This window comes from Papilio machaon, chromosome 9 (genome assembly GCF_912999745.1).
Source record: "Papilio machaon chromosome 9, ilPapMach1.1, whole genome shotgun sequence".
In the NCBI taxonomy this organism is placed as follows: domain Eukaryota; kingdom Metazoa; phylum Arthropoda; class Insecta; order Lepidoptera; family Papilionidae; genus Papilio; species Papilio machaon.
In genome coordinates this window covers 4,107,745-4,366,464 of record NC_059994.1, presented here as the reverse complement: position 1 = coordinate 4,366,464, position 258,720 = coordinate 4,107,745, and the positions used below count along the sequence as shown (strand labels likewise).

Below are 258,720 nucleotides of genomic sequence, written 5' to 3'. Positions count from 1 at the left end.
TATTCACAGTAACTTTTTTTACATATGAATTGTTTCCACAAAATAAATTACATTACATTGGTATGCTTATCATATATAGGTACATATCTTCTTGTTTGAAATGTTCATTCTAATAGATGATAATGTGTGATCTAAGAAAATAAAATATTGTATTTAGATATATCACACAGATTTGAAAAATGTCATGAAAACTCTTCCAATTTTCTTTCTAAATTTCCTCAGTTACAAGTTCAAGACACAAATTAACTAAGTCTGTTAAGTATTTTTCTCAGATGCCATTTTATATCTAACTAGCTTTTACCCGCGACTACGTCCGCGCGGAATAAAAAATAGAAAACGGGGTAAAAATGATCCTATGTCCGTTTCCTGGTTCTAAGCTACCTGCCCACCAATTTTCAGTCAAATCGATTCAGCCGTTCTTGAGTTATAAATGGTGTAACTAACACGACTTTCTTTTATATATATAGATAGATTAAAACTACTTAAATTACAAGTAAAAAAATTAATTAAGTTTGTGCACATACTGGCGAATTATATTGTGTATGTATGTGTATAAGATGCGATTACTTATTTCGCGTCATTTATCGTATCAATTGTGAATCCCGAGTTTCAAGTGCGGAAATTCCGCTTTGGAAGATGAGAGATAATTCAACGACAAAAATCTTACATTCCAACTGTATTTATAAACAGAACAGAAGAAACTGACTTTATTTTGTGTAGGCTCGTTGTTGAATCATCTTCAGGAAAATTAATTCAGGTATTTATTTTCATTGTTATTACTTTTTAGTAAAATTGTTTTTATTGTTAAAATACTTTGCTCTTCAATATAGAAATTACATACGAAAAAATTTATGTATTCACGTTTGTTACGAATGGCTTAGGAAGGTGACAATAAAATGACGTCAAAACAAATAACGTCAGTGTAGCTAAAGTGTTAATACAAAATCGTATTTGCTTACCGTTAATGATTAACTTTATGAAATACTTTCCACATCAAACACTGCTACTTTTTCGCTACGTAACTCAACTATCTGACCGCGCGATTCCCATTTGTTTTCCACTTTCTTTTTAAAAAGGCATCATGTACGACTGGCCAGTTCAAACTTCTTAGTAGCTGGCATGTTTAATACCTATATTCATCCTTTTTACAACCTAGTAATAGGTACCAAATAGATTGAATGTATGTATAAATAAAGTTATTCTTATTTAACGTTGAACAGCCAAACAAAAAAATAAGAAACTGAATTAATCGAAATGTTTATTTTATTTCACAAAAGTGTAAACACTATTTTGGGATTTCCCGCAATTTAGTGGAAGCTACGAAGCGAAATCGTACAATTATTTCATGTAATCATTTTTTTATTTCTTAATTCAGATATGTCAGCACCCAGAGACAACAATGACCGGAAGCCGTTTCCGCCGCCATATGAAATACCGCATCCACCGCCAAATTCTACCAATGGAACACGTTCAACTGCCTGACCCGCATACCACATAAATAGTGAGACATTAGTATAGTATACAAGTACATGTATAGTAAGTATACTTCTAGTATGGGATGTACTGCCACTCCAAGCATACCGCACGCGTAAGAGGAAAATAAAAGTGTTCGTGTTAGTGATACATCAAAGGAAAAGTGTAAGCAAGTGGCTAATAAATTTTCTTATAAGTACAGTATGAGAAAAGATTCACTTCGAGAGTTAAATCTGTTGCATAAAAATGTCGTTGTAGTTTTCTGGAGAAAATTATATTAGAATTTGTATCAAACGTTAAACTTCAGTAAATAGATGCAAATACATTATTTGTTTCATTACACTTATTAAACCGAGTATTTCAACATTACAATAGTCAAAAAGTCCAGAAATGACGATAGGTTATTTATACTTATATTCTACATGCCTACATATTTTCCATGTCTTTCTTATTTCGTCTATGGGTAACAAACACAAAACTAATGCACACTAAAACAAAACAAATGAAACTTTTGTGCAAGCACTTTTAAATACATGATTTGCTTCTAATTTGTAAACAATATTAGTCGATAGCGTTAAAACAAAGATGACAAGGAATAAATCAGTAGTTTTATCCGCTCCAAAATAATTGATTGATTATAATACTGTATGTAATGACGCTGACGATAGTCCGCAGTATGTTGGCGTAGTTGAGACGAAACAGGTTGCAAGCTGTGAACTGAATGCGATTCGTCGAAACCAGCTGCTTGAAAGTCGACATAAGATTTCTTCTAGATTGATCTGAAAAAGTATTTTAGAACTATTAAAATTAAACATGAAGATGTTTAGAAAATAAACGCCTTTGAAGATATTCTTCTGTCAAACTGAAGTTTTGATCTGATGGATTAGATTGTGGAGACCTCAACGGAAACTCGGATTGTTATTATGATATTCACGAGATTCGACAATCAAAATAGCAAATAAAGAATAATCAAAGTCAATCATTTATAGAATTTTTAAGGATAGAAAGATCTTCGTGGATTATGAAATACGTTTACTTCAATAACTAATGTTTGCAGTGTATTGAATTACTTACCACATTTAAAATTAATCAAATATTTCATAATAAGTATCTCTGTTTGTTCAACTTCTTTACTCATTTGCTCATTAACGTAGCAGCACAAATAGTACCATAAATAAAGTTGAGCAACCTTTGCAATGACGAGCCAAGGCAACGTTTTCTGCAACAGTCAATTCAGTTTTGTATAAAAAATAAGTATGTTTTATCAATAGATTTATAACTAGCTGTCGCCCACGACTCCGTCCGCCCTAAAAATGGATGGACGGATGAATGAAAAATATTTATAATATTAGTAAGATAGACTTAGATACCTAAGTCGGAGCATAAAATGAGGCAAAAAAGGCCTCCGAAGGACATTTGTTCGAAAAAAATTCATGTGTTCTCATTTACAATACAAAATGACATTTTAAAAATCAACTACCGATTAAACGTAAAACTTGTGTAAAATATTTATGGTTTAATCATGTTATAATACGCATGAAGTGAGGATCTTTTTGTGCATATAATAATGAACATTAAAAAAATAATAATACGAGGTAACCGAAATGAATTGTAGAAAATGATAGACAAAAGTTATTATGTAATATTAAAAAATAATATTAATATGTTTTTCTTAAACCAACGCCTGCAATTTTACGCGAGGCAAATAATGTTTCTAGTGAATACTTTCTCTTTCTTTAGTATTTTAAAGGGATATCTAGAGAATATTGGTTTTTATATTTATACCTATACATTTTAATAATACATTTGTTTATCAGTCAGATATTCAGTAATAGATCTTACCTCCATTACAACGATAATTGTAACACCAATAATTGCACTGGAAAACAACAACCATACAGTGAAGAACACCTAAAACAGATTGATTGTAAGTTTTGCTTCTTGCTAGTTAAGTAAACAACTTCTCGCTGCAGATGGGAAAAAAGTACCTGAGTACCGTGGTTGACCTCCAACAAACGAACACAAGTAACAATATCGTCGTAATTGTGACAAAGAGATTTAATGTCTATGTACTCAGAACTAATTTCAATAAAACTTATTTTCGCATTTAATAAATACGCTAATGTACGTTTTATTGTTAATTGTTGATCTTTCCATATTGATATATTTTCATTAGTAATCATTTCATCGTTAAAATTTAATATTTGGGATAATTTAAAGTTGACAGCCCTTAAGAAAGCTAGGAGAAGACACAGATGAACGACCAAATGTATCACAGTCAAAAATAAAGGAGTCGTGAAGATAAATACATATGGATGGTCACTCCAAATAAATTCATTTATTATCAAAATCAAAAACGAAACAGACAAGAAACCAATCCATAGATTCAATTTGTAAAAGAACATTCTTGTACTAACGTTGCTTATTTTAAATCCCAAAAAAATATTACGGATAATATTGTAAATCTGGATAAAAACTTTATCATCACTTGTTAATTCCATAACAATTATTATTACGTTAACTATTAAATTATTAGTTCCATCAATATCTGGTAGATTATGTTTGAGATCCAAATAATTGTTAAAATTTACAAAAAAGAAATAACTGAAGGTTGTAAGACTTATAATTATTAATGACCATAGCACTATCCATATTCTGAATCTAGATTTTTTATTTTCATCTGTTCTATCAAAAGGTTTTCTCAATCCGAAAATTGTAAAAATAAAATTGTAAAAGCGAAAATATTTGTAAAACATTTTACACGTCTTAATTTAAAGGAGCTAACCAATATATTGGTGGTATAACACTATAGTGTTATTATAAAAATATTATAGAGTAATTGTTTTGATGGCAACGCCCAAATTATAACCTTACATCTGTAATTATGTATAGCAATTGTTTATTAGTTTATAGTTGGATTAATTTGATATTATACTTGAAAACCGCGTTAAATTAATTAGATTTTTATATATTCTTTTTTTTAAAGTATTAAACAAAAAAAATGAGCGGATTTTTCTAAGATATTGGAAATAAAAAATATTTAAATTCTACTGTGAAAGAAAAAGACTATGATTACAAATAGATAGCAGACTGGTTATGTCATTATTAAGTCTTAAATAGAGAACTCATTTGCGCAAAATATCGATTGTTTCACATGAAATAATTACATTTCAACGAATAGTATGCATTCTCTACATTTAATCTGGCTTATGTTTATCTAATCAATACGAGCTGTCCACCAAGCTCGATATATTTCTTGCGTTGATAACACCTCAACAATAGATAAAATCGTGTCCGACGATACAACGTTCCTGCATTTTATTTGTTTAACACTTTTGTTATAAGTTTTTGTAAACATGTCTAATGGTGAGTACACTTATATTCAGTTTTTCTGGAGGTGTAGAGATAGCAAAATCACTTTAGAGTTAACCGTGTACTTAATAACTAGGGTGACTCACGATCAAGAGATAAAGCGCTCTAGTTTCATAACATTTTTGTTTGTTTTTTTATTATATTGTAGTTTATGTGGCTTTGCCCATCACTTTATAGCTGAATTTCGATCTTGCGATAGTAATTACCGATATTTAATATTTTAGGAAAATGTCGCTATAGAAGACTTGATTAAATCAATTGTGATTGTTCATTAAATGATAATAATTATATGTTAGTTTCAAAGTATCTCGTTCTAATTTCCAGTGCCTCCACCCGGCGGACCGCCACCGTACGGCGGGTACCCGCCGCCACCCGCGCCGGGCGCTTTCACCTATATGCCAACGCCGGTCATGATGCCCATGTACCCCCCGCCGGCGCAGGCCTATCCCCCCACCTACGTCACCAACCACATCTATCAGCCGCCACAGCAGCCACCAGAACCTGTCACCGTCATCGATAGTATGACTTTAACTCAATTATTACTAATGATGATAACATCATTATCAGGCTGATTTAGTCCATGTTGTAATAACTGTTAACTAAATGCCGCCCGTGATTTCGTCTGGAAGCAGTTAAGAAAAAACTCAATGAGACTCTCCCAGACTATGTTCCATATTTTTGCTAAATTTCATCGAGATCCGTTGAGCCGTTCTGCAGATACATTCTATCAAACATTTTTCCTTCTATTCATCCATACATCCAAACATTCACATTTATAATATTAGTAAGATTGAAATTACTAAACGAAATGCGAAAACGTTTTCTCTAATTTTTTGGATGAAAATGACTAAGAATCTGCAATTACAATCATAATGCTAAGGATTACATAAACAGGAGCATTCTTTAACATCGTACGTACAAACGAAGTTTAACAAGAATCCCATGGCAAACCTATTCGTAGCACAAGCCAAGTATATTACCTGAACGCACAACTAGCATACAGCAGAGCAGACACTTTAACTAAGAAAAGAACACTTGTACATACAAGTAATCAGAAATCACAATGCGTTTTGTTCTCCGCCATGATTAACTTTATACGCATCTCTTTACAGATTCAGGTCCAGTCATTGACTGGGTGCCATCCACCCCAATGACGGCCAGTTCGCTAGCCGACCGCGCGGTAGTGGGTGGGCGCGAGGGCTGGGACAGCAGTCCGCTTTGGGTCATACGCTCCCACCACAGCGGCGACTGTGTGCCCGGAAAGCTTGCCGTGCAGCACCGATCCGCTTACATACCACACGCTGGCCAAGAAGTGCCCGTACACAACTTTGAGGTACTAATGACGTCTTTCACTATGTCTATGTGTGACATACTCGTTATGTCTCATCGTCTCATGCGTATTCTAAGTGCAACTTAAACTTAGTATGTCCAATCATGCATTATAACGCAAAAAGCTACGTTATTACGGTTAAAATATTACATTAGATTAGACTATGGCATAAGTATGTAAGAAACAAATTCAAGTAATAAAGTAAAATAATGTAACGTCGTACAAAAATTCTAATTCCTCTATTATGTATTGACTATTACATTCCAGGTCCTATGCGCGCCTGCTCACGCTGTGCGCTGGGTGCCGGCTAACAATGGTCAGGTGCCACCCGGGGCCATCGCAGCAGGCAACACGCATAAAGGAGAGCCGTTGTACGTCGGCAGAGTGACGCACATGCGCTCCCTTACCCCGGGAAAGGTCCATGCACTTTACATATTTGCGTCGCATTTAACATGTTTATGTGATTATAACCCCTGCTTGATTATGCTTTGAAAATTAAAATTATTAATAACCGATTACCTAAATCGGTCGGTATTAATACTGAAGCGCGACAGATTGAGACAGAGTGGGTTAATACCGATCAAAAAAGTCTCCATTTCAAATTGTAGCCCGCTCGTCAATTTCCAAGTGGTCAAACTTCTTGACCGGCTGCCCTAAACGGGCGGCCTTATATGGAGCGTTTTATTTATGGAAGGTGTACGTGATTGGGTGCTAGGTCACCCCCTTAAGTTTTACTGGCACGCTCGAGTAAATCCCAAAATCCCAGCTTGTATATTATGAGGTGGTTCTCTATTTGGTAATTTACCATTTATTATTAAAAAAAAAGATAGAAAACAAAAGTTGGTCTAGCAAAAGCTAACGTTCGCCATATTGTAGTTTGCAGTCGACCGCAATCTTATATTTTGTATTTTCAGATCCATCCTAGCCACGGCTGTTGTTACATTTCGTTCAGCGGCGGAGAGGTCTCCTACAAACACTACGAAGTGCTCTGCAGCGTCGTTGGTTGAATGCACTGATCCCTGTTTTACTTAATATGTACTCCACATGATGAAGTATCGACAGTAATCGACTTAATTATTTTATTTGTTTGTACACAATATAAAAGTTGAAATTATAATCTATTTTTGTAACCACAACACAATAAATTCATTTATATTTTGTAAGCCGTAATTTTTCCTTACTTTATTTACAGATTCTAGTGCCGAGGCTCAATTAACAAAAAACATTCTTTCTTTACATAAAGGCGTAATTGTTAGTAAAATTCAAGTAATATCAGTTTAAATATGTAGAAATAAATATAAGCAAGAAATAAATACTGTACTTATCTAAACCAGAAATTGATAGAGACAGCTAAATTATCAATCAACTAGTTAAATCATCCTCAGCTACTGCTACAAAACATAATTTTATTTTAAATATTACAAATCTTATTATTAAAAACTACCGAAGCCCGTTGAATCTCGGAAGTGAATAATGAGTTACTAATGTAATAATGACTGTTGAAAGTATTTGCCTCGTGAAATACATGTATGTAAATTATTATCAGTTTGAAGTTTTTATTTTAGACAAAATTCGTGTAGAATGTACCTTATTAAAATAATTTTGGGAAAATAGAGAGACAGTAGTTGATACCCATCTCAATTATGAACAAAATTAACTGATGAAAAACAACACAAATTACCCCGATAATTTTCCGTTGGCACGAAATCAAATGAAGAAAAACCAATAGGTCGATCGAAAGACGATTCGATCGTGTTCTGAAGATCGTTTCAGGGATGTTAACTATTCATAAATTAAGAAAATAAAAAATCTATTACAACGGGAATAAATCTTTAATCGTTTTAATTATAATTGAATATAAGAATCAAAGACATTACTTGCCGAAATAAAAATAAAATGAAATAAAACATTTTTATTAATATAATTAAATATTAATAAAAAATTTACAAAAAATATATTGATAAAATTACTTTAATGTTAATGAAGGCTCTATCATCTGACCATGGGACCTGGGGCGTCGTCTACCACCATGACTGAGGGGGGACCGCCGCCCCAGCCGCCCTCGTTGGGCTGCTGCACCACGTTCACACCGCCACCATCGTCGCAGCAGCAACTACAGCACTGGCCCATGTCTGAAAACAAAATAGTCAAATTATTATTTAAATAAACCCTTAATTAGATCAGTGTGAAAGAATAAATTAAAAAAAAACTTGGAGAGTCTACCGTTAAATATAAATCTTAACTTTAACTTATAGTAAGTTATAACTTAAAAAGAGCATAAGTTGGCTAATTTTTCCAAAATTCATGCCTAATTTGTTAGGAAACTTTGTTCATTATGATAATTTGGAACCACATTTTCAGGTCAACTTTTAGATGTAATAAAACTTTTCAAAAACTATTTCTCATAAGAGCATTATTATAACTAGTATATTTATCAACCATAAAAGTGTTATTAATTAGATTTTACAAAGATTTCAAATATGGAAACATAATATTTACCTGTAATTGTTTTCTCAAACAACACCAGCTAATCCTAATAAATCACTTTTAAAAGTGTCACATTTATACTAATAGTAGATGAGTCAGCTGTCCGGTCAGGAATTGGCATATTATCACTCACATGATAAGATTGTACAATCAATTCTTTTGAATTTATATCACGTAAGTAAAGATAAAAAGATAAATTGCCATTCCACTGTATACTTAACACATATTTCATTTGTTGGAAAAACATAAATATCTATTAATTTAGATAAGATTCTTCAATAACTATACTTATAGCACAGCTAATAAATACCTACAGCTTTAGTAAACTTGTAAAAGTCACCACTGTTATTTATTAAAAGAAAACAATTTAAATGTAAATCAGTACTTAATTTATTTATTTTTCAGAAGTTTCCTATTACAAAAACAGTGAAATACTGTAAAAGTACTAAATTTACATATTACTAATTTGATTTTTTTAAATAAATTATTCTTATTATAATAATAACTGTTATTTGCATTTAATAGTGATAGACATTAGTAGATAGATGATAGATAGTTATAATAATAATTTTCGGTTTCAAGAGTTTGCATAGACTATAGATCTTTAAGATGTATAAAATTAAATTTAAGTAAGATTAATATTTCGTTTTGGTTCCACGACCAATCGAAGATAATTTAGCTAACATCGGTTTAAGTATATTTTGTGCCTTAGGCACATCATATCAGTAATTAATGCCAAAGTTGCGGTGAATCTAGTGTTGCTTCATTTTGAAGAAAAAGATTATTTTAAATTCCGAGTAATGATAAAAAGACAAGAAGTAGTGTGATGAGACAGTAACAGTCTACGGGGTTCTATTTAAAGTACTTGCTTAGCTGTACAAAAAATTACTACCTCAGTTTTTCTAAGAGAATATGAAGTACTACACTGTTTTTGTTTATCTTTAACCAGTGGTAGACCCCGCAACATCTGTTGCGCCTTTGGGCCGGCTCGACTGGTGTAATACCGCGGCAACACAGAGGATAGGTGTGAAGTTGTCGTTTCGTGTTATGAGTGTGTGCTGGAGGCTTAATTGCAATTCTTTTCTAATAACAAAAGAATCGGAAAGGGAATTGGAATCAGCTCGGGACGGATCTTATAGGAAGGAGTAATACCCGCTTTTTGTACGTTCCCTCTTCTGTCCATTTAAGGAAGGTAGCACATCGCAACAAGTTGTTGACGATATTATAGGCAGAGGTCAATTCGCTTTAACGAAATCAGGTGGCTGCTTGCTCGTTTGCTTCTTTATATTATAAAAAAATGTGTTTCAGCAGTCGATATTATCAGTTACAGTAACCGCGTAACAGTTTAGAATTTATATTTCACACAACTTTAGCAAGACGTGACGTCAGTCAATTGGATTCTATTTATAAGAATGTAAATTAGATCTTAAAATAAACGAGGCGATGCACGAACAGCTCAGGGGAGTAAATAAACATACAAATATATTTTAAACTGCGAACAAAACGAGAAACTATTGTAAAACTTTCTATATTGTAAATAACATTTTGCCAAACTATTCTTTGACATTATAACTTAAAAATAAAATTAACAATCATTTTAAAAGTAATACATCTGGTTTTTTTTTAGTTACATTTATGTAGATAATAAACAGAACTAAGCCGAAGTAAAATAAAAAAAGCAATTTTTTTATTTAATATGACCGGTGCTTAAACAAAACTTATTTAAGTCTCAACTAATTTGTTTAAAGCCTATCAAAGACTGATTAATAAAACAATAAAGGTAATTACATGTTGCGGTTACCTAAAATAAATGTTCTATGCGTCACTCAATTACGGTAGTTAATTAGTTTGAAACAAATAAATGAACAAAATATATCAGTGATGGTTATTATTGTACTTAATATTTCTGGAATAATAACAAATTACTACCCCATTTTTGGCAGAGAAGTTATATCTTTTTTATTATTTCATCATTTAAACATTCTTTAGGCCAGGGGTAGCCAACTCGATTAGACCAGATATCTACTGTTTACTGTCAAAATCCTGTACGATCTGTCAAATACAAACTACTTAAAATGTTAAATGAAACAACATAGTTCAGTACACAATTATGTAGTATTTTTTAGTCTATTAAAAATAACAATTAAATACCTATATGTTAGTGTTAGCATTGCGTATGAACATCTTCCGCTACGCTGTGTTTTACGTATTTATATTTTTTGCGTTACTATTAGTCACAATCGAACAAGTTGGCCACCCCTGCTATAGGCTATTGTACAAATATCTACACTATAAAATATAACTATTTTTATTACTTACATCTAAATAAAACATTTACAAATTTAATCTTACATTCATAGATAAATAATGTAGTAATTATTTATGACATATTATTGTGTGTTAAAAATATGTCCAGATGATGTGTACATGCTTATATACGTATACAAATTTAAGCAGTGCTTCACAAACCTCGTAATGAAGTAACAAACTGTGTCCGAAAAAGGCGCGGTCTGACAAATTCAGCCTTGTAGCGGAAACTTCGATTTACACGTATCTTTCTCGTTACAAGTCTTGTGAGAAATTAGCGATGTGGTAACGAAAAAAAGACAAGCAATAATAACATTTTGCTTAACTGACAGTTTCCACCGGTGTCTAAATAAAAACATAATAGGTAGATTTCAGATTGAAATGTACTGGTGCATGTATTCTTTGGTACCTCTTTGGTCTAACTCTTGTCGTTGCACTAAAAAAGACGATTTTCTTTGACACCTTACTATCGTGGGTTTCCACTTATGTTTGAATTGAACAACAACATATTTTTGTAAGCGTTTGTTAACACTTACAAAAATACTGTAACCGATACTAAGCAATTTTTTTATATAGTAAAGAAGCACCATTTCTCGAGCATATTGTACACGCCATCTGGAACGTACAATCGAGGAAACTGGCGGTATTCCACCTTAAAAACGCAGTAGTTTGAATGTTTTGTATGCATTGAGAAGACTACGCGGAAAAATATCTAATAGGACTCAACTTTTAAACGTGTCTATACGAAAAAAGTCGGTCTATACGACTAATTGCTACTATAATTTCGTAAAAATTTAAAGACAATTTTTCCGTAAGTGGAACACAGCGGAATTCCCTGACTGTACGTAACTATCTGTATGGTGGTGGTGGTTGGTTGACAATGATTGCAGGTTGAGGGGGCGCTTGCACCACGTGGTGTACAACGGTGCGCGGCGGAGGGGCGCCACAGTCGCAGCACAAGCACGGGATGCAGCAGCAACAACAGGGCCGCACCGATATGTTGCAGCCCATCCTGGAAAACGATAGAAAATTGTCATTAGAACTATGAAAAATGTTGAAAGTAGTGATAACTACGCTGGATAGTGAGTGTTGGTCAAAAAGGCTAATCGTGGTAAGAAACCCATCTAGAGAATTACGAACTTTGTTGTAGGTTATTGGCGGTAGGGTACAACCCAGAAAACCTTCGATTACAAAAAAGATCGATTACATTACGTGTTATAATTATAAACTTAAATTAATATCCCTACTAGTTGCCAGCGACTTCGTCTGCTCGGTATTTAAAAACACTTAATAAGTATGTGTTGAACACAATTAAACACTTAACGTGTTCTTCCAGACTAGGTTCTACATCATCATCATCATCATCAGCTCACTATACGTCCCCACCGAGGGGCTCGGAGCCTACTCCAAGTTAGGGGTGACTAGGCCATAGTCAACCACGCTGGCCAAGTGCGGGTTGGTTGACTTCACACATATCATTGAATTTCTTCTCAGATATGTGCAGGTTGCATCACGATGTTTTCCTTCACCGTAAGAACGTCGGATAAATGTACATATGTAAATCGAAAATCGAAAAACACATTGGTACATGGCGGGATTCGAACCCTGGACCTGCAGATTGCAAGTCAAGTGCTTAACCCCTGAGCCACCGACGCTCTCACTACGTTCTACAACTGTGCCAAATTTCATCAAGATCAGTTGAGCCGTTCGGGATATACCTTCTACTAAACATCCATCCATCCCTCAATCCATCCATCAATCCATAGAAACATCTAAACTTTAGCATTTATAATATTAGTAAAATGATCTTACTATCTAACTACCAGTAGGACTCACAATTGTTGCATTGTGAGATTTTAAACGCAATACTATTTCCGTAAAGAGTGTATATCTTGTACATTTAAATTTTAATCTATCGAAATAATTATTTTAACATTTCCGGTATAAATTAGATAAACTTTATCTTTTACCACGAAAATACCGTCATAAACATCGTTGCTGGCTAACACAAATTAATTACGCCGAATAAGGTAGAATATTGTAAGCAATTAAAATCATGTTTAAAATATGTATTTTAAATCGATGTAACAATAGTATTATAATAAACTATAATTAATAATCAATTAAATTACTCCTTTTCAGATGACTTGTAATTGAAACATTTCCTTGAGTCAATCATTGGCAATAGCTTTTTGAAAATCCCCGTAAATTCCAATTCATAAATGTCACAAATTTGTCTACATTTTCATTACTACAATGACATAGGAATTGCAAAATTAACATACGAAATGACATCATTAAATTTTTTTTACAATTGAATTTTGAGTCAAGGGGAAGTGTATAAGTCACTTCGTGTATAAGGAAGTGGTTAGTAAAGTATAAACCAACTGCTGAAAACCAAATACCTTTACATATTGTTATCTCTGTTTTTCTCAATGAAAATGAGAGAAATGACAGAATATTTATGCACAGGAAATTGTGTAGTGGAAACTCACGGTATTCCTAAATAAATTAGTAGTTTCCCATATTTACGTAGTCATAAATATTGGAACGAAGTTCCTTATCGCGCGTTGTGAAAGGGGGCTAGACGGAAAAAATTCTTACGAAAAGTTGTCACGACACTTTTTGCTATAGAAGAATGAGCGCTACTTCACCATGGCAACGACGTGACAATATATAACGAAAATTCATAGAAATAAAATGTACTTCTTGTGAAGACTTAAGTTTTTTATTCATAGAATAAACAAAACGAGAAACTATTGTAAAACTTTCTATATTGTAAATAACATTTTGCCAAACTATTCTTTGACATTATAACTTAAAAATAAAATTAACAATCATTTTAAAAGTAATACATCTGGTTTTTTTTTAGTTACATTTATGTAGATAATAAACAGAACTAAGCCGAAGTAAAATAAAAAAAGCAATTTTTTTATTTAATATGACCGGTGCTTAAACAAAACTTATTTAAGTCTCAACTAATTTGTTTAAAGCCTATCAAAGACTGATTAATAAAACAATAAAGGTAATTACATGTTGCGGTTACCTAAAATAAATGTTCTATGCGTCACTCAATTACGGTAGTTAATTAGTTTGAAACAAATAAATGAACAAAATATATCAGTGATGGTTATTATTGTACTTAATATTTCTGGAATAATAACAAATTACTACCCCATTTTTGGCAGAGAAGTTATATCTTTTTTATTATTTCATCATTTAAACATTCTTTAGGCCAGGGGTAGCCAACTCGATTAGACCAGATATCTACTGTTTACTGTCAAAATCCTGTACGATCTGTCAAATACAAACTACTTAAAATGTTAAATGAAATAACATAGTTCAGTACACAATTATGTAGTATTTTTTAGTCTATTAAAAATAACAATTAAATACCTATATGTTAGTGTTAGCATTGCGTATGAACATCTTCCGCTACGCTGTGTTTTACGTATTTATATTTTTTGCGTTACTATTAGTCACAATCGAACAAGTTGGCCACCCCTGCTATAGGCTATTGTACAAATATCTACACTATAAAATATAACTATTTTTATTACTTACATCTAAATAAAACATTTACAAATTTAATCTTACATTCATAGATAAATAATGTAGTAATTATTTATGACATATTATTGTGTGTTAAAAATATGTCCAGATGATGTGTACATGCTTATATACGTATACAAATTTAAGCAGTGCTTCACAAACCTCGTAATGAAGTAACAAACTGTGTCCGAAAAAGGCGCGGTCTGACAAATTCAGCCTTGTAGCGGAAACTTCGATTTACACGTATCTTTCTCGTTACAAGTCTTGTGAGAAATTAGCGATGTGGTAACGAAAAAAAGACAAGCAATAATAACATTTTGCTTAACTGACAGTTTCCACCGGTGTCTAAATAAAAACATAATAGGTAGATTTCAGATTGAAATGTACTGGTGCATGTATTCTTTGGTACCTCTTTGGTCTAACTCTTGTCGTTGCACTAAAAAAGACGATTTTCTTTGACACCTTACTATCGTGGGTTTCCACTTATGTTTGAATTGAACAACAACATATTTTTGTAAGCGTTTGTTAACACTTACAAAAATACTGTAACCGATACTAAGCAATTTTTTTATATAGTAAAGAAGCACCATTTCTCGAGCATATTGTACACGCCATCTGGAACGTACAATCGAGGAAACTGGCGGTATTCCACCTTAAAAACGCAGTAGTTTGAATGTTTTGTATGCATTGAGAAGACTACGCGGAAAAATATCTAATAGGACTCAACTTTTAAACGTGTCTATACGAAAAAAGTCGGTCTATACGACTAATTGCTACTATAATTTCGTAAAAATTTAAAGACAATTTTTCCGTAAGTGGAACACAGCGGAATTCCCTGACTGTACGTAACTATCTGTATGGTGGTGGTGGTTGGTTGACAATGATTGCAGGTTGAGGGGGCGCTTGCACCACGTGGTGTACAACGGTGCGCGGCGGAGGGGCGCCACAGTCGCAGCACAAGCACGGGATGCAGCAGCAACAACAGGGCCGCACCGATATGTTGCAGCCCATCCTGGAAAACGATAGAAAATTGTCATTAGAACTATGAAAAATGTTGAAAGTAGTGATAACTACGCTGGATAGTGAGTGTTGGTCAAAAAGGCTAATCGTGGTAAGAAACCCATCTAGAGAATTACGAACTTTGTTGTAGGTTATTGGCGGTAGGGTACAACCCAGAAAACCTTCGATTACAAAAAAGGATCGATTACATTACGTGTTATAATTATAAACTTAAATTAATATCCCTACTAGTTGCCAGCGACTTCGTCTGCTCGGTATTTAAAAACACTTAATAAGTATGTGTTGAACACAATTAAACACTTAACGTGTTCTTCCAGACTAGGTTCTACATCATCATCATCATCATCAGCTCACTATACGTCCCCACCGAGGGGCTCGGAGCCTACTCCAAGTTAGGGGTGACTAGGCCATAGTCAACCACGCTGGCCAAGTGCGGGTTGGTTGACTTCACACATATCATTGAATTTCTTCTCAGATATGTGCAGGTTGCATCACGATGTTTTCCTTCACCGTAAGAACGTCGGATAAATGTACATATGTAAATCGAAAATCGAAAAACACATTGGTACATGGCGGGATTCGAACCCTGGACCTGCAGATTGCAAGTCAAGTGCTTAACCCCTGAGCCACCGACGCTCTCACTACGTTCTACAACTGTGCCAAATTTCATCAAGATCAGTTGAGCCGTTCGGGATATACCTTCTACTAAACATCCATCCATCCCTCAATCCATCCATCAATCCATAGAAACATCTAAACTTTAGCATTTATAATATTAGTAAAATGATCTTACTATCTAACTACCAGTAGGACTCACAATTGTTGCATTGTGAGATTTTAAACGCAATACTATTTCCGTAAAGAGTGTATATCTTGTACATTTAAATTTTAATCTATCGAAATAATTATTTTAACATTTCCGGTATAAATTAGATAAACTTTATCTTTTACCACGAAAATACCGTCATAAACATCGTTGCTGGCTAACACAAATTAATTACGCCGAATAAGGTAGAATATTGTAAGCAATTAAAATCATGTTTAAAATATGTATTTTAAATCGATGTAACAATAGTATTATAATAAACTATAATTAATAATCAATTAAATTACTCCTTTTCAGATGACTTGTAATTGAAACATTTCCTTGAGTCAATCATTGGCAATAGCTTTTTGAAAATCCCCGTAAATTCCAATTCATAAATGTCACAAATTTGTCTACATTTTCATTACTACAATGACATAGGAATTGCAAAATTAACATACGAAATGACATCATTAAATTTTTTTTACAATTGAATTTTGAGTCAAGGGGAAGTGTATAAGTCACTTCGTGTATAAGGAAGTGGTTAGTAAAGTATAAACCAACTGCTGAAAACCAAATACCTTTACATATTGTTATCTCTGTTTTTCTCAATGAAAATGAGAGAAATGACAGAATATTTATGCACAGGAAATTGTGTAGTGGAAACTCACGGTATTCCTAAATAAATTAGTAGTTTCCCATATTTACGTAGTCATAAATATTGGAACGAAGTTCCTTATCGCGCGTTGTGAAAGGGGGCTAGACGGAAAAAATTCTTACGAAAAGTTGTCACGACACTTTTTGCTATAGAAGAATGAGCGCTACTTCACCATGGCAACGACGTGACAATATATAACGAAAATTCATAGAAATAAAATGTACTTCTTGTGAAGACTTAAGTTTTTTATTCATAGAATAAACATTGGTACCTTCACTAATTAATTGAAAGGAACTTTGTTCCATCCGGGTGTCCCTTGACACCTCTCAAGTTTTTTCACAAAAATGAGTACAGACAATTAGTCATAGAGGATATTATTGCGATGTCATGTGTCTTATTAACAAAAGTATACAAAAGATATGTGTGAAGGTTATACGTCATACACGTGTATTCCATACAAAGTTTTAAACAATTAGAGTTCGTGTAAATGCACTCAACACTTTGTGTAAAACATATTATATATGTATGTGGAACACCAATAAGTTAATCATATGAATGAGTTTTAAACAAATTAAGACATGTGTAAATATTATGTTGAAAATAAAATGTAAAATGTGATTACCTATTCTTGGAAATACGCTATCTTTTATCATTTGAATTAGTTATCATATGTTTATTGTCGCATGATAACATGCCTGATCATACAGAATTCCACTTGTATTTTAATTAAAAACATTCCTTTGCTCTCGAAAATATCAACGTATATTAACTTACAGACATAAACACAATATCGGACTGCATATTGTTTCCATAGGTTTCCACCACCGTTTATTCCTGTTGGGTTTCCAAACGTTTTTCTTATACAAAACATACTACTATCTCGATTTTTTCAAAGATAATGATGTCAATGAAAATCTACGGTAAAAGATGGTTTTTCTCCTGAAAAGAATTTGACTCTCAGATCACCGGAATTCACTAATGTCAATTTAAATAATCATGCGTAATCGAGGTCACGTTAAAAGAATAAAAGATGGCGGTGCGACATAGTTGTTATAGGCGCATATAGTACATAAATGTTAATTAATAGAGGTAGTGTTCAAATTGACTTACATTTGAGTTAGAATATACTTGTATTTATACAAGGTATAACATTGCGCTAGCCGTGGAGTTGCGAGAAAATAGACCCATATGTGTATACGTGGTGGGTGGTGGGGACCTATGTTGTTAATCTTCGATAGACGTAAAGAAACAAGATTAAGTGTAAACGAAAAGCAGTAAATAACAATAAACATTATTTTACTTTTGTTCTGATATTAAAGTATAATCGTAAACAAGGACAGTTTAAAAGTAGGTTATAAAGTACCTATAAAAAACCTTTTTTCTTAATTTGCCTTCGCGTGTTGGAAACATTTATTTACGATAACGCATACTTTTCAGCGTTAAATATATGTATTTGGAATACTTTTTACTTACATTATAACTACAACAGTTAATTAACTATGTTACAAATAAAATATTTTTTTATATTAGAACTAAACTACGTAAGCATTTTAAAGTCGTCCACTTTAGATAATTAAAACTTACCTTAATTAAATTCCGTTCACCGTGGCTGAGGGTATGCGGGGTATCCGGGGTATCCGGGTTGTTGTGGGGGATAGCCGGGGTATCCTCCGGGCGGCGGGGGATAGGGGTAGCCGGGCGGAGGGGGCTGTTGCTCGATGATGACCGGCGGGTGATGAACGTGCACCGTCTGCGGCGGCTGCTGTTGCTGTTGGCCGCACGCGTTGGGACACAAGCAGGGCACCAGACAGCAAGCGCTCAGTGCCATACAACAAGGATTGCAGCAAATGTCGCAATCGCCGCAGTCGAACGAAAAGCAGAGACCCATCGTACTCGTATTACTCCTTTAAGTAAAACAACGAATATCTTATACCTCACGCTATCAGTCAACAATGACTCCTTATCATTGTTTAGTCACAAGTTTTACGATTCTTTACCTTAACAAATATAAAATAAATACTTAAATTGTATGATAAAATTGCAGGTATCGCTAAATAAATTATGATTAGCTGACGGTGTTTTATCTATAAGATAAAATGTATACTTTTACTTACAGTCACTATTGCAAATGGAAACTACTATTTTTGTCGATATTATAAATATAATTAACGTTAATATTTAACTTCTTGTTAACTATGCGATAAGGATATGTACGATTCGAGAGGTGTTCCAGTGCTTGCACTAATAACATGGACATAAACGAACCAATTTTAATTTATCTCAGATGCAATTGTATTAAATTATATTTAAAAATATGTAATGTCCAGAATATAGAGAATACAAACACAATAAGATTTAACATAGGTGGAAAGGTATTATTTATTGGACGGCAACATAGTTTTCAATCCTTATCTCACGTTCCGAAGTAAATCGATGGATTACAAGTTATTGTGTAGGTTGATAAGTGATATGGCTTATAAATACCTAGAATTTTTTATTCCAGTTATTACAATAATTAAAGGAATCTATGCTAAGGTTAAAAGATTAGGTACAAGTTACAGAAGAGCACTTGAATAAATAAAAGTTAAAAAAGAACTAGAACAATTATTACCTACCTCACTTTAATACATCACATGACTTTGTTAGTAGGTAGTAGTGGACGACAATGAAATTAGTAAGCGACAAAGAATGAAAAAACAATAAAAAAATTACCTCGCTTTTGACTAGAATTTCATAAAATGACCCAAAAATTAGAGTACACCAGCTTATCCACCTGTTGCCCAACACTGACGGGGCACAAACAACTATGAACCAAGATATAAGCGATTTGTCACAGCGGGAAAACTATGACTTTACACGCCTGCGCAATAACAACGACTAACTTCACTACAGACGTGTTGACTGCTCGATCGCAATATTAAACATGAAAACTCTAAAGGGAAAACGTTGAGCGTGAGTCACGGACGGCCATTGTAGCGTGAAATGAGACCGGACTACGTCAACCTTGCCTGTATCTACCTACAGTTGTTAAGATTCGATGAAACTCAGATTGCATCAGAAGCGATTTTAAACGTCATTTAATTATAAAACCTATCAGTCTTTAATGAAATGTTTTCGGAAAAATTGTTTAGTAATTTTTAAAGACTAACTCTGCTATAAGTTGTCGGTACTGACGGTTTGAAGCAGTCAATGTGGCGGTAACACAAAAAGTACGAGACATACATAGAAAAATTAAAGTCTGAGATTCCAAGGAAGAACCTCATAGCTTCTCTATCAAGTCATTTTCAGCACAGTACAAATAGCTCGTATAAACATCTTCTAAGATAATTATCTACAACAGTATTATTCGAAGTTCCTAAAATATTGCAATCATCCTATTATACGTACCAGTAACCGCATTTAACATAAACAATGTAAATGTTGAGAAACTACATCTTTGCCGGTTTGCATTTTAGGAAGTGTAACACAACAAACGCCTCACGGTGACTGCACACAAGGTTGCAATACAATTTTTTTGCTGCAATTTTGAGACAGGCTGAATTATTCAAGGTTACGCTTACCCATAAATACATACTTTTTGTCAAAATTTATACACATAAGTATTTAAAAATAGCAGATTATTTGTATACTAGCTATCGCCCGCGACTCTGTCCCCGCGGCCTTTAAAAAAACTTAATAATTAGCCTATGTGTTCTTCCAGACTATGTTCTACATCTGTGCCAAATTGCCACAGTGGGACTATGGTTAGCTTGGCAAGGAGAACGTTAAGTAAGAGTGTGAAGGATTAAACCGGTAGAGGTACGCCTAGGTTAGATTGATATAGACGATGGAAACCTGGGCGCCGATCCTACGTAAGTGGGACAAGGACAGGGAGAAGATGAGACTTTCATTTCAAAACATATGCAACTGTTTTTAATTCCTTGAACTTAAAATTGGGGACTTATGATGTTTTTGGTTACAAAACTTACCACGACATTATTGTATACAAGGTGGAGGAGTGGTGAATCATAAATGATGTAAAATAATTAATTGATGATACCTATATATAATATTTTGACAGTGGTAGATTCGGCTACAACAATATTTATAAGTGCACAGATATGCGGGGAAGACCGGTGAAATACATCGGTGACAACACAGAAAACATGCGTCAAATGGAAGCAATTCTGCGTTTCTTTTTTTAAGTGTTCGTGCCGTAGGCCTAATTTTAGTACTCTTTCCCATTCCACCCTGTTCTTATAATGAAATAATGGGCAGGATATTTGGCATAGGAAGGGGAAATATGTTTTCTTTCTGTGCGTCCCGTCCTCCGTTGATTAAATGTAGGCAAAGCGACTGCAATTGTAGATGTCTATGGGCAGCGGTTGCTTCACTATTTTGGCCAATTCAGGTGTCTGCTTGCTTGTTTGCTACCTTGTAGTATATACAAAATAGAATTAGTGCCATCTCTGAGCTATCAAGATATAAAACACCTTAACGAGTAAACATTCGCAAACAGACATATAATTTTTTTTTTGCATGTATAGTAATTCAGAATGCAAGATATGCACAATAATATTTATTTACATTGTGTATTTACCACACATATTTGTTTATTTTGGGTGTTACATTCGAAACTACTAAAATAGGATTTAAATCTATGCTTCAAACTCAATACATTCGTACGAACGCTACAAATCATGATCATAATCACAATAATCTCAATATCTTATCTTAGACGTCAAGCTCAATCAATGCCAAAGTTAGTCGGCGGAACTTTAGTTCGCTCTAGTACACCGACATAGAACGTACGCTGCGAAAATGCGTACAACAGAAATATAGTAATGAGTGAAGAAGACATACCATTGATAACATTCGCAGGAACATCAAAAAAATATACAGAACTTGTGAATAAAGACGATGAAAGTGTTACACAAGATAGTATAATAAAAAGAAATAATAAAAAATCTCTACTGCGTCGTCTTAAAAGTATTCGGTCTATTTGGAAGTTCGGCAAAGTACGTAATCGTTTGCGAAATATTAGCTGCTTAAGGGGATCCGAGGAGGAGGAAATGGAGATGATGGAAGTGCCGAGGCATAGAAGTATCGACATAGGCGTTGGACTAGCTAGAAGAATATCTCTATTTATATTCACTAGAAGATCGGTTTGCGTGCATCCGTATCACCCTTACACGCCGGCTCAGACCACGAGAAAAATTTACTTTAACATGGACGACAGATAAAATATAGTCCTTTACTATACATGAATAGTTACCAGTTTAACTGGAATAAACTGGCTTGTACTAGCGATAAACAAACGATACGAGAAAGAAATTAAATTAGAGAACGCATGACTAAAATAGTCTATAAATTGTGAACTAGGGGAAATAAATAAAATTTGATGGAGTACTGTAATTGATACTGTCCCTAGTTTTCTACGAATACTAGTAATAATTAATTAAAAAGAGGTTTCAATTACTAAAAAAATTACAGATTTTACTGTTGCAATTCGATTTAACATTCACAGAGAAAGCTTTACCGATCGTGTGGTTTATATAGACAATGTAGGTACTTTAAAATTATTTTATATTGCTTTTGGTTGTTATTTAAAATAAATGCCTAAAATATATTACAATGATATTGAAATCAGACTTATTAATCTCAACACTAAATTTAAGTTGAAAAATATAAATTGTAAAACTTTAAATAAAATGAGCTAAAGCTATATGATACATTTATTAATTTAGGTCTTCCATTTGTACTAAAAAAGTTTTAATATTTCAGTTTCCATTGCCGAAACATAATATCGTTTTTTTCTAATGTTTCAAAGAGGACAAAATGAACGACAATGTACTTTGGAAATTTGTTTGGTACGCATGGCGAGTAAATAACTGAGATTAAGCTAGTATTATTTATAAGCCACGACTTATAAGATAACGTATAATGTAACCTGATTTCAGTATTGTCGATATTACCAAATAAAAATAATAATATTTTGTTCATTATTTTATTTGTTTACAAATAAATATTGTATTATTTCCTGCTATAATTTACATTACAATAAGCAAATATTAATATTAAATTATTGTTATTATGTGTTTATACACATAACAACCTTTTATAAACATAATGTAAAATAAACTCATACACATGATGAATACTAGATATATAAGAGAATCAATATATTAACAAAAATATTACATTACATAAAAATAAATAAAATACAATGAAAGGAAATCTTGATTACATATTCTATATTCATTGGTTAATTACTTTGAATACTGATTAATTACTTTGTACATTGACAGATAATATTAAGAGATAATAATAATATGTCTTACATAAATGTCGTTATTACTGAATCACGCCATTTTTATTTTACATAAAAAAACGCTATTAATATCATAATGTAGATAATAACTAACTGGGATAATAAATTGTAGCATTTATAATAGTGTGAATATAAAATAAAAATATTTAAAAAACTTTTGTACTCTTGTAAGAATAAATATGTAATCCATTTTCTACCGACCACTTATTTATTTACACAAGCATTATTTAGGTGAATAACTACGGAATAAAGTTTAAATTTTATTAATAAATAATACTGTAACTATTATAATATTGTAGGTGGGCAACATTTACTAAAAAGAAACTATTCTATGCTACAACAGCATTTTTGTCATATATATAGTATTAAGTCTATTACAATACTGAACAAATGGTGTAGTCTAAACTAATATTGTAAGTTAAAAGACTTGATTGTTTTACTCAAAAACTAATAAAACTACATTCATCAAAAGAACACTACAATCAAGAAAGAGGAAAAATAGTTACTAAACTCAAGATAAATAAAAAAAAATACACTTTAATATGCAATCGGTCACTAATTAGATAATTTTTAATTATCACAATCATATCACATAAACTATGTAATACTTACATTTAAATTATGGTTATGTTAGGACTTATTTCGTTTAGAAATAAACAATGTCATGTATATTTATTAGTACAGCCATGTAGGAAAGCTTTATAGCTTAAAAAACTTAGGTGCGAGTATAAGTCATGGTACAATAAGATATAAACTTTATGGCGGCTCGGTACATCGCACGAGACACTGCACAGCGTAATTTGAGTAATAGACGTAAACAACATAGGGCACTTAAAGGCATGAGTAGGCTGGCTACATCAATGCACATAAAAAAGCAAATTATCACAAGCCACATTAAAGTTTGAATCTTATGATATTTAAAAGAAAAATCTACTAGATCTTTCATTAGTATGTACTTTGTCTGATTACAAATAGACAAAGAAATAAATAAAACAACACACTAACCTTTAACTTTGGATGCAAATAAATTATTACAAAAATAAAATGTACTCTAAAAATTAAATAATACCCAAGTAAACCCGCATTTCTTGTAGTAATCTCTTTCATTTATTTACTGATTTATTTCTTCCCCATCTCATACGTTCTCAATGTTGCCGCTTCTATTGCACTAATTAAGGTAGCCCTGAAAAAAATGTGACATTTCAAAAAAGTGTACCTAATAGATAGCAACTTTTTCAGTAACTAAAAATTTCGAGTGAAAGTACATACTTGCGCTTTTCAGGATAAATCATGAGATACATCTTAGTCTAGGAAAATTTAATTAGGTAAAACAAAAAATGAATGAATAGAAAAACATTTTATAAACCTTATTCTTCCATTCTCCAGGGCAGTTACACCACATATAGTGGAGCCACCTGGTGAACAGACTTCATCCTTCAAATGACCAGGGTGTTTTTTGGACTGTAACACCATTTCTCCACTGCCCACTAAAACTTGAGATGCCCAACGCAGGGCCATTGCCCTTGGAACACCCTGTTTTACAGCTCCATCTGCTAATGCTTCTATTACAATATACATCTGAAACATTAACATTATATGTTTTCATAATAATATTGGATTTCAAAAACCTTAATTACAAACCTGTTGTTTTAAGTTTTTTTTCTGCCACCCAAAAACTGCTTTTTCATTCATGGACAATTGTAATTTGATGTTACTTATTGCTGCATACATCAGTTTCCTTTCCACCAAAGTCCCAACAAAATGAGACCAGCCGTTTCAGAGATACCCATAAAAATAGACTTGCAGATAGATAGACAAACAAACAAAAATTTTACAAACTGTTGTTTTGTTATACATGTTATAAATACATTATGTACACAAAATATGTTAAATGTTTACAAGAATTGGTCATTTAACAAAAGAATCATTTATTTTGATACTCTTTTCAAGCATCAAAAAAATATAAAGAATGAATATCTTACAAAAGCCGGTCCACAACCAGGCAGGCAGGATCCAGAATTCATTAACGTTTCAGTGACTTTCTCACAAATACCACAACTATTCAGAAGTTTCTCCAGAAGCATGCATTGCTCTGGTTTGACTTTATCATCTGGTGTATATAGACAAATTCCTGCACCAACACTCATTGGTGTATTGGGCATTATCCTTATAACACTTGTAGGAAAATCAAACACCTTGAATGCCTGGAAAATTAAAAAAAAAATATTTAAATAATTCTGGATTGTTCTTCTTGAATTATTGTAAAAGTTCATGAGTTGTATTCAAGGTCTGTATATTATAGTGCTTTATTCAATACTACTCTTTTAAACATTGAATTACAACTGCTATTCTGAACATAGGTCATCACTTTTATTAATGTGAAAAACACAAAAGTGTGACATATGATTAATAACATGTTAAAAAAGGGATCAAAAACACAAAACGTATATAAAATGGACAAACCTCATGTAGAGTTTCAATAGTGATACCAGCCAACATTGAAACAAAAAAGAAATTCTTACGAGGACCACCAGAAGGCAAGGATTTAAGACAATCACTAATAGCATAACTCAATACACCTGGCTTAACACCAAGAAATACAACATCGCATTTACTTAATACTTCTCCATTTTTGTCCGTTACATTGGCACCCATTTCTTCCCAGTGTTTTAGGTGAGCTGTATGGGGGCCGGATACCCAAATTTGAGATGCAGAATATGAATCTGAAATAAAATTGCTAATATTATAAAAATGAATGTTTAGATGAAACTTTGTTGTAAGGTATCTCCAGAACGGCTCCATGGATCTCGATGAAATTGGGTATAGATGTAGAACACAGTCAGGAAGAAGACATTTCCGCGCGAACGTAGTTTTGGGCGACAGCAAACCATAAGGCTGTAACCTGTCACCAATGTAAGATTACCATGGAAACCAAATTAAAATGAGACATGCTCAAGGTTATTAAAAACAAGTAATGAATAATTGGAAAATTCTCAATTATTTTTTAAAACTTACCGTTTCTCAAAATTCCTTTAGCAATTGCTGTGGACATATTTCCACCACCAATAAAACCAATAGTAATCGACATGTTATTTTTATTCGACAAGCTCCGTTCCGATAAAAGATTTAAAAATGATTAGTTCTTCGTATCGTATTTATTCATGCAATTATTTATTTAACTGATTTGTAGGTAAATAGGTGTTAAATTTTTCGACTTTGAAATCAAACTCTATTTAAGGGATCGTATGGGGGAGGTCTACGTCCAGCAGTGTACAAACTCAGGCTGATAATGATGATGATGATGATGATGGAACATTTATGACAGATATAAATGCTATAAATGTGATATAATTCATAATCTGAGGACGTGACGTATGTCAAGTGTCAACGACAAAGGGAAGACAAGACATATGCCATCGCTTTTTTTTAGGGTTGCTAGTATGCCATTTTAGAAAAACTTTTAGTAATTCCTACTGCAGTCAATAAATATTTGCAAAACGTTTTTTTGCGAAATGTTATGTTTTTGACTTAATTTATTCGTTATAGTTTGTTGTCTAGTTATGAATAGACATTAACAAAGAAATAATAAAAAATCTAAGAGTGAATCAAAAGCAAAAGGAAAACTTTACGTCGTGTATCGTGAACCGAATATTACGGCAACACTGACAGTTTGTGGCTTCATTTTCGAGGGTGAGGTGTCTCTAGTGCATTTTGGAATACTTTGTTGTCGTTTTAATATTTAAAATGCTGAGATAGTGTTAATTTCAAAAGACGCACAAATATGTGTCGTGGTAGTGAATTATCTCTTTATAGTTTGATTGAAGTGTAGTGTCCAACATGTTTCGGTGTATACCTTTGTTCAAATGCAATCGGCAAGTGGAATGTGTAGACAAGCGGCATTGCTCTTTGCCAACAGTACCTGAAGACATCCTGAGATACTCCAGAAGTTTGGAGGAACTTTTTTTGGATGCCAATCATATAAGAGATTTACCTAAGGTATGTTATTGGTCGACCTCAATTAATATCACTTACGATCGTGGGCGTTCACCTTATCATTACGAGGTGTAAATATTACTACGTTGTATATCATTTTATTTTTGTTTCATGTAGAAATTGCTTTAATATTGTCTTGATTGATGTCTCGTCTCGGTTGATCGATTCAGTTTAAATGAAGTAACAAATAAAATTTGCTGTTTTTATTTACAAAAGTATATGAGATGCCTATCATTATAATATAAAGGGACACCTTTTAATGATATATTTTAGTTTTTATGTATTATATTTAATCTAATATTTTAATTTTCTATATATCTTAACTAATTCCTTTGTCACTTTTTTAAATAATATAAAAAGAACACATACCAAAAGTGCTCTATATTAACGTTGGTTACCCTCAAAGCTTTAATTTAGTTATTCCTTCAAAGTAATCCTGGACATTAATTAATTTGCTTGACATATTAAGTTTCTGATTTTTTAATATTTCTTACATTTAATGTTTCTTAAATGAGTATAATAAAGTAATTAAACCCATGTTTTGAATTAATAACATGAGAACAAATTTTAATGAAAGTTAATTGTTTTGAAAAAAGACTGTAGCGCACACCCAGCGTTGGGCTTGTTTTGGTGAAGGTATACCTTGCATGATTTTCTTAATATTAGGAATTATAATTACTGATACTCTACTATGTTATCATCCTCAGCTCATGTATGTCCCCACCAAGGAGATTGGAGTCTACTCATATTAGGGGTGACTAGGCCATGGTCAACCAAGCTGGCCCAGTGTCTGTTGGTTGACCAAGTATTCTTTATTCATTGATTGTCGATAAATAATAAGATCATTGGCTAATACATAAAAATATTTCATCTATGTAAGATGAATATTTGATAGGAACATTTGTGTATTCATAACTTCTGTCTTTACTTGTTACTCGTGACTGAAAGATTGTCTCAATAAAATGTATTATTAATGCAAGTAATTGTAATTGTTGCAGAACTTCTTCAGACTACATCGGTTGAGAAGATTAGGCCTTAGTGATAATGAAATTCATAAACTTCCATCTGACATCCAGAATTTTGAAAATCTAGTTGAACTTGATGTATCCAGAAATGGTAAGTGTTTCTTAATGTTTACACCAAACAGTTGTTTGTAAAATAAAATACCTATATCTACGTTTGAAGCCAATATTATGTTGTTGTCCAAAGAAGTCCGAGGTCAGGTTACATTGGGAAATCAAAGTCGCTGAAACTGTTGATTTAACTTTTTATTTATACACTGATTAAGACAAACAGTAAATTATGGAATAAGCAATGCTACAATACATGTAAAGTGCTGCTTCCAAATTGTTTAAAGAAATTTTACTTTGAGCACACATACTCATTGGCAGCCCAATAAAGTTATATACAAAAATTTCTACCAATTGTTGTTATGTGTTTAAAGCATTGATATAAATAAAGAAATAAATAGATAGACCATAGTATAAGTCCTATAGAAGTAGCATTTCACTCAAAAATCTTACATTGTCACAACAAATTCTTCATGAATATTACTACCTGTGGAATTCTGAAACTTAAACGTCCGTTTAAAATATATTGTTAGCTCTGTTTTGTCAAAAATAACGAAAGGTCATCCCTTTCGTTATTTTTGCTGAAATTGATATCGCGGATGTATTATGTATTCAACACGTTGCGATTATAATCTATCGGTTATAACAGTTAAGTCTAAATACATGTGAAATGTTTTGAAATGTGAACCGGACATGGTGCCTCGTAACATTACCGAAAAGGTAACCGCTCCATAGTTGCGCTGTCCATTCGTATGCTGATCGCGCGCCATGCCGGGCCACATAGCAACGCGTACCAACCACCTGCACGGATACTGTTCTATCGAAACTATTCTGCAAATATTCCTCTCCCATAACAATACAGAGTGGAACGCCCGCTACGAATTGAAATTCCGTCACGATTGCATGCTTCCTTTGCAAGTTTTATTTCGATTTTTCATTTCTTCTACTGTAGAATACAACTACAGAAAAAAACAAAGGATTAAAATGCATGTAATCAAGTTTCAAAGAGCTTAGATTAAATCTAAGCTTTATGTCTACGTCTGGTTTAAATTATTATTTTTCATTATTCCAAAAAAAAATATCTTAATTAACTAGTGTGCTTTATCCATTTCGAAAAGTAATGCCTAATAATATTAACTAGTAATACAAACATTATTAAAAGCTTAGTGTCAAACCGTTTCTTCTTATTATAATGATGTTTTACTTTAATTCCTGAACATTTAGAAAATATAATAGTCAGTAATAAATCCTAGTACAATGCACGTGGGTTCCCGTGAGGTTTCCGCCATGCGGCCTCGCTCGTCCCAGTAAATCTCTACTTAACGTCTTCCTTTGTACACTGTTTAGTGCTAGATCTTGAAGGTTTTTTTAACAGCTATACACTTTAACTACTTATTGTGCATCACACTCAAGACTACGGATTATAACTACATAGTTTCTTCGATAAATAATCTAACGAATAGTCGAACTGAAAAATTACTGAACGAATTTTTGTCAGACTTTACTCAATATGCAAAGTGATTCACAAGGAAATACTATTTCATAAAAAAAGCCTACATTTTGCAGTGCGTTTGGGGTTTTTCTGATTTTCCATTGAAGATTAGTTATTATTCTAATGTTATATGGAATTGGTAAGTTTTTTATAAAAGGTATGCTTGTTTAAAATAATTGGAGAATATATAAAAAAATTCAATCGGAAATACACTACATTTGTCGTCAGTTCCACCGTTTTTGGCTCGAATGTCTTTCACTGTTTTTATATTCCAGAAAATAAAATTTTTCTTTAATAAAATCAGTGCCAAAAATAATCGTTACGTTGATTTTACAGAAATACTGTCAGGGTACACTTTTTTAAATTCCTTAAATTATAATTGTGTATACTCGGAGCATCAGGTAATCGATTTGATGTCCGTAAACTTGAAGACAGTCTACCTAACCACTCGGCTATCGCGATGAGATTTATAACGTTATATCAAAAAAGCTGTTGGCTTTATCAACAATAAATTACAGAATGACATTTATATAACATATAATACTTTGTAATGATCTCTTGAGTCCGGTCATTGCGTTCAATCTCGACCCTGGCGCTTACATAATCTGTAAAGGCTTGTCTGTCAGTCTGATGGCGTATTGTTTGGTGACCTTTATTGTATGGTTCCAATTACATTGCTCCATCATGCTTGTTTTTGGAGGGTTCATAAAATAGTTTTTTCAGAACTTACAATGAATAAGGGTAATTAGTAATTATAAGCATTTAAACACAATTTTACAAGATATATTTCTATTAGTAGGTATATGATTTATTTCTGTTAGTATTTACAAAATGTTTGTAAATCCAGGTATTCGTGTCGACCAAACGTGTCCAGTATTCTAGTTAATACTGATACTGTTTGTAACACGGGACAGAAATGACACTTTACGAGGCTTTAGAATGTTGAGCGTGATGTTGTAAATCTCTTTGTAGCACATCAAGAGACCAGATTACGTTCGTGTAAAAATGTCATCGTGTTTTAAATTTTTATTCCGCCATTATTATGCGATAAAAGAATATTATATCATGACAGGTAAAAATATCTGTCTTTTTCATATTATAATTTGATTTATAAAATGAAAATTTCGTACTTTTATAAGGGAAATAATAGTAAATAGTTTCTTGTTTAAACTTATCTAAGATTATCATGTTCCTTAGAGCTAAGTTTATATAACAAGGTTGTATATTCAGTTGGTATATTATGTAGTTAATGTTACCATAACATGCCGGCGATGCGTTGCACGCGTGTAATTTCTGAACGGTACGCTACGGGGTACCGTTTTAATGTCGTCGACGACTTGATCACTGCCTTGCCTTATCTAAGTGTTGCTATGCACTTACTTTCGTAATAAAGACATACGTGTCCGTAATGATACTAAAAGAATCTATCTTACATCGATTGCCTACAACTAGGTTGTGTGTTCTGCATGTCATTATCCTGCCCTCTTCCTTACGGAAAGTACGTACAGTATGTATTAATCTTTCTTAAGTCTCCATCAGCCATCATATCTGAATTCATCACTTTCTTACTCACATACTCGCTGGATAATAACAATTTGCAGTAAGGCTTCGCAGAATGGTGACAAACCGCAACTTGAGTGTTATTCATATAATCCAGCCGTCGTGAGCCAGGTTCTAAACAATCGTTACCACATTGAAACCACAAGAAATGTCATGTGGTTTAACTGCACAACATACATACGTTGTTGCAGCTAGACTATATAAGTATCGAAGTTGAGATGTATATTTTTGCAATGCTTGAGTTTATTGAATTATTTTAAAACTAGATCTCGATCTTTTTTTACGTCTTTATGTCGAGGACTTTCATTTTCCATTTTGGTGAAATGTCATTTGGCCACAATTTCATCAGTTGGAAAATTTGTTATTGCAACATACAAAGGTGCTATATTATAGTTTATAATATAAAAGTTATGTGAACGATATTTAATCCTACGTGGGAAGAATTTAATCTATTTATAGAACTAATTACCAAATAGGAATACCAAATGATGATGATATGCTCGTAACTACTTATGACGTAAATTAATAAGTTTTGTTGAGATCAAACGTCACGCAATCGATAAAATGGCAGCCTGTGCGTGATCGCCGCGAGTTCAACAAATAAACATTTGCATAATTGAATAACAAAAGCGAAAGCAAGTAATTATAAATGAATAGAGTCGTTTTTATTAAATTCCTTACAAAATAGAGTAACTATTGTGTATTTATAAAAAATAAACTTATTGGCTCCTACTAACGTAGATGTTTACAAAGGTGAATCTTTTTTCAATCCATTCCAATGATATTTGAAAGCTTTCACGCTGATTAATAATATCATAAACCAAAAAAACTCTTAAAAGCACTTCAATAGATAAACATTTGGACGGTAATATTTATTGCTTCTATCATAAATGATAATATGGTTCGCTTAGAAACAATCCGGAATCCATAAATTAGAACAGGGCTATTGTAACAATTGAACGAGTGAAATAGATACGTTTGTCAATTTGGTCAATGTCAATTCGATGGTAGTGTGCTCTAGGTTGGTATAGCTTCTATTACTGCAATTTATGTGCAAAAATTGTAAATACATAAGCATCTGTACAATATATAAGGTAGGTACAGCGTCATACTGCTAGATACCTAATAAATATTGGTTTAAGCAGAAATGCGCAACTCATTTCATTACAGCTCCATATTAACATCAAAGCATAGAGTAATTTCCTTATCTTCAATGTGGAAGCCATTTTAATAATTTCCATCTTCCTTGAAGACTCTTCACGGCATTTCATAGTTATCATTTAATTTAATAAATATTGCTAATCACATTTCTTATATTTTGAATATCTTTTGCTAAATTGATTTTTCCTAGAAGTAAATTTGAAAAAATGTGACGAACATTCCTTTTGTATACTTCATCCTCACTAAGTGGCAACCTTAGTGACCACTCAATAATTCTAAGTGCGCCAATTAATGCACAAAAATAAGGAAGTATTCGCCGGATAGTAGAACATTCTACATTTACAAACTCGAGTTTTCTTTCCCACGGTGCTGGCTAGATCTAGTGTAACCACTAGCGACCGTTGTTATAGCCTTGTCTTGTGATGTCTGTAAAATCTAATGTCGGTGTAACGGTTTCGTACCATTACCTTTATATTAAACACTAGCTTTTGCCCAAGACGATGTCTGCGTACGAATTGAAAAAAATGTTATAAACATAACCTATTTTACTTGGCTATAATGTTGCTTGCGAATGGCACAAGAATTTTTTTTGATCGGTTAGTAGTTTTTATTATACGTATAGAAAAACAAATCTTATCTCTTTATAATATTAAAACTGTCGCCTGCGACTCTGTCCGCGCGGCACTAAAAAAAACTTAATTAGTAGCCTATGTGTTCTTCCATAATATGTTCTACATCTATGCCAAATTTCATCAAAATCCCTTGAGCCGTTCCGGAGATACCTTCAAACAAACATCCATTCATACATCGATCCATCTAAATATTCGCATTTGCAATATTATTAAGATTAGTAAGATTGTAGATGTATGAGGAATGTATGGGTTATAAATTTAAATAAACTATGTATAGACATATTATATTTCTTGATTGACAGGCTCTATTTGAAGATTTAATAAATTCAGACGGAAATATATATATATATATATATATATATATAATTAGCATCAGAAAGATTCAATCAATTTGTATTATGTGAAATGTATAATCTTATCTGATTTTACAATATGTCTTGATATTTATTTAAGTCGTGCCTTAATGTTACTATGGCATGCAATAACGTAGTAAGGAAGAATTTTTCTCAGCTCGATTGTTAATTATAGTCTAGACATTTAATAATTAAGGTTTTATTTAAAAAAAAATTCAACTTAAACAAGTTAAGTTTGCATTGTATGCAATATTATGTAAAAATCTGAATGATTATTTTCTATTTGCGAAGAATGTCATTGATGAATTTGTATTCAGCAGACCGTGACTGAATGATGCGTGTTTAACGCCAGACTATTACAGCGGTGATGGGCAGCGAGCGTGACTGCCATGGCAGTGTCGGAGCACACCACGATAAACTCGGGGTCATATTGTTATTAGGTCAAATTTCATTCATTAGGACAGCTCAGGTATTACGAAACAGGATAAATCATTTTTGATTAGACCCTTATCAACTGACAAAAAAAGTAAGTTTCTTTATTGATTGTGTTTTTGTACACCAATCTAATACTACGGTATCAAATTATAGAATAGGTACTCAAGAAGCACGGTATTAAGAAACCTGAAATCCTAGTGTATGTATGCGTAGATGTATGAATGTGGAAGAAACTAGTGTAACGTGCCAAGATCACTCTAATAGAAGTCCGTAGTCTCTGTTTACCCCTTTGGGTTACAAGCGTGAGTTGTGTTATTGCAGTCGTAAATTATAGATACTTGCTTATCTTCTTAGTTTCGTTTATGATTATCCACTTTTTTACTCGCAATTGTCCGACTTCTGTTAGTTACAAGCTTAAAAATGGAAATAAATTACTCCAATTACGAAAATTGGAGGAAGCTCTGTGGAACAAGATTGTAAGGCTTTGTCGGCTTCATGTAAATTAATTGCTTTGATTATTGTCATCTCTCGCTATTATGGCGTTGTTTGTTGGAAAAATTTGTTTCAATTTTATTTGGACAAGCAAGGTCATAAAGCAAACAAGTTGTAAAATTAAATAAAAGAATTTTTTACTGTCTTATATGTATCTTTTTTATTATTTTGTTTAGTTTTCTGATCCTTACCTACTAAATTGATTTATACGAACAACCAGGTCAACTTGGGACCTCGTAAAGAGTGGTAGTTTTCCGAAAGTTGAATTATATATTTTGATTGTTCAAAAACAAAATCTACGTTTCGAAACCGTATTTTTAAATGAACGTATATGATTTAAAATAAATTTTTAGTTCCCCTAGAATTTTCAACCATAAATCACACTATTTTTATTTTATTTTTTTTGCTTTCTAAAACAAACACCCGTTAAAATAACAATCAATATAAATGCTATCAAAAAAAAACTTTAGCAAATTGTCAACTCATTTGGGCGTTGAAATAAATCGCAATAAACATTTTATGGCAGCATCAATGTCCAAAGCTGACAGTAATGATGAAGCGGCCCTGTCGAATGTCGATTTAGACGCCCCAAAATGTATCCAATGAAAAGAAAAAAAAGTGATCTCAAAACGGTTTATGTTATAGTTTAGTTAAATGACACGATCAACCTTAAGACGGTTTCAGACGATTGACTATGACAGTGTAAATGGAGCATACTATGTCTGACAATTTTTTACGTCAATCAAATAGAACTGAGTAATAAACATTTCAATGGGCCTAGTACGAAAATTGGTGAGAACGTTTTTGTTATATCATCGAAAAAAATTGTGTGCCGCTAATATTCGTGACAGGCCCACTGGTTTTTGGTTGTCATTAATTTAATATTCTAATGAAAAACAAAAAAGTCGGACCAATAATTTTTTTTTAAATTGGGCAACTGTTGCTTTACGATTTCGGAATGTTATATTAACGAAGAGTAGCCGTAGGTTATAAAAGTAAAAACAATAACAATATTTAAATTCCCAGCTTGTCTTTTCATTAAAAGCATCGCAATTCATGCATGCAATATTATTCAAAATAACATAATGTTATGGATATCACGATGGGAAACGTAAAGTTCACGGAGTGCGATTCAATCGGGTCTCCAGCGACCCGTATAGATGAACTAGATTTCCTGTTAACTCGGGCAACGGACGGTTTGTGTTATGTGTGTATCGTCCGCTCTGTACTCTGTGTTCTGTGCACCAACCTCACATTATTCACAGTTAACCGCTCCGCTCTAAATTTAAAACAATGCCGATGCTATTTTAATTTTATGATACGGCACAGAGCTTACCGTTAAATTTGTTTATAATTAGTCAATTTTTGTTTTAATAAAATCTCTATGCTGTTAGAACTGACCGACAGACGTAAATAATTATCACGTCCGTTAAGATCACTCAACACATACGCCTAGCACGTGTCTTAAGGAATGTAGCATTATTAGAAAAAAGTTCCCCGTGGAAGAAGTCGACAAACGATCAAATGGTGCATCTGATGTATGTTAATCTTTGCTATCTTTTAGCTTTGATTCGGCAGTGTTGTATTGACTGAGTTCGTTCATAAATGTAAATAAAATGTTAATTCCTGTTAGTGGACGGGATCATTAGACGTTAGACGTACCGTAACTGAAGCCGATTAAAAATGTAATCCTCACCGTTTGCGAATTAAAGTATTTTAGATTGTAAGTACTCAAATGTCAAATAATATAGTGATATAAATTGCAAACTGAGAACATATAAGCTTTCAACTGCTATAAATACCTGTATTCAACATGGGTTAGGAATGTAAGTTGCTCCGTACCATAACACAGCGGGGAGAGGCGTTCACTTTTGGTACAGTTACGAAATAGATAACAGTGATGGAATGACGTAATGTAAATGATTGTATCTGCTGCTGGTATGTTACTGGTACGGTACCATGTACTAAACTCTCGAGGAACTTTGTAAAGTGCACTTCACTATTTTTGTGTTTATCTGGGAGCTGTGATGTACTATATCGAAAAATTATTTTGGAGAATTAATTTGTGACAGGTTGTATGTCTGAAGGTGAATAGTTTTTATAAATTACAGTGTAAGTGTTTCTAAACATGTTATAATAATTTTGATTTTGTTATCCGGAGATTTTTTACAAAATAATTAATTAAACTTTACATTCGTTATTAGACAAATACCATTGCAGTTGTACTTATTATGAAGTTATAAATTAGTCGTTTTTATGCGTGTGCCGTCTCACGAACATTGACGTTTTTCAACCTGAAATTCGCGTGACTGTTGTCTGTCTGGTGGATTAATGAACATGGAGTCTTGGCGTCTTAACATCAGACGGATTTTATATGGAAACTTCAGCTTGAATGCATTTAATATAAGCTACTACTATGCGTTGCATTTGACTCATACCCAGTAAGTAGCGCTTAAGAAAATTGGATTAGTGTTTCTCCGTACCTTCTTTGTATGAGACATTCCAAGTGCATACATATCAATATTTCTACAATATAATAAACTATAATATAATAATATAATGCACTCTCACACATATCTAAATTTAAATGAATATCACTCTGAGTAAAGTTGATGATTTTTATCATTAACTAGCTTTTACCTGCGACTCCGTCCGCGCGGAATAAAAAATAGAAAACGGGGTAAAAATTATCCTATGTCCGTTTCCTGTTTCTAAGCTACTTGCCCACCAATTTTCAATCAAATCGGTTCAGCCGTTCTTGAGTTATGCATAGTGTAACTAACACGACTTTCTTTTATATATTAGGTCCTTACATATGAAATTGGCGTTTTTCGTATTGGCCACTTTAATCACGAATTTCTCCTCTTTGGTAAGGAATTCCAAATTCAAATTTGTACAGCTATAGACTCATGTATTTGTGGTTCGATGACCGTCATTCATTTGTTTTTTTTCTTCTGTTTTTTTCTGTTTGCGTCACTCATTTTACAAAATGGAAAACTTAAAATATCGCATTATTTACGAGTACGAGTTCCGCCGTGGCACTAGTGCTGCGGAAACGACTCGAAGGGTGAATGATGTGTATGGCGGTCGTGTTGCAAAAGAAAACACAGTTCGTTTTTGGTTCCAACGTTTTCGTTCTGGAAATTTCGATCTGCAGAACAAGCCCCGTGGACGGCCTGAGACTCAAGTTGATAATGAAGAGTTGAAGGCTATTGTGGAAGCGGATCCATCGCAAACCACGTCCGAGTTAGCTGCAGGCTGCGATGTTAATGATAAAACTGTTTTAATTCACTTGAAGCAAATTGGGAAGATTAAAAAACTTGAAAGGTGGGTACCTCACGAATTGACTGAAGCAAACCGACAAACGCGCGTCGACTGTTGCGTTACGTTACTAAACCAGCACAATAATGAAGGTATTTTAAACCGAATCATTACCTGTGATCAAAAATGGGTTCTTTACGATAATCGGAAGTGCTCAGCGCAATGGTTGGATCCTGGCCAGCCAGCCAAATCCTGCCCCAAGCGAAAATTAACCCCAAAAAAGTTACTTGTAAGCGTTTGGTGGACTAGTGCCGGTATTGTTCATTACAGTTTTCTCAAATCTGGCCAGACTATTACGGCTGATATCTATTGTCAGCAATTGCAATCCATGATGGAAAAGCTAGCGGCTAAACAACCTAGGCTGGTCAATCGCTCCACGCCACTGCTGCTTCACGACAACGCTAGACCACACACTGCGCAACAGACGGCTACTAAATTAGAAGAGCTTCAATTGGAAAGTCTAAGACATCCTCCGTACTCCCCGGACCTTGCTCCAACAGATTACCATTTTTTTCGAAATTTGGATAACTTCTTGCAAGGGAAAAAAATTCAACTCCGATGGGGCAGTCCAAATCGCCTTCAAAGATTTTATTGATTCCCGTCCGACTGGTTTTTTCAGTAAAGGGATCAATGAACTACCTATGAGATGGCAAAAGTGCATAGAAAATAATGGTTCATACTTTGATTAATTAAATATATTATATTAAAAAATATTCGACTTTTTGTTCCTCCTATACAAAACGCCAATTTCATATGTAAGGACCTAATATATAAATTACGGAATTTATTATCTGTTTACGGGCCACGGCAGTATTGATTTTTATGATATGTAAAATTTTGCAAATCTAACCATTACGTATTGTAACGAAATTTGATCTGTACTACATATTTAATTTTTTAATTTTTTACTTTGATAAGCAATATAATCAGGACAACAAGATTTTAGATGAGATTCAGTACGACTTTATTTCACATAAAGCCTACATAAAAAAGTTGCTTTACGTGATTTTAACCCAAGATGGCAACGATAGTTGCGCATCGTAGTCTTCGCGGATTATTCGGCTATTGAACTTTACCGGGGCATTGTCCATAAAACTAGATAGCGCAAACACATCTTTGCAAGTATAAACTGCAACTATCGACTGTTTTTTCATAATTAAATCGTAAATACTTAAACAAGATAGACTAGACTATAACAAGAAACAAGATCAGAAATGTGGATTAAATTCATATTTATTTTAAGTACCAAAAAAGTTTTCTAATGGTTTCTAAGAAGTTATTAAATGCCTATTTCGGGGCCCATCAAATCATCAGATAGTGAGGTCACTTTATCAAACCTGTTCTATCATTTACCGAAGTTATTTTTGTAAGGACTTTTATATTATAATTTGCCTACACCGGCTTTGTTACGTAACAGATCGTTAAATTTCTGTGAATGTCTGTCGTTTGCGGTGAATATAAACTTTTTTTAATTTTATTTTGCTTTCACTTTGAACAGTAATGCTACTGTTATTCCTGCATATATACGAATGTAATTTTTTAAGAGTTTTAGAGTAGTTATGACTTACCTATTGTTTAAATAATTACGCGTTTGTAGAAGTCGAAGTATTACAATGGTTTTTAAAATTTATAATGAACCTGTATCAAAATTACTTATGGAAAATATTGTTTCCACAAGAATTTATTCGTCTCATTCAGACATGGTATAACTTTGTGTTATATTGTTACCTGCATGCTTACAATGGTCAATTAATCGTGCAGTCTTTTAAACGGATATGTCATAAAACGAAGACGTCAAGTGAACTGTGCCCCAAGCACGAACATTTTGACGTACGGTAATGTAAATGTATCGAGTAGACGATACGAATACCGCACCAAATCAAAGTTCGCAGCACGAAGCACATTCGTAATGTATTCGAGAGCTCGACATAAAAACATTAGTGACGTCATTCTAATGTAATTAGTGTTGAGACACTGTGGCGTTCTGAAACCTTGTACAAAATAACTATAACCGTTATAATCAATCTACTCACGATATATTTATAATATTTAACATACATTTCAATTTAATATGTTAGATATATAAATTTCTGGTTAAAAAAATATATTTTTTGTTGTTTTACTACTTAGATTATTAGTTAACGTTAAAACGCATTTTATTAAAATTAGGCATCGTGTTTATGAACGCCCCCGACGCTTGACACTTGAAACACTTCAAAACACTTGAGTTAATAACGAACCATTTTGTTTGAAATTGTTACTTTTACAAGAACTTTTTAAATAATTCTTTGTCTCATAATCATTACAAAATGAGAACGAGTCACGCACAATATGTTATGATGGTGGAATTTATGGAAAAGTAAGTGGCTTTTGTAGTATTTATACTTTTTTTAAATGAAGTGCGAATATAATTAATTTCTCTAAACTAAAAAATTGAAAAACATGTATATTTTTTATTTGCTAGGAATGGTGATTTATCAAAGCCAAGTGGTGGTCCTCGTGGTCGACATTTTATACAGCAAAAATGGAAAGAATTGGCAGAAAAATTAAATAGTGATGGTAGCGGGGATCCTCGAACGGATGATAAGTGGCGGAAAGCAAGTATATTGCTAATATTTTCTAATATTAGGACGCCTTTTAGTTAATTAAGTATTTTTGTTTATATTTCTGCATGCCTACTATATATCAACTGTGTGCTTATTTCTTTGTATATTTATTCATCAAGGTTTGGAGTGATTACAAAAATAATGTAAAAAGGAAATGGGCCAAAATTAATAGGGCTGCTCAAGCTACGGGTGGTGGGCCTGCACTTCAATTATCATTAACAGATTTAGAAAATCGAATAATGCAGATAATTGGAGTTCAGGCAGCTACAGGGATGGCAGTAAATGAAGCTGGATTTGGATTCAATACTTCAGTTAGTTTATTTTATTTAAAATGTTTTTGTTTTACTTCTTGTTAACCCACTAATCATACTAACAATATAAATGTGAATTTTTGTGGTTTTGTATGTTTGTATTAATTTGAGTGTAATTTGAAATGTATATAGCTTATGTTCAGGATTAACACATGTACACCTTTTTATGCTTTTTAAATTATTCCTATAATTCACAGGACACCCAGGTAGAAAGAGAAAAAAGTAGTCTTTTTTCAGAGGAAAAAAATGAAACAGAAAAGGAAAAAAATGTGATATCCTCAGATTTAAAGATCTGTAGCTCGACTGACAATGAGCAGTTACAATACACTCCAATTGATGTTACAAATGGTAAATTACATTCTCTAGATTTATGTATAAAAATATCTCATGTTTATAATTTCTTAACACATATATTTTACATAATTAATATTTCCAGAAGATTGGAATGTTCCTGGGACGAGTCAGCAACCCACGGTGGCTCCTTCTCCAAAACTATGGAAGCCTCCACCAAAAAAAAAAAAAAAAATGGACAAGACTGCATTGTTAGTGAAAATGTTACGTGAGAATGAGGCGAAAGCAAGAGAATCTGAGAATGAACGAGTTAGTTTAGTGTTAGAGCTTGAGAGAGAAAGGATACGACAGCGTGATGTAGAGCTTCAGTTGCAAGGTCAATTGTTGGAGGTAATGAAAGAGATTTTAAAAGTGTTGAATAAATTTGTGGATGACAGAAATAAATGATGATAGGAATGGATGTTCTTAAATGTTTTGAAAGGTGATCTCTTTGATGAACTGAATAAAAGTATTTATTAGTATTACATAAATTTATAATTAATTAATTACATCTAATAATAGTTTAAAAATTTAGGATTAAGTTATACTATGTAACTGAAGACATAAAATTAAAAAATTAAACATTATGGAGTCTACTAATTTTATCTATAAGAATATTTCTAAAAGTTCTACCCCAAAGTAAATCATCTCCATCACATTCTTGTAGAGCTACCTCAGATGTATTTGTACTTTGCTCAACAACTTCTTCTGGATCTGGCACCGAAAAGTCAATTGCTAGGTTGTGTAAAACACAACATGCCATGATTATAGCAGCACACCTCTCAGGATTGTAATGGAGGGTGCGATCCTTACTTAGGCAACGCCACCTATTCTTAAGTCGCCCAAATGTATTTTCAATGACCACCCGTGCTTTTCCATGAACAGTTGTGTAAACTGCTTCGGGTCTCCCTTCAACAGCATTGGTAACAGGTGTCATCAACCAAGGCCTTTGGGGATATCCAGAATCACCTGAAAAAATAGTATTTTGGTATTATTTATGTACTTCAAACATTATATTCTTAATCACTAATAATTAATACATATTTTATTTTTACCTAATAACCACACTTGTTCATTGTTTCTATGTAGCTCTTGCATGAATTTATTTGCTTCACTATTTTCCCAAATAAATGCATCATGTGTAGCTCCACCATACTTAGCATTCACATTAAGGATACGGCAGTCGCTATCACAAATCTGAAAATAATATGTTTATATATAAAATTATAATTAAAATGTAATTAAAGTATAATTTAAATGTAAGTTTAGCCGATTAATTACCATTTGTACATTTAAAGAGTAAAAGTGTTTTCTACAGTAAAAATGATGTTCAATTTCACTGCTTGGAGAAAATATATGAAAGTGGGATCCATCAACACATCCAATTGTTCCTGGTATGCCAAATTTGGTGTAAAATCTATAACATAAACAATATATAACAATGTATCTTTCATCACTTCTTCTGATTTTAGAATACACAAATCAGATTGTTTACAATCAAATAAAGTAAAAATATTGCCATCACATACTTCTTTTTTATCAAGTCCCTCTGTGACCTTGTTATTGGGAATTTTATAAAATAATTAATTAATTCAGGAGTTGTCAGGGCATCTGTTACTTCCCTTACATATTTACTGACAGTTGTTTGCCCTAAATATTTCCCCTCTCCAACCAGTCGTTGGTATGATCCAGTGGCATAAAAAGACAATGCACATAAAACCTGCAATGAAAAGATAATATTTTATAAAACTTTATTAGCACGCAAGAAAATAATATTTTGTTTGCTTTGAATTAGAGATAAATAACATTGATTAGAGAAATAATATATGGAGTACCTTTTCTTCTAAGCTGATTCTTTTGGTAGATTTTATACTTGTTTTCTGGCGGAGTTCAGCACACAAAAACTTAAAAGCTGATTTACTCAGACGAAACCTATTCTTAAACTCTATGTCACTGAGATTTAGAAGATTAAATCTTCTTCTGTTTAAAGTTCTTCTAGTAATTTCCCTAGAAAAAAGGTACATATATTTTAAAATGTTATTATTCATTAATTAATGTTAATATACATTAATTTTAATCAGAATTTTAATTAATTGTTGTTGAATTTATTTAATTGTGCCATAACAAAAATAATATTTATTATTGTGTAGGCCAATTCATATTTTAAATAATATCCGAAAATGATTATTTTTATGTTTTTTAAGTACTACTCTCCTTTATAGAATGAATTAAAATATGAATTTAGTTAAAAGTTGAAATACATTACATTAACTAATCATATAAATCTAAGCGTAATTAGCTTACCTTGTATCCCTGACTTCATTGTCAATATTTTCAATTAATTCACTTAAAACATAATAATATAATGGCACACGACGACTTCTTAATAAAGATAACATAATTTTTGTACGAATAACGTCTCAAATACAAATGAAATAACTTTAAATTGTCCAGACAAACGTTCTCGAAACTTTTTTCACCACCAAAATCTAAGTGACAAAACTTTCGAGCATTTACATTAGCCAGCCGCAGGTATTTACGATACCGTACGTCAAAAAAAGATTCGTGCTTCCATTTTCATACATTTGACTATGTGACGTCATCATTCTCGATACATTTACATTACGATAGTTAGCTAAAAGTATTTGTGCTTCCAAATTTAGTTCCTTTAACGTTCGATAGAGGCGCTGTTCATGTTTTCATACAAAAAGGCAACTCGATACATTTACATTACCGTACGTCAAAATGTTCGTGCTTGGGGCACTGATTGAGAGCAACGACACGTTAGCGTTTCGTGACTAATCATTACGTGCCACCAACTAAAGTTTGATGGTTTATTGAGTAATTTGTTTTTATTATTATCTCATAGTGATGCTATGTTAACATATCTGAGAATCTACTGTCCGGTTTTGACGCACTCTGTGGAATATTTTTTTTAACTTCTTCATTTTTGGATACTACGAAATGTTTCCGCTAAATTATGTTGGGATAGCATAATATTCTACTACTGAAATGCCCTATAAAAAATGATGCTCCCCCTTAGTTTAAAAAATGTATATTATTACAATTACGTCGGTGCAAACGCATCTTTTCCTTTGTAAAAAAATGCAAAGAATTCCTCTTGCCTAACATAACACACCAATACTAATACTGTAAACAAACGTTCATTGTAATGTAGAATTCGCCCGTTCGCGGTCGCCGCGGGCTCCGAACGTGGGTAAGGCGCTGCGAATAATCAATCGTCTGTTGGTTTAGCAACCAGTTAGCAATTTCTTATTTTTAGCATCATTCCATGTGGAATGTATCCATGCAACTTTTGCACTCATATGCCAATCATTACGCCTTTAAACTGGTATCCAGTATATTTATTTTATCCTAAGAGTTTTGTTTCGTTTAATTAAATTTTATGTATATGTGTGTGTGTGTATTACCATCAAACTGCACTGCCGTACACTTTATATAAGCGTAACTTGTCGTATTTTTTACAATCAGAGCGATTACATTGTCTGAATATTATAAAATCATTTCAACATCGGAAATTGCTGAACTGTAATATCTTAGTGGTGCCAAGAATCACTCTTCCTTTAAAATTGCATACTACATTTAGAAGAACCTACACTACCACTACCACGGTAACATCAACACTCAAACATTTACATTTTCTTAAAAATTGCTTTCATCCTTTTATAAAATTATCCACACATACCTTAACATAAGTGTTCAAAAGATTTGTGATCAAAGCTCTAGACTCTAGGTAGAATGTGAGGTATGCGTTATGTTCAATATAGAGTTAATTTAAGCATAGTTTAGGGAACAATAAAGCATGTTTGTACACAAGTACTTCAACGAATGGAGTTTGGCTTGCCAATAACGTGATGTAATAAACTTTGTTCATACCATATCATGCTGGCCTCGTGAGTTTATTATTTATTGCCTTTTTGTCGCTTCATAATATTTCCTATCGCGACACGACGCTCGTACTAGTTATAAATCGTATGTGTTATAAAATAAGCTGGCATTCATGACAGTCTGGAAAAACTATTTTAATAGCACAGATTAAAAATAAAACATAGGTGTCAAGGATAACCAGAAAGGCAGGCAATCGTCTTATATATTTCTTTCATTGTTATCAGACACATACCATATGCCATACGTAGACTATTATAAATTATCATCATTTATGAATACTTGGTATTAACCATTAGTATGTCATAAATTTATGCAATTTGCTCGTTATAATTTAACTAAATTTGCAATTAATTTGACATAGTTTAGATAATTATAGTCGTTAGAGTCGATACCATAAAATAGTCGTCCAGTAATCAAGAAACCGAGTTCACTGTATTTGAAAACATTTTTTCATAAATCAAACTGTAGTTGCTTCTTAATTGGAAGACCACTATACAAATCAAGTGGTTTCAAATTAATCTAAAAATAGATAGTATTTGATTGATTTAAAAATAGATTGTAGATAGACCCGATGCTAATTTATCTGGATCAGCTACTTATTTACACCTTACAAGACGATAAAACATTAGGTCAATGTTCACATAAAATGGAAAACTTTTAGTTCATAAACAGTGTAAGTTATTTTATAGAACCGCGTCTGGCCAGTTCCATTACCGCGGGCGGTGGATCGAAGCCCTCCCGCTCTCTTTGCACCCACAACTCAATAAAGCTATAATGGGATTCCATCAGACTGGAGTTAACCAACTGAAACCGCTCGCTGTCCAACTACGCTGCTACTTATTAACACTCGGCCTTTTGTTTATGCAACTTTGACCTCTCACCGTATTCAGGTGAATTGAACTCGCCTCAATGAACACGTGTTTAGTTTCTTTTGTATGGAAATATGTTGGTTGGATATGTTTTTTTTTTAAATCGCATTCTATTGTTTCTGTTTGCTATGTAATTTGGCAATACAGAAATGCGAGATTGCGTCATCTTGTGAGGTCAAATCTTAACAGTGGTAGAACCTGAAATAATACATCTTTTGCACGAATTGACCGGCTCGACTAGTAAAATACCACGACCCAACAGAAGACAGGCGTGAAGGGGAAGTAATTCCGTTTGATAAGTGCGCGTGCCAGAGGCCTAATTTTAGTAGTTTCTTTGCTTTTTGTCTTATAAGGAAGGGGTAGGAGGCGGAGTTGAATAAGGCGCAGAAAGAGTATATTTCTTTCGTCTTCTCTTCTGTCGATAAAAGGTAGACAACGAATGTTCAAATGAGTTCTATGGGCTACGGTCACTTCGCTATTTTAGCGAATTCAAGTAGCCGCTTGTTAGTTTGCCAACATTTGCTATAAAAAAGCAAACATATAGCGTAACTCTATAAGATGCTGATGTTCAATAAAAAGATTTAGTAGAATGACAAATGTATTAGGAAGCGGAAGGAAGAGATTTGCCTTTACTTGATGTTATTAATAGACCTGTAACCCTCGAAGCTGTTGCAAATATATATGCGTATTGTAGTCAGCCGGTAAACCGCTTTCTCGTTGTCTCCCTTTCGCTTTCACTTTCGAAAATAATTTAGGTTATGTATTTGTTTTTATTATTGTTTATTGATGTGTAATCTGATAATGAACAAGACGATGACAAGTAATTAATCAAGAAATAAATTATGTTTTATGTTTTTCTTTAAATCAAGGCTTGTTATTTATTACACGTAACTTTGACTTACGTGTTTTACTTTCATTTAATATCCTTTAAAAGGCTATATACTTTCGATTAATTACAATTTGGTCAGACAGATTTTCAGTTTTAATATCTTGAACCAAATTTCATGAATATTAAAAGGCTAAGGCTAATCAAGTACTGTTCTGTAATGTTATATTGTTAGTTGTTGAAGGTTAGGCTATTTCCTAATTTGCATTTGCTCATCCGTTATCCGCAAGATGTCGCCAGCAGCGGATATTGCTTCTGCGTATTGTTTCTCTGCACAAGTATGTTGTCGCTTTGGCATAAACTACACATAAACATGTTACGAAATTATACTCTTATGTAACACTCTAGTGAATATTTTTTTAGAAATGTAAAAAGATGGCAAAAAAACAGGTAAAGGTATTATTCTGTATAAGAAAAAAAAAATTATATGCGTATTTTATTTATGCAAAAAATGAAATGTGCAGAAAGTTAATTAACGTTTCTCTTTAAATAGCTTTCGGACATGACCCGATTTCTCGCAATTGCTTCTATTAAAACATCGGGTAGAGCTGCATAGTTTTAGCCTTCGGGCGCTGAATTGTCTGGCCGCTTTGCAACGTAGGTGCGGAAGTGATGCCATTCAATGAAACGCTCACACTCAAAACATCTTCCGTGTAAACATTGACACGATCAGTGCCGCTGAGTTCAAGCGAGTCTAGTAAAATGGATGCGGCATAAATGTACAGAGGGGATGTAAAGGAATGGTGGGTTTCCCTTTTTTGTATATCCTATCCTCTGTGCTACAAAGGTAAGCAACTCAACTGCAACCTTTTAATATATTGCAGACTAGCGGTCGCCCGCGAGTTCTGCGCTGAAAAAAGTAGTCTATAATATGTCCGCGTGCCTCAGCTACTTTCCAGTCAAAGTTCCGTCAAAATCGGCCCAGCCGTTTCGGAGATTATCCGGAACTAACGCCCATTTGTGAACAGTCAAAAATTTTCATAAATTTTTCGGTATCAGCAACGTAAATACACCATTTGTACGAAATCTCTTTCCTATTTTAGCAATTTCAGGTAACCTCTCGTTCGTCTACTACGTTGTATACTGTAAAAAAAGGCGGCGTAAAAGTTGTAGTGGCATGGAGCGTGTTAAAAGAGCGCTCCTGTCTACGGGAAATCACCGCAGGCTTACATCTCTGAATAGACTTTCACCCCTCCTTTACAAAACGATGCTCTTAGAGACAAATCGTAGCTACTCACATACCACTCTTAAAATAGTTCCACCTACAAGAGTAAAGTTATACAAAGTTCACATTACTCGGGCTTTTTTCACAGTTTGTATATTTTTTGTATGGTTGAGGCCGCCTGTATTATCTCAACGTGTTCTCCTCAAATCAAATTATTGTTTTATATCGAAGTTTTTAATGTCGGCGATTTTGATTCGAAACATTTTGAAACATCCAGAAACAAACATTTATGAAATGCGATTGTTTCAAAGGTATGCTGATATGGATTCTTTTACATTTGATTTTATAGAAATAACTAGGTGTCGCCCGCGACTCCATCGGCGCGAAATAAAAAAAACTTAGTAGCCTATGTGTAACAGACTATGTTCTACAGCAATGCCAAAATTCATCGAGATCATTTGAGTTCTGGAGATACCAACATTCGTATTTATAATATTAATAAGATTGCAATAACGTATAAGTTATAATTTGATTCAACTGGATTACAGCATGTCTGTTGCATGAGATTTTTTACATGAATCTGAATAGTTTTTCCACGCTGATTTCAAAAATATATGCCGTTTTTATGAAGCAGCTCTAGTTTTGGAGTTACGAAGTGACAGGGTTTTTCATTGAAATTGCACATAGTTTAAGTATAAAAAATTCATTAAATATATTTATTCAGAACAAAATTTCCTTTTTTTGGATTTTCTAGAGTGAGATGTATTATGAGTAATATTTTGAATGCTCCAACAATAATCAGCCATCATATGTTCATTCCAGTACCCCTGACATCTCTCCGAATATACTGGTGAAAGCGCTTTCCTTGTTCCTCGCTCAGGTCACCGAGATTTTCAGGAAAATAGTCAAGATGGCTGTGAAAGTAGTGAAGCTTGATACTCGTGTTGCATCCAAGCCGCTGGAAGTGTATCAGCAACTGTTCAACGTGCTGAATGTAGCCGTCAGACTTCCTATTGCCCAAAAAATTTCTCACTACACAAGCAAACTCTTCCCATGCACATTTCTCGACAGCTGTCATATGGTTGATAAATTTTTTATCATCTATCAACTTCCTGATTTGTGGGCCATCGAAAATACCACCTTTGATTTTCTCACTACTCAATTTTGGAAACACTTTTTCAATGTATTTGAAACATTCGCCATCTTTGTTAAGAGCTTTTACTAACTGTTTTATCAACCCCAGTTTTATATGCATACTGTGATGTTGATGTGTCACTAATACTCAAGACTGTTCGTATGGCAGATTTTAAGTTTGGATATATCCACTTAGAGCAATTTTTGTGGTTTATTCCTATGATTTTCGTTAAACAGTAATAACAGTCATCATGATGGTTGGATGGTTCACGCCAAATCATAGGAGCTTTGTACTTAAAAGTGGGTCTTTTTTTGTTTCCCCACAGTCGCAAAGATTCAACACAACTTTTGCATACCAAACTTGGTATCCAAGGTTTGGCGTTTGACGGCAATGGAAACCAAAAGTAGTCGAAGTACGACTTTTTCACAAAGTCCGACACATTTAAACGAAATTTTTGGAACATATATTCTCCACAAATAACACAAAAACAATCAGGATTATTAAACACATCCTTCTTGAGGAAGACATAATGAAATTTATAAAGGAACTAGTTAAGTTACACCGCTATAGATAGAAACTACCGACTACTTATGTAAATTCAACCCGGTACCTGTATCTCACTAACTAGAGCTGCTACAAAAAATCTGAGGATAGATTTGAAATCAGCGCACCCAAATTAGTAAACAACAGTAGAAAAACTTCATGCAACAAAAAAAAAGTTTGATTTTGTTGTCCTGTGTTATTAATGATCTTTCAAAGTTAATTTTTTTTATTTATATCCACCTCGTGTATATTTAACATTGTTTCCTGTGTTCATGCTCACTCAAAATAGTAATTAATAGCCTACTCAAAGCTGTCGTTCAACATTCGACAGGAAGCTCAGAAGTACACGACCTATTTATTTAGTCCGACCCAAGTCGATCGACGTACGATTTGACCTATTTATGATATTTGCTCACTGAATGCTTTACATCGTACATTAGTCTTGTAATGTACCAAATAAATATACAAATATAAAAACAGTTAAGTAATTAAATGCAACAAACACAATACGCACATAAGAAGGTCCACTACAAGCTTTCGACTTAATTGCATAATGCATTGTGGGAATCAAAACTTGATGAAATGGGTAGGAAATAAACATCCTTGTCTGTACGATGAATGAACACAGCTATCGTTGGAATGCACAATAAAATATTTTAAGAATACGCGCCAACCGGATCGTAGTACCGTTAACGTTAGATTTAAAAAAAAAACACTATCGACTTTTCGATTTCGTGGAACGGCTGTCTTGAATAACACCGGAAGTTGAAACTTCGTTCCAAAACATTGCAGAGCTAATTTAAAACCTTTTTTAGACAAAATTCGCGTTAGTAGGTTTTTGTTTTTAAATGTGCTTTTTCGTCGATTATAAACACCAATTGGTAAGACTATTTTAAAAATAGGTGCACTCATGTAACGTTTGTACTACACCATTAGGATAATAATTCTATTTTTAGTGATATTCATGAATTTAAAATTACATAAATGAATTTAAAATATTAAAACTGTTCAATGTTGCACTCAGCTCTCTGTTGTTATCAAGATTTTTATTTTTGCTTTATCTTTATTCATGATTTGTCTTTAGATCAGATAAACTGCAGTTTTATTATTTGTATATGTAATATTTAATGTTATTATAACAGTACCAGTTTTATTTGAGACGAACTTAAATTTGTACATTTTAAAGCGCCCAGAAATTCCAGTTACAAAGTCGTAAGCCAATACAGAGGTTTCGTCGATACAGTAAAGAGAATGGCAGTTAGTTTTTCATTGAAGGTTTTCATCTGGCATAAGATTACTTGTAGTTCCATTTAATTACTCCAATAGTAATAGTAAAGTATTGTTGATCGCAAATTATAGAATGTAATAAAACGGTTGAATGGCAGTTTACAAATATTGATAATGGGATCGAAGATTTTTGTCTATGATATGTAATATTACATATAAGCGATAATCATGTAATCTACAAGGGGTATACGTTTGTTAGCGGTAACTACCGAAGCTAAAGTTGTATCGGCTACTGACCTAGATTAATGTTATGTAAAACAGCGCTTGATAAGAAACAAAAAGTTTATAGCAACACAGGTGTCGGAACTGACCACAATCTCTAAACAGGTCGTTGAACTTCATACTGTCACTAGATCGATGACGTCAGCTATATAAGAAAAATTATTGTTCTTGACAAAATAATTTTTGAATACAATATACTATTAATAAATTAGGAATACTTTTTCCAACGAAAAATAATAAGTTTGTTTTTGATTCTAATCAGCTTACGCCGCGCCGTCGAGAGAAGAGTTCTGATTGGCTTCAAAATAATACAATCAGAGAAACATTACTTATTGACATAGAATCGTTACAGGCTTATTACTGAATTTATTAATTTATTGTACTTTGAAATAAACATTTATAAATAGAATACAATACAAACTATATTTACAATTACACAAAGTTTGCACCATAAATATTAAAACACAGATTCATAATATCGGTTCACGCTTTTATAACGCGTTTATAATATACGATCCAATATGGGCGTTTAAATAGTACGCACGTAATACGCGCGCCTGCTTTATGAGTTTCGCTTACGTACATACAGTAAGGGCACTTCGCGGTGTTCCTCTTACAGAAAAATTGCCTTGCCGTGCAACGTGACAAACTCCGCTTCTTACAAAATAACCGATTAGGTAGCAGTGAGTTGCGCAAACGAAGTCATATTAATAAAAAGCAATTTGTGGACACATTTAAAAGCTGCGTCGTATTAGTTATTCTGTCAGCATCGTTGCCTTAATGCTTACGAATAGTTCAAATGAATGTCGCTTTTAAAGTGGAATACCGTCAGATTCCCCGATAATACCTACATCGGCCAGATAGTTCTGAACAGTTGATAAATATTGGCTACATATTCATTGTAGCTAATGTTTCTCAACTACCGCTAATTAAGAGCAAGTACCAAACGCCAATGACTATGCGGTACAAGTTCCAGATTTCATAAATAAGTATATTATTCTCCTTTATTAATTTATAACATTTTTATTATAGTAGTGAAGGAAAAGGCGAAGAATTTTTACAATATTAAATATTAAAACGTTCTTACCCGATCCGTCGTAATGGACATGAATTTCTTAACATTTATTTAATATTTATCTTTAAACTTGAAACCGCTGCGCAAAAGCGAGCTCGAGAAAATAGAGGATTTATTATTAATTTATTTTCTTTGCAAAGTAAACACGAGTCTTTAATAACAAGAACACAATAAGCTAGGTATAAGAGAAATCTATTTTATTACGTGAAAATACAATAAAGCTTTTCTTCGAAGAAAGTTCTTTGAAGAAAACAAGAAAGGAGAGGTTTTTGTGTAATTAGTAATGTCATAAATTTTTATAAGATGGAGAAATAGAATAAATTAAATTCAGCTATTCAGCTAACTTCGAGAAATGTGAAACACTTGCTCCGTCTATTACAATTGTAATAAAATTCTTTACCTTGATCTCACCACACGAGATTCTATAAATTCATTATGTTCACGTATTTCAGGATTTGTTTATCGAAAATTATGGTTAGTCTGACCTTGCGCTGTGTGTCTGCATTGTTTTGTTTATAACTATGAAACATGGTGGTACGGTGATAAATTACTAGGTGGATATCTCACGTGGCTGATATCCGAATAACCGAACCGGTCGGCCTACAGCGCTATATGACCTTCGGCCCTTACACACAGTAATTTGTAGGTCACAATTCATGTCATTCGGATAGTACCCTTTATGGTCATCTGACGCTTAAGTTACGAAACAATGATTGTTATAACCTATCATAACCGTATATAGTAAAGCAAGCTGTTTTGTAAAACTTCTTTTGACTGTAATGTAACCAGATATTAAAGGTTACGTTGAGCTTAATATGAAACGTTTATTTGTATTACGTAGCATTTAATAATGAGGTCGTTAATAAGATTTCACATCTACTGCTTTTAAAGCAATTTTTTAATGGTTCAATGTAACGAATGATCTTTTTGTAAGGTTTTCTGATGCAAAGTTCTGACGTATATTTTATACACATACCTACTATGAAATAGCAACGAATAAAGTTTTTATCGTGTTTTTTATGTATGTATAGTAAAGTTATTGTTTGTATTTTATGTTAAATATTTCAGCGCGATGTGAATATAAATACATAAATATTTTGCTTACAGATAATTAGTAAACAGGAAAATTACAGCATTCAAAGTAAATCCAAAAAACATAATATGGCGTAAACATGAAGCTTTAAACAATGTTTCATATGCATAAGTCTAATGTGATAAACGTTGGAAAATGAAGGTTTTTATCTTATTTTGGAAAAGTGGTACTTTTTCTTGTTTTTAATTGTAATTGCTAAAGTTCAATTTAAATTTATGATCTACAAATTATTTCGTAATAATCTTCGAAATGTGCAACTCTTTGTAAAAAATTTGCCACTGTAGGAACGGTTGTTACTTAATGAGAATTGGGACGTTTCGTGGGAACATTCATTGAGCACGACAGACGCACATTGTTCTCTTCAGGCTTAAATTTACTCTTTGACCCGGAACCCTCCAATTACTTTGATTTCCGACTTTCTTCTTTAATAACATTTATTTTATGTAAATAGCACTTTATTTTATTGTATTTCTAATTGCGAACTAGTTACCATTTTTCTACTTTTGACACGTCATTGTGTTCCCGTTTTCGTAACCAAAATATAATTTTGCAACCTGTATTTTTTGTTGCAGTTTCTATCTATAGTCAGTAATCATGGTATTATTGAGTATAAATTCTGTTATAAAAGAATATGATGATGTTCAACAGACATTCCCGATATCCCCGAGGACATCAAAAAGCTGCGCGCGCTGCAGATCGCGGACTTCAGCAGCAATCCGATCCCACGGCTGCCGGCAGGCTTCAGCCAGCTGCGGGCGCTCACCGTACTTGGCCTCAATGACATGTCGCTCACCAGCCTGCCGAGCGACTTTGGAAGGTACCTACAACATAACGCAAAGTACAGTGTCGGCTAAAATGAAAACAGGACTTAGATGTCGACAAGACGTAGAGGATATTAGGGTCGGGCACACTCCTATGCGTACATTCATCCACTTGCAAATATAGGTGATCACAAGTAGGTACTATGAGGCGCCACAAAGGTTGAATCTTACAAAATTCTTTTCAAGATAAGGAACTTGGTATTGTGTCAATAGTTATCTACAATGAACATTAAACTTGATGACGTTGGCGTTATCAGCAGATTTTTTAGCATTTAAAAGCAATGGATCTCCTTTCTTTTTTGTAAAAACAAAATAGGTTAAGTTCATATCAGAAAATAGATTAAAACAACATTTTAAGTAGAAAATTACGGAGACAGAAACTCATTATAATCCCGTTGATACTCGAAGCATCCTACGTCATTAATTTAACGCCTACGAGCACTTATTACTTTATTTATAGATAGTCGGTTCTCACAGTTATAAATCTGTAATTAATCACGATTTCTTCAACTTCACATTTTATTTAAAAAAAATTTAATGTGATGAACGACGTTTTTGTAATTTTTCCAAAGTCTCGTATTATCTTTATCACATTTGTTTGCACCTGCAAACAACAAATGTATTGTTATTTTGAATATTAAAAGCTGGAAAAATACAAATGGCCGCAGGATATTTTTTACAAAGCTCTTGTTTTTTTGTTTCGTATGAACGTTATATTTTCCGGATGTAGTGATGCAAAACCACTCTAAAAGCGATAGGAAAACGAACGCAAAACGAAGTCTCTTGCTGTTCAGATTTTGATTGCTATTTAGTGCCATTTAATGCTCAAAGGCAAGCTGTTACACGATATAGGGAACCGTTATAATAATATGCTTGTAGTGTACTTTAAGTATCGAAAAGAATAATTGTCCCAAAGGAAATTTTAAAAATTATCCTGAAATAATAATGGTCACTTTTTCATATTTGTACACTGTACATTTATTTATCGATGCATACTATATGTATAAAGCTTGAAAAGTTTTATTTATTACATCTGAAATTGATAGGTTTCACAAGAGCATTTTTAGAATCTGTTTACCAATTTGTTGTCTTAATATCGAATGTTCTAATGAAGATTCGATATTAACATCATTAACTTACATAATAAAAGCAAGTCACGTCTAAATGTTACTGGCTAAGTGCTGTTTGCAGTCAGGCGAAAACGAAAGTTAGCTGGAAAGTTTCGATTGACTCATGAATTTTATCGGAACCAGACGTAATACAAATAGTCGTGCTTTTTAAATTAATTTCCAAATCTCTCTTTATGTCCAATTAGATTACTGGAGTTCGACGTTTTTGAAGTAAACCGTATAATAGTGCCGTACATTAAGAGGTTTTCTTTATTGCACGATTTTATTCTCTGGTTTTGTCTTTATTTTAATTGCAAAGAAGTATGTATATTTGTATCACTATCAATTGTCTGAGAGATTTTTTGTACGCTACAAGGCCGTTTTAATAATTGCTATATTCTTTAGTGGTCGTCACCACTATTGTTAAAGCACCTTTTTTATTTTGTGGCTATATATATGCGAGGAAGTTGATACTTAGGTACGTTAAAATCTGTAGTCTTTATAAAACAACAAACGGTTTATCAATTCTGAACGTTATTTCTGTTTTTAATGACAAAATAATTTGTTACTTGGTGGTTGCTGAATTCAGATTGAATAAATTGAAGTCAGGGAATAATCAGCAATTACTCTTCCATTTACTTAAAAATATAATATCAGATTTCATTAGGCCCGGCGATTTGAGTCGCTAAGCAACTGATGCAATACAATATCATAAAGGTTTGTACACATCGCGCGTTGCCGACATTTTATTCTTTTATCGCCCTCACCAGTCGCTCGCAACCTGTTAGTCAAGATCGTCGTGAAAAAGGTCGCTGCGATTTTATATATGGCTGACTTCTAGTCGCTATACCTGTACTGATGATATGCGTCGACTACTCTACGGAACGTGCTACGTGATTTTCGCGATTACATTCAACGACTTACTTTGACTTGTGTAGAAAGGTCCTTATCCTTTGTACAAATAAATTCACGTTCTGTGTAAAACTAAAGATTTTCATTGAGTCAATTTAACATTGACATTACACGTGTTAAGGCATTTCATGTTTCTGTGTAATAATTTGTTGCATAAGTTGGATAAACTGGCATGTGATTTATTAACATCTGGCGTGCGGTTCGGCCATTAATGCACCTATTTGTGAGTTCTCCGTTATCGTAGGAGTTAAACCATCATGTCTTTGAATAATGATAATTTTATTGTCCCATCGTTTATTTATACTTAAATATTATAGTAGCGGACGGAGTTGTTGATCGTAGTGACTATTCGTTACTACTTAAATGCAGGGCCGGCGTTAGGGTAAGGCGCAGTTGGGCGATTGCCCAGGGCGCTGGACAGAACGGGGTGCCACAGATCTGCGAATTACAATGTCTTACATAACCCTATTAACACCCTCCCCTGAAGGCATAATAAAAAAGGGCGCCCTAGAAATCTCTCCCAGGTCGCTAGTAGAGCTCAACACGTTCCAACTATTCTGTAACAGTGAATAACGTAACTTATATTGGTGAAGAAAAATATAGGAGTAATATTGTGCGTTTAAATATCAAGTAATGCACGATATAATGAAGGGACGTAGGTGAGAAACACTATAATCTTACTTAATATAATAAATGGGAATCTTTCAATGGATGGATCGACGGATGTTTGTTAGAACGTGTCTCCAGAACGGCTCAACAGTTCTCGATGAAATTTGGCATAGATGTAGAACATAGTCTGGAAGAACACGTAGGCTGCTTAATAATATTTTTAATGGTCAACTGATCAACGATCTATTGTGTGGATCCATACGGTACAGTTTAAATGTTTTAATAAAATAATAATATCGACGGACCTGAAGTTTTTATCTCGTCAATTGCTCATTACGACAGGTCCGTTAGTTGTCATGTCACGGTGCATTGACTTTGTTTTTGTCGACATCACTAACTAACGTTTGCACTATAATTTTAATTCCTTCTGTAACGTTACAATTACCGTAAAGCCTTGATGTTCTCAATGCTTTTAATACCGTTTTTTTTTTTGTATCCTTTGAATCAAAATTTAGGCTAAAGGTTTTTTCTCTTCTTTACCAAGCTAAAAATGTTTGATTTTAAAAGGGTTCTATAAATAAAAATGTTTCCTGTTGCTAAGGATTGGATAATCCTAAGGATTGAAGAAAATTAAAATATATATTTTTACATTCCAAGTTTTATTCATTCCTGTCAAAAGCCCTTAGACAAATTGTGTAGTGAACTGGACTGGAACTGAAATTTTGTGCAATTAAATTTAAATTTAAACAAATTGTAAACTGTTACCGTTTTATTTAACCTTATACAGGCCTTTATGACATCAGTTTAAAATGGAATAACTTACGTTATTTGTTGCAGGACTTAACACGTTCAGTGTCACCGACTTGCAAAGCGATATCATGTTTGTATGAAAAGTTGTAGTGACTTTGAACGTATTAAGGAATACGAATCCATTCTAAGAATTAATTTTACTAATAATGTTCTTTTTACTTCATTTTCCTTTGGTTTCTTTGTAAATTAGCAATATTTGGTATTTTCAGAGCATAATTCAATTCATTATTTCTGTTCATCTCTTACTCAGTTGATTAAAAGTAGGCAACGCATCTATGGGCAGCGGTTACTTCGCTGATTTGGCGAATTCCGGTGGCCGCTAAAACAATTTAGATTTCTGTGGAATTTATGTGATAAGCGATAATACAGGGCGTGCCTCAAGACTCATTTTGTGGCGTCGCTCCTTATCTAGTTCCAAGCTTTTATGCAACGTCGGCTTACGTTGTGACGCGTTGATTAAGTCCCATGAACACGAACTTAGTACTTGAATGCTTTTTGCTCGTTTGCCACCTTATGATATATAAAAAAGCAACACATAGTTGATTATGAATCTGTTACAATATTTTTTTTTAAATAAATCTTTATTACAAGAGTTTGTTGCGTTAAATACTTAAATGTGTTTACTTAATACTCATACAATTTGGTGCATTTGAAGCGTTAATACGCAGCTCCCGGTCTTTACGGCGAAACTGGTTTTTAACAGTCGTAATAAACCTAATTATGAGATGTGAGCTGATGCTATTTAACTGGATGCGGTTAAATATAATGTTACTGTTAAAAATTGTGGTGTTTAATATTAAACAGCCTGCCACCCACTGCGAAATCTGTTACATGTTATTTAGAACTAGCTGTCGTCCGCGACTCCGTCCGTGCGGTGTATAAAAAATGTTTAATAGCAAATCTGTTCTTCCAGACTATGTTCTAAATTTATGTCAAATTTCAGCGAGATCCATGAAGCCGTTTTGGAGATACCTTCTAACAAACATTCATCCATCCAACTATCTAAACATTCGCATTTCTAATATAAGTAAGATTAATAAGATGTAAGATTATTTTAAAAGAAAAAAATTAAGATGTGAAATAGGTTGAAACGATGACTCCGGTTTCTAGTTTCGTTTGTTTACAACAAAATTTAATCTTTGCTGCTTAACACGTTCAATGCCAATATGATTTTCACTTACTTATGTGTGGCACTGAACGTGTTAAAATATGAAATATTTCTACGTTTATATAAATGAAAATAAAAGGTTATGTAGCTGGCTTAACACATGCTTGTATTGTACTCGTGTAGGTGTATTTAACCGAGGTGATTCAGCGCAACTATTGTGCTAAATGAAATGCAAAGAGATCTAAGTACTTTGACATGTGCTTAGGAATGCAGCGTCAAGGCCCCGCGCGTGTGTCCTGGGCTACGTAAACTGCGTACTATTAAATATTGTTTAGCGGTGTTATTAGTTACGGCGGCTTACTACGCTAATGTTCGGTGACCTTATTGTTTTTAAAGAAATGTTTTTCAGTTTGTTTTTTTAGCGTATGGAAATTCCGTATTCAACTGTGTGTTTCCATTGCCGATGTTATTGTAATTTTTAAAGATATTTCAAATCTTACTATTATTATAAATGCGAAAATTTAGATGGATGGATGGATGAATGTTTGTTTGAAGGTATCTCCGGTACGGCTGAACGGATTTTGATAGAAATTTGGTATAGATGTAAAACATAGTCTAGAAGAACACATAGGCTACTTATTAAGTTTTTTTCTAAGACCGCGCGGGTGCAGTTGCGGGCGACAGCTAGTGTATTTGTGTGTCTTGTTTTTTAGAATGAAAGACGGAGTAAAATCTTAAGAACATAGAAGTTATAAGCCTTTTCATATTACAGGTTACAGTAGTGATGCAACGGATGTCTGTTTCCGTTTCCGCAAGTGCGGAAGTTCCGCGTGCTTTTCAACATCCGTTTCTGCTTCTGTTTCCGCAACTTTTATAATGGAGATAAAACGGAACTTTACGACGGCTGAGAAATCCAAATGCGCGGCGCGAGACGGGCAGTCCGTGCGCGGCCTTTCGGCACTTGTCGCATTTGTTTGTTTACGTACTATTTTGTGAATTTAAGCGCGTAATATTTTCTGCTGCTGTTTGAAACAATCAGTTTCTCTTGCTGGAGTAAACTGTCTAGTTGTTGTCCATATAAAATTTGACAACTGGCAAAATGTGACTATTTCATACTTACGAGTTATTAAATGTACTTTTGAATAAGTGATAACCATGTAATATATCATCATCATTATATAGTTAGAAATATATTTGTCGTTTGTCAACACGAGTGGTTTGGCGAACTTTAATTTGTAAATAGTGTAATTTTGTTTCCTGAAAATAAATTTAAAAAAACGCGTATTTTAACATACATACATTGCGCAGTAAAAATACATACATTGAAGGCTAAAGGACACCAATATCCAACGCCTTAATAAATTAAAAACGAATACAAACTGTTTTTACCGAAAAAAATATTTTTGTAAATATGTTTTTTATTATTATTTACACTTCTGTTTCCGCATCCGTTTCCGTTTCCGTTTCTGCTAAAATTTATTTTTGACATCTGTTTCCGTTTCTGGTTCCGGTAAGACACTTCCGTTGCATCACTAGGTTACAGGAAATAGCTCCAAATTGTAGTAGTCATAGCTTTTGCTATTAAATTTTTATAATATCAGAATACGTGTCTATATTTTAATTCCTCTGAAAATGAACTGCTTCACTTGTTAATTATCTTAAACAACCTCCAGCCTTTTATTTGTTACTTAACAAACAAGGCTATGCTATTTTTATAATGCCTGCATCGACCGGTTTTCTACATTAAGAGTAGTGTAATGAGAATACCTCTTTTAGTTTAATACTAGCTTTTACCCCCGACTTCGACCGCACGTGCATTTAAAGAAAACTTAATAAGTAGCCAATGTGTTCTTCCAGACTATGGTCTGTGCCAAACTTCATCGAAATCTGTTAAGCGATTTTGGAGATACGTAGTAACAAACATCTATTTATCTAAACATTCGCATTTATAATATTAGTATGAAGTAAGTAAGTAAATAATTTTTAATTTTTATTACCGTCAAAAAAATAGGAAGACCTCTTGAATCGATAGTCTGTTGCCTTACTAGGTCGGTTCGATCAGGAAACATGATATTAAATAATAGTCGAGATGTAATACTTCGTTTTGCTTGATGAAAAGCTTGCTAGGTAATAACTAGTAACACATTGAGATCTCCAACACATTTTCAGTTTTTCACTGTCTCGTCCCATGTTGAGAGTATTGTAATTAAAAAAAAAAGTCTTAAAAAAAACGTCTTAAACAAAATAAATCACACTTTTTAATGTTGGAACAAATTGCGTACGTGTCAACGTTAAGTGGTATGCCGCCGTTTCATTTCAAAACAGGCGAAGTGTTATAAACAAATGTTTGACATATTTTTTTTAATATCTCAGAATTACGATTTCGCGGTAACGTAACCCGGTTTCTTTAAAAAGCTTTGAACTCAACAAGTTCAAAGCATTTATTTCATATCAGTGGAAATCTTACTCTGAATAAAATTGTTGGGTTGTACCTATATTTCTTTTTATATAGTTCGAGCTTGTTCAACTGCAGTTTAAAACAAATTAAAATACATGTTTGAAAAACATTATTCCATTTGATACGTGTTATTAATGGCTATATAAAACCGTAATAAGATCTTATTATACATTTATGGCGAAGTATCTTCAGTGTGTTCCAGACAGTGTTATAAATATTATACCAAATTTCAACAAGATCTATACAGTAATTTCAAAGAAACAGCCATCCATCCATCTTTCTAAATTTTCGCAGTTATAATATTAGTAAGATTTAACCTTGCGATTGCTATCGAGTTATTAAAGCTCAGTATCTTTTGGGATGCATTAAGATACAACTACTTGTAGTATTTACAACCTTGTTTATAATTTATATATTAACAATTACTTTACAGAATTATCTCTATTATAAATAACAAATGTTTGTAAATGTAAATAATATCATGCGTTATATAATAATTATTAGTAATTTGAAATAATAACGTAGAAAAATTACTAATTATACTGGAGATCAAATATAGTTATTATGTATCACTTTATTATATGAGTGATGCAAAATACGCAGTAACTGTATTCCATGAACGTGCACAAGTTACCAAGTAATTACTTAAGTTATTGAGCTTGCTAACAATAACGCTAGTTTGTAACTACTATGAAATAAATACAAAATAACTTGCTGCAGAAACATACAAAACTACACAAAAGAAAATGAAAGTTGTGAATTGATACAGTCTATCGTAACCACATTCCAATTTAGAAAAAATACATTACAATTTTGCTGGATTTATTTGTATTAGGATAATCAGAATATTTAGTACTCCAGCACAGGCATATTTATTTGTTTATTTTTCGGCCCTCAAATTCTTTGAAAAATTGATGTAATTTGTTTTTCTACGGGTGTTTCCGAACTGAAAATCCCTCTTGACATGGGCACGTTAAACTTTAATGAAACGAATGCTATTATATGTCGACAAGGGAGACGTAATAAAGCTGCGACTTTCAGATGCATACTGATTTATTTATACTTTATTTATAACTACCCTTATAAACAATACCGACAACCCCCTTTTAAACAAAAACAAAAAAAAGTACAACAATATAGAAAAACAGGAAAAAAAAAAAATTATATATTATTTAAATTATACTAACACATGCCTTATAAAACATTGTAGGTAATTTTTGTAACAATACTCTTGGGGTATGAATTAAAACAATGAAAACCTCTTTGTTTTTCAAAGAAATATTTTGTTTGTAACATGTAAATTATATAGGTAATCAATAGCAGTTTCGGTTAGACTTTAACTGTATTAAAGTGCACACTACTATTTTTTACATTTATATGTATATTATTTATTTGTTCATTACTTCCATTGAATATTTTGTTATAACATTATTTATTTTACTACTTTCGATACAATATGAAATAAACTATCTAATACTTACTAACTAACTAATAACACTAATAATAACTAACTAATACTTACTAATACTTATCACAAAAATTATATATATTAAAATAAAAGTTTACGTTTTTAAGCTGTTAACAGTTAACTATAAAACTTTAATGATGTAAAATTATAATAAATGGAAAAAGAAAACGAGAACAATTATACATAATCTACAGAGAAGCTATATACTGTGAATATGCCTTCTTAGCCATATTAAACTATTATATCGGCTTCAATTACAATAATATAAAGTTAATACAAAATAATTTTTATGTACGAGTATATTCCAATTACATTGATGCTGTGCCGGGCGCGGAGTATCCCCACCGCTCAGGCTGCCTCACGGTCCTGCCAGAACGAGTTGTGATTTGGTTAGGCTGATGTGAATATGCCGGCTGACAACTATTGTTAACTGTTATGTCGTCGTAAGTGTCGCTATTTGAGTCGTTTAATGATTCATAATTTTTTAAACTTGTATTAAGATTTAAATGTCTACGGTTGCGAATTAATGTCGTACCATTGTTCAATTTTATGAGATAAGACCTCTTACTTAAGATTGCCTGTACGACCCCGCTTACCCATTGCTTATTGAAACGCACTTTAACCTTTTGACCTACAACTAGGTCACACATGTCCTTAGCTCTTTTATCGTAATAATATTTTTGTTTTAATTGTCTATCAACTAAATTATTTCTTACGTTCCTGTAGATGACAGGGCGAAGTAGACGAGGCTGGTAAGGAATTGTTGTTCTTAACTTCCTACTGAATAAAAGCTCAGACGGAGATGGTAATGTTGTACTTATAGGTGTATTTATATAATGTAGTAACGCAAGTCTAAAATCAGTCTTATCTAAACGGGTCTTTTTCATAATGTTTTTTATAGTTTGAATTGTTCTTTCAACTTGCCCATTCGATTGTGGATATCGAGGGGATGATGTTATATGCTTAAAGTTCCATTCGCGTGCGAAAAGTCGAAATTCTTTAGAATTGAATTCAGGGCCATTGTCTGACATTACTGTTTCAGGAATTCCAAACCTAGAAAATATATTTTTTAAATGATTTACTATAACATCACTTCTGAGCGATTCCACTTGAACTACCTCAACAAATTTACTATAATAATCAACGACGATTAAATATTTTTCGCCCTGAAAATGAAACGAGTCCGCCCCTATCTTCAGCCAAGCCCTATTTGGTACCTCATGCGGTATTAAAGTTTCTTTTTGATTTTCGTTTTTAAAAGTAAGACACGCTTGACATTTACTTATGTAATCTTCTAATTGACTATTTATGTTCGGCCAAAACATGCTCTCTCTCATTATTAATTTACATTTTTCTAAACCTAAATGCCCTGTGTGTATTTTTTTTAGCATCTCATCTCTCATGACTTTTGGTATGACGACTCTGTCGCCTTTCCAAACTAAACCGTGTGCAGTTGATAACTCATCCCTATAACACCAGTAAGGAGAAACAATATTATTTAATTTTTGTTTATGCTCGGGCCAACCATTTTTAATAAGTTCTATTAATGTCTGCAATTCATTATCGTTTTGTGTGCAATACTGTAATTTTACAAAATGAGAATCTGTGAGTGGATTCGAAGCTATGACCGCAGAGACGTGCGCTTCGGTGTCCAAGTAATTACTCAATTGCGCATGACTCACCGGCTCCGCGTCGCGCGACAATGCATCGGCTATGAACAAATATTTACCGGGCTTATATTTTAATGTGAATGTGTATCGTTGAAGACGCAACAACATTCTTTGTAGCCTGGGGGGTGCCTCAGCTATGGGTTTCACTATAATGTGCACTAAGGGCTTGTGATCTGTCTCAATCGTAACGTCACATTTACCAAAAATGTAAGAATAAAACTTTTCACATGCAAACACACAGGCTAACAATTCTTTTTCAATTTGAGCATAATTTTGTTCGGCTTTAGTAAGCGTACGAGATGCATAACTAACCGGTAAATTATTTTGTAATAAACAAGCACCCAGACCGTTTTTACTCGCGTCCACCGATAACACTACTGGCTTATTGACATCGTAATATTGTAACACAGGTGGTTTGGTAAGACACTCTTTTAGAACATTAAATGACCTGGCATGATCTGGCGTCCAGTGCCATTCTATATCCTTTTTTAACAACTGTCGTAGTAAATGTGTTTTATCTGACAAGTTTGCAATAAAGCTACCGACGTAATTAACCAAACCAAGAAACCTTTTGACATCTTTTTTATTTTTTGGAACCATCATTTTTTTATCGCGGAAGTATGTGACTCGTCGGGATGAATCCCATTTTGAGTGATTCTATGACCTAAATACTTAATTTCCGTTAATGCAAATTTACATTTTTCTTTGTTCAACTTCAAATTAATTAATCTACATCTATCTAGCACTCGCTTTAACCGTTCATCGTGTTCATACTGGGTTTTACCATATATTAATAAATCATCGACAAACAAACACACACCTTCAATGTCATCAAAATTTTCATACATCTTTTTATGAAATACTTCTGACGCTGACGAAATCCCGTACGGTAAACGTAAAAATTTATATCTACCAAAAGCTGTATTGAACGTGCATAAATCAGCGCTTTTTTCATTTAATTTTAATTGCCAGAACCCATTTTTGGCGTCTAATGTGCTGTAAAATTTTGAACCTGCCAAATTTGTCGTGATTTCGTCTAGCGTGGGTAAGTGAAAGTGTTCCCTTTTAATTGCTTTGTTAAGATCCTTAGGATCTAAGCAAATACGTAAATCACCGTTTGGTTTCCGTACGACAGTCATGCTACTCACCCAATTACTCGGCCCTTCTACTTTACTTATAATTTTTTGCATTTCCATCTCATTTAATTTATTTTTTACCTTTTCTTTAATGGCCACAGGCAACTTTCGCGGTGCGTGAACAACCGGACGGACGGATTTATCTATAGCTATTTTGTATTCACCTGGCATACATCCTAAACCTTCAAATACGTCTTTATATTCGTGCAGAATTTTCTCCTTAAAATTATCATTACTTTGTTTACTTATTGCTAATGTCAGTTTTATTAAATTTAATTCCTGACAGGATTGACAACCTAAAATTGGTGGCGAATCTACATCGGCTATAATAAAATCTAAGATGTAATTAACATCCTTGTACTTGACTTTTATGTTACACCGACCTACAACTTTAATGTCCCCGCCGGAATATCCGCGTAATTTAACTGCACTTTTCATTAGACTGTCACTTGTCATACCTATCTTTTGTAAATATCTTCTAGGCAGCACATTCACATCAGCCCCTGTGTCTAATTTAAATTGAATTTCATTCCCGTTTATTAATAAATCTACACACCATTTGCTATTGGGTTCATGAAAATAATAAATTACCTGGTCAGGGGACTGGTCAGCCTGTGGGAACTCCGACTGCACCTCGTACACATTGTTGCATACTCGCGAAAAATGATTTAAATTGTTACAATTAAGGCATCTCCTTCCGTACGCTGGACACTGATTATAACCATGAGTTATGCCGCACTTCATGCACTTTGAACTGTTATCACGTCTCATATACTTATTGTTCGAATTTACATTTTCGTTATTAAACGTCGAAGACGTAGTACGAAAATTGTTTGACGCAGAATGCATGCCGTAAACGCCGCCGGGGCGTGCGGGCTGGCAACGCCGCGATGTACCGCCGCGCCATGGCACGCCGCGAACACCGCGCCCGCGCGCTCGCCCTGCTTCCGCTGCGCCCGCACGCTGAAATCTCCACATTGCGTCACACTCGTAGTTTTCATAACAGATGTCTTTATTTTCATTACGTTTGTTTACTTCGTATGCATTATTTTCTTCGGTTTTACATTTAATTGTTCCAGCTTGCACTTTTGATATTTGGGCAAGATTACATATATCTAATGTTTTTTGAAGAGTTAAATCCGGTTCTCTTAACAAACGTTCTCTTAATGAATTATCTGTAATCCCACAAATTATACGGTCCCTTATGAGGTCGTCGCACAAGTTCGCAAACTCACAATTTGCCGCCATTTTCTTTAGTTGAAAAGCATATTGTTCGACAGACTCATTATCTTGTTGTTCTTGCGTAAAAAATTGATGTCTGAGCACTGTAATATTCTTTTTGGCCTTGAAAAAGTTATCAAATTTTTCTATTAGTCTCCCTAAATTTGAAAAAGTCTCGTTAAATTGGTTGTATACTTCCCTACACTGTTCGCCAACCAAATGCAAAAATATATTAATTTGAACTTTTTCACTCTTCTTCGCTAATTCACAGGCTTCGTAATAAATAAGGAATGCACTTTTCCATTTTTTCCACTCTTCCGATAAGTTTCCTGATGTTAAATTGTCCAAATTATTAGTATAACAAAATGGCGACGGTGGAGGGAGTACGGCTTCCATTTTTTTGTTACACGATTGTTATTTAATGTTCCTATATTTTATTTGTCGCTAATTTCTCACTATAACTGCACAATATTTTGTCCACTTTTACTTTTAAACTTTAAATCGATAATCCTACCGACTGCGCCATGTCGACAAGGGAGACGTAATAAAGCTGCGACTTTCAGATGCATACTGATTTATTTATACTTTATTTATAACTACCCTTATAAACAATACCGACAATATTTGATACTTTTATCATTTAATTTACGAATAATGAGTCATACGCATAATCGCAGCAGTCATTATTTGAATACGGCGATGTCTCTGTCACTCTATTGTTTCCAAGTTGGACAACATATAGAATGTCACGCTATGACGAACCTTCAGATTATTAGGCCAAGGCGTTCTACAAAAAAGTTATTTTGATATATGAATCCTAATACGGTCCATTAGTCATGACGGTGCTCGATATTGTTATGCAAAGCGCATACGACGTACGATTTAACCGAAGCGCAGTTTATTAAGAAAACACCATGACTAACTTTAACTGCGTCAAAGAAAAATTAAAATAGAAGTTGCACTCTAGATACTTTACATTAAATCAGTAATCTTGCTAATGTTATAAATGGGAATGTTTGGATGTATGTATGGAGGGATGTTTGTTGGAAGCGATCTCCATAAGGGTTGCATGGATCTCGCTGAAATTTGGCATAGATATAGAACATAGACTGGAAGATACATAGGCTACGTTTTTTTTTTCATTCGGCCCGAAGTAGTCACTTGCGAGAGTTATTATTAAATGTACGAATATTTTTCTGAGATATTTTAAATTATCAAGTGAAAAAAGACAATTTACAGAATGAAATGGTTTGTGATATAAAAAAAATCATGTTTGGTCTGATTTTAATCAACTTATAATTTGTATTCGTTCATCTAGTTGTGTACATGGAACGTTTAATGTTCAAATAAAAGGATTTAAATGAGCACGATGTACAAATAACATGAATAAAATTAAAACCACGTTTATTTTTTTAACAAACTTATACGAGGTAGATGTTGATTATGGCTTAAACCAAATTAACTACTTGTATTATATTAACAATTAAATTAATTAGTAATTAACTTTTTCTTCCCTCAAAAACAACGTTGAACGAAAATTTTGAAATAGCTTAATAGAATTAATATGCCTTATTACATTGTGTTTTATAGGTGGGAACAAAATACCCCAGTTGTTGTGCATAGCTGGGGAAAACACTGAAGTCCGCCACGTAACTACAACATTAACTAATTAGAAAAGAGTACTTTTCTCGTCGTTTTGCTGTAAGGTTTCCCACAAGTACGTTACTACTGCATTCACGTAACTGTATTCAACTTAAAGCAGTCTCATTTATTTGCCTTCATTTGGTTTTGTTTACAAAAAAAATTTTATGTAATCTCTGTAACCGTGGGTTTCTGAAACTAAATTCGTTTTAATACGTATAGTTATCTCTGTTTGGTCAAAGATAATGACAGGGATGACGATATGTTTCATACAGATTTTTGTCTCAGAAACCAACGGTAAATGGATCCACATATGGATCACCACAACTCGCGTACGTTTGTTAATTTAACAGAAATTGTACTAATTAACTGAAACAACCGAGATATCTGTGTATCGGACTACGTGGTGAAGTATGCTCTTGGCCTATATTTACTGTTCTTATTATTAGCTTTAGTTAAATTCACTTCCAAGGCTTATTAAAGCTGTTACACTTACATTGTTACAACTATATTCCTCTTGAACTATAATAACGAACTCGGCATATTTTATTTTATGCTTTAATATGCGGTACATTTGTAGAAAGATTTAACGTTCAGCAACAGTTATAATCATGAAATGTCTAATGCGTAGAATAGCAACAATTTAGTACCAATTACTAAATCATTGGATTAGTTTAGGTGTTAGTAAGTTTTAGGGCATTCCGATACTTATACTTATAAATATTTTTAAATACATTTTATACTTATTCTTGTCAATGCTTGTTGTGTGAAAATCCCGACAGGTTATAAATTGTTTTCAGCCAGTTAATTGTGTTTAACAAATTAAATGTTTATTTCCAGCCTGATGTCATTACAATCGCTTGAGCTGAGGGAGAACTTGCTCAAATCTTTGCCGGAGTCACTTAAAAATCTAACCAAATTGGAAAGGTTAGATTTGGGCGACAATGAAATAGAGGAGTTGGTAAGTTTTTTTTATTTTAGAATAAAGTAATGTTCAGCAAAACATTATGCTTCTTTTAAAGTTATCCTAAGTATAGCTAAGCTAAGTTATAGCTACTTTATGTGATTTATAAACATGTTTATATTTTTAAATAATTGTCATCAAATTATTTTACAATGCTTTGAAAAGTACACCAGGCATAAATGGGACGGACTTCATAATATTCCGTATAAAGTTTTAATTTTTTGAAGTGTACTAAAAGGAAACAAAAGGTTCATTATTATTAAAAGTTTAAAATGCTCGCTGCATTGTTGTTAGATTGTCGTGTTGTGGGAGTGAATTCGTAATAAATAGCAGCACGACTTGAAATGAAATTAAAAACTTCCTATTACTCAAACCGTATAGAAAAATAATTGAATTGTACGCGTAAAATTTAAATTACATTAAAATGTTTTTTAGGGTTAGTTAAATAAATTATTAAATAGTAATTACACAATGTTTAATGAAATTCATATATCAATCAATACAAGTTCAGAGGACACGGAGAAAGACATTCAAAAAATAAAAACCCAAAATTTTCGACTCTATTTAAATAAAAACTGGTTTTACATACAAGGCGAGGTATAATAAATTAAATGTTTGTTGTTTCAGCCGGGGTTCATCGGTGAGTTACCAGCACTAGAAGAATTATGGCTAGATCACAACAAACTGCAGTATTTACCACCGGAGATCGGCAACCTCAAGGCGCTTATATGTTTGGACGTCAGCGAGAACAAGTTGGAGAAACTTCCGGAGAAAATCGGAGGCCTTTGCTCTCTGACCGATTTGCATCTGTCACAGAATATGCTCGAAACTGTGCCGGATGGCATCGGAGATCTGTCTAAGTTGGCCATATTGAAGTTAGATCAGAACCGATTGCATACATTAAACGAAAATGTCGGAAGGTAAGTCAAGTTCTAATCTGCTTACTTTCATTGTTGGTAAGAGTTAATAAACATATTTGTGTTACACTGTTTCTAGTTTTATTTTCTAAGTGATAACAATAGTTACTACCAGGTCTAGTTTTTAATTTAATTTGATAATGCAACTTGACGCTTATTATAGTACTCCTATATCTTAATTACTTAATATTAAGTTATTCTTTCATAGTAATGATTTAAGTAACAATTTTCCAGATGCACGAACCTTCAAGAGCTAGTGTTAACAGAGAACTTCCTAATGGAGCTACCGAAATCAATAGGCAATCTCAACGAACTGACAGTATTGAATGTGGATAGAAATTCATTAGCAGATATACCTATGGAGATAGGCAATATGACGCTGCTGGGTGTATTGAGTTTGAGGGACAATAAGCTGACAAAACTGCCCAATGAGTTAGGGAATTGTAAATCCTTACATGTTCTGGATGTCAGCGGCAATCGGTAAGTTTGTATCAAATCTGCAATCTAATATATAAAATTCTCGTGTCGCGGTGTCTGTGGTTAAACTCCTCCGAAACGGCTTGACCGATTCTCATGAAATTTTGTGAGCATATTCAGTAGGTCTGAGAATCGGCCAAAATCTATTTTTCATATCCCCCCCCCATTTAGTTTTTTTAACTGCGCGCGGACGGAGTCGCGGGTGACAGCTATATTTTTATAAAATTCTAGATATTTTAAAGTCTAATAAGTATTAGGAATAATCAGTTATATTTGTTCGTATTACAAGTAATAAACAAACACACAAACGACATAAAATATTTGACATAGATTTAGTTGATGATTGACTCTTGACAATGCAAAACAGTGATAACTGCAGGATAATGTTTATCTTATTAAAATTAAACATGTCTCCTTCCTTCTCTATACAAATTAAATTAAAACGAAATTTTCCTAGTTTTTTTTTGTATTAACTTTTTTGTTTCTATTTTCCAGGTTACAATACTTACCGTACACCTTGGTGAACTTGGAACTGAAAGCGGTGTGGTTGTCAGAGAATCAAGCGCAGCCTCTCCTCACCTTCCAGACGGACAGGGACGAGGCGACAGGGGAGAACGTCCTCACTTGCTTCTTGTTACCCCAGCTCAGTTACACACAACAACCAGGTATGAACCTTATTGTACTGCACATAAAGCTGTTTTTGTTTTCGTTTGCTTTTGGTGTCGTGTTTGACCTAACGATGTTGTTTTCATATACTAGCCCCCCTTTATGTATTTCTAACTGTACTTTATCTCTGTTTTAAATTTCGTACCAGTTTAGTCATACCGAAGTTTGTGGTACGTACCATATTAGTACGATATTAATTTCTCGAAGTATTTGTTTATAGTGTAATGTATGAATACAACATTGTATGGTATGGACGCCATTTAGCATACTAAATATCGGTTATGTTTATATTTTGAGCAGCCTTAACATAATTGAATATGTATTTAAATAATTATTTTCTGATAAAATCACATTGAATTTAAAATCCTGAACAAAGTAAATGATTATATTGAAGTTGTGAACTTTTTATGCAAATCAAGAAATCTTTACTTCCAGTATTAAGTAACATCATAGTTGACTATTAGTTTATAGACTAGTTCTGTCGACCATCATCCGAAAGAGAAATTAATAGGACGGTATGTGAATTAAAGTTAATACAAGTTTAAAATGATACAAGTAGTATGCTAAATGTTGTAAATGTTAAGTATTTTGTCCGTTGTATAATATTTTATTTGTGCTTTTTATGCTTTTGTTTCATTGTGCGAGTTACCACGGATGCTTATAAGACTTTATCTTATCTATTTACCGGTAGTAGAAAAATTGAGAAGTAAAAGGTTAGCGTGGTATGGGTATGTTACGAGGAGGGAAGAATCGCATGTGGCAAAGAGTAGAGGTAGGCCTAGGAAGAGATGAATGGATTGCGTGAAAGGTGACATGATCAAGAAGGGGGTGACAATGGAGATGACGGAAGACAGATTAATTTGGAGGACGGAAACCTGGTGCACCGACCCTACGTAAGTGGGACAAGGTCAAAGAGAGATGATTTCATTATTTTGTATATAAAATTGTTAAAATTACTCTATACTTTTTAAAAAGTGTTATGGAAATATAAATCAGGTCATATAAGCAGCCGTGTCTCAGTTTTGTTTTTGTTTTTGCCGTGTAAATATACTAAACAAATACTTTCTACACTTGTCACAACAAAATTAGAGTTGGATCACACGTCAGAGGTCGGCAGTGTAACGTGGTTCAGGGATCACAGATTTAATTCACAGTCACAGGAGCTAGATAGGATAAGAGGTAAGTACCGTTGAGTGTTATACACGTTTTCAAATATCTTGGTGGCTCGGAACATCTTACTAGTCGCTGCTCAGAATACTTTTTTAAGTGTAGCGGGGAGAGGGTACTACGCTGCACACAGCTCAAGGTCAGCCGCTAAGATATTTGAAAAGACATATACCTTAAACTTAACTGCCTTGACACTTTCATTGGCACATATTATTGTTGTTTCTGTTTTGTTAAAAGGAATGACAATATTTATTATCCAAGTGTCATGGCAGTGAATTTCTACAGTTATAAATACAGATATCAAAATATACTTCATTTATTCTATAAATATCAATTATTGGATAGGAGAATTCTTTTTTTCTTTGCCCGCATTTTTCACGCAATTTTTGTTAAGCACAACCGCACTGGTGATAGTAAAATGCTTACGTACTATAAGTTATTTATAGAGCTAAATTAGATGTTTTACTTAAATCTTTGTAAGAGGAAACACAAAAAGAATTTTAGGAACATAGAGTGGCCTAATGTGTTATAACTATCTATTCAAGAGTATTTCACAATTTAATTATTTTGTCGTGAGATAGGAAGCATTTTTATCATTGAAGTCACTTTCTGTTAGGATATTTAATTAAATGTATTTTGTCTGCTTTATTCATGTTTTTATGTTTGTCGTTGTTGTGTTGCTCTATGTATTAGAAAGGGTTGTATTCGTAACAAAATCCTAATTGACTTCAGTAATGTGCTCCCGGTATGTATTTTCACCAAAAAATAGTCATTCATAAAAGAAAATGTTTTAATACATTATACGTAGTATACATACAATTTTGGACCTCTTGTGACTTGCGTTTGGCTGCACTTTCACAGTCACTAGCATTGACAAATATAGTGGATGATTTATTTTCTTGTAATACATAAGTACAAAATGTAATAATATTTGTACAATTTAACAGAATCGAGCGCATCTCGCGACCACGACTCTGATGATGACTGGGAGGAGAAGGAAGCATCGAGGACTCACTCCGTCAAGTTCACAGAAGACGTTTCCGAAGCTAGAGAGGTGAGGCTATGCTGTTGTTACTTATTCACACTACGTAAGCGCTCCGGCGTCACTCGCTTCCCACGAACATTGTCATATGTGCCAGCAATACACAACTTTAATACACGCGTCAGAGATAGTTGTAGGAAAACTAGATCCTGGCTTAGGAGCAAAGTACGTATTTGCTCGAGACACCGAGCTTATACCGCAATGAGCTCTTTTCTTGTAGCATTAGAGTAAGTTTTCCTTTGTATGGGAGATTTAAATATACTAGAAATTTTATTGTTTTGTAAATGCAATGTGTATTTAAATCCTCAATTTGCACAAATTATGTTAAACAATTTTTTTTTGTACAGTGTATAACAACAACAGATTGAACAGTATTATTTGTTTTAAAGTTTATTTTATTGTAATTTAATAAAGTTTGTCTTACTATTATTGTTTTATTTTGTATTATTAATTTTGTTACTTTGTGTTATGAATTGTTACTAACTGGATTTTTCTATAATTTTAATTATTTGTTATTTGTATTAATACAATGGATTAAATGCTAGCGCACTCTCAAGGTCATCGCCATTTTCAATTCAATTCATTTTAATTTCGCATTTTTATTTTTATTTTATAATTATTTTATTAAAATGTATTTATTTGTTCTTTTTCCAAAAAGAATCTATCAAGTATTACATAAAAGTATACAATATCAGGCGTGCGCTAGTATATTTAAATTTTGTGTGTTTTGTGCCTAATTTTTTGTGTGTTTTATAATTATTTATATTTCATACTAAATATTAAATATCCCTTTATTGTGTTATCATGTTGTGTACATGTTTTGTATTTAAATACTTAACTTGCTTTTGTTTCCTACTCGTTTGTAAAAAAATCCATTAATTAAACCACTTTGTATTATAAATATACAAACCTTACAATTTACTGCTATCTTTGAAAGGGCATGGAAATCAATGAGATAAATGTCTTTGTAGAGTTGAAGAACAAAGTTTTTTTTTTTATCAAACATGAGATCATAGAGTTACAACTGCTTTAACAATAACTTGTCTCTTTTAATAACCAAAAATATCATAGGAATAAGATAAAACTACTATCATTTATATAGTGTATCAAATAAACGGTATAAAGTTAAAAATAAGGATTTTAAAAAAAAATTAGTAAATATTTTTTTATTAGTTTTTAAATTGGTCCCTTATTATGATATGATTGGCCTGGTTTAAGAAATTTTAAATATAGTAATTTAAATATCATTTTTTTATAAATTATCTCTTGTATTTTTTTTATTTGTGACAGTCAAAACTAAACATGTTATAGTTACGGATTAAAATATATTAAAATATAGGGTTAAAAATAATTACACAACTAAATTTTGTTTAATTACACAAAATGTGATATAAGACGAGCAAACGTTGATGAATTAATGTGGAAGGAAGAGAGGTTTTCCAGGATAATACTTTAGGAAAATTCGTAGTCTCTCGTTGTGAGTTATATTGTTGTTCATCGAGTCTTCTTGTTGTTCATATGTTGTTGTAGTCGTTTGTTGTTTGTGGATAATTAACATTTGGTTCGAAGGTGCCATCGATACAGGAGGAGAGTGAGAGTTCAGATTTCTCCCTGAGCGGTCTGCGGCGGCCGCTCAGTGCGGTGCGCAAGTTGGTCTCTCAGCGCAGGACGTCTTTGCAGCGACTCTCCTCATTAACTAACCTCAATGAGGTATATGTTTTTTCAAATATCTTGGCGGCTCATGGTCATCTGTGCGCTGCGCTGTGCTCTCTCTCCCTCTACGATATTCCGAGCCGCCAAGATGTTTGAAAACTTCTATACTAGATTTTCGTGGGATGCATTCGCAAAATGACCGTAATAGACCAATATTTTTTGTTTTGTAGGTTTTTGTTCTTAGATGAAGAAAAATGTTTCAATTTTTCGGACTCACGAGTTCACTTTAACACGTGAACGTATTCAACAAGTAATATTTTAAATGAACCGGTCTACTTATATTTGCCTGACATTGGTTAAGGCTTGCATGTTAAAACAAACTGAAATGCATATCTGATAAAAATGTTATCAATTAATTTAGTTCTATGTATCTTGTGTTTACACACTTGTGTTTACATTATACAAACTATTTTTATGAATATCGTAAATAAAGTAAAGAAATATGTTACAAAAAAAAATAAGGATTTGTTGTGGACGCAACCCACGTTACCTTTTACCGCTTGATCCTGAATGTTGTCTTCGATTCCGTAGAACCGCAATGTTGTCGCTGGAAATAGACTTCAGATTATAGATTATAATTAAGTATTTTGTATCATTATTCTATGTTCTAAGTTTATATTGTAATTTGTTTTTCATTCATTAACACTTTCAATGCCACTGACTACCCTGACGTTAAAATTACATTGGTTCTGAACGTGTTAAAAAGTAATAGATACCTAATATGAGATACTATTTCTTAAGATGCCTTGATCGTGTTATTTATATATTTCTTTATTTTGAAATGTAATTTAGCATATATTATTTTGTTGCAGTTTTTGCATTAGCAAAATGTAGTTTTTATTATAATTTAACCGTTTATTTTGCAAACTGAAACGGTTTGTGCAATCAATGATAATAAAATGCACTTAGATCTATTAGATTAGTGTAGAAATTATCTTTTCCTTATAAAACACATATGTGCTTTTTAAAAAGAAAAAAATATCTGCTTTCGACAGTTGTGTATATTATAAAATTCTATTGCTCTTATCAACTAGTTTTAAAGTATTTAGTTCACTTTATTTTTACTTTATAGAAGTACTTACAGCGTAAATGTTATTAATGATTGTACGTACTGCCGCACTCGGATTGCTTAATTGGGCACTATGTGAGGCCTTAGTGTCGATTTCTGAAACTGCAGATAGTTACAGAAAACTAAAAAATTGGTACAACAATCAGCGCACAATCTAGAATATTCTAAGACTTACACAGAGCACTGTTTGAACTGCACTTAGAGTAGATTAGTGTATCAGTAGGCAGACGTCGACTCTCTGCGAAGGTGAGGACGCGTGTGATATCATATCCTGTACGATGTCATTATGACACATTCCTTTAATAGGCTTAATCATATTTTTCGGGTGGGACATTTTATAGAGTTCCTTATAATACTATTCGTTGTATTTTAGAAAAAAATATAGTTAGTAGAATGTCTATGTTTTAGTATTAATTTTATTGTTGTCATTATTTAATTTATTTTTAGAATAATTGTTTAAATCACCTATAGTAGGAATGGACATCTTAATTTATTTTTTATCGCTTTTAAATATTTTTATATGGCATTTGTCATACTAATCGAAACAAACGTGGTTTTATGTTCATAAACTGATAAGCAAGATGCCAGGTCAATATAAAAGAAATAAGTCATTTCAAGTGTTAGCTTTTTTCTTAATTCATATATTTCATAGTATGTTTATCCCAGCATGTGCATGCATTCTAGTAATTTTTATTTGATAACAGAGTTGTCGATGTAAATGTTAATATTCATTTGTCAGACACCGTTCGTGCGTCAGAACACGCCTCACCCCAAGGAACTGAAGCTAAAGGCTCACAAGTTGCTAGCGGGCCGGTCGCCGGAGCAGCAGACCACGCAGGAGCCCCCCGCCACCAACGGAGTGGCCATGTCGCCGCCCGACAACGAGACCACCACAGACACAACCGAAGTTAGTAAATTATAATTGGCTGCTTGGTTATGACTCCCGGATTAGAAATGTAAAGCGAAACTTCTCATAAAAAAAACTGCGACCCCCAAGATAAATAGTTATTGGGCGTTGCAGTGTCTTGTTCTCACTTATATAAGTATGTGCATATGGAACCCTGGTTCGTTGCCTTTACTACAGGCTAGCGAGTTATTATTACCCTGTCGTAGTAAAATTACAACTAATGTGACAAACTGACATATCGAATTGATTTAAATATATGATATACTTAGCCTGTTGAAACACAATCACCGCCCGAAATTACAAAGGACGACGACAGCGACCAGGAAACACAAGAAAAGGAATCATCGGAAGACGAGAACGATGATAATGAAGATTCTGACGAATTGGAGGTAGGAGATTACATATTATTGGTGTGCATTTGTTAGTCGTAAGCGCGTTTGACTTTATTATATTTATATTTATGTTTTTTGTCAGAACATGAAAATATTTGTACATTTTCAAATTTAAACAGGTCAAAAATATTATTAAGTCAATGGTAAATAAATGATATAGTCACCGGCGCTTGTGATTTGGAAATTAATCTAAAATCGGTCGAATATTTGGGGGTCTTTAATTTGAAAAACAATAGTGTTCTAATTGAACACTTTCTAGTCACTAATACTGTAAATTTTGCTTTTGATATAATATTAATTTATTAACAAAATAAAATAATAATTAACACAGGAAACAAGTAAAACTAATTTGGTAATTACTAACGACAAATCACATTTGGTGTGGCAAAATTTTACTTTTATTTCGCATTTTTTGCAATTATAAGCAAAAATTGTTTCCGTTGAATAAAAGGTAATGCTGCAAGTCAATTTCCAGTTAGTAATTGCGAAAATATTATGTTCGGAACACGCTTGCAGTACTAGGTAAATCATAATATAAAGTTAATAACCCTTACAATTTATCGTTATTGATTTCTCTTGTTGTAAGAACTGTTAGGAATTAATCTTGCACGTTGAAACTGTCGATGAAACTAAAAAAAATAAAAAAAAATTGTTGTATAGGTATATCGCAACTTGTGCTATAATTTGTATGTGTGTACTTTTATCAACGTAAGAGGATAATAACAGCTCATTGAGAGGTCAAATAAGCCTCTTAATGTGGCTAGCGTTAAATCAACAATGTCCCTGTTCTAATTATTTAAATTATGAATGTAGTCCGCTGACTAAATATAAGTTAAAAGATATATGAACCAGTAATTAGCGTCTTTAAGTTCCATTTTTTTTATGAAATATGCAGAGACCGGTTCTCCTAGAATTGCAAGCGTGGTTGATTTGGGGAAATTGTATTGACCGCGCGAGTTCATGACAACTAAACCTTGAGTGATAAGAATTAGTTACCAGTTCCTTGAATGGAATAAGTAATGGTTTATCTAGTAATGATTGTGTTGGTTGAACTCTCGCCCGTGGTGTAGCTGTATGGTATGGTAGTGGTATATGTATGGTGTGGTGTGGTGGGGTAGCGCGGTGGGCGGCGCGTGGCGTGGCGCGAGGGAGTGGAGGAGGGCGGAGTGCGCGCGGGTCGCCTGCACCGCCGCGACACGCCGCACCACCTCAAGAACAAGCGCGTTAGCCACATTGATGCCAGCCGCGCTCGCGACCTCATTGCGCAGGTGCGGTCTCTGTCGCAACTTAAACTATTACCATAACACACATAAATAGATGCCGTCTCTGTTTATACTTACACTTTACTCATAACACACACATAAGGTTAGGTCAATAAATTTTGCTTGGGATCGGGCTAGTTGAGTGTAGTGTCTGTTGCAGCTTATACCTGGTTCCAATCTAAACCCTTAATCATAAACAAACAACACGTTTTGCTATAACTCTGCAGTTTCTGTTACAAACCTACACTATGCTGCAATTATGTCTCCGTTGTAATTTATACTAAACATATGAAAAAGCATAGGTGTTGGTGTAGACATAATATTTTACAGGCTACACTTTTCTAAACAAATAATAATGAAGCATGGTACAAAACTTTTAACTCAGTTTATTAAATAGCAGACTAATGATTTTGATCCAAGAGATATTGCATAGATCATTTACAATGGTGACAGTTATGCATTGTTTTTTTTTTTTTTTCGATTTTAAAAAATTACTGTATTATTATTGTGGTTTATGAATGAAGCACAACAGTTCTTCAATGGTGTGTTTAATAGACGTGTAAACTGAGCTGTTCGATTAACTCGACATAAGTAGTGTAAAGCAGATTACACTAATTCAAACCATAATCCTTTTCATAACGAAGCAATTATCATTAGTATGCTCGCATCATGCAATATGTATATTTTCAAAACAGATTTAAATTTTCATTTTCATCAGTCTGCTATATGCATGTCTGCTCATATTGTAATGGTTTTTTTGTTTACATGCTTACATGTTAACCTTTTTAAAAATGAAATGGTTAAATCTTGCCAGTGTTAAATATTAACGGTCTAACATTGTGTGCAAATTTTACTTTGTTGTTTTTTTCCATCATGTGTTTTGTTCTTTGTTTGTGATGTTTTACTGTTTATGGATTCTTGTATAAATCGCGTGGTATGATGATTCCAAATATTTTTAGAGTACATAGTGGATGTAGGAAACGTAGGTCTACAACATATGACAGTATAAACCTACTGATATTGTTCCAGTGAACACGTTTCAAATGCTATAGTTTTGTATGTAAAATTAAATGAAATGAAGTCGTGACCGTGTTGTCTCTGTATAAAGAAAACGCAATATAATATAGAAATGTAACTCCGCGAGAAACAGTAAAAGCGGACGCGCGAGCCGCAACGAAATTTCTTATCCCCTATTAAAGTGTATAAACAATAGACTCGTGAGATCTGTGAGTACATCGTGACAGTTGTTTTCGTGTGCGGACATAGAAGCATCGCGCGGCGTTCACGGTACAATCTTTCAAACTTACGAATTGAAAAGGGTATTTCATTTAGCAAGAAACTAAATTCGATACCAAAAAACGTTCGATCCACTTATTTTTTGCTTCGAAATAGTGTAGCGCAGCAAGTAGTATTCGAGTGAACGATTTCGTACGACGAAACGTTACATTTCTGTGAACGCGTCTTGAGCGCAAGCAATCGGCGTGCGTCTGTCACGCGCTGGTGCCCGGGCCCTCTCGACCACAACGCAGACCCTCCGAGAGACTCGCAGAAATGAGCGCATCGCGCCGCGCTCCCGATGCTTTGCCTCAATATATTAATCGATAAATGCCACCGCTCTCTCGATATCGCCGTTATATTAAATAGATCGCGCCGTTTAAATTCCCCGGCGCCTGCTACCGCGAAATGAGGTGCTTAAAGGCCGCAGGAGGATGGCTCGCGCGGGTATGATCACGATTATCGATTATATAAATTTATCGATTTTAATTAAAACCGTTAAGTTTGTTGCTTGCTTGGCTTTGGTTTTGTTGGACGCCGTTACGAAATGTTTGTTTGGTTAGAAAAACGCCTGCTTTAAATGTAATAGTGATTCTTAAGTGCAATGTTTTTAAGTTGATATTTTCTTGCAGGCGATCAAGAAGCGCGAACAACAGGAGGAACACAAGACTGATGAAGAGGAGGCTGTCGATGACGTGCCTGATGGTGAGTTTACAAATACTATATTTTTAGTTTGACCTTGACATTGTGTCACTTGATACAGTAACTGTTTCACTTGATTTTCGTAAATAATGTTACAATAATGCGCATATTAGAACTTTAACATTACTGCGAGTCTTAGAAACACGAAAATATTTGCGTAGTTCTTTTTAAAAACAATATTATGGTAGACTATATGATGGTAGCACTTTAGAAGATAAAGCCACTGACAAACATCAGCTATGGGTTAAATATCACTTTAAATATTTTTAGAAAAGTTAATTAACACAGTAAGCTACATGAATCTGCATTTCAAGCAAGCAAAAGTTTCGCAACATATTGCGCATGATGCGCTGCCGTGATGTTAGTTTCACACGACGGCATTAAGGCAGAGCAGCAGAAAGTGCAGTTTTTCCAGTGTTTAACAAACAGTTATTGCAATATTATTGTAAACGTTCGTGAGCACTTCGTGTTGGCTAAAGTTCACTCAACAAAGAGCATACCGATCTCATAGAACTTAAAAACTTTCCAACGTTCCCGCTTAATGTAGTCATTACTTTTTATAAACATTATTATTACGAAGGAAGACTATCACTGTACTGTTATTGACCATATACTCACGCTCTCAATACCATTTAACTTTCTTTTTCATTTTAAATTCAACGGTTTGGAATACCGACATATTATAGTTCTCAATCCGTCGTAAGTGACTTTTTGGCTATATTTAGTTTGTACAATTTTTAAATAAATTCTACGATATAAAAATTCTAGACTAAAAGGAAACTATGTTCATAATTTTTTTTTTTTTGTTATCTAGATATTTAATATTTCGTCACGTTATAGAAATTGCATGCAATATCAACAGATAAAATCATGTATCGTCATTTGCGCATGTTAAAAATATTTACTGTTATCGATATATTTTTATATCTAATTCGATCAACAATTTAAAATATTTCGGTTCTTCAAGAAGCGAGCGTATTCTTATCTTCGTATCTCTTTTTTAAAGGCCGACAACGCATATGCAGTTCCTCTGGTATAGCGTATCGTCGTGGTAGTCGTGCGGTATTCATGATCACCTCGGTGTTCCCGAAGATCGTTTGCCCCCGTCATTTAAAAAAAAAATCTTCTACAATTTATGATAGTATGAAGTAGGGAAATTGACCCTCTTTGTTTAGTTGGCTTTAATTTTAATACCTCGTATCTCTCACACATGATCCAAGGTTTTTAAATTGCAAAATATGTGACATTTTGATACTATTATATATACGGTATTGACGACTCGTATTTATATCTTTACCTCTGATTGATCTATTGTCAATGGTTTACATTAACGTCTGTCGCAGGCTACATGAAGCAATATTTCATACGCAATGTTCGCTTCGGCGATATCAAATCTGTATCGCGCCTTATCAGCTTATCTGGAACGCGGACTCCGCTATGTGCCTAACATAGAACGTGCGAGTGCTCACTACTCACTAATAATAAGCAACGTTACAACGTTACTGCGGTAATTACACAGTGAAACTTAAATAAATGTCGCTTGATATCGCGCGAGTTATTCATTAGAAATTACATTATCTACGCTCGTCGAAGGATCTTATGCAGAGTTCGGTTTTGCATTCAACTAAATAGTACGGTGCCAAACTTCGAAGTGTTACGATATCGATCGAGTGCGAATAGTAAAATCAATAGATATGAAATTCTGGAAGTCTTAGTGTTACTGTGCAGTCACTTTGTCGCGTTCAGTGTTCCGTGAATTATTCAATTGTTTGTCGTCGTTTTTTATTGTTATTTCAATTAGCAAGTCCTTATTGAGGAATATTTTCATACGTAATTAACATCTTGATTAGTTTTAGTTAAAACATTACTAATACTTCAAATAAACAAAGTACTTATAATACACTGAGAATAAATATTATCTTGTTAGCATTCTAAAGTCACATTTACTCGACCGTTGTCAATACGAAGGTCACGGCAGTTATAATAGTTGCTTGTGAATATCATGTGATCCGTGGAACTATGTCTTCTGTATTGTTGCAATCGTCACACCCGGAAGCCCTCGTTTGCTCTATTAACCCGACAATAGCGGTTGGTACCCTGTCATCTTCCTGTCCGTACTTTCTCTGCCCTCGAAGCAAACTTGCCCGACTCTACCCACGTCCGAAATACGCTAGTTACCATTACTGCCATAATTTCTCGATCTTGCTAGGAAATAATCAGTTTTGTATTACTTTTAGTGGGTTTATTAATAGGGAATGCTAAATAGTAATTTGTCACTAATGCTTTTGGAATTTTTCAAACACCACTCCCTTACGATAACATGTGTAATTTATAAATCGGCATATTGATAAATCGCAATCATTTTTACATCGAAATTGTATTTATAAATACTTGCAACCGGTTCAATAAATCAAATAGGTATGCAATGTAATATACGTATATTTATAATGTTATGTGTTTTTAATCTAATCGCGTTATCAAACTAATGTTATTGTTTGTTTTGTTTTGATTTCCCATTAACTTATATCTCTTAATCACTGCTATTATAAAACTTGCTAGTATTTGATACTTGCTATTAATGGATTTGGATGCTGTTTTTGGTAAGCAATGAAATAAAGTTACTCGTTAACGAAATAATAAGCATTTGCAAACACATCTTGGATAGACAGAGAATTGATCGATTCGATGATATCTATAAATATGAATTTAAATAGATTTAATTAAATAAATAAAAAGGTACGACAAAATTTCCTGACTGTGACTACGAATGGAATAATAATTACTAGGCTGCTATAAAAACACCTGTCCCCATTAATATACAATCAGATAATGCGTACAAACATAATATTATCACATCGCACATGGTTTATAAATCCTTGACACACAATTTTTCACCAAACAGTGAACACACATTACACCGAATACGTTCTATTTATTTAAGTCGCATATTTGTGAAACATGGAATACTGTTGCGTTTTTAGGCATATGAAGCTTATTAGACTTACTGTATTACTTAAAAAAAAAATACTGTTACGAACTGTTTAATTAAACACGTGTTTAACCCTTTGACTGCCGCTGATTGATATTATTGACGTCAACCTGGTTGTATCACCACAATGCTTTCGGTATAAGTACTTCATTATTTAATGGCAAAGACCGCATTTCGTAAGCCTACGCATATAAATGTCTAATAACCATGATTTGTCAAAAATCCGCGAGTCCTAGAGTTACGCTATAAAAGGGTTGACGTATGTTTGAGCTAAAATGTATTGAAACAATGTCTAGTTTTTTTATGGTAAGTCCCTTAATGTTTAAATAAACGAAATCCGGAGCGTTTGCTAGTGTTAAGTAATTGCAACAAGTGAATAATGAAGTCATGTTATTGAACTGTTGACATAATCTTATCAGTATTAGTAAAACAATTCGTTTGAAGACATGTCCCAGCAGTGATCGGAGAGCTCTCCATCGACACGGTTTCCGTTGCTTTATCGGTGTTATTGTAGTGACATAGTGTGTCAGTATATTATTACTCATTGTTTTTGTAATTTAGTTTTAGACAAATATTACATAACTTGAAATTGAGAGATTTAAAATAAATTTATAGAAGAAAAGAGTATAGTTACATGATTGCAACACTTCATTATATGACTATTCCAACTAGGTAATAAAGATTGATTTAGTCACATTGTAATATAAGTCGAAAGTTTTAAAACGTTTTATTATTGTAGCATTCAAAGAAGGTGGTCCCTGTCAAGCGGTTGAAAAGTAAAGACAGATCACTTTTAGTTCGCGAAGATCAAGTCGGTCTCACGATTAAGCATCTATCAATTTCCCCGTCAGTTAATCATTGTTCTCACGACCGCCTTCGCCCGGCACTCGGTTGTTTTGAACAAATTTTTAACCTCAATTAACTCCGACAACTTCGCGCTTGTTCGCAGACTTGTGGTCATTTACTAATGCGCTAAGAGACATTAGTCATTAATACTGTAATATGATGTTAATGTTGCGACTTTCTATGATACTATGTCATCGAACGCCTCGTTTATGTGTTTGTTTTTAGATAAGAAATTGGTGTTAATTAAATTATAAATGTCAATAAAAGTGTAACGTTCAATAACAAAGAAATGAAAGACAAAAGGTTAGAATTAAAGCTAAGTGTACGCGGAGACGGCTCCCTAAGCCGGGATAGCACCAGAAGCAGTACAAGAAGCAACCGAAGCAACTTCAGTAATAATGGTTCCACCGGTTTGCCAGTTAGCGAAATTTTCGCAATAGATCGCTTCTCAGCGCCACAGCATCGGCCCTTCGATATACAAACTAAAAGACCAGCTGAACCAATTCAACGTGGATACCCGGCGCAAAGCTTGCAAACATTAAATTATTACGAGCAATCACAATATCCTAGAGAAGTCGCAGCTAACCGACACAATCCATACATAGATTATTCGGAATCAATAAGATATGACGACAGATTTCAGTATCCACACAATGTACAATATCAATCAGGGTATGATCCAAATAACAGATTTTATGGAACGTCAAGTCGTGCTGATGTACACCGACCAACTAGAGAGTACAGTACAGTGCCTCGCTCCATACTCCAACGGGAACAAGGACGTATGCCATATGGCAGCTTACCACGAATGGTACATGCACAGCCAAATGTGCAGTACTACAACTCCCTGCCACGCACACACGACTACATACCAGAGGAGTACTCTGGTAACTATACGCTGCCCGCCCCGAGACGTGTGCGCATCAGTGAACACCAGCCCATTGTTTATGGATATGGTATGTATGACATTAAATGACTAGGTTTAGATAATACCAGTAATTACTATTTGCTTTCTTATTGCTGAGTATATCGTGAGTTATAATTACACGTGTATCTCTAACTACTTACGGAGAGAATTTTATGAATCATGTTTATATTTCATGCGATATAATACCTAACCTTTCACGATCATAATTACGGCAGCTATCTGCAATATCAACTAACGATATGTTCAATTCACAACAAGGAGAAATTGCACTTGGAAAGCAGATTTGCATAGAAACTGAGCCAGTAATCGATACAAGATGTATACTAATATAATTCCATTAGTTTTCACTTTCAGTTATTTGCTAATGATGTTTTTGTTAACATGGTGCCGCGTAATTAAAGCTGTTGCAGAGCAAATGTTTTGAAAATAGCTTAATATGGAAACATTGCAGCTCGAAGGATATAAGTACTAAGATGTATAATTCAAAACGCATTTACACTTTAAAAGTTGAAGCACTAATATCGATTAGGCCCTCACCCGATAAAATTTGTGTATCCTTATTTAGACGCGGTGTCTCTGCTACGTTTGAGCTAATTTTATAACAAAAATTAGCTAAAGTAGCAAAATCAATATTTTTGAATATCATAACTCGACAAAATTAAACTTTAAAACAATAGGGTTATTAGAGTGTTCATATCGACACTGTTATAATAATGCGTGTATGCTCATATAGGGCGAGATGTGGGCCAACCCTCCGGGGTCGACAACAATAGCCTGTCGACCACTGGTGCGCGCCACTGCCCCGGTCCGTCAGGTGCGCGGACCTGGACGCAGTTCTTATTACGCCTCCATACGTCACACGTTCAAAGCCCTACGCTTTTTTATTTTATTTAAAAAAAATGGCGGTCACAAAGTCAGCTGTTCGCGGCATAATGTGTTCCTTAATGGAGTTCACTTTCAAAGCGAGTAAGTTTCTTGTTGTTTTTACATCTTGCAAAGTCTGAATTTTAATTTCGTTTCATAACTCTTGGAATTGTGAAAGTCAATATTTAATTAAATCCTGTCTTTCTAGATTATTTTGCATTATAAAGTTTCTTAAAATATTGCATATTGTATCTATTGTGTTTTGATTAGCATATAGATAGTTTAGATTTAGAGTGAATCACCGTTCTGTTTTGGAGCGGCCGGTATTTACCTCACCTTTCGGTGTCGGATTGTGCATAATGGTATACCGGTTTCCGAAGGTTGATCTCAAACTTATCACTTTTTATTTTTATTTCCTTCGGAACAAGACATCACTGTAGTGTTTCTACGTTACAATTTTACCAACAACTAACAGTTAAAATATGTTATTAAATTAGTGTAGTTACTAATTTTATCTAGACGTTTCTACCTACGTGTTTAATGATAATGAAAGCTTTTTTATTTTCCCTGCAAAGCTTTATTGCGTAACGTGATTTCGTGTTGTTGAGTGCTATTCCGGCATTCTGTAACGTTCTTACGGCTATCTGATAGAAAGTATGCTGCATTTGAGGTTGTTTAACCCGGCTGGATTATAACAAATATAACGGATGGGCGAACGGCGTTCTACTTCGTGCAAATTGCTCGAGGATAAAGCGGATATCCTCGCTTACCAAATGTCAGAGTGCCACGAAATTCCAAAATATGATGTACTCTGATTATTATTTGTATAAAGCTTAAACGCAGTTATGACAAAAAGTCAACATCTGGTAGAAGATGCAATTGACGAAGAAAATAAGGATTTTAGTAATAACACTTAGTAGAAAATAGTTATATTATATGCAGTAGCCTAGATTTGTTACTTTATTCTCATATCTTCATTTCGCGGTTTGTGGTCATATCACCTTATTACTGAGACGGAGTTTCCGACACTTTTGTAAATTATGTCCTTCGCACTTCATTGCATTTTGATAAGTGACAAGTCATGATTATCATTTTAATGGTTGTTTAATAGCTATTTACCGACAATCTTGATACTAACCATGAATCTCTGTTTACCTTTTTTTTTTTGTAATTCGCGATTCTATGACTTTCCATCCATTAGATACAAAACTATGTACCTTAATTCTTCTCACAGATCGATACAAAACCCGTTATATTACTATGTTAGTGATGAACTCGGTCGCATCGATTCAAATAACGCTATATTGTTTAAGTTTCAAATCAGGTAGGTTTTCGCTACATTGGTTAGGTCATACACTTCACGACAACTTTTTTCCCTGACCGCTAGGACATGCCGTGCATTTACAATCACATAAGTAAAGGACACACTCAAGTCTAAATGTGATTCTAGTGCCAATATTATTACTTAGTTATTAGAGAACTAATCGCCATAAGTATTCATGAATAGTTGTTCATTTTTAGTCAATATAAATATAACCTACGCTTAGGTTGCTTGCGTAAGAAAAAATGTTCCAAGAAGTTATAAATAAGCATATGACAGGAAAAGCTTTGTCGTATGCATCCGCGCTACAGGCACATCTCGAATATGAATCTGCAATATTGAAACACTAGCACCCAGTTTCTCGTAATTACGATAGTGGGGCATAATGTTTTACGGTGTATTTAATACAAAAAAAAAATCTTCGATCCAATCGAACGTTAAAAAAAAACTGAAATTGTAAAATAAAGAAAACAAGTACAATACTTATGTAGAATGTTGCTAGAAAAATTCAGAATACAAACTAATCTCGTATTTTATTTAACATTACCGTTAAAATTTAAAATGCAATATTGTAAACTGTATTTAAATATCGTTATTTTTTGTGTCACCCACCCACAAGAGTCCCAATCGCTGTGAATTCTCCACAAACTACATCACCGTTACCGTTATACCAGTCAGAAGAACAAAAACAACCGAGAAAATGTCCTTTCGCAAACAAGTTTATTAGCTTTTTAGCATTAGTAAGCGACTCTAAATATATTCAAGTGACTTGTGACTTGCGGTTGTATATAATTGGCACGCTTGCATAAATCAATTGCGATCACTGCAATATGTAAAGTACTTTCGAAAGCTGAAACCAACAATCCTGTATTCATAATCCGATGTTTAACTGAAAGCTACATCCCGACAGGGGAAGGCAATTTCTAATTTTCTCCGTAACTGCGGGATACGATTATTACCTATCAACTTAATGTCCAGTCTTGGGATAAGTTTTAATTAAAACGATTAAGTATTTATGTCGTTATCATATTTGTATCGAATTTAATTATTTTATTAAAAGGATAGGAAAAATGATTGTTTTACTTAAATTCTGTAAATTTTGACATCTTTCAACTAAAAAGAAAGCAATGAAAGAATGTCTTTTTTTAACAAATGAACCAAACCTAAAATAGAGTAGTTCAATGCATTGTTCGTGTAGTATATTTGTATAAGTTTGCGGAATGTAATAGTAATAATCGTATGAGATTAATTAGTCTGTCGAAAGTGATTTGACGTTCATGTAACGGATTGAAAGTGCTCGCGTTGTATTTGATGGGATCTATTGGTGCTGATAATGAATGGGCAGGTAATTCGAGGGTAAAAATAAAAGGAGTGTTGTGTCGGGTTGTGACTTTCTATTTTTAATGGAGAGGAGAGGTCGCGGGCGCAAGCATCTACATCCCGCGCCGAGGCTGCGCTCGCATTCCGACTCCGTATACGGCGTAAGACGCGCGCGCGCATTACCTACTGGAAAAAACAATATCGAATTATTTTATTAAGTCATTTATAAATATTTATTAATTATCGCAAAAATTAAAAAAATCAGTTTTTTATTTTGTTCGAAGTTTTAAATAAATTTTGTACGAAGTGCATTTGTTTTGATCCTGATATTGGACAATGACCTATTCGGAATGCGCTAGGCAGAGCCGGGCCGGCGGCAAGTTGATTGACGAATTGCATTAGATAGGCCGGCCGGCTCAGCCAGTATAGCGCCGATCGATCTACTAACAGACAACTGGTCCCAGAAAATGGGTGTACTAAGAAGGAAAAAGCGTAAGTCGACTCTCATGTTATGTATGTGATTACTTAATACCTACAGTTTATTTTGCAATCATTTATTTAATGTAGTGGTTTTAGTTAACAGTTAAATTTATTTTTTAGTTTTTGTTAAGAATTTACGAACCTACCAATCGAACATACGAAATACCAATCAGCGATATTTTATTAAATTAATTTGATACGAATTTTAAGCACTTTTTGTTAGATTAACAACAAGAATTTAATTTTTAAGTGAAACAAAAAAAATCCTAAATAGCATTGAATTGTTTAATGAATAAAAAAATATATATTTATTTCATGATTACAAAGGAACAATAATAATATCTATCGATCTATACAGCGTTAATCTCAATTTTCTCCAGAATACAACCGCTTTACGAGTATTACGTACCGATAAGAAATTCACCGCAGATACTTACTTTCCCGTCGCAATAAAGGTCTCGTAAATATGTCTAGCTCAGAAATGCAAAACTCTCCTATTATTTTATCTGTATTTCGCGTAATCATCTTGTTTCATGCATAAATGTAGGTATATACCTACATTGAACTACAAGACAATATTGTCTTAGTCAGAGAAAAATGCAAAACAAAATATTTCTCCGATTTAATTTATTTGTTTCAAATTAAAATATAAGGCTGTTACAACGAAAAACAATATCAAACAAAAGGTAAAAGCTAAGAAAATGTTTTTTTTAATTTTATTAAAACAAGTAATTGTGAGCAATTTTTTAGCATTTTTAAGTGTGAATGAAATTTTTTACCACCATCAAATAAAACAAGAACAATAAAAATTTAATAATTCAAGCAATCCGGATGCAAATCTAAAGGGCATCCATCTATTTATGCATCTCTCTCGCTGCGCAATTACAAATGAAGCAACAAACTCGTCTTAGTACACAGCTCCAGTAAGTCACATAACTGAAGAAAAGTTATATTTATAAACGCAGAAATAGATCTAGACTTTCTGATCTGATCTTTCTGACTGACTCAAATAGAACGTAGGACTCGTAATTTGACACGATCATTTTTATTGAAAAAGTACCATCTTGTAGTCCAATCAATTTAGTTTGTCAATCAAAAGGTTGTATGTTTATAATAATTTCGCGAATTCTTAAAAACCAGGAACAGGTTTTTTTGTCAAGAGGCATCAGTTGTAACTTACTTTACTAGAGCCAAGTAAACCTTAAGATAAAAACATTAAATAAAAGAGTGTTTGTAGCTATAATTCCGCATTTCTTATAATTAATACATTGTCTTGATAATTGGGATTTCACGTCACCACAATAATACGTTATATGGAAGTTTCTACTACATTTGACCGTATTGTGAAGTCACCTGCCACTTGTCGTATTTCCGAATAGGTATGAATGTTGTCAATTTAAAAAATATATAACCTACTGCCTTACCATAGGTCGGTTATGCACCTGCTCTAAACTTGTCGATAATGAGCTTAGTATTGATTTCATTACGCGAAGTTATCGTCGATCTGCGTCTAGAAACAAAACGTTGTTGTTTTATAAATGACGCATATGCAGCGACATCTCCTTGAATGCCAATATTGTTGTTTTTTTTTAAGTTCCTGTTTATAAAAATGGATTTTAACTACGTTTATCAACGTAAGTTAAAAATCCATGACTGAGTGCGCAGTTGTAACACAATTGCACAGGTGGGCACAGTTAATCGAAAAGTTAACTTCGTTAATCGTTAATTAAAAAATTAACTTCGTTAATCGTTAAAGCGTTAAATTCTCGAAAATTTAACGCAAGTTAAAGTTAATCGTTAACAGTTAATCATACCAAAATTATACGTACTAATTTCACACTTTTGTGGCGACACTTGTTTAAAATAGTAATTTGACTATACATTTATAGAATGTAAACATTAGTATTAGAGACAAGTATGAATGCATTATAGTACATTTCATTACGAGTGCGGAAAGCCTGTCATTGCAAAGAGTTCCGACAAATGTCTAACCGAGCCGAGGCGCAGCCGAAGGTGAGGGTTGACAGTTGGAACAAGTTCTAATGACAGTTCCGCACGTTCACTGAACAACTATTTTTAATACAATTGCGAAAAAATGAAGCAATTTAATAGAATAATAAAAACACAATAAACTCAACTAGCTAAAATGTTTGAAAAATGGCGCCTATCGTAAAAGAACACAGAGATTTTTTTTTTGTATTCTTCACCCATTCTGGGTAGGCAAAGGGAACTATGCCCAAACGGCCAAGTTTTCAGTAGATTACTTTTATTGATATGAAATGTAAATGAAATTTAATGAGATGAAATAAAATGAAACCTAACCTAATTCATTGAATAAAATCATTAAATCTGATATTGTAACAAATTAGGAGCTTCTTTTTAGCAATATTTGCATGAATCATAAAAGCTTCAATGATTTTTTTTTTGTAAAAACTTCGTGGTTGGTTTTTTCTTTTTAATAGACATTATTTTGACAGTTGGGAAAGAGAACGCACGAGTTCGGAAAAGCTAAAGAAAAAGCACGAGTAAAAAAATGTTTTAATACAGTTGCTCAAAAAGGGATTGGAGGATTTTGCAGGGACGAAGAGCGTTCGGAATGTGGGCTATTACATACCCTTGCTTTTATATACTCGTAATGAAATATACTATTTCGAACCTTCTTTTGATTTGTCCTGTTGGTCACGTCTTTCCCGAACGCTCTGATGCATCACACTTGCACGCGAACTTCACATATATCAATTATCAACTCGTTCGTTCACCATTCGAGTCGCCGACAGTCGCCCAACATAGCTGAACTTACGAGCGTGGTGTGGCACGTAAATTAAACAAAATGACAGCACGTCTCCAAGTTTCTAATTTAACGATTAACGGACTTTTATTAACGGAAGTTAACAAAAGCGTTAACACTTTTTGAAGTTAACTTAAAAGTTAATCCGTTAAGCAAAATATTAACTTCGTTAATTAACGATTAACGGATTAACGAGTTAATGCCCAGCTCTGCACAATTGCCGCTAAATTTAAACGGAAACAAATATAAAACCAGTTAAACATGACCTTCACAAATCGCAGTTTAGATATTTCGTAAGCTTTAATTAAAAACACAACTTCAATTGCACTATCGTTTGTAGGATGCGTCATCAATCGCTACAAGTTGTGTCGGAGATATGTTCACATCCTGTGATAATTACCGTTCGTAAAAACATCGATAAAATCTTCTTAAAATTCTGTTTGCAGATAAAATGCGGTAGTTTATTGCTTCAATGGATCATAATATAACATTAACTAAATAACATAACATGTTGAAGACATACGTAACCTTGAAGTATAATAACTCAGTTGTAGTGCGAAGGTGAAACGGTTGCCCAAGTTTGTGTTGTGATGCGGTCATCGTTCACGTACTGGGCGCGTCTTGAGGCAATTTCGGATATTAATAGGGTTGACAACAAAGACCAAAATAATACTCATCAATCATCATCAAACAATCTATCGCGTAAAGTACACAATCGTGAGATGATAGGTAAAAAACTGGTTGTAACCAGTTTTTGTAGATAGTTTATATTTTAAGACCGTGAAAAAATCTGTTCGAAAAATATATACCTACTGCAAAGTCATACATGCAGGGTAACAGAAGGCTCGAAAATTTCAAATTAGATTGTAGTGAAAAGGCTCTTCTGGTTTTATTTTTGAGAAAACTACTTCCTCTTATTTGGTACCAAAAATGACAAAAAGCTTGACAACCCTAGGCCATTCGTGCTGCGTATCCATATAGCGTGTAACCATTATTTAACTAATATTTTATGTGAGTGTATTGCTTTGTTGTTTCACAACTTTAAATGTTGTTTTGATTTCGGTTGGGTTAAATTTTGAAAATGTAGGTCATTATCAAAACTTAAAAACAATCATAGGCTTTATATATCATACTAAGGATCGGCACTTAACCCGATTAGATAATACAATGTGCTTACAAAACTTACGTTTTATACAAACATTTACTATCATGGTGAAAACTTGACCTGTGATTTTACAAGCTGACATCGCCTTAGAATGACTAAGTTACTCATTACAACTTCCTTTACATATGCATTTTATTTGAAATAAATTAATTTGTTCTCATTAAATCATCAGACATTAATCCTATACATAGATATAAATCTTCATTCCGCATTCTCGTCATGGGAGGAAAACTCTCAATAACGAAGTTCCAGGAAAACGCAACACGACTATATTTGATAAGTAACCAAGCTACAATGGTTCTCATCCTAACTTATATTACATACAATGTAGAATGTATGTTGAAGTATGTATTGAGACGTAAATTTTTAACCAATCGCAGCATTTTCATGTTATTCATTCGTCATAACGTAAGACGTATTGAGATTTCTATACGACCCGTGGGAAATAGAGATTTTTGACAATCGCCCTTTTTTATTACCTTTTGTTTAAAGCACAAAAGACTATTAAAATTTAACGGACAATAAATTAATATTAAAGTAAAAGTTATGGTTTACACCGGGATCATAATACAACATAAGCAATTATAGAACTAATCCTTCAGAAGGTTTTAACTAAAAAAATAAAAATATACGAACAATATAACACTGCAAAAACCTATTGTCATAATATATTTGCTGTGGTCATATGACATTGTGCAGGTTTAACACCATCAAATGTACTTGCGATGGAACCTAATAGAATAACAATACAATAATGTACCGCACGTTACGTAAGCCTCATGTGGCGTAAACACGGTAATCGTATGCCGTATGCCGGTCATGTTAAACAACTAACATTTTATAATGATCTCACATCTCTATGTTGCTTTTAATGTCATGTGCTGTTACTTGTATTAGGAATACATTTGATTAATATGCATTTCTAGTTCCTTGTCTGAGTAAATATTAACGTTACGCCATTCTGTTTACTTCTCTTGAGTTTCCAGTTCCGATTTCATTTCTCTTACCCTTTCTTACGATGCAGCACTGTAGTAATTTTCAATAATTCTATCAATTTATAGCTTTTTCAATAAATGGAATCAATCAAGCTCACTTTCACCCGTCAATTGCTATACGATTAGAAGTAAATTACCGTAGTTCCTAGAACAGAGCGTTTTCCTACAACACGAGACCGCCGACCGATAAACTACGGTCACGAATCCCTCTGCACAAATCACGACTCGATCTTGGGATACAATAGTCGCCTTGTTATTCCATTAAGGTCCGTGTAAGGGTGAAAGTACATCTCATGATTGGCCATTGTACAACGCAGGACGCAACGAACTTGGATGGGTCTGGAGCAAGATTTCACTGTCTGAACATTCGTCTTGACACGCCGTGCGAACGCTATTACAGTTTGCTTGTTTGTTACACAATTCAATTGAGGTTCAACAGAGGGCCCTGTTGAGAGAAATCTAATAGAACGTGGTCTTATCCGATCGGATATCGCGCGCCATTTGTGTCTCGTTACGTGGTTTTATGTGCTAGACCTTTAACAATGACACGAACCATTTCCGATTTATAGAAAACGGTTCAAGGCACTTTCACGAAAGCTCTCGCCCCTCGCCTTTAGCGTTTCGAAAGCGGCCATCATTTCTGCATTGTATATTCATGGAGCATTACCATTGCTATCCAGTTGTTATTCGATTAACCAATTCTAAATAAACTAACAGAACATATTTGCTTTGCGCCTTAAATTTATTGACTTCCAAATATGTCTTAAATATTAATCTATTGCACATAAAGATCACACACACAATTCAAGTTCTGGGAATTGTCTCCGGCGTAATAACTCGATATTAACCGCAAGGTTACTAGTTCGATTACGCCAACATCGTTTAACCCTAATATTGGTTTGGAATAAAGTACTAGAGTTATTTTATCATCGGTACTCGAAACAACAAGCAAACAACTTAATAACACGTTATTACAACTAGCGGATATTGAGAGTTTACCATCAACTCTCATTGTCATTACGTAGTCTGGCTTTTAAGTGCCTTTTAAATTCATATCACCGTTTAAAGAAGTGCGTTTAAGTTGCTGTAACGATTATATAATTGCTGTAATTCTTAAGCGCCAATAGCGTAAGAGTATTAATTTTAATATTATTATTTATATACTAAACTGATACATTAAAATATCTTAAATCTTATTTGTGTGCTACTTATTAGAGCATAAACTGAATTAAACGTTACTGTGCAATGCCAACTATACGTTATTAGTGTAATTTACTAGTAGGGGTGATTTAAGTAGTTGCGACTCTTTTTATACGCCCACGATTAATATGGTCAGTTCTAGAAAATACGGTGACATGCACTTTAACCTTCTTATTCTACCTGTATTTATTCGTTTTGTTATACGAAATTGATTATTGCATATGTGTTTAATAAATGAAACATCGACAAGTTTATTTTCCTAGCAAACAAATTCTAAATTATTTAAATTTTCAATATGAATACGAAGTTCGAGAAAATCAACTGGGTCTCGTATTACAACTCTCGTAGTACAACTTACTCTATTATTCTGCTGTGATATTTTCTAATGTTTAACTATCATTTGTTTAGGTGAGTCGGTATCGGAGCGTGCGGAGAGCGAGGCGCGCGCGGCGAGCGGGGCCAGCGGAGCTAGCGTGCCGGGGGTACAACGATGCACGGAAGTGCGCATCGCGCGCGCCGCTGGCGGGCTCGGCCTGAGCATCGCGGGCGGACGCGGCTCCACACCATACATTGGCGATGACGACGGCATCTTTATATCGCGGGTTACGCCCAACGGACCAGCCTATATGGCTGGACTCAGGGTACACCAGCTTTGATACTTCGATTTATTACCGGGCGGTTAATTTGGCACTTTGGAAACTAGAGTTCTCTTCTGCTGACGTGCTTACTTAAGTGCCGAGCACCGTTCTTTTGGTCATCTTCTCGGTTTTCATTTTCATAGAGAAATGAACATTTCGTACAGCTGCAAGTCTGTACATCTAAATAGAAATCTAGTCTAATACATTCTTCTGAGTGAGTCTCAGAATGCCTAGAACAATTTACCTTATTAATTGTTTACACTAATTCAACCATACAATCTATCTATCTAGACAAGTAAGTAAGTAAGTAAGTCTTTTGATTTTTTAGTAACTGAATATCCATAAACTTAATTTCACGTCCATTGAATGAATATGGATGGTACGATATTTTCATAACACTTAGGCTTCGAACAAGAAACCAATTAGTCAATGTAATTACTTAACAGGTGGGCGACAAAGTGCTATCAGTGAATGGTACATCCGTGGTAGATGTGGACCATTACTTCGCGGTGGAAGTTCTCAAGGCGAGTGGACCTGTACTCACACTTGTAGTGACGAGGGATACGCCGCTTTCTACCAGGTAACATGTTTTAACAATGCATTTAATTTTGATTACTTTATGCTAAGGGTTTTAACTATCAAGTAATGACTCTGCCAACCCTGGATGAAGGACTTGAATATTTTTTAAATTCCTAACTATTAGCTTGCTCATGAAATTAAAAGACTTCACTAGCAAAGTATGACACACTCCTCCGTCACTAAATGGCGAGTGACATATTTTGGTACCCCAATATGGTTATCAAATGAAAAGATTTGACTAATAGAACAATGTGGTAAAATCCTATTCAAAAATATATAACTTAAAGTAAGAATTGAGTTAAAAAGTATTTTTAATATTATTTGTTAATTTGTAGAACTCACAGCCGCGCTGCGAGCGGCGCCAGCCACCACTCGGTGTCGAGTGCGGCCGACACCGTGTCCACTCTGGAGAACGGACAGGTGATTTATCTCCATACATTTATCTACGCTTTCTATCTCTGCCACTTCTGTACAGACCAATCATTTCAACGTCACTCTATACATTTCTTATTTTATGTACCTTTTACTCTGTTTTTTTAATCTATTGAAATTAATTTAACGGTTATTCTGGTAACGGAATAAGATCATTTGATATAAAATAAATCTTTTTAGTTACCTTTCTATCTCGTGTATAAAATGAAATGTTTTCAGACTCAACGTATCTTTTCCATTTATGTTATGAAAGTTATTAATTTTATACGCAAATAAAACAAACATGACACTCTTTAAAAAAGCCCCATATTTCGATTTGTTGCATTGAATGTCTTGTTTTAAAATTATCAGGTAACAACAGGACGAGGTATCACAGCTAAGCCTCTCATCATCAGCAATCAATACGCGCAAGAATTCGAACCCGAACAAAAGGATCCATCGCCGATTCTAACGAATGCCGTGTCACCGACATTGAACTATACTCCCTCGCCTGTACCTCAAGTGACGTACCAGCGACTGCAAGCCTCGCCCCCGCCGCCGCAAACTCAACCTTATGTACCACCCGGTAAGGTTGCCTTTACATTGCTCTTTTGATAATAAGACTAAACGTTTAAAAACATTTTCCATTTTCTTTCGGTGGTATTTCAGACTACTTTAATGTGAAATAATTGCTCATCGTAGTCAAGAAGTTATAAATTATTAGTTTAGTTATTTTAGAATGAATATAATCTATAATTTTGTCTAAATAGTGGTGATTTCATATAGTAAATGATAAATTAACACTAGTCATATACTTTCAGAATATCGCAATTGTAAACATTTTATTATTTATATAAATTACCTTGAACTTGTTTACAAATGTCAGGACAAATACCTCTAAAGGCAATATTGTTCGAAGCGAAACTGCGCCACAATTACTTTGGCATAGTAAAAGAACTCAATGTTCTGACAGATATTGATTATGCGGATACAAAAAATAAAACTAAATGACCCCGCGCTCTCTCGCGCTCTATTGATTGAAATTGTTTTTGATCTCTGTACAGATTGCTACGAGTTAACTGAACTTAATGTTTTGTACTGCTTTATTACGTTATTATTAATTTAAATGCGAATAAATAAGACGTTATACAATAGAAATGAAAGTATGCTCTCTTTTTACAATGGAATTTTAATGTATTCTTAATGAAGAAAAATAACATGATAACCCGTATTTCACTGATCCACTTCTGAATTAATAACGTCGGTAGTTATGTACTTTGTGCAATATTGTTACCAAAGGATATCTCATGAATTGATTATCTCTTTATTAAATAAAATATTGTTTGACCTTACTCCTAAGAGACGTGATGTTAAGCGGTGACCGAAAGGTTTAGAATCGCTCGACTCTACTCGAACTTTTCTTGCCGACCTACCAAATCATTTGCCGGGTATTTTTCAAATATCTCAGTGGCTCAGAACATCTTACGAGTCGCTGCTCAGAATATAATTTTATAAAAATGTATAATGTTGCTTTTGCAGTATACCAGCAGAAGGTGCTGGTGCACACGACGCTGATCCGCGATGGCGCCGGGCTTGGGTTCAGTATCGCGGGCGGGCAGGGCTCGCCGCCGTACCGGGACGACAGCGACGCCATATACATCTCGCGCATCTCTCCGCACGGCGCCGCCGCCAAGGACGGCAAGATGCAGGTCGGAGATAAAGTCATCTCGGTAAGTCAATACGTCCCGTACCAACTTACGAAATACTAATCCATTTCAAACTAAAATGTACTTAAAAACGACTTGTTTCGCTTTTTTATTTGCTGGTTTCCATTATTAAAACAGTTGTATGACATTGTCATCCGTCAAAATATCCTTGAAAATATAATGTTTTAATCAAACTCTTGCAAAATTTCATGGTAAGAAAAAATTAGAGAACACATGTCATTTACATTGGTATTTCTATTAATAGTTTTTTTAATTATAAATGTATTTTAATATAATGACCTTTAATAGTAAAGGTGATCAACTGATGTATTTCACCATTTAGTAGATAAAGAGATAAAATATTGTTGTGCAGTGAAGTTATTGTACTTGCAGATAAACGGCGTGGACATGGAGAAGGCGAGGCACGAGGCTGCGGTGGCACTGCTTACTGGTCATGAACGTTTTGTACGACTCGTGTTACAGCGGACCATCACATCCGACCAAGGTACATCATAAAATACATATATAAGAAAGAAGTATGAGTTTTTACTAAATATAAGTGACCTATTAAAAATTATTGCTTACAGTCGAAACTATCACGAGAAAGTCAATATCCGAGGATGTCAAAGAACACAAGACAAGTATGACCAACATCAGCATTGCGCCGCCCAAGACCGTGAGCGCTGCCCCCACGCTGATTGGCAACCACACGACCGCCAAGACCACGCCCATCGGCACCGGCCCCGCCCACGTCACAGTGATGACGTCACAGACGCCCCAAGCTCAGCGCGTGCCCACGCCAGTCGCCGCTGCGTCTGCACACGTCACACACGTGACGACACAACCACCGCGAGCCGCATCCACACCGGAGCCCGCGCAGGCAACGACGCAGCCGCCACAGCCTGCGCCTAGGAAACTCAGCCAGACTCAGACTAATGGACAGGTACTAACAAAACAATAAGCAAAAACTGTTTACTTTAATCCATTGGTTATTGATATTTGTATTAGTTATTCTAGAAAAAGATTCGTACACGCATACTATGTAATTGAAGGCGGAACTTATACATGAAGGATAGTTTTAGAAAACCGATATGAAAATTAAATACTTTGGTATATTTATAACAAATGTGGTACTAAATAAATAACTAAATAATTGGCTTCTTTAAATGCTTGCGGAGCGACGCTTTCTTAGCCGCTATGGTGTATTGTCATAAATCGGATAATGAGATATATAGCGCTTACAAAATAATTGTAGATATGGACAAATATATTTAAGTTGTAAATTAAAAAGAATCTAGACACGTTGCTTTGTATGTAAAGCGTTGTATTTACAGAAAATGATTGTTTACTTCAGGCGGGCACGAAGGCAACTAACAGTACGAGCACGCCTCTAACTCCCGGCGCAAATAAATTGCACGGCTCTAACGACGACGTATTCGACGATATACAGGTAAGATTTGCCTCCAGCATTATAATAATCAAACTTTATGTCGGCTCGTGGTTAGCTGCGGTTAAAGTGCAAGTGGGCATCAATTGGGGGCGGAGCTAATCGTGTATAAAAGTATGCCCCTCCCCCCTAAAGTCGTTAGCTAACTTGCTAGCCGCCATTAAGTTTGAATAGCACTATACATGGTGATGGTTTACGGTTTAATACGTTCACATCCATGCTTTATCATCGCTTTACGTCACAGTGTAAGTATCGCAATCGCCAGCTGTACACTAATTTTACATTCATTCGGCCGACGTCCGGTGTCCGGAGATGACGTCACCTTTGCGTCTTGAAATATAGAGCTCATATTTCTTGATGTTATGGTCGCGACATCTATCGGTATTGGACGAAGTCACCGAATGACGCTTACATTATCTTCGAGCTAGATATGCGGTTTTTTTTATAAATATGCGCTTTAAAACGGTTAGTATTATGTTGAAATTTTGGTAATGTGTGATATCGAGTGTGTAAAGTTTAATCCAGATATCAATGTATATTTTTGGGAGTATTTTTATTTTTTTGGTTTTTGTCGGTTTTATAGTAGAACTAGACATTATTTTTTTATTGTAATAATTTATAAATTATTATTTATTATGTACTAGCTGTGCCCCAGACTTTGTCCGCGTGAAATACTGTCTTCTGCTAGCATTTTTAATGACTTACGACTAAATATTTCACGTAAAATCATAAAGTAATACAACAAAACATATTTAACTTACAAAAAAATTGATTAAACCTTACATAATCCCATACAAACTTTCATCCCCTATTCCCTATTGTTATTTTAAAACTGACAGACAGATTTACTTTCGCGTTTATAATATCAGTAAGGATTATGTTATGAAAAACCTATTTATACTTATTTTTTTTTTTACATATATCATTTCATTTGGTAAAATAACCTTTATATCATTGATCTTGAAATCGCGCTCATTGCACTTCGTGCATATGTGCAAACGCAATATATGTGTTAAATAACTTTGCCAAGCGTTAAGATGTTAAATAACAATTTTATAAACTTACTACCAAAAAATCACTTAAAAGCACATCATGTAATTAAGCACTTTCCTTAATTCCTAATACCCAGTATCCCATTCAATAGAATCTTTACGGTCTTGTCTAATACAATGACAAAAAGATAAAAACCCCAAATCCATTCAAAAAGTGCCCAATAAGATCCTATACATAAAATCCAGCGTTGAAGAGGAGAGGTCAGGGCCAAGACGATGTCTTTTCATGAGGAGGGATATAGTTACAGAAGTAGGTAGTTACAGAACCACAAAATTATTTAAATATTAAATTCAAAAATAAATATTTTTCTTCGTGTAAATTACTTAAAACGAATTATTATTATATGTATCTATATATGACATAATTATCTAAGAACGTTGATTCTGTCCGGGTATCTCTCCAGACACCTGATGATGATGATATGAACATTGATTACCATCTTGCTATACCCATACAGCTGAAAAAGCTCTAGACATTCTTACAATATATCTAATTAATGTTACTCTATAGACATGTCATTTTATGTATGTACTCGTATTTATTGATTAAACAGAATATTGAAATGCACAAATTGTGTAGCAGTAGACGTACCTTTGTGTTTAGTTATGCATGTTATTTTAAATTTGTATGAATGTAGAAGTCTGGTTTATATGGTACAGGTTGATTATATTTTTTGCTTTTTTAATTAGGATTTTTATATTCATTGATGAAATGAGAATAAGAAAAGGAAATAAGAATTAAAGGCATTTGTTTTGATTTGTATGTATGAAGAAAATAATATAACCTATAGTAAATCTTAAGTAATGTTTTAAAACATCACCTTAAGCTTCCGTTGAATTCTAATACTTGATATCTGGATTTAGTACAGTTATATACATTTTAAAGTACAGTTAAATATCAACGATAGTTCCAGAATTAAACTACAAAAAGGAAAAATATTTTAATAGTAAAGTACCACTAGTAAGATATAGGAGTTAGGTTTGGTTAGAGTTGTTAAAACGTGTTTTGCGTGGCTGATGATGCGATGTGAACGTGTTGACCGCGCAGCCGTCGCGGGCGATCACGAACGAGGAGTTCCAAGCGATGATCCCGGCGCACTTCCTGGGCGCGCCGCGGCCCGACCAGCAGGCGGGCGCAGGCGGGGGGCGGGGCGTCACCGTCACAGTGCACCGGCCCGCCCCGCCCACGCTGCCCGCCCCGCCCACTGCGCCCGGCCGCGTCACCGAGACCATCACCAAGTCCACCTTCACCGAGACCACGGTGACGCGCGTCACGGACAACCAGCTCGTCGCGCCGCTCATCATCGAAGTAAGAATACGATTGTGTTGCGTTCATCTACTCTCTTGTTGTCACTAGGGTATTTAAATTATTACAAATATTTACTGTCACTGATGGTATGTAGTTGTTGAAACTAGGATTCAAAAACAAATACGACTTAATGCGCTGGATCTGTTCGTTTGTACTTAACATTAGAGTAACTGCATCTACATTGCCACTTTATTAAAAAAGTCTTATTTTAGAGTATGTCATATTTTAGATAGTTCTGTAATTGAAAACATGAAATTTTTGTTTAAGTACCCTACTGACTATGACATCGTCGTAGCCATAACTTTATTTAGCTTCAAGCAATGTAAGTATACTCGCTGATATGTCATATTTCTATATAAAATTATATTTTATATTTATTGTATTATACAAACATTTCATCTGATTAGTCAATTAAAAATAATTCTGCTTTAAAATGCGCTTTTTCAAACCTAGGAATGAGTCACATAGCCTTAAGTCTTTTCACATGTTACTTTAAAATTTTTGTCAAAGTTATTATCTTTCTTATCAATAAACTTGTGTCCGTCAAAATTAAGCGCACTTTATTGTTAGAAGAGAATGACTACGGGAAATAAATGATGTCATCTCCATTATAAATTTGTATTTTTGGTATATGGCACAATAACAAAAATGATACGTCAGGAGAAAGTAATAAAGAACCTGTTAACAGCTGGACAAAATTAATCTATTTCCAATGTTATCTTGTTTCAGAGATTTCGGTTCAATGTTATATTTTGTAATGTTTTATTCTGACTTCATCTCTGTTCTATCGCTTCTTTAGCAAACGCAACATCTCGGAAAGCGAGCTACTTTCCGATGGTGTTCGTTTATTATTTATGTTTATGTATATATTTTTAAAAATATGTATGTCTTATAGAAAATTTAAAAAGCCAATTTGTAATGTACTATACTAACAAAAAAATAGAATCTGAATTAAATAGTTTGAAAGCTTTGAGATTACTCGGCAATTAATTACAAACCAAAAATAAATTTAAAATTTTGTATACTTTTGCGCTGCAGTCTTAAATTTGCCGTTTGTATATTCATTTATCATGTAATTTTAATACCAGCTCCAGAATTTAGAATACTCCATAAAAAAATCTTAACATATTTTTTACATATTGGCTTTTAAAATATTTATTTTAACAGTTTATGAACAGAAAGATAAATTGCTTAAAAACCTTTTGAGTTGCTCTGTTATATATATGCATTTGTAATGATTATACATCGGGAGATTTCTGTTGTTGCAGGAGGTGACGTTGCAGAAGGAAGGCGGTTCCCTCGGGTTCAGCATCATCGGTGGCACGGACCACTCCTGCGTACCTTTTGGCGGCAAGGAGCCGGGAATTTTTATTTCACACGTAAGTCATTAGCTTGTTGACAATGTTACAATAATGTTTCAATGTTTTCAAATCAACAGCGATCCTGTCATCAAACATTCTTAGCTACTCACTTAATTCTTAGTTACAATCTGTGACCTTGTTCGTTCACGAAACCCGTTTTATAAAGCAGAGTATAAAATACACTTGACATTGGCGAAATCTATAAGGAAACGCCATTAACCCAAGAGAAACTATCACAATGTTTTCAAATGTGCAAGAGTCTGGAACTATAAATCAAAATTCAAAAGTAATGTCATCGACTAATGAATTATTTCGGTAGGTTACAAGCTGTTTATCGTCACGCTATGATTTTGGACTGCCTTTACGCTTGGAGCCACACTATAATACCGAATACGATAATTCGACCTGTCTAATTTTTAAGTTTCAATAATAAAATGTCAAAGTAGTACCAGGTGCGTTGTTACATTTGTAGGTGGTACCCGGTGGGGTGGCGGCGCGGTCGGGCAAGCTGCGTATGGGTGACCGTCTTCTGAAGGTGAATGGTACAGAACTGACGGGCGCCACACACCGCGAGGCCGTGCAACTGCTCCTGCAGCCCGGACCCACGCTGGCCCTCACCGTGCGCCACGACCCTCTCCCGCCCGGCTTCCAGGTACACACACACACACACACACACACACACACACACACACACACACCAACTTACATACAAAAGTCATACAACAGCCTTATAACAACCCAATATTTTCGATTTCTTTATCTAGTCATTTCCGTTAGGCTTAGCATTCTTCGCTAGGTAACAGTGCTAAATGTCAAAAATGGTACTCTACAATTCTAATATGAAAAAAACAACTACGAATTTGACTTGTATCTTGGTAGTAATTAGTTACCAAACACAGTAACCATAAAATTAAATGTTTTTCAAGTGTCTTACAAACAAAATTATGTTGAAGCTTCAAATAAAATAACACTACGTTTGTTTGGTAGACTTTGATGCTATGATTGAAAGCGGCATGTTGTGTATTCTAACAATTTGCTAACAAACACTTTGTCTCACTATATTATAATATATTGATAGGTTATATCTATTATATATAGTTTATACTAAAGTTTTATATATTAAGGACAATATTTTTGTGTATGTAACGAAACAGATTACTTTGCATTTTATATGAAAACAAAGAATAGTGGCACATCAATTTAATTTAGTCTCTTAATCAGCGGCTAATACTCTTATGGTTTTTCGATTTGGCATTCGTGTGTTGTACAGTAAGTGTACTGATTGGAAAGTTAAACTCCACATTTCATATAAAAGAGAAAACAAACAAAATTTACATTGAATAAAAATGAATTTTAGGCAATGTTTGCATGAAAGTTGATCAGGTACACACAATATTAAACCATAATTGATTGCAATAAGAATGTAAATTGAGTATGTCGCTTAAGTAGCGTTTGGCGAAGAGAAATGATATGTGCATTCGCTTCGACTAAAGGCATTTGGATGAATAGCAATCTGTCTGCCGCTTGCAGTCTTTGCCGGAGGTAATTTGCTTTGTGATATGAACAAAACTGCACGTCGAATATGTTATAATTGAGTATTGTATGTAATAAAACGTATGGTTGTTTTGTTTCACACGTGCGCACGATGGCCTCTGCGATACAATATCAGGGTCTCATTCAAGTTGAGATTGTTGACGCAACTGTAAGTGGAAGTCACCCGGCGATCTCGAACCTCTGTGTGTTTACAAAATCTATGTCAGATTACCCCATTCCGATCAGTGTGCGCTAACGTGCAATGCCGAATGGTTATACTGTTCTGGCTTTTATAGTAATAAAGGTTTTTTTAACCTTGAATTCATATCGCATTTGACAATAGCCATTCCGTAAGCTTCTTAAGGGTCTATAGCAAATCTCAATACATCCCATGTTATACCATCGACAATTACTATAAACCAGTTAATTTTGTCGTTTAAATTGCTATTAGTTGCAATGAAACATATTATAAGTTGAATTAAATATACGTCATTATGGAGATTTATATGATGTAGTAACCTGAAAAAATACATTATACTATGAGGACAAGAACTTTTAGCATAATCTAAATAAACTCTTTAAGGTAGGATACGAGATGAGATTCTCTTGGTGCATACATTTTATATGAAACAACCTTTTGAAAATATGAACATGACTATTTTGAAAAGGTGAAATGAGTTGAGAAAATGCACAATTGGAATTCAAATTTATTTTCCTTTTGACGCTGTGAATATTTTTTTTACACTCTCACGAAGGAACTATATAAAGTTAGAATTAGAGCTGAGGCTGCATAGACCCTTAAATTTTCTAAATAACTAGCTGTGTGAGCTAGCAATGTTTTAGAATTCAAACTTAATAGTTTGCCGAATGCATGAGTAATGCTTTGCATGATGGTGTTTGTGAAATTAGTCCTGACGCTTATGTGAATTTTATATTGTATACGTGTTTGAAATATTTACATTCTTTATATATATTTTTATATAAAATTGTGTCTAACTATATGTATTACTGTAGGAGCTAACGATAATAAAGCAAGAGGGCGAGAAGCTGGGGATGCACATCAAGGGCGGTCTGAACGGCCAACGCGGCAACCCCAACGACCCCAATGACGAGGGTGTCTTTATATCGAAGATCAACAGCGGCGGCGCGGCCAGAAGGGATGGAAGATTAAAGGTAACAAGATAGTTTTTTAAAATATAAGCTTAAAATTTTACAGTGAATTGCTCTTTTATGTCTTTGCTGTAGGTAAATGTTTTAAATTATTTTAACTACGACAAAAAAAGTTTTTGTATTTGAACAAAAGCATCGATTTTGAGTTTGTTGAGACGTTTAATAATACTGCTAACAAATACCATTGTACAGTCTGCACTATGCAGTTGATTTGCTCTGCGAGGGTCAAATAAAGTTTTGAGGTGTGTGTTGTGGTGCAGGTGGGCATGCGCCTGCTGGAGGTGAACGGCGCGTCTCTGTTGGGCGCGACTCACGGCGAGGCGGTGAATGCATTGCGCGCCGCCACGCACGCACCGCTGCATCTCGTGCTCTGCCACGGGTACACGAGACCTGAAAAGTATACCGTGAGTCTACAATGTCTCAATACTACCTTGTGTACTGCTACATCTCACTGTGTAACTCCTCTGTCGCAACTTCCATTGACACATAATATTGTCTATGTTTTTTTCAAAGACAATTTGAAGGATGATTTTATGTATTACAAGTGTCACTGTAGTTAAAACACACAGTCATATTTTAATAGCACGCACACAAAATTCAGTCAATATCTGACTAATATTATAAATGTGAAAGTTTAGATGTATGTATGTTTGTTAGAAGTTATTTCCAGAATGGCTCAACGGATCTCGTTAAAATTTACCATGATGTTAGTACACAGATGCTTACAAATCAAGTTTACAAGAACACAAATGCTTACAAATTAAATTTTTTAATCTCGCACCGATGGAGTCTTGAGCAAAAGCTTTTAAAATATTAATAACTTCAATAACCTTAAGAAAATAATCCAGTGTGGAAAATGGGAAATGAACATTTGCGAAGTCTCAGGCGACTTGTGTTCATTAATAGTACCCATCCAGTTATACTAAGAGCCAGTTCAATTTTCACTTGTGGCCTTACATTATGCTAAGTGCTATACGCTATATGATAGCCTACAGAGCTAGGTTTAGAATGCACTACAGTAGTAACACGCACGCTATGCACAGACCGGTAGCGAGAGCGGGACAGCGGACACCGGCGGCTCTCTGTCACACTCCACATCGAGCCTGGATCGGGAGGACTTGCACCAACAACAACAGGTTTATTATCCTTCATACTTCATAATTGACACTAGTATTTGCTATACACAATTATATCTGTCAGCTAATTTACTATAACTGTTTTTTTTTATTCAACAAAGCACCAACAGTATTTGCAGATTCATTCATATCAGTCAGTCTTGTATGGAACTTGTTTCACAGTTGGAAACTTCGAACTAATCGTTAAGCTGTAATAAACAGCAGCGCTTTACAAATTCTAAATGTCAATTCATTATAATGTTATTAATGTTTCAGGAGCAACACTTCCAACAGGATCTGGTTGAGTTTGAACAAGAGAAACAAGTCGCCTTAGCGAGGGAGAAAACCACACCCGAAAAGGTATATTTAGATACCAAAAAACATTAATTCTTTTAGGAAAATTTTCGTTAAGACATTACTTACAGCGAGTGTAAAGTCTTTTGACGTGCCCTGTTGACGTGTGTAACATTTTTTATCGTGTCTCGTTAGCGTGTGTAATGTGCTCACTCGGAGTGTGTAATGTACACAGGTGATGGACATAGTGCACGCGGTGGAGAGCATCGGACTGGAGCCGGCGCCGCCCACCTCGCCGGAGCCGCACCACAAGACCACCACCGTCGTCATGTCCAAGCACACCCTGCAGCCTCAGGTAACACGCACTTGTACACATATAACTCTATCGTCTTCTAATGCAGCTGTATTCACGGTATAGTAATGTCATAGAGAATTGAGCTTTAAATACAGAGAGATAAGTACGATATTAGCTTTCTCCCTATTGACGAATATTACATAAGCTAAGCTTTATTTAAATAAATTTTAAAACATCCTTTGTAAACTACTTTTGTACCCTGTTGTAGAGTTTAAGATGCAAAGATAGGCCGTTCTGTATATTACAAGACCTGTTGTTTTTTATTATTTTTCATACAAAAAAATAAACAAATCACTGTCTTCTTCTAGTTAAAGATTTTATTCGTCTAGTGTAAACTCACCCTAATTCAAACGCCAAAGGAACATAATTACAATAAGTAACTTTACCGTGAATACAGCTAATAAATTTATTAATATTTATTTCTTATATACAGTCACATGCAAAAATGTTATTTATTGCATTTTAAGTCAGTATTTTTTGATTTTTAATAACTTTTGTCGATTTTAATTAGCATTCATTAAATTGATATAAATGAAACTAGAATATCCATGTGACTGTATACGCCTTTATAAAATAAAATAAATAAAACTAAACTATTTTAATTACAGATAAAATAAGCCTCGCATATTTTATACGTATTTAAATGAATATGATTAAATAATTTATTTAATCTATTTTATATTCTTAGTAGCATGTCTATAGCTTTTATAATCTATGGATACGTATTGGAAATGTTTATATTTGCACGGTCTTATATATGAGACTGTCGAGCATGCACCTTGTAGTATACTGCTTGCATGAAAATATTCTGATTATTATCTATTTAAGATCTTATTACGCTATTATGTTGATATCTTCCAAAATAAATGTTAATTAGTAATATTTAACTTCGTAGACAAAGCATATTGATGGGAAGGGTTATTTTATTTAGCTTGAAGATCTATTAACTGAATTTATCTTTCATTTTTTTTTTTAGTATCTGTGTTTAAAATAAAAAGAAATGGTTTGCATGTGTCCTCAGTTTATTTTCGTCATTAATGGTATATAGGGTGTTTCAAGTTAACAAGCAATGGAAATATTCGATGTAACATTTGGAAAGTGTCATAGATACAGGTGGTAGTATAGATTGTTGTTTTGTGTTAGACAAATAGGCGTATAAAGAAAGTGTTACTGACATCCGTATTACGTCCATTGCAGAATGCAAAACCCGAGGAAACGGAGGGAAACACATAGCACGCCAATTAAACACATCTGTCCAAATTATTGTAAATATTGTGCGGTGATTGCGGATAAATATTTGACATGTTGAATGTTTTTTAACCTTGTTACTGTCATGTTCCACTATAAAATAAAGTTCCTTTCTGCCATGGCACTGGTTCCATTTTATACTACTGACTGATTCAAACTCTTTGTAACGTTAATAAAAATTGATAAAAGTTTTTTTTTTATATTAAATATGTCAAATATTTTACATTTGTGTAAACGACTGTATTTTCCATAGTTATTGTGTATATAATAGTTAAATATATTTAGTGGACCTTTTATGGTGGTGGATTTTATGGTGTCTTTTTTTATAAAAAATAATTGAAAAAATTCGGCTTGATCGGAAAAATAAAATTGACTTGTTATAAATTATTATACTCGTATTCCAATTTTATTGTATGCTTGTGGATTTGAAGTGTTGCTAAGAAAAATATATACATATATCTGTGTGTGGGTTTGTTCGCAATGTTGAATATAGTTTTATGTCCCCTTTACCAAGCCTATATTCCTATGAAGTGACTTATTTGCAAAGATACCGGTATATTATTTTATCCCAAAAATATTTTGAAATTTTGTCTTTGCTACCTTTCCATTTGTACATAATGAACTTTTTTTTATATTTTTGTTTTATTGAATGCAAATATTTTTCATTAAGATCCGGTGTCTCTGCTTTGTTTATGTTTGTATTGTTACATAACAGTAACATATAAGACCAACTTTACTCAATACACTATTTCATACTTACTGTATACCTCGTACTGATGACATCTATCTTTAGAACATATATAAAACTGTTTTATACCTACCTATTTATATTGGTAATATTTGTAGTTATTTGATAATCCGTATTATAATTAAATCTATAGTATAATTATAATTTTATAATTAAATTAATTAATGACTTATTGTCCGTTTTTTAATATTAAAATCGTATTTTAATTAATAACTTAGCTGTTAATTGTATAATTTTAATGTGTTGACTTTTCGCATCTTGAAATATAAAATGTTTTAGTCTATGAAATGTCGTTTGTTGCCATGTTACTTAAAATTATATTTTATAAAAAGAATGTCGTTGAATTGTTATAAAATGTCACATTTTAATGACGACATATCATTCGAATTATTGAATCAGTTTATGTTAATCATTATATTTGATATAAAATATGTTTTCATCATTATTATATGTGCTTATTATATTTTACGTAATAATAATATTTTACGCACAATATGCGTATAATCTTTTGGCCAAATGTAACTGCCAATTATTTAATAACCAACTTTGTGTATATTTATTTAGTGTCAACTAAAACTTTTTATACACAAAAAATATTGGTATGAAGTTATGTTTTAAGTGTTATATTTAAATACATAATGTTCAAAAGTACGATGTTTTTTACTCATTCATAACATGAGCATTTACCTTTTAATTTAGCAACGTTTTAATGACATTTATTTTGGAAGATTTATTTTCTTCGATTCATTTGTTCGCTCGACTATTATTTTATCAGCGTCAAATTTTTTAAGAAATTTTTTCGTGCAAGTCGCTATATGCCATATAGTAGAATTATACTTATTGTTGTAATTCTGAAGTATTTATTACAGTGCAATTGAGACATGTTTTTTGATTAATTCCTCAAATAAATGACTGAATGAAGAAGGTGAAGTGTTTTATATTGGTTTGGTTAGACGTCTAGTCAAGAAGCGGCGAGCCCATCGCCGCTCGCTGCCTTCACACAGCAGAAAGTGAAGAGCCCGCCCACAACACCCGCCACGCCCACATCGCCCACCACGCCCGCCGCCCCCCACCGCCCGACACACGCGCCGCCGCCGCCCCCCGACAAGCGGAAACCCCAAGTGCCACGAAAACCTAACACGAAGCGAGTTAGTTTCACCAGCGATCACTACGAACCACACGACAGACAAACATCGACGAACGAAACCGATCTCGATCGCAGCCGACCGCATGTGGGAATGCATGACTCCACCCCGGAGCCCGGCCCCGCCACTAACGATGCATGCTCGGGGACGCGTAGCTCTTTACTAATACACCGCCCGCCGAAAACTGAGATGGCGTTTACACAACCGGTCCCGCGGCCGGCCCCCGTGCTCCCCGAGGACTTTATCATCCCTCCGCCGCCTCTCTTCAGCGCCAACGTAAGTCAAAGTCAGTTAATAGAGGACGAGTGCGAGGTCGATGTGCCGCTCATCTCTCTCATCCCCGAACGTATCGTCCTACCCGCGCCCGCCCTCGCGGAAACAACCATGCAGTCCTCCAACTCGACCAATTCTCCGGAGTCCGAGCTCCCTCCCCCCGTCAATTACGAGGCCCACCCCGCGCTCGTGACGCCCTCGCCCGACCAGCCCCGATCGGTCATCATTTCCGAAGTACCTCCTCAACAAGTCTTCCGAAACTCTGATCTTAATTCGGAGGAAACTTCCCAATTTTATAATGAAATGTCCATCAGTCCAGACGGAGAGCCCGATCCACCGGAGTTGTTGCAGGTCCAAATCAAGACCTTGCCAACGGTGTCACATATCCCCAACTCCCCCTGTAGCTTGCACCCTAATCTGTCCTACTACGAAGACAGTGAGAATCAAAATGTATCACATGCCTCCCTTCGAGATCTTAGAGTTAAAAGCATGCCCACGAATATGGTGCACTCGACGACCTACCCACCAAATAATCCATACCCGTCTCTGACGACGGTCGCCGGCACGTACAATCCGTACACGCAGCCGGTACCCGTCCGCCTCGACCGGACCGACAATCCGATTTACAGTCCCAAAGTAAGTCACTCCGTCGTCTCCCCTCTAGATAGAGATATAAACGCGAACGTAACACGAGCCGTCCCCATGCGCACGGGCGATATGCCTAGAGATGTCTCAGCAGAGCGAAGAGTTCACTTCGGCGAAGTGACGACCGCGCCCGAGTCCCATAGATTGTCGAACGGTTCGGATCCGGGCCGGGAGGGGAGCGTCTCGCCCGCCGCCGTCCCGAAGCCCGCATGGAGCAGCAAAATCAAATCCTTCGCCATCGGCGAGGTAAACATCAATGTACGGCATCTTACCCACACACATACACACACTCGCTTCTTTTGATTGTGTTCGTCGACAAACAGATCCGAGATCTTGACTAAAATACCTGTCGGTTCATCCCTCATGTCCCATTTTGTTACATGGTCAATTTGTCGTTTTTAACTTGCGAATTATTATATTTTGCATGTTTTATTTTATTTACTTACACTTGCATTTTTATGATTTTTGCATAACGAATCTATACTGACTGCATGGGTGTTTAACAATCAGGAGGAGGGTTTTCTTTACCGCTTGTAAATATACTGCGCTTCTTATATCATTTTATGTCAGTGTCATTAACATTATACTTTTGTCAATATAAAACAAAAAAATTCACTGGTGTGTTCAAAATATTTTCAGGCTTCCCCACCTCATTCTGGAAATTTTGTGAAAGCTTCGGTCAGTGATAAGAAAAAGTTCTTCGAAAATGCTATGGAAGAAAGTCATAAGTCATCACCTAGACCAGGTAATCGTCATGATAACTCGTAGAACATTAACACATGTAAGTGACACAAGCCATTCACATCCAGTTTGTCGGAACACATGTATTAACATTACTTAGGCAATCTTCATCTGTTAAAACTGCAATTTATATTCCAGAGAAAGTATTCACATTCCTGTCAGCGGATGAGGTGGAGAAATTGAAGCAAGAAGAGGAGAGGAAGATGGCGTCGTTGTCGCGCTCTGAGCTCGGCTCGTGGTCACCCGGGGAGGACCGCCGCAGCGGAGACAGCGAGCACTCCGACGACGAGCCCTACGAGAACGGGCACAAGTAAACAATCCTACACTTCTTAAAACTAACAACATCACCTAACAAACAAGGCCGAAAGGAACCTTTTTGACATAGTCACAATGTCACAGTCACACACAGTCATTGGAATTCAACTAAAGATATAATGATCACTTTGCAGTGCACCTAGAGGAGGCGGAGTCAGCCCCTCAGCGAAGTCGCAGCGGCGGCGCGAGCGGGAGGGCGGGGCGGCAGGCGGGGCGGCAGGCGGGGCGGGGGGCGAGGAGGACGCCGCCACGCGCGCCGCTCGCCGCGCCGCCTGGCGTGCCGCGCGGCTACGCTCACTTGAACAGGTATACAGAAGTTCAACGGCTATCTTATTATTTACTAGATGTCTCTCGCAACTCCTTTCACGTGGAATTTAAAAAAAACTTAGTTGTCTATGTGTACTTCCAGAATGTGTTCTACATCTGTACCAAATTTTATCAAGATCCATGAAGCCGGAGATGACTTGTAACTAACATCCATCTATCTATCCATCCATCCATCCATATAAACATTTTTTGATTTTTTATATTTATTCATCAGGAGGCAATAGAATCGCAAAAGGTTATAAAGAGTATGGTTGGACCGGCGACAGAAATAATAGGCGAGTTGCCTCCCAGAGATAAATCGCCTTCAGAGGTATGTTACTACAGATTTGATAGCAACCATATGTCATTAAATAAATACTAATAAAATTAATGTCTTTGATGAAAAAAACGACAAAATAAGTTTGTATTTCAGCTATTTACAAGAATATCAATAGAATAATTGTATATTCTGTCGTTTTCTTTATCACAATATAACTGAATGTCTGATCGTATAATCCCTGTTTGTGTAACAGTTAACATCGAATGGTTATTAACACATTGTCATACACATAGTTTGTTTCCAATACTCAAGTTTGCAAAACGCATCTTACCTATTTACATGGTTACTACTCGACTCATAAAAACATAAATTGCTAATAAAGTTCTTAGTAAAATCCATAATTAATATATATTGAGAGCATATAACATATTGTCCTCGTGTTGGGTAACGCTTTGCACCTATATCGTGTCGTCCCTCGCACTGGGTTTTGTGATTGTCAAAGATTGGCTTTACAAATTGTAGAAATGGCCCCTGCCGCGTATCGCGTTACGTACAAAACCTGGGCCGATACTTGCCGTCAAGGAGAAGGAAAAGTTGTTAGACGAGAGAATAACGCTGCGGACGGAGGAGTACGTGTGCCCCGCCACTGGCGACACTAAAGTACGCACCGTCGAGTACATTGAGAAAGTCATTGAGAAAGAGGTAGCGTAGCGAATCTACATTACGTATTACAGATCGCTGTACACAAATGCCCTGTACCTGTGTGGTTTTATTATTGTGTATTCTACGGACAATGCTTTAGCTTTTTATGACGCAACCAGACAATGACTAGTTAAAGACTGACTGATTTTTTTCATTCAATGTTTCATGTTGTAGTTTATTCGTTGGCAATCATTGACAGTTATGTGAAAGCTTTTTTTTTGTTCCATATCGGTTTTTGTACATTTTCGTTTAGGAAAAATAAAAGGTTACATTTGTTACAAAAACACACAAGATTGTATATTCGAATACGAACGAATTATGCGGTAGTTAAAACTTTATATTTTTTTAATGAGACATGACAGTACTGACGTAATAGTTATAAACACAGAGTTAATTTACCTGCGCCTACGCACATAACTATAATCACATGGCTCCCGCGACAGACACATACAGATTACCGCTGTGTAGATAGTAGACAATATAACTCACGCCCGTAACTTGAAGGGTAGGCAGAGATTACTACTAGATAACAAATAAAGACCGTTTACACTCACAATCGTCAATGTATACGTAGATATATGAATGTGAAAGAAATGAAAAAAGACCGCTCTAAACAAAAATCTATAATCTCTGACTATTCCTTTTGTTAGTAAATGTATGTAGTCGTCACAAACTAATTCTTTGACGTGGTGGTTTTATTTGTTTATCAATATTTATTTACAACTAATATTCTTTCAGTGTTATTTCAAACGTTTTATAAATTAAGTACAGGATCATTGTCTGTGTAAATTGTCTTGTTTTTAGGAACTGTACGAATATTTTAATAATGTCTTCTAAATAAATCTTGTCTAGGACCTAAATTTTTTGATAATATTTAAATCAAATATTGCTAAATTGTGTAACAAATTTGGATCTAAGATAGTGTTTTTCTGGTAGTTATCACATAGGAGAGATTAATTTAATATATTCGTACTGTGAGGGTTGTAATATTGTATTTTTTATTTATTTATTTATGTATGTGAGTGTGAGTGTTGCATGATACTTTGGCATGGCATGCTAACATATTTGTGTATCATTTGTCAGACTATACCTGGATTCTAGACACGGCAACTTCACCGAAACGAATGGTTTGTTGCATTTATATTTATATCGCTTTCACTCGATGTGTATTTTTATATTCAAAAAATATTTTGCATGTAACACTATTTTTTTGTGTTTGTATATAGATTTACGAAATAAAATTGTAAATTTAATTATGAAATCTATCATGACTAATTTTAAAAATCCATCCATCCATTGTATGAAATAATTTTATACAAAAATTTAAAAATTGTACAAATATAATTTTAATTTCATTAAAAATAGGACCAAAATTAACACGCTTCTATCGATGACCTCTGCAACATAATTTTAAAATATTATTAATAAATATACTTAACATAGGTGGAGACGACGCAAGAGAAAATAATTTCATTAGAATTGACGACGAGCCCCAGCAGTGAGAGTGCACCCACCGACATGGAGGGCAACAACCTGGGGGAGGGGGAAGTGGGGGAGGACTCCCTGCAGCCTGACATCGTGCAGGTCGTCAACCCCCTGCTGGACGGCGGCCTGGGCAGGGTCACCGCCATCCCCGTCGGCCCCGCGCACCGCCTCACCTACACCGACAAACAGTGAACGAAATTGGACAGACCTTAGTGGAAATCACCCTTAAGTGTCTTTGGTCCGAGTTATACTGGTCTCTAATATTCTCCGTACTCTTCCTGGCGATTATAAGGTAACATGAATTTACACATGTGTCTAGGCTATCCTATTTCTATAGAAACTTTCCGTCCGATGTTGTTACAGATTATGTTTCTATCCAATTGTTTGATCCACATGATGTTTGTTGAGATTTATTACTCACTCTGTAGAAATTTACTTTTAACATTCATAATCGCCACCCTGTTACCCATGACAACGTATCGGCTAATTTTAAAGGTCCGACTCGATAGTTGATTTCTTCAAACGAACGATAAATAGAACGAGCATGCATTGTTACTTTGTATTATAACTGTGATAATATTGTTTAGAATTCCACCGAACTATTGTTTTAAAATTAGAAACGGAAACATTATTGAAGAAATCCACCAGCGAGTGAACACCGAACGCGGATTGTATACAAAATGGTACTGATCTTAAGAAATTCAAACATGGCCGATGAAATCGTAAAATCACCTTAAACAATACTTTATGGACATTAGACAGCGTTTTATATTTAAAGCTTATTTGCATGTTTTTTTTTGTGTGTGATATTAAAGGCATTTCTTTAGTGTGTACATTCGTGTTCAAAAGTTTTACGGCAACATTTCCACTTTGTATATAATCCGTAGCGAACATTGTTATTGGACATTTTGTTTCGATCACAATTTTTATTTTTTTTAATGTAATTTTGCGACGGAGATTTTTAGGTTTTAACGATATCTATTTTGATAAATGATATTGTTCTTCGAGTACTTTACGTATTTTTAATATTAAATTTAATTTTCATTCCGTGGAAGTTTTTTTTAGAAAGTTTTGACTGAATGTTTATCTGTACCTGCTGAGTGGAAATTGTTTTGAGGTGTTTGCATGCAATAGATTGTATTCCATGGTACTTATAGTAAATGTACATACCAGCATTATACAGAGTGTACAATCGTGTACACAATCGACATCGTCACATTTAATCTGTTCCGGTATTTCATTTGATTTGAAATTTATTTCACCTTTACTATAAATATACAATTTATAATTTAATGTAATTATTTGAGCATTGACATTTTCGTTCAGTATTTGTTTTATTGGTGTATTATTTTTTTTATTTAATTTTTTTTTAAATAATTGAATGTGTTTGGTGCCTTTTTTATTTACTAAGTCTTATCAACAACATTTCTTTGCATAATTTAATTCTCGATTTAATGTTTTATGAATATAGTTGGATTTTAAAAAATTATGTCGTAATCAAATAGATTTTTTTTATCCTGGCAACAATTATTTCAATGGTATAAAATTTTGTTGATTTTTTTTGTAATTAAATATTTTTAATTATTATTTAATAAAAAAACGGAACTTTCGTATTTAATAGATTGAATGAATGAATGAAATTTTGTGTGTCCTTTATATCTTTTTAAGGTTCTAAATATGTGAATTGTAAACTAATGAAAATATTTGTATGTTTGCCCTAAATAAATGGTTTAATATATATTTTAATATAATAATACTGCATTTTCATTTGAAAAAAAAACCCTTATTAGTTTTGTATATACCAAAAGGTATGCAAACGCTATGGCATTATTTAATAACTAGCTATCGCCCGCGACTTCTTCTGCGCGGGATTTAAAAAAAAACTTAATATGTAGCATATATGTTCTTCCAGACTATGTATTTGACTATATAATCCTCCTGACAATAACAAACACAACAAAAAAAAAGTGAAATCGGTCCAGCGTAATGGCGTGACCAAAGGATATAGGGATCCATTTTTATATATATAGATTGTAGGCATATTAATGTTAAAACTTTAATAAACATGAATTACATAACAATATTGAATAAGAAAAATAATGTCTGCATTAAATTGTAATGACATATCTTAAAAAAAATATCCATACGTCCATCGCCTTTATTTTTTCGGTGCAATAATTCCCTCCAATTGAGCCTGAAAAAAACGTCATATTATTTAGCTGTTAAATACACTCCAAAAATATTACAAATTAGTGATTTTATATTTAAAAAATTAACAAATTAATTAATTAAACATGAACGAAAAGTTATTATCAGGTCAATAATGTACAGTAAAAGGTATAGAAGAACCTTCAGTTGCGCGTTTGTCTTCTTCAAAGCAAGTAATTCTTCTTGATGTCTCTTCTCTTCTGCAGCTCTCAGTTCTGCGGCGCGACGCTCCAGCTGTTCTGTCTTCTGTTTCAACTCAGCGCAAAGTTTCTCCAAACTCGACCGTTCAGATTCCAACTTTGCTACTTGGTCCAAAAGGTCGGATTTTCCTTGCTCCGACTGTTTTACCGAGTTATTTTATATTTAGGAGAAACATAGCTATGTTAAGTCGTAAGACTACAGTAATAAGGTTTAATGGACATCAGTTATAACGACATATCGGTTATTGTGACCAAAAAGCAGAAAGATTCCAGCTGCCTTATCCGCCACCGCTACGACATCGACTAAAAATATTTTTGTTTATTACTATTGAATATTGCTGATCTTTTCTACGTTATTATAACCGGATTTGACTGTAGTTACTCAGTGTACCTGCAAGGCCTTCCTCATGCCGAATGCGATAGAGCTGCAGTAGAGGGTTTGGTAAGCCTCCATTGTAATGCGAGCCTCGTCGCGCACGCGCAGCAGTAACAGACCTCTCTCACCGCAGTTTATTGTTACCTGTTAAATATTAGCAATCGACTAAGCTTTTAATTTTACGACAATTTCTAAACATTAAGAAATAACTTATGTATATATTTTGGTATATATGTTTCTATATTTTGAAAAATTCAACTATATAGCTAATTTTTTTTAATTATTTTTAAAGAAAAAACACATAATATCAAAATAAAAAGTCAATAATAAAAAAATGCATTTTTTCATTCAAAAGGTAACAAATAATCGGTTAAAAGGTTTAATTTATCCAATCATTATACTTAAACAAAACGAATAACATTTCACTATTCCCGTCGTTAGATATGGCACACTTGGAAAAGTATATTTCTACTCAAAATACATCGCTCTTTTATTTGTAACGTGGTCGTGACCTGTCGTATGAGTTCGTCGAAGCATTGCGTGTAGAGTTGCCTGCGCACGGGACAGATACCGGTCTCGCGCGCCTGCCGCTGCTGCAGCCGCGTATCCAGCAACTCTTGCAGGTTGATTACGTCCAGACGTGTCGCCGGCGTCGACGATATCTGCACAAGATATACATCACCTAGGAGCTAACATACCTTGTTATAGAACAGTGAACTATTTTGTTGTTCTACAGTACGTATGGTCAGCGGTCCTTGATTTTGTACGTCGATCAAGTCTTGGTTTCGATGCGCATAATGTGTTCTATCTTCAATGTTCTTTTCCTAATTACTATCACAATCATCGAGATTCACGATATATGTCTGTTCTGTACTCTAAGAGTCAAAAGTGAATTTGGTACTTACTTTTTGGGTCCATATCTGACCATCTTCTTCCCATTCCTTAGGTGGTAAGATAGCGTTCAATATTTCTTCAGTCTCACGTTTGGCCTCAGTAGGGACACATGGCTCTATTGCATCTCCACGCGGGGAAGGCTGTAGAAATTATAAATACGAACAATAAAACATCTTTTAGACCGGCAAGGTACTTCTTCTTCTTCTGAGCCACGTAACGCCCACTGCTGGGCATAGGCCTCCCCCAAAGATCGGCACGATGATCGGACCTGTGTCACCCGCATCCAGGATACTCTCGCAACCTTGACCAGATTATCGGTCCATCTTGGCAAGACACTTGCCAGCCAAAATTTATGGATAACTAGAGTGGCCGCAAGATAGCTATACGCACTTTATGGATTGATTGCCATCCATAGACAGTGCACCCTTGCAAATGGTCATCTCCATCGAGCGGCTGATCATATATGCTCTCAGTTTGTAGTAAAGGAGTTTTCACTGTTATTATATCTGAATAAAAACATTATCTCTGTTTGAAAGATAAAGATGTTTTATTTAGGAATTACAACAGTAGAGTTATGACAACACATTATGATGTGGAACAGAACAACACATAAAATAAATAACTTACGATTGCTTCAGCTTTCTTAGAAACCAACACCGGGTTGTCGTAACGCACTAGCGTGTCCTCCGCCGTCGTCGTGATCCTCTCTGCCATTGTTTAGAGGTGTACAATATCACGATTACTATAATAATCTGATTTTGACAATCAAAATATTACAAGGAATTCGCGACGTTTATAAGACAGATAGGTTGCTATGGCAACAACTAACTGTTGCCAACTGGGATATCACAAAGTTCAGTTAATTTATCCATTACTAGCTTTTACCCGCGACTCCGTCCGCGCGGAATATAGTATAAAAAAAATAGAAAACGGGGTAAAAATTATCCTATGTCCGTTTCCTGGTTCTAAGCTACCTGCCCACCAATTTTCAGTCAAATCTATTCAGCCGTTCTTGAGTTATAAATAGTGTAACTAACACAACTTTATTTTATATATATATAGATTGATAAATATTTTTTTACAGGTACACTAGTACAGCATCCAAGGTTGCAGTTGCCTACATATTTATTGCAATATCATGTTCATGTGTTTATCAGCTTTGTTTAAAAAATTAACATCGTAATAAAAAAACAAAAGTGTTCGTAAAATCTATCTATACTTAAAGCAGTGAAAAACAAAAGTATTGATTTTATAATTTATTACATACTTACAAAGAATATATAACTTAGTAAAAAAAAAGATCTACAATTCATAACTTAGTATCTATTGCGAATCACTGCTGGAACTGGAACTTGAGTCAGTTGACATGACTTCAACATCCTCCTGATTTGGAGCGTCTTTACCACGACCGTCTATCGCCACCGAGTTCCCTCCCCCTACCGTCATGTGCAGCTCCCCCGATGAGTGCCATGTGAACTGGTTTGATGCTGAAGCTGGTACTGCAATTTTAAGTGCATACAGAATTCATTTTTAATTAAAAAAACAAAGTCAGTTCAGTTGTTGAAGCAGGCAGTTAAAATAATTTACATACATACAAACATACATACACAAGAATAATACAGGACATCACATGACATGACATGACATAATAATAGCTTTGAGTAATAAAAGCTATTGATACAATTATGGTAAAAATAATGACTTAATCAAAAAGAACAAAAACAGAAGCAATTGAAATTAAGTAACTAAATTAAAAGTATTCATACAAAAGAAAATATATGTACAGTCAGCTTCATAAATATAGTGGCAGTCAAGATATCCAAATATATAGGAACACCTAAAGTGATCAATTATATAAGTACAACCAAAGTTATCAAATTAATTGAAGCATCCACTCTGCTCAAATACAGCGGAGCGTTCACATCGTCATATATATGAGTACATTCAAAGTGCCCATAATTATAGTAACAGACAGAGCGTCAATAGTAACGAAGCATCGAAAGTATGCAAAAATATCGTAACATTTGACAAAATTGAACTCTATCTCTATTTACTTAAGATACACTTTGAAATATACTACTTCTGTTAAATTCATTTGACGCTTTGTATCAACATAATAGGTTGTCCAATAAGTTCGTTCCGATTTTCAATAGGTATCTTAGAATAGACCCGAATATATTACAATTATTGAAAACATATGACATGTTTACATAACACATACATACTGAAAAGCTTAACTTCAGCCATATTTTGACAAATGGTAGGACACGATTCGTTCTTTTCTATCAGTTTTATAAAAACTGATTGACTTAATTTTTGCCGAAATACATAAGACGTTTTGCTATAAAATCGAACAAATATAATTTACAAGACGTATGCCAAATCTTAAGGGCCTTTAAAATTTCCATTAAAAATGGGCACGAACTTATCGGACAACCCAACATTTTTCTTCTTATTATTATAACGTTTAAAATTTATAAATTGACGATACATGACAGATACCTAATCTACCTATCTATATATATAAAAGAAAGTTGTGTTAGTTACGCCATTTATAACTCAAGAACGGCTGAATCGATTTGACTGAAAATTGGTGGGCAGGTAGCTTAGGACCAGGAAAAGGACATAGGATAATCTTTACCCCATTTTCTATTTTTTTTTATTCCGCGCGGACGGAGTCGCGGGTAAAAGCTAGTAAGTAATATCAAATTTTATTCTGTCACAATATGTGCTAGTTTCAGTGTTTTACTATTTTCGCCGCAGTACGTAAGTTTAATGGTTCGAATCCCAGGCTTACAAGTTACAAGGTTTTTATTTTTCAATATTATCAATGTATGTATAGAGCTTGATTTATTTTTAATGAAAAGGAAAAATCTAGTAATTTACTTAGAATATGTTTTTTACTTAACAAAAACAATTTAAATTTTTATTTTTGGGGTATTTAATATTTAAATAAAATTAATAACGATTAGGTTCGGCCATCTATACAACTTCTGTTAAATTAATTGACAATTTGTATCAAAATATTTTTCTCTTCCTGTTAGGTATCTTCAGTCCGGTTGCAGTAGAATTTTCCAAGCATAGATTTATTACACGTATTCGATGTCGCCAGTGACAGTCCGCGCGGAGTTTAATGACGAAACTTACAATAATAAACGTGAACAATAAAAAAACATGGAACAAGGAATATTGTGGTTCCTTAATTTTTAAAGATGTCGAATAGTAACCAATAATTGTTGCGATAAAATTCAATTTTATATAACGCTTTGATAATAAAATTAAAAACCTTAAAAATGTAAAAATAAGTTTGGGATTCGAATCGCCAAAACTGCGTATTACAGCGAGCAGTTAAGCCGTAAGGCCAAACTGGCATATATGGTGACAAATTAAAATTTGATATTGCTTATCTATCTCGTACCTATCTGTCATGCGGGACGTAAACTTGAAGTAAATAGCAAAAAAATGTTTTGATATAAAATGTCAAATGAATTTAACAGAAGTAGTATATTTCAAAGTGTATCTTAAGTAAATAGAGATAGAGTTCAATTTTGTCAAATGTTACGATATTTTTGCATGCTTTCGATGCTTCGTTACTATTGACGCTATGTCTGTTACTATAATTATGGGCACTTTGAATGTACTCATATATATGACGATGTGAACGCTCCGGTGTTTTTGCGCAGAGTGGATGCTTCAATTAATTTGATAACTTTGGTTGTACTTATATAATTGATCACTTTAGGTGTTCCTATATATTTGGATATCTTGACTGCCACTATATTTATGAAGCTGACTGTACAACAATCCATGTATGCAAATATATGTCAAAGATAAAATAAGTACATAATTGACCACTATATATCATATATCAATATATTATCATACAAAGTATGAGGAAAAATACAAATAATGATATTGACCACATTTATAATATGTTTACTTAGAACTATAGATATGACTTGGTAAATAAATAATACATACCTCCGCCAGTGGTTATTCTGTGCAGTTCATTTAGTGTGGATGGTGTGTGACCATTGAGTGGCAAGTCACAAAGTCGGCCAAGCATTCCCAATCTCATTTCAAGATCGGTAGGATAAGGCCTCCGTGGATCTCCTGGCTGCCAGGATAATGGTGCACTAACTGCATTTGATGCACTTATTCTAGAAGGGGAAAAAAGATTTTTAATTGAGGTAACATATATTAATAATAAGTTATATAACTTATCCTGATTATATTTTGTCTGTATCGAGAAATTGAGGAGCAGAAGGTTAGCGTGGTTAGCGTGGTTTGGACATGTTATGCGGAGGGATGATAATCATATAAACAAAAAAGTAATGAAATTGAATGTGGATGGCTATAAAGGTAGAGGAAGACCAAAGAAAGTATGGATGGATTGTGTGAAAGAGGATATGCGTAAGAAGGGGGTAAATTCAGATATGACGGCTGATAGAGATGTATGGAGGAGTAGTACATACTGTGCCGACCCTCCATAGGGATAAGGGCAGGTTGATGATGATGATGATGATCATTTCTTTAAATCATAGTATGACATGTAAAAGAATGATTGTAGGACCCAAATTTTAGTAACAATGAATAGTACAGTGCCAACTATTTCATTTATTTACCTGTGAGCAAATTTAATCAATTCTTCAGAAGGAACAGGCCTTTTCCTTGACTTAACTATAGAAGCAAGTTTTTGTCTTGCTTGATACAATGATGTAGCTAAAATTTGTTCAGCATCTTTCAACTGTCTTTGTAGATGATATATGTCTTGATCCTGTATTAAAAAAATAACATGTATTTTATTAGAAAGTCAATATATTTATATATTAAATATTATAGTTTACCTTATTGTCTACTTCAGCCTTTAGTTCATTCATTTTTTGTTGTATATTTGCTTGTTCGTCGGCTAATTCTAAAGTCTTTTTCAATTCGACGTCTTTAGCGAGCAGCAAATCAGTCAATTGTGCATGATCAGCAGCTGATAATTTCTGCGATTTTGGTGCTATTGAAACTTCTATCATCTCTCTAAAAGCCAAAGAAAACATTAAAAACAATTAGCCTTTAGCAAATTAATGCAATTTGCATATATTACTTACTTGGCTATAAGTTCCATATCATCGATTATAGACAATAGCCTATCCTTGGTGCTTAAATGAGAAGCCATTTTTAATATTAAAAGCTTCTCTATCTCCTACTGTTTACAACATTCGTATTTCTTCTTCTATTGATTAAATATTAATTTTAATTTGATTCAGCTTGAATTTGTTTGACATTTATTTTTGACAGTGACAATGACAAGTGACAACACAAAACAGACCAGAAACATAAATAAGTTTTTAATACATAGATAATACAATACTCAACGCTAACGTCCAACGCAACGTCACATTCAGAGTTCCATATAATGTCATGGCCCGTAAAACTTTAATATGCTATTATGTTTATACATGCCAATTCTTTTGAAGTTGGACCGAATTGATACCTTCATATCTTCATTGAAAACAGTACACTTTTGTTAAAATCAACGACTCACAAACGATGCATGCACATACATACAAAAACAATTTCACAAATACACAGAAATAATTTCGTCTACCCATTAAAATTACAAGCTTCAAACTGTCCGTGAAAAATTGCTCAAATCAATTTTAGTGTACAATTTATTGCTTACATGGTTAGTTTTATCTTCCTATAAATTGGCGCGAGAAACAAAATTGAGTTCTTTTGTTGTTTTATTTGTTGAAACTTTTTTGTATTTAAAATGTTCCAATTATTTTTTAAGTAAGTATACCCATTGATGTATTTCAGTGTGGTTTAAATTTTTGTAAATATACATATAATATTATGGTCTAGTTTGCCAATTTCCATAAGGTTGCTTTAAATACGGGAATAACTTACATTGACTTACAACTAGAGGTCCGACGTACGTATTACCCGTTCACAATAACATGAGACCTGAGTGTGATGTTGCCGCTTTGTGATTGTACAGTGTACGAAGAGGTGACGTCGTCGTAAAGCAATTAAACTAGGGTGAACATTACAAACCTTCGTTACTCGTTGCAATAAGTTGGCATTGCGGAGAAATGTTATGGCAGAGGGCAGTGTTGTCGTATAGCATAGAAGTTTCAAGTTAAGTTATAATATGCGTTGCGAAAGCCTAACTTAACGTTACAAATCGCTCTTAACATACAGATTTTCTTTTAGCGTAACTAATCATTAGTTCGGCACTCAGAGTTCTTACTAAAATTACACTTAGTGGTTAATTAACGACAGTTAACAAAAACGCATTTTTAAAGTGGTCAAAGATGCCTTCATCTATTGTAAAATTTTGTTTTAAAATAAACGCGTCATAAAGAAATCTTAGTTGTCTTTTATATGTTATACATAGTGGTCACTCTATTTATATGTTCATTAATATATTTCCTTTCATGAATCGGTTATTAACGAGTAGCATAAAAGATTATTCAATCAGCTATCTGCAGCTCGGCAGTTGATATTGCATAACAGCCATATTGACCCAGTTTGGTATTGCCATTGTGTATTTTATGAACACTGAAACTTGAGTATACATGTTACTTTTATTATAACATGTAAAACATAGTCAAACAATGCATGTTTTTTCATCATTATCAGCGGAATAATAAATACAAAAGTAGATTTAGTGTGACCTGATTTTTGATTATTCTTTGTAATTAAAAATTTGTAATAAGCAAAATAATAACACAATAAACATAATAACAAAAAAATATGTTGATAATTAATACCACTTACAAAACATGTTCATTCGTTCTTCGTCGAACATGTGAAAGCGATTTAAAAAATTCTGCCTACCCACATAACTGAAGTAATACGATACCGCGAGCTCTTGACTTTATGCGCGTGCGCATGTGACTTTCTCAGTAACCGTACCTTTTGTTTTCCATTGTAAAACACGAAACAATGCATAATATTGACAATAAACAATAATAAATCTAGGCAAGTCGCAAACTGTCTTGCAACTCGCAAGTTTTCTTGAGTATTAAAAGAGATATGTATATACATATTGTATGTTCAAGATTTGAATATTTTGCAACCAGTTAATTAATCATCTTTTTTTAAGACCTGCCAAGATGATAAAATTGTGATCTTGCGATCATCATTAGTGGTGCATTATTTTTGCAATTTTAGTTCTAAATTTAAGTCGTAGATGAAAAGATATTAGAATTCGACATTTAGTATGATTTATGTGCAGGTTGCATTACGAAATTGTATCCGAATTTAATAGTTTAGAGAAGTTTATTCCTTATAAATAATTAATGCAGTCATTTGTTTACTTGCACGCAAATTGCTTCAATGCAGGCGAGCGGTAATTTAGCGAATGGCGCACGAACCGGCTCTTGTTGCACGCTGTGGGCTCGTGATAGCGGGCTGCGGGGCTCGCGCGGGGAGTGGACGACCACGCAGTGGGCATGCGCTCTCCACGTGCTCATGGGCCTTTATTGCTGAACATATTTCCCCTGTCCAATCAATTTCTTTCTTACCCGGTCATTTGTTTTTGTTGATTTTTTATTTCATAAAGATACTTCTTGATAAATTGTAGGGATATTTTTTTATTTTCATCATCGTTTAAATATCACAAAGGAAAATCTTGTAAAAATAAAAAATATTAACATTTAATACAATTTAGTTTCGTTGATTAAATTAGTTTTGGTAGTTAACTTAAATAAATCCAAATTTATTGCTTAAAGACGCCGCCAAGAAAATTTTAAACCTGCAGCGAAAATAGTCTAGAACTTGCACAGTAATAAAGCATCAATGACACAGACTACTTTTAAGTCAGTATGCAAAATGACATTTACCCGTTTAAATAAAAGAGTCCTGGGTTAATTTTGCATTAATTTACCTTGAATATTATTTTAAAGACATTATTTACATAACAGAAGTTGCATTTGCTATCTTTCATGGTGGTTTAATTTAAAGTGTTCATACTGAATAAAACATTTTACTACTCTGTGGCATAGCGTGTTTGTATAGTGGGGAGGGTCTCAACAATTCGATCTCTCATTGAATCAAGTCCGTATGACGGTTGTGTTACGTCCTAGTGCAGTGCAGGTTCGGCAGTCGAGGTGAAATTGGCTCCTCTGCCAATCTAATGGAACATCGTTCCTACGAAGTACCACCGGCGACCGTACTAAACATATCAAACATTCGTCACAAACGCGACAATTGTAGAAAACAACAAATCCTGTTGTTGCTATTATGTTGTTTAAACGGATCATTGAAGGAAAGTCGATGTTGAACTCCGATGTCAAGGATAAGTCACCGGAGAAATGTTCTAGAAGGAAGTCGGAATGCGACGGCTGTGGAGAACATTCCACGTAAGTAAACAACAATGAAATTACCACATTACAGTGAAGGTTATAAGCCAAATGCTCCTTTATATCACTTTGTTGGTAAATTTCGATACTTGTGTTTGTTATTATCGAAACGAATGTTTATAATGACCAATATGGTATGAATTGGTTCGTTATTTACATTTTTATGATGGTTCTAAATTTAACACCAACTAATTGGTGTTTACTGGGAATCGTTAACACGTTCTAAATTTAAATCAATGTTATGATTACGGGTTAACTCGAAATACTTTTATAGTAATATTGCTATCCCACTCATACTCTTTGAACAGAATAGAGAAAACAATACTTTAACAGCTTACCTGCAGTTTTAACACGTTAAATACCGCTACGTTATGAACTCACTAAGGCGGTGGCACCTAAAGTGTTAAGGATATATTTGGCTAACTATTTAGAAAATTGAAAATAGAATAACATAAACAAATAACTCGTTATCGCTTAATTTTTTTTTTTATGATGTAGAGGTCTGGTGAATTCTACTGATATGTGCCATGTGTTTACACTATTCAATGAGCCATAAACATGCATTTTTAATTTAAATGTAAACTGACATAAACAATGTTTCACACATTTTAACAACAACCAAGAATGCAATGATTCTTGGTCTTATCTTAAGCCAATGAGTTTGTCCTTTCACCGCTTATAGGCATCGATGTTTTTAATCCCCTTTCTTCTACCTACCATTATATCAATAAAGTTCTGAGTTGCCAATATTACACTGGTTTATCATCACCTCCCTGGCCTTATCCCACTCACGACGGGTCGGCGCATGTTTTATAAACCTTAGTGTTTTGTTTGGATCAAATTAAACATTTGTTTTTTAAATTATCTAGAAATATATTATTTAATTTATAAGAAACTAGTTGTTTCCAATTTTATTTAGTCCTGCTCCATAAGTCTAAAATTATTACTACTTACATACCTAACAACTTCAGACTTATTGTGGGCTGACGAACAAATCATTAAAGAAAAGGTAATTATTGCTATAGCAACATTAGTATCTTTCACAAAAAAAAACTGAAGTAAAAATATGTTTTTCTATAAATGTTTGGCTTTGCATATATGTTTGCGAGCACACTATCATTATCTTGTTCACTTTCAGATATTAAAATATAGGTACCAACATCAGCCTCGTAAAGTCATTTATGTGTTACTAGCTGTCGCCTGCGACTCCGTTTGTGCGGAACTCAATAAGTAGGTTATGTGTTTCAGACTTTTCGTTGTTTATGCCAAATTTCAACGAGAACCGTAAAACGGATTTGGAGATATCTTCTAACAAACATACATCCATACATCCAGTTTGGAATTTATAATAGAAGAAGTAAATATAATTTTTCAAAGCACCAATGTAAAGAACATTTGCTTACGGTATTTTCAGTGCTAAATAAATAAGCCCCTAAACACCTACGGTCTTCTTAACCCACATGGGACGGAGATAAAAAAGTTCATTAAGAATCTGTTCAGTCAATCTAATGTGCAGTTTAATTTAGAAAAGTCTTACAAATATACTAAAGATTGAGTTAAAAATGTCGATCAGGGAAGTTAAAATTTAGAAGGTCAGATTACAGAACTCAGACATACTAAAAAAAAATCTTAATGATTACGTCAATGCCAACACACTCTACGAGATTGCATCCGTGGATCAATAGACATCTTTGCTCATTCTATCAGGGTAAAAAAGTGTTAGGAGTTTTTATGTAATTAGTTTTGTTAATTTTCTTGGATTGCAAAGAATCGGAAACACCTTGTTTAATATACGCCCACTAGTAATGAGTTCTAACACCTTAGAGTTCATTGTTTTATAAACTTCAGTGTTATTCAATATGGGATTGTATTCACATTCAAACTGCAGTCTCGTATTTTGTAAGCTAGCACTGTTCTTCATAAATATTATGTTACAGTCTGTGTCATATGTCTTTCCGCTTCGTGTCTTGTTAATGTTTAAAAAAAAATGATTGTCGATTGGAAAACACCAACGACATTTACCTATTTTTTTTTTAATAAAAAAAAATAGTGCAGGCAGACACTTTTTTATTGTAAGCCTGACTGTTATATTCTAAACAAAGTAAACATTAGGTTTTCGCTAAGGAAGCATTCATAGAAAATCATTTATCCTTTTTATTTTCTCTGAAATAAACTAATGTAATATTAAATTTGAATATGTCAGCAGTGGAAACCTACGGTAACCGAGCTGAACTGCAATATTCAATAACACACAGCCTACCTTATTTGAATAATAAGGAAAAAATATTTATAAATAAAGTTTGAAGGTTCGAAAGCTTATTGAACCTTGTTCACCTACTTTAAACCGGAAGGAATGCAATGAAACTTTTCAAAAACAACGAAAGGGATGAGAATATGTTTTTATACATGTATTTCAGTGAAAACTCATGGTTACGCGTCATCTAAATGATCACGTGGTGTGACACACATACAGAACAGCTTTTTTTAAATTATGCACATCAATTATTTCATAAGAGCAATCAACGGTTAGACCATTGTTAAGTGATGACTGTTCTACGGAACGTAATAGTTTACATGTAATACGTGAAATGATAATTAAATTAGAAAAAATATTGCAATAAGTCATATTTGTTATTACTAACATTTTCGAACATATATTTGCTGTCAATCTTTTTTGTGACAAGCGCCTGGTGCAAAATTTTTATCAATTTTTTTTACTACTAAGTAGTTACATACTCTTTGATTTTTATGACTGAATCTGTCAGGAACTCAAAAACGAATCAACTGATGATTGATCAATAATACGTATTGGACTTATTTACTTATACACAAAGTTATTTTAAGAAAACAGTTTATTGTTAAAGGGCAATAACCCTGGAACATTCACAATTTATCAAGTCGTTAACAACACCATGTTAATGGTCAAGTAACTACATCATCTACCTTAAGCATCGGTATAAAGATAAGAAAACCCTTTCCATAACGTTAAACCCATTCTTTTCCTCTTCGCTTGTGGCAGGTACGTGAATTCCTTTGCTGCATCCTAAATACATAATAATTTTGACTTACCATTAAAAAATGTTCTTAATTGCTCTCTTAAAGATTTCAAATCTTGCTTAATTCTCCTTTTTCGTTTTCTCACAGAAATTTTAGCCATTTTATGGCTCAGCTCTTTACACGAACGCAATTTGAAGGTAACTAAAAGAATTAGCATTCAATCAGTTGCAATATGAACTTGTTTTTATCGACGGGGCCGACCCCACTGATTTCCCAATTCAATCTCTTTCTGGGTTTGTCTTACGTATTCTCCACGTCAGATTACTTTCTACCAGAAAGCAATAACTATTTCCCAGCCATGTTTAAAAGATATGTAAAAATATTCCTTCTATGGCTGTTATCACTTTTTACACTGAAGTGAAAATTGAACCGTATTAAAGTTACTAACAAGAATAAACGTAATATGACGAATGTTCAGACATAACCAGTGACGAATTCATCTTATTTGTTATACAGTGTTTACGTCACAATAAAACGATTATTATTATAAATATATTTCTGCCAGATTGGGGCGGCCCAGCTTTATCTCGGGCATTGTTGTATGTGATGACGAAATCAACAATAAACTACATTAGCGAGAATCTTAAGGTCATACTATCAGGGGTCTTTGATGATAACCCTATGTGATGCTGGACATATATATCGTTTGTCCATACAATCTTTGCCAGTTTGACGACAAACGCATCCAAGTCACAATAAGTCACAAACACGCTGGCTTATAGTATAGTTCAGAGAATAAAATTTGTGATAAGTATGATAAGTGAACGTTTTCGTGTTCGCAGTATCTTGGAAGAAATGACGAAGATGGTGTTGCTGGGAGTGGTGTTATGGGCCGGTGTGACGTTCGGCACCCACGTCGCCCCCTACCCGCTCAATTTGATTGTTAGCTCAGGTGAGTTTAGTTCTTTATTGGCACACTTGGTACCGTTAAAGGTATAGGTGTTAAGTAGTGGTTTGTTTTAGATAACCTCCACCCACCGCCGATGTATGACTTCCCGTTCCCAAGCGCGGAGATGCTAAGACGTATCCCTCCGGTGACTACGGCGCACACCAACGGTTCAGTAGACTACAGCAAGAAGATAGTAGGGATGCTCGAGCGCTACGAGCACAACCTGCAGGCTGCGATGGTGACGCCAAAGCAAGGCAGCGCGGCGCAGGCCTTCGCGATACAGGGCCGTCCCTCCAGCGAGGCGATGCATTATGAGAAATCCTCCATGATTATCACAAAGGCTTCTCAGAATCTAATGTGGAGAAAATGCTCAAAGTAGGTTAAAATCACAGAATTAAAATACTACAATAATTATTCAAATCTTGCATTCTTGATGAAGAAAAAATTGTTGTACAATATATGATTATATGTTTACTTATACATAAATATATCTTCTCTTGTTATTCATAGCACTGTATAAGAATCCTCACTGAGACTTTTTCTTGTAGCTTTGGTTTGCCGAACGACGAGTGCGCGAGTTTCATAAGTACTTTGAACTTGCGCGAGACAGAGTTCGGTCCGGAGTGCGCGGCACTGGAGCGGTTCACGTGCCGCACTAACAAGATGTCTTCTAAGTACCGCACATTCGATGGCTCTTGTAACAACCCCGTGCGCTCCTCCTGGGGCCAAGCGCTGACTGGATTCAAGCGACTACTCCATCCGAGATATGCTGATGGTATCGAAGAAGTAAGCACATCGTTTGTTGGTTCTTTTGTTCAGAATTTATTCGTGAACTTTGCAGCAATAAATATTCAAAATTTATGACTATTCTCTTCTATTAAAATAACCAAAACGAATAGAATCAATGTTACTGAAGACCGGGGACACACAACAGTAACTATACTGTTAAGTACAATCAGACTCGTTGTTAGTGGAGGATATAGATAAATGATTATCAATTTTCATAACTAATAGTTTTATTTCGTTACGTCCAGCCCCGAAAATCCGTGCTGCCCAAGCCCTTGCCTTCAGCACGCGTGGTTAGCATGGAGCTGACTGACAATGTAGACAAGCCTGATGACAAGAAGACCATCGCTCTTGCCGCCTGGAGTCAGTTCCTCCATCACGACTTGGTTCATATCCCTGTTAGGAAGACCAGTAAGTAGCATGCCTACTCATAAATTCATAGCAACTTAATTCGGATTCTATAAGATGGAATAGAACCCTAAGACTGATGATATGTTTTTTCCACCAGTCCACACGGACCAGCCGATTCGTTGCTGTGACGTGTCGGGTTACAACCTGGCACCGAGGCACGTGCACCCGAACTGCATGCCGATATCCGTGCCTAGAGATGACCCGATCTTCAAGGAGGATAAGAACAGGAACGCAATCACTTGCATGGAGTACACTCGCTCTGTCACCACTTTTAGAGGCGACTGTACCTTTGGAGCTGCGGAACAGGTAAATATATTTTCTCATATTTATACTTGTTAATAAGTACCTACTATCATTAGTATTTAGTACTTTAAAGGTTAAAAATCAGAAGACGCGATACGATTACGAAACGCTTTCACAAAGTCATATTTTCATTCCTCTCATTAGCTTTGAACAAACAGAGACAACGTGTGTTTTTTAAGTGGAAAGTCATGCTTATTAATATGTCAGAAGCAAAAGTTAGATATATATCGTATAATCGTTATTCAAACATTGTTCCGATAAAATACAAAACAAAGGTGTAATTTAACTAATACCTCTAACAACCGGGGTCTTATGATGAATAACAAATATTGTTATTATTTTTTATCTCTGACAATATTTAATACTGTTCTGATAAGATTATATTTGACAACTAACGGAATATTTTAATATTCCCTTATCGCGTATTTGATAGAAAAGTTCGAGAAATCAAAATATCGAGAAAGCTTTTGACTTTACAAAGTTACTATGTTAGAAACGATTGAAAATATTTTCCCTTTAATTGTTACATTATTAACTTTATTTATTGTAATTATAGTCCATACATATACAGTTCTTTCGTATGCATATTAGTTTCTTTTTAGATGCAATTAAAAATAACACGTCATTGTGCATATTTCTTAAAAATTTATTTATCGTTATGTAATTTTTTCTGATTGATTCATTTTATAAAGAACATTCCTTACTAATGAAATATTTCATTAGTCATTTTGTACTTTACTATTGAATAATAAGTTTTCTTTACACGAGGTTACGTCGTGATTGAATCCAGCTTACTTCAACTTACAGTGTTCCCTTTCTTAACTTACAGTGTCATTTTGTAACAAACAATAACTTTGGAAGTTGTAAATGCATAAAGGCTACTAAATAAATAAAATTAATAAGTTTTCTCAAATTTAAATTATTCAATTTAGAAAGGTATATTAGATGTTATAACACTTTCAGTCATCAGAACATCTATAATAAGGATGATTTCAAAGTATTAAAAATGGTATACGTATTGTGTAGTTTATATTTTCGGCATCTTTAGGTACCTATTTTATAAAATCAATCTCTTTTAGTTATGAAGATTATTGCTTTTATTTTGTTTAAATTAAGAACTACAAGTACAGTAAATCTAATCTTACTTATTTTATAAATGCGAATGTTAAAATTAATTGAGGGATGGATGTTTGTTAGAAGGTATCTCCGGAACGGCTCAACGGATCTAGATGAAATTTAGTACAGATGTAGAACATACTCTGAAAGAACACCTAGGCTACTGATTACGTTTTTTTATATTCCGCGCGTAGTGAGTCGCGGGCGAGAGTTAGTAAACACATATTTATACCTGATGGTGTTATAATTTGCTGTTATTGTTAAATGTTCATTGTATAGTTTTATGTAGAGCGTTATAATACTTGTTTATATTGTTATGTTAATTCAGCATAAACTAAGTGAACAAAATATGTAAACAGCCCGTGTTTACTAATCGTTTCGCACACGACCACTAATAGATATGACCTATTGATTTGTTCTTGAAACATTTATAGCCCTCATTGACTTCAATAGAGGAATTTGACTTTGAATTAAGACCTATTGATTCGCGTTCGCGTTCTTTGTCATTTACATTTTAATAGTGGTGACTCGTGACTGTCCGCGTGGAATTCCATCCTAAGACCATTAAATGGTTCACCTAGAATACTTTGTAAATCACAAGTTGTTACGTTTACCCACGCAATTGTGTCTTGTACTTTAGTAAGTGTAGGTACTAGTTAAATATTTTCAAGGTCGTGTCAATGAACGTATGCGATATCTGTAAACAACTGGATACATCGAGTTAACAGTTTACCTAATTCGATTTCTGCAAAGAATATTTGAAAAAGAGACCGTAGATTTTGAAATACACAGTGGAGAAGCGGGCATATTTTATTGCATCCATGTTTGATAATAGTGGTTCGATTTTAAAAATAAATAGGGTTCTTAGAAGTAATCTGCAGGCCGTTGCATGAATGCGAAATCTATTTTTATAGCGGCCGGACGGGTTTTTCTTAGAGCTATGATGCGAGTCTTGTAATCGGCGGAGTGCAACGCCTGCGAATTTATAAATAAAATGGCACAATGTAACACCCTATGTCCATGATCTCGTTTCTATCAGGTACAGGGTAGAGTACTGCGTCTTATAATGTCAGAAAATGTCACTGGCACATTTTTACAATGCAGCTGGTATAAATATTACCTATAGGTAAATAAAAATATATTTTTATTTTTACGATAGCAAGCAATGGTTCATTTTCCGTCCGTTACATCATCAGTTTCAAGTCTTACGTTATTGTGCACTAGTAGTACGATTTTTAGCGATCCCTTGAGCGTTTTTAATTGTTGCTAAATGCTGAATTAAAAGATTGAAAAATAGATTCAGGTGTAAAGAAGGTTCTTGTATAACGGATATGGATGTCCAAAAGCACTAAAATATCTAATGTTTTTATGATTCGTGAAACTTATTCTTACCTTTTCTTATAAATGTATTAATGTAGGTAAAATATACGTAAGTTAATGTTTGTTGTAATAAGTAGGTGTTAACTTCATTCTCTTAAACATACGGCGCAGTTTTTATTACGTCTAACGACTTTGAAGGAGGTCATGCTGACAAACTAAATAAGGGTCATATTTCTGTCTCTTTCTAACTTATCTATAGCATATGTAGTGTAATACGCAGTAAGTAAACTGAAATATATTACGTAAACAAAAAAGTTAATCACCGATGTTGTTAATATTTGGACGTACTTACATTAAAGTACGTCCAAGAATTATTCTTTTGTCTGTACTAATATGTACACACAACTTGTTACCGTGAAAATTCGAGTAGGTACCTTGTCACCTGTACAAAAATATTATCTCTGTTTTTCTGCTGTGAGGGATTTTTTTAACTTAAATCTCCGTACACTTTTTTTTAATCGTTTCGGTCCAATGAACAGGATGTTTGTTTTAAATAAATATAAATTCGAAATCATGTCCACGAAGGACGATCACGTTTTACAGTTGTTAAAAGATTTAGTGTCCATTAAACGTTTTATGTATCTATTAGTTAACGTTTCATTATGATATGTTACGGCTTTGCAAATAACTTCTCGAGTGGTTTTTCATTTAAAAATAGGCCAAGAAATGACGAAACATTTACATAAAACATGTTGCGATCTAAGTTTCCACTCAATAATCTATGATATTATGATAACTTTAAAGCGAAAAATGATGGATAGATAAAATTTAAGCCAAAGGAATGGTTTACTGCATACTCTAAAACGTTTTAATTGTGGGATTCCGCTGTCGAAACACTTTTTAAAAGCAATTGCCACTCTCATTTACTTAGAAAAACAGTGATAATATTATGTTTTACTTTAAGTATTTCAGCAGTGGAATTTCACTCTATTGTATAACAAATTTAATTCATAGTAATTCGTTTGTTTCAGATGAATCAAGCAACTCACTTCTTAGACGGGTCTCATATCTATGGGTCTAACAGTCGTGACGCAGCTGCATTGAGAGAGAAGACTGGCGGCCTGCTAAAGACCTCCACCATTGAGAATGAGGAGCATTTGCCTTTAGCCTCCTCCCCCACTGATAAATGCCTCGTTGAGAGTGATAAGGAAGCTTGCTTTAATACTGGTAAGCTACAGAAATACAGATTTCTTGATATTAAAACAATAAGACGAAGATGGAAAATCTCTAAATAAAAGATTTAAGTTTATAAAACTCTTAATAAATCAATAACAAACTAAACTCTAGGTTCTTTTTAATATTTATTTTAACCATATTTAAGGATTTCAAGTAGACGCTAAGCTTTTGCTAGGATATTAGTTCCTTCAATAGTCTACTAGGCTATTATAATAGTCTAATGGTGGAATTCTAACCTAGGCCCGCGAATAGGCGGTCTACACCTTTAACTATTGAGCCAATGACGCTTTGAATCTAATCGCCAAAGAGTGGGGACTAAATCTATGTAATTGTTGTAACAGGTGACATAAGATCCAACATGCATCCTTGGTTAACCGGTCTACATTCCCTGTGGGTAAAAGAACACAACAGGATAGCGAGGATGTTAGCCAAATTGAACCCGGATTGGAATTCTGACCGACTGTACCATGAGGCGAGGAGGATTGTGGTGGCTGAGCTACAACATATAACTTACAAACAATGGTTGCCCGCTCTCACTGGTAAGTACATTTGGACAAGATTGGTATGACATTTTTGCCCTTTTTTTTGTACGTCTCTTCCCTCGCCAAATTTACTTTCCCTTTTCATCCTTTTCTTAAAAGAAAAAGTTGGGAGGAGGACTAGAATTTGGCCTCAACCATACTAATTCATCAGACTAAACGCGGAATTACCTTAACTTTACGACTTCCTTATGGTCCCTTCTATATGGTCGATTGTAGCTATAAAGCTGGCTATTCATGCAACAGCTTGTTTGTCTTTGTTTAACTCTAACCATGTATAACTAAATAATAATATAAATATATATTTTTTTGTTTTAGGTAAATCGTTCGATGAGATGTACGACAGTTATGATACAGGATACAATTCCGACATCGACCCAACCGTCACTAATTCCTTCGCGACAGCGGCCTTCCACTTTGTCAATACTCTCTTCGATCAGGACATTGAGTTTGTGGATGTTGACAATAATGTGGTAGCAGAGAGGCTAAAGGACAATTACTTCAAACCTGAACTGATCACCGCGAAAGGAGGTCTGGAGAAACTGCTACGAGGCATGGTCAGCCAGAAGAGTCAGAATTCTGATCTTAATTACGATGATGACGTAAGTTAATTTTGTTATTTTTACCGTGAATTTCCACCGTCGAAATACATTATCATCACCTCATTTTCCTGGTCTTTGAAAAAATCTTACGGTTAATCTGTGTAATGTTTGAATGAATTATGTCATCATTATTTTTAGTAGAAGGGTAGGGCGGGGTTAGTTGAGCAATTTTTCACTTGAGCGGATGTAGCTCCTCAATGATAAGTCTCAATGAGTTGTTATGCGGCTTGATGGATTAGTAATTTATCCCTTAGCAAAAGTGTCCATAGTAATTTTTTGTAGCAAGTCGAGTTTAAGAGCTACAGCTGTTTAAATGCGGAAAGTCAAGTATGCTCAATGTACCCCATAGGTGAGGTAAGTTGAGCAAGGGTATGGGGCAAGTTGAGCACTAAAAATGTCTAACCAAACTATGAGTTCAATGTTGACTAGAGATTAAGTAAAATATGTGTTTGACAATCAGCTCTTTATTAATAGTCTTTTAGTGACAGAACAACAAAAACTTAAAATAATTTTCTTTGGATAATTAACTGAAAATAGAATAAACAAAACATCAACGAATCTTAAGACTAACTTCAGGATTAAATTCAGTATTTCTGTTTAAACAGACTTAGACATCTTTAAAAAAATAATAATAAGATTTTAGCAACTTAATAAGTATGTTAGTATTGCAGCTTTCCTTTCTTCTGTTAGTCTTATCTGCTTCTCTAGACCCAGCCTTTGAGTATGGTCGTACAATTTCCGGGGAAAATACTGGTACAAGGTCGTCTCGTTTTTTTATTTGTTGCTTGGACAAGCTTCGGGTTCAGCTTGAATGGTTGAGGCACAAGGAGTGGGATTAGGATCAGTACTGGACACCACAGCTTGCTCTGAATGATCTTTTTCCGACTCGATAGTTTCTGGTTCAGAACGATCGATTTCAAATGATGGAAAAAACTCATCCTCAACAAAAATGCTTGCATTATACGGGAAAACGCCTGTCTTTTGGAAACCGTTTACAATATTTATACTTGTTTGAACAGACGGCAACGAATCAGCCACTATTTATGGTATATCATATGGTTTTCGCCGGGTTGTTTCACCGTATGGTAAGTTGAGCAACTATAGCTCAACTAACCCCAACCCGGAATTTTAAAACCAAAGCGTCTTTATAAATAAATCGTAAGAATTGTACCCAGGACATCTTTACATATCAAAAGTACAATAACTCTATAGAAGATTAACACTTACCTGATTGAAAACATTCAACAATTGACTAATACAGACGAAAAGTTGCGATAAACGACGTATTTACTTTTTGGTCACAAAATAAACAAAACGCTCTGGTGCTTCACTCGTTCGTCCAGCCCCCATTAGCGAACGCGTGGTGATTACCCCTCCCGCAACTCTTTCTTTTCGCCATACAAAGCTTATGCGTACAGTGAATAGTTTGCGAGATATTTCGATTGCCCAACTTGCCCCTATGCTCAACTAGCCCCGCTCTACCCAATATACAGTAATAGGCCATGGTTTAAAGAATAAATCCTTAACAAAAAAAGCTTAATCTACGCTTACGCCTTAAAGTATTTTTTGCCTTTAATCAATGCTACTTGGTATGCTATGATTTATTAAGTATGTAATACATTAAACAAAGGTGACATTACTATAATTTTGTTACTCACTCTTTACTAAAATACTGTTGGGTACGAACATATTTTTATTTATGTACATAAATAAATTAATTGAACTGGGTACTTAGTTATCAGTCTATGCATGAGCCCAGACAAGGTGACTTTTCTGACCTTTTTATCGTATGATCCGCAAAATATTTTCCCGTCTGTTTTATTAATGTTATAATGAAACCCACATTGCATTCTAAGTATACAACTGAGTAAACAACTTAGTGTCACGTGTGTATGTATTTATTCATTGCTATATGCTGTATATAGAACGACGTCTGGTTTAATGCAAAGTGATAAGGATATATGTTTACTATCAAAACAACTCGAGTTCATTACAAATGTACATTGTAAATTGTTTTTATTTAATTGATTTAATTATGAACTTCTGGTGCTGCTTTTTAAATGATTTAAACAATCCATAATTACGGTACAATCAATGGTGAAAATGTTTCTTTACTTATATCAAAGGAATTATTCCTTTTTTCCTCTCCAATTTTTGAAGTTTATCTCCGTCCTATGCTCCTTCCACCATGAAAAAATTACTTCAAATAGATGTTAAAAATGAGTATTTTGTTATTTGTAGTTACGTCACCACTGGTTGGGCGGTCTGGACGTGTTGGCGATCGACATCCAGCGCGGCAGAGACCACGGCCTGCCGGGATACGTTCAGTACAGGACTCTGTGTGGTCTACCGCACGCCACTGACTTCCAACAGCTCTCCGATGTTATACCGCAACAGGTAAATACAATCTAATCTAACATTTTTCCTAGTAACATGACTTGAAGTTTTTTTATAAGATAAAAGCACCCAAAATGTTATTTCTTGTGTACCCATTGTGTATTGTGAATGTAACAGTTCAATATATTTTGCAGACTGTGGACAAACTTTCCAAGCTGTACGACCGTGTGGTAGACATCGACCTTGTGGTTGGAATGATGGCCGAAACACCGTTGCCTGGCTCTTTGCTTGGAACCACTGCTACTTGCTTGATAAGTTAGTATTCTTTATTTTCTCAGATTTTTTCTTTTTTAAGCTATAGTATTTCGTTAAAATGTACACTTTAATCGATATCTTCTATCTATATATATAAAAGAAAGTTGTGTTAGTTACACTATTTATAACTCAAGAACAGCTGAATCGATTTGACTGAAAATTGGTGGGCAGGTAGCTTAGAACCAGGAAACGGACATAGGATAATTTTTACCCCGTTCTCTATTGTTTATTCCGCGCGGACGGAGTCGCGGGTAAAAGCTAGTTTTATATAAAAATCAGACTCTAGAAAGTACCCATTGTTGCCTACACTAGGCTTTAGGGTAAAGGTGTAGTCATTGACTACCATTTTCTCACGAAAACAATTAATAACTCCGTACGTCAACAGAGGAGCAGTTATGGCGCACGCGTTCCGGTGACCGTTACTTCTACACGCACTCGGAGGCTGGTGGCTTCAGCAAGCGACAGCTGGCGGAACTCAGACGGTCTTCTTTAGCAGCACTACTCTGTGATAACGCTGTGATACAGCGCGTGCAGAGAGATGTCTTCAATACCCCCTCTGACAGGTAAATTCATCACTAAATTTTATGTACAGTCATGTTCGTTCGCAGTATTACAGTTATAGAAAACTCAGAACGACCTTACAACCTTAAACTCTGCACCTTTTATAAATTCAAACTTAATATTGTCTATTAAAAAGTGTTGAATATGCTATTGTTACATCATTTAACGGGCTTTAAATCGCTTGTCGCTTTTAAAGTGAAATACCGCCAATGAACGTGATTGTACAGTAATAGTAATTAACATATTTGGTTTCTTAAGGCAAAATAATATTAGTGCATCATATTGAAATATATTTTTTTTTGTAGTAACCCAGTCGTGTCGTGTGAGGAAATAAAGAGGGTAAATCTGGAAGCGTGGCAGAATCCGTCACAACAGCCGGATATCCTGACGCGCACCAACAACTGGCTGAAGAACAAAGTCGCTAACGCTGGCAATACCACCAAGTAATCACTTAGATGTTTAAGTATAAGTATTAATATTTTAACTTTGCTTCGTTAGTTTCTTTGACGTATTAAATACAATAATGTGAAGTCATAGCATATTCATAACTAAGACTAATAAATCTATTGAGTCGCTTTTGTTTTGAAATTTTTGATTTTTCAATTGTAATTCTGATAATTCTGACAATGTTATATAATTTATTTTATATGTGAAATAGAATCTTAATTTCGCTATAATCGTAACAAAGTTAAAGTATTAGCATAATTAGTGTTAAATCTATAAACAATTCGGTAGCCCATCATGCAAATATGAACCTTATGAAGTTGTGATTAAGTACGTTTTATTTTCATATCCTAGTGAAGTTGTAAAATGATTTGACGTAAAATATATCGAGATTGAGGGATTTTTTAATTTGCATTATGGACTAAGTATATGTTGTTCTAAGTAGTTGTATTTCGTTTTTTAGTTTTTAAGTTTTTCTCAGAACCGGGATGCACATTTTATGACATGATTTGACATACAGGTGTCATATTTAAATTTTGTCAAAAAATTTTGTTTGTAGTTTTATTTTTGGAATACTTGGTTTTAAAATACATTGGAAATAAAATATTTAAATTGTCTGGTTATTAATATTATTTTTTTTTCTTTCGATAAACTTCTTTCTTGTTAAGACAACCTGTGGGCCTAGGTAATTTTTATTTTGGAATTGGTGCATCCATAGATTAAATATAATCGTATTTGTCTGTGCGACTTATCGCGTGGGCGCCATATTGTAAAGTGGCTGTGATAAAGGCGAACTGTCAAAGTTCGCTTCTCACGTCATTATATTCTCTTGCAATAAAACGGTTCCATTGATTCATTTGTTAAAAGATCTCGGAACCGATTTTCTTTACGATGTTTTGAAAGATAGTGCGTAAAACTTTTTATTTTGGCTAAGTTTAATAAGTAATTTCTATTTGACGAATAGGGGGTGGATTCGAGAGTGGGGATGATTGGATTTTTAAAGCAATTTTATAATAATCTAAGATATCTTAGATCAAATGTGTATGTGATAATAAAACTTTATTAAAATGTTGAAATTAATTTTCAAAATTCATTGAAATGTGTTGTGTACTTATTGTGTAATGTGTTCTCGATTATTTCAATATATTTGAAATTAGTTACTTAATTATAGTGAAAGTAAGAGCTAAAAAGAGGCATTGAGACATCTTGTTTTACTCGAATTTTGTATGAGTCTTGACAGTTTTCTAATATACCAAACCATGTAAAATTAAAAGTTCCTTTGATTTCAACATTGTATTGAAGTATAAAGATTCGTAATCCGGTTTGGCATATTTCAAAGTTGTCATTATTTTTATAAAATTGTACTGTAAGAGTAAAAAAAAATACGCCTCGTAAAACTATTATATTATTTGGTAGCATTAAATATTTTGTCAACTTCACAAAATGACAGGGGTGACGCTTTAGGACTAAAAGTATCATCTCGTCTGAAAATATTGAGTGAATCTTTAATATCGGAAAACAACGCAAATTTACTGCATATGTACGATAACATAAGGCCTTGGTAATTAAGATGTCACTGGAATACTTGACACATGACATACAAAACTAACTATGCTATAACTTGGTTTTTTGCCCAATTCAGTTGTTGCTAGGATTAGTGTGTCACATTTTCTGCCAGTTTTATGTTGAGGGGTGAAAGGCTATAGCGACATTTTTTGCGATATTGACTTATATATATACCCCTTTCACCCCTCGATGTTATTGTGCATGTGAAGTAGTATAATTTTACGATTGTTCGAAGTCTGCGTCATCTCCTTAGTTTTCTGGCTCATTGCCAACAATACCAAAGACTGGTTTGCAAATGAAAGCAGCATTTATTTTGTAACCAACTAACATTGTGGAATACACATTTGTATTTATTTAAAAATATTTCAATTAGTAAATCATATATCGAGAATATTTTTTTTGTTCAATATAATACATTTATTTATGCTCTCTTTATAAAAAGCTGTAGTTAAAATGTTACAAAATGTAAACGCACAAATTAATTGTGTTCAATAATCTACAAACGCATTGTAAAAGGTTTTAGAAAATCATTAGCCATACCCTAATATTTTAAACTAAAAATATGTTTCGTAATAAGCAATATTTAATTTTCAAATAGATCTTTATTATTATATCCATTAAAAGTATAAAATATAATAGAAAGTGTAAAAAGGAAATTATTATCCTGCACCATATTTAAACAATAATTAAAAATGTGTAAAATCACCAATTACTGTGTTCCGTGTTAATCAAATTCATTTGAATATGTCCGCTTATAATCAGGGTATGTTCTTTTCTTTTTTAATTTTGTCAATAAATTTATTTATCAATGGCATTTGTGTTTTACTACAAAATGAAATTATTACATACCAAAGATGAGGGGAACGTGGAGGCGAGAGGCCTTTTAGGAATGCGCTGAATTAACAGCCGCCATCTTTGTTCTGTCGCGTTGTGTTATTTTAGAACACAATTATGACTGAATTCTAACAAAAGTCTACTCTAACCGAGATTTTCTTCTTTCGTAATACAAAAATATTGTTAGCTCAGATTTTTTAAGAATATGTTACGGAGTAGAAACTCACGAAAATGTTTGTTTAATTACTCGCTTCGTTATACTTTAATCACGCCATCTGTGTATCACTACGGTATATTACATGCAACTTAGGTTCGTACGTGGTTCATTTAATAATCTCTTTGCATTTAACTTTCTTAAGCATCTACTATGTGGCGTAACGTGCTTACAGCAAGCGCATATAAAATTTGAAAGCAAATAATCATGGCTATAAGTTAAATGAATTTGTGATAAGTACAATCATTTAAAAGCTGAGTTTTTAAAAATTTGACTGTTTCAGTATTAGGTGGCTATTTAAAAGTTACCTTCAAATATTTCTTCAGTCCTATCTAAAGAAATAATTAATTCCCGTCAGACTAGTACTACAAGTCACATTCCAAGTATCGTCTGATCCTATAACCAGACAGAAACTATTATACAGCATATCTTGATTAAGTTTTCCAGCAGAAAATACACATTTTCAGACAAGTAGTTTTTAAGTTATCTATGTGTATTATTAAATATAAACATCTTAGTATTGCGAATTTGTTTAAATATATTTTTTTACATTTTTTCGATTTTCTAGGAGTGGCAGCTGCCCCCTAGCACTTCCTGGCGATTAGGATCTTATATGAAAAATTCAAACTTATTATTTGTTTCCCTATTAATACAAATCCGCAAACCCAATCAATTTGATTGTTGCTCTGTGGTATAGGAACTTAAGATGCAAATTTGTATGAGTTATTAAGCAGGAATTTACTTATTGCGTTGTCATTTTCAAGGAGCTGGTATAGGAAAGTGAAATCAGTTTGCTTTATCTGAATTGCATTAGAGTTGCCTAGGACTGGGACATGGCGGTGTGTAGTTTTGTAGTTTCGCAACAATTGTCAACTTGTGATAAGAGAAATAGTTCGCAACTAAATTATTTCATTCTCGTGTACGCTTTAAATTTTTAATACGCAACACTTAAATAACGGAAGTTATTACAATAAAATATATTACGATTGCGTTAGTTGGAAAATATTGCATTCTACTGTTTTTTTAATTGAAATCAATGTCATGTTTACATTCTAAAGTAGTCTTACAAATACTCGGGTCGAATGAGCTATCATATTGAATCCTAATTCTATATTATTTTTATTTATTAAAGACAGCTTTGGAGATTAATTATTGTAACTTTGACAATAGCTAGTTAAAATTAAAGAATTAAAAATAGGTTAAACAATTATTGTTATTACGTAAATAACCCAACAAATGAACGTTAAATGTACGTATTATTTAACGTTCTTTGGTTAGGTTATTTTGTGATTTATCTTAATAGCTTTTATCTGTTTTCTTACAGTTTTTATATCTTCTTTGAATTATTTCAACTTAATAATTCTTACAAATATGATTAAAAGCGGCATAACGTAATTGAAGTTGTGGCAAGTTTTACTTCCCGCCTTTATTTTAAATAAAATTTTGACATTTCTGAATTTTTACATAGTTCTCGCTACCGGTGCAATTATATAGTTATTAACGGCTCAAGGACTACAGTTTATTTTGCAAGTCGCGTAAATTAAGGTACCTTACAATAGTCACTTAAATCAAAAAAGCGGCCAGTAACTATTATTGTAGTTTAAATGCTGTTTATTTACCATGTTAATTAATTTAATCACTTTTAATTGCAACAATATGAAAAATTTGAATGTATAATTTTTTCATTAGACTTGGTCATATTTTTTATTTAAAAGATAAGCTTGGTACAAATAATCCTACGGAGGTTTCTTGATATTTTAATGAACTTTGCCTAATTAATGAACGACCCCTTTTTAAAAATTGCAAAAAAGAACATTCTTGTTGCAATTGGACCACTAACATTTGCTTTTATTGTACCTAATCAATAAATAACATGTATTTTAGAATTTTTATTGGGTTTTATGAAAATAATTAGTTGTTTATTATGGCAATTAGTTTTACTGTGATTCATGTTTTTATCTATCATGCATTTAAAAAGTTATGTTTAGCAATATATTGAAAGGATATAGAAGTTTTAGTAAAGTATTTTCACGACTATATGTAAATTACCTAATAAGAAATTAGTAAGCATTGAGTGAGTGGATTTTTCAGTTTATTATTTCAGATGTATTTTTATGTAGACTATGTACCTAATCACAAAATTAATTTTTCATATTATAAGCCGTCATATAATTTTACTTTTATGTAATGTCATGATGTTTGTTCTATTATTTATTCAAGATAATTATTGTCTTGGATTTACAGTATAAACTTAACAAGACAGTTAGTTTCGGTACATTTAAGTTACAAATGTAATAAGTTAAGCAAGGCTTTGAGATATATTCGTTACGCAACTGTCACTATCACGGGACTCGAGGCGAAATTATCAAGGTCTATACATGGCGTACATGAACGCAACAAACAAAAAAATATTGTACCTACGTGATATGTAGCAACTGTGCCTTGGGATAGTCATTAGCGATCCAATCATGCTTTTTGGAACAATAAAAATACTGCACCAGTATAAGGCAAAAGCTATAATTTTTAAAGTTGAATGTAGGTAACTATTGTGGTAAAACAACTTCTTTTGTGGTGTAAATTATACTTATAGTAATTTAATTTTTACAAACAGCTGTATATGTAGGATTTATGATTGCTCATAATGCTGTGACCTTTTGATGTCAAAGCCGTTGCCACTTTCGGTCTAAGATTTGTCACAATGATATAATATAGTCATGTTCTTGGAAAAATGGAAACATAAACAAGTTTTAGATAGGCGTTTGGTCAGCGAAAACTGAAAGTATGAGAATATCAAGATAATTTAGTAGAATAAAACATTTACTTGTCTAACTACTTGGATAAAATCTAAGGAATAACCTACTTGTTTTCAATTTTCAATATTTGATGTTTATTTGCTAATTTCATACTTGATGAAGAATTTGTCAAAATATATCGTGAAAATGTGTAGACCTGTGTATCAAACTTCTAGATTGTAGACAAATAGAGAAATACGAGTACATTGTTGCTTTCTTATGTAATAGTGATATCGGATTTAAATAATTTTTACTTTGCAATTTTTGACATTTACATGGCATAAAAAATAAGGCTCTTTTGTTACAGATTACCAAAATATTACATACATATCCATAAAACCAATTTTAGTGGAATTTATTGAAAGGATGTAGCGTTTAAGTAGTAAGATGTTCTGGCTAAAAAAAAGATTCAAAATCTTATGATATTATACTATTCATTGTTATTACGTTATACTTTTTGTACATAAATGTAATTATTGTAATAAAATATATAACATTACAATTGTATCGTATGATGTATTTTTAAATATGTAGTTATTCGCCCGCGTGTTCACAGTCGCTTGAAATATTTTATATTTTTGCATTATTTATTCCGTAATAAGTAAGTTAAAGTAAACATTATTCGTATACATATGTTTTTCGAAACGAGTAATATGCATAAATAAGAAAGTCAGTGTAATCCTTGGGTCACATTTCTAATATATTTAAAATTATACTTATGTTTGTCAAAGTAAATTTAAGTGTCATTGTGTGTTTACATTAAAATAAATAAGGCTGTTGTTATACTGCGAACAATTTCATAAAACTAGTCATAAACTTTATAGCATATGATATCCGGGCTGCGTATTTTATGAAGTCATTATCCAAAGCCTTTGTGTGATTACATAACATAAAAATATTAACTAAAGAGTTTTGTTCCTTAAGCCTTCTATTAGATAAAAAAGTTATATCATCAGAATCTTTTTTATTTACTTTATATTAATTTTAGTGATACTATTAATGGTCACTCTACATTACAATCTACAATAAAATATTATGAAAAGCTAAAATTATTTAAAAAATACAATTAGTAATGAAAATACATAATGGGAAATTTTGATTGTGTTTTTGTAAGGTTAACCGTTATATTTTCCGTGTTGAACAAGACCGTGTCTAAATTATTGTTGTCAAATGTTACTTTCACGTACAAATTAATTAATTACCGATCGCTGATTAATTCAATATTGTTTTTGTTTTATAAATCCTCTTTATTATTAAAAAGAACAACTGTTGTTTCACTCAATTTCCCGAAATCGACCACATTTATTATCAACAATAAATACATTTTAACAAGATAATCATATACAAATAAAATTATCCATTTGGATCTTTTGCGCAAAAGTTTTTTTTTATAATACATATTTCAAAATCTATTTGGAATGTTTTATGTTTTTTTATTGTTTTACTACTCTTGGGTGTATTTTATAATTGTCCAGTATTACAAAAACTGATGATTATTTATGTGTTAAAAAAGTTATCAAGCAATTAGTTGGTATTTTGATATAAATTAAAGACATAAGTAAATCTCTCGTCGGAATCATTAATGATGGTAAAAAAACTATAATTAACACTTTTTATCGTATCTCTTACATAGTCATTTCCACGCTCAAGATATTTAAAATCTATAAATAGTAGAAAACATTTAAAGCGTTACTTATTTCTACTTAAATGTTACACTGCGTTGTTCATTAAAATCTTTGTGGTGAAAACATACGAAACGATCTAGTTTTGCGACACCAGCATGTAGAGTAAAGGGGCTTTGGCATTCGGTGTGAGAGGAAGTCGTTTAGTTTGCTCAACGCCTTATCTTTATTTACACTGACACATGTGTGACCACCGTGACAGGTCGGAAATATAGACGCGATAAGATTTTTATTAACGTACATTCATAATTGAATTAGATTGCGTATATAATTATAACATTATCTATTAGGGCAATAACACGGCCATTCACTAAACATTTTATTCAACCTTTGTTTATCACTGAAAATTACGTTTTAAATTTTAGTTTCGCTTATTAGTTACCTGTCTGATGACGTTATAGCAGCGAAGTGAGCGCTTCCATAGATAATAATATTAATAAAAATCGTTTATTTATGCAACAAAAGTATGGTAATTACATAGTAATAGTATGCCTGGTTCCTAAACTAGGTTCTAGACCTGTGTTATAGGAGCCAGGACTCTTTCGTCTTAGTGGAACTTAGTTAAAATTATTATGTACAAGTTATAATAAGTTGCTAATGCGGTGCCTACTTTTAATGGACAATTTCAAAAGGGGAAGCACAAGCAAAATAAACAGTAAGTTTTAGTTTCTGCAGACATGTGTGAGACGGTTGTCGCGACACTTTTCAGCAAATTGATGAAGTCTCGATAAACTCAAACGTAATACGATTTTTATATAATTCTCACAGTTTCTACATTTATCTTTCAATTTGATTAAATATATGTAATACTTATGTAGATAAAAGCGAAATAATACTTAGACAATGTTACAAGAACGTGATTTATATTTTTCCCACGATGTTTTTTTTTTTTCATAATATGTAATCTAAGTAGTATAACCAATTGGTTGGACTTTAAATTCTTATATTGCTTTATAATTGGGAATTGGAATTGTATCATTCATCCCCAGTTCACTATACGTCACCACTGAAGCGCTCAGTGCCTACGCTAAGTTAGGGGTGACTAGGCCATGGTCAACCACGTTGGCCAGTTTGGGTTGGTTGACTTCACACATATCTTTGAATTTCTTCGCATCACGATGTTTTCCTTGACCATATGTAAATCGAAAATAAATTGGTACATGGCGAGATTCGGACCGAGGACCTGCAGATTACAAGTCAAGTGCTTAAACCCTGAGCCACCGAGGCTCCACCGATACCACCATATTTACTTAAATCAATAGAGTAAAAGATTTCAAAATAGAATTTTGTATTAATACACTGTGTAACTTATATAAAACCATTGAATTATGGCTCATTGTTAATTTATCCTTGTTTCGTAATTGTTTAATGAAGTTTGAAGCAACAAATCATATCGCGTTGATCTTAACAATATCTGCTAGGATTTTCTCGAATATTCGCTTAATAAAACATAACTTTCCTTAAAATTCAATTAGTAATATTTACCCTAATTGTATATTTAAAAATTTAAAGGTAACAAGTAATTTTTTGTTTTGTTTTTGAAAGTATGGAATTATTAACTAGAGATTTTTATTATTATGAAGTAACCTCATATACATTCTTGACTTCTATACATGGATAGGCCATACACCGTGGTATATTGTGCCTATATAATATTCACTATTTTGGCGCTGAGGGTTCGAACTCAGAGATATAGAATTAACTGCAAATCACTTCAACAAACGCGTTTAATTAGAAACGAAGCAAATGCTGTCATTCGCAAGCAACTACCTATCCATATATACAGATCAATAGTTTTTGATTTCCAGAAAATTAGATACAATTAACTAAATAATTTTAAGAAATTTTCCAAGCAAAGTAAATATAGTGTCACATAAAGTGCTTCGACGATTACTATAGAAATATATACAAAAAATTTACTTCAATTTAATTTATTTCAAAGTAAAATTCTTAAAAATGATTAATAAGGATAAATGTTCTTGTTGTAATAAGGTTTCAGTACTTTGATGTCTTATTTTATTTTCCACTGATTTCTTTTGATAAATAATTTTCGTCGAATAGAGATGAATGAAATACTAAAAGTGTTTCAGTTTTTTTCCACTTCAATAGGGAAATATCCTGGTTGCCTAAATTTAATTAATATTGGTCATTAGTAAACATGAATTTGAAGAATTCAAGAGACTCAAGAGACGTACTCGTAGTTGTATGTACAAATTAGATCATATATTTTACAGTTAGAAATAACATATAATTAAGATGAAAGACGGGCTAGAAACTAAATTATCTATCCGTTCATATATACTACTCGTAATATCCAACTGAAAAAGAAATTTATAAGTATCTTTGTAAGTGACAGGATCGTGTGATTTAATCTGTCTTTATATAAATCGCTTGGTTGTGAGCAGGAAACGCTATATTATATGACTTAATTATCCGAAACAAAACAGCAAAAATTACCAAGAGGGAAAATGTTCAACTTCATTGATGCAATTAATTTATTGAATAAATCAATAGTAAGCAGGCAACGTGGAACAGACATAATATAATGCGTCTTATCTCTTTTAAGGAAGACATCTTTCGCTTGAGCGTTTGACAATTTCATAATAGAATGGGTATTTTTGGCTCCAAAAAATACTATGAACTAATTTCCTAATGTAGTCTACTAGTTTGCTCATTGACATAAGTAATACTTACGATTGTTTTACTTTGCTTTGACCTACAAGACTTTCTGTAATTTAACATGGTAATTAATTAATTAGTGTATTGATGCTAACCACTCGTATTTGTTAACAAGACAAAATAAATTGTAACGTGTTTAGTAAGAATGATTGTAGATATTTACATATTTTACAACTTTAAGTATTCGGTTAAAAAAAAGAATCAACGACAATATCAACTACCAGAATGTCAATTATTTTAGTTATTCATCTTCGTTATTCACCTAATAAAATTAAAAAATAAATATTTTACTATTGTAAAAACTTCAAACTATGACTAACCAAATAAACTAAGACTATGCAATATGTGCCCAACGTCTACACATATAACAGACATAACGGAGAGACATAACGGAACAGGAAAACTTGGTATTTAATATTACTTAATTTTATGGGCTGAATCAACGCGAACAAAATCATCAAGCGTAGACTTGTAATAAGGTTATATCCTGGTGAAGAAAGTAAATTTGATTAGTATTATGAGCTCTAAAATATCTTAGAAACGTACGTTCTTTGGTATTAATAATACTCGAATAATGAGTCAATATTGATTTCGAATTTAGTTACTAACGATACTTGAGTCAATTGAGTGCAGTAATGTATGTTTTCATACAATAAAATCCAGTACCTAATTAGTTAATTTATAAAACAATGATGCTGCGAATTCCGATTAATCGATAAAATTCTATTAAACGCTTTTTCAAGAATTCAACATCATCTTTCTGTTTTTCTTCTGTAATCACTAATTCGTCAGAATAAACAATCATATGCTAAAATCTCATGATTTCTCATGAATTCAACGTCTTATTATTATTCCTTAGAGAATATAATATCATTTAAACAGTATGTAATAACATTTTTCATTGTATAATATGTACATTTAAAACAAATGTATATTTAAAAAAAATATAAATTTGTCGCCCTCTTGCTTTAAAAAAGCTAATTTTTAATTTGGAAAGTTCAATCTTTTGGCGATTTCCATGGAATGCGAAACTTTACCCCTGTTTTATGGCACCGCACAGTGCGATGGGAAAAGGGCTATAAAAATAATAAATTACTCGATTAATCTTTGGGACTCGCTATAGGAATTGCATTTTATTGTAATGTTTTACGTAATATTCGATTTTTTTATTATAAGAGAAGGGGGCAAACGAGCAGCGGGAACACCAAGGTGTTCATCGATGCCCATGGACATCTGCAATACCAGAGGAATCGCAGATGCGTTGCCGGCCTTTGAGATGATGATACGCTCGCTTCTTGAAGAACCCTAATTTTAAACTATGTCGAGTTAACAAAAAACTAACACTTTTTTGTCAGGTTTTTTTTTTAGATAATTTTAGATAAACCTTATTACAGTGTGATTGAAATGACATCATCTTCACCGCAACAAAAATACTCGAGGTACACGTTTTTATGTATATATTATTTTATAAATTAAATATTATGTTATATATTATAAATTTACCTGATAAGTAATAATAACTTGAGGTGGAACAACAAAACAAAACTTTTATTACATTTTTGATGTACGATAATTAGTTACCCGAAGACAATACAATAATGGTTGCATTCAGTGGAAACTTGGTGATTTATTACGTTACTTTTTAATTATTATGAGGCACTTTATGATTGAATGAAATTTTTGCTCGAGAAGGATATCGTTGAATTTCATCCCCGCTACGTGAAATCTGTATAAGTTTAATGTCCTCCCTTCGCGCGGTTTGGTTCGCGCCAAACCGTTGCAGTGACAGTGCTTTCCGCTGCAATCGTCGCCATTCAGAATCAGACGCGGTATTTTTATTTGTTTTTTTTTTCAGCCAGTGTTCGTTTTTGTGTGCAACAGATTTTTAAAGCCAGTAAGTTTTTATGTTTGTTTAATTTTTATTAATTTAATATTTTAATATATTTGTGTGATCAAATTAAATTATTTTTAAATTTTTTTTAAATATGCATTTCTTTGAAGTCGAACTTTTTGTGTATCGTATAAGTCTTTCATTGAATCTTTGAAACACTCTTTATACATTATAAATTCCATTGGAATATATCTTTACTCTATATTTTATCAGTTAGAAAGCAAGTGGGAGTAACAACTGTTAAATATAACATCTAATTCATCAGTACATTAAGAACTTGTGTTAAGTTTCCTCGCCGTAGGGCAGATTATCGGTCTGTTCCGGCGTTACTCGAAGCCTTTAGGGTCTCGTAGTGTGCAATTTAATCACAATTGTATCTCTTTATCGAGTACGTAATCATTACGGTGTTACCAAGGGAAACTTAAATGTTCCCTAGTCACATTAGTAGCGATTGCATAAGGAATTCTTTGCTAAAGAAATATCTATATAACAACAAATACCTTATTAATATTAAAAAAAAAAAAAACTATGAATTTGTTACGAACGATACTTCGAGCCAGAATATAAATCAGGAAACACCTCAGTTTTTAAAATCGATCACGCTGTTTAGTAAGTGACAACGGAACTGCATACACACAACCTATACAGTTGCAAAACCTCACAAGATTATGATGAGCAATGTAGTGCATTCATTAGTAAGCAAGAGAAGACATGTATCTGACGGCATATCCGCAGAGGCGGTTCGCTTTGATTGAGTTTTGTTTACGCGCCAACAGTGAAACTGCACGTGACTTGGGCTTAGTGAATGTTTCAATGACAGATACACAATAGTGTTAATTATGTATTAACTAAATAGAAAATTATTCCAAAGTCATTGTACAAGGCTGAAGATTATTTAACATATTTAGAACACACTGTATTAAAAGATTCAAGCTTTATATAGGCTCGTGGTTATTTCTGATCATTTGTCTATGCATATTGTGGTTCTGGGCTCTTTTACGATATTCCGAGCATATTAAGTTTGGACGACACAATATCTGAATCAATCAAAGTCCTTATACAATACAATAAATTATTACAAGTTCTTTATTTCTTAGTATTTTATTATTATACGTAACACAAAGAGAAGATGAACACGGTTGTTCGAAATTATAAATTAAACCCTATCCGATTGAGTTAATTAAGAAGGGATTTATTTAAAACAACATCATGAATGCAATTCATTTAATCTTAACCTATTTAAAATACTGTAGTCTCTGTGAAGTTGATATAAATGTATTGTAAAAGATTTTAATTGAACGCCGGCATGCTAACAAGTTGCACAATATTGCGTTGTCTGTATCAAATAGCGAATACGGAATACGTTTCATTAAGGCTTTTGATTCATTATGATTTTGAACAATAGCCTATTGTAATGGTCCGAATTGATCGGAATATACGTTGCTTAATTAAGACTTAGTTAAAATAGTTTTCGAATTCCCGGATTTATTGATAACCTTCTACAGTACTCGAAGAAAAAAGATTTGTAATTCAATTTATGGTTAAGTTCATTTATTTTTCACTTTTATTGATATGTCTCACAGTATTGATAAAATACACTCTTTTTTTGAAAAAAAAAAAACGATTAAGTATTTCAGGCTTTATGTTTTATGCTATTTAGTTTTTATCTTCGTATCTAAGAAAATTAATTATTCAAAATAAAATTACCTAACAAGAATTAAGCCTTGGTCTCAAAAAAAGGTCAAGACAGTTTTCTAACTTACAGTCCTGGATCACCATTGGAATAGTATAATAGATAATTGATCCGTACTCCCAAGTTCTTTCACAACAATCGAACCTTGTTTCCTACCGAGCCGTAACCGTGTCGAGGAAAAACGTGAGCGAATGAAAAATAATAAAGCATTGTAGCCATAATACGGCAAGTGACATTGTCTCATAGTCGTGTGATTATGACAATTATTGCATGTTAGTTCGGCGGTGAAACCGGGCCAGATCAACGAGCTATTTGATCATAAAAATAGTAATAAAATGTATATTCTAGACAGATCTGTAATTTAAAGATCTATATTTTAATGATATCTAATATATAAAATTCTTGTGTCACGGGGTTCGAACTTGAACTCCTCCGAAACGGCTCGCGAGTCGCGGGCGACAGCTAGTAAAATATAAAAAAATGTAACGATGCGGTAACAAAATATTATTAAGCTGTCATTTGGTTTTCAAATGTTACTATGGTTAATCTATAGTTTACACACTAGAATTTTTTTGGGCTAAAAAGTTCTGGTCATAACAGATTTGAAAAGCAAATTTCTGTCTGGTCCAATTAAGTTTATAAGGTTGGGTTGTGCATAATTTTTAAGTGAGAATTTCATATTTAACAGTTTTATAAGACAAGTTACGAAACATATTTTACATAAAAACACAATGTTCACACGCAGCTGTGAAGAGAGAGCAATGAAAAGTATTTCAATACCACTCTTGTGTTACAAAGCTTTACTAAACGTATGTACATACATCCAATATGACAATAGTCAACGATGTAAATAATGGAAATCGTTGTTTAAACGTAATATCGACTACTAGCTGTCACCCGGCTCGTCGTTCGCGTGGAATTAAAAAAAAAAACTGAGTTGTCTATGCGCTTTTTCAGACAATATTCAGATCGTACAGCCGTTCTAAAGTTAAGGTGATAACAATCATCGATACATATATCTGTACAAACTATTGCATTTACAATATTGAGAATGATAACTAAAGATTGAATTACAGTTGTCCTATGGTATGTTAGGCTCGGGTTATGTTATGTTGTCAATAATCAACTAATTCCGGTTAATGCGACCTTGCTTCGATTTCATAATAAATAGATTTAGGTACCACTTGTCGACACGATTTTGACCAATGGTAATGTCAAAAGCGTACCACATTAGTCTTGTGAACGCCCTTGTTAACTAGTCGTGTTTTCGATACCTAATCGTATCGAATATTACGTAAAACATTATAATTATTTTTGAATGATATAACTAAAACCAAACTCACACGAACATCAAACACACACTTATCCAAAAATTAATAAAATCTGTTGTAAATGTAAAATATTTATGAATTGAATTTCATCAATAAGTAACAATAATTGTTATCATTACACGTGATAACTTCTTGGTTAAATTTCTTTATAATTATTTAAATGAAGTATTCCGGATCTTAGTTAGATTTAAATGCTCTTATACAATAATACATCTTTCGAAACCGACTTGGACAAAAGGTAAAAGGTTAAAAATTATATGTCATCAAGATGTGTAACATTTACGTTAAAGAAATATATTTGTAGACATATATGGAGTTTGCAAAATATACTTTCTCTTCACTTACGAGTGAATCTGAGATTGCAGTGCGATAATCTTTGCTTCCCACTACTCTATTACGTCATTGTCAATTGTGAAAACATAATAAAGGATTGCTACATTTTTCGTAAATCGATCAAGTTTTAAAAAATTAAATTGTACTGTTTATAAAGTTTAATCGCGAATCTTTTTATTGTAGTCCCAACCCCATGTTGGTACTGTTATTGCAGTTAATTGTGTAAAGGTGAATATACACTAGAGAATTTTCTCAAGCATTTCTATATAATGTAACGTTTTTACGGATGGTATAATACAGGTAAAAGCACAGTTTACAAAGCGTCATACACTCGAACATATCATAGAGCGGCTTGTTGTTTTCTGCCGCGCGGGTTCTGTTACAAGTAAATGCTCTAGTCAATACCCACCTTAAGAAATTATTTTCAGACATAGAAAAACAAAAAAAGAAGTTAAAATTCAGATTAAAAAAATATACGAAATCTATATCGATTCGATTTCAAGACAGGTAATATTAGCAGAATATATCATTATTATTTCTACTACCATAAATTCTGTCCAATTATAATAAAAATGTATTGATTTATTATTAAAAACTTTTACGATTTAAAGATGATGTAAAACCGTTAAGGATGTTTTGTAATAAAAGTGACCTTAATAATCTAGACAAATCTTATTATAAAGTCATATTTTATTGCAAATATCAGCAAACATGAAATCAAATAATTTTTTATGCATTTTCGTTTATGCGCGGTAAAGGTGTAAAATTTAAAATTGGAATTAAACATGAACAGACGCACAATTATAAACGTAATTTAAGTAAAAATGTTGTAAACTGTGACTCAAAGTAGAAAATTCTACTCGCAAGTGAATGAACAAAGAGTTAAAATACGTAAATCTTAAGGAAATCGAGCAAACAAGGCCAGGCCATGGTTATTTGTCATGATTTCATCGGACAGGAGATAAATAATGAATGTGGAAAAAGCGCGTTGGCTACAAATCTTGTAGATAAGTATTTTTATTTCGATAATTGATTGTATTTTTGGCGCCTGAACAGAATGAGTAAAAATGTCTTTCATATTTAAAACTAGCTTTTACCCGCGACTCCGTCCGCGCGGAATAAAAAATAGAAAACGGGGTAAAAATCCTATGTCCGTTTCCTGGTTCTAAGCTACCTGCCCACCAATTTTCAGTCAAATCGACTCAGCCGTTCTTGAGTTATAAATATTGTAACTAACACGACTTTCTTTTATATATATAAGATATATAGATTCTACATAAATTACTTGGCACGTCTTGTGTTTATTTACTTTTCTACTATCTACTTATCTTCATTCTTATAAAAAGTTGTAACATCTGTTATTGAGGGATCTCACTGTCAATTTACAAATAAAGAAAATAAGATTCTATTTCGTCGTTATTTATTATTTATTTTTTCGCTTCGAAATCGAACCTCAAATTAAATTACGAATGTCTACCTTTGAACTACAAGACATACAATACATAGAAAGGGTAAAGAAAATTACAAATAAATACCTTTTATAGTACTAAGATGATAACGTAGACTAGAAACTCGACAATTAATTTTCTCCAATGCTAACAATAGTAGAGTAAAGATGTTTGTTGTTTATTTATATAATGAAGGCCAGTGTCGAGGAAAATGTTATTTAAATTGTATTCAAATTAACAAAAAATATTTCTTATGTGAAATGAAATTATTGTATCAATATGAATTGCCTTTAAAATTTATATAAAGGGCTATGTTTATTTATGAAATAATAGAACTGATAAATATTTGAAGAACGTTTTTCACAAAAAAATATAATGAATAAATCGCCACATTTCCTCATCTGCATGTTATGCAAGATGATGCCTTTATGTTACTAACAAAACCGTGGAATATATATTTAAAAGTAAAATACAATAGTTCGGTTCAAAGATCTTTTCTCAAGCCGATAAAGGTGAGTTACATATGTGCATTTTATCTTGAAACAAAAGTTAATTGTACACGTAATTTTTACTAAGTAAATGTAAGGTATTATTAACCAGGTGGGAATGTTATTCTTCAAATTTAATAGCATATACAAATCAAGATAACACATTGATTAGTTTTCTCACGTAATACACAATTAACATTGTAATGTTCATCGATTAAGTGGAAGTTTTTTATACCTCTATTATGCCATCAATTAGAAAGGTATTGTTTTCATTATGTGATCTATTAGAAATTTAAATTAGTCGAAACTTTTAAACATGTAAACAGAAAATATTTTACACATTAGTGCCTACTTAAAACTAGATTTAAAAATTCCACTATTTACCCGTGAAAGTTACTTCGAGTTACTAGTTTTAAAAACCTGTAAAAACGATTAATTCAGTTTAACGTTAACTTTGTACTTCCTTCAGTTGTACTGTAACTGAAAATTTTTCACAAAACTGAAAAAAAATTTTACTGTGTTACAGTCTCACTTTTCCTACACATGTAAGATTTAACTGAACAGTCCGAATGTTCAGCTAAGCTAAATTAAGCTGGCTACAGACATTCAGTTTCAACTGTATGCAGCTTAACAAATAACTTTCGATAGTAAAATCCTTGCGTTAAATTACGACTCGTCAATCATAATAATCATTATGATAAGTGTTGCAGTGCGCGGCAAATTCCTTTGATGTGTAACAACTAGTTTCTGAACTCGTAAGACGAATACATAATCTTCATTCAGTAGAAGATTTATTTATATAGTTTTCAAATGATACCTAATTGTACAATTAGCAATCTTAGATTTTCAAAGCATCTATTTATAACAGAAAAATATGTTAGAACTACGAATAACTTTATCGTCTAGATTTATTATTAATAAATCTTTAAAAATATTACTGCTTCTTTGTATTGACTTACGACATTCTGGATTTGGCCACCGTAAAATTAAGTACCTTAATCGACTCTACGTAAACATATAAATGAATTATTGAAGGAAAAAGAAGTCAAAGATAATAGCTAATTTGAAAAACTTGTATAAAAACATTTTGTCATCCCTCTCATTAATGAGACAAAATGATTATTAAAGTATTAAGGCAGTGAAATTTTACGGTTACATTTTAACTGCCAGTTACACTGACGATCTCGAGAGTGATATGTGAAAGTGACATTGACACTGATTCGTTTTTTGCTAGAGATTTTTTGTTCCATCACATCTGACGTAAGAGAACTTAAGTGAGGCCTACATTATGTTGACGTTACCTTAAGTACATTTGGAGCCCATTGAAGTAGAAAGTGTATCAAATGGAATTTGTTGCATCAATACAAATTTATCGTGAGTTTCCATTGCTGATTCGTAAGTATAGCCATCTCTTTCATTACACAATCACGTCTGTAAACCAGAAAGGGTAGGCAGAGATCACGGACCTTTATTTGGCGTTGCCAAATGAACCTCCGCAATCTACTTTTCGCCATTTCGGAAGAGGAAACGTGACGCGTGGCGAGCCACGTCGCCGTCTTTTTCTCCCGGGAATTTACACATATGGATTGCATTACTATGTTTTCCTTCACCGTACGAACGTCGGATAAATGAACATATACAAATCGAAAATCGAAAAACATATTGGTACATGGCCGGATTCGAACCCAGGACCTAAAGATTGCAAGTCAAGTGCTTAACCCCTGAGTTACAGACGTTCATCTCTTTCATTCTCAATAAAAATATCAAGATAAAGCTGTTTCGGTAGTGGAAATGTTAGATTTTTTCTGTTTGGTTATGATTTCCCTTTCATTGCAACTTTTCCCCTTTTTATTTAGGTTGCGAATATTTTCTGGTGACAGTATTTATTGTTTGATATGTGCCAGCAATAAATTCAGCACCTGATTGTATGCAAAATATTGAGGTGTATTTATAAAGGTTTTATATCTTTTTATTAGACTGATTTAACGTTAATGTTTTCCGTATTTTCCTCTGAGCCTAAGGGCACAGTCAGTTTAATTAACAGATTGTATTATAATTTTTCTCAGGTAATCATACTTATATCTTAACTTATATTACACTAACTCTCTTGTGAAGTGAGCAATATTTAAGATTTGCGTAAACATTATTGATGAGATGAGATCGTACAACATGGAAATTAAAGGGGACAGGAAAGGTCACACGATATTGCCTCAGCTTGCATTATCTTGCTAATATTATAAATGCGAAAGTTTAGATGGATGGATTTTTGTTAGAAGGTATCTCTGGAACGGCTCAACGGATCTTGATAAAATTTGGCACAGATGTAGAACATAGTCTGAAAGAACACATTGGCTAGTTATTAAGTAGTAGTATTATTTTGCGCGGGCAACAGCTTGTAATTTATAAAATGTCAAGATGGTTGTTCTATATAATATTTTATATTTTATACATTGAATCGAAAATCGTGTCGGATCAAAAGTATTAATTAAAAATAAATATGCGTATGATAGAAACATCATTATTTATTTATGCTCATTAATCATACAAATCGTAATTTTTACAGTTCAATGTCAAAGCGAAATTACTTTAGAAATATAACAAAGCCAAGGTCTAACTGTTTGAACTGAGTTCGAAATTTGAAAACTGTATTAACAATTTATTCTTATAACATTGTACTTAAATAATAATTAGAAATCTAAAAAAAGTTGATGTCTATAACTTGAAAGTTTTAACGAACAGTAAATAAAGTTAATTTAAGATAACGTAATCTTTGCCTACGTTCAATCATGTTACAAAATAATTTACTCGTAATATATTGCACTTATTTACTCTTTAATTGAAATTGATTCAAGTTAATGTAGTTAATGCAAGCAGCAACCACATTAAAACATTGCGTCCTCATTATAATGAAATGCTTTTGAATTCACGTACAATAAATATTTTGTGATTGTAAAAAGCTATATTAAAAAATGTCATTGATTTTATATTTCAGCAGCTTTTGTACAATGATTTACAACGATAGTCTTTGTTACAGATATATTAATGTTTTAGTTTGTGAAAGTTTAAATAATCTCTTTGAAAAAGTCTTAAGTGATTTGTGTAATGTTTTTGTGCCTTTGCAAGGAGACTCCCTTTGCATTTTGTGGAGTTGATACTCAGAAGAATTATTTGGAACATGTAAATAAAAAAAATTTTTACAACTACCTTTCATTTTACAGCATGTAAAAAAAAAAACAAATTACTAATAATGAAAAGCACTGCTTCATTAAAAAATGCTTTTATTTATGAATCCGCATTACAGATATAACCTTAATACGTTATTATTGGCCGCTAAATCAAAGCGAGTGCAAATCGTATGAACAGTGGAGTGTGAAATTAACATGAATATTAAACAATCAATTACATTGTAGATGTAATATGTCGGAAGAGAACGCTTTCGTACAAATTTGATGCAAAATGTATACATTATTACTATCCTCGGCTTTCCTAATCATTGTTTGACGGCGCATGAATTATCCTTCATTCATCATACTAATATTATAAATGCGAATGTTTAGATGGATGGATGGATGTTTGTTTGAAGGTATCTCCCTAACTTCTCAACGAATCTTGATGAAATTTGGCACAAATGGCATCGTCTTGAAGAACACACAGGCTACTGATTACGTTTTTTTTGTAAATTCTGCGCGGATGACGTCGCGGGCGATAACTAGTTATCATACAAACATAACTATGAATCATAGGTGTTCAATGGGAGCAATTGACAAAAGAAGAGCATTGGGGGCAATTTTATTTTCCTACGTCATCGTCTTTTCAATTTTAGTTCAGTTGCTTATTTAACTTGCCTACATTTCTTCATCATCGTGCCTCACGTTTTTATGTATTCAAATTCAAATACCTTGTAATATGAAAAGCAAAATCACATGTCAAATGGTGGCGATATTTAAGTCAAACGATTTATTTTTGGCTAGTCATTCTCGTGAATTTTCAAAGAAATTGGTGCTTTCTTATCTATTAACAAATCCATTCTTTCTACAATTCATCATAAATGCACGTCGGATTCGGATGCTCTTAATACAACCCAAAAAAAGTAATCGTCTCCGTTTTATATCCATTATCAATCAGTACGTTATTTCCTTTATGATGAATGTAATGATTGGCATTAATTTAGTTTCCTAAATAGGTTCTAGTTAAATTGTTACTTTTTTGAACCGTGAGAACTTTGCCTTTCTCGTATGTTAATTCATAGCAAGAATTTGTATGTAATCTTAAACACCACACAGACCATATAAAAAGGCATTGAACACGTTTGCGGCATCACTTAATATTAACTGCATTTCTTTCAACATTTTAATGTATTATTTATATATGTGAGTTTGTATGTACGTAAATTCCATTGTGATTTAATGCCGTGTCATATGATAAGAGTTATTTTTTCCAGAGTGTACAGTCAGTTGTTTTTTTTTTAATTTACAAGTAGTATTTTTTGTTGCAGCAATGATTAGGCCGATTCTAATATTAATATTGACCTTCAATGCTGTCAATGGAGGTTACTTCAGATATTTGAGCAACCAAATGCAGTCGCTATTGTCAACAGTTTCCCCTTTCGGTTACCAATTTAGTAGCACAAATATACCAATCACATCAAATGCTCCAGCGCTAAGACTACCAGTTAATGGATTTGGGTATGATAAAAGTTTTCTAGAATTTAATTGTTTTCTTTTTAACATTTTAATGTTGCACTTTTACCAAGATGTGACCATACGTGATTAATAACACCCACATAATAAGTAAAGTCTATAGATATACGAAGCACATTTTAATGTTATGTTGAATGTTGATATATAATTTAAATGTAGCACATTGACAATAAATGGAAATGTTTTGAACATAGGCCACTATGAGAAAAGAGAATAGAATGGTCATAATGATGTTTCAGCACTTGCATAGCAAATCGTGTGTTGTAATTTAAAACTTATTAACTTCACATTTGTATGTTGCATGTAAATTTGTGTTAAAACTTTGCACTTGTTAATAACATCTGTGTTATCTGCAGCCATGAGACGGTCGCCGCTACGTATGGAGTTCCCAACTACAGGTTATTTACAATAATTATAAGCATGTTATATAACTGAAATTCTTTCATTTCACTTATTATGTATCGACTTTTCTATATATCCAGGCGCTGCGTTAATTCTTAAAGGGATTTTATTGTCTACTTATTTTTAATACTTTATTTCTGACCTTTACTTTCAAATTAAAACATAGAAAATCATGCTTAAAAATGGATACGTCAATATAACTAAAATTAATATGTAAATAGTTTTATATTGCTAAATAGTTATCTATTTTAAATAATATTTTCAGCTTTATTTTCTGTTTATACTCGTAAAATTGCTTTTTTACATTATTTAAACTCAGAAATAACTACCATATATGAATTTATCAATCAATAATTTAATATCAAATAGTAATATTAATTTAAACATTGAATTAATATTACCGCTATTAAAGTTTTAGCAACCCGCCTCCGCCGCCCGGCAGTGGTTCAGACCCAGCAACTCAGACGTGTGGTCTGCCCCCGACTTTCTGTCCCAAAGCAAGGTACAGGTCTTTGGATGGCTCCTGTAATAATATACAGACACCAGTTTGGGGTACACCACAGACACCTTATGGTCGCCTTGTCCAATATAATTACGCTGATGGTGAGTGGTTAACATTCTTGGGTTTTTATTTTAAGATTCAGAATGTTAATAAAAAAAACCATATTTTTTATGTTTTTTGTTACAGGCGTTAGTGCGATGCCTATATCTCAAACGGGTCGACAACTGCCCAATCCTCGAGAGATAAGCTTAAGGCTCTTTCCAGACAAGCAACTGATAGATCCTGTTTGGAACCTAAATGCTCAACAGTGGGGTCAGATCATCACGCACGACATGTCATTGACCGCTGGTGTTGCACAGACACGTATGTAATGATATTTGTTGATCAATTAATACTCTTTATACGCAGAATACAGTAAATTTGATTTCTATCTTCTACTAATAACTTTTTCTGCATTTTCCAATTTTCTTCCTTTATTGGCTATCACTGCTCTCACATATTCTTTTAACCGATTTTCAGCCAGCGATGGTAGGCCCAAATTAAAAATAAATATTCCAATCCTAGAGGCGACCAAAAATTTTGCATCAAGTAGTCCTTTATGTCTTACAAGCGGTCTCCCGCGAATTCGTTAGCGCAAAATTAAAAAAGGATAGCTTATAAAAAGTCAAAGTCTCGTCAAAATCGGTCCAGCCGTTCCGGATATTACTTGAAACAAAGGCGGCCTTGCGGAGAGACAGACAAATTTTAATATTAGGTTTTTCGTTTTCACGCGAACGACATATGATTTCTTTTCTCGGTATTACGTACAGACACTCCAATTTTATTAATATGTATGTATATTTATTTAATTTATTTTTTATCATAATGAAAAACGTAATCGAAAGTTATTAATTCTATACCGAAGTCAATGCGCTAAGATTTTGGATATACACTTTCATGAACATTGAGATAAGACAAAACTCGAAAGTACGATGCAGAAATTCTGAAGTGATATCATAGAAGTGTTCTTCTGATTATTGCATAACAACAGTAGTAGGTTAAACTTTAGCATCATTGCTAATTAATATAATTTTGAACCAAAAGATATAATATAATATTAAAACATAAAAAAAACTATCAATGCACTGACTGAACCATTTCAAATTTTGCTTCTTTACTTTTTCGTCTATAATGATTGCCCAATATCTTAATAGGATCTACAATAGAGCATTAACTATCTGATCCAATTCATAGATAAGGATTTATTGACATGCTGCGACGATAACGGGCGGTTGGCCCCTGACGCCGCGTTCAACCCAACGTGCGCTCCAATTCTCATCCCTCCCACTGACGCCATACACGCCCCCCAGGGTACCCAGTGCATGAACTTCGTAAGGACCACAACCACCAGGGATAGAGGATGTACCGCGCCTAATGCTCCTGCCGAACCGGTAAGACCACATACCCAATTACTGTGTGACCAATTACAGTGTAATTTTAAAACAGTTCCTATTTGAGTTGGTTTATATTCAAATTTAAGTTCCCATTTTTTAATTGCACGATGAATTACTAAACAACTAAAAATAATGAATGCATAACACTGAATGGATTTGAAAGCCATAAATATAGACAGAACAGATTGAGTAATGTGAAGTTTATGTATACTTATTATGTTGTATATTTTACCGGACTCGGAAACGCATCAAAATGTCGTTTTATATTTAACGGTGCCATATACAGCACAATTATTCTTTACGATCCGTCAATTTTTTGAAACGAAACATTTTGTTGAACAATACTTATATTGCTGTCAATTTATTTTACGGAAGAAAAACCACATGTGCTATAAAAATGTTGTTGATGTCGATCAGTACGATAGTTCTACTTTTTGACATCGGCAAAGCAATCTACAAGCAGTATTCGTTCGATGGTCCCATAAAATGGAATTCTTGGCATTTTCTTAGCATTTTCTTGGCAAGTTACATATATTCACAGTCAGTTATATACAGTTATTAAAATATTAATATATGTATATAGGTAGAATAAAGCATATTTCATTTTTATTTAGCTATCAACAGTGACTGCATACATGGACCTGTCACTGGTATATGGCAGTAGTGCACAGCAAGGCGCTGCAATTCGTGCCTACTCCGGTGGCAGGCTGGCCACCCTCGTCCGGAGCGGGCGTGAGTGGCCGCCGCAGGACCCTAATATTACCCTCACATGTGAATCCGCGGTCTCTGTTAACGAACCTTGCTATTTAACTGGTGAGAAACGCGCCTTTTCTTGAAAAAAAAAAAAAAATTGTACTCATATCAAACTTACTAGGACACTATCGTTTATTAATTAAAACATGTATAGGAAATTAATAGAGGTTCTGTCTATTCAATAATCTTTTTTTATTCTTAAACGTTTAAGTTTTCCAATGTTATTATTTATTTCAGCTTATATATATTCGAATATTTGTATTCAAGAAAAACGAATCATTTAAATTTTCCGTTTATTCTTAGGTGACATCCGCGTCAACCAAAACCCTCAATTGACAATCTTACAAATAATTCTGCTTCGTGAACACAATCGTATTGCTGATAGTTTGGCCAAAGTCAATCCCTACTGGGACGATGAAACTATATACCAAGAGGCGCGCCGTATACATATTGCTGAGATTCAACATATTAATTACTACGAATATTTACCTATATTCCTTGGTAAGTAAATCAATAATGTAAGTGATGAAAATAGAGAACTGTGAAGTTATAATTAACAAAAGTTTTATAATTGATAATATTTAAATAGGTTTCAACAATATGGTGAAGAATAAACTCATCTATCCTGGAGCTAAAGGATACGTGAACGACTACAATCCGAGAGTCAACCCAACGGTACTGGACGAACATGCAACTGCTGCCTTCAGACATTTCCATACATTAATTAGAGGATATTTACAGTAAGGACTACCTCAACTTATTAATTACCAAGTTTTAGTACTTCCATAAACATACTCAAAAATTCAAGGAGCAAAGATTACGCATTTCTATTTGCATCTACATTGGCACCCCTTTCTCACACGTTTAAGATATAAGGAGTAGGTGTTCCTTATATCGCGTCTCTTTACTGCCAATATTATGATCGATAGATTTTTCTGGGACACCAAGATTGTCACTCATTTTACAACATGCTTGCTTTAATTTTTTGTGTTTACATATGTATATATTGTTTCTTCTTGCAGAATGATAACAGAAAATCGAAAACTATCTGGTACCGTGCGTATGAGTGATTGGTTCAACAGACCTTTGTTGTTAGAAATCAATAATGTATTCGATGATTTAGCTAGAGGTCTAACAACTCAGCCGCAAGACTTCAGTGATCAGTTCTGGGACACAGAAATGACGCAGTTTCTATTCAAGTAAGTAAAGAATTAATTTTGAACAAATAAAGATAATGTACAAGATTGAATGTTAAGTTTACAATAAATAAATTATTATTAGCGAAGTTATTCACAAATTTACGTAAATTCGATTTATGTTCTTCTTGAGTCAGTCTGCTTAAGGTACAGTCAATCGGTTCTTTGTTTTTTTTATTAACTATTGTTTATCTCTAGGCGTAATAATACATTTGGTGGAGATCTGAGAGCCACGGACATACAACGCGGGCGAGATCATGGTCTGGGTAGCTACAAAGCCACGCGGGCCGCTTGCAATCTGCCCGTGCCCCACACCTTCCATGATATGCTCGATTTCATTTCTGAACAGGTATTTATGACTTACATATACGGATCGTTTTATTTTTCACCCATGTGCATATCCATTCCATTGTCACTTTCTGTAGTTTTAAGCTTAAAAGATTATGAATATTTCAATTTGTGTTTTTTGAGATGTGGCATAAAAACCGTAAGTGGGAGTTTTGTTCCGATTAACGGCTTAATGTATAAACATTTAGATATAATTTTTTTTGTGTGACTCATATTCATGAATATTAAACTATAAATTTTTAATGAAATAACCATTAAATAGATAAAATTGCAAAAGCAAGCAATAAAAGAGATAAAACGGACACGTGATGTTTTAAGTGAAATGAATAACATATTTATTGAATAGTTAGTTAATAAGATGTCATAAAATTAATACAATTAGCTAATTTTTTAAATTCTCAAAATAGTTATCCGCCAAGAATTTTTTCAACAAATAATTTCTAAATATTTCTTAAAATTTTGAGGAACAAGCAAAAGGAATAAATTCCAACTAAACAAAGTAACAGTACAGCAAACTACTGGATAACATGGAATACATTCTGCACAGAACATCATGTATGACATCACTTACGCCACGTAGTGTCTTACAAAGGATAACTCTGACTTCAATGCTCTGTGACACCACGCATTTACAATTTGGTGAACGCTTTACATATCAGTTGTCCATCTTTATCTCTTTTTGACAGAACGTACAAATCCTGCAAACCCTATACGATACACCTGAGGACGTAGAGCTGGTTGTGGCTGGTTCTCTAGAGCGGAACGTGCCTGGCGCGCAGGCGGGGCCGACCTTCCTCTGCATACTCACAGAACAGTTCTACCGTACGCGTGCCGGTGATAGATATTTCTATGAAAACGGTGCTGATCCTGAGATTGCGTTCACACCAAGTATGTTGATTTTGTTATGCTTATGTTTCTTATACTTCTTTACCTGCTGAAAGATGTGCTTTGCAAGATTTATTGCTTTCACTTATGATGGCCATATGTCATTTTTTCACATTCTCATGTGCGCCATAAGCTTGATCTATTTAAATCGTACTGTACGCGGCGGCTATTATAAAATATTTTTGGTCTTATTTCCGTTTACTACGTACGTTACGTATATTTTAATTATCTGCTTTTGATTTAGCTTAAGTTGTTACAACTGTGTTTAGGTCAGCTTGAATCGATTCGACACGGAGCATCGATGGCTCGGCTACTTTGTGACAATGCGGACCACATACAGCTCATGCAGCCTAGAGCTTTCGAGCTAATATCGCACAAGTGAGTTTCCTTTTGTGTACTTTATTCTATAAGTATTTATGGTAATTTACATTTTCCTTATTTTATTTCTTAATTGACTGCCATATAATTTTGTTTTGAACTCAAGATAAGACAATTATTCTTTATGCCAACTGCTTGTTGACCATCTTTTGTTTTATGATTCCTTTGTATTTTATGATCATTTCATGATAAACGTTTCATATTATTGTTCCGGACGGACATGGCCTATTTATGTCTTCGTCCTTTATAAACCATGACAATGTCATACTTGTCGCCTGTAGTTGTGCCTATTTGTAGACATTAATCATAATGTAATTTAAGATGGTTTTTGGTCTTAAAATTGTATTAATGTTGTTTTTATTCACAGCAATAAATTAGTGCCATGTGAGGAACTGCCGACTGTGAACTTGTCTTTATGGGCCGATTCAAGAAATTACTATAAGAAGAAATAAGTAGGATAATCTTAGAATATAATAGTTAGATTTAGATACATATTAACATATATAGATAAAATAATTCTAGTTCATAATACTATCTAGCGTCTGGTATCTATCTTCGTATTATGTATGCCTATGTATTATTTAAAGAGAAACAAATAACAATACTAACCATGTGATATGAATAAATTAATGCATTGAATGTTGCAACGTATGCATAATAAATACAATATATGATTTAATTATTTAATAATAATACTTATGATGTATATAGGTTCTAAGGCTGGATTGTTTACCACAATTTTTATAATATATTATTGGCAATGAATTCATGTAGTAAACAGCTAATGAATTACTTCACTTGTTCCCATAATTTAATAAATCTAAAAGTTGAGTTTGTTTGTTGACTTTAAGTTTGTAATCGATTATCTCGATTTATTAACTTTCTGTAATTAAAGCTTAGAGAAGAATAAAGTTGAGATTAAAAATTTACTGTTATAATTGTATTTAAGTCTAAGTTGTAAATAAATATTTTTTACGATAAATCGTTTTTCTTTTCTTCATTTGATCCCTTATATAATATGGATTCTATCTTACTAATATTATAAATGCGAATGTTTAGTATGGATGGTTGTTTGTTAGAAGGTATCTCCAAAACCGCTAAGCGCATCTCGTTGACATTTGTCATAGATGTAGAACATAGTCAGGAAAAACACGTAGGCTACGAATATTTTTTTTAATTGCGCGCGGACGGAGTCGCGGGCGACAGCAAGTAGTAGCATGAAGTAACTAAATACTGTAAGTAATCAGTAACCATATTTAGATGCTAAAACCAATTAAATTTAAAAATGGAATAGAATAATATTGTTTTGAAAGCAAGACTTTACAGTTTTTGTTTTTTGTTAATACAGTTTATGTCACGAGTACACGGCTATTGGAATGGAAGACGTGACGACGCACGTATATTTTCGTAAACATTATAATTTATTTACTGCTTTCGCAGTTCCAATATACGAACAAAATAGCTTATTTTGAAAAAAATGTGTGTGTATCGTTATAACTTTTTGTTTAAAAATAATAAAAAGAGCTTTTGTTTATATTTCAGTTGACATTTTGTTGGGATATTGTTGACATGTTAAATATTACATCTAATGATAATCTTATGTATAAATCATGCGAAAATTGTACTTATATTACCATTTGTTATTGAGGTTGAGTAGGGTTTAACCTTATCACTATTATGACGTATCTTTTGTGTATAGCTTAGGGGGATTTTGTCCAGAATTCCTGTTATCACAGAATTTAACAAATCCTTTGCAGAAAACGCAGTAAACGCTTCTGCGGGTATTATGAAAGACTTAATTGGACACAATTATTTCAAAATGTATGTAATAGTTTTTTATATTTACTACGAGTAATAGTAATACATAACTTAATCGTATTCGCATTATACACTAATTACTATCAAATTAAACAACTTCAGTCCAAGGTAATTTATTTAAACCCTCCGCTGCGGCACTCGGTTATCAATCGTAATTTAAAGTAATGCAATGTATTTAAATTTATAAGGAATACTATTGTTTTGGTATAATTGTTAACTTAAATATTTTTAAGTTGATATTGATAATTGTACTTTTGAAGACACAGAATGGGTTGGAGAAAATATTCATGTGATCAGCAGAACAAAATATTTTCTATCGCTTGTACTGTTTAAAAAAAAAATCGGCGTTATTTTGTTAATAACGCAGCATAGAAAATGCGTAATCACTTTGTTACTCCCACGTGAACACAATTTGAGACAATAAAAATTTTAGGTTTCCGAATAGTTACATTGTAGTCGGAAACAAATATTCTTGTTTTTGACGATCTGCGCTATTTCATTCGGCATACTTTCATAGTATGATATATTGGGATGAAAATTTGACATAGTTGTTAACATAGTTAGGTAGTTTGGTATAATTTACTCACGAATGTTGTAATACATCGTTATGTTATCCCTAGTTTGCGGTAAGTCTGAGCTATGCGGCATAGTGTTTATCAAATTATATAACTTAGACATATATCATATAAGTTCTAGGAATTGAAACAGAATTAGAGAAAGAAGTAAAGCAAAAGTTGTCATAAATAGTAAGAAATGACGATTTGAAAGTTGAAAGCATTGAAGTGAGTGAGGAATGGAATTACGAAATTGGGGATGAAAACCTATTGCCTCGACATCATACACAGTGGAAGACAAGGAGATGATGATGCTATGAGAAAGTAAAGACGTACTCACTTCTTTACTTTATTGAATAACCATTTCGTTTTTTTTCTTTAAAGTATCCAAAACTTCACACTTCTAATACACAACTGGAAATATACTCTCAGTGCGTTCACTCCTTCGCCAAATAAAGGTTGACAACGCAACTAAATATAATAATAAAAATAGGTGAATACATAATTTTATTATTTAACTTAAATATCTGAAATGTAGGCACAAGAATTAGCTACTACAATACGAGTATTATGCTAACGAGGTAATTCAAACATGCAAGCGCGAGCATTGAATAGAATTACACGAGATGAAAGCAAATCAATGCATCGTTACAAGTTTGTTGTGAGCTTATTTTATAGTAACTTGGAAATAACTTCACATGTAGGATCGGATTGCGAATTTGATTATCAATATGAGTGCGTTTTAGAGATACACTCTTCAATTTAAATTCAACCTAATTTACGTGATAATGCAAATATATCATTTTCACTGATCTTTTACGTCTCACAAGTGACAAAAAACAATGTAGTCGAAATCGAATTTTAACCATGCCATATGTAGAGCCTAAATGTTATGAAATCCTATACTTTTATATGACCACAAAATAATTACGCTAGATTTTTTATTAATGTGTAAGTTTAACATAGTCTAATATATGCTTCTTTTGTGCGACCTACGCCTGCAATACCAGATCCGGAGGCAGACAATTCACCAAAACCACCTTTGTGTTTCACCTCTATTGTTGTCGAGACTTTACAAAAGAATAGAATAAGACAACTTCATACTACATTGGTATTTTCGTGTCAAGAACGCAAACTTTTTACACAATAACGGAAAACATGATCTGCTTATTTTATTGTGATATTAATTTCAGTCAATTTCATATTTTACTACTACTGCACCCATGGTTATTAAGTGGTACTACAGGAGGAGAAATCTAGACTAAGGTACTGTTCAAAATTCAACCGTTGAACTCTGATTACAACAATGACCATAAACTGCGCAGTCCCTTATAGTTTCAGAAATTGATAACGGCGGATTAAGTGGTCGTTAAAGCTTATCGAGTATCCTCAAATCGAAATTTACCCTTGTTCTAAGCCTCAGTGCAGCCAACGTCTCATCTCGTTGAAGTTAATTATAATGAATTAAAGTCGTGAAGCCTTGTTTTTAATTAGTTTCCTCTAACGTTTACTTCCACAAGAAAAGAGCCTAAAAGGAGAAAAAGAAGCTCAAAATAAAATAAACGTAAGACAATAATCGTAAATGCGACATAAAAGGAAATAATAAAGAATGCCTTAAAAAGTTGTTATTCAAGTAGGTTATTATACAACTTGTAGGTCGAAGATAGCATCCAAAAATAAATGTTTTTGTTTGTTATAGTTTACATTTTAATCTTAAATATCTTTCCGACAGCTTTTATCAGTAGGTACCCAAAATTGTCCAATATGTTTCAGAAGTGGATTTTATTTTTTATCTGTAGAGACTACGAAAAAGGAATGTCTTGTCCAAAAGATTCCGAGGAAGAAAAACTATTAGTAGACATCGTTGTTCTGTGAAAAAAAAGTGCGAAATCTATAATTTAGTCGATATATTGGTTTCGACCGAATCTACTTTTGCTGTTACATAAATTTAATTAAAGGCGTTATAAAGTAAAAACCACAACACAATGTCACGCTCTTTAACCATTTGGTTAATTAAAATAATAACCAATTAATACATTCTCTTCATATTTTGGACTTAATTTGACTGTAAAAAATACAGGTCAGGCTTCAGCGCTTCGAAGTCTACAAATAATAAAATTGTTGGATAAAATCTGTTATTATTTTTTGCTCCATCAGTGTTAAGAATGCCGTTACGTGATCCTTATGCCCATACCGGTATTGTGAGAAAGTTGTTATTGAATAAGGTATTTTTGTGTTTCGGCTGAAGAATAAAAAATTACGTAAAAATTACGCACTGCTTTAAGTACACAGCACTGACAGCTTCAAAAGTGTAGTGGAAGCAATCCCGCGTTCTGTCTGCTGTGTGTGCGTGCCGAAGGCCTAATTTTCGTCTCCTTTCCGTTCCTACCCATTTTTTTTATAAAGGATGGATGGGAAGAGGAAATATCCCCTTTCTGGGCGTCTCTTCCTCCGTCGATTAAGGTAGGGAACACATCTGCAATTACTATTGGTCGTTTTGCTATTTCGGCGAATTAACGTAGCGCTCGTTTGTAAAGGAATGTCGAAAGTCAATTTATCTTTTTCTCCCTGTCTCATAATAATAAGTAAGTTACTTATTATATTAGTTTAATTTATTAAACTTTTTTTTATAAGAGAAGGGGGCAACTTGAAATATATTTTAATTAGGAGCTGTTTAAACTTACGCCAAGGTATTGTAAGCAAATGTACGAGTAATCAGTCATAATCAGAGCGGAACGTATCGCTTGGTTACCTTCGTGTCATCGACTGTTGTCCTCAGGACATTGACCGTGAATATCTTTATAAAAAATACTGATTTTATATCTAGGCAATCATGCTACGTATAAAATTAAAAAAGAGACGTCGTATTTAGTTTTAATTTTGTACTATAAAAATGAAGATGAAAAGGTTTTTTATTCAGTTAGGTTTGGGTCATTTTACTACAATTTATCAAGACTAGGTGTATGTACATATCGCATTCGAATATCGTACAACAATAAGATTTTAATCCTAAGTGAGAAACAAATATAATTCTAGGATTGTACTTGATTACAGTACATAATAGAACTCTATTCTATTATGTACATACACCTCTTCTATTCTATTATATTATGTACATACACCGTATCTACAAATGAAATTATACAACTTTTGATTTCATTAAAACGTTATTTAAAAATGCGAAATACGGCAATGGAACTGACAATTAAAGCACAATCTTCATTACAAATTGTGACATGACGTAATATTCAGGACTGTTACTGGACGTTGCTGGGCGCAGGCAGATTTTCGAGCAACTAATTGCCGTCAATCAAAGTCAACAAATGTTTCACGGTTTAATTCCGTTTTCTTTTGAAATTGTTTAAGCATTTGAAGAAAGTATAAAAGATTTTTTTCTGCGTTCTACATAAGTTCGAGATCGGTTTCGAGTTTTATAATGTTTTTCATAAATCATTAAGAAATTGATTTTATATCCATTAGTGTAGTCGAAATCTTATCCGTGTACGGAATCATGTTCAATAGAACAACCTTTTAAAATAGTCGCTTTCCGGTACCGATATTTTGCGATTGTATTATGATTGCGCGATGTAGGCATCTGTGCCTTACAAAACTGTCAAAGTTTTGTAAGAATTCTTGGTATATTATAAGTGAACAAATATTTCTGGTTTCCTTCTCAACATACATATTTATTTCGTATCCCTTATTTATTTAGTTTTTTATTAGCATACGGTACTCTATTACTTTGAGGTTTGTCTTGTTCATAATTAAAATCACAACGGACTATTCTTATTTATTACATATCCAGCAAAAAACTCGGCGAGTTGTACAATAAAAGCGTATCATAGAAACGTGACAAATTGACCGCTTCCGAGCTTGCTTTTGTTTGAAGGAAAAAGACAAACCACACAAAGTCCTTGGCTTTGTGCAATAAATTATCCATCAAGGAAGAAGGTATAGAAAATGCTTGAGATTCAAAGAAAAAATACAGATTGCCTATTGACTTGACTACCAATGGTATAATCGAAACCACTTGACTATTTAGTTAGTATGAAATGGCAGATAAGAAATTTTTTATTTGGTTGATTCTGGGCTGGGTTCTTCTAGCGGTGGTTATTTGTCGTAAGCTGATGTACTTAAGATCCTTGTGCACCTGTGCAGACATTAATACACCTTGAGAGTTGGGACGCTTTTTAGTGACTAAGATTCGAGGCTCATTTTTGGACAACCCTATATTCTTGATAATGTATGTCCAAAACGTGATAATCGATCGAGTGTAAATAGTAATAGTACTTAACAAAGAAAAAACGACCGCTTTTATATTATTAGTAATTAGGGCAGCGGGGGAAGGGAGAAACCCAATGAGTTCAGTTTACTAATAGTTGACCTCCTTGTGTCACAACATAAGATAAACGCGCCCTGATTTACTAGCATAACGTTTTTCTATGTCGTCCCCCAATTCCGACAAAGCTTTCTTTGCTTAGTAGAATAACAAAATTATTTTATCTATGCCAGTCAAATAAGACAATAATTGTAGTGTAACTATGACTACGTTGGTAAAACACTACACAATTTTTAGAAATTTCAATTACATGTAGTTCCGTGTTTACAGAAAATTTTGGCTTCTGTTTATCTTTCTTCTTTCTGAGAATTTGACGAATAGTTTTATTTAAGATTTACTAGATATTAATAGGAATCCATAGCTACCATAATTTCGCTAACGGCCAAAAGTTTAGTCAACTCAGGAAAGTTTGATGGGTCGAATACATTATAACATCACCTTTACATTTACATTTAAGGGTTTTTGAGACAAATCATTATTATTCCAATGTGACCTTTATTTAAAGTCGAAGTGATTAAACTAATACTGTAGAACAAAGGTGACCGGCGATTAATCACAGAACTAAATGAAACACGAGATAAAAATTGTTATCGGATTTCCAATTTATTTGGAATTGGTCTCTAAAGGATACGTTTCGTGATTGGTACATTATTTTAGAATATCAATTTTAATGTTACATTACGCTTTTATAAATTCAACCAAATATAAGGAACTAATAAAAGAAAATAATTAAAAAAAGTTTGGAACAAGAAAAACGGCAGTAAAAAATTTGATCCTGATTTCCATCATATCTGACAAGATGACCAGGCTTGTTAAGTTTGGCAAGAAAACTTCATTATTAACAATTAATACCTTTAAGAAAATATAGTCATTTTCGCTAATTTGTCACCTAAGAGCTCAAATTAAACACCCTGTAGTAAAAAAAAAGTCAAATATAAAAATATAGTTATCCAATGAAAAATGCAAGTAAACAAAATTAAAAGATTTTGTAATAATTACTACACATTGCGATAACGTTATAACTGAGATTTATTGCCTTCACTCAAATAACTAGCAATTAAGTAAGTGATTCGCGCAATGTCTGCTGTAACGTGTTATAATTTCTTAGAGAACAGTAAACACGTGATTACAACAATTATCATGATGAAATAACGAAAATGATTTTAATAATTCTGTAAATTAACATAAAATTTATATTTTTTTCTTTGATTTTGTGAATTTTTTTTTTAAGTTATGTTAAAATCGAAGTGTAAACAAAACATAATTTTATAGTAGTCTTTTGTTTGTTATTTAACCCTTATTAATTTTAAGTGCTCTAAAGTCAACCCCTCAATGAGACTAAAGTTTAATGATTCAAGATTACAGCTGCCGCTCAGCGTTTTACTAATAATTAATTTTCGTTTCTGCCTGCAACTGCGAGTGGTTCAAAACACACTAAACGTTGATAATGAAAAAGATTTACTATTCGCCATCTAATATTTAAAACAACGTTTAGAAAATATTGTATTTTGCTAAAAAAAATTATGTGAACTGTTACTTAGTGTAGAATTCCCACTAGATCTTCATTAAGGGACTTCCTAATTGTATGCTTAACGATTTTGAGTGTGGTGTATCGGTTACAGTGGCTTTAAGCTTAGAGAACCGCATGTTCTTTTAACTTTAGTATTCCACTTAAATAAATAATCATTATTGCCAATTACGATGCAAGTAAATCCAAAATTAACTAATCAATAAAAAGAAATAGCCTTAAATAAAAAATAGCAAAGAAAATCTCTGACAGAAACAAATGAAACCATTAGGCACCAGTTGCTTCTAAATTGGTATTTAGAAGGAATTTTTCTGTTACTCGTCGTCGTCCAAATTACTCGTCGTCGTTTTATACTTTACTATCTTCATTCGCTAAATGTTTAATTTAGTAATGTTAGACCAGGAAATAATTTGAAACGGTAAGTATAAGGTACACAATGATTTGTAATGTAATCTACAATGTTGGATACAAAATAATATTTAGAAACATACGACGCCGCTAGCCTAAATAAAATGGATAAAGCCTAAAGAGTTATAAATTAATCTTTACAACGGTTCCGCGGATTTAATTGTTTCTAAGGTACAATAATGAAATGTAAAGAGATAATGGGATATTAATGAATTACAACTTGATTTATCTGCCTTTTAATTAAATAATTAAGCACTATACAATGAGGCGTCGGTGGCTCAGGGGTTAAGCACTTGACTTGCAATCTGCAGGTCCTGGGTTCGAATCCCGCCATGTACCAATGTGTTTTTCGATTTTCGAGTTACATATGTACATTTATCCGACGTTCTATCGACGTATAGTGAACCTGATGATGATGATGATGATACAATTTCACCCAGATAATAATTAAAACGACCTTTATGGATATAACCTATTTCGCTACCCGTAATTATTCATAGAAGAAGTAGGTAGATATTGACTATCTCTGAGTATGAACTATTAAATAAAGAAAAAAAAACAATAAGCCCCATGTCTTTATATAGGAAAATAGCTTTTGTTACATCCCGGGGAATAATACAAATAGAATAAACTGTCTTCAAAAATCAGTTATGCCATAACGGAAAAAAAATACAAAATAAATAATGAATACTTAAAAAAAATAGTCAGTGTAGCAAATAACCAAGAAAAATAATGAGTGGATGGTAAAAAAAGAATAAAACTTGCATCGCTTCTCTTATCATATATAATTAAAATGCAATAGCGCAGGTTTACAAACTAAATAATAAAAACTAAACAATGTAATTAATAGCAACAGAGAGCAAAGAACAAATTGGAACGTAGAAATATAATTAACCTAAGATAGCACATTTCCAAGCGCAGCGAGGTTTTCATTTTGAAAAGTCAATAGTCATACGAGTTTCAATTACACATGCAAATTACAGTCCTTGTCTTTATCCACTATTGTATTTGTTACAAAATTTATATGAACCACGGAATTGTGCAAAAACTTAACAAGAAGAATATTATCCGTAAGAAGTTGTTGAAAGAGAAGATACCAAAAAAACCATAATCATAGTTATAACTAGAAGTCCTGTCTTTTTAGTATAAATGATCAATGAATTATTGACTAGCTTTTGTGTCAGCGTATTTTGAAAATTAATTTTATAAATGACTAGTTGACTCGGCCAATGTTATTATACCATATAAATTATTTCTAGTGTAGAAATTTTTTGTCCAAAATTTAAAAATTAAAGTTAGGGGTAGACAACCCTTATCACTTAAGACGAATATGCATATCATTTCATAAAAATCGGTCAAGCCATTTCGGAGGAGTATGGTAACAAACATTGTGACACGAAAATTTTACAGATTAGATAATTTTATATATAGGACATAACTTTTTATGTGTGAAAAATTTTCCCCTTATATAAATTTGGCACAAGAAATGGTTTATTTATACTTGGATAGAAGCCATTTTATCTTACGATCTTAATGTTCGACTTTTGTTTAACTACAAACTGTTTGACTTCAGGTATGTGTGGAAAACAAAGTACTGGGATATTTGGAACAAATCCAGTGTCATTCTTGATTTCTTAATAGTATTTTAATTCATATCTAAACCCACAAGTTTATAATACTAAAAATTAACAAACATAATAAATTCACTAAAAAAAATTAATGTTTCGTACCAGAATTTTCTCATTCTGTTTACCAGAATTGGAGATTGAGATTAATTTTACCCAAAATGTGCAAGCTTGTATTTACGGTACACTATGTGTGACTAGATTTAGACAAGTACACAATAAGTTGTATTAATAATTTCGTAAATATGGAGAACTGACCGCCAATCTTCGCTAGTTGGAGAGGTACCTCAAGAAGAATAATTTCGTAACGCTCCAACAAAAGAATGGTATTAATAAAGATAATATTTTGTGTCATAATTTGTATTTAATTACAAAGCGCTTACTTTATAACACTTTTATTCTCTCTTATCCGGACTTGAGACATTTGATCTTCATCCATTTTTATACTAAATGAGAAAATATAAGGGAGCGTCGGCGGCTCAGGTGTTAAGCACTTGACTTGTAATCTGCAGTTCCTGGGTTAGAATCGAAAAACATATTGGTACATGGCGACCACCGTTCTCTGGGTCATTCCTTGGTCACCGTCATTCTCTGGGTTACAGGCGTGAGTTGTGTGTGTGAGAAAATAAGACTTGAAAGTTGGCCTTTGATATTGACATCTATCATACTCGTACAAATTTAGTATTTACCACTATCTTATTCAGAAATTTATAAGATAAAAAACATAGGTCACTTTCGCAACATTATTTGGGTCTTTTTTCAATAACTCATTAAGTATAGAAGATATAGAAATAAAGTGAACAATTTAGATCGCTTGCGTCATGCGGAAGATAGAAATTCAACAAAAATTCTAGTTTAGCTAATACTTGTGAGTCAACAATCAATATATTATAGGAAACAGCTGGTGCGGTTCTACATTATGAGTTGAATAAAAATTTGCCTTATTCAGAAAGCCATAACTAAAAAAAATACATTATTAAAAAACTGAAAAACCTTATTGACGTAAAAAAAAAGAAGAGATGAATTCGAACTCATTTTGACTGATTAATAATTTTTTTACTGTAACTGTCCATTGTAAATGTATACCTCATTTTAACATTAAATAAAGAAAGTCATTAAAACCTCATTTGAAAAGTTGTGTAACCTCATTGTGTAAAGAGGTTTAACTAATAACTGGAATAATCGAAGTGATTGATGGAAATTGATTACAAGGCTCTGTTTTATACATTACGCATACGACAAGAACGGATTACGAATTGTTCAAGAGAAGCCTAGATCCCTGCTGTATGTGAAAATAACATTATGATGATATTACTTCAGTGTCGTATTACTTTATAGTTTCATTTATCCACCACATGAGCTAATACCAGCCAATATAATCCAGAAATATTCGCGTGTGAACAGACCATTTCGACGTCCCACAAAATTTATCGTACTTATGAATTTCACGAGATGGCGCTAATCATACAAAGTTTGAATTATTATTGTTTACTTTGACATTAAATCTACCTTAGTAATTAGGTAGATTTAATGTCACGTGGTCACCGTTGTCATAGCAATAAATCTGTCATTTTATATGTCGATAAAACTTAGGATAAGATTGCCAATTACTTAATTAGTTAGCAGAGGCAAGCCGCTACTTTATTGTGTTATTTTGAGATTGGTTCTTGTTCTTGTTCAACTCGAGATTACATTGAGCCTTAGATATAAGACAATATTTACGCAAAAGTGTCATAAATATTGATAAAATCCCATATCAAAATAAAATTCTACATAATAACCTATAATAACAGTTCATAAATTTTAATAGTAATTTGCTGCTGCTTAAGTTTGTAACGTTTATAAATAATATAAAGCTTTTTATTATCGCTATGTTGAACTTTTGGTCGCGGTGTGAAACATGAAATTTTAACATTGAATAAAGTTTCAGTAAATTTACTTGCTTACTTCATATCTCGGGGAACCAGATACATTATGCGGTAACTTATAACACTACAAAAATTACAGTTTAGTAAAATTATCCCCAAAAGCCAGTGTTGTTGACTTTTATTTTATCCTAACAAAGCATAAAATATAATATGTCTGTAACCCTTACCCTTTCTACAGTATTTCAGTGGGCCTAGCACAAATATTTGTGATAAGCGCCATAGTATTGTCGTTCAAAATTTTTTTATTAAAATTTATGTAGCGCCTGTATAGGACGTAAAGTAACGTAAGGACTTGAACGGTGAAAATGATTATAGACTATTACAGCCTTTAGTTATATCAATTTGAATCATCAAATGAGAACTACTTAGTTTCGTTAGCATCAATTGAAAATGTATCACAATTGTTACCATATCCTTATGCCAGCTCGAAAACTCTATTTAAATGTAAATATATATCTTGAAATGTAGATTGTACTTCAACGTGAGCGCTTCTATAATTTCACGTAACAAAGTGGAAAAAATACAGAAAAGAAGTAGATTCGAAAAAACCCAATTGTATAGTAGAGCCCTCAATTTACATATGAGATAGGAAGTGTAAAGGCAACCGTATAAATAGAGAAGATTTATATTATTTTGGAACCTCTACGCAAACACCTGTATAAAATAATACCTCTCATACTTCTCTGTGAAAAATTACTTTAAAAATGAGTTAACAAATAATTTTGAATTTTACTTATAATTCAAAAGTAAATGTTACGACGATGCATTGATTTTGAATAAAGTTTCTATATAAGTAAAATGCTGGTTAAAACTTCTAAGTCTAAGTGGATTACATTAGCTGATGAAAATGTACGGTGAGGGAAAGTGGAGAGAGAAGTTTCTTAGCTTAACTTACATAAACACTACACATAATAAGACAAACTAAAGTGACGCGCCCTTCCGTTGTCCTCGGCATACATACAATTAAAGGAATTATAACCCTACTGATGATTTAAATATTATTGTGGATCCGTACCATGAGTAAGAAAGAAGAATGATATAAAGAAATTATTGAGATGGTTTACTGATGAAGAACACACGTTTACATGGGAAAATTTATTCTTGAAAAAAAAAAAAAATGCTTGACACATGTCAGACGTACACTCTTATAAAACTAAAACAGCCAGTGCACATCTCAGCGTCTAAGCAGATTATACTACTCCAACACGCCCCCTTTAATCTGCATTATCTACGAGCCCTAAACCTTTTACGCAAAACAAATGTTTGGATATTGGCAAAGCTTTAGTAAAGATGTCAGCTATCATTAAATCCGTTGACAGATGCCTTAAGGTTAAATATTTTTCCTTCATAACACTACGTACAAAGTGAAATTTAATATCGATATGTTTGCTTCTGTTATGAAATTTGTGATCTTCAGCCAAACAAATCGCACCTCTATTGTCAACATGCATCACCACTTTAGCAAGTTCATCCAAACCTACTTCAGTTAATAAACTATTCAAATATATACTCTCTTTCATAGATTCTGCCAGGCTCACGTATTCAGCTTCCGTCGACGATGTAGCTACCGATTTCTGTTTTTGCGATTTCCAAGATATCGCAGCGTTGCTAAGTATAAACACATATCCAGAATATGAACATCTATCAATCAAGCAATTGCCCCAATCTGCATCACTAAAACCATATAAAGATTTGCCAGATTTCTTATAAAATAAAGAATGGTTTATAGTTTTCTTCAAATATCTCAGCACACGTTTTGCACATATCCAGTGTAACTTACTTGGATTTTCCGTAAACTGAGCAAGTTTCGATATCGTATGGCAAATGTCTGGCCTCGTTCCAATACCTAGATACATAAGAGAACCAATGAGTTCTCTGTAAGGCCATGACTGTTGATGCGTTACATCGACACTTTTTGTAAATTTCATGCCAACTTCAAGTGGCGTCGATACAATATTGCAATATTCCATGTCGAATTTCTGCAAAACTTCTTTTATATATTTACTTTGAGAAAGCTTTACACCATCATCACATTTTTCGATTTCTAAGCCCAGACAATACTTTGCTTCTCCGAAATCTTTTAAGTCAAAATCTGTTGCTAACTCCCTTTTAAACTGTAGAATCAATTGCCGATCTTTACAGCTTATAAGGATATCATCCACATATATAGTCACCAGAAGTAATAGACCATCTTCATTTTTCTTATAATATAAACAAGGCTCATTAAGTGTAGGTTTCATTCCCATTTTCTCTAATTTTTCATTTAAACGTATGTACCACTGTCGTCCGGATTGTTTTAATCCATACAAAGACCTTTTCAGTATACATATATTACCACCACCTTGTAGATCCTTCAACACCCTTTTTGCCCGCATCACAATATATTCATCTATACTATCATTTTCTATAATATGTTTTAAAGTTTTCTCTAAATATTCTGGAATTCTCATGTAAATTTCCTCATCAAGCATTCCATTTAAGTACGCTGTGTTAATATCCATTTGATGTATTTCCATATTAAATTCAGCAGCAAGAGCACACAATAACCTTATAGTTTGAAGTCTAGCTACCGGAGCGTACGTTTGGAAATAATTTACACCATATCGTTGGTTATAACCTTTGGCTACAAGTCTTGCCTTTTTCTTTTCACTACCATCAATGTTCTGTTTCTTTGTTAAAACATAACGACATCCTACAACATCACAGTTGTCAGGCTTCAAAACAATATCAAAAGTATTATTTTTAATTAGACTTTGAACTTCTGACGAAATGGCTTCCATCCAACCTTCGCGTTCGTCACCCGTTAAAGCTTCATCTATAGATATTTCTATAGCTCCAGCAAAATGTTCATTTTCATAAAGCCTTTGACTGTCTTCTTGATCATATTGAGTTGTTGTATTTTCTGTCATTTCATTTTGATTGACTTCTTGACTTGTTTCTCTAACATTATATAACTTCTTAGGCCTTCCACGTTGACCTCTTTGTATTTTCGGTCTTCCAGGCATTCTTTTTAAAATAATCTCATTTGTTCCACCAGTTGCATTTTCACTTGCATCGCCATTGTCATTGTTATCATTTATGTTATTTTCATGTACAATTTCAATGTCATCACATATCGTATCTTTATCAAATACTATATCAACGATCGATTCATCACTTGATTTCTTATCCTTTTCGATAATCTCATTTCCATCCACATTGCTTTCTTTACTTCTGCAAATTTCATGGATTTTGGTAATATGATTTTCTTGGAATTTCACGTCTCGTGCAATAACAACTTTATGTTCATCTGGTATCCATATTCGATATCCTTTAGAAGTTCGTGGGTATCCCACCATTATGCCTTCTCGAGCACGTGCGACAAACTTATCTTTATTAGACGTCTTGTCTAAAACAAAACATTTAGAACCAAAACATCGCATGTACTCAATATTAGCTGGTTTTCCATACCACTTGTTATACGGCGTGTCACCATTAAAAGTATTCGTCGGACAGCGATTTCTAATATGACAGGCCGTTGCCACAGCTTCAGCCCAAAAACAACTAGACAGTCCCGAAGATAACAACATGCATCTCGCCATCTCTGTGAGAGTACGATTCATACGCTCACTTACAGAATTCATTTGAGGTGTATGTGCTACCGTCAAACGACGTTGAATTCCTTCTGTCCTTAGAAAATTGTCGAATTCTTTGTTGCAGTATTCGCCACCGTTGTCAGACTGAAGAGCTTTAATTTTCATACTAGATTGTTTTTCAATAAAAGTTTTATACGTTTTAAACGCGTTCAATACTTCACTTTTCTTACTGAGCAAGTACACTTCACACCAACGTGTACTGTCATCTATAAAAGTAACGAAGTACTTTGCTCCACCTAGAGATTCGGTTCTCATTGGTCCAACCACGTCCGAATGGACAATCATTAATTTAGTGTTACATGGGCCTTTCGTCTTCAAGAACGGTAGTGCAGTCATTTTTCCTTTCGTACATGTTTCACAGTCATATAATACATTCATGTCCTCTGTCTTAACATCAAATCCGTAAGTATTCAGTAATTTCATAAGATCTCGTGCATTTAAATGACCCATACGCTCATGCCACAAACGTACATCCACATTCATAGCAACTAACGCGTCATTCATTCTATTTTTCACTTCTCTCACTCTGTATAAGTTACCCACACGATCAGCTGTCATTTTGACAACGCCCTTGTTATCAGTGACATAAGCGACATCACGTTTAAAAAGAACATTATGACCATTTTCAGTAATTTTAGCAACTGAAATTAAATTACTTCTTAAATTGGGAACGTACAAAGTATCGCGAAGCAGAATTTGACGTTTGTCTCGATCATTCGAAGCTACGAAATTAATATCACCCTTACCTTTGACATCTGTCGACAGATTACTAGCTAAGTTTAATTTTGCAGTATACGGAAAAACCCCTTTAACAAAAATTTCAGGATCTTTGCAGAGATGAGATGTGCACCCACTATCTAAAATAAAAGAATTGCTTATTAAATTATTTGGTAAACCATTACAATTAAACGTTTCATAATTGTTTTGTTGTCCAGTTACACATCCTATCTCATAGTTTTTTCTTCTTTATTTTGCAATCACTAGCTTTGTGACCATAATTATGACATTTGAAACATTTGTACTTGAATGTACCACCGGAATTAGATAAGGTATTGACGTTCTTGAATGACTTATTTCTCGTCCCATTTCTCTTAGCATACATAGCTCCTTGTATTTCAATAGAATTATTACTCTGTCGCCTCGAGCTATCCTCTTCTAAAATTTTTATTTTTAATATTTCCACCGGAGGTAAATCATCGCGGGATTCCATTGCGCATCTAAAGTTATCGTAACTTGCTGGTAAACTATATAACAATAATATTGATAACAAATCTCTATGTATTTCGATTCCAATATCACTTAGTTTATCTACAGCGTCCATGAATTTTGAAATGTGTTCACGCACATCCTCGCCCTCTTGCATACGATGTAATGTTAACTGTTTCAATAAAATTGCTTTACGTGCAGGTCCTTTCGATGCATATATAGACTCGAGTTTCAACCACACCTCTCGTGCAGTTATGCACCCTCTTACGTGCTTTAACTCACTCGGACTAATTGACAAAATCAGATCTGCCTTCGCTTTTTCATCTGCAGCTAACCAATCATCTAATAATTTTTCATTACCTGGTGTTGAACACGGTCTCACATTTTTCCCACTTACGTATTGCCAACCTTCCGTCTTCGTTAACAATGCTTGAACTTGTATTTTCCACGTTTCATAATTCTCTTTATTCAGTAACTCTATTCGCACTGATTGAGCCGTCATTATGAAACGTGGAAAATACAAGTACTGGGCCCATAACCTGATAATATTGCGTTTCTGGGCCCATAACCTGATAATATTGCGTTTCTGGGCCCATAACCTGATGAAGAACACACGTTTACATGGGAAAATTTATTCTTGAAAAAAAAAAAAAATGCTTGACACATGTCAGACGTACACTCTTATAAAACTAAAACAGCCAGTGCACATCTCAGCGTCTAAGCAGATTATACTACTCCAACATTTACTACCATAATCGAATGGCAGGATTCAAACCCTCGACCACTTGGACGGAAATCCGTACCCTTGGCAATATAGCTAGGCGCTGACAATGGCGCTTTTAGAAATTTTAAAATAAATTTACTCGGCATCTTCTACATTGGATTTAATTTTTGGCAGCGCCGGTTTTCATTGAACAAATGCAAAATTTAAGTATTATGAAAATACCCCGCTTTGGTTGAAATATTATGAAATACTAGCTTTTGCCCGCGACTTCGTCTGCGTGGAATTATAAAAAAATATCTGTAGCCTATTTGTTCTTCCAGACTATGCTCTACATCTGTGTCAAATTTTATCGAGATCCGTTAAGCGGTTTTCGAGATATAGTAACAAACATACATCTATCCAAACTTTCGTATTTATGTAACTGCGTTAGTCATGAAATCTCTTGATAAGAATGACGCCATAAGAGTGTATCTCGGAACCCAAGCCATCGAACTATCACCACAGCAAAGACCGGACATTGTGCACTAAACTTTTTCTAAAAGTCTCGCGTCACTGTTTTGATATGTAATAAAACATTTTACAAAATTTTAATACGATCCCTCTATTATTAAAAAGTGTTATAAAATAAAATTAATACAACAAAAATATGAAATGAAATAAAATATATAAACATATACACATAGAAATTATCGACGTTATCAACATGTTATATTCTATCCAAATAATGTTTTTCAAATCGTATAACATTTTTTACTCACTATTTATTTAACTATCGGCAAAGTTAATTACTTAAATTGAAACTAATTATCTTGACATGACATACTTTTGTCCATTTATTAGCTCTACTTGATATGCGCTTTTCATTATTCATTAACAGATAGTAGTTGCTACTGTTAATAAGCAGAATATTGTCGGAGGTAAAGTAGACGTGGGTAGGATATTTAAATCTCTTTGCACCGACACTGCTTAACACAATATTGAATAAAAGTAATTAAGATTAATGTGTATTTTATTATTACGTTAAAAAATGGTGTTTCATTTATTATCGCCGGTCTTCTTTTGTTTTTTCTCTTTCCAAAGGCTCAAATCCACTGAAGGTAAGGAATCGCATGGAACTATTTTATTCCTGAAAAATTAAATAAAATTGTAAACCAGAGCAAGTCACCGTTTTATTTAACTTGAGGTAGTTGTATAATCTTACGAAAACTGTTTAAGAAGAGTGTCTTTTGACTTTAAACAAACTTACTTTGGAGACACCAGTTCGAATGCTCTGGGCTGCATACTCTTTATATTTATTCCATTATCACAAACTAGACGAGCCAGAGAAGATCCTTTGCGAATTGTAGCTAGTTGACCTGTTAAAGTTTGTTCATGTTTTATAATAATTAGAGTTAATACGATATTTGGATAGATAAAGTAGGTATTTTTTTCTATAAACGTTTTTATCACTTCTACATTGGTTTTTCAGTCATCTGAAACAGAACTCCGAAACAGACTGCATTTTGCATTTAAAATATATGATTTTATATTTTTGTCACTTTGATATTAACAAGATTAATTTGAGTATTTTTTTTTTATAAAGTAACACTTACTCGGTGTAAAAGCGATATTCTTATTGTTTCCATTCTCATAAAAGAATCTATCTCCGGTACGAATTTTGTAGAACTGTATCAGCGAAATGCATAGATAAGTGGGCCCCATTAGTGCGCCGCGGGCATGCTTCTCTAATGCCCCACCCACGGTAAGGTCTATGTCATCTACTAATTTATATAATGATTTCAGCTTTTTTATATTCTGTGAAGTATAAAAATATAAGCTTGTTTTACTTCAGAACTTAATGTATCTATTTAAAAATTAAATGTTTTTCCATACTTACAGATTTGGAAATATATTCGCTCAAGTCATCAAACGTCTTCGGCACGGAAAGTCCGCAGTAGCGTCTAAGAGCGACGTAGCTCGCGAGACGATGGTCTCGACCGCGTTGGATGTCGATAGCTCGTAGATCACTACCTTTAGTACTATTGCCTCTGCATAATTGATAAATAATAACGATCAAGTCACTAAACAAGTCAGGCTCTTTTTATAATTAAAATTGATAGACGATACAATCAAATCATGCTTTTTCCTCAGAGTTATATCGTGGTTAAGAATGGATGAATTCTGTTCAGCATATAGTGAAAAGAAAAGAAATACGGAGTATTTTAACCTTTGAACTTTTACCTAAAAAGATATTGAGTAGTTTCTTCATCAAAATATTGGTCAGCTTTATCTTCAGGTTGATAGGATAAGCCTCTTGCTAGGCCATCAAAAGCATCGGGTTCTTCGATTACAGAAGGGCGATTATACCAGTCGCTTAATCTTAGGGTACGCTCCAAATTGCGGTTTTCTTTCACAATACTAAAAAATAAAACAAATTTAAGCAAACATAATTAATGAAATTCCATTACTGCTATGTACTCTTTTAAGTATGGACATTATTAAAACTTCAAACTTTCGTGGTTTTTACTAATATAATGTTCGTAAGAAACGGGATTCTTACCACAATTAGGTTGACTCAGTCAACCCGTGAACATGGCGCATGCAACTGTGCCGAAATATCGGGAGCCCAAACAGCCTAATCGTGGTAAGAATCCCGTTTCTTACGAACATTATATTATTAAAACTGGCTGCAAATTTGGTCGTGGTTTTAAGGGCTTCGTCAAAGGAGAAATATGAATAAATGATCTATTATGTTAAGATTACTGTGATGATGTATTAATAATGCTGACGTCATTTGTTTGATAATCATTAGCCTTAATAACTATCTCTCTAGAGTCGGTCTCTTATGGTTGAGGATCGTGGTCAGTATCAGGGTTAGTTCTGGAGTAAATGATTTCTTTTCACCGACTGCGATCCAGCGTGTCCCTCATGACTGCGTAGAAATTACATTATTAACAATATGACATTTATAATATGATTCTTATGGCTAATTCTAACGTTATCAAGATGTTACTTACTCCAGTCTCCCTCGTATTAGGGTATGAAAGTATCTGAACGCAGCGGTAGTAAATTCATTTGTTATGCCTGCACTTATCTCATTGTTATAATCATTTATATAATCTGTAGGATCTTCGTAAATTATTTTATTCTCTAGCATATTATCTCGACCTGTTAAAACATTGATGATTTTTGTATTTGCTTATATTTTATTATATTTATTATAATAATATTTAATATTCTGATCTTTTGTTCGAGTAATCCAACCGTCAAATACAAATTATAACGACATCTATGGATTGAAGGCAAATGCTTTCCTAACATTTCTTATTTCATTTATTTAGACAGCCTAAAACCCTGAAGCATTTCATAAAGCTTATTTTAAGAATACTAACCTAGTAATATAGGAAGAAATTCATAGTAGTTGATTTGTTGATACATGGCTATAATAATGCGTCGTGTTTCCTGGAAAATTTTGTCGTCGTCCCAACGTCCATTCATCTGTGATAGTGTATCCGCTTTGCGATTGTGTTCCTTTAACAACATGGTTTGTAAGACCGCTAGTTCCGGATTTTGGTTAATTCTAGGATCCCCTGGATGAATGACAATTATATTAGATAGCAAGAAAGCAATAGCTGTTCAGGGCTAATGTTAGGTGAGACATATTTAAAACTTTTTAAAACCGATAAAAGTGTCAAAAGTTTGTGAATATTTATAATTCTTATCATAATTTTTACTTAGCTGCATGGCATGCTGAGCGTAAAACTGTAACTTTTCTGTAATCATTATACTTTTTTATATGGGAAGGGAACAGTAGATCGCCTAATGTTAATTGATCCTACGCCTATGAACACCCGCAATAGCAGAGGAACCGCAGATGCGTTACCGGCCTTTACTTATTTCTTACCAGCTACATAGCAAGTATCGTTAGCAGGTATGGAAGGTGTGCATGTTTCTTGCGCATTTGCAGCCTGAGGAGGCCATACGCCTCCGTTGCGCTCTACAGTTAGCATACGACCTCCTTTGCCTTCTCGCAATGATTTTGATTGATTGTCACTAACTCCGTATATCAGCGAAAGATCCAAATAACATGTGTTTTCATTGATCTAAAACAGATAATTCATAACTATGTCGGTACGATCATAATTCTGTCGATAAACATATAAAAAATATTACCGTCAATAATCATACTATCGTTGACTTTACGTAGTGTTGTTAATTTATATGTATGTATATTAGTTTGTGTGTCGAAATGAATAATTGGATTCTAACGAATTCTCATTGCGTTTGATAAAAAATTAATGATTACATATGGTTATGGAGCATACGATTCATGATATCACTGTATATCCATTCGTAGTAAAGCAAAAAGAATAAATGGTAAGCAATGTCAGATTTACAATGGTTGTCGAGCAATGTTCCGAAGAATTCTGTTGATTTTCCATCGGCAAATTTCTTTGTAATATAAATGTAACACAAAAATTGTTTGTTATACCGGGTAAGAAGGAGCTCCCGCCGCTGTGCAACCTGTATCGTTTGTAGTAACAGTTCTGACAAAATCAAAGCATTGTCTTGCGTCCGCGCTATAAGAATTCTTTGTGCGCGGTATTGGTATCGCAGCGCAAAAACGATTGCTATCAGATTCTGATGTATACTGGCCTTCATTGTTACAGCAAGTTGGGCTGGGGGTGTCTACAAGAAAAAAATAATAATATTCAAATGAATAATTTATGTTCCTTTTATTCTAGTACGTAAAGAAGAAGATGAAGGTAAATACGTACCAATAATAGAAGTACTAGCTGTCAAAGAAATATCATGAGCTAAGATTTGTCCCCACTGCATTGTGTTGAGCGTCCATTTAGGGTCAAGATAATTTTTTGAAGGAAAAATTTTAAGCGATGTTTCTCTCGGGTTCGGTAACAAATTTCCTTGTGCAGAAATATTTATACCTAAAGTGTACAAAAATTACATTTTAGCAGTTATTATTTTAGCTACCTAAAAGCATGCAGTTTAGACTTTAGCGCTTCTTGGTTTATTTAAAAGCTCCTGGGTACGATTAGATTTCCTCAACCGTACTGAGTTTTAGGCTGCAATCTAGAACTATAATATAACATTTTTCTGGATCCTCGATTGATTTTTCGGGAATTTTTTGTATCCCTACTATAAAAAATATTTTGGGTGATGATTCTACTTACTATTTGGACGACCATCCCCTAATAGCATTGCGAAGGGTTCTCTAGTGGCACCCCAGGTGGAGTTCTGTAGATTGTTGCATGTACCATCTAATGAACGGTATCGAGATTCGCCACAAGATATCTTTTTACCACACGTCTGAACTATAATATTACTATCACTTATTGTTTTATCTGATGCTCGTATATTTCTATTTGTGTCTAGTAAACTGTAAAAGTAAATATGATAATGAAATGTAACAGTTGTTTTAAAGTAGAGGTTCACATTTTTACAGATACTCACCCAATATCGTTTAGGAAAGTTTCTAGACGTTTAATTAAAGTACGGTATAACTTTTCAATATTGCTATAAAGGACTAAAGATTTAATATTCATGAATTTATTTTAAAATACATATGTAGTCCAGATTACTGAGAAAATTATAGTCGATCTTGGAGATCGATCTGAAAATTATCTTAATTACTGTGAATAAAACTACTCTACTTACGAAGACATCGTATTATTATAGTTAGTTATAAATTTGAACAAAATAAATTAAAAAAAAATAGAAATATAGAACATAGTCTGGAAGAACACATAGGCTACTTATTAAGTTAGACAGCTAGTAATATCATAAATGTTTAGATGGTTGGATGGATGGATGTTTGAAGGTATCTCCAGAACTCAACAGATCTTAATGAAATTTGTCACAGATGTAGAACATAGTCTTGTGTCCCATGGGGTGATTATTTAGTTATTCTTTAACCGTTGCGCGGACAGAGTCGCGGTGGACAGCTAGTGGTTTATATTATATTGTTATAATTAGTGTATAATTATTTCACTGCACATTTATAACTTTGATTATTATTCTAACCTGGATTTATCTTCAGTCTTCGAAGAATCTGTAGCATTTACTGCCTGTGCAGACAAACTAGTCAATAATACAATATATATCACTATCTTCAACATTTTCTCTGGAAACAAAAGTTTACCAATTTTGCATATTACTATGAGGTGTAAATAAGATTCGCCAGTTATTGTAAAAAAAAATAATAAGGGATATATTAGAATCCTAAAAAGTAAACGTTAGTGGTTCCCTTTCTAATTATGGGCGTGTTAAGTTTTTGTTACATTCTTAGATGAACTCCGAAATGTTTTGGATAGAATTTTATTTTAAGAGTTTTTTTTTATATTACAAGGTGGAAAACGAGCAAGCGACCACATGAATTCGCCGAAATGGCGAATGGCGAAATGGCGAATTTAATATGGTATATTTTATATATTTAAAAAATCGTAGTTATAGTTTGAGAAGTTGATTCATGGACCTTACCTTATTTGTATGTTACAATTATTTAAATCGACATTACACTGTTTGTTTTACACAGTTACTCTACAGTTGCTGCAAACTAAAAGTACAAGTGTTTTTTATATATTCCGTAATGAATATTAATCGGAAGATAAATAAAGTTAATGAAAAACCGGTTTTTATTATTTGTAAAAAGCCCTATCAGAATGTTTTAAAACCGTAATTTTTCCATCACAAGTAATTTTTATGCATGTAAGATAATGCAATGATAGTAGTGATGAAATATTCAATTCCAAATAAACAACTTTGCAATAAACAAAGATACTTATGTATGAGGAAACTGGCAAATGTGTTGTTAACTAAAATTATGCAGTTTTAAAGTTTTTCATTGAAACATTAATATCTATAAAGTGAAAATTAAGTATTTTTTTTTGCAAAATTTAAGTTTGAAAAAATATTTGAGAATAGTTGAAGGATCCTGAATCTGAAACCGAAAACCCTTTTTTTGAACACTTTGAACACACACTTTTTGAACACTGAAAGTTCTTAGAAACTACACCAAATAATCATTTTTTTTTGATAAAGAAAGTTCATGTATTTTTGTAGGTTTTAAATTAGTATTGTAGCATTTTAGAATCTTGATGAGATGTGCTAACTTTTTTCTAATTAATCTCTTCTAATTTCATATGTAAGTACATAATTGTTGGTGGTAAATTGTTTTTGTTATATTAATTGTAAATTTCCACGGTAAGCACATATTGAGATAATTTTCTTCAATTAGAATGAAAATGTAAACCGTAACATCATTTGTAAAAGTAACCGAGAACTATAATAAGATTTTTTTTGTTTTGTGCTTGTATTAAATTGTTGTGATAGAAGACGTCCTACAAAAACTAAGGGGATAAAAATACGTAACCAACGTGTTTGTATAAGTTGTCCAAGTTTATCCCGTTTAGTTTTAATATATATTTAGATCTTAGAATCTTCGAAGGAACATTCAAATGTTTTCTGCTTAGACCTAAACTCTCTTTCTGTACCAAAGGCCGTTAGTAATAAAAATACTTAACACCTGTGCACCTTTAATTTCACAAGTAATAAATTGTGCAACTTGCCGGTTCTTATCTGAATCTTTATACAAAAACATAGCCATGTTTCGTTCAAAATTGAAAGAATATTTACGTGTTTCACGGCTATAGAATTATAGAGCATAGCAAAATGTGTTCAGCAAAACTAATTGGTAAGGAATAATTGTATATTTTACATAATCATTGATTACAATACTCTGCAACAAATCCTCCTTTAAGAAATTTCTTAATAAATACGGAGACTTTATTTCCCTCGGTATATTTCTATTACTAGATTTTTTGTAGCACGTCTAGATTTTTTGATCATGTTAAAAAAATTTATTTCTTTGTTTACTTTAAATTTTTTGAAAACATTTTTATCGACACATTGGAAAATAAAATAAAATCATCGTGACTAAAGGTGAGTAACAAATTGAAGTGAGGAAAAAGTGACAGCGGGATATGGGTCTAATTTAGGTTACAAGATTTGTACAAATGATTTTTAGGTAATTTATATGTCAAAAAATAATAGCAATTTTACGTGACTGAAAAAGTGTTCCTTTATATTTTCAGTGTTTGCTTTGTCTTTTTACTCCGTCTACGTTGCATCTATTAAAATAGAAATCGATTCCGAAGATGTGTATAAATTTGTACAGAATTTTATGAATTTCGACGTATTTAGAAAATTTGCAATAGAAAATTACAGAGGTTTATTAAAAAGCGAATTTAAGAATCCGTATCACCCAGAAGACAACGTGCCCAATATTGAGAAGGTGACAGTTTCTTACGAAAAGGAAAACGAACTTTTAGACATGAAATTGGAGAGTGAAAACAAAATATTTTTGTCAGAACTATATAAAAATGATTCTGCTAACGATAGTTATTTTTCAAATCCTTACAAAAATCGTAAAATTATTAGCTCTATAGGGAGTACAACATTACAGTGGACTAACAGTGCAACGTTGTTACCTCTTTTTAAAAGAACATAATAATGTTTTTAAAATGTTAACAAAAATAATTTATTACATACATTTATTTTACATTTAAACATACTATAATACGTTTTACTTTAACCATTATATAAGAGTTAAAAAAAGTTCGGACGTGCGTTGAATTGGTTTTTACTTTGCAATGTAGCAGCTACATCCCATCATAATTTTTAATATGGTTACATTGATTTTGTTGACATGAATATCATCGTTTTCAGCATTATCCAATTCCCAGGTTTTACGAGTTCATTGGAGTATTTGTAGAAGAAGGTAATAAATATGAGACAGGATATAAACACTATTTTCTTTATACATTTTAAGTCTTTCGTGCAACTTTTATACACATAAGTACATTTGTAAGTAGAGCGACTACATATAGTCTCAATTTTATCTCTGTAGACAATAGTCATCATTCAAGCCAATGTGTACATAATACAAAAGATTTGGCATCTTCAAAACAGATCTCTGAACCCAAGAGTACATTTTTCACATTAAGAACACTTTCAGTGTACTAAGACTTTTATAAAGTCTAGGCGCCTAAGCCAAATTTTCCTTAGCTTATTTAGGCTTATGTATTTGTAGGTAGTCTTAGAATAAATATCAGGGGATTTTACATTAAAGTAGCTATATGTTAATTTAATTATGAAAATTAAGGAAATTAATCTAATCAACACGATAGTTCAGAATACATGGACCTAATTGAGGTAACATTTCGACCAAAGAATCGAAAACATATTTCTATTTATGTCTTTGTAAAGAGTATATTGAAGAAAAAGGTTAGTTAATTCCATATGCATTTAATTAAGGATCCTAATATGTAAATGAATTGAAAACTACTGTATATAAGTAATATGTACTAAAATGTAACCCTTTTACCAAATAATTTACCCACAACATCTAATATTCCTTAAACATGGAATAAATAAAGTACGCTGTTCACCAGTAGCCAGATACAAGATGTTTGATATAAATTCATCAGTATTTGGTCTTTATTAAAATTCCGTTGGGATGGCATTGTTCGTAATGTTTATTTAAGCAAGCACAGCTACTTGAATACATCTTGTTATTTCAAAAACCATTTATTCAAGGACTTCAATATTGAAATATTAGAAACAATTTAGCTATTATTTTGAAGAAATAAAGTTGAATTTATTTCTTCAAAATAATAGCTAAATTGAGGAATTTGCACGGGAAATTTAGTTCCGTGGACAGTTTATTGTTAAGTCTAGACACGCCGCAAGGCTGGGACTCGTTATTTTTTATTATCACAATATTAGTCTGCCTGGAATTTATGAAAGTTATAAATTGTTTCGAAAATAAACATAGATCATATCATCATTATCATCAACCTGCCCTTATCCCTATGGAGGTTCGGCACAGTATGTACTACTCCTCCATACATCTCTATCAGCCGTCATATCTGAATTTACCCCCTTCTTACGCATATCCTCTTTCACACAATTTTTAAGGTACAATATTGCTCTCAACTTTTCATGTTGTCGATGTTTTTGCCATACCTCTTTGTTAATTTTCACATGCTAACTTCAACTTAAAACTTCCGCCAACACAGAAATTCATTTCAGAATAATATCATTCTTTCTTTCATAATCCTTCCAAACATTAACAGAGCTATTTTTTTTTTGCAGAAAAGTAGTGTTGCTATTCTTCTATTAAATTGTTGTAATGGTTTTCTATTAAAAAAGTTCCTCAACAAATTTACTATTTAAGGAAAAAGGGAATAAATTTCATTCTTTATAACACTGGATTTAAAAAATAATCTTTATTTTAATTTTGGAAGCGTGTTAGATACTTCTTCACAAATTTTCCAAGGAAAACGAGCGTTAATATTGTAAATATTTCGCCATAAAAAATAAAGGAAAATAAAATAATTTAACATATTCTATGACATAGAGCGTTTTAAAGTATTTTCGGTCGACTCGTTGAACATTTTTGTTTGAGTTTAGTTGAAATTTTTAGAATACTTTAAGTAACTATAAGTTTGAAATAGTTACAACAATTTTAAATTGGTAAGAATTCGAGCGAAAATCGTGTAACAATTTTAGGGGTTCTGTAAAACAAAAAGACAATCTAATCTATTTGTTTTATTTCAAACCATATGAAGATAGTTCCATGAATATTAATGCAAAAGTTTAGAATTTTGGATGGATGAATGGATGTTTGTTAGAAGCCATCTTGAGGAGGACTGAACGGATTTCGATGAAAATTGGCATGGATGTTGAACAGAGTCTAGAAGAACACATAGGTTACTAATTCGGTTTCGTTTTCAGCGACAGCTATTATTTAATAAATAAAATAATCGAATGTCACTTTAAATGTCAGTTAACGACATGACAGTTAGGACGACTCTATTCCTTTTTATAACGCCTAAATCAAATTTCGGATCGTTTGTTTCAATTATCTTTCACGCTTCGTTTAGGTGGAGAAATTAGGTTATTTTGCCCAACTTGATACATGGGCTCGCATCTTTTCTGAGGGGAATTTTTTTTGTAAATTCGATTAAATACTGTTAAGTTAAGACTGCATATAGTTGCAAATTTCTTATTATGAATAGGAACAGAACATAGAGCAGTAATAATTATATAGTAAAAGATGCATTTTTTTAAAGTTACGTTCACAGTAAAACCATCAAGTTTGGATAATAAAAATACAGTTTCTGTATATAAAATGCTCGCCACGTAAACATTAGTAAATGGTTACGATTTTAGTTTAAAGCATCATTATTATTCTAGTTGTTTCATCAATTTTGGACTCTAAACCAAATAGGAGAGTGCCGCATGGTTATACAAAGAAATTCGTGATAAAATCTAAAAGACCAGAAATCACAAAAATAGTTATATTTTAAATACTTTGACATTATTTTAAATAACATTATATTACGACGAAATAAATATTCAAAGCGAAGGTTGCGATAAATCAAAAAGTAACTGCGCAGATGAAGACAAGAATATACATGATACAAAAAACATCCATCTCATTTTTTCTTTCCATTGTTAATACAATTCCTTCTTTACTTTATATTCATAAACAAAGTATCAAATTTAATTAGAAATCTTTTTGTCAAAAGGAATTAAGCCACAAAACGCGTTCAAAAAATACATTTCCATGTATCTGTTCATACGGCTAAGGTATTAAAACGCGACGCATTTTTTATCGCGCAGTGTTGCATTTTGGGCATAGGCGAAGGAAACAAGAGTGATTTTAAGCGTAAAAAAAAGCGCCCATACAAATGCAAAGCTATAAAATGACAATTTACCCGAATATTCTTTTATACTATTTCAGCTTGGTTTAATATAAGTTTATTAACTCTAGATCAGATAGTATTTTAATTAAATACAAAGAAAATATAAAATGAAAGTAAAACACGTATTAAAGGTGTAAAGGGATTTGTTGTGTAATTTTGGTACAAATATTACGAACGAAGTATCCGAGTGAGAGGATTTAGTATAACTTTTCCCCGATATTAGATTTTCTTACTAGTTCTTCATTCTTATTAATGTTCTTCGAAACATTAGACTTTGTTGAATCTTTCTTAATCCATCTTCTCAAAACTTGACTTCAAATAACTCAACAACTCACATTTTTTAAACTAAAATCTAGTTATGAAACCGATGCATTTAATTTTAAATAAAAAAAGATGCATTTATGTAATCAGATGCTTAAAAAATTCGTTTCTCGTTTATTTTCGGTTGTAGAGTTGTAAATGTCACGCACATTTAAGCAACACTTATGTAAGTTGAAATATAAGGCGCAACTTATCGCGATATCCCATCACATTCGAATAAGAATTCGTCGTTCGTTGCGAAAAAAAAAGCCTAAAGAATGTTTTCAAGGTAAATATAAAATTAAAATAACGTACAACCTTAAGATGTACCACAATTTATTGTGGCGTACTCATATTTTCACCTTTATACATATTTGTGCTAAATATATACTCGGGGAAATTTGTTACGAATTATAACGCAAACAGTAACCGCGAAATTACTTTAAAATTATTTTTTAAACATGTTTTTTTTTCAAGTAGAATGAAACGTAACGTACGTATGTCCTGGTACTTTCTTAGAGTTCTGGAGCTTGTGGTACCTTACTCATAAAGCGACAAATGTTTTCACGGGCAGCTGTACTTTATGAGGTCCTGGTACTTCCCTACAAGAGTCGACACATTAATGAAAAAAAGCTGTAAGAAAAAAAATATTGTTTCCATACTCTTAAACTAATGAACCAATCCCACAAATTGGTAGATTAATTAATAATTATGCTATAGAATCCAAGGATAAAAGAAAGTTAGATTGCCTATTAAGTAATACAATGGTGCATGTGGAAGCGGATAAAGGAATTAAGTGCTGGAGCTGAACTTCAATTGCCTCGCTTGTGAAGCTTTTGCACGCAAACTTCTGAAACAGCGCGATATAGCGTAATAAAATTATACAAACACTGATCGTTTAAAAAATTTAAAGCTACATATGCTTACAGTGATCCGATATTTTCTTATAATTCGTACATAAGAGATTAGACAACTGATAACTTAAAATATTCAAGTTTTTGACCAATAAGTTAATTATATTAGTTAAAAACGGTGTTTTACTTAATAATAAAAACAAGCGAAAGTGTTTGTGACTGAAACAACCCTTACTAAAGCCATTTTCCGCCATTATCAAATATATTTAAAACGTGCATCACAAATACACAAGAATTTGTTCTGAACTTTATTATGTTATAGATTGGTATAAAAAAACCATTTTAAAGCTAATTTAAACATGAACGTCATACATAAATCAAAACATACATCTTACAATTCAATAAATACTATAGAAAAATTAGTAATATGCATAATCTAAATTAGAAATAAAAGTTTTAAATTCTACTCACGTGGGATATTTCGGTAGGACGACCGGCATATTCTAAACTCGTAACACACTAAAACATCTATTTAAAACATGTTATCGCACATCCAAATGAAAAAGTAGAGATAACAAAATGTTTTTTTTTTCTGTTGGAAACTCACAGTAATGGAAAACAATATGCCAATTAAGGCTCGGCCGGGTCACATGCAAAATTATTTATAAAATCTATATGGCTATAGCTTCGCAGATTTTTGTAATTAAATACCGTATAATTAAAATTCAGAACGTGATAACATGTTTCAAAAAGTTGTTTTAATATATGGGACACTTTAATCAAGCGTTCAAATAAATAATAGCCTATTGTCGGCTACACAGTTAAAACTGAAATTTGAAAGTCACCGCGTTGCGTTAAATAGTGGTATATTATTGACTAACAATGAAAAACTTACCAAAATTTGATGTCAATTCCAAAATATCATGCAGGGTATTCTCAGCTCTGTCTCAACTAGTAAACTACACTACAAACCGAACACCTGTGATAGCAAACTCTTTTGTTTACAACAGTTTATTGTTTGAAAATAGTTTCAAGAACACCAAATGCAAATACATGCATATTTTAAACATAATTTCTTGTTACCTACGTAGGTTACTCGGAAAATACTAAATAACATCTAAATTACAACACAACAGTAATCTACATGATTTTTACATTAGTAATATTCGCATAAAAACAAGTACATTATTATAATGAATTTTATCACGATTATTTTAAATTTTGTGATCGCAAAGTTTCGAGCACTTTACAATATTTAAAATCACCACAGAAGGTTCAATTCAATTTCCAAGCAGTGGCTTTTAGGTGTGCCAACTGGGCACCGATTGTTTCGCCAGTGTCGCGTTGAAGAGGGAGGCTCGAAGGAGATTGATCGGTGATATATGTTGCAAAATTTGATCAGCTATGTAGTAAAGAGAAGTTTATTTTAAATATTAGCCACACAACAGAACAAAAGGAACAAACTTTAATTAATTATTATATATAAGAACTATTTAATCATAATACACTACAGTTTAATTTTATTACATTCTATATATTTACATAAAAATCTACAATATGAATTAAACACAAAAGTTAACAAATACTCAACGTTTACGGGACGTGGCCACAGAAGGTTATTGATGTGCCTACCAATGTCATTACTCTGCCTGACAGTCAGTTACTGGCCATCTACCGTCTTTTTTTAATTAAATAATTAATTTTAGACTAGGAGCATTTAAAATTTTGTAAATCCTTAATTTTATAATGGAAATAATCTTTCTTTAATAATTTTAATTAAAAAGATATTATCAAAAATACTTGTGTTGATATAATATGTTTTTGGTATAAATTACTCTATTTCACTTAATTTTCGTCACGACCTGCGACATTAAATTGCTGGCTTGTTTTAAATTAAATTATATACCACGCTTCGATAACAATGAGAATACAAGATAAGAGCCGAAAACAGAACTGGCTGGAATCTATTGTGGTTGACTTGTTTACCACAAACATTTGCGTCGTCGTTTTGCTTTGAATAAGAGAACAAGTACTATGCGTTCAAAAACATTTCTTAACGTAATTTTTATAAGAAACTAGTTCTTACCCGCGACTCCGTACGCGCGGAATAAAAAAAATGCACACAAGATAAAAAAGTTCCTATGTCCGTCTTCTAGTTCTAAGCTACCTCCCCATCAATTTTCAGCTAAATCAGTTCGACCGATCTTGAGTTATAAATAGTGTAACTAACACGACTTTCTTTTACATATATAGATTAGAACGGTTCCATTTGCTAATTTCTTTGAATTCTAGATCGTTATGTATGCAGTTATCATTTACTTCGTTCAACAAAATATTAAGTTTTGTATAATATGTTTTAATGCAAGCAGTTTGAGACAAGACCCGTTTAATCTTCTTGGCAGCAAATGAGGGTACCAAAGAGTTTGAACTTACGTAATTTTTATGTATTAATTGATAAAAGGTAGACTAAAATCGACCACCATAAAATGCACCCTTTTAATTAGGCAACTGACTTAATTTGAAACTTTTCCAATTTTTTTAACCAATTTTAATTTTTAACGATACTGGCAGTCGGGCAGACTGGCCAGCGAGAAAGATTTAGCGTGGAAAAAGACTGGTCGGTAAGAATGTGTTCAGAAAAAAAATATATCGTGTTTTGTTTTAGTTATAATGGACTTGTCGCGTTTTGCTGATTTTTAACAGTTTTAAATTAAATTAAAATAAAATTGCGCGGCTTTGCTATGAAAGTTAAGAAAAAAATGCTCTCATTTACAATGTTACGTTATTGTTGAACGTTGGACGTTTTTATTAAATCCAGATTGTATTGACATAAGAAGTTCGTGGTAAGTAGCGAGTGAAATTGATAAAGTAATTGTTTAGTTATGGTCTACTTGGATGTTTGGTGAAAGTAAGAAAGGAAAAATCACAACTTAACAGTAGTAGACGCTAGCAACAACAACATCTTTTGCACAAATTAGCCGGCTCGCCCGGTGACAGAAAGACAGGCGTGAAGTGGAAGCAGTACTGCGTTTAGTCTGATATGTGCATGCCGGAGAAATAATTTTAGCTTCCTTTTCCTTTCCACCCTTTTCTTGTAAGGTGAGGAAGGGAAAGGGACGTGGTTTTGACAGAGGAAGGGACGCCTAGAAAGGAAATATCCTCTTCCAGTGCGTCCACTCTACCATCGATTAAAGGTAGACAGAGAAATCTGCTTTTGCGGATGTCGATTTTAAGAACAAGCAACGGTTACTAAATGATTTAACCGTCATCATTTTTCTTAATTTAAAAAATATCAATCAATTACAAACAAGATTTTCTAACTTTTTCCTCTATTACGGTTCCATAATGTTTCTTCTAAGGACTACTTTAAAAAACTTTTATAAAAAGTCTATTTTTTGTTTCTTGTATTTTAATTTTATTGAGTTTCTTTGCATTTTTCCTTATTTGAGATGATTTCTTCAAGCACGCTGCGGTTTTGTCAAATTTATAAAGTTCAAATTGTCCCTACCATTGAGTTAATTCTTGCATTGGACTTACCGAGTTAATAGTCACCGGTAGTCACTGAATGCCGAAAGGCGTGGTAGTCACTGAATGTCGAAATGCGTGGTAGTCAACTTTGACACTATATATACTGCGTTCCATATTTTAACAATTTCAGTTTTGTTTGTTCTTTAGTGTACATTAATTTAATTACACGTAAGTGCTAAATATTGTTAAACTTTTTAACTATTATTTAACATTTTAAGTGAAATTTTCATTATTTCTTTATCGTTTTGATTTTTTTTAAATCTCATAAATGGTTAATTTACATCGAATTTAGTGCGTAATTAAATTAATATTTAAAAAAAAATTTTAATACATGTTTCAAAATTAGTTGTTAATTAAATAAATAGTTCGACTGATTGTGACTTATAAAAATCCTGGTGAAATACGAATAAAATATCACGTCACTCGGTTCACCATTGGTGTTTAAAAGACAAATAGTGAGATCAAATTGGAACGGACATATATAAATATTTACATACTCGCGAAAATAATTATCGTCCTCTCAGCCAGGCAAAAAGAGTAATCGTAAGACGAATCTTATTTAACACTGTATTTTAATTACTCGAACCGTTAAAATATGTTTGAAGTTTATAAAAAATAAAATGTTAACTGATGTTTGGTTGGAAAAAACTGTCTGACGATTTACAATTGAAATTATATGTTTAATATTAGTTGCTTAATTGATATGTGTGTACTTCAATTCAAAAACTTTATCTAATAAAAAACTATCTTAAATATAATATAAAAGCTAAAATATGTCATTAAATTAATTTATTTCCCAAAAAATAAGATGTCAATTTTATTTAAGCTTACGCAATTGTCAAGTACTTATACTTGTCAATTCAATTTCTTGTTTAAGTCTCTCAGATTACTTGTCAGATCAATACGTGGTGAAAGTTGTAAATATTTGTTACATTTTTTTATACATTTTAACCTTAATATTTTAATTGGATTATTTTACACTAATTAAGTTTATATGTGACTTATTACATCAAAACATCAAACTGTAATTACATGTAATTATAAAATCTAGATCTACATTAAAATTTTAAATACCGTGTCCCTTCTTTAGCGGGTATATTTTGTACTTCGTTTAGTATTTTGCTGGACACCCGTAGTTAGTAGTTCGTGAATGAATTAGTGAAACATTATCACAACATGCATTACATGGGGGAGTTAGAATGCTTAGTTTTTGTTTTTGGTTGGTCAATTCTCGTTTTATTTTTTATTTGAATATAGAACTTCTCACGTAAATAAATCAATGAAAAGATAACTTAAATACGAAAAGATTGAGTGTGTAACTCATTAAATAGTAAACGACAACAAATAATTGCATATAATTCTTTATTTTTGTAAGGTAAAACGGCCAAAAACATTCCGAACTGGTTTTGAAATGTTTTGACTGCCTTTAGGATTATTGAAATAACTTGAAAAGAATTTTGTAACATACAACTTGCATCCAAGGTAAAGATTTTTACTACATTTTTACGATTAATAAAACCATAAAAATTTGCGCGTCTGACAGAAGTTATTTTATATTCGCAATTATGTCGAACCCTAGATGGAAGTATATTGATATCATTGATGCCTATTTACTTTTATTACGGATCATTGAATTCCTTTTCTTCGTAAATATGTTATGGAAAAAAGGTTTCGATTGAAAAGAAATTTTACTGTCGGAGATTTACACCTTTACGGGACATTGACAACGTTAACATGAAATCTTGATTTACATTTAATATATATAATTTATTCTTTACGTGCAAATAATAATTCAAAACGTGTCCTTGCAATGTACCCAATACCCTTGTTCACATACGATCAGTCTGGAAAGACTAAAACGACTAAAAAGAATAATTAAAACTAGACTTTTAATTAGAAATAGAAGAATAAACAAGATTAGAAGAAAATATAAAGGAATAATTTAAATTAAAATATGATTTTAAATTTTATTTTATTTAAAATTTTAGTTGGCTTCATATCACTACCGGTTTGATTTAGAAACATTTGTAGCGGGTGCATAATTCATACGAGTAATTTATTCGACTCAGTTGAATGAGCAACTGATACAAACAACGTTATGATATAAATTTTCTATATTACACCTCATATATTAACACTTGTACGTTATTTATTTTATGCAAGAATAATTTACAAATCCACACTAAATTTTCACATAAAAATTAATGCAAAATTCAACAAAGTTATGTTTTTGTATTGTAAAAGCCTACATTAGACCTTTAATATTAGTTAATACGTTTTAATTTTTTGGAATAAATATCGACGTTATGATTTTTCCGCAATAAAATTAATTCCTTTCGTTTAATATAATTTTATGTAACATATTACAAGTAGTGCGCGTTATTGGGCGCTTCAGTTTACCATCAACCGCATATCAAAGGTCAAGTTGTTCATAAAACTGTGGGTAACCCCTAAACACACGTAACTTCACAAACTTACCACAGTACATATTGTTAAAGCACACTAACTGTACCTACATATATTTAGATAGACATTTAGATCTATTTGAACGTAGTCAAGGTTGGTCAAGGTGATATAAACTGCTTTATTATCCCCAAGCGATTTCCCAGCTTTGATTCGATATTCATGACTTATTTGCAATTTAAACTTCCTCGTTTTCACCTATCTACCCGACTATCACTATAGTTATAATAAATATTTGTATAATAATTTCTGTTATTATGCTCAACTATGTACTTACTTTCGCGAAATTGAAAATATTAAATTAAGAATTTCATAATGAAAACATTAGTGTTATTTCTAATGCCTTTCACAATTTAATATAATTTAATGTGCTTTCGTCGGTGAGGTCTTGAAAGTTGTAATGCCTACATTCAGTGTAAGCTTGTCACATGTTTAGCTTAGCTTCCTTGTCCTTATATGTTATGTAAGAAGTCTTTATATAACTTAAGTTATCGCCACTTGAACACGTGTTATAATGATACCACGCCTTATTTTCAATAATAACAGTTATTTCCATAATTTAACTAATTACGGAAATTTCATTCAATTTAGTGGTCCGAAGTGTCCTAAAACTGAAGAGATAATGTTAACGACTTCAGTTTACAAAACAGATAATCGTTGAGTAGAGAGAAAGTTCGTCGAATGTTTTACACGAAACAGTAAAGTTACGAACGTAAAGATCATGGCACTTCATTTCTTACTGCTTTATGTACGACAACTTTTGTGAGCATTTATTTGTTTTCAATTTTTAAATTAAAGTTACAGCTTTAGATATGTGAATTAACAAATTATCAAGAGTTTTATGTTGTTAAACAATCGAGTGAAGATTTTATTATGGTTGCTTTGATACTAATTCCCCTATACATAAAGAATATATTGGAGATTAACTGACTTAATATTACAATAACTAGATATTTGATTCCATTATTGACATTTAAATATGTACTAAATGAACGGACAAATACAACCTACTACGCAAGTCGTACGTAAACCTTAATTTATTGCGTAAGAAAATAATTAAAAGGTGTATAAATACTCTTATACTAGAGAGAAAATGTAACGGCTACTGACCTCAAGTCACACGCTCTCCAATATATTAGTCATACATCTATAAATATACTTACATGTTGATATTGATACAGTTATAATTTCCAAAAATTATAATTAAATGTGTGTCGTAATCGTTATCAGGCTATGAGTACACGGCGCATACAAAAAGTAAGGTCAGTCGTTGACGTTGTGGGAAAGCATGTCAAGCATCATTTGGTTAAGATGTAGGCTTTGTGCTACTTATGTAAGGCATATCAAGGTAAAGGCGTTTTGAAAGTGGGGATTTTGATATGATTGATATTTATCGGTTGACAATGTTTTTGATAATACTAATCACATGTAAAACTGTAGTTCAAAATTAGCTCTCTTAATTCGATATTGTTGATTACATTCTAAAGAATAAGATAACTTTACGAGTAGCAAGATGCAAGTATTTTGAAATGCAAATGGGAACTTGTGTTAAGCGCCTTTAAACTCGCCATTATTAATTGATTTTACTTTTAATTTTAATCAAACAATAACAGACGTACTTCTTTTAAATAGAGTACTTTAACAGTGGCCAGCAACAACAACATCAGTTGCACGAATTAGTCGGCTCGCCCGGTGAAATACCACGACCACACAGAAGACAGGCGTCAAGTGGAAGTAATTCCGTGTTTCGTCTGATGAGTGTGGTGCCGGAGGCCTAGTTTTAGTCCTTTTTCCCTTCCCACCCTTTTCTTATAAGGAAAGGATAGGAAGGGGAGATGGATTTGATGCAGGAGGAGATGCAAAGGAAAGTTAAACATTCTTTTTTTGTGCGTCTCCTCCTTCGTTGATTGAGGGTAGGCAACGCATCTGCAATTGCAAATGTCTATGGGCAACGGTCGCTTCGCCATTTCGGCGAATTCATTGCCTGCTTGCTTGTTTGCCACCTTGTAACATAAAAAAAATACTTTTTCTTCATTTTATCGACAAAAGTTTCAAATATATTATCGCGTTACCACTTTCAAGTTATGTGAGTCGGTATACTTTGTGTTAGTGAAGTCATAACTACTGGGTTATCTTTATCTTCAAGCGACCACAGGTCCCGTAATTTTCTAAAGTATGAACAGAAATAAGGTTCATGCTTTAGAAATAAAATTTATTTTAGAGGACCCAGCGCTGCTTTAGTTAAAACTTCACTTTAAATTAAGTATTTTGGTTTTAAAACTGTCTTACGCATTACATGCCTATTTTTAACTCGAAAATATTATTGATGTCAAGGTAGTGTAATATTTTTGAGTAATTTTTTTATTTATTTTGTGATTAACTAGGCACTGTTTGCCTTGAAGAGGCATTTACAGTTTATTTTTGAGTCATTAATGTCGTTTATTTGTAGGTCACTAAAATATTTATACAAACAAAATCCCCTCAACAATATAAATAATGCGTATGTGATTTATCCTTTACATTCCCTAATATTTCTTGCATTAAGTCTTCTTTGGAGCCTTCGAACCCGAAATGGAATCTGACCCTCGGATAAAAAAACATATTTTAGATTAAATAGCGATATGAAACGGCAGAATGCTTTTATTTTTAGTTCAGTGAACATATTAATTTTACTTTGTTACATTCTAAATTGTCATTTTACAAGTAATAAGTATTTTTAACTAAAATGTTACAACATGGTTAATACGTTAAATTATGGAAAATAGGATTATGTAAGCTGCGATAGCTTAAGTAAGTTATATATAAATCTAACCTAAGCTCTCATACAAGAGATACTCTACATTTCAAAAGATACCATACTAAATAATATTATAAGCATTTTAACGAATACAGTTCATTTGCTTAAAATATTGAGGCATAAAACATAACGATCAGGTATATAAGAAGAAAAAGTTTATTAATGACAAAAATTGCATAAAAGATGCAAAAAGGTACGGATAAAATGTGTCCCGAGTTACCCTCAAAGCAATGCAAATTGCTTTAGAAAATCGAACACTGGAACGACTGTTACTGATTTTTTATGAAAAAAATAATCTTTCATCCGTTTACAGCACTTACAGACAATTCGTTTAGCAAGCTGTCGAGAGTCGGCGTTATCAGTACTTTTTACGCTATTATATATTTTTTTAATAAAAAGCGGCAAGCGACCTAGCGTGCGCCCTTTATCGATGTTTTTTATAATGGATAAAACGAACTTAAGGGAATAGCATAAACCTATAAATTACAAGAACAGATATTAAACCAGACTTATTTTTATTAAATGTTCCTATCGTTTCAGCTACAATGATACAGTTATCGACCTTCCTGCTGTATAAATTATTGTTTATTTGTACTGTCAGCGGAGGATATATTAGCTCAATAAACAATGACATCTCATCGTTTATCCAGAGCAGTAACATTTTTGATTTTCTGTTTTCTGGAACCAATACTAATATTCCATCATTTAATACACATGAAAAGGTATCCGAAAATCAATTTAGGTAAGATAAATGATATCGTATAAGTTAACATTTTGTTCCTCTTAAGCATGACACATTGATCGTAGCCCTGCTTACTTGATTGTCACAGTGTCTAGCTATCTTTGATTATAACTAAACATATGAATAATCATTACGTAATTTTTTCCTCATTTTGAATTATTTTTGCTCACAGGAATCTGACACAACGAGAGAATACTTGTCCTATTGGTCCTCGATATTGTTCCAATTCTCGATACAGATCCATTGACGGATCTTGTAACAATTTACAAAACCCGACTTGGGGCATGGCGCAGACACCTTACGGCCGCTTAACGAAGTATAACTACGCTGATGGTAAGTTGTTTTTTTAAATATCCACATTATACTTACTTCACTGGCAAATCTAATAATGGTTAAAACATTTTGTAGTTTATATATATAAACTTGAGTACATTATGTATCTGGTTTTGATAATAATTATATAACCTCACCATCTAAAGAGTTAGTATATTTAGGTTATATTGTTATGTTCTTTCCAGTACAAGTAAATAACCGTTTTTTTAGGTATCAGCGCGATGCCAATTTCCTTGACTGGCGGACAATTACCCAATCCCCGGGAAATTAGCGTAAGGCTTTTTCCAGACAAACAATTAATTGATCCAGTTTGGAATTTAAATGCTCAGCAGTGGGGACAGGTTTTAACACATGACATGTCCTTAACCGCCGACGTAGCACAATCACGTGAGTACAGACATTTTTCATTTAATTTTATAAGTATTAGCCTATTAGTACAGAGCACGTGATTGATAATGTAGGTCGATTTGCTAATAGCTGTACGAATAAACAACTCGTTAGTTAATTTATGTATTAGGTAACACTGGGCGTTTTTGTGTGATGTGTACTTTCTTGGAATATATTTTTAGGCCGATTCTTTTACTTAAACTTATAAAATATTACAACAAAACATATTAAACTTAAAAAACATATACATAAACCTTACATATTCCCATAGAAACTTTCATCCCCTATTCCCTATTGTTATTTTACATCCTTGAGGATACAATTTTTACAGACTTTGAACGTCTTATATATTTATTATCAAATTAATATTATTAACAGTGTAAAAATACGTTTATCACGTTTTAGTACGTAAATCTTCTAGCTGTAAAAATGACGATACTTCCATAGAACTTTTCATCCTTCGTTTCCATCCCTAACAACCCTTTTTCGCATTAAAAAAGTATCCTATATACTTTCTCAGGCTCTACTCTATATGTATACCAAATTTCATTCAAATCTGTTCAGTAATTTTTGGCGTAAAAGCGATAAAAACGGTCAGAGTTACTTTCGCAATTTAAGCGTGAACTGCTTGTTGAATAATTAATTTCATAATCTTACTATTCAAGATTGTGTTTGCCTGCATAAATATTAGTAATACTTTAAATTGTAAAAAAAAAACATCAGCCATTAAAATATAATTATGTATTTTTCAGATAAGGATTTACTAACATGTTGCGATGACGATGGTCAATTGACCATTGACGCTGCGTTAAATCCCTCTTGTGCTCCAATCATTGTCCCTCCCAATGATGTCATCCACGCAGCTCAAGGCACGCAATGCTTTAACTTCGTGAGGACAGGCACCACGAGAGACAGAGGTTGCACTCCCCCACATTCCCCAGCTCAACAGGTATATGTAAACATAAATTAATAATTTTCTGTAGATTAATTGCTTGTGTCTTGATATAGACTCGTGGTGGGCGAGTCATTGGCCGATTAGTATATGCGTATAGTAGGTAATACTAAATACCCTGAAGTACCTACTGCTTTTCGTCTTGTATTTTAAATTTTCCAACTTTCTCTTCTCAATATGAGATCTCTCTTATCAAACATATTCTGTATTTGAGCGTATCTGTAATATAACATTTTAAATAGACAAAAGTTATTTATGTTGGATGTGCTATAACTCAGAACCATTAATCTGATTTTCAAATTTCTAAGAACCAACAGTTGTTTAAAATTGAAATTTATGTGCGAAAGTAACAACTTGGGAGTTTTAAAATTTTGCAATTCTTTACACAGATATCTACTGTATCTTCATACATGGATTTATCAATGGTATACGGCGCGAATGATGTACAAGCGGATGAGCTACGGTCTTACATCGGTGGACGACTTAGAACAGTACTGAGAGGGGGTCGGCTATGGCCTCCGCAGGACTCTAACGTTACATTGACTTGTGAATCTGCACTATCACCTAACGAACCCTGTTACTTAACAGGTAAGATCTTGTCACCTAGTATTAAAAGACGACAAACTAACAAGACAGTAGGCTCACTTTGTTTAAGGTTAAGTACTTATTTTCCGCCAGACACTCTCTCCATGCGCGCTCAAGGAACTTCGCAGGGGACACACAAGTCCCTTAATCACGCTGAAGTATACGTGCGTGTGAAGACATGGGGATATGGACTCTTGAGGGGCCCAATAGTGTAAATAGAGTAGTTTAAAGAACATTTATTAGGAACAACTGATAACGCAAAAGTGTTTCGAAGAATCTAGTTACATTTATAACCAAACTCAATTAAAAATTTATTTTGTTCTCAAACGACCTACTAACTGTTCGATCAATGATAATATTTATTGAAACATAATGGAATTATAAATTTTACTTAAAATCAGAAACCATTTACGGAGGCTTTCAAAGGAAATAATTTTGTTTCAGCAAGTAATTACTTTTGGATAGCAAACGTTATTGATGTAGTAATTTCTTAAGATATTTAAAGGTATACATATATTTAGTCAATATGTAACACTTACTAAACCTTCGCCTGTTAGTAACTTAACCTAAATACCAATCAAACAAATCCAATCCACGTTAATCATGTACTATATTCTCAATAGGGGATTTAAGAGTGAATCAAAACCCTCAGCTGGCGATACTGCAAATAATTCTGTTGCGTGAACACAATCGTATCGCGGATGTATTGTCCAGACTCAATCCGATCTGGGACGATGAAACCGTTTACCAAGAGGCGCGTCGTATTCACATTGCTGAAATACAACATATAAATTACTATGAATATCTACCCATTTTTCTCGGTAAGTAATACGAGAAAAGAGTTTTTTACTCGATAATTGCTTTTGAAAATTTCAATTATCTGACTTCGATCGTTTCTTTTAAAGTATTAATCTCCATGTTCTTTTATTGTATAAGGTTACGAAAATATGGTGAAAAATAAACTGATCTATCCCGGAGCGACGAGTTACATCAATGATTATGATCCCCTCGTCAATCCGACAATACTCGATGAACACGCCACAGCGGCGTTTAGACATTTTCATACACTAATTCGAGGATATTTACAGTAAGTATATCACTTTACTTTATGTATTCATTTCTTTTCAATATCATAACAAATAAAAATATAACACTGCATTAATGAAAAAAACATTGCAAACTTTTATAAACCCTTGACCAAAAAGGTGCATATACTTGTACAGAAATCCTTTAAAACCATTACTTAACCATATTCTATTTCGTGTTCTTAAAGGCCCCCTTTTGAATTAAAGTTGAGAAATTATATGTGTATATTTAAAATAAGAGATGATGAAAGTAATTTATAATAGTTTTATTTTGCAGAATGATCAGCGAGAATCGTAAGTTGGTAGGTGCAGTTCGTTTAAGCGACTGGTTCAATAGACCGATACTGATTGAAGCTAAAGACGTATTCGATGACTTGACTAGAGGTCTCACAGCTCAGCCGCAAGAATACAGTGATCAGTTCTGGGATAGTGAAATAACGCAGTATTTCTTCAGGTTAGTTAATACCGTCTGTATAAACTAACTATGCTTTTGATGGAAGGATTTTGTCAGAGATGCTCCTCTTTATTTTTTCTTGATAACAATTAGGTACAAAAAGTATATAACCTTTTTTAAAATAGACGCAATAAAACATATGGTGAAGATTTAAGAGCTGCGGATATTCAACGAGGTCGCGACCACGGCTTAGGAAACTACATATCCGCCCGCGCCGCCTGCAACCTTCCTGTACCAAACACATTTGAGGATATGTTAGACTTCATTTCCCGAGAGGTAAATAAAACACCTGTTTTAATGTTCACTAATGTCCGATAATATGTCATAATACTTAATTTTCGCAACGACTATTTAGCAATGCGCAATTTGTCGCATATACTTAATGTAAGACGAAACATCTTAACATTCCTCCAATTTTATTAGTAACGTAGGTAATCGGGTAATATCAAAATCTTTACGAGTTATACAAACACCTTTATTTAACATAAACGTACATCTCGAGCAAGCTCCATTTTAAGAACAATTCATTGTTTTGTAACAATTTTAACTATACATCTTTTTAGAATGTGGAAATACTCCGTGATCTGTACGAGACGCCAGACGACGTCGAGTTGGTGGTTGCTGGATCTTTGGAGCGCAACATTCCCAACTTACAGACTGGCCCCACCTTTCTGTGTATCCTCACGGAGCAGTTCTATCGCACGCGAGTCGGTGATCGATACTTCTATGAAAACGGCAAAGACCCTGAAACTGCTTTTACACCAAGTAAGTAATTAATATAAATAACAAGTAAATAAGAAATAATAATAGGAGGGTATTTTATTTTGATACCATCGTTTCACATTAAATAGGTCAACTTGAATCAATTCGACGTGGGTCTTCAATGGCGAGGCTACTCTGTGACAACGCTGATAATATTCAATCGATGCAGCCGAGGGCTTTTCAACAAATATCAAACTCGTGAGTGATTTTTATTTTAAAATGTACCTTTTTTGTAGTATTTTATTTTAGGATTTAACTAAAACTTAGTAACATTATGAATTGAAATTATTGAAAATAACGTGAACATTTTACAAATCACTAAAAGCCTGTCATATTTTGCCTCATCTATCTAATACCAAATGAAATTGCTTCTTATAAGTTGTAATCGAAATCGCGTAAAAATAAAATACTTTCAAGTCGATCAAAATGAAAATTGACATTTTATAAGAGGTTAATATTGATACTGGAATATGAGAAACAAAGTGAACTTTATATTTACAGGAACAATTTAGTACCATGTGCTGATTTACCCACTATCGACTTATCATTATGGCAAGAAACTCATGCATCATCCCATCACTTCAGTACGTTATGGTAATTTAGTTTAAATATGTGCAGAGTTCAAATTGTCACCATCATCAAACCATTTCATGTTTTCATACAATCACTATTTAAACAGCAGATTTACTCAACTACTTTCTGTAAAATCTGATCGCTTAAATAACCATTGGTTTCTAAGACCAAAATCTCTGTATAAACCATATCGTCATCCCTCTCATTATCTTTGACAAAATAGAGATAACAATATGTTTTAAACAAGGATTTTGATCTCAGAAACTGACGATAAGTCGATCTATTATTAAAACTGACATTGGTCGAAGAATTTTTTTTGAAACAAACATTCTTTGAATGTTTGCTAATGATAAGATTGCACTTTAATATATTTGAGACAGAACCGTCAGACAAAAATTATCTAATGATGATTACAATGATTATTCGCCTTTTATTGTGGTATTTTTGTAATAATTATAACTTACCACTAACTTTTATTTATTTATTGGGGCACAAGTCTTAATTCCCCTCAAGCCTATTAGGCTTCTTACATATTCTTATTATCTTTATAGGTGTTATTTAAACAAAAGCTAGTTTAAGACTACAGCTATTTATTTATTTCTTGAGTGTGAATGAATATTTAAATCATATTGTGTAAAAATTAGGTTTGCATCGTATATATACATTACAAAATATATCAACTTGGGATAGAAGAATTGATATTTTTCTTCACCATTGTTTAAAACAACGATAATAAGGAATTTATTTTAATACATAAATTAGTTAAAACCATACAAAACAACAAAAGTCATCATATTTAATTTTTACACTGTGTCAATATTATTAAGTTTTATATATTGTTATCTAAAAGATTTTTATTTTCAAATCACCTTTCCTTTTCCCTTTTTATCAAAATATTTTTAAAAGTGTGTAAAATGTAAGTAAATCAAATAGTACATACTAAATTGTATGTATTAAAGCATATGTGACAGCATCATCAGCTCACTATATGTCCCTACCGAATAGAAGGGCTCTGAGCCTACTCTAAGTTAAGGTCAAGACGCTGGCCAAGTGCGGGTTGGTTGACTTCGAATTTCTTCTCAGATATGTGCAGGTTGCATCACGATATTTTCCTTCAACGTAAGAAAGTATATAACATGAATATAAGAAATGAACAATTTTTATACATAAATGTATTAATTTATAAGTTTACATTTGATATTTTATTAATTCAAACATTTGTTAAGGAGCACGACATGATATACACTTGTGTGTTCGTTATCCAACACTTCAAGAGTACTTACTATCTCTAGCACTAGTTCTATTTTATTCTATTCTATTTCAATTGTACTACTTATCCATACTATCGAACTCCATTAAGACGTAAATAAGTAAATTTTATAAAATGCTAATCACTTTTGAAAAATCCTAAAAAATCGCTCTATTTAAGGACTTTTATATTAAATGTTGTAAGTAGTCTATAATTTTTCACACACTTGAAATTATTTGTTTTGCTTCCTTCTCTAACATCGGCTAAAATAACACTTTAATGTATTTTAAATTAATATTTCAATAATTGTAGGTGTGATATAACTAATACAAAATAGTAACATTCATGTCTGTAAGCCTGTATTATAGCTTGTGTCAAGCTCTATTAATAATAATGTTTATAAAATATTTTTTTTGCCAATCATAACAGCAGTAAATCGACATCAAGAACGGGACGTGACAAATCATTCGCTTCCGAGTTCAATGTCGTTTTGATTGTCAAGAAACAAAAAACACAATGCTTCGTCCAGTGTCACGATTCGCAATTTACATGGGATTTTAAATATTAGCGAGGAATATTCGAGGCCAATAGAAATTTATTTCTATTGTTTTTCTCTTGTGATTAAATAATAAAATTAAAAGAAAAAAACTTAAAACAAGCTTTAAAAAAATCAGGATCAAAGGTAGCCTGTGTGTTCCAGACAATGTTCTACATCTATACCAAATTTCATCCAGATCATTGAAGACATTATGGAGATATCTTGTTACAAACATTTCGTTACCAAACGTTACCGCATTTATTAGTAAGATTAATAAGAGGTAAGATATTAGAGTTAACTGACATATATCTGGTTCTTTAGGTCAAAACGTCCTCGTGAAACTTATTTGGAAAAGGATTTCAGTTTATAAAATTGTACTGATGTGATCATTTTGTCATTATTTTATACTAGCAGTTGCCCGCAACTCCGTCCGCGCAGAATTAAAAAAAGAAAACTTAATTAATAGCCTATGTGTTCTTTAAGACTGTGTTCTACATCAATAGCAAATTATTTTATTTTATTTTATTTTATTTTATTTTATTTAATATTCGGACAACTTACAGCTAACTTATAATTTAATTTTGATATAAATATAAACTTAAGGCTAATTAAAAGTTGTCACAGATGGGTGTAAAATTACATCGAGATCAGATGCAGGCATTCTGGAGATACCTTGTAACACAAATACATTCATCCCTCCATTCACCTACACATTCGCATTTATAATATTAGTAAGATTATTGTCTTTTGCGAAATAATTCTCACGTTAAAATGTACTTAAACAAATTCTTAGCTAAAATATCACAGGCATGTATTTGAACGGTTTTGTTTACTTTTAAAATGAAATTTTAAATTGATCTGTGATGTGTTTACTTTAAATGGAGAAATAGAGGTTTGTAGATGCTGAAACATCTCATACTAATTAACAGAATGTGGTTATTTCAAGACGCCCACATCAACTGCGGCGTCTACACGACCCTGTCATGGAGTTTGTCGTATACATATTTAGCTGAGAAATACTCGCGTTAAAATGTATTTAATCTATCTGTGGTCAGGATTTCGTTACATTCCTAGATAAGCATGTTAAAAACATATCTTCTTTAATATAAATTTTTCCTGCAATCTCGTGCCGCTAGAAAGAGGAGCAGGTTAAAGGCGGCGTTATAAATGACGTTTACAAAAAGCAGTTGAGATTTTCGACTTTAGTATGAGATGCAAACACATGGTGTGGCAACGGAATATAACGAGAACGCGTGGAAAACTTAATAATTATTAACCCGAGACTAGACAGGATAGAGGTTAATGAACAATTCAAGGTTCTTTGAACCCATACTTTGCTAATCCCTTTTCGTTTTCTTTTGTGTTTGTCCTGCTTGATCCCACGAATTTCCACCGCTGAAACAACTGTAATCAAACGTATTCTCTTTTCTTAAAGAGAATGAAAGTGATATTCGCGTAATGATAATTAGCGTGTTAATTTTATTCTAATATTTCTAGAAAATGTCTAAAAAGTAAAGAAATGCAATTTTTTCGTTTTTTTTTTAAAACATTGTAGCGTTCATTTCCTGTATTAAGGGTCAGTGTGAGGGGTATTAAACTGGTTTGTTTTAAGTCGTTTAAAGCAAGAATTTTAATTGTTCTTTTCACTATTTTTTTTACCGTTAATTAGCAGTAAATTACTCTTATTCCAAATTCTCCTACAAATTAAATAAGACAATTACTTTATTTTTTGAGCACCTTGAAAGGGGAAAAATATTATTTCACCTAAAATTATCTTTCATTTTACATGTATTACAAAAGAATAGATTTTCTTCGACAAGTTTTAAGCTGATGTCAGCTGATTTTGTTTTGTTTTTAGTAATTTATTTTCATTTTCATTAAATTTCATAATTGTAATATTTATCTACAGCTAAACTAAAAATAATAACATTGAGTCATGAAAAGTTTGAAAGCTTCTCGCGGAAAGGGAAACGGGGAAAACCACGTCAGCCAAATAAAATGCAAATAGAATGAAAGGGTCTTCTTTGGAAAAGTTTTTCGATGGTAACGAGTTTGAAATTGAATGACAAATTTTAAAATATATCATGTATGTTTCTTAGTGACTAAACACACGAATACTTTCATTCGTTCTCATAAACTTCATAACGTGTGCTACATGCATTTTTCTGCTTTTGTCCTTAAAAATAAACCGTTTTTAAAAAACGTATTTTGTCGAGGACGCATATCTCGTGGTAAACTATTAACCTACCTTAACTGCATGAGATAACGTGGAAACTTGCCAATTTTAGACACAATCTTACTTCGACACTGGATTTATTGTGCTTCGAAAGTTTGCTTGTTTATCGATTTGTTTTGTTTAAACATTTGCTATCGTTTCACGTTTATACTCGCAGCTATAATCGAAGAACTTCAAAATTGATGACTTTTTGAACACATTGGCATTTTGAAGTTACTTTCTTTTAACTCGTTTTGACTTATTTACTAAATGTAGGTACCTTTCAACCTACTATATTTACACGGATAGATAACATTGGTTAATTTTGTATTAGGTTAAGTTTATATTACCTATACCGTATATACCAAGCTTTAAAACTTAATTTGTTGGAACATAGACAAAGCATAAAATGTCCATTAAATTGTTTTTCAATGTTGTGCGTATCGTTTAAAATTTATGAGGGTACTATATCAATGTCAGTGTTAACACATGTGCTTTTATAAATATGTTTGTTCATTTTTTTTAACGTATCGCTGTATATTTGTGTCAATTGTTTAATTTAAATTACGTCGCGTTACTAACAAAACTTTAGAGATGAAATTTTATTGATTTATTGCTTTGTTAAAATTACGCTTGTGGCAATAGTTCCAACAGTAATTTATTACTTTTAATTTATAATTTAATTAACCATTAGTTTAAAAGGGAGTGAACTATTACACGGTCATATTAACTACCTAAAACATTTATCTATATGTAAGAAGCGCCTGTAGCTTTTTTTTATGAAATCAGAATAATTGGACTGTACTCGCACATACTTTATTTAATACGAATTCTAATAAATTTTAATCAAATAGCGCCCAATGTAAACTTAATCCCATTTAAGTGAAGATGTACATTTTCTTCACTATTCACTTCACTGTTCACGCTGGTTTTATATCTTATACTAAAATTATTTATTCCTTTAAGAGAAAATGAATTATTCATTTAATGTATATGATTATTTATCATAACTATTACAATGTGTATTTTCTCCAACCTATCATTGTTTTCTAATAATATAATATTTGGAAATGAAAATATTATTGGGCCTGTTTAAACATAAAACTTAACGTAAATATTTATGTTAAAAGTTTATTAATTACAGTTTATTGATAATAAATAAAAACATAACTGATAGGTTTACTAAACCTATAATATCTGCCAGACAAAGCAATCAAATTATAAATTCAGTTTAGTATGCTTAAGCTTTAAAGTTTCACCTAATTTTGAAATTAAAATAAGTGTATTGAAAAAGATGTCTAAAAGTTTATTGAATTAAAAACTTACATAAAACTTTTACGAAATGTATTCAAAATTAATATGAAATTTCTTTTGCCGACTAATGCAGGTTGCATCACGATGTTTTCCTTCACCGTAGGAACAACGGATAAATTTACATATGTAAGCCGAAAATCTAAAAACACATTGGTACATGGCGGGATTCGAACCCAGGCCCTGCAAGTTAAGTGCTTAACCCTTGAGCCACCAACGCTCCTAATTAACAAAAAGGTAACACATATTGAATTGCGTATTTAAATTTGCATAAGAAAATCGTATGTGTGAGAATACAAAGAAATATCTAATTTTATAAAAGGGTCTCCGTCATAAAACTTTTTTATTCAGGATATAGCATTTGTTAAGAGATGGCAAGAAACATAAAAGGAATAAATAGCTACTTAAACTAATTAAATTTGACATAAAAATACTGTTGGTATTATTTAAAGTTCAAAATTAAATCTCTTTATATCGTTGCTTAATTGTGAAAGTGCTTCCTGGAATTAATTGTTGTTTTCTGAAACAGCGAAACTCAAGTTTGGGTGCAGACAATGAAGGTACATACAAAGCGTGCAACTAGATACCTTATATTAAATAATTTTAAATAAGCTACTTAAATTCATTATAACATAAAAAATTCAAAAAAGATAAAGACGATAAAAGCTTATTGAGCCAACACACCATACAATTATTACTTATAAATTGTATTTGTAGCCCAGAAAATTTAACTTTATGTTAGACATAATGTTATGTGATATAACATACGGACAGTTTTTAAATAATCCAGTCAAATTAAATATTGAAGCTAAAGGAACACTGAAAATGGACTTTTCTGGGTTCACATAAAATGTTGAATTTCAGTTTTTAACTTACCTGCCAAAATACCAAAGTGCCAAAATCACTTAATTTCTAAATTCAGAATTTCTTAATATCTATAGATTACTAGCTGTCGCCCGTAACTCCGTCCGCGCGCAGTTAAAAAATCTTAATATGGGTATGAAAAATAGATAGTAGTTAGCCAATTCTCAGACCTACTGAATATGCTCACAAAATTTCATGAGAATCGGTCAAGCCGTTTCGGAGGAGTACGGGAACGAAAACTGTGACACGAGAATTTTATATATTAGATTATTGACACTTATCAGCTAGTGAGATGTGTAAATACAATTTCTCATTTTGAATTCGACTATACGCTTAATGCTAATAATACAATACCTTTAAAAATTAATCAAATAATTTTATGCGGTTGGTTGCTCGAAATGACTATTTTCAGTATGATCCCCTTATCGATACCACATATTATGCATATGTTATCAGAAAAGATGTCTGTAGATTGATGTGTACAGAAGTTGATTTTATTTATAATCCTTCGCTTCGACATGAAGTAAAACCATAAATTCATCTATTTTAATAATTTTTTAATAGCATATAGCAATTTCTCTCAATTACTCAAATTCTGGGCAACATTCATTATAAAAATACTTAAGATAACTAAAACTAAGTCAAAGAATGTTATTATGTGTTCCGTTCGATGTCCGAAGTCCTTTATGAGAGAGAGTACATCGCTTCATTCCTTCCGGTGCGCCCCAACTCACGTCACGTGACAGCTCCGCCAGCGCCACTGCCGACACCAGCGCCTCTAGCGGACCTAACCTGCAACTCCAAAACCCGGGAGCACGCCACCAAGCCACCACCTTGTCATTGTTGCGTCGTTTTTCAAACCGAACGGTCGTCCCTAGGTTTTCAAACAAATAGTTCTTTAAAAAGTTCTTTATTACAAAGTAATGTTAAAAAAAAAAAAAAAAAATTGAAGAAGTGCGTCACGTGATATTAGAAGAGTCTACAAGAAAACTTCGACGGTCGTGAGTATAACAGCGTTAACAGCCGGCTGTTGAACCCTCTAGCTGGCCCAGCCACTTAGGGTATTCAACTTGGCGACTTTCATCACCCTACGGGGAAAGTCGTCGTTGCCGAATGCTGCAGAACAAATGGACGAAACGAGTAAGTTCTGATGGAGCCTCGAGACGTTTGTGCGGTTCGAAGACCCAAATGCAGCTCGAGCATTAACGATAGCAATGCTCGATCCTTGCGTGAGCTGCGGCTTCAGCTTCGCTATCTCCATACTAAAGATCATGGAGGAAATGGAAATTTTATATCGTTATCGATGTCGTTTTACATACTTATGTTGACCTTACACATTACGGAACGCTAGTTCATTGACCTATTTGAAATACTTCGATAATACTTCCATTATTTTTATGTTGCGTACGTGTCAATTTGTACATTATGAGATTACTGAAGCGTATTGTAACAATCAGGAAATCGTTGGGATGTGTCAAACTCCGTACGAATTGCCGAATTCGAAGCCAACTACCTCGCAAATAGTTCGTTATAGAATAGTTAGTTAAATAATTGTCATTACAAGTAAAAAAGTTCACTGTTCTCTTGGTTTTTACAGTATAATCTTAATCGAAAAGGCTATTTCATAGTGTTTCTTTTGTTCAAACCGAAAAAGTATATACCGTCTTAGCAAAAAATAAAAAGAAAATTACAAGGTACATGTGTAATAATCGTCTATAACGAAATTTGCAATGAACCAAGATCGTTAACATGTCATTTGTTTTTTTAAATATATTCTACGTGCCATATGCTTCCAAGATGTTAATTTATTGAAATACATTTATTTCAAATGGATAATCCTACCGTACTGGACGAATTTTAGTATGTCGATTACACTCAACCTTAAGTGCTCCGATATACGAAGCTGTAGAATAGTGTGTCAAGATACCTTTTTGGCAGTGCTCACCACGACACGCCCTCTTAGGTTCGCTACACATTCTTGTCTTGTAGCTGTTTAAACTCGTACCGCGTACGTGCTGTTCGTATTGTTAAATAGATTTCTGTCTAATGATTCATACGCTGATACAGAGGCATAGTAATAACTTTAGCAAAGTGCGGTCAAATTATTAACTTCGTAAATAAGTTATTTGTACGTCTATGCCATGCAATGAGTCGCCACCCGGTTTAGTGTTGCTAAGAATAGCTGCATGAAAATTCCTTTAATGGCTGTCATTGGACCCCCCTTTTAGAAGTTATTATTCTAAATCGTACCAAGTGTGAAACTCAAAACAGTCGCGAATATTGACATTATCGAAAAAGAAAGAGGGGGAGGGGCAATAAATAGGATTAGGATAAAACAAGGTGACTATAGGTTATTTGTGGTGGCTGTCTGGCGCAATCTCACCATGTAAAATCCAGAGTTTTAATAACAACCATAGTTAATTACCTTTTATTTATTAATCACCTTTTATGAATTTTTTACTAGCATTTACCCGCGACTCCGTCCGCGCGAAATAAGAAATAGAAAACTGGGTAAAAGTTATCCTATATCCGTTTCCTGGTTCTAAGCCCACCAATTTTCAGTCAAATCGATTCAGCCTTTCTTGAGTTGTAAATAGTGTAACTAACACGACTTTCCTTTATATATATAATATATATATAGATTTTTCTTTGTACTAGAAGTGATACAATCATATCAACTAGTTTTAGAACACATTTGTGTAAGAATTTAAAAAAAAAAAAAAAAAAAAGATGGAACGATAGTCATGCCATTGTAGCTCCAATTTTATAAGTACCCGCTATTACCCGTACACTCAGTAGCAAAGAACAACAGACAAAGCGAACATTATCTTAATACTATGTTGTCAATTAATCGAGTTGCAACCTTTAGTTTTATTTTGATACGAAATAGTTTGTGGTACTAAGTATTCGGGTTCCTTACAGATATGCTCGATATCTACAAATTTATTGTCGCCTATCGATGGCTCAATATTTTCATGGCGCTAAGGTCGTGCAGACTGCACACTTCGGCTTTTAAGGTGAATATTTTAAGATCACGTTGTAATGAACTTGTACTGTGCATTGCGGTGGTATATGGGTGACATATGTTTGTCATTGAAGCTTGACCTTCGTTTCTGCTAATCCATTACGTCACATATGTTAGCGGATGACGTGTCTGCAGTTGTACCGATGCTGTGTACATCTGTCAATTTTGCCGGTCGTCCGTTTTCGCAACCACGGTTTATGTCAACTAAAATACCTGAACGACTTCTTGATTGTGAATGAACGCAGAGTTTTACGTAACGTACGCGTATCGCTAACAAGTCAAGACTTCCAAAATGTTTGCCCGGGAAAAGATGAGATGGGATCTCTTAACATTTGGCAATTGACCTCTTGAGCTGGCCCTGCCTCTTAGGATGTTCAATTCTGCGACTTTCATCACCCCACGGGGAAAGTTGCATTGCCAATAACTGTAGCGCGACAGACGCTTGTTTTTCCTTAAAGAAAGCATGGAAACTCATACTGCTTCCTCAAACTGGGACAGTACCCAATCCTAGACAGTAGTATTCGCAACGTTTCGGCGATTGAAAAGCTTACTTCAGGCACTAGTCAAGCACCTCGAAGCTCCTACTGCTCCCTTAAGCTAGGACAGTATGACTGTAAGGTGTCTTAGATTGACAAGCGTACTTCTGGCACGAGTGAACTGCTTTAGATATTGTTCTGCTCCCCCAACCTGGGACAGTATTACGTTATGTATACCTTCAGAGATTGACAAGTGTAATTGCACTGGTGAACGACCTGATAGCACGTATTGCTCCCTCAAACAGGACAGTACAATTGTAGAGCCTTCAAGATTGACAAAGTATTTTCCGGTTCTAGCAAAAAGTTTTAGACATCGTACTTGTCCCTCAAAGTTGGATAGTACTTCACGGCTCCTCACCGCTCACCAGACCAATAAGGCTCCGCAGAGCATGTTAAGCTTAACAACAGCAAAGCTGATGCGGTAATAACGGTTCGCTACTTAACAAATTTTAATACAGCCGACTTATTACACTCGAATAGATGTTGTCGCAACTCTTTCAATAGATTTTGGAATACGACTTCGTCAGGAAAAGTTTCGCTTTCGCTGCTGCCATTTATACGTTAACACACACTTGACAGTGACGGAAAAATTTATATGTTGTGGCACTTCCTGGATGGAAACCTTTCAAGCATCTGGGTCAGTTTCACCGACACACTGTCATGAGCCAACCTAGCCCCTAGAAGGGCTGTAACGCTTGATAGATTCATAGATTGAACGTCGCTTTATTTTGTGATATGATCTCAGTACATATAAGAAAACATACGTTTATAGGTGTTCTTATATTGATAAGATGTTTTCATTGCTTTTTAACCGTTTCATTACCTAAAATAAGCTAACTGAAAGTGGAATGTCGTAAATCGCTTAACTTGAAATTAATTTTTTGTTCATAATACAAATTATGCTAAGTACCGACAATCTTGTAATTCCCCGTCTAACAGTTTGAATGTAGTTAGTTTATTCTACTCTTTGAACAGATAATCAAAACGGGGATATAAGTCATCAGTTGACTTTTAAACATTGCAAAATCTTATTTTATTCTCTCTTTTCTTTTTGTCATGTTAAGTCGTACGTAACTAAAATTTCACGAATTAGCTTTACGCATGGCTACGTGTTACTTAGAAAATAACGATTTTACTTCTATCACTGTTTGAGTAAGTTATTGTTTTCTCAGATAATATAATATTATAAAGACTGATTCAGGACCACTTATCTTGCTAAATATGTCGAAAGAGCTTCACATGTTTATCTTGGTGTAAGTTAAATTGCATCTGATAGTACTTTGACGTTTTCTGTTTATTTATGTAATGAAAATAGTGCTGGCAACTGCATAACGGAAATTCGATGCCACGAAAATCTGCATAGAATTTCAAAGATAGCGTGAAGTCAACCAAGCCGAACTGGGCCGGGCGGTTGACTGTGGCCTAGTCGTCCCTAGTTTACGGTGGGCTCCGAGCCCGAGAATGACGATGATGCCACGAAAAGGCTAAGCATATGTGTACTACATAGCCGAGCAAAACTGGAGCAATCGCTTTTTCAATTACTTGTATCAGGATATTCTTTTTTCCGGGTTAGTAATACAAATCATCCGAATCGATTAAATTGCGATTAGTGAACAAAATACCTCTAACGATCTTTTTAACGAAAAATTAAGTTTTTATCACATTGTTGCGTTCTTATTTCACAAGCCACCAGAAGATAACAAACAGATCTCTCATAAAGGACTTCGGACATCGAACGGAACACATAATAATGAAATTTTACCTGTTAATAAAATTTGTATTATGTTTCCTGAGATGTCCGAAGTCCAGACAAGGGCTTTCTGGTGGTTATTCCACCAAAATAATTCGGTTATGAGTCGAACAATGACAAGGTGGTGGCTTGGTGGCGTGCTCCCGGGTTTTGGAGTTGCAGGTTAGGTCCGCTAGAGGCGCTGGTGTCGGCAGTGGCGCTGGCGGAGCTGTCACGTGACGTGAGTTGGGGCGCACCGGAAGGAATGAAGCGATGTACTCTCTCTCATAAAGGACTTCGGACATCTCAGGAAACATAATACAAATTTTATTAACAGGTAAAATTTCATTATTAACTTTTCCAACGATTGTTTCCATTTAAAAAGGAAAGAGGCGAAAGTGCTGTAATGTACAGAATTTAAAGAAATCAACCTAAATTACAATCTCACCCGGCGTCTCAAAACTTGTAACCTCCACAGGCAGTGAAGGTTAAATTAAATTTCCTTAAACAAACTGGCACAAGTCTAGCGGAAATGGTTAGGGGGCACACAAATTCCTATTTAATGAAATAATTTTGAGGTTCTTGCGCAATTTTGCATTATCTTCAGTCCTATAAATCATTTTAACATTTTTTGCTTGCTTTTGAGCACCTCATTGTTAATGTTAAGTATGTATGCTGGCGCGATCAGAGATGTACCGCGTGCTCATAGAACACAGTCCTTCTCCTTCATAACCTTCTCTAAATTGCTTCTCTAATTTGCTTAAGTTTACATGAAAATTTGTGCACATACTGAACAGTCTGTGTTTATTGCTTATAAAGTAAAATTTATCGGCTTTACGATTGAGTTAGTTTAAGATTAGATTTATTAATCACGCAAGTTCATCAAGTGAGGTTTATACGTTCACGCTTGGATAATGAACGCAGGCAGCTGGTGCGACATTAAAACAACTGTGAAGTAATTATTGCGAGAAGCGTGTCACAAAACATAACAATAAAGAACAAAGACTTAATTTAAACAATGAGACTCGTTAGAAAAGAATGCTTTATGTATGGTTCAGAGTAAAATATGTGAAGGTATATTAATACCCTTAATATTGTTTGATTTAATGTTATTCCAATGTCTGTTTTGAAGTCGTATAAATGCTTATGCACCACTACAGCGGTATACGGACCGCTTAATACTTCTACGTCGCGATATGCGTGGGACGAGCACGAAAGAACGCAGACGACGCTGTTCGTCTGTTAAACCACGCAACGTGGAAACGCATCTTTATAGTAAACATCAAATATTATGATTAAAAAAAACTGATTTAACATCAATTTTCTATATTACCATACTTATGTTAGTATGTATTTTTTATAGCTTAGACAGAGAAATCAAAATATTTCAAAGAACATAATATTATGCTTACGTTGCTTACTTAATAAAGAGGTCGTGTTTAGATTGTCAGCATATGTTATGATGATCAATAAACGTTTAAAATGTTTACAAACTTTTAGTTACCTGATACGATTACATCGAAAATTTCATATATTTTCCTTATGCAACTTTACGTTAATTATTGTTACAAAACTATTGTAAATTAATCGTAATATACCATCAAAAGATTTTAAATAATTACGTATAAAAATAGTATTTCCCCAGTTGCTCAATTTAATTTCTTGTGTGTTTTATAGCGGTATATTTTGAGCAAAGAACAACAATAGGAAACAAAAGCAGACGCAAATGTTCACAAAATCCTTAAGTTAAGGTTTCGAATGTCGTGATATATTGACATATGTTGTCTTCACTTACATTCTCTTTAGAAAAACAGAGCCAATAATATGTTTCAATACAAGTTGCTTGGCAGTTGAAACCCTAATAAAATGTTTTTGTTGATGTGACAACATTTTATAAGCTGTATAAGGCTGAAAGTGACACGCATACTTGCCTCTATAGTTCCAATACTAATGGTTAAGTCAACAATATTTCATGTTTGTAAGAGAAGGATACGGAACGCATGAACATTTGAGACATAGATTAATTTGTTTCTTATATTGGGTAGCTTTGGTAACTTTATCGCGCGTTTTAGGAGAAAATGTTTAGTTTCTTTAACCCTCATCATCGGCAATTTATGTATTGAATTATACATGAGGCTTCTACCGAACAAATGGACTATAAAACGTAGTTTTATTCCCGTATCACGAACCTTCGACGACAGGAATGTGCTATTATAAGTATTATTGGCTTATTTATTCTGCTAATATTTGTTAAAGTAGATTGAATGATTTTAACTTGCCTTAACTTTAATGAACACTTAAGTAGTACCTTGGTGTAGATTTCATTCATAAAATCTCTTTATAATTGAAAATATATCTAATATATAAAATTCTCGTGTCACAGTTTTCGTTCCCGTACTCCTCCGAAACGGATTGACCGATTCTCATGAAATTTTGTGAGCATATTCAGTAGGTCTGAGAATCGGCCAACATCTATTTTTCATACCCCCCCCCATTTTTAACTGCGCGCGGACGGAGTCGCGGGCGACAGCTAGTTAACTAATATAAGTCTGTTGAATAAACATATTTTAATAAACTCGTAATTTATAGTCAAAAATGTGTCAAAAGTTACCATAATATTATATTTTAATAATATTATGGTAACTTTTGTTCCTTTGGAAATATTTGGTTTTCTCAATCTAAATAATAATTTAAATAAGGAAAACGGAACAAGCATATTCATTTTTTTGGAGTAGCTCGTACATACCTTTATTATGTATACAATTCCAACAAATTTTCAATCAATTCACATAATTTATTGAACATTTCATTATTACGACTAAGTTCAAATTATTCTAAACCTAACCTTTAACGAAATAGTATTCTACCATTTAACGAAATCATCATCAACCTGCCCTTATCCCTATGGAGGGTCGGCACAGTATGTACTACTCCTCCATACATCTCTATCAGCCGTCATATCTGAATTTACCCCCTTCTTACGCATATCCTCTTTCACACAATCCATCCATACTTTCTTTGGTCTTCCTCTACCTTTATAGCCATCCACATTCAATCTCATTACTTTTTAACGAACATTTAACAAAATAATTACCAATTATACAAACATAAGTATATGAATATACATTTTTTGTTACTGAAAATAATTAGCTTGCAAAAAAGGTTTAAAATGGCCGGCAATAACACGGAACGTATCTAGTTACTCATAACTTAGATCCTTTGTAAGCACACAAAGGATTAACCACAGACATGCTTTTTATGACCTTAACCTAAAATAAGCTAATGAGCATAGGACATAAATACACACTTACTACGTAGCTCAAGTACATTAAATAATCTTATTTCTTTTAATTTTAGGTTAGTCGACATCACAGGAGACCGAAGAGCTGGCAGCTACCTCGGACAAAGAAATAGTTTAGCTATTCAAAGAGGGAACGCTGCGAGTATCTTTGGAACCTTGCCTAAAGGGACTCCTTTTAATGATATATTTTAGCTTTTATATTATATTTAAGATAGTTGATTACATTAAATATCTTTTTTTTAAGTTTATATACGATGTTAGTTTTAGAAAAAAATATTTATCTTACTAATATTAATAATGCGAAAGTTTATATGGATGGATGTTTGTTTTTTTTTTTTTTTTTTTTTTTTTTTTTTTTTTTTTTTTTTTTTGTGGGCGGCGCTGTGCCGCCCTCTCGTTCCCCTAACATGGTCGAAGTCAGGGACCTGGTGTGCGGGATATTCTTTATTTCTTTATTTACAATTTAAGACCAATTACATAAAACTTAAACTAATATCACATTCGTTTCCTTAATGCTACTTGACTACTGTAAAATTTAAAAAGTTCCAATAATAATGATAATATCTATTTACATTTTAAAAACTTAAATTACTAATAATATAAAATAAAACCACTAAAATACTACAATTAAGATATCTATATACAATTTAAAAAATTTACAATAAAATAATATTACGTTAAAATAGATATCTATTTACACTTTAAAACAATAAAATACTAAGTCTAGAGCAAAAAGGCTATTTAAAACAATAAATACTTACTACTACGAATGTGATAAATATTAAACTACGTCTTATTTCTATTTATAGCTAAGAGGGCCGACGCTTTGCAGTATTCTAAGAATTTTTCTCTTGTTTTCCTACTTTCTACCAATTCTCTTATTGTTTCTAAATTAATTTTACTTTTCATCTCTATTTCAGCGCCGGCCCTCATCGCACCAGATACCGGGCACTCAGTGAGCAGATGCAACACGGACTCCTCCTTACCCGGATCGCAGATGCACGAGGGGCTCTCCTTGCAGCGGAACCTGCACAAGTACGAGGAGAACCCCCCGTGCCCAGTAAAAATCTGCGTAAGTATTTGATCCGGGTCTATTTTTCTTAGCACGGGGAACGCGCGTACGACGTCCGGGAAGAAGACCTTGGTTGTCGAGGCAGTTTCCCCGTCCCTGTAGCGCCCGTTCCATACCTCAAGCGATTCCAAGCGGAGTTGCCGCTTGACGTATGAAACGGGACACTTGTCGTAGTTGGGTTTGGTCTTCATTCCGACCGCAGCTTGCTTTGCAAGTGCGTCCGCCCTTTCGTTTCCCTCCACCCCCACGTGCGCTTTCACCCAATACAATCTGACATCCTTCCCTTGCTCTCTGCTCTTTCGTACATTCTCTCTCGCTTTCACTGCAAGGGGATGGAGGGAATCGCCTTTTACTACTGTTTCGAGGGCGGACCTGGAGTCGGAATGAAGACCAAACGAGCGTCGGTTGCTCTTCACCACGAACAGGGTTGCCTCGTACAGGGCCAACAGTTCCGCTTGGTATACGGTGCAGAAGTTTCCCAGCTTTAATTTCCGGCAAAGAGTCTCCGCGGCGCCATCCCAAATGGATAACGCCGCGCCGACCTTACCTTCAATTTTGCTACCGTCGGTGTAAATATTTACATCGACGGCAGCTCGCTGGGCCACTTCGTCACCGTCCGCCATGCAGTCGAACTGCAGCCCCTCCAGGTGCACCGGGTGCTGCGTCTGGGCGTACGGGACCGGTAATTCCAAATCAAGGTCCCCTAGCACTTGCTGGGAGTGACCCTTCTTTACTTCATAAAGGAGGGCCGCTTCCTGGACCCGAAGGTCCAGAGGAAGCAACCCAGCAAGTGCTAGTACCGAGTTTAGGGACGCAGTCCTATACGCCCTCACAATCTTCTGCGCGAACCCCCGTTGCACCCGGTTCAACAACTTCAAGGTCCCCTTCCTTTTCGCCGCTGGTGCCCACGCGCTAGCCGCGTAAAGGATGGTGGGCTCCACTACTGCCACGTATATGGCCCTGATGACCTCTGTGTTCAGCCCCCAGGAAACTCTGGCAGCTCTTGCCAGTTGACGATAGATGCCTTGCGCTTTGATGCAGACATTTGCGACGTGCGTCTTAAAGGTGAGTCTATCATCAACTGTCAAGCCCAGGACTTTGACCTCCTTAACCAGCTCAATGGGCTTTCCGCCCATGTTCAGACGTGGGGAGTCGTATTTGATCCTCCTAGTGAGGACCATTGCCTTGGTCTTAGCAGGCGCGAATTTTAATTTGTTCCTAATTCCCCACTTCTGGACAAGGGCGAGGGCCGCATTGGCACGGGTCTGTATTTCCGAGGAGCTTTCCCCAGAGAACATCAGGACCACATCGTCGGCAAATGCCTGGCAGTGTGTGCCCGCGCTATCTAACTCCACCAGGAGGGGATTCAGCAGCAGGTTCCAAAATGTAGGCCCCCCGATAGAACCCTGCACGCAGCCCTTGGTGGTACATTTCGCGTACTCCGCACCCGCAAATCTGACGCGCACAGATCGGTCGCTAAAATAGCTATCGAACATGCGCCTCAGATTTACGGGGCACCGCGTTTCCGCCAGTCTGCACCGGATTGCGGGCCACCAGGCGTTATCGAAGGCTCCCTCTATGTCTAATGATACCAGCACAACGATCTTCTTCTCCGCCAACTGAGATCTGATGTGCTGGATCATGTCATAAAGGGAGTCTTCGGTAGAGCGCTGCGGCATAAAACCGTATTGGCGCCCGCTTATCGACGGCGCAGTATACCACCGGACACGTCTTACAGCCATTTTTTCGATAATTTTTCCAAATATTGGCAGAAGGCCTATTGGTCTGTAAGATTTCGGCTGCGTGAGGTCGTCCCTACCGGGTTTGGGTAGTGCTACCACTGCTGCCTCTTTCCACCTCCTGGGGAAGAAAGAGAGGCTTAAACACCTATTTACTATCGCCAGGAAGAGGTCCGGATCCAGGGCGATTGCGGCTGAGCAAATGTCAGCCGTGAGTCCATCCGGGCCAGGTGCCTTCTTGGGGTTAAAACTCGACGCGGACCATTCGAGTTCTGCCAGCGTAAATGGTGGGTCGCATGAATTATCATGTGGCCCATCGTTAACTTTTTCGGCCATTTTCCTCGTTGTTTGGTGGTCCGCGTCGTCCCCCTCCGGCGTGTCTTCAGGGAAGAACGTTTCCGCCAGGCACCTGGCCGACTCTGCCCCCTCGAGCACTTTTCCGTCTTTAATGAGGGGGGCTTCGTCCTTCCTCACGGCTGTACGGCGCATCACCCTGTAGATCCCGTCCCACATGGTTTCGCGATCTTGGCGTCCACAGAAGCGCTTCCAACTTTGGGTCTGAGCGTTCTTCACCTCGCGCTTGTAATTTTCCTTGGCGTCGATGTACTGCTGGACGACCCACTCTCTGCGAACTGGCGCGGCGGAGGAGATCCGCCTCTTCTTCCTCAAGACTTCCATCTTGAGTCGAGAGAGCTCTTCGGACCACCAAGGCAATCCTGCTCTCTTCCTACTGCTAACCTTGGGCAGCTCCTTTTCGCACGTCTCCACCACGGAAGCAACATACCTCCCTATCACATCTTCTAATCTTTCAGTCGTCTCTGTCTTTCCAATCTCTTCCACTGTTACTCTTTCATCCTTCCACAACTGGGCGAGTTTCTTACGAAACTCAACCCAGTTTGCTTTCTTGGTAGTATACTTCCGGGTGGAGGATATAATTCTGGTGCCCTTGGACCTGCCCAAGTTTAGATCGAACAGAATTGCCTTGTGGTCCGAACTGGATACATCCTCCGATAAGCGCCAGCTTTGCAGTCTGCCAAGCAGGTGGGCCGAGCAAGCCGTAACATCGACGCAGCTGGAGAAGCGCACACCTCCTCGGGTGACATCGAATGTCGGCTCAGACCCCTCGTTCACCACATGTAGACCCAGCTGGTCGAGCTTTTCCGCGGCCACAATACCCCGCGTGTTATCCTCCCGGCTGCCCCACCAAGTGTTCCACGCGTTCAGATCACCTCCCACTATCACGCTGGCGGTGTCGAGTCCTTCCACGGCGGTTCCCATTTGGTCCAGGAGCGGTTCGATAGGCTTATCCGGCTCCAGGTAGACGGACACCACCCCGATCTCCCACGCCGCTGTCCTCAACTTGGCAACAGCTATGTTACAAGTTGTGAGGTGCGGACAGTGGGAGACATCTATGGTGTCGTCAAACAGCACAATGGCCGCCTTAATCACGGAGTCGGTGGTTAGGCTCCTGGCACATTGCACTGTTCTTGTCCCTGGATGCTGCCTCATCTCCCCGCGATTGCCTATATATGGCTCCTGGACTAAGGCGAACGCAAGCTTGCGTTTAGTTGCCTCTTGGATGAGTTCCGCCGTGGCGATCGCTGACCGCTGCAGGTTAGCCTGCACGACGTGATAGTGGGGCCGCCCGGTGGAAGGATATCTGGGTACGCCTGGGGCCACCTTAGCAGTACGCTATAGATGACCTCACCAGGGAGTCCCATCTCTTACGCACCGGACATTCTTCACTAAACGCGTTATGCTCCCTCCCATCGAATTTCGCATGTGCGCAATTCCGACAGGAGGGCGGTTTACCGGCTTGCCGATCGGTACACGCCGATGCCATGTGCGGGCCACCACAGTGGCTGCAGCAGTCCTCGGACTCCGTGCAGACACGCTTGGTGTGCCCGTACCCTAAGCATCGCGTGCATTGAACAAGGGGGGATTGGTCCAGCACTCGTACACGCTGAAGGTCTACATGTAGTACCCCCGCCTCCGTGAACCGCCTCCAGATCAGAGGTGATACTCTGATCACCACGTGGGACGTATGGACATTCCTGGCCCGCTTCCGGAACCTGACTTCCATTCTTGTCTCTTCCTCTCCAATACCTTTCATCAAATCCTTATTCTGTCCCTTGATTGCCCTGATGATGTCTTCGTCACTGTTAAATGACAACACATCCATCAGGATAATCAAGGGATCCCTCGCTTTCACATCTTCCACTCTCAGGTCTCCGGAAGCCTTTTTTAGCCTCTCCTTTACGCGGCTTAATTCCCCTTCCGTGTTGCACCCTACTATCACTTTTCGATCCCGTATCTTCCTGACTCTGTCTATTCTTATTCCTTCTTCCTTAGCATTAATTACTTTTCTTATTTTTTCTAGAACTTGGTCCCCGGTGTCCGTGTCTACGTTCGAAGAGATCGCCACCGAGTGCGTGGCCCCTACACCCAGGGGCGACCTCTGCGACGACCCCGCCGTCACGCTCGCGTAAGTACCTTGTGACACTTTGTTACCAGCCTGTCTAAGTGCTTCCCTCAGATTTTCTACTTCTTTGCTATTTCTCTCCAATTGTATACTGTGCTCTTCTATTTTTTTAATAAATTCCTCCTGCTTTTTAATATAATGTTCTGGAGAGGCAGGGAGGGGCGTTTGCGAAATCGGAGAGCCGAGGCATTCTTTTTCCGCTGAACCCCCACCCTGCGCCTCCCGATCATTATCTTTGCCTTCTTTTAGTTTCCTTATCTCGAGTTCCGCCTCTTTGACAAGCCGGTAAAGGGCGTCGAAGGCATTGTTGGCCCCTACCTTACTTTCTGTTTTCATATTTCTTGCACTGGTCACATGATTTTTCCCCGTGACCATGTGAATCCGCGCTTCTTTGACTCTGTCGGATTTGTTCGGATTTCCCCCACCGGAGGGGCCAACAATTTCTTCCACATCCGTTTTCTTCTGTTCTTCTTGAGAAGGCACTATCCGCTTACGCACGACTCTTACCACTTTTTTGGGGGAGGTTTGGGTAATGGGTTCCACTCCGGACTCCCACTCCCCAACACTCCTCCGGACGCTCTGGACCTGAGCCTCCTGGTCAATATTAGGTGACGATACTCTGTCCACCTGGTCTATCCTATCTACTGGGCTCCGGTCCAGGGCGCCTCTCTTCTTCACCGGGGTCCTAATGGCGATCATGTCGGGGAACGCGTCACAATAATAAAATTTAAATTAAGTAGGTCAAAAGACCCCTAACTAACTTATATCTAATATTACGGGCAATAGACCCTGTCAATATCAAATAAGACTTACAACTAATATTGCGGGCAATAACCCTAGCAATATGCTTAAAAATAATATTATGTCTAAATAATACTATGGGCAAAAAGCGCCTGTCAGAAGATAATAATAGTAAAGCTTAAACTAATATTGCGAGCAAAAGACCCAGACAATATGTTAACTTAGGCAATTTTGGACTTGACCTGTTACACTTTACAATATTATAGGTGAAGTATCTGAATTTACCCCCTTCTTACGCATATCCTCTTTCACACAATCCATCCATACTTTCTTTGGTCTTCCTCTACCTTTATAGCCATCCACATTCAATCTCATTACTTTTTAACGAACATTTAACAAAATAATTACCAATTATACAAACATAAGTATATGAATATACATTTTTTGTTACTGAAAATAATTAGCTTGCAAAAAAGGTTTAAAATGGCCGGCAATAACACGGAACGTATCTAGTTACTCATAACTTAGATCCTTTGTAAGCACACAAAGGATTAACCACAGACATGCTTTTTATGACCTTAACCTAAAATAAGCTAATGAGCATAGGACATAAATACACACTTACTACGTAGCTCAAGTACATTAAATAATCTTATTTCTTTTAATTTTAGGTTAGTCGACATCACAGGAGACCGAAGAGCTGGCAGCTACCTCGGACAAAGAAATAGTTTAGCTATTCAAAGAGGGAACGCTGCGAGTATCTTTGGAACCTTGCCTAAAGGGACTCCTTTTAATGATATATTTTAGCTTTTATATTATATTTAAGATAGTTGATTACATTAAATATCTTTTTTTTAAGTTTATATACGATGTTAGTTTTAGAAAAAAATATTTATCTTACTAATATTAATAATGCGAAAGTTTATATGGATGGATGTTTGTTAGAAGGTATATCCGAAACGGCTCAACGGATCTTGATGAAATTTGGCACAGATGTAGAACATGGTCTGAACGAAAATATAGGCTACTTATTACGTTTTTAATTCCGCACGGATGGAGTCGTGGGTGACAGCTAGGTTATAATGAATGAACAAATCTCAACAGACAAATGTTTTATTTCATCTGCAAAAAAAGAAAATCAACCGAGTTTCTGAGCGATCTATTTTTTAGGAAATTGGTAAGAATATAACAAAGTTATGCTAGACGAATCTAAATTGAGTAGAGTCGATTTACATATGCCTAGGCTTAGGACATTTGTATAAAACTTGCGGCTGAATTCGGTTATAATTTTTTAGATCTTTTGCTGGCTTCGCGTATTTCTGAGTAAAATCACGTGGTAGAGACATGTCACGAATAAATAAACGCAATTGGTTACTAGCTGTGTCTCGCGGTTCAACTCGTCTGTCGTAGTCCTTTCCCGTCCATTTCTTTTTTCTTCAAAGAGACCAACAGCGTCTATAAATTAAATCGCAGTCGTTTGTGATCTAAAGTGGCCAATCACGACTTCGCAAGGTAGAAATTTTATTTTTATATATTTTATTTTTTATTTTATAGCAATATTAAATACAGCCTGTTACTCAGGGATGTGATTACTATACAAATGTTGAAACGTTTTTAGAAATGTTTAAAATATTAGTGTAGAAAAATATATTTTTGTTTTCATGCGTGAAATTAGCAAACCCAAAAATATAAAGAAAGAGCAGTAGGTACATAAAAAGCGGTGGTTTTATTCAATTTAGCAATGATCTGGAAATTATGGTAATCTCGTCTAAATTGATATTTAGTATCACCATTTCCTCGAGATCAAAAGTTAGGACCGTGGTAAATATCGTTCAATTTTATTTTTACTTACGAAAATCACGACACGGAAATTTGAATAAAGGTGGAAATAAAAAGTGGAAGACATAGAAAGGATAGAGTATTCTAAGTCAGTTAACAAAAATAACTCTTATTCATGCCGTTTTGTTGTAAATTATTAGTGTTCTGATGCAGCAGAAATAGTTTTGAAATAACCACTAACGTTTACGACTACAATTTGGATATCTTTTTGTTAATAACAAAGGAAGAAATTCTCTTTAATTTGTAAATATTAAATATATAAATGTAACTGTTTATTGTGAAGGTGTAAAACATTAAATTTGGAGTTACCTTATCGCAAAAAGAAAACAATGATTGAACGATAAGCGGGCGTTGGTTAGTAGTTTATTGTGTTCACGCGAATTAAGCGATGACTTCTTGAATAGCGTACGAGAAAAATTTAGAATCTAACCGAGTTAATTCACGTTATTATACTAGTTTAAATAACAATTCAAGAGTGATTTTATTCACAACATTATCTGATGTTTGATTAACGTTTACAAATTTTTAACATCTTAATATACATGCATGTCGACTTCAATATACGAGCTTGAATATAAATTGAATTGTCGTACAATAACTAACACTGGTAAGTAATAAAATTTTATTACATAACATTTTCAACTGATCTCTTTATCATTCTATTTTCACGGACTCACCCGTACCTTTTTTCCCTCCTTTTACAAACACAAATATTCCCATTTCATCTGTTATTCCATTACTAATGAAAAATATCAATAACTACTCATCTTTCTCAAAAGATAATTTGCGGTGAAATGTTTCGATTAGAATGCATGCACGCCAAAGTTTAAGAACTATCCAATTTGTTTCAAAATTTGCCAACTTAATTCCCAAATCGTGTTTTTATATTTTACTTTTTAATTGTGCAATACTTAATTATTGTTGTAAATACTATGCAATTATAACTAGCAGAGTAAATGGCCAGTTTGATGTTACCAAGTTCTTCATCGTTACCGAAACACGGTCGAAACTTCTAGTGATTTATTTAGGTAGTTGTATATTGAAAGTTTTATAGCACATAAAATTACCATAAACAAAGAATTCACTGCCAAACGACTTGATGTGAAACAGTTCTATGTTTACCGAAAGTATGATTTATAAATCAAAGTCAAATAGTCAAAAGGATTTAATGGTACCAAATATTTTTAAGGCAAGACAAATGTAAAATCAGTACAGAAATCAAAACAAAATTCCTTGTAAAGTCCTTTTACAGTCTGTGGTTCGCATATACATGAGGTGAAGAAATTCAGGTAGAAAATGTTATGTGACTAAAACATAACATAGTGTATCAGTGTGTATCAGTACAAGAGGTTTGAGAATAAATAATATTAAACGTACTTCCTCACTTATGTTGATAATGGTAACCATTTACTAATCTATAAATTGAAATATATAATGAGTAACGTTTAATCGTAATTGTTTTCAGTATATAGTTTTCAAGATTAATAAAGGTATGTATTAAACATTAAATTATTTTGTAAATTAAGTAATAGTGAGGTTAACTTACATGTGGTTAGTAATGTTATAATTTTCTATATATCATCAGGTGGTAAACGAACAAGTGTTCTCATGAATACGCCTTAGTAGCGAATCTGCAGCAGATGCATTGCCTACCTTTAATTGACAGAGGAGGGGATGGGAGAATGAGGATATGTCCCCTCCTTCTGCCTCCTCTCCTCAATTTCCATCTTGAGACATCTTTAAAAAATGTTGTACTTTTTGCAGATCATGAGACAAGTAATATGTAATTGTATGATAATTTTGATATTATTTAAATATGGGGCAACATTAAGAGAGCATGCTACATCGACTACTCCGTTAATTCAATCTACACTGATGGGAGATGGTGTGGAGTAAGTGTCCTTTATTTAATATTATTAAATGTTCTTACATAAAATGAAAAAAACAAAGGATGCCACATATACGCTGTGATAATTATTATCTACCAATTTCAAACAAAGATGTTAAGTGTCAACAAACTATTAAATAAGCCAGTAAGTTTGTTTTTAACCAGCTTACTATTGTTCTGAATTGTATGGCTTGTTTAGTTAACATTCTATTAGCAAATGGTGGTCTTATATTTATCATTTAATAAGATTAATGAATGCAACAAAAATACTGAATATTCTTAGTAAGTATAAAGTTGTTAATATTTTGCAGTTACGATGCCGATAGTGAAAAAGAGAATGAACCATCCTCAGTTCCAATATGTACTGCATATCAATCAAATTGTAAAAAGACTCGTTACCGATTATACGATGGATCTTGTAATAATTTAGCAAATCCCACATGGGGAACACCAAATAATCCTTACGAAAATATGGCACCAAGTAACTATGCAGATGGTAAGTAAGTACGGATACGAAGATCATAGATCATGGAGAAAACGCCATAAATACAAGTAGGTACTCATAGTAACAGCAATATTTAGTATTTTGGACATACATTGCATTATCATTCCGAAAGAACGTACAAAAAATAAATAAGAAACTCCATCGGGCATTGATTTGACTTTATCAAAAGAATGTTTTGATTAAAAATTGGTTTGCATGGCAAGTTGATAAAAAGTCATAAATGTAGATTAGTTAATGTACCATTTATAATGTTTCTAAGAAAACACCTGATTGTATTTACTTCAAAATTATTAGTTATGGAAGTGTTTCCATGTTAACGTTTCGTTAATATAGAAACATATATGACTATAGCTACTTATATTTCCTCAGGTGTAAATTCATGGCCCAAAGCTTCAGATGGTGCGGCATTGCCAAATACTCGAGAGATCAGCATGAACATATTTATACCAAAACATGAAATCGAACATAAGTGGAGCCTAAATACTCAGCAATGGGGGCAAATAGTGGCACATGATTTGTCGCTTACTGCTGGACCAGGTGTAGCCAGTAAGTCCATTTTTAATTTAAGGTAGGCAACACAACAAGGACCTATAACTTTATATTACCTAATCGAAGCCTTTAAGTTGCTGAAGATACCACCTAATTGTACAAATATATCCATTTAACTTCAAAAATTTAAATGAAACGCAATAAAACGTGGGTAGATTTAAAGTGAAAATAAGGACAGGGAAATGAAAATGATGATGTAATGGAGTATGTAACTAGAACAAGTATACCAAACATGAAACATAGTTTACATTTTAAATTATTTTCTTTTTACTAGAGCTAGAAAGTCCTGTATGCTGCGACTACAATGGACATATAGCTCCAGATGCGCATACTCATCCACTTTGCCATTATATCCCAATACCTCCCAATGATGACGTTCATGTACCAGAAGGAAAACAATGCATGAACTTCATAAGGACAACATCTACTAAAGATATAAATTGTACTGGTCCCAATGATCTCGCTGCTCCAGTAAGTTCTCAATTTCTGTTTCAAAGTATTTTTGCAACTATTTTTTCTAGCATATTTTATTATATATCGCATTAGTTGTAAGAAGATTGTGACAAAAATGAAAAAGGTAGCTGAAAAAATACATTTTATGCGATAATCCTGAATGAAATACCACCTACTTAAAGAAGGAGTTTTAAGAGTTCTTTGAACCTGGTATGTGGCCCTTATTATGATTAAACACAACATCTAGTATGTTTCAGTTGTCTGTGGTTACTTCTTATATGGATTTATCTCTAACGTATGGAAATGATGAACGACATGCAAAGGCGATCAGAGAAGGCAGCGGAGGACGTCTGTGGACAACAGTACGTAATGGCTACGAGTGGCCCCCGCAGACCGGCAATATAAAGAAAGATTGCATTGGAGTACACTCGACTGATGAACCTTGTTATTTGCTAGGTAATTTATATATAGCTTATGTAATTTTTATATCATATTAATGATAAAGTGAATATTTTATGACCTATAAAAATTCAAATTTGGTTTTGAAATCAAATTATTACCTTTATGTACCAAATTGGGTATTTTTTTAAAATCAAATTAGGACGCTTCTAATGGTTAGTATAGTTCAGTTACCAAAAAAATTTTAAAAATCAATATTTCAGTATACACATTCAGAGTAGGTCCGTAGTATTTCTTCATTCATTTCCTTCCGTTACTTTCTTATTTATTGTTTTTAAAAAATTGCTTTACAGCGCGTGGTTTTTCACCAATTTTACTAAGTTTTTAATTATTTTGCTTGATTTTACGCAGGTGATACTAGAGGCAATCAGAGTCCACAGCTGACGGCACTGCACATAATTCTAGTCAATGAGCACAACCGCATCGCCGATGCTCTGTCCACATTGAACCCGCATTGGGACGATGAGAAGATCTACCAAGAGGCGCGTAGAATTGCCATCGCCGAAACACAGCATATAAACTATTACGAATACTTACTTATTCTTCTTGGTGAGTAGAAAAAAGCATATAGCAGCTATCGTTCAAGCTGGTGAACTTTAAGTTTTTAACTTAGTTTTACAATAAGTTTTTCTACGAGACGATTGAAATTATTGTTATGATACTATTTTTTTCAGGTACAAACAATATGGCTGATAAAAAACTAATTTATCCTGATCACAAAAACTACGTTAACGATTACAATCCTAATGTCAGTGCAGCGATATATAAAGAACATGCGTCGGCTGCATTTAGACATTTCCATACAATGATACGTGGTTACTTGAAGTAAGATTTTTTCATTCCTACAACAAGTAAACACTCTCCCTTTAAAAATAACTAATAAAATAGTGCTTCATCGAAACGCACTCCACTCTTTTCTTAATTGGACAGAAACAATATCTGTAATAGATGTAACAAAGCCTTATTGATTATGTTATTATTTATTTTTCAGTTTGATAACTGAGGATAGGATCCTAGCAAAATCCGTACGCCTGAGCGACTGGTTCAACCGACCGGCTTTACTGGAGAAAGGCGACGGTTTTGACGATCTGATCCGGGGCTTATCATATCAAGCAGCTGATAAAAGCGATGAGTATTGGGACCTTGAAATCACACGAAATCTTTTTAAGTAAACTTATTAAGCATCTCCGTGCCTGTTAATTTTATTTTTAAGGGTAGTTTTAATAATTATGCTTTAACAATTATAACAATGTTTTCAGAGGAAACCGTTCTAGTGGCGTTGATTTACGTGCTATGGACATTCAGCGCGGCCGGGACCACGGTCTCGGTACTTACGTGGAGCTCAGAGCTCACTGCGACTTGCCAGTCCCTGATACATTCGAAGACCTGAAAGAATATATATCAATGGAGGTGAGCTAAAAATTAATAAATTTCATCACTTCAAAGTACTCAATAACACCAAAATTCTGGTTGCGTTTTATTACTTTCGTATATGTTCTAAATTTTCCTCTTACACGATCTAGGAATGCTTTGCATTTCGTTTGTATAACTGATTTTGATTAATTAAGAATTGACCACAAAAATGGAATGTTAGTTATATATATACCACCAAATTAGTTAAATTACAAACCCTAAAAGAGAGCACGGAAAATTCACGGAGAGCACGGATCATTTTGATCATCAATTTTGTTTCAATTACAGAACGTAAAAAAATTGGAAGAATTATACGTATCTGTTGAGGATATAGACCTAGTAGTTGGGGGATCTTTAGAAAAACATGCACCAGGAGCTCTAGTCGGGCCAACCTTCCTTTGCATTTTATTGCAACAGTTTCTGAACATTCGGATCGGTGATCGGTACTTCTATGAAAACGGGAAAGATCAGGATATCGCATTTACTTTACGTAAGTGGCTTACGTTTGATTTTCATGATTCTAAAAGCATTTTATAAAAAAGTATTTATATTCTCATGTTTTGTTCCAACAGCTCAATTAAATAGTATTCGTCATGGGGCCTCTATGGCCAGACTTCTTTGCGACAACGGACATAATATTAAATGGATGCAACGAAGAGCGTTTGAATTGGTATCAGATGAGTAAGTACGATTTGTTAACAATAATTAATATTACTTTACTTTTTATAATAATATGAACTTATTTATTTTAGGAATTCATTAGTGCGATGCGATGAATTGGCGGCAGTTAATTTGACCTTATGGCAAGAATCCAGAAGAAACAATAAGTGAAGCGCGTAAAAAAAAGTATGAATAAATTATATGTGTTCAAGTTTTTTTTGTATCGTTATGTTTCATAATCTCTACACAGATATTTAGTCTGGTATCGAAATTGATTAACGCTATGTTCAAGAAAAAAAAAACAAGATTTGTATTCCGTTAAAATTCTCTGGCTCTGCTGTGCGGAATTTCATTAAAATACACATGAATCTAATTATTTATATAACTACACATTTCTATCAAAAGTTTTTTCAATTACTTTACTCACAATAAAAAGAGCTTTTAAAGAAACTTTACTTTTTATTTCTCTGGCTTAACATTTGGCTCAACAATTGTGAGCGGAATGTTCTATAAACCCTCGTTCGTAAAAGTTTTTATTTTCATTAGAATAAGATGCGAAAGGTGACTATTCCTACTGAGTAAAAGTTCTTATTTCAGCCCTCCGCTGTCTTTTTTCTGCACATAAATATCAAATTAGCTAAAAAAGATAAATTTCTGCACTTGAAAATGTGTACACCTAATAGAGGCGTGGTAAACAGTAAGTTTGTAATGTTTAAGACGTACTTAGAAATGCAACATTTGTGTTTACCTTAGTTTTAGAAGTTGTTAAATTAACCTCGGAATAGTTATTTGTAAAAATTACCTTAAGCTTACTAATATTATAAATGTTGTTTAGATGTATAGATGGATGGATGGATGGGATGTTTGTTTGAAGATATCTCCGGATTTGCTAGAGATGTAGGACATAGTCTTGAAGAACAATTAGGCTACTTATTTTTTTTAAAATTCTGCGCGGACGGAGTCGCGGTCGACAGGTAGTTGTTTTATATATGAAACATATTTATATTTGTACTACAAAACACAATTATATTTCTAAAATATCAAAGCATTGGAAAAGTGTTTCCAATGAATTTTTATCTAACTTCACAAAAGCTTTCTACGTTAACGCAACACAAGCATATAAAAACAGGCAGCGTTTTCCGTTTCCTCCATACATACATAATACGTAACGAGAGCTTTAAATTGAATTAGTGACATTTCCTCTGAAACTCCAGATATTTTACTAGCTTAAGCTTTTAAAACTTACGTAACTGTTTGCTTAAGATATGTACATTTATCTATACTAATATTATAAACAGTAAAAATTTTATTGTTTGTTCGTTTCTTGGAATTGAATAGCCTCTAAAGCTACTGAACCGATTTGAAAAATTCTTTCACTGAAAGTGACACTATCCCCGGGTGACATAGGCTATATTTATTACTAGATTTTTTTTTATTTCTCGAGAAAGAATGTGCGGGCAACTGCTAGCTTTTGTAACTTGATATTTATAAAACTTATAACTTGTAACAATATTTAATTCAAAGGCATTATCATAGTTTTATAAAATTTTAAACTTAAAGCTTTACAATATTTTATAACTTACATTCTAAAATATAATGTACAATATATTCATTTAAATTTTCTTTCATTCTGCCAAATTAAATTAGCAATTCCTTACATTTATTTTATTACACTAGTAACCTTGTTTGGAATAAGAGGAAAAAGTTCGTTAGGAACGAGATTTACAAATGAAGAGGATAGCTTCGGGCTAAAAGATTGCATAGCATAAACATCAATTCAATATTGCTATATCCTAACACGTATGAATTAATATTAATAATATTTTAGGCATTTTGCCAACGCCTACACGTACCGAAGCAGTCAAATGTATACAAAGAGACATTGCTTACTGTTTTCGATCGATTGTTGCTTATGTGTCTCCCCTTATTGTGGCATAATTAGCTTCGACATATCCTATATGCTTTTTATTTCAATTGCTATCTATCAAGCTAACATTAAGGCAGCTGTGAATATTTTTAGCATCTGGCAGTCCAGTTAGAGCAACGTAAGTTCACTCGTTAAAATTTTCGAATTCGTTTATATTTTTTAAATTAAATTGTAATTACAAACTTTCTACCTGCGCACACAATTCTATTTACTAAACGGTTCTTTTACACTCAGACATAATTAAATGCACAAAAACCTTTATTAAACTTTTGTAACAAATTAAAAGTTTTAACAAGCTCTTTTCATAAAGCGTTTCGTGTTTCAAAAACATACAAATAAACGTAACTAAAATGAACAGTTAAAAAATTGAGTCGCATTTTTGCAAAGTAGAAATTTTTGAAGAATTAAATAAAACATATTTTTTAACAGATGTTATTTAAAAATGTGTCCCGTGATGTAAAAGGTAATAAAGTAACAATAAACTTAGATGAAATTCAACATCTTCTAAATAATTTTCTCTTCCAACGCCCAGGTAGAAAATGAAATAATTCCTACAAAATGTTGTTTTCTACATAAGCATTTTTGTGTTATTGTTTCCGAAAGACGTTTATTCAATTGCGGTAACTTTTAGAATAGCGAAGTCGATACAGTATTTTCAGTACACCTCCGGACGCTCATTGTGTGCCTTTTCTCTATCTTTGCAAATTTTAAATAACTGTTTCAAAATACTATGAATTAGTGATTAAAACGAGAAATAATTGTAAATAACAACGTCTTTAATAAATACTTTTTTGATACATGAAACTCTCCACGATTTATTTTCTTATCTGTGTTAAAGCAAGCAAACTGTAAACACACTATAAATATGATAATGAATATGTTGTGTTATGAATAATTTATTAAGAAATATAGAAGATTAGAAGGCTGCCAGTTATATCTGATTATGATAAAATGATTACAAAATAAAATCGGGAAACAACGGGAATTCTCTTAAATGTATTTTTCTCTGTCTTAAAATCAATATCCTTTGCTTCGTCTAATTAAAACTGTTGTAGGTTTCGAGAATGTTTATTTTTATGCCTGTTTATTTTTCCTTTGAATTTGACGGGATTTTTCCATCCACGTTTTATTTATTTGAACGCTTATTATGTATGTGCGTGTCTATTTTCAATAAGCCACGCAATCTAGATTGATGCTCTTATCGTAATTCAAGGACGAGCTCAAATGACAACCTGTTTTAGTATTAAATAAATATAACGTATAACAATATAGAGCTAAAAAATCCTTAACTACAGTTAGAAAAGTTATACCTACTTTTCTTTTTTATATAATATTGAAATAAGTATAAATAATAAATAAAATCACGTAACAAACGTTTAAAAGTGTTTACGAAAGGAAATTAATAGTTACTTGTGTCAACTCATATCAAAATATTAGGTTTTATGTTACGCTTCCTTCCTTATTACAATTCTTATTGCCCCGTATGTTAGAAATAAATATTATTTTATTTTATTTATTGTTACAAAAGTGATTCTTGAAAATGCGTAGCCTTGACTGCCCTCAGGGAATTTACATATTTTAACAATACGAAGTATACTAAAAGCATTAGTTTGATTTTTTTATCAGCAGTCCTTTATTTATATTAGTTTAACATCCAATAAATTGTCATGAGCGTCGGTGGATCCGGGGTTAAACACTTGACTTGCATTCTGCAGGTCTTGGGTTCGAATCCCGCCATGTACCTATTTGTTTTTCGATTTACATATGTACATTAATCGACGTTCTTACAGTGAAGGAAAACATCATGATGCAACTTGCACATATCTGAGAAGAAATTCAATGACATGTGTGAAGTCAACCAACCCGCACTGGGCCAGCATGGTTGACTATGACCTTGTCACCCCTAACTTAGGGTAGGCTCCAAGCACCTAAGTGTAGACGTATAGTGAGCTGATGATGAAATTTAGTCAAACAGCAATAGCAACAATTATAATCTAAAAGTTATAAATTAATTGTCATATTAATTTAAAAGTAAAGTGCAGTTTCATTATTATTTTGAAGACTGAGTTCACTTGAAACAGTGTCAGTATATAAAAATATAAAGGTTAGAAGAACATAATACAATATATAAACCAAATACGAAAGAGTTCTTATCGACCCCAATGCTCTAATATGGTGTTACTTCAAAATAACGGGACAAGGCAACGATTTACGTAACCGTTTATCAGACCCTTTTTACCTCAACAATCATTACTCTAATTGACACTTTTGATTGTCATCTTTTAGCATAACTCCATCAGTTTGAATGACATTGCTTTTTAAGCATTAAATGAAATATTTTTCTAACTCGATGTCTACCTTGCTCTCTATATTTATTTACTATCTATGTGTTTTATATTATAGTTCAAGTCACTAACAGATCGTTACTTTCCGATATAGAATGTAATGATTTAACCTTATAATTGTTGTTCTGAGAATTATAAAAGCATCTCGAGTTACAGAATATATAATAGTATATACCTAGAGTGTTAGCAGTTGATTAAATAACATATCAGAGTTTTTATCGACTTATTTGTCACAGTGAAGGTTTAGATAATGTTTATAAAATCGAGATGTTATGTGTGTACATATTTGCATGTTGTTTTGTACAAATTCAAATTGAATCAATGAATGTTAGTTCCGTAACTTCTAATATGCAACGTAAAATAGAGAATTCAAATTTATAAACTAACTAGCTTTTTCCCGCGACTCCGTCCGCGCGGAATAAAAAAAAAAAAAACGGGGTAAAAATAATCCTATGTCCTATTCCTGGTTCTAAGCTACCTGCTCACCAATTTTCAGTCAAATCGATTCAGCCGTTCTTGAGTTATAAATGGTGTAACTAACACAACTTTCTTTTATATATATAGATTTCTCGCCTGACTTATAACCACAGGTGGGCACAGTTAAACGAAAAGTTAACTTCGTTAATCGTTAATTCGTTAATTAAAAAATTAACTTCGTTAATCGTTAAAGCGTTAAATTCTCGAAAATTTAACGCAAGTTAAAGTTAATCGTTAACAGTTAACCGTACCAAAATTATACATACTAATTTCACACTTGTTGTGGCGACACTTGTTTAAAATAGTAATTTGACTATACATTCTATAACACATTAGTATTAGAGACAAGTATGAATGCATTATAGTATATTTCATTATACAGTGTGGAAAGCCTGTCATTGCAAAGAGTTCCGACAAATGTCTACCCGAGCTGAGGCACAGCCGAAGGTGAGGGTTGACAGTAGGAACAAGTTGTAATGATGGTACCGCACGTGTACTAAACAACTATTTTTAACCAGCTTTTACCCGCGACTCTGTCCGCGCGGAATAAAAAATAGGAAACGGGGTAAAAATTATCCTATGTCCGTTTCCTGGTTCTAAGCTACCTGCCCACCAATTTTCAGTCAAATCGATTCAGCCGTTCTTGAGTTATAAATAGTGTAACTAACACGACTTTCTTTTATATATATAGACTGTCGCCCGCGACTCCGTCCGCGCGCAGTTAAAAAAAAGAAAAAAAAAATGAAAAATAGATGTTGGCCGATTCTCAGACCTACTGAATATGCTCACAAAATTTCATGAGAATCGGTCAAGCCGTTTCGGAGGAGTACGGTGACGAAAACTGTGACACGAGAATTTTATATATCAGATATAGTTGCGAAAAAATGAAGCAATTTAATAGAATAATAAAAACACAATAAACTCAACTAACTAACATTTTTGGTAAATGGCGCCAACCGTAAAAGAATATAAGCAGAGATTTTTTTTGTTTTCTTCGCCTATTCTGGGCAGGAAAAGGGAACTACGGCCATACAGCCAAGTCTTCAGTAGAATATTTTTATTGATATGAAATGAAAATGAAATTTAATAAGATGAAATAAAATTAAACCTAACCTAATTCATTAAATCAAATCATTAACTCTGATATTGTAACAAATTAGGAGCTTCTTTTTAGAAATGTTTGCATGAATCATAAAAACTTCAATGATTTTTTTTTTGTAAAAACTTCGTGGTTGGTTTTTTTTAATAGACATTATTTTGACAGTTGAGAAAGAGAACGCACGAGCTTGGAAAAGCTAAAGAAAAAGCACGAGTAAAAAAGTGTTTTAATACAGTTGCTCAAAAAAGTGGCGTATTGCAGTGACGTAGAGCGTTCGGAATGTGGGCTATTACATATTCGTGCTTTTTACTCGTAATGAAATATACTATTTCGAACCTTCTTTTTGTCCTGTTGGTCACGTCTTTCCCGTACGCTCTGATGCATCACACTTCAATTATCAACTCGTTCATTCACCATTCGAGTCGCTGACAGTCGCCCAACATAGCTGAACTTACGAGCGTGGCGTGGAGCGTAATTTAAACAAAATGACAGCACGTCTCCAAGTTTTTAATTTAACGATTAACGTACTTTTATTAACGGAAGTTGAGTTTAACGGAAGTTAACAAAAGCGCTAACACTTTTTGAAGTTAACTTAAAAGTTAATCCGTTAAGCAAAATGTTAACTTCGTTAATTAACGATTAACGGATTAACGAGTTAATGCCCAGCTCTGCTTATAACGAAACCCTTACTTTTGTTCTCTAACATTTACCACGGTTAGAAAATACAAAATTCAAAGTTTTTTAGAATATCCTAAACAAATGAACAACTTACCGTTCCTTCGTTTTGTGAAAACAAAATGATTTTTTTATTTTTTTCAGGAATAAATTTGTCTTTAGAAACAGCTGCGTGGGTTTTAAATCTTTCACAAACGATAACATCAGAGGTATTAGATTCTAACTAAAAGATAGACTTTTCAACTCTGAATTTAGTTTAAGGTAATTTTAAAGAATTTATTCTCAACTGAATTTTTTAGTCTCAGTGAGTCTCAGAGTGTGATGTATCTGATGATTAAATACATATCCGGGGATACGGATACGGATTATCGACTGCGAAATCGGTTAAAGATCCGCTAAAATTTTACCCTTTTTTTTTCTTTTTAGCTAGAGATCTGAATATCACCATTCTGAGTTTAATTAACATCAACATATGTTCTTCAAGTAATTATTGTATTTATCTATAGATAATAAGAATCGAGACCATATCATACCTGGATTTAGACCTATGGGATATCTGTATTCTCTTATTACTCAAACAATCTACTCTAGGAGCAGTTAATTATTATCACAGGCATTATATTTATAGTCACATAATTAAAAACCAAAAAGAGACCATTTAATAATTAAACATTTTTATTATTCAATTTTGGCATTTAATTTCCACAAATATAACATTTATTTTATGTCAAATGTACACTTCTTGTGCCGAGAATTTTTATTTGTTTTAATTTAATTGATTCAAGTTTTAATTAATTTTTCTTTACTATACTAAAAAATTGTTACATTAAAATGATGATTATTTTTTACAAGAATAAACATATAAATTTTAACGTTATATAATATCTTATATATAACATACATATGAATCTTAAATCTATTTACAGCAGTTATACAAATATTCTACACATTCATGTTATGATTTTTGAAAATTTATGAGTTAATTGTATTAATATAGATAGGAACTTAGGTATTTTCTTGTAATTGCTTATTTAAAAGCAGCAGTAAAAGAAATTATTTGAAATTATAAAAAGATCATCACAGATTTTTTTTGCTCGAAATTCTTGGTCACGGTCTATAGAAATGCGTTATGATTTCAATTACATGTATAAAATTTTATCATAACTTTGCAGTAAATTCTTTATATCTACAATTTATCTTCGCGCTCGTGGTAATTTCTCACGCCGTTACTTCTTGAACCGTTGGCATGTAGTCTCACCACATTGCTGTTTGTGTGATTTGTCTTTGGATCTTCTGTGAACAAAACACACCATTAATTATAATAAACACACTATTTATAAATAAATAAAAAATATTCCCTATTATTTTGGAAATGTTAGTTTTAATTTTTCACTGCAGAGTACTTGACGCTTGAAGAATGTGTAACTTAAAAAATATCTCGATAGAACGCAATATTGGAGATATTTTTATAATAAAAGTGTTCTTCGTACCTTGTAGTGTCATTGATCGGGACAGCTTGCACCGTCTGTCCGAGTGTCAGGCCCGCGAACACGACGACGCCCCGTGAAAATGTCTCTGGCTCACTAAGGCAAATATATCAAGTGAAATACAATAGTATCAACGTTGAAAAGCAAAATATTGTAACTTTTCAATTTATGTTAAAGACATTTTGTTTGACAAATTCAGAACAAAGAGATTAGCGTGGTATGGGGATGTTATGAGGGGTGATGAAGTGCATAACTAAACAGTAATGGGAATGAATTTGGATGGTTATAAAATCGAACGAAGAAAATCGAATAAATTATGGATAGATGGATTGCGTGAAAGGGGACATATTTAGTAAGAAAATGAATTCGCATGTGATGGCTGATAGGGAGATAATTAATGAGAACATTACCTACTCTACGTAGAGAAAAGAGCAGGTTTATGTTAGTGAAATATAGTGTAAGAATCGTTTACTACAAGTTAAAATATTTGTTAGTACAACATAAACAATTTTCAATGTAAGCTTACCAGAGAGAGATTTGTTCAATTCGAATTGTTTTGTTAATTGATCGGGCGTCGAATTTTTCACCGACCGACACAAACAAAGTGCCATCCGAAAGTAAACTCTAAACCTGAAATAACATTTTTATTTTAAGGGACATCATATATTTCAAATACTTTCAGTTTTATTAACAAACTATCAGTTCTCTTTAAATACATTCGCACAAATTGGAATAAGTATGAACGGTTAACGACACTTTAAACGATTAAATTATTAGTTGCGGCTTTGTTTGAGACTTTTGTCCATTATGTAAAACGTTTGATAATTATTTTTAAAATAACGTTTTCCATTTTTTCGCCTATTTCTACAAATATCAGAACTGTGAAAACCAAGTTAAAAAAAATACATTAACTATTTATATCGGAATACATTTGAATTTTCTCGGTATACCAGTATAAATTTAGCACCAGCCTATTGATTTATTCGTTCAATTTGACGCTGCTTTTGAGCTTTGAATTATTACGATTTCTAATGGTCCGAATAGAACCACCATTATCTGTTGTTATTCATAAAACAACTTTAAATTATATTTACAGCGATAATTTTTAGCAGTTGTTTATGCTTTACATAACAAAAGCGATTATAATAAGGGCGGAAGTACACGATCAGCTTCAAGCTAACAAATTATTAGCGACACCAAACTGCGGTCCTTATATGGCGAATATCTACTATATCTCGTTACATAACTTTATTTATACTCACTTGTTGCTCATCCAATAGTAAATCAAAGGGTTGAACATAGAATTAGCCATGGCTAGCCAGTAGAAAGCTAGGTAAATGTGCTGCGCGATTGGTGCTGAGGCCAATGACTGGTGGTGGTACATCAGTACGAAGTACGCGTGGTACGGCAACCAGCACATAGCAAAGACCACCACAACCAACACAAACATACGCACCACCTACGTCGAAGTAAATTACACGAATTAATAGAACACGATAATTCGTGTCTTGAGTTCGATTCTCGCCATTCGAGAATAATCCTTGGAGGTGAACCATATTCTTGCACAAGACTTAAGCTTACTTAGAACGGTTACAAAAAATAAAATAATCTGCTAATATTTAAAGAAATTGAATGCGATTCAAATTTAATCAAAACAAATATCGGGTATTCTAAACATCCCTGTTGTCCCTGTTCTTTTTGAAATCATCCCTAATATATATAACAGTACGGCACGGCAATGTTTTATTATCATTCATCTATATTATATTTTATTGTTATCAAGCGTTTCAAAAAAAGAAAGAATATTCTCTTTAGAAGTTTAAAAAGCATAACAAAATTCTCTTTTCAAATTTAAATCGTTGCTCCTTTGTACCTTAAAGGATTAAAATTATGCTTTTATAGTTTAGAATTTTATATGAATATTTTTATTTGCATCTTTAAAAGAATTCATTACGACCAACTCTCTCTATCCATAAACTATGTAAAACAAAAGTATATTAAACATTTACCTTTCTTTTGGCGCGGACAATCTGCATTTGGTATTGCGTGCACTCTCCGATGCCATGACCCCGCAGTGCCAAGCTCATTTGAGCGTACGCCCACACCATCACCGACATAGGGACCACATACGTCACAGATAAGAATACTAAGTTGTAGCTAAAATTATAACATCCTCATTAATATGCATCAAATTAACGTTTAGAACTAAACGAATTTCTTAGAACGGAGAATAAATCATGGTATTTCGGTGAAACAAGTAAAAAAAACTTTCTTTGAAAATGTTTTAATATTTATACATTACAATAGTTAATATCGTAAAAATTTTTTTCATCAAAATTTTGCCAATTTTTGATTACATTTTTTATTTTCCAAAACACTATTGAATATGTACCGATTGCTACATTAGTAGCTTAATAAACAAAACATAAGTATTTGTGAAACTTCATAAGTGTGAGTGATGAGGAAGTTTCCACCGAAACTAATACACACGTAATATTCACCTACAAACATAAGCAAAGCAATTAATAACTGTCTTACCAGTAATCTGTCTTAGAAGTTGGGTAACTGCCGTCGGGCCATTTGATAAAACATATCTCTCGCTCGCCATTTATGTATCTGAAAATTATATTCAACTAGCTGTCGCCCGAGACACCGTCGGCGCGGCATTACAAAAAAACTTCATTAGTAGCATATGTATTCTTCCAGACTACGTTCTAAATCTAAATCGTTCTGGAGATACCATCTAACAAACATTCATCCATATATTCATACATCCAATAATTCGCATTTATAATATTAGTAAGATTACTAGGTGAACTTCAAACTTCATCGTTCTTTAACTAATACATCTTACTAATTCGATGCATACTCATTTATTAAAAATAATATAGAATGACTATAAAAGTAGAGGAAGACCGAATATAGTAGACTGTGTGAAAGCAAATAGGTGTAAAGGGCGAGTAAAATCAGATATAGTGACTTGTTGATGTTTAAAAGTAATAAAAATCTATATATATAAAAGAAAGTCGTGTTAGTTACACTATTTATAACTCAGCTTAGAACCAGGAAACGGACATAGGATAATTTTTACCCCGTTTTCTATTTTTTATTACGCGCGGACGGAGTCGCGGGTAAAAGCTAGTAATATATAAAAAATACTCCGTTCCGTGATGTGCATTTAATTTATCAACAATTTGTATACAATACAAGCAAAACAAATAACAAACATAGGCACGTTTGTGTCCCAAAGGGCAAAACTTACTTCACAATATTGTCCCATCTAATGGAAGGGTTGAAAGTAGGTATACAATCATTTATTTGTATAAAACATTACATAATATTTTATCTTCGTCCTATTAATTTTTGCCTTATACATATTATGACCTTTTTATTTTATTGATCAACAATTTAATTCAATGTGACAAATATGTCAAAAAAATTTAATAAAATTTTAAAAATCATTCTAATATTTATCCCTATAATGCTTTAAGAATCTCGATTAATTCGAGAAAAGACATGAGGTATTTAGATAACAATTCTATTTATTCATAAAAATTATAACAGCGTTTTATTTTTTTTATTTCATTTCATGATAATAAATGAAATCATACTAATGTCATAAATGCGTAAGTTTGGATGGATTAATGAATGTTTGTAATTACGTATATCTCCAAAACGGCTTAGGTAACGGATCTTAGGAACGGAACGGAAGAAAGCATATGTTACTCAGTTTTTTTTAATTCATAATACTTCCGCTATTTACTTTACATAAATTGTGTTACGAAATTTATTTACACGTTAGCTAAAACAAGCTGATGCGAATGGGCTTGGCTGGAAAAGGCCTTACTTACGATCTACATTGGCAGTTGAGCTATTTTATGTGAGCAGGATTAAACGAAGGCCTTGAGTGTGCCTACGTATTTACATGCCTTATCGATAGATGATACGATGCATACTAATAAGTCTAAATAGATGGTGACGCAATTTCTATTAGAGGCACTTATTTATGCAGACATTTTCTTTTGGGGATTAAACATATTTTTTTTGTAACGAAATGTAGGAAACAGTATAATTTCTTGTACCAAAAGCGTTTCATTTGTTTTTCTAAATGATTTTATAGATCTAAAAGATGGGCAGTTTCAATAAGATATAATATCAACTAAATCAATATATCAGCCACGGTTTAGGTTTAGATGTTTGAGTAAGTCATAAGTATTATTACTAGTCATATAACATACGATAACTAAGGACAAGAATAACAAATATTTTTAGTAGAATATAGAATTCGTTTGTAGAAAGTTTTCTATCCATTAGCCACCAAATGCATTAAAAATGCTGAAAGCTTACGGGAAATGGCTGGAATAAAATACGTGTACGGCGTTTGGTTACAACGTGGTCGTATTTGAGTTGAAACGCAGTTAATGCGCTTCGCTCGCAAAAATTGTGCAGTTTTCGTTAGTTTTATTTATATTAAACACTTATGGTACATAAAAGTGCTTTACGAGAGTAACTTAAGTACCTACTATTAATACAATGTTTACATAACTTAATTCTATCACATAAGCCTATTAGTGACAAAAGCACTCATACTTTTATTTTTATATTTATTGATACATATCGTTTGTAGGGAAGAAGTTAGTTACTTAATGTAAAGGACGTCATTAAGAGCTCTCGTAATCGTGCGTGAGAATCAAGATTGAAATGTAAATTCGTAGTCTTCGCTGAACCGGATAAAACGATAACGGTCGAGATTTACATTTCGTAATGAAATAAAAAAATACCCAGTCTATTGTATTTCAACAATATACGTATTTTGTAACTCCGTTTTAACCTTTTTCTAGACTTTGGAGAGAGGTTTATAACTTCCCATTTCTTCCCTGAATATTGAAAGCTATGAAAAACTAATAGCAATTTTAAATTAAACACTAGGTCACTAATACTTACTTTTTGGTATAGGTGTCCGAATAAAGCAGAGTAGGTAAGGCTAGTAAAATGCTAGAACACCACACGCTGAATAGTACTGCGCGCGCAACTCTTCTACTGAGCCTATGTTGTAAGGGTTTCACTATAGCCACGTACCTAAACAAAAATTAAACAGAAATTAGTATCCGCGATTTCTTTATGGAGGAGAATTATCTCATAAAAATATAATTAACCCAATTTATTGTACTTCTCAGACCTCATAGATACCATCGCATAAGCCGTTGAAAGAAAGTTGAATTTTACTCTCAGTCAGGCAAAAATATTTTACCTTTGCAAGAACAATAAATACTTTTACATTATTTTTATTGGCAACTTATCTCAGATAGCATCGTCTTTTTTTTTTTTTGAAACAACGATTGTATCAAAAAGTCTTATATTTGCTATGGATATGAAGAGAATTGAAGATGAAGAGATTGATACACTTGCTTAAAGTCTGTCTTAAAAGAGGTCTTATTATAATCCTATCTATAATACTCTTTGCAAAACTCGACGCGTTACGCCTTTGTAACCCTTTTAAGGATTCCACTAAAAATAAAGATCATTAGTCAATGGATAATGTTACATCCCCCTCATTATCGCGTACCTTTGGTTTCATTTCAGCGAAAGATAACTTCAGCTAAGCTTTACCTATACAATATAGAGCTACCTATACAATAGAGCTGTTCGTCAAACTAGGCGATCATATTCATGGCATCAATGTAATTGAATCTTCCAATTAATTACGTGTGATAGTTTAATGCTTTGATGCACAATAAATCTCAATTATGTTGATAATCAATTAATCACGATTTACAACTAATTAACGCGTTGACTGATATTAGCAATATTAGTCTGGCCAAAAAGTTTCTAACTGAAGATTTAAAGAATTTAATTTATTTCGGCCATGACGCCGTAAGATGACAAACGTTTTTCTTCTTTCAATCATATTTTGATAAATGTTGCAGATCGTATTAAGACGAAGGAAACCTTAGTAACTTTGAGTATTTTATTATCCTTCATTTTATCAACAATATGACATGTTGTTTACAGGTATAAAAATTGTTTCTATGCTCGACCTTGACTCACTTTTTCTGTGTGTAAAGTAAATAAACATGTCGTGTTTTTTCATATCTATAAATTAAAAAGATAAACATATGAGAAATGCATGAATATTAAAACAAAATTCTTACCTATCAACTGTAATGGCTACAAGAGTGAAAACTCCAGCCGATACAGTCAAGTTAGCTGTGAAGTTACTAGCTCTGCAGGTAACTGAACCGAAAGGCCAATTGGCTGTCACCAAAAAGACAAAATTCGGAGCTCCATTTAATGTTGCCATTAGAAGATCAGCAACAGCCAAATTAACCAGAAAACAGTTGGTCACGGTTCTCATCCGTCGATGGGCTATATGGCAAAAAGAAATATAAAGACATTATTACACGTCTTCTCCCTTCTTTTTATTACACAAGGCTATAAAGTTCTTCGAAGAGCAATGCATAAATATAAAGATACAAGTAACTCAAGCAAATTAAATGACTGCGTAATAAAGGATTTAATATTCAAGTAAGGCTTACCGAGTACTATCCAAATAACTAATGTATTTCCGACTATCGCGAGTAAAAGCATTACTGCGAATACAATGAACCAGGCGAACTGACCCCACCACGGCGGGCTGTACGGTCTTCTGCCTAGGCCCATGCAGTTACCGAGCGTCACTCTGTCAACGATACATAAAATTACAAATACAGATTAAGTTCACAACATGAGTTCGAGCTACGAGTAGTAGAAGGTCAATCGCAATCACCG

At 33.5% G+C, this 258,720-nt stretch overlaps 12 protein-coding genes and 2 long non-coding RNA genes across 18 annotated transcripts in view; 8 read left to right on the top strand and 6 right to left on the bottom strand.

Annotated features, from left to right (window-relative positions):
• The first annotated feature begins 562 nt into the window (after nt 1-562).
• LOC106718513 lies at nt 563-1,587 on the top strand. Its single transcript, XR_001357376.2, has 2 exons — nt 563-757; nt 1,376-1,587. It is a non-coding gene; the product is annotated as an uncharacterized LOC106718513 (long non-coding RNA).
• A 3,126-nt stretch (nt 1,588-4,713) lies between these two features.
• LOC106717558 lies at nt 4,714-7,308 on the top strand. Its single transcript, XM_045679347.1, has 5 exons — nt 4,714-4,839; nt 5,170-5,364; nt 5,958-6,178; nt 6,443-6,592; nt 7,090-7,308. The coding sequence occupies exons 1-5, from the start codon at nt 4,830-4,832 to the stop codon at nt 7,180-7,182; spliced, it is 669 nt and encodes a 222-aa protein (XP_045535303.1). The 5' UTR covers nt 4,714-4,829; the 3' UTR covers nt 7,183-7,308.
• Nucleotides 7,309-15,301: 7,993 nt separating this feature from the next.
• LOC123721238 lies at nt 15,302-19,931 on the bottom strand. Its single transcript, XR_006756187.1, has 3 exons — nt 19,717-19,931; nt 18,589-18,908; nt 15,302-15,533 (listed from the first exon to the last, which is right to left on the bottom strand). It is a non-coding gene; the product is annotated as an uncharacterized LOC123721238 (long non-coding RNA).
• A 3,984-nt stretch (nt 19,932-23,915) lies between these two features.
• Nucleotides 23,916-26,661, bottom strand: LOC106707299 (pyrroline-5-carboxylate reductase 3-like). Its single transcript, XM_045679353.1, has 5 exons — nt 26,330-26,661; nt 25,778-26,037; nt 25,297-25,518; nt 24,681-24,892; nt 23,916-24,497 (listed from the first exon to the last, which is right to left on the bottom strand). Exons 1-5 carry the CDS (start codon nt 26,400-26,402, stop codon nt 24,434-24,436), a joined length of 831 nt encoding a protein of 276 aa, XP_045535309.1. The 5' UTR covers nt 26,403-26,661; the 3' UTR covers nt 23,916-24,433.
• A 331-nt stretch (nt 26,662-26,992) lies between these two features.
• LOC106718518 (protein lap4) lies at nt 26,993-117,947 on the top strand. The gene is made up of 37 exons (XM_045679214.1): nt 26,993-27,310; nt 28,306-28,423; nt 53,903-54,071; nt 69,058-69,178; nt 69,809-70,101; nt 70,333-70,578; nt 71,071-71,240; nt 72,331-72,420; nt 73,356-73,462; nt 75,020-75,160; nt 76,972-77,139; nt 77,409-77,528; nt 78,650-78,799; nt 80,701-80,773; nt 96,075-96,307; nt 96,751-96,884; nt 97,219-97,303; nt 97,667-97,880; nt 98,834-99,024; nt 99,394-99,505; nt 99,588-99,943; nt 100,355-100,450; nt 102,548-102,808; nt 104,077-104,187; nt 104,642-104,821; nt 106,717-106,875; nt 107,133-107,276; nt 107,916-108,008; nt 108,264-108,347; nt 108,517-108,636; nt 111,586-112,941; nt 113,335-113,440; nt 113,575-113,746; nt 113,886-114,057; nt 114,293-114,388; nt 114,860-115,039; nt 116,483-117,947. Exons 1-37 carry the CDS (start codon nt 27,152-27,154, stop codon nt 116,714-116,716), a joined length of 7,014 nt encoding a protein of 2,337 aa, XP_045535170.1. The 5' UTR covers nt 26,993-27,151; the 3' UTR covers nt 116,717-117,947.
• LOC123721230 lies at nt 39,972-41,479 on the top strand. Its single transcript, XM_045679213.1, has 4 exons — nt 39,972-40,182; nt 40,288-40,740; nt 40,938-41,088; nt 41,177-41,479. Exons 2-4 carry the CDS (start codon nt 40,495-40,497, stop codon nt 41,476-41,478), a joined length of 699 nt encoding a protein of 232 aa, XP_045535169.1. The 5' UTR covers nt 39,972-40,182; nt 40,288-40,494; the 3' UTR covers nt 41,479.
• A 710-nt stretch (nt 117,948-118,657) lies between the features above and the next one.
• On the bottom strand, nt 118,658-121,038 carry LOC106718434 (putative inner dynein arm light chain, axonemal). Its single transcript, XM_045679421.1, has 6 exons — nt 120,830-121,038; nt 120,214-120,342; nt 119,821-119,970; nt 119,324-119,452; nt 118,874-119,071; nt 118,658-118,718 (listed from the first exon to the last, which is right to left on the bottom strand). Exons 1-6 carry the CDS (start codon nt 120,914-120,916, stop codon nt 118,683-118,685), a joined length of 729 nt encoding a protein of 242 aa, XP_045535377.1. The 5' UTR covers nt 120,917-121,038; the 3' UTR covers nt 118,658-118,682.
• A 487-nt stretch (nt 121,039-121,525) lies between these two features.
• On the bottom strand, nt 121,526-125,512 carry LOC106718593 (mediator of RNA polymerase II transcription subunit 4). The gene is made up of 5 exons (XM_014512742.2): nt 125,302-125,512; nt 125,050-125,230; nt 124,828-124,979; nt 124,184-124,362; nt 121,526-121,701 (listed from the first exon to the last, which is right to left on the bottom strand). The coding sequence occupies exons 1-5, from the start codon at nt 125,367-125,369 to the stop codon at nt 121,526-121,528; spliced, it is 756 nt and encodes a 251-aa protein (XP_014368228.1). The 5' UTR covers nt 125,370-125,512.
• LOC106717565 (peroxidase) lies at nt 124,374-142,606 on the top strand. Of its 2 annotated transcripts, none has more exons than XM_045679440.1 (13): nt 124,374-124,392; nt 132,402-132,511; nt 132,583-132,883; nt 133,057-133,294; nt 133,543-133,705; nt 133,803-134,011; nt 137,476-137,671; nt 138,022-138,219; nt 138,538-138,821; nt 141,063-141,218; nt 141,353-141,473; nt 141,859-142,036; nt 142,340-142,605. In XM_045679440.1, the coding sequence occupies exons 2-13, from the start codon at nt 132,415-132,417 to the stop codon at nt 142,479-142,481; spliced, it is 2,283 nt and encodes a 760-aa protein (XP_045535396.1). In that variant the 5' UTR covers nt 124,374-124,392; nt 132,402-132,414; the 3' UTR covers nt 142,482-142,605. The 2 variants fall into 2 exon arrangements, with proteins under 2 accessions (XP_045535396.1, XP_045535395.1); XM_045679439.1 differs by lacking the exon at nt 124,374-124,392 and adding an exon at nt 128,244-128,562 and having other exon boundaries at nt 142,340-142,606.
• Nucleotides 142,607-154,015: 11,409 nt separating this feature from the next.
• On the top strand, nt 154,016-170,506 carry LOC106718604 (peroxidase-like). The gene is made up of 14 exons (XM_045679441.1): nt 154,016-154,139; nt 163,925-164,114; nt 164,486-164,527; nt 164,944-165,134; nt 165,220-165,396; nt 166,267-166,463; nt 167,081-167,279; nt 167,523-167,720; nt 167,809-167,959; nt 168,242-168,418; nt 168,614-168,764; nt 169,450-169,651; nt 169,918-170,026; nt 170,394-170,506. The coding sequence occupies exons 2-14, from the start codon at nt 163,927-163,929 to the stop codon at nt 170,476-170,478; spliced, it is 2,067 nt and encodes a 688-aa protein (XP_045535397.1). The 5' UTR covers nt 154,016-154,139; nt 163,925-163,926; the 3' UTR covers nt 170,479-170,506.
• An 18,183-nt stretch (nt 170,507-188,689) lies between these two features.
• On the bottom strand, nt 188,690-201,684 carry LOC106718233 (peroxidase). Of its 3 annotated transcripts, none has more exons than XM_014512297.2 (13): nt 201,609-201,684; nt 193,813-193,912; nt 192,963-193,168; nt 192,549-192,716; nt 192,263-192,459; nt 191,675-191,873; nt 191,163-191,360; nt 190,788-190,938; nt 190,012-190,188; nt 189,668-189,818; nt 189,384-189,585; nt 189,038-189,146; nt 188,690-188,917 (listed from the first exon to the last, which is right to left on the bottom strand). In XM_014512297.2, exons 2-13 carry the CDS (start codon nt 193,905-193,907, stop codon nt 188,827-188,829), a joined length of 1,944 nt encoding a protein of 647 aa, XP_014367783.2. In that variant the 5' UTR covers nt 193,908-193,912; nt 201,609-201,684; the 3' UTR covers nt 188,690-188,826. The 3 variants fall into 3 exon arrangements, with proteins under 3 accessions (XP_014367783.2, XP_045535319.1, XP_045535320.1); XM_045679363.1 differs by lacking the exon at nt 201,609-201,684 and adding an exon at nt 201,185-201,252; XM_045679364.1 differs by lacking the exons at nt 193,813-193,912; nt 201,609-201,684 and adding an exon at nt 193,243-193,300.
• An 8,362-nt stretch (nt 201,685-210,046) lies between these two features.
• Nucleotides 210,047-215,439, top strand: LOC106717574 (peroxidase). The gene is made up of 12 exons (XM_045679471.1): nt 210,047-210,243; nt 210,416-210,576; nt 210,787-210,963; nt 211,716-211,912; nt 212,305-212,503; nt 213,124-213,321; nt 213,437-213,587; nt 213,863-214,039; nt 214,165-214,315; nt 214,603-214,804; nt 214,891-214,999; nt 215,303-215,439. The coding sequence occupies exons 1-12, from the start codon at nt 210,047-210,049 to the stop codon at nt 215,397-215,399; spliced, it is 2,016 nt and encodes a 671-aa protein (XP_045535427.1). The 3' UTR covers nt 215,400-215,439.
• Nucleotides 215,440-238,397: 22,958 nt separating this feature from the next.
• Nucleotides 238,398-244,252, top strand: LOC106717586 (peroxidase-like). Of its 2 annotated transcripts, XM_045679281.1 has the most exons (14): nt 239,072-239,304; nt 239,481-239,505; nt 239,780-239,907; nt 240,215-240,399; nt 240,778-240,954; nt 241,232-241,428; nt 241,668-241,866; nt 242,221-242,418; nt 242,544-242,694; nt 242,861-243,037; nt 243,129-243,279; nt 243,571-243,772; nt 243,855-243,963; nt 244,035-244,252. In XM_045679281.1, exons 3-14 carry the CDS (start codon nt 239,783-239,785, stop codon nt 244,111-244,113), a joined length of 1,950 nt encoding a protein of 649 aa, XP_045535237.1. In that variant the 5' UTR covers nt 239,072-239,304; nt 239,481-239,505; nt 239,780-239,782; the 3' UTR covers nt 244,114-244,252. The 2 variants fall into 2 exon arrangements, with proteins under 2 accessions (XP_045535238.1, XP_045535237.1); XM_045679282.1 differs by lacking the exons at nt 239,072-239,304; nt 239,481-239,505 and adding an exon at nt 238,398-238,622.
• Nucleotides 244,253-251,961: 7,709 nt separating this feature from the next.
• Nucleotides 251,962-258,720, bottom strand: part of LOC106718471 (tachykinin-like peptides receptor 86C) — a 7,089-nt gene continuing 330 nt past the window's right edge. The window contains exons 2-9 of the mRNA XM_045679410.1: nt 258,489-258,631; nt 258,105-258,318; nt 256,897-257,031; nt 254,491-254,568; nt 253,962-254,109; nt 253,215-253,411; nt 252,479-252,582; nt 251,962-252,048 (exon numbers count right to left, since the gene is read on the bottom strand). Coding sequence (XP_045535366.1) covers nt 252,002-252,048; nt 252,479-252,582; nt 253,215-253,411; nt 253,962-254,109; nt 254,491-254,568; nt 256,897-257,031; nt 258,105-258,318; nt 258,489-258,631 — 1,066 coding nt within the window. The 3' untranslated portion in view covers nt 251,962-252,001. The remainder of the gene's footprint in view (nt 252,049-252,478; nt 252,583-253,214; nt 253,412-253,961; nt 254,110-254,490; nt 254,569-256,896; nt 257,032-258,104; nt 258,319-258,488; nt 258,632-258,720) is intronic.

Coding starts and splice junctions, on each gene's coding strand:
- LOC106717558 (XM_045679347.1), top strand. Junction 5,365..5,957: donor ACCTGTCACCGTCATCGATA/GTATGACTTTAA, acceptor ATCTCTTTACAG/ATTCAGGTCCAGTCATTGAC. Junction 6,179..6,442: donor TGCCCGTACACAACTTTGAG/GTACTAATGACG, acceptor ATTACATTCCAG/GTCCTATGCGCGCCTGCTCA.
- LOC106707299 (XM_045679353.1), bottom strand. CDS start 26,402: ATGTCGATTACTATTGGTTTTATTGGTGGTGGAAATATGTCCACAGCA. Junction 25,519..25,777: donor CTATTGAAACTCTACATGAG/GTTTGTCCATTT, acceptor TTAATTTTCCAG/GCATTCAAGGTGTTTGATTT. Junction 24,498..24,680: donor CTGGAGAATGGAAGAATAAG/GTTTATAAAATG, acceptor CATTTTTTTCAG/GGCTACCTTAATTAGTGCAA.
- LOC106718518 (XM_045679214.1), top strand. CDS start 27,152: ATGTTTCGGTGTATACCTTTGTTCAAATGCAATCGGCAAGTGGAATGT. Junction 70,579..71,070: donor CTGGATGTCAGCGGCAATCG/GTAAGTTTGTAT, acceptor TCTATTTTCCAG/GTTACAATACTTACCGTACA. Junction 99,025..99,393: donor TCGGAGATAAAGTCATCTCG/GTAAGTCAATAC, acceptor TTGTACTTGCAG/ATAAACGGCGTGGACATGGA.
- LOC123721230 (XM_045679213.1), top strand. CDS start 40,495: ATGCCTACTATATATCAACTGTGTGCTTATTTCTTTGTATATTTATTC. Junction 40,741..40,937: donor GATTTGGATTCAATACTTCA/GTTAGTTTATTT, acceptor TATAATTCACAG/GACACCCAGGTAGAAAGAGA. Junction 41,089..41,176: donor TCCAATTGATGTTACAAATG/GTAAATTACATT, acceptor TAATATTTCCAG/AAGATTGGAATGTTCCTGGG.
- LOC106718434 (XM_045679421.1), bottom strand. CDS start 120,916: ATGGCAGAGAGGATCACGACGACGGCGGAGGACACGCTAGTGCGTTAC. Junction 119,971..120,213: donor GTCAGATATGGACCCAAAAA/GTAAGTACCAAA, acceptor TATCTTGTGCAG/ATATCGTCGACGCCGGCGAC. Junction 119,453..119,820: donor TCGACGAACTCATACGACAG/GTCACGACCACG, acceptor AATATTTAACAG/GTAACAATAAACTGCGGTGA.
- LOC106718593 (XM_014512742.2), bottom strand. CDS start 125,369: ATGGCTTCTCATTTAAGCACCAAGGATAGGCTATTGTCTATAATCGAT. Junction 124,980..125,049: donor AGGCTGAAGTAGACAATAAG/GTAAACTATAAT, acceptor TTTTTAATACAG/GATCAAGACATATATCATCT. Junction 121,702..124,183: donor CAGAATAACCACTGGCGGAG/GTATGTATTATT, acceptor TTAAAATTGCAG/TACCAGCTTCAGCATCAAAC.
- LOC106717565 (XM_045679439.1), top strand. CDS start 128,444: ATGTTGTTTAAACGGATCATTGAAGGAAAGTCGATGTTGAACTCCGAT. Junction 134,012..137,475: donor CCTTTGGAGCTGCGGAACAG/GTAAATATATTT, acceptor CGTTTGTTTCAG/ATGAATCAAGCAACTCACTT. Junction 138,220..138,537: donor ATGGTTGCCCGCTCTCACTG/GTAAGTACATTT, acceptor TTTTTGTTTTAG/GTAAATCGTTCGATGAGATG.
- LOC106718604 (XM_045679441.1), top strand. CDS start 163,927: ATGATTAGGCCGATTCTAATATTAATATTGACCTTCAATGCTGTCAAT. Junction 167,960..168,241: donor TTAATTAGAGGATATTTACA/GTAAGGACTACC, acceptor TTCTTCTTGCAG/AATGATAACAGAAAATCGAA. Junction 169,652..169,917: donor TGAGATTGCGTTCACACCAA/GTATGTTGATTT, acceptor AACTGTGTTTAG/GTCAGCTTGAATCGATTCGA.
- LOC106718233 (XM_014512297.2), bottom strand. CDS start 193,907: ATGTTGAAGATAGTGATATATATTGTATTATTGACTAGTTTGTCTGCA. Junction 192,460..192,548: donor AGCTAGTACTTCTATTATTG/GTACGTATTTAC, acceptor TTTTTCTTGTAG/ACACCCCCAGCCCAACTTGC. Junction 189,819..190,011: donor ACTACTCAATATCTTTTTAG/GTAAAAGTTCAA, acceptor TCAATTATGCAG/AGGCAATAGTACTAAAGGTA.
- LOC106717574 (XM_045679471.1), top strand. CDS start 210,047: ATGATACAGTTATCGACCTTCCTGCTGTATAAATTATTGTTTATTTGT. Junction 213,588..213,862: donor CTAATTCGAGGATATTTACA/GTAAGTATATCA, acceptor TTTATTTTGCAG/AATGATCAGCGAGAATCGTA. Junction 214,805..214,890: donor TGAAACTGCTTTTACACCAA/GTAAGTAATTAA, acceptor CACATTAAATAG/GTCAACTTGAATCAATTCGA.
- LOC106717586 (XM_045679282.1), top strand. CDS start 239,783: ATGAGACAAGTAATATGTAATTGTATGATAATTTTGATATTATTTAAA. Junction 239,908..240,214: donor CTGATGGGAGATGGTGTGGA/GTAAGTGTCCTT, acceptor AATATTTTGCAG/TTACGATGCCGATAGTGAAA. Junction 243,038..243,128: donor ATCACACGAAATCTTTTTAA/GTAAACTTATTA, acceptor CAATGTTTTCAG/AGGAAACCGTTCTAGTGGCG.